At 56.7% G+C, this 210,940-nt stretch overlaps 56 protein-coding genes across 56 annotated transcripts; 28 read left to right on the top strand and 28 right to left on the bottom strand.

The window, feature by feature from the left end:
• Positions 1-593: 593 nt before the first annotated feature.
• Positions 594-1,990, top strand: BJ171DRAFT_506173 (putative glucosidase II beta subunit). Its single transcript, XM_053111109.1, has 4 exons — positions 594-973; positions 1,226-1,366; positions 1,539-1,634; positions 1,818-1,990. Exons 1-4 carry the CDS (start codon positions 751-753, stop codon positions 1,901-1,903), a joined length of 546 nt encoding a protein of 181 aa, XP_052966210.1. The 5' UTR covers positions 594-750; the 3' UTR covers positions 1,904-1,990.
• Positions 1,991-2,875: 885 nt separating this feature from the next.
• BJ171DRAFT_506177 (uncharacterized protein) lies at positions 2,876-5,988 on the top strand. The gene is made up of 9 exons (XM_053111110.1): positions 2,876-3,174; positions 3,596-3,733; positions 4,010-4,320; positions 4,432-4,581; positions 4,688-4,720; positions 4,835-4,948; positions 5,061-5,150; positions 5,250-5,349; positions 5,479-5,988. The coding sequence occupies exons 1-9, from the start codon at positions 3,112-3,114 to the stop codon at positions 5,530-5,532; spliced, it is 1,053 nt and encodes a 350-aa protein (XP_052966211.1). The 5' UTR covers positions 2,876-3,111; the 3' UTR covers positions 5,533-5,988.
• Positions 5,989-7,328: 1,340 nt separating this feature from the next.
• Positions 7,329-9,247, bottom strand: BJ171DRAFT_506184 (uncharacterized protein). Its single transcript, XM_053111111.1, has one exon. It carries the CDS (start codon positions 9,006-9,008, stop codon positions 7,578-7,580), a length of 1,431 nt encoding a protein of 476 aa, XP_052966212.1. The 5' UTR covers positions 9,009-9,247; the 3' UTR covers positions 7,329-7,577.
• A 921-nt stretch (positions 9,248-10,168) lies between these two features.
• On the top strand, positions 10,169-10,470 carry BJ171DRAFT_506199 (uncharacterized protein). Its single transcript, XM_053111112.1, has one exon. It carries the CDS (start codon positions 10,202-10,204, stop codon positions 10,418-10,420), a length of 219 nt encoding a protein of 72 aa, XP_052966213.1. The 5' UTR covers positions 10,169-10,201; the 3' UTR covers positions 10,421-10,470.
• Positions 10,471-11,444: 974 nt separating this feature from the next.
• BJ171DRAFT_506204 (uncharacterized protein) lies at positions 11,445-13,127 on the bottom strand. Its single transcript, XM_053111113.1, has one exon. The coding sequence runs from the start codon at positions 12,852-12,854 to the stop codon at positions 11,634-11,636; it is 1,221 nt and encodes a 406-aa protein (XP_052966214.1). The 5' UTR covers positions 12,855-13,127; the 3' UTR covers positions 11,445-11,633.
• A 7,180-nt stretch (positions 13,128-20,307) lies between these two features.
• BJ171DRAFT_506234 (uncharacterized protein) lies at positions 20,308-21,042 on the bottom strand (the record flags this gene model as incomplete). The annotated part of the gene is made up of 2 exons (XM_053111114.1): positions 20,712-21,042; positions 20,308-20,513 (listed from the first exon to the last, which is right to left on the bottom strand). Coding segments are annotated over exons 1-2 (332 nt in total), but the record flags the coding sequence as incomplete, so codon positions are not given.
• A 388-nt stretch (positions 21,043-21,430) lies between these two features.
• BJ171DRAFT_506236 (uncharacterized protein) lies at positions 21,431-24,172 on the bottom strand. Its single transcript, XM_053111115.1, has 8 exons — positions 23,827-24,172; positions 23,637-23,664; positions 23,325-23,448; positions 23,032-23,113; positions 22,863-22,947; positions 22,579-22,718; positions 22,203-22,325; positions 21,431-22,066 (listed from the first exon to the last, which is right to left on the bottom strand). The coding sequence occupies exons 1-8, from the start codon at positions 24,037-24,039 to the stop codon at positions 21,797-21,799; spliced, it is 1,065 nt and encodes a 354-aa protein (XP_052966216.1). The 5' UTR covers positions 24,040-24,172; the 3' UTR covers positions 21,431-21,796.
• Positions 24,173-24,715: 543 nt separating this feature from the next.
• On the top strand, positions 24,716-27,452 carry BJ171DRAFT_582113 (uncharacterized protein; the record flags this gene model as incomplete). Its single annotated transcript, XM_053114148.1, has 11 exons — positions 24,716-24,872; positions 25,025-25,114; positions 25,298-25,334; positions 25,561-25,717; positions 25,807-25,961; positions 26,143-26,217; positions 26,356-26,419; positions 26,568-26,784; positions 26,946-27,033; positions 27,179-27,319; positions 27,431-27,452. The coding sequence occupies 11 exons, from the start codon at positions 24,716-24,718 to the stop codon at positions 27,450-27,452; spliced, it is 1,203 nt and encodes a 400-aa protein (XP_052966217.1).
• Positions 27,453-27,619: 167 nt separating this feature from the next.
• On the bottom strand, positions 27,620-29,011 carry BJ171DRAFT_582114 (uncharacterized protein; the record flags this gene model as incomplete). Its single annotated transcript, XM_053114149.1, has 4 exons — positions 27,620-27,904; positions 28,017-28,139; positions 28,270-28,409; positions 28,561-29,011. The coding sequence occupies 4 exons, from the start codon at positions 29,009-29,011 to the stop codon at positions 27,620-27,622; spliced, it is 999 nt and encodes a 332-aa protein (XP_052966218.1).
• An 812-nt stretch (positions 29,012-29,823) lies between these two features.
• On the top strand, positions 29,824-30,309 carry BJ171DRAFT_424506 (uncharacterized protein; the record flags this gene model as incomplete). Its single annotated transcript, XM_053107674.1, has 1 exon — positions 29,824-30,309. The coding sequence occupies one exon, from the start codon at positions 29,824-29,826 to the stop codon at positions 30,307-30,309; it is 486 nt and encodes a 161-aa protein (XP_052966219.1).
• A 1,093-nt stretch (positions 30,310-31,402) lies between these two features.
• On the bottom strand, positions 31,403-33,631 carry BJ171DRAFT_424467 (mitochondrial carrier domain-containing protein; the record flags this gene model as incomplete). Its single annotated transcript, XM_053107670.1, has 3 exons — positions 31,403-31,819; positions 31,975-32,198; positions 32,353-33,631. 3 exons carry the CDS (start codon positions 33,629-33,631, stop codon positions 31,403-31,405), a joined length of 1,920 nt encoding a protein of 639 aa, XP_052966220.1.
• A 5,015-nt stretch (positions 33,632-38,646) lies between these two features.
• On the top strand, positions 38,647-38,796 carry BJ171DRAFT_408273 (uncharacterized protein; the record flags this gene model as incomplete). The annotated part of the gene is made up of 1 exon (XM_053107262.1): positions 38,647-38,796. A coding segment is annotated over one exon (150 nt), but the record flags the coding sequence as incomplete, so codon positions are not given.
• Positions 38,797-40,079: 1,283 nt separating this feature from the next.
• On the top strand, positions 40,080-42,282 carry BJ171DRAFT_568285 (Alpha/Beta hydrolase protein). Its single transcript, XM_053113512.1, has 5 exons — positions 40,080-40,327; positions 40,560-40,738; positions 41,143-41,335; positions 41,451-41,662; positions 41,859-42,282. Exons 1-5 carry the CDS (start codon positions 40,183-40,185, stop codon positions 42,066-42,068), a joined length of 939 nt encoding a protein of 312 aa, XP_052966222.1. The 5' UTR covers positions 40,080-40,182; the 3' UTR covers positions 42,069-42,282.
• A 384-nt stretch (positions 42,283-42,666) lies between these two features.
• Positions 42,667-43,438, bottom strand: BJ171DRAFT_506246 (uncharacterized protein). Its single transcript, XM_053111116.1, has one exon. It carries the CDS (start codon positions 43,243-43,245, stop codon positions 42,715-42,717), a length of 531 nt encoding a protein of 176 aa, XP_052966223.1. The 5' UTR covers positions 43,246-43,438; the 3' UTR covers positions 42,667-42,714.
• A 2,351-nt stretch (positions 43,439-45,789) lies between these two features.
• Positions 45,790-46,951, top strand: BJ171DRAFT_506247 (uncharacterized protein). The gene is made up of 4 exons (XM_053111117.1): positions 45,790-46,228; positions 46,385-46,440; positions 46,578-46,629; positions 46,821-46,951. The coding sequence occupies exons 1-4, from the start codon at positions 45,911-45,913 to the stop codon at positions 46,917-46,919; spliced, it is 525 nt and encodes a 174-aa protein (XP_052966224.1). The 5' UTR covers positions 45,790-45,910; the 3' UTR covers positions 46,920-46,951.
• A 67-nt stretch (positions 46,952-47,018) lies between these two features.
• BJ171DRAFT_459512 (ETC complex I subunit conserved region-domain-containing protein) lies at positions 47,019-48,538 on the bottom strand. The gene is made up of 2 exons (XM_053108417.1): positions 48,282-48,538; positions 47,019-47,454 (listed from the first exon to the last, which is right to left on the bottom strand). The coding sequence occupies exons 1-2, from the start codon at positions 48,330-48,332 to the stop codon at positions 47,125-47,127; spliced, it is 381 nt and encodes a 126-aa protein (XP_052966225.1). The 5' UTR covers positions 48,333-48,538; the 3' UTR covers positions 47,019-47,124.
• A 713-nt stretch (positions 48,539-49,251) lies between these two features.
• On the bottom strand, positions 49,252-51,862 carry BJ171DRAFT_119366 (uncharacterized protein). Its single transcript, XM_053105535.1, has 6 exons — positions 51,557-51,862; positions 51,413-51,463; positions 50,893-51,295; positions 50,615-50,786; positions 50,372-50,510; positions 49,252-50,235 (listed from the first exon to the last, which is right to left on the bottom strand). The coding sequence occupies exons 1-6, from the start codon at positions 51,816-51,818 to the stop codon at positions 49,313-49,315; spliced, it is 1,950 nt and encodes a 649-aa protein (XP_052966226.1). The 5' UTR covers positions 51,819-51,862; the 3' UTR covers positions 49,252-49,312.
• A 1,606-nt stretch (positions 51,863-53,468) lies between these two features.
• On the bottom strand, positions 53,469-55,175 carry BJ171DRAFT_119348 (uncharacterized protein). The gene is made up of 4 exons (XM_053105534.1): positions 55,158-55,175; positions 54,324-54,817; positions 53,701-53,855; positions 53,469-53,626 (listed from the first exon to the last, which is right to left on the bottom strand). The coding sequence occupies exons 2-4, from the start codon at positions 54,712-54,714 to the stop codon at positions 53,549-53,551; spliced, it is 624 nt and encodes a 207-aa protein (XP_052966227.1). The 5' UTR covers positions 54,715-54,817; positions 55,158-55,175; the 3' UTR covers positions 53,469-53,548.
• A 429-nt stretch (positions 55,176-55,604) lies between these two features.
• On the bottom strand, positions 55,605-58,300 carry BJ171DRAFT_621072 (uncharacterized protein; the record flags this gene model as incomplete). Its single annotated transcript, XM_053115430.1, has 7 exons — positions 55,605-55,745; positions 55,908-56,142; positions 56,259-56,487; positions 56,692-56,916; positions 57,037-57,667; positions 57,774-58,071; positions 58,215-58,300. The coding sequence occupies 7 exons, from the start codon at positions 58,298-58,300 to the stop codon at positions 55,605-55,607; spliced, it is 1,845 nt and encodes a 614-aa protein (XP_052966228.1).
• Positions 58,301-59,321: 1,021 nt separating this feature from the next.
• On the bottom strand, positions 59,322-61,351 carry BJ171DRAFT_119373 (phosphatase 2C-like domain-containing protein). The gene is made up of 5 exons (XM_053105536.1): positions 61,078-61,351; positions 60,476-60,773; positions 60,137-60,228; positions 59,833-59,872; positions 59,322-59,627 (listed from the first exon to the last, which is right to left on the bottom strand). Exons 1-5 carry the CDS (start codon positions 61,208-61,210, stop codon positions 59,336-59,338), a joined length of 855 nt encoding a protein of 284 aa, XP_052966229.1. The 5' UTR covers positions 61,211-61,351; the 3' UTR covers positions 59,322-59,335.
• Positions 61,352-62,676: 1,325 nt separating this feature from the next.
• Positions 62,677-64,302, top strand: BJ171DRAFT_394502 (uncharacterized protein; the record flags this gene model as incomplete). Its single annotated transcript, XM_053107170.1, has 2 exons — positions 62,677-64,104; positions 64,210-64,302. Coding segments are annotated over 2 exons (1,521 nt in total), but the record flags the coding sequence as incomplete, so codon positions are not given.
• Positions 64,303-66,239: 1,937 nt separating this feature from the next.
• BJ171DRAFT_506256 (uncharacterized protein) lies at positions 66,240-67,247 on the top strand. The gene is made up of 3 exons (XM_053111118.1): positions 66,240-66,608; positions 66,695-66,777; positions 67,040-67,247. The coding sequence occupies exons 1-3, from the start codon at positions 66,500-66,502 to the stop codon at positions 67,205-67,207; spliced, it is 360 nt and encodes a 119-aa protein (XP_052966231.1). The 5' UTR covers positions 66,240-66,499; the 3' UTR covers positions 67,208-67,247.
• Positions 67,248-68,174: 927 nt separating this feature from the next.
• On the top strand, positions 68,175-74,114 carry BJ171DRAFT_599338 (adenylate and guanylate cyclase catalytic domain-containing protein; the record flags this gene model as incomplete). The annotated part of the gene is made up of 16 exons (XM_053114921.1): positions 68,175-69,004; positions 69,269-69,533; positions 69,671-69,699; positions 69,824-70,160; positions 70,341-70,589; positions 70,730-70,760; positions 70,884-71,027; positions 71,102-71,138; positions 71,229-71,266; positions 71,431-71,825; positions 71,912-72,531; positions 72,708-72,852; positions 73,057-73,315; positions 73,464-73,513; positions 73,628-73,663; positions 73,788-74,114. 16 exons carry the CDS (start codon positions 68,175-68,177, stop codon positions 73,944-73,946), a joined length of 3,624 nt encoding a protein of 1,207 aa, XP_052966232.1. The 3' UTR covers positions 73,947-74,114.
• A 1,965-nt stretch (positions 74,115-76,079) lies between these two features.
• BJ171DRAFT_119421 (uncharacterized protein) lies at positions 76,080-80,979 on the bottom strand. Its single transcript, XM_053105537.1, has 6 exons — positions 80,905-80,979; positions 79,522-80,139; positions 79,105-79,369; positions 78,455-78,908; positions 76,308-78,225; positions 76,080-76,113 (listed from the first exon to the last, which is right to left on the bottom strand). Exons 1-6 carry the CDS (start codon positions 80,912-80,914, stop codon positions 76,097-76,099), a joined length of 3,282 nt encoding a protein of 1,093 aa, XP_052966233.1. The 5' UTR covers positions 80,915-80,979; the 3' UTR covers positions 76,080-76,096.
• A 263-nt stretch (positions 80,980-81,242) lies between these two features.
• Positions 81,243-82,347, top strand: BJ171DRAFT_506261 (Mss4-like protein). The gene has a single exon (XM_053111119.1). The coding sequence runs from the start codon at positions 81,397-81,399 to the stop codon at positions 81,895-81,897; it is 501 nt and encodes a 166-aa protein (XP_052966234.1). The 5' UTR covers positions 81,243-81,396; the 3' UTR covers positions 81,898-82,347.
• On the top strand, positions 82,346-84,256 carry BJ171DRAFT_506263 (DNA-directed RNA polymerase). The gene is made up of 5 exons (XM_053111120.1): positions 82,346-82,730; positions 82,993-83,005; positions 83,261-83,350; positions 83,526-83,700; positions 83,945-84,256. The coding sequence occupies exons 1-5, from the start codon at positions 82,688-82,690 to the stop codon at positions 84,026-84,028; spliced, it is 405 nt and encodes a 134-aa protein (XP_052966235.1). The 5' UTR covers positions 82,346-82,687; the 3' UTR covers positions 84,029-84,256.
• Positions 84,257-85,498: 1,242 nt separating this feature from the next.
• BJ171DRAFT_398797 (uncharacterized protein) lies at positions 85,499-85,837 on the top strand (the record flags this gene model as incomplete). Its single annotated transcript, XM_053107196.1, has 1 exon — positions 85,499-85,837. A coding segment is annotated over one exon (339 nt), but the record flags the coding sequence as incomplete, so codon positions are not given.
• A 3,221-nt stretch (positions 85,838-89,058) lies between these two features.
• Positions 89,059-92,847, top strand: BJ171DRAFT_119457 (uncharacterized protein). The gene is made up of 11 exons (XM_053105538.1): positions 89,059-89,376; positions 89,579-89,801; positions 89,960-90,079; positions 90,187-90,253; positions 90,375-90,455; positions 90,595-90,690; positions 90,771-90,842; positions 90,959-91,059; positions 91,286-91,609; positions 91,762-91,835; positions 91,976-92,847. The coding sequence occupies exons 1-11, from the start codon at positions 89,168-89,170 to the stop codon at positions 92,766-92,768; spliced, it is 2,160 nt and encodes a 719-aa protein (XP_052966237.1). The 5' UTR covers positions 89,059-89,167; the 3' UTR covers positions 92,769-92,847.
• A 492-nt stretch (positions 92,848-93,339) lies between these two features.
• Positions 93,340-96,505, bottom strand: BJ171DRAFT_424424 (Sec1-like protein; the record flags this gene model as incomplete). Its single annotated transcript, XM_053107668.1, has 9 exons — positions 93,340-93,892; positions 94,144-94,322; positions 94,438-94,627; positions 94,732-94,819; positions 95,065-95,158; positions 95,254-95,703; positions 95,876-95,998; positions 96,087-96,177; positions 96,342-96,505. The coding sequence occupies 9 exons, from the start codon at positions 96,503-96,505 to the stop codon at positions 93,340-93,342; spliced, it is 1,932 nt and encodes a 643-aa protein (XP_052966238.1).
• A 714-nt stretch (positions 96,506-97,219) lies between these two features.
• On the top strand, positions 97,220-100,641 carry BJ171DRAFT_582136 (uncharacterized protein; the record flags this gene model as incomplete). The annotated part of the gene is made up of 9 exons (XM_053114150.1): positions 97,220-97,347; positions 97,436-97,544; positions 97,616-97,723; positions 98,438-98,469; positions 98,554-98,772; positions 98,883-98,952; positions 99,068-99,951; positions 100,036-100,172; positions 100,292-100,641. 9 exons carry the CDS (start codon positions 97,220-97,222, stop codon positions 100,639-100,641), a joined length of 2,037 nt encoding a protein of 678 aa, XP_052966239.1.
• Positions 100,642-100,850: 209 nt separating this feature from the next.
• On the top strand, positions 100,851-101,402 carry BJ171DRAFT_582137 (uncharacterized protein; the record flags this gene model as incomplete). Its single annotated transcript, XM_053114151.1, has 1 exon — positions 100,851-101,402. One exon carries the CDS (start codon positions 100,851-100,853, stop codon positions 101,400-101,402), a length of 552 nt encoding a protein of 183 aa, XP_052966240.1.
• An 884-nt stretch (positions 101,403-102,286) lies between these two features.
• Positions 102,287-104,545, top strand: BJ171DRAFT_599345 (uncharacterized protein; the record flags this gene model as incomplete). The annotated part of the gene is made up of 6 exons (XM_053114922.1): positions 102,287-102,796; positions 102,984-103,154; positions 103,277-103,506; positions 103,650-103,820; positions 103,925-104,048; positions 104,170-104,545. 6 exons carry the CDS (start codon positions 102,287-102,289, stop codon positions 104,275-104,277), a joined length of 1,314 nt encoding a protein of 437 aa, XP_052966241.1. The 3' UTR covers positions 104,278-104,545.
• Positions 104,546-104,585: 40 nt separating this feature from the next.
• BJ171DRAFT_506283 (tRNAHis guanylyltransferase-domain-containing protein) lies at positions 104,586-106,028 on the bottom strand. Its single transcript, XM_053111121.1, has 3 exons — positions 105,848-106,028; positions 105,250-105,687; positions 104,586-105,043 (listed from the first exon to the last, which is right to left on the bottom strand). Exons 1-3 carry the CDS (start codon positions 105,875-105,877, stop codon positions 104,723-104,725), a joined length of 789 nt encoding a protein of 262 aa, XP_052966242.1. The 5' UTR covers positions 105,878-106,028; the 3' UTR covers positions 104,586-104,722.
• A 91-nt stretch (positions 106,029-106,119) lies between these two features.
• Positions 106,120-106,773, top strand: BJ171DRAFT_599347 (uncharacterized protein). Its single transcript, XM_053114923.1, has 3 exons — positions 106,120-106,189; positions 106,290-106,392; positions 106,484-106,773. The coding sequence occupies exons 1-3, from the start codon at positions 106,172-106,174 to the stop codon at positions 106,657-106,659; spliced, it is 297 nt and encodes a 98-aa protein (XP_052966243.1). The 5' UTR covers positions 106,120-106,171; the 3' UTR covers positions 106,660-106,773.
• A 476-nt stretch (positions 106,774-107,249) lies between these two features.
• BJ171DRAFT_119722 (uncharacterized protein) lies at positions 107,250-112,260 on the top strand. Its single transcript, XM_053105541.1, has 7 exons — positions 107,250-107,835; positions 108,442-108,814; positions 109,010-109,041; positions 109,237-109,422; positions 109,564-109,681; positions 109,858-111,782; positions 112,090-112,260. Exons 1-7 carry the CDS (start codon positions 107,641-107,643, stop codon positions 112,132-112,134), a joined length of 2,874 nt encoding a protein of 957 aa, XP_052966244.1. The 5' UTR covers positions 107,250-107,640; the 3' UTR covers positions 112,135-112,260.
• Positions 112,261-112,819: 559 nt separating this feature from the next.
• On the bottom strand, positions 112,820-114,604 carry BJ171DRAFT_475152 (uncharacterized protein; the record flags this gene model as incomplete). Its single annotated transcript, XM_053108770.1, has 2 exons — positions 112,820-113,938; positions 114,098-114,604. 2 exons carry the CDS (start codon positions 114,602-114,604, stop codon positions 112,820-112,822), a joined length of 1,626 nt encoding a protein of 541 aa, XP_052966245.1.
• A 571-nt stretch (positions 114,605-115,175) lies between these two features.
• BJ171DRAFT_459532 (uncharacterized protein) lies at positions 115,176-120,350 on the bottom strand. Its single transcript, XM_053108418.1, has 15 exons — positions 120,287-120,350; positions 119,897-119,990; positions 119,642-119,713; positions 119,085-119,505; positions 118,849-118,885; positions 118,578-118,702; positions 117,957-118,430; positions 117,592-117,872; positions 117,389-117,443; positions 117,225-117,317; positions 116,900-117,107; positions 116,623-116,720; positions 116,241-116,476; positions 115,888-116,096; positions 115,176-115,785 (listed from the first exon to the last, which is right to left on the bottom strand). Exons 1-15 carry the CDS (start codon positions 120,316-120,318, stop codon positions 115,251-115,253), a joined length of 2,970 nt encoding a protein of 989 aa, XP_052966246.1. The 5' UTR covers positions 120,319-120,350; the 3' UTR covers positions 115,176-115,250.
• Positions 120,351-124,353: 4,003 nt separating this feature from the next.
• BJ171DRAFT_599350 (uncharacterized protein) lies at positions 124,354-126,251 on the bottom strand (the record flags this gene model as incomplete). The annotated part of the gene is made up of 2 exons (XM_053114924.1): positions 124,354-124,386; positions 124,606-126,251. 2 exons carry the CDS (start codon positions 126,249-126,251, stop codon positions 124,362-124,364), a joined length of 1,671 nt encoding a protein of 556 aa, XP_052966247.1. The 3' UTR covers positions 124,354-124,361.
• A 759-nt stretch (positions 126,252-127,010) lies between these two features.
• On the top strand, positions 127,011-132,908 carry BJ171DRAFT_599351 (uncharacterized protein; the record flags this gene model as incomplete). The annotated part of the gene is made up of 8 exons (XM_053114925.1): positions 127,011-127,627; positions 127,844-128,093; positions 128,267-128,964; positions 129,061-129,430; positions 129,535-129,684; positions 129,910-130,663; positions 130,882-131,523; positions 131,627-132,908. 8 exons carry the CDS (start codon positions 127,011-127,013, stop codon positions 132,751-132,753), a joined length of 4,608 nt encoding a protein of 1,535 aa, XP_052966248.1. The 3' UTR covers positions 132,754-132,908.
• A 161-nt stretch (positions 132,909-133,069) lies between these two features.
• BJ171DRAFT_506335 (uncharacterized protein) lies at positions 133,070-135,512 on the bottom strand. The gene is made up of 2 exons (XM_053111122.1): positions 135,398-135,512; positions 133,070-135,168 (listed from the first exon to the last, which is right to left on the bottom strand). The coding sequence occupies exons 1-2, from the start codon at positions 135,482-135,484 to the stop codon at positions 133,459-133,461; spliced, it is 1,797 nt and encodes a 598-aa protein (XP_052966249.1). The 5' UTR covers positions 135,485-135,512; the 3' UTR covers positions 133,070-133,458.
• A 5,176-nt stretch (positions 135,513-140,688) lies between these two features.
• Positions 140,689-142,937, top strand: BJ171DRAFT_506336 (uncharacterized protein). Its single transcript, XM_053111123.1, has 8 exons — positions 140,689-140,904; positions 140,994-141,206; positions 141,307-141,405; positions 141,519-141,569; positions 141,688-141,963; positions 142,161-142,242; positions 142,406-142,514; positions 142,644-142,937. Exons 1-8 carry the CDS (start codon positions 140,846-140,848, stop codon positions 142,688-142,690), a joined length of 936 nt encoding a protein of 311 aa, XP_052966250.1. The 5' UTR covers positions 140,689-140,845; the 3' UTR covers positions 142,691-142,937.
• Positions 142,938-143,113: 176 nt separating this feature from the next.
• BJ171DRAFT_506342 (uncharacterized protein) lies at positions 143,114-144,834 on the top strand. The gene is made up of 6 exons (XM_053111124.1): positions 143,114-143,294; positions 143,417-143,543; positions 143,670-143,758; positions 143,905-144,052; positions 144,157-144,239; positions 144,383-144,834. Exons 1-6 carry the CDS (start codon positions 143,232-143,234, stop codon positions 144,500-144,502), a joined length of 630 nt encoding a protein of 209 aa, XP_052966251.1. The 5' UTR covers positions 143,114-143,231; the 3' UTR covers positions 144,503-144,834.
• Positions 144,835-147,527: 2,693 nt separating this feature from the next.
• On the bottom strand, positions 147,528-149,525 carry BJ171DRAFT_119885 (Ima1 N-terminal domain-containing protein). The gene is made up of 5 exons (XM_053105542.1): positions 149,345-149,525; positions 148,700-149,031; positions 148,385-148,476; positions 147,845-148,308; positions 147,528-147,734 (listed from the first exon to the last, which is right to left on the bottom strand). The coding sequence occupies exons 1-5, from the start codon at positions 149,458-149,460 to the stop codon at positions 147,653-147,655; spliced, it is 1,086 nt and encodes a 361-aa protein (XP_052966252.1). The 5' UTR covers positions 149,461-149,525; the 3' UTR covers positions 147,528-147,652.
• Positions 149,526-149,873: 348 nt separating this feature from the next.
• Positions 149,874-153,215, top strand: BJ171DRAFT_119893 (glutathione synthase). The gene is made up of 11 exons (XM_053105543.1): positions 149,874-150,280; positions 150,365-150,440; positions 150,653-150,804; positions 151,058-151,201; positions 151,320-151,400; positions 151,534-151,617; positions 151,752-151,830; positions 151,956-152,077; positions 152,158-152,309; positions 152,457-152,640; positions 152,800-153,215. Exons 1-11 carry the CDS (start codon positions 149,988-149,990, stop codon positions 152,921-152,923), a joined length of 1,491 nt encoding a protein of 496 aa, XP_052966253.1. The 5' UTR covers positions 149,874-149,987; the 3' UTR covers positions 152,924-153,215.
• BJ171DRAFT_119904 (uncharacterized protein) lies at positions 153,191-155,021 on the bottom strand. The gene is made up of 5 exons (XM_053105544.1): positions 154,911-155,021; positions 154,377-154,790; positions 154,183-154,271; positions 153,876-154,041; positions 153,191-153,664 (listed from the first exon to the last, which is right to left on the bottom strand). Exons 1-5 carry the CDS (start codon positions 154,917-154,919, stop codon positions 153,314-153,316), a joined length of 1,029 nt encoding a protein of 342 aa, XP_052966254.1. The 5' UTR covers positions 154,920-155,021; the 3' UTR covers positions 153,191-153,313.
• Positions 155,022-155,500: 479 nt separating this feature from the next.
• On the bottom strand, positions 155,501-157,045 carry BJ171DRAFT_506351 (P-loop containing nucleoside triphosphate hydrolase protein). The gene is made up of 3 exons (XM_053111125.1): positions 156,933-157,045; positions 156,462-156,803; positions 155,501-156,204 (listed from the first exon to the last, which is right to left on the bottom strand). Exons 1-3 carry the CDS (start codon positions 157,006-157,008, stop codon positions 155,519-155,521), a joined length of 1,104 nt encoding a protein of 367 aa, XP_052966255.1. The 5' UTR covers positions 157,009-157,045; the 3' UTR covers positions 155,501-155,518.
• Positions 157,046-157,279: 234 nt separating this feature from the next.
• BJ171DRAFT_119943 (Tubulin/FtsZ family, GTPase domain-containing protein) lies at positions 157,280-160,546 on the top strand. Its single transcript, XM_053105545.1, has 12 exons — positions 157,280-157,408; positions 157,576-157,595; positions 157,739-157,845; positions 157,927-157,975; positions 158,143-158,258; positions 158,332-158,580; positions 158,778-159,014; positions 159,186-159,326; positions 159,418-159,489; positions 159,581-159,649; positions 159,787-159,868; positions 160,084-160,546. Exons 1-12 carry the CDS (start codon positions 157,384-157,386, stop codon positions 160,222-160,224), a joined length of 1,308 nt encoding a protein of 435 aa, XP_052966256.1. The 5' UTR covers positions 157,280-157,383; the 3' UTR covers positions 160,225-160,546.
• On the bottom strand, positions 160,547-163,828 carry BJ171DRAFT_119944 (uncharacterized protein). Its single transcript, XM_053105546.1, has one exon. It carries the CDS (start codon positions 163,727-163,729, stop codon positions 160,868-160,870), a length of 2,862 nt encoding a protein of 953 aa, XP_052966257.1. The 5' UTR covers positions 163,730-163,828; the 3' UTR covers positions 160,547-160,867.
• Positions 163,545-165,183, top strand: BJ171DRAFT_506359 (uncharacterized protein). The gene is made up of 5 exons (XM_053111126.1): positions 163,545-163,609; positions 163,742-164,238; positions 164,401-164,533; positions 164,605-164,737; positions 164,823-165,183. The coding sequence occupies exons 2-5, from the start codon at positions 163,742-163,744 to the stop codon at positions 165,044-165,046; spliced, it is 987 nt and encodes a 328-aa protein (XP_052966258.1). The 5' UTR covers positions 163,545-163,609; the 3' UTR covers positions 165,047-165,183.
• Positions 165,184-166,123: 940 nt separating this feature from the next.
• BJ171DRAFT_408010 (uncharacterized protein) lies at positions 166,124-166,408 on the bottom strand (the record flags this gene model as incomplete). The annotated part of the gene is made up of 1 exon (XM_053107258.1): positions 166,124-166,408. A coding segment is annotated over one exon (285 nt), but the record flags the coding sequence as incomplete, so codon positions are not given.
• Positions 166,409-167,777: 1,369 nt separating this feature from the next.
• On the top strand, positions 167,778-170,146 carry BJ171DRAFT_506361 (intraflagellar transport complex B protein 46 C terminal-domain-containing protein). Its single transcript, XM_053111127.1, has 6 exons — positions 167,778-167,910; positions 168,073-168,374; positions 168,584-168,917; positions 169,068-169,182; positions 169,364-169,617; positions 169,705-170,146. Exons 2-6 carry the CDS (start codon positions 168,079-168,081, stop codon positions 169,957-169,959), a joined length of 1,254 nt encoding a protein of 417 aa, XP_052966260.1. The 5' UTR covers positions 167,778-167,910; positions 168,073-168,078; the 3' UTR covers positions 169,960-170,146.
• BJ171DRAFT_582157 (uncharacterized protein) lies at positions 170,139-170,565 on the bottom strand (the record flags this gene model as incomplete). The annotated part of the gene is made up of 2 exons (XM_053114152.1): positions 170,139-170,239; positions 170,427-170,565. The coding sequence occupies 2 exons, from the start codon at positions 170,563-170,565 to the stop codon at positions 170,139-170,141; spliced, it is 240 nt and encodes a 79-aa protein (XP_052966261.1).
• Positions 170,566-170,718: 153 nt separating this feature from the next.
• BJ171DRAFT_599361 (cytosolic carboxypeptidase 6) lies at positions 170,719-173,143 on the bottom strand (the record flags this gene model as incomplete). Its single annotated transcript, XM_053114926.1, has 10 exons — positions 172,800-173,143; positions 172,577-172,720; positions 172,321-172,433; positions 172,230-172,248; positions 172,022-172,117; positions 171,794-171,839; positions 171,555-171,662; positions 171,250-171,365; positions 171,122-171,176; positions 170,719-170,985 (listed from the first exon to the last, which is right to left on the bottom strand). Exons 1-10 carry the CDS (start codon positions 172,970-172,972, stop codon positions 170,719-170,721), a joined length of 1,137 nt encoding a protein of 378 aa, XP_052966262.1. The 5' UTR covers positions 172,973-173,143.
• Positions 173,144-173,758: 615 nt separating this feature from the next.
• Positions 173,759-176,737, bottom strand: BJ171DRAFT_599362 (uncharacterized protein). Its single transcript, XM_053114927.1, has 2 exons — positions 176,384-176,737; positions 173,759-176,281 (listed from the first exon to the last, which is right to left on the bottom strand). The coding sequence occupies exons 1-2, from the start codon at positions 176,653-176,655 to the stop codon at positions 174,109-174,111; spliced, it is 2,445 nt and encodes an 814-aa protein (XP_052966263.1). The 5' UTR covers positions 176,656-176,737; the 3' UTR covers positions 173,759-174,108.
• A 552-nt stretch (positions 176,738-177,289) lies between these two features.
• BJ171DRAFT_442631 (uncharacterized protein) lies at positions 177,290-185,875 on the bottom strand. Its single transcript, XM_053108099.1, has 14 exons — positions 185,558-185,875; positions 185,311-185,436; positions 185,002-185,097; positions 184,731-184,882; positions 184,526-184,641; positions 184,242-184,435; positions 183,944-184,054; positions 183,669-183,803; positions 183,408-183,524; positions 183,268-183,329; positions 182,953-183,133; positions 182,645-182,830; positions 182,473-182,559; positions 177,290-182,344 (listed from the first exon to the last, which is right to left on the bottom strand). Exons 1-14 carry the CDS (start codon positions 185,822-185,824, stop codon positions 177,437-177,439), a joined length of 6,738 nt encoding a protein of 2,245 aa, XP_052966264.1. The 5' UTR covers positions 185,825-185,875; the 3' UTR covers positions 177,290-177,436.
• A 139-nt stretch (positions 185,876-186,014) lies between these two features.
• Positions 186,015-192,532, top strand: BJ171DRAFT_506367 (uncharacterized protein). Its single transcript, XM_053111128.1, has 17 exons — positions 186,015-186,290; positions 186,483-187,595; positions 187,831-188,248; positions 188,352-188,534; positions 188,725-188,834; positions 188,923-188,985; positions 189,117-189,289; positions 189,406-189,584; positions 189,722-189,934; positions 190,282-190,360; positions 190,436-190,663; positions 190,740-191,058; positions 191,141-191,334; positions 191,418-191,591; positions 191,686-191,897; positions 191,971-192,035; positions 192,116-192,532. The coding sequence occupies exons 1-17, from the start codon at positions 186,113-186,115 to the stop codon at positions 192,178-192,180; spliced, it is 3,966 nt and encodes a 1,321-aa protein (XP_052966265.1). The 5' UTR covers positions 186,015-186,112; the 3' UTR covers positions 192,181-192,532.
• The last annotated feature ends 18,408 nt before the right edge of the window (positions 192,533-210,940 follow it).

Below are 210,940 nucleotides of genomic sequence, written 5' to 3' on the forward strand. Positions count from 1 at the left end.
ATGCAGCCGAGACAGACTTGTGCTTCATGTGATTGCGCTGGCGAAGCGGAGCACCCTTCGGTGAGTATCCGTAAAGAGGGAAAATGGATTTCCTGATCCCCGTCTCGTCGACAAAAACGAATCGCCGCGGGTCGATGGAGCGGACCTGGTCCCTGAACTGTGCCACTCGCTCATCCAGTCGCTTGGACTTGTAGAGGTGTGTTGCCCTCTTGTGTGAGAGACCTGCTCGGTGGATGGCAGTGTGGCAGAGTGAGAGTGATACTTTCCTCTGGAGGATGGACTCGAGCTTGCATCGCAACACAGGACCAGTCTGGAACGGGTCCTGTTCAATCAGGGTGCGAATGACTGGACATGCCTGCTCAAAGAAAGTGGATCTGCGAGCTGGGACCCGGGATGGGTCATCCAGCTTGCATCCTCGGTGCCATCGATGGATGGTGCTCTTGGATACACTGAATATGGAGGCGACCTTACGCAGGCTATGGATGAGGGTGTAGTATCGCAATGCGGCGGTGCGAAAGTCGGATGTGTGGCGAATGGTCATGGCCAGCGCGCGATAACATTGGGTAACAAAATATTCGATGAATGGTCAAAAACCCGGGTGTCCCGTTTTTTATTGGATTGCCTGTAAACGATGGGCGCAGCCGATCATCAGGCACCCACCAGGCCGACCAAGATTGAAGGGCGACAGGGGTGCGGCTTCGTTCTTGTCCCTGATCTTGCCACACGGAAGCACCACCCCGTCGATCGGCAATGCTGGCGACGATCTACCGATACCGACGGCAGCTGACGCTCTACGTGTGCGTGGGGCTATGCATCACCATGGTCGTCTCGGTCCTGCTGCATGTGCTAATGCGGTCGGATGAACGGACGGACCGTCGGCCATTCGAGCCCTGGAGTCAAGGCATCGCACCGGACCCGACAACAACGGCAACGACGACAGCACAGCTCAAGCTGCGTGGGATCCATCCAAACCGTACGAGGCCATTCCGTCTTTCGGAGAGGATTCTGATGCCACTCGGGGGTGACGATCGACGAGGGGGATGATCGACGAGGGGGATGATCGACGAGTGGGATGAAGAGCGAATACGCCAGTCGACGAGCAGGACAGCATCGCTGATCTCGTTGGTCGGGGCAGCCAAGCGAGAGACTATGCAGGGCTGAGGTGGGCTTTTTCTTTCCCCACCTGCTGTTGCCTGGATGCATCTTAATCCCTCTGCGCTGCCAGAGGCGCATCTATACCTCTCACAGCAAGCGAGCGAGGACCCAGAGGTCTTGGTCTTCCGATGCCTGGACGGCAAGCAGACGATTCCTTACGCGGCGCTGAACGACGACTACTGCGATTGCAACGACGGATCGGACGAGCCAGGTAGACGAGCCCGGCGATGCTGTTGCAGACGAGAAGAGAGGGGGGATGGGGACATGGAGGGACTCAAAGGACCGCTCTGGGAACATGGGGCGGCATTCAAAGAATAGGTTTGGGCACATGGCAGCTGCCTCAGTCACCGATCGCCCATTTGCTTCTCACTCTGGGGTCACAGGGACATCCGCATGCCTGGATGGAAAGTTTCACTGCCGCGGCTCCGCATCGCAAGTCAACTGGATTCCGTCCTCGAGGGTCAATGACGGCATCTGCGGTGCGTGACGATGGTGTTGTTATTGACGGCGACGACGCTGATGTCGTTGTTGCTGCGAAAGAATCGACGCTGGCACCATCACTAACGCTTGGCTGGTGATCATGCTCGGTTAATGGCACACATTGCCTGCCGCACCGTCGGCTGGCCGGCACATGCATCGACAATCAACCGCTGGCTCGGCAGACCCAGAGTGCTGCGACGGATCGGACGAATACAGCTCGGGAGCTCGGTGCCGAAACCGCTGCCGGCGTTTTGTCGACCGCCTGTAGTGAATGCCGAGGAAGGACAGGAGTCTGAGATCCGAATACATCTGCGCTGCTGTCTATCAGAGGGTTGCGTTGTTGGATGGCGCGGGCTGAGCGGCGATGTCAAAGCGAATGTCAAAGCGAATGTCAAAGCGAATATCAAAGCGATATCACATTTGATATCTATTGTCATCACAATCATCATCAACATCATAATCATCAACACCATAATCATCAACACCATCTTCACCATCAACACCATCATCACCAACACCGGCACCGCCCGCCCCGGCCCCGCGCGCACATGACCGCCCGAGCCCCCGCCCGCCGTCCGCATGGCTCCTGTCCGGCTGGTCCCATGCCGTCTCATGCCCGGCGTCCGCCCGCGCGCTCTCCGTCGTCCCCGCCTGCTCGACTCTGTTCGACTCTGCTCGACTCTGCGCTGCTGCCCCGGTGCATCTCATTGTCTCCGTCTGGGTCCGTCTGGGTCCGTCTGGCTGTCCTCGTCTCTGTTTTCACCTGTCTGTCCCTCTCCTCCATCCACCCGCGGTCTCTTCTATCGACGCCATCACCCGACCCCTCCCGAGTCGCCCAGGCACATCCTTCTCACCTCACCACCACCACGCTTCCTGCGGACCTCGCTGCTTGGTCCTTCCTCAAGCATCGCTCTCTGTTCTCCCAGCATCCCTCGCGAATGTTCTTAAAGCCCCGAGTCCCCGACTGCCTCGACCTGTTCTTCTGCTCGACGCCCCTTCGATATCTCCATCTGTACTTTTGTTTTCCAGACCTGCTCTCCGTCCGGGCCCTGGCCATCCACCAGATTCCTCTTGGTCTCCTACTGCTCGTCTACCTCATCCCGCTCTGTCTGATCTTTCCGGCCGTGCGCATCCCGCTCCTGCTCTTCAACGTCATTGCCTACGCCCTCCAGTCCTCCAACTCGACCCAGCCTCCGTTCCGCTTCCCCTGGGAGGCCTCTGATTCCCATCGTCTGTATCTGTGGCTGCCTCGTTGCTCTGCTGCGCTCCTCAAACCGCATGCACAGGCGCAACTCATAATTCGTCATCGGCCCCGCGCCGCCTCGTGTCCTCATGTCGACTGAGTCCGAGAGGACGCTTTAAAATTGGCTCGTGGGGCATGAACCTGCCCTTGGTTTGTCTCGGCCTCTCGTTCCTGCTCCTGTCCCGCAGACGCCGAACTGACCGCTCTCTTGCCGTGCCGTTGCAGACTCGGACATGGACTACATTCTCCGCCGCTGCAGTATCTGCTTCGATGCCAACCTCGACTTTTTCTTGCAAGTAAGTGAGCGTCCCCACCCCCAACAACAAACCTCCATACATCATATATGCACCCGGTCTTTGTGGCTCGAGGCAGTATGAATCCACCTCCGATTGTACCCCTCGATTCTCCGGAGACAGCTGGCCCGAGCTGGCATCCCTCCCACGTACACACATGCCTCTGTATCCTTCAAGGGCTGCGTTCCATGGTCAAGCTCTCCCTCGTCATCTGTGCTTGCATGACTTTCCATTCGGTCGTTGTGCTTGCGCTGGCTCGGCTGCATTATGGACCGAGGCGATATTTGATAGCGACACGGCTCGTGAAGGCTCATTGCCCCGATAATCAGCCCAACTGCATTACTGACCTGTGGCTCGGTCTGCTTTCCTTCTGCCTTTCTGCTCCGTGGAATCATATATTGCCACTCGCCATCTGTCGGCGCAGAACTGCAAGGACCAGTTTTGCAAAAGCTGCTTTCAGCGCTACGTTCACGAAAATGTCAAAAACAGCTGGGGCCTCGTCGTCCAGCCCATCAAGTGCCCTGTCTGCAGTGATGTGATTCCCAAGAACGAGTGGGAGCGTGTAAGTACCGACGAAACTCTGGCCCCGGCAGCACGAGCAGACTCTTGGCTTTCGGGATGGCTGCTCAGGAAACCCCACAAATCCATCGCCGTGAATAAGAGGATGCATGAGTCCATTTGGTTTGTGTTGGTTTCTCCCTCATGTTGTTCTGACAGGAAGTCCATATTCTTGTTCCAATGCACACCCACCATTTTCGTCTGCCGCCACCGGCATCGCCGCCATCGGCTTGGACGACGACCCTGGGGCACTGGCTTGTCGGTATGCCGCCAACGTCAGTACGTCGATGCCAAACTCGTCCGCCAGTTCGAGCGCAACAACAAGCCCTTCCGTCCGTTCATTCGCCACTGCGACTCGTGCCGCACCGACATTTGCTGTGCCGAGAGCCCCGTCTTTTCCCGCCGGGAGCGCAAGCAAGTCTTTGGCGACATGTATGCTCTGCTACAGCGGATCGTGAGCCGCTCGAGCGATCGCCAAATCCTCGACAAGTTCCAAACCGACTACAAGCAATCCCTGAGCGCCGGCAATGTCGACCATGTGCTGGTGTACAAGAGCATGATCAAGTCGCTCAAAGACATTGTCTGTGCCAGGTGAGAACAGCCGCGCGGCCTGTTCAGATATCGCGAGCAATATTGTGTCATCTCTTTCGGCAATAGCGATCCTGACGTCCAAACTGCCTCTGCCCGCCACTTTCACAACAGATATCGTGGCAACATGGATGCTGTCGAGGCCAGTCCCGAATGGTCCGTGATGGCCCTGTTCTCCCGACGGTTCACGGCCATCGAAATGCAGGCGAGCCAATGGAACACTCTCCAGTTCCTCCACGTTTCCAACTTTCCCCGGGCCTCATGGTGGGTGACTTATCTGCCCTCTGACGATTCGCGAGTAAGAGCTACAACGATGGGCTGCGGCGAACTAAACCGATGCGTGACTCGCCTTTGTGTTGCGGTTCTGCAGTGCATCATGCTCCACAGAGCTGTGCTTCCTTTGGTATGTATTATCGTGTTGCTGGATTTTGAGACCACACTAGACCAGTGTTTTGCACCGACACATTCTTGCGCGCATGGACCACTTGTCTGGTTGTTAACCCATCGCGGCTGCCAGTGGGGAACAATACCATCCGCAAAAGTCTTGCCACGAACACATGCAAGATCTCCTGGCTCACCACGAGGGCTCCGAAGAAGTACAGGCTAATTTGTCCTGGAAGCTGGAGAACAGGCAAGTAACATGGCTCTTACCGGCAGCTGGCTCTACAGAAGCCATGTGTGTATGTCTGCTATGACGACGACAACGAGCTGACGAGCATACTCATTCCTCGTCCACTTATCAGCAAGCGATGTCCATCTTGCTGCATCCTGATTACGCGGGACGAAGGATGCAACAAAGTATCGTGCCTCTATTGCGGATACCAGTTCTGCTGGTATGTATCTGTCGCTGCTACGTCCTCTCGTGCTGCGGTGTCGAAACTGCTCGGTGCTCGTGAGCCGAGTCCACTAATCCATCACAAATGCGCCCGCAGGGTGTGCTGTGGCAAGTTCAACGACGGCGACTGCGGGTTCTACAAATGTAGCCTGTCCTTGGACGAACCTGATATTCCGCCAGACCTGAGCGACTTTCAGGTGCGCTTGTGTGCCAGTTATGCTGGGTTACTGCTCGACGACGAGGCGCGAATGGAGCCGCACACATGGTGCGCGATGCATGATTCCGATCTCTGACTGGTGCTGCTGTTTTCTCGGCCTAACGAACAGACCGAGCTCGGTGTCCCTGATATGACCGTCATTGGCGCCAAGCTCAAGCTTTGAGCAGTCCTGTGGTATTTCCAGCATATCCACTCCGTGGTGCCTCAGCCATTCTGTGTGCTGCTGCTGAATCGATATGCACCTCCTCTACCTCAGCCGAGGGGCGAAAGACAACGACATCCATTCCAGTTAGCCGGCTCCGACCTTGCCAATAAGGAGTCCGCTCCACTCTCGCCAAGCTAATCGCCCCTTTGGAACGAACCGTCGCCACATCTCGATCAATCCCCCGTCGTCTCCCTCAGCCCGATCGACCGTTCCCGCCGCCTTCCCAACCACGTTTCTTTTCTGTATGTACTTTGCCCACCAAATCCTTCCCTCCCACGCACCTATCCGCCTGTTCTCAACCACCTCACCGATATTTGATGTTTGCCGTGCGTGTATACATCTTGTATTTTCGCTTCTTCTATCTTCAAAATATGCGGATATACCCCACCAAAACAAAGCCCATCCGAATGCAGCAGGAATCATGATCGCGAAAGGAAGGGGGAGAGGTACAGTGGCGTGAGTCCCTGCCAGAAACCACACCAGCCGACAGAGGACGACTCCGTTCAAGATGGATCGCATTCGACCCACCTCCTGAGAGACAGTGCCATCGAGCAGGTTGTCGCAACTGATCGGTCTCTTGAGCCACTTGCGGACAGAATTGCGCTAATCGAGGGGTTATCGATTTCAGACAAGAGCTTTCAAGGGCTGGTCGGCTCTAGCAGTATATGATGTTGGAAAGGGAGGCAGTGATCAACCAAACGGGCAGCTTGAGGGAGATGAGAGCCGTCGGCCCTCGCTCTCGCTCTGCTTCATCCGGGTGTCCAGGGAAAGCACCGAGGGTCCAACTTACCATCATGTTGTGATAGTATCGATCTCTCTTTGGCCTTCTGAGTTTGTAGTGGCCTTCCTGGAACAGTCACTTCATCGGGTAGGCTGGTTGGCGCTGTTCTTTCAGCATGATCAGCTGTCGCCAGTACTCGTCGAGATAGAACTGGGAGCCGAGGCTTGCGTCCATCAGGCTGGGCTGGGTGCGGGAATATCTCAGCACCAGCGAGACCATCTTGTCGTTGTGGTCCAGACGATCTTCCCAGACGGCTCGGTTCTGGAGGGCCAGCTGCTTGAGGCGGTTGGGCAGGGTGATGAGTCCGCATCCAAGATGCATCGCTCCATAGGACGTGTTCCGCACCACTCTGAAGAGTCGGGTCAGAGAGTGCATCTGTGCTCGTCTGAGTATCACGGCTTGCTGCTTCGTGAGCACTTCGAGGGTCAGTCCATACTCGAGCATGGGCCGAACGAAGGTCTTGAACACCCTCGTCACTGTCTTGGCCGAGTATCGGCCCAGACTCATTCCGTGCTTCACCAGCTTGCCGGCGGCACCTCTAGCCTTGTGGGTGAGGTTCTGGATCTGGCGGTCCATCCTGAAGCCGTTGATGTCGACGATGGGACCATTGGACAAGCTGCTGGACCTGCTCAGTTTCGATCGCACTCCCGTTCGCACTCGCACCCCTCCCACACTTGGATCGCTTGCTGCTCATGTACCCGCTCCCCGCACTGCCTTCCGAGCATTCGCACTAGGTGCACACCCCGCACCAGCACCCACTCCCACACACAGTGTAGTCCCGCCCTTGCAGTCTCTCCCTGCACCCTCATCACAGCGTAGTATAGTGCCAGCACTTGCCACTCCACCACCCCGACCTCCCCTCGATCCTGCTGTTCCCTTGTGGGAACTGCTTGAAAATGTGTTCACCCGCTTGGTCTCAGACCTTGTGGGCAGCTGAGGCAGCACTAGGCTGCAACAGGAGTAAATAGGCTTGCCTGTGTACTCAACGTGCCGGGGTACCAACCTGTTGGACCTGATGGCTTGTCTTCCTGAATAAAGTTGACAATAGTAACAAACACCCCACATGAGTTGAACATGTAGCTGCCCAAGGTGGGCTTCATTACAAGTTCATCATGCAGCACATTCGACGACCCTGTCTCGAAGTCGCCTGCGCTGTCCTATCGGTACCTGATCCTGATTCTGCATCTTTATCGAGGGTCCCCGAGTCGGCAACATTGGACATTCACGATTGTTGTGTGAGCTTTTCCTCGGTGCGAGTAACTGCATCGACGGCCGCGCGAACAAGGGGATGTTCAGGATTTGCAAGTCCATCACGAAGAATCTCGAGAGATTCGCGGTAATGCCGAAGTGCTGATTCGAGGTGTCCAGCGGCCTCCTCCGCAGCACCAAGATACCCCAAAGCTAAAGCAACCTGCGGATGCTTTCGGCTGTTAAAGATCTCAATACGCATATGCACCAGCTGTTCATAGTATTGAGACGATTCTTCGTGATTCCCTTGAGCACTCGCGACAAGACCGAGGCAGTTCAGAACGACGATGATTTCTCTGTGGGGTTGACCATTGTGGATTTGGTTGAATGCTTCCAGGGCTTCGCAAAGCAGAGTATGGGCCTGACATAAATCCCTCTGATCATATGCCACTGCACCCATGTTGGACAGGGTTTGTGCAATGTCCGGATGAATGCGCGTTCCATGAATAGCTATTGATACATCCAAGGACTCACGAAAATATCGCAGCGACTGATCAAGGTGGCCAATATCTCTGGCAAGAGCACCTAAATTGTTGAGCGACGCTGCCGTGTCTGCGTGGATTCTGGATCCATGGAGTGCCGTCGTGATTTCCAAATCCTCTTGAAAGTAGCGAAGAGCTTCTTCAAGATTATTGGTTTCGGCCGCCAAAACACCCATGTTATTGAGGGTTGAGGCAACGTCAGCGTGATTGCGCGTTCCATATATCTTGATTTTGATGTCGAGAGCTTCCTGGTAGTATCTTTGGGCCGCGTCGAAGCAGCTTAGCTCGCTGGCAGCAGCACCCATATTGTTCAAGATTTGTGCTATGTCTGGGTGCAGACGTGTTCCATAGAGTTTGGTCGTCATTTCAAGATCCTCAGCATAACACTTGAGGGCTTGTGCTGGATCGCCTTTGGAGAGAAGAACATTTCCCAGATTTGTGAGAGACTTGGTGACAGAGGGATGCTCGTGGGTTCCGTACACCTGGGTCTTGATGTCAAGAGATTCGCTCAGATAGGCAAAGGCAGCATCCAACTGCCCTTGATCGTGAGCCAGCGAACCCATGTTATTTAGGACTCTAGCGACATCAATGTTTAGCCTCGAGCTATGAGCCTCAGTCGAAATATCCAGAGACTCTTGGAAATACGATAAGGCAAGTTGATGTTGGCCTTGCTGCCTTGTTACTTCGCCAAGGCAATTGAGAACAAACGCGACTGATATATGCCGTCGGGTGCTATAAAGCTTGATGTAGATCTCGAGAGAGTCGTTCAAATAGGTCAATGCATCATCAAGTCTTCCCAGGTTTTGAGCGACAGCCCCGATACGGCTAAGGATTGTAGCAATGTCTTTGTGATCCCGGGTTCCATGGAGGGCGATGGATTTGGATAAAGAGGCTTGATAGGACTCCATTGACTTTGCAAACATACCCTTACGTTCCTCTCCGGTTGCCCTCCTGAAATCAATTTTGGATTGCAGTTTTTTGGTATAAACTTCTGGGACTGTCCGCTCAGCGTACTGCTCGAGGTGCGCGGAAAGAGCGAATGCACTCTGGTTTTCTGACTGTGTCAGGTCCAGTAACGCTTCGCCAGTGGCATCTTCGATCCGGTCGTTGATGAGCTCGTCCTTGCCAACGACCCACTCGTGGGCGACTCGCTGCGTCAGCGAGTGCGTATAGAACTGCTCGTTGGGACCTGGTCGAAGCAATCCACTCTCGCACATCATCGTGACGAGGCGAGCAACTGGATTGATGTGAGGGATCGTTAGCCACCATTCGCCCATTCACGCCCAATACTCGCTATCACATCACCCACGCCACATTTAGTGCAAGTTTATCTGCCCACCCTCGCAGTCCCATCGCACAACTCTGTCGCTACTCACCATCGGCCGAGAGTTCCATCTTCTGTGTCATAGCTGTGATCAGGTCGAGAGGAATGTCGTCTGGCGCCACCAGACTGAGGGCACCGAACAGCCTGGCTGCCTCGATGCCCTCATCCCCTCGCTTCATCAGCGAGTCCAGCGACAGATCCACAATCACCTTGAGCGACGACCGCGTGTCGTCATCGCCATCCTGCAGCTCCAATGCTCCTGCAAACGTGGCCTCGAGCACCGACAGGGGAGTGTCGTAGTTCTCGGCAAACGTCATGAACGTCTGGATGACGAGTGGATATCCGCTGATCTTGGCCACGATGCTGTCCAGTGACTTCTTGGCTTCGTCCGACACAAGTCGCTGGACAATCATTGGCGACGACGACATGATGTAGTCGAGCGTGGTTTTGTCGTCCCAGTTGACGAGACGGAGTGGGTCATGTTTGTATCCAGGGATCTTGGTCTCAAGAGCACTGGCGAATGCACCAGGAGGCAACGAGGCCAGCCGGGTCGTCACCACCACATCGCCGCTGAACCCGGCCGACTTGGAGTGCTCAAACACAGAGTCGACCACGCTGATGTCGTCGACATTGTCGAGCACCAGGAGATAGCCGTGGGTGTTGGCGAGGAACCTCGAGGCATGCTCCTTGATCTCGTCGGGCTTGATGCCGGGGAACATCTCGATGAGGCCATCGATAGCAGTCGACTCGGTCGAGCAGTTGATCCAGAAGACCTGGCGGTACTGCGGCTTGATGCCGATGGTCTCGGCTTTGATGGCGAGGAGGTCTTCCTTGTTGCTCGCATTCATAATGCCCATCATGAAGAACAGGATCTGGACAGCCAGGACGGACTTGCCCATGCCACCCATGCCGGAGATGACGGCGCGACCAGTCAGGGTGAGCTGCTTGAGCAGGGTGTCGAGGTGGGCGGGATCGAATCGGAACTTGGAGTCGCAAAAGTATTTGCGATAGATGGTCGTAATGAGATCCATGTTGGGTGGGATGGGATGGATGAGGTTGAGGAGGCGGTAGACTCGCTTGTGCATCTGGTCGGGACGGAAGCCAAGTGATTGGATGCGTTTGATTCTGTCGAGGGTCTGCTTGAGCGAGGCAAAGGCAGGGTCGTTGGAGAAGTCTACCATTTTTGGTTCAAAGGGAGTGAAGCCATCGACACCATCCTTGGTTTCCTTGGTGGCGATTCCGAGGGGAAGGACAGGGAGAGAGCGTTTGGCATCCTTGAGATCGAGGGCGGTGTTGATCTCAAGCAGAACATTGTCATCCTGGCCGGCGAGGGTGTTCTCAATTATGGGTGTAAACGATTCCAGACTGAGGAGCAGGAAGACGGCTTTACACTTAGGAAGGGCACTGATAGAGCTGGCTGGAGGATCGCTGGGATTGTTGAGACAGTCGACATCGTGGAAGACGGAAAGGGGTTTGCCATATCGACGGAGGGCGACCGAGGTGAGCACCTCCTTCAGAGCCTGGACGGTGTCGGCATCAGTCTGGGCACGGTATGAGAGGAACAGATCGTGGTCGGTGCCGTGAGCAGGGCAGGAATAGAGCTGGTTGCTTGCGACCGTCGGCATCCTCGGAGATTTCCGAGCAGGAAAACGAGGAGAGAGGAGTTCGCCAGGCAAACTGGGGGGAACTACCTGCTAAAATGGAGATGGATTGCAATGCCCGTCCACCCACCAGGCACAAAATATCCACAGAGCCACGATAGCTTCCATATTGAGCGTGCCATTCCACTCAGTCATCTTGTATTGTTTGCAATGACGGGCGACATTGCACATTCTCGATTGTTAACCATATGTGCAATCTAAGACGTCGCCACACACGACGACAAGATGATCACCCTCATCACTCGCTTTATCCGATCCACGGCGATGAAGGACCAGCCATACCTTCGCAAGTCCTTCTACGAAAGCATCCAATGGAACCTGACCTGCTCCCGCAAACAGAAGAACCTACGTTCTCGATTGAGTCCATGGCCAAGTGCGGTGTGTGGACTGTCATAGATTATGAGGGATTTGGATTCACTTCAGGTTCGACAACCGCACAAGGAGAAGCAAAACAATGAGAGGCAGAAAAGAGTGACTCAGGGACCGACAAGTTCGAGTCGCTGAGCCGTACAACATCAAAGCCATCCTTCCGAACGACGAGAACAGTTGATGGACCATCGCCCTCAAAACAGCTTGGTCAGTCCAAAAGTGATTGCAAGGACAATCGTCCATACCATAGTAAGTAGTACAAAAAATAAGCCAGCGATAGAGAGAGGTACTAACGATAGAGCCAAATACAAGAAACACAGGATATTGAGCAACTCCATGCCGAGCCAGCTTGAGAATCGGCCAAAGGTGTACTCAAACGTATTGTTGAATACAACGCGGCAGCCCTTCGGTAATCCAGAGATCCTCCAGCTTGTGATTCTCCATCCGAGGTTGAAATAGTCAGCATATCGACCAAAACAATCAGTCAACCAGGATCGATCGAACATCCTGATGCTGGAATCCAAATGCAGCGTCTTGAGCGAGGGAAGCTTGTGAACCAGTCCGCGGACTCTCTTTATTTGTGACGAGGCATGAAGAATCTCGAGCCTGGGATACGGGGGAATGCCATCCAGCGACTTTAATTCGTAGCACGCGTGCAGATTGAGGACCTTGAGGGAGCTTTGATTCACATGCAGATCGGCCAGGCTCACAAATCGGTTTGGGAGTATGAGGTGATTGAGCCTTGGCATGCTTGGGAGTTGGCTCAAGATGTTGTGGGGCATGTGGGAGGAGATCACCAACTTGGTGAGAGACGGGAGCTCCTCAGGGATACCCACGATAGTCTCCATGCCGACTGGGATATTGAGCTCGAGCAGCATCGGCATCTCAGGCATTCCCTTGAGTGACGTCAGTTGGCTGCATCCACTCAGGTCGAGCGCTATCAGCTTGGGCAACTCGCTCGGCATGCCTTCCAAGCTGATCAGCGGATCAGCCACTCGTCCAAATAATTTATGCTTGATAGTCAGCCCTTGGATATTTGAGAGCGTCTTGGGCCATCCGGACACTTCCAGAAAAGACACGCCCTCGATTGTCAGCCTCTTTTCCCTCGCGCGGTCGATCCCTGCAATGTCGAACGGCAACAGCTTGGAGACATATGCCGTTCTGTCCGTGATATCGTTGGGTCGAATCGTAAGGCGATTCCGAGAATTGACCCGTATCGACCAGCATATGCCGAAGCTTTGTCTTTCCGCGATCGCGACCATCTCCTCGACAGATGGCTGCTCTGATCCGTTTGGTCTTGCTTCCTCGGGGAAGCGGAACTTGGGGTCAGTCACTTGGCAGAATCGTTGCACTCGGTCGAACAATTGTCTGTCTCGATAGACTTCGGACCAGAGCTCGTTCTCCTTCTTCAGCATCGATGGGCTGGTTGGCTTGTGCTCATTCTGGCGAAGTGCATAGTAGAAGAGTCCCTGCAGCACTTTGAGCCGATCGATGGAGGGATCGACACCGTTGAACAGGAATTCAGGTGTGATTTGTAAATAGGCAAGCCACAGTCGTTCCTGTACCTTGTCGGTGTTGAGGATGGCCCGAGTCTGTTTCGAGACTCGCAGGAGTTTTGCGAGCAAGGATGAGCTCGCAGCGCGAATGAATGCCTCATTTGTGATCAGGATGGTGAGCAAGTCGAAGCGAGCGAGGTCCTCCTCGACCAGGGATGGCTCTGCTGCTGCTTTGGCTGAAACCGGCATGGCGGAAGGGGTGATGGAGTCAGGCCGCGAGTGAGTGGTGGCTGAGGCAGAGCGAAGAGCAGAAACGACGAGAAAGGGGGCGATGTCCGGGGGGTGCTGTTTCCCAACGATGCGATCCGCAGGACGCGGGTTGGCGAAAACCGCACCACACAGATCCGATGTTTTGGAGCAGATGACACTCAGCCAGAACAAATGGAATCCCGAACGAGAGACAGATCATGGAGAGTTGGCTCGGCGCCATCTTCTTGCCAGCATCAAAGCCCACGCGAACATGCCAGAGTCAAGCGGACCTCGATTGGCCAGAGCATGCTCCAATGAGATTTCGCTTGGATGCGTTTCACGGAGTCAGTGTGAGCCTGGATTCGACAATGGTGAGTCGAACTTTGGCCGTTGGCGCAACAGCAACGCGCATCGTGTTGCACCAAACTACCGCGTCAACGCGCGTCGCCTCGGTGTTGTCCTCGTCATATATCAGGGTTGCTCCTTCCCGATCCCTCGTCACCAAGCGCATATTCAGCATGGGACGAACATCCAAGAACAAGAAGAGGTCTCAAAAGGCCCGAGAGACAGTGCTCCGAAATGCGGCCATCCGGGCCGAGCTGAGGAGAGCCGTTCTCGCGGGCGCCTGTGGTCTCGACCCGGCTGGCGGTCCTGTCCATGAGCCTCCTTCCTTCCAGGACGAGACCACACCCGATGCTTCCCTGGCCGCACCAAGCCCTGCTGCGACCAATCTCCAAGATGTCACTTGCGCTCCAGATGAAGATGAAACCTCGAACATTCCGGCCACGAGCTTGGTCCGCGAGGACGCGGACGGGTGCATATCTTCCTTTCCTGAAACAGTCATTCTCATCGACGATCAGGATCCCCAGCCGAACCAAGCTCCTCGTCAGGCGAAGCAGTCCTCGCTTGCATGGCCGACCCAGCCCCCGCTCTCCTTAGCCGACGCTCATATTGATCATCGCCGACGACCCTACATCGGCAATTCGGCCAGGAGCCGACGACGTGCCATGGCCGAGTCTCGCATTCGAGCTCTTCAACACGGCTCCTCCAAAACGATCGACGAATACTTCGGATCACAGTCAAAGAAAGCCGTCCAACCGCCGCGGGCAACCCCAGCCAGAGTCAGTGCGGTCCAGATTTTGGATATCGACGCTGACCAACAACGCCGCAGAGTCCCCAGCGGCTACGTTCTGGACGTGGACGTTGGTTATCCGGCCAGCATTTGGGATGGCCAGCTCATTGACTTGGACGACATCCACCAGTCGGCCAAAGAGTGCAGCGGCACGAGCCACTATGCACGGAACGGGCAGCCAGTCCAAGTCCGCGACAATCAAATGTCAGAACCCGATGGCGACAATGGTGCCAGCGAGGAACCAGCATCCTCTGACGACGAGAGGCCCGAGACCCCTGAACAGCCGACGCACATGGAAATCGACTCAGCCATCGATCGCCTCGGAAGGGAGATACATGCTCAGGAAACAACCTCCGTTGGAAACAAACCCAGCTTTCGAAAAATGGTATTCTACCACGCCATATTGTGCTATCTTCAAGAGAAGCGAAGCAACACTGAGCTGACGGCTGCAAAGATCGGGGTGGAAGTGGCTCGCCGTCTTGCCATGGGAAGGTCGTTGCCATACTACAGTCGGATCATAAGGAAAGCAGCGACCGAATATGTGAAGACGGGGTTGATACCCGAGACATATACGTTGCTCCATCCAAGGGAGATCTCACTGCTGTCAGACAAATCGACAGCACGCAGGTGCTTGAAATATCTGGAGGATGACCAGCAGTGCAGCCCGACGATGTTTGCTCACTTTGTCAACACTGAAGTACTGCCAACGATCAATGCTGAGAGAAACCTTCGAGCAAATCGAGTCAAACACCGAAACATCACGGCCCGAACAGCCTCGTGCTGGATGAGATTCCTTGAATACGTGCGTGTCAGAGACAGGAAAGACGCTCACGTCGACGACCACGAGCACTACGGCGACGTTGGCTATCGCCAGGAATATCTCCAGAAGATGAAGGCTTATCGCCGGCGAATGGCCCGATACGGCGGCGAGGGTTTCCAAGAGGCACTGGCCCCGAAATGCGAATCACTTTCTCGCATCGTCCTTGTCACGCACGGCGAGAGTATGTTTTACAGGCAATCCAATAAAAAACGGGACACCCGGGTTTTTGACCATTCATCGAATATTTTGTTACCCAATGTTATCGCGCGCTGGCCATGACCATTCGCCACACATCCGACTTTCGCACCGCCGCATTGCGATGCTACGCCCTCATCCATAGCCTGCGTAAGGTCGCCTCCATATTCAGTGTATCCAAGAGCACCATCCATCGATGGCACCGAGGACACAAGCCAACCGAGTCACCCAGAGTCCCAGCCCGCAGATCCACTTTCTTCGAGCAGGCATGTCCAGTCATTCGCACCCTGATTGAACAGGACCCGTTCCAGACTGGTCCTGTGTTGCGATGCAAGCTCGAGTCCATCCTCCAGAGGAAAGTATCACTCTCACTCTGCCACACTGCCATCCACCGAGCAGGTCTCTCACACAAGAGGGCAACACACCTCTACAAGTCCAAGCGACTGGATGAGCGAGTGGCACAGTTCAGGGACCAGGTCCGCTCCATCGACCCACGACGATTCGTTTTTGTCGATGAGACGGGGATCAGGAAATCCATTTTTCCTCTTTACGGATACTCACCGAAGGGTGCTTCGCTTCGCCAGCGCAATCACATGAAGCACAAGTCTGTCTCGGCTGCATTTGCCATCAACCACTCTGGTGTGCTGCATCGAGCGCCGAGGATGGTCAGTGATCTTCACCCCACCTGCCTCGCCCGACTTCAATCCCATCGAGAACTTCTTTGGGGTTGAGTCCCCCCCGATTTGGGGTTGAGCTCCTCCAATTTGGGGTTTAGTCCCTCCAATCACGCCGCCATTTTCACGCTCACATCCCTGGCTTGAACCTCTCGGCGATTTTTGAACAGGGTCACTTCCCCAACCAGCCCGCAAAGACGGGCTCCTGCTCTCGGGTATAAATGCCACACCTTCGTCCTGCTGCTTTCTTCCCTCATCTCGCCTTGATCTGATCATCGCGCTATTGTACGATAAAAAAGTCTCTGCTCTGACCAGTACCACTGGCAGGCATCCAGCATCCTCTGCCCCCATGCCTCCGAAGCGCAAGGGTACCGGTGATGGCCAGCCTCGGCCACCCAGGCCCAAGAAAGCCAAGTCACAGTCGGAGCCTGTCTCTGGTTCGTCTTCTGACCCCACGCATGCTTGTTTCTCTGTTGCTCCGTCGCTCACCACCACTGCTTCTGCAGATCCAATGGATGTCGATCCCACCGAGCCTGGTCCATCTACTTCCTCGAGTACCGGCAAGCGATGTCCCAAGTGCGATGGCACCGATCACGAGCGAAGCAACACCAGCAAATGTCCCAAATACCGGCCCCTCAAGAGTTCTGTCGTCCCACTCGTGGATGGAAGGTCATCGGCCCCTCAGTTCAGCTGCTTCAAGCAGACCATGGATGGCTGTTGTCTCAATCCCGCTCTCCGCGACAAGATCCAGGCCACTGTCGAGGCCATGACCCAGATCCAGTTCGAGGCATCCAGGCTGCTCAACCTACATATCCTCCGGTGCATCGAGCAGGATCTTCCCGTCCCCGTCATCTCCAAGCCCACCCCTGCTTTCGTTCGCCAATGCTTCAGGATCGTCCAGGCCGATGCCCTCTCCCCGACAGGGGACAATGAGAAATACAACGAGCATCTGGTCGCTTCCTTTCGCGACTACCAGACCACTCGGCACGCAGACCTGCCTCCGGCCCCTCGTCTGCCTGATGGTGCTCACAGTCAGCTTCTCACCCTGGCTGTCAATGCCTATGCCACCAACTGCACCACCCACCTCGACCTGGCATACTGGCGACTCCTTCGCCGCTTCTGCGCTGCCGTCTTCCCAGCCAACAAGCATAAGCACGAAGCCATCGAGGCCTGTCTCGAGCTCTTCGAGAAACCAGGGCAGACTCCACCCAAGGCCGATCTCGAGTTCCTCTATCCAGACTTTGGCCACGTCCTGGACGAGTTTCGGTACAGCAACGACCAGGACCGCTTCCGGGCCCTCCATCGCCTCTCACACCATGTGAGAATCCTCGCCCGAGACAAGATGATCGACAATGTCCACAAGTGGATCGACTGTGACATGCCCGCCCTCCGAGTCACCGAGCTGCAGCGCCAGGCCAAGCTGGACGAGCTCACTACCCAAGGCATTCCCTCCGACGACAAGAGGTTCACCACGGCCAAGTCTGAGCTCGGCACCACCAAGTCCAAGATCAACAAGCTGGCATCCAGGATCAAGTGGTGCCTCAAGCAGCTCGCTCTTGACACTCCTCCGGCCGTGTGCACGATAGTTCCTCTATGCACCACCAAGGCCAAGTACATCAAGATCGACACGGTCACTCTCTGGGAGCTCCTGGGTCCAAAGAAGCGCCTTGGACTCACCAGGGACAAGCTCAAGGAAGAAGGTGAGGACGGTGCCAACAACCAGGATCGTCTCTGGCGCAGTTGCTTCAAGCTGCGTAGTTCCCTCTTCCAAGAGCGGGATATCAATCACAAGCTGTTCAACTACGAGATCAGCACCGATGGCATTGGATGCACCATCGGTCTCGTCAAGTTTTTGCGTCGAACCGATCGCACCGAGACCATCGAGCCTCCTCCGACTGCCGAGCAGCGTATCCAAGCCCACATCGGCGACCCAGACCCCAACCGCACCACTTGGATTGGCATCGATCCTGGAGTCGGCTCCATCTTCACCGCGGTCATTCCGACCATGTGTGCTGCATCCAAGACAGTCTCATTCTCGAATGGCCACTACCAGCACATGTGTGGCCATTGGAGAATGAGACCACCTCGTCTTGGTGGCTCGGTGCTTGGATGACCGCCATGAAGATGGAGCCGACTCCAGGATCGATGCCAATCCAAGTGGTGCGGTTGGGGTCTGGGTCGCCGATGTGCTCCAAGTGCCTGGAGCCAGTTCGGTTGGAAGGACTCGATGCGCCCAGTGTTGCGAATTCCCACTTTGTCAGGAGCCGCAAGAATCCCAGCTGCCGGACAGTGTGGAATCGCGACGTCAATGCGGCGCGCAACATGATCACAGTGTGCAGGTCGATTGTGGAGATCGGAGAGCGACCGGCGGTCTTCACTCGGAGGCTGCCAAAGTGATCTGTTTTATTTCTTGTGGCTTTGCTTGACGCAAGCACAGCACATACTACATGTTCATGGAAACGGCTATATTGTCCCGTTTTTTTCTGAATAAAGTGTACACGAACAAATCCATCGACGCCTTGTGGCAACGCCAGGGCAAGGGCAAACCGAAGCCAAGGTGCCCGAGACGCCGCCTTATGGTCAGTGCATTTGTTTGTGAATGTCATGGGCTGCTCAAGATCGACAAAGCCCACGACTCCACCAGAATCGTCCAGCCAGGAAACGGAAGCTGGTGGGCTTGCACGTACTTGGTCGCCCAAGTGAAGGCAGCGATCCCGATATCCGAGCAGATGCATCCGGACTGCGTGGCACTGTTCCAGTTCGACGGCTCTCCAAACCACAGAGCTTTCGCCGACGATGCTCTCAGAGTGGAGAACATGTCACTCTGGGCCGGTGGCGGTGAGAAGCTTCGATCGACGACATTCGGACCGGATCGCATCCCGCAGTCGATGTGCTTTCCGGATGATTTTGATAATGAAGGAGTGGAGGTAAGGGAGCTGCTCTCGCGGGGGGGGGTTCGTTGACCCGGCCGACCGCATCTGATCAACCATATGTCCCGCAGGGCTCCTCCGTGAAACTGTGGGCTGGGCAATCCAAAGGTCTGCGCATCGTTCTGGAAGAACGAGGACTGTGGGTCGATGGTCTGAAGCTGACCTGCAAGACCAACTCGAGGGAACCCGATGGTGCCGAAAGCCGAGCCCACACTCCTTGCTGTGCCAGGCATCTGATGGCTACCCAGCCAGATTTCCAGAAGCAAGAGCCGTGGATCGATGAGACCATCCACAGCCACGGCCACAAGGTCATCGTTCTCCCAAAGTCTCACTGCGAGCTGAACTTTATCGAGGGTTTCTGGCGCGATGCCAGGCAATTCACCAAGGACCATGGCCTCAACAGCCTCCTGGATCTCAAAGAGGTGCTCCCACGGGCCCTGAACCAAGCGGGAGATGTCCAACGAGTCCGGCGGCATGCTCAAGCGTCATGGAAGAACATGCGGGCCTACAGACGAGGAATGGCATTCACTGATGTGATGGCCATCGCAATGGAAGAGCATAGCTCCCATCGGAAGTCATGCGGAGCTGTCGATGCCGTGCTGGACGAGGACGACACAGCTGATACCGACTCTGAGTGCGAACCGGGCTGTGATGTCGATAGCGATTCGGGCTGGTGAGGGAAGCGTGGGAGAGTGCAGCACCAAAGTCAAAGTCCCATGCGCACATGGCTCGAGTCGGGTTCAATATACCATTCGGTTTGATTCAACTGGGCGGACTCTGTTTCGCACCGGCTGGCGATTCCAAGAGCCACGATCATGATCTGCATCGGCACTTGCGCCATCCAGAACGGAGTCGTCCTCTGTCGGCTGGTGTGGTCTCTGGCAGGGACCAACACTTCCGGTGCATATGGCGAATCGGCTTTGGAAAGCGAAAAGCAATCGGCCGCAGTGCGCCGCAGGGATTGTGCTGTCTCCCGCGGGCGGAACTCACCAGCAGCCGAGATGAAAGTGTTGGTCTCTGACTCAGGCCCCGAGTAACCGAGTGATTCACCCAACTGAGTCACCCGCATGAATCGTCCCCGATACATATATACGTCTGCCCAGGCTCTGCTCCAGCTCCAGCAGCGATCCAGTGTCGATTCTCTCTCCCCCGCCGGCGAGCTGGTCTGCATCTGCATCTGCATCCGCATCTGCATCCTACCACCAGCCCCTCTGTCCTGCTCTCTTGCTCCCTCTCATGCACTCCGCCGGCGGGGCTCATCGGGCTTGTTCCAGGGTCCGATTTCCGACCGCCCAGCCGCAACTCATGCTCCTCTCCCAGGCATTTATACCTCCCGCCTTGCAGGCTCCCCCCTCTCCAACCTGACTGCTCTCCCGCATCCCATCGTCCTTCGCTCTCTCCATCAGTCAGTCCGGTTTCTTCCTTCCCGATCACTCAACTGACATGTCGGCATTTTGGATCTCACCCACGATCACTTCCGTCGCGGTGACTCCGTCACCTTCAGTCGCCTCCTCGCTCGTCACCATCCAAAATTCATGGACCCAGGGCTTCCTCGGCACTACTTCCAATGCCTCAACCGTACGTTGCTATGCTGCTCTATCCCTGTGTCTAATTCACAGGGTCGGCCAAGTCTACTGTCGTTCTGGGGCTCGGCAGACAGCTCCATCACCATTTCCATCGAGCTCCGGCAGAATCAATGCCGGGCTTTGGTTTCCGCTTCTTGTGGCCCGATCTCGTCTCCTAACGCCGACCCACTGCACTCTCTTCCTCAAACAGATCGGGCTTGTCTTTCCTCCAACCCAGAGCGTATCCTGCGCCGATATCACCTGGAGCTTTGACTCGCATCTCGGCATTCTCCAGCATGCTGGCACTGGCATGTGTCTTTCCACTGCCGTCCTTCCATTCCATATCACCGGCAACATCACCCAAAGCGTCTTCAACCAAATCATTCGGCTATTCTCCATCAACCAGGCTGCCCAGCGACTGGTTCTTGCAAAGTGCCCTGCCACGATCCCGTCCCTCAGGCTGAGTTGGAGGTTGATCGTTCCGCATGGAGCCGCTCCACCGATCAACAAGACCTCGACCAGCGGACCGACCTGCCTCGCCGGATTCGAGGAGGGCGTTTTCAACTATCCCTACTGTAGCGCCCCGCGGTCGCTCTCATACCAGAGCGAGATGGTGTGGAAGATTGGCACGGTCATTCCGCCGTGCGTCCCAGCGCCCCCAAAGCCGCTGTCGCTGTCGTCGGTGAACATGGCTCTGGCCAGCTCGAGCCCGACACGGACACAATCATCAGCCACATCATCAACCACGACAGCATCAATCGCATCATCAGCCACGTCCTCACACATCACATCGCAATCTACCACATCGTCAACCACGACAGCATCAACCACATCGTCAACCACTACATCAGCTACTGCAGCGGTGGTCACGCAGTTTGTGGCAATATCCCCAGTCCAGCTGAACCTCAGACGATCCAAAATGATATCTCTGCCAACACAAGTCCGCGTCTAGCCGCACCCGTGTTGAGTTATCAGCACGACTCCATCCCGAAATACAACTTAATGCTCGGGACGAAATGGCATTGACCAACCTCTTCTGTTCTTGGCAAAACTCGACTGCAATGGCTCCAGAAATACACCCACTTTAGTATTACCACCGAGACGGACAACAACGCGCTCTCGGTGAACTGCAGGGGGGGGGAAGGGATGAGGGGACTTTTGCCGATGGCTTGGAACGGTTTGATGCGGCGGCCAGGGTGAATGGTGTGTGAGTGGATTGAACGAAAGGCAGGGATCGGGCGATGCCAGTACAAACGAGGTAAGTTGGGAAAGAAAAGAAACAACAGATGTGCCCGTCTAGATGCCAACGAGCTTGCGGCTCTCCTGAATAAAGTCAGTCTCGAGTCTAGAGTCGAGGATCTGGCCGTCCTTGGGGGTGATGCGGGCAACCTTGCACTCGGCAAAGTATTCGCCCGTGACCTTGCTCTCGCATTCGTCCGACAGGGCAACATGCAGGGTCGTTTGGGCACCCTCCCAGGGCGACTTGAGGATGCCCACAACGTTGAGCACGACCAAGAAAGCCACGAAACGCAAATCGCCAATGCTGCGGCCGAGCTCGGTGCGCACCTACATCATCCGTGCCGCATAGCAACGAGATCGAGTGTACATGTTAGAAACCGACACCTTCCGTGAGAGAGAAAGACCGAGAGCGAGAGAACCATGGGCGACGTCTTGGAGATCCACACAAGCAAATCACACTTACCATGCCGGGGTGCACTGCGTTGACCGTGATCTTGGAGCCACGCAGCTGCTTGGCCAAATGGATCGAGTAGAGGATGTTGGCGAGCTTGCTCTGGCCATAGACTTCCATGGGGCCATACTCGCGCTACAAAAGTACAGGAAATGCCGTTAGCAAGAACGGATCGTACGGTGAGCGGCGGACGACAGTCTCCGTGCAGGCGCATTGGTTCATAGGCAGCAGCAGAAGGCGTGGGAGTGAGAGCAACGATTCGGATGTTGATCGGAAGCCCGCAAGCCGAGCCTCGATGCCGATAAACTTGAACAGCAGCTCCGTTCCTTCTCTGGCGCCGGCTCATCAGAGGCTGCAGTGCATCTCAACCGAGGAAAACGGCCCCCACCTGGTCATAGTTCAGATCCTTCGGGATGACATAGCCAAAGCGGTGGGCACGGGAGCTGACGTTGATGATTCTCGCCGATCCATGCTGGCTTGCAGCCTTTCGAACATACTCCAGCAGCAGCTCGGTGAGGAGGAAGTGGCCTGATTCGCATTGAGTGACGGATCGGTTGCGGGACGACGAAAGGGAGAACACATGGTTGGCAAACAGAGGGCCCTCGACCATTGTCGAACAAACACATGAATCGCTTATACGGCGGAATCATGCGCCTGCACGAGCAAACTTACCGAGATGGTTGGTGCCGATCTGCATCTCGTTGCCATCAACGGTAAAGGTTTTCTGTGGCAGGGCCATGACGCCGGCATTGTTGATCTGCGAGACACGCAATGAGAACTCTGCGCTGTCCATGGCCGTCAGGCAATCAATCCCATCCCATCAACAGTCAAGCCAACCCACCAAGAGATCAATGGGCTTGCCGTGCTTGGCCCAGCGCTCAGCCAGGGATCGAACAGACTTGAGGTTGGCAAGGTCCAAGGCTCTAGGAAGGGAGACGACGGGTCAGACAACCTATGTACGATGAGTGGCGTTCTCGTCGTGGGCCCGACAGAATACTCTGGTGGCGGCGGCTCACCGCCGATGCTGGCTCTGTGTCATTGCTGGCTCTGCCGGTCTTTGGCCGTGCTTCAGCAGCGCCCGCCTCGGTGTTGCATGAAGCCACTGGCACTTCATCCTCTCCCACTCATACTCACTCGGCAAAGATGTTGGAGTTGCCGGATTTTTTGCGGATCGAGCTCACGGCATCGTCGGTCTTCTTGGAGGGCCGGCAAGCAATGTAGACATGGGCGCCCTGTTTGGCGAGCTGCAGGGCGGTTTCTGATGGAGATTTGTGTGTGGGTTGATATCAGCCAGGCTTGCACGTGAGTTTGGACCAGGAAACAGGCGACATTATGCAACCAGCGAATGATGGCCACCGAAAGCCATCGGCGGCGGGAATGTGCGTGTTGGCCACGCGAGCGTCCGGTTGCGTCCTGCTCAATGAAGAAGTAGGTTGTCCGACGTACCATATCCGATGCCTGTGTTGGCCCCAGTCTGTATGCGAGAGCGAGGAAGCGCCGGGGCTGATCAGCACCGATCGACGATAGCTGCCAAGTACGATCGGCAGCGACGATGGCGGGAGTGGGCCGCGGCCAGATGCGCATCCCACAACTCCAGATGAAGGCAAAGCCAAACGACAACCGCAGGGCTGCTTACGATGAGGACGATGCGTCCGGTGAGCTTCTTCTTCAGATCGGTCTTGGCGACTCGACCACCGGCCGCCCAAGAGCGCAGAGCATAGTATCCGAGGGCAACGGCGGCCCCGGCGGTGTAGTAGCCGCCGTATTTCTCGAGGTGGCTGGGCGAGGGAAGGCCAAAGCGGGCCAGGTATTCGGTATAGAGGCTGCTGTAGGAGTCGAGGAGGCTCATGGCGGGATCGATAGCGCAGACGGCAGGACTTGAGGGGACGGACAGAGGGAGGAAGAGCGAAAGACGATGTGGTCAACGAGGACCAATGCGGCTGAGGCGAGCGCGACGGACAGAAATCTGAGCAGGAAGAACCCAGCGCGGCGGAAGAACGGAGCAAACCTGACAAATGCGGTGCCGTGTCGCTGGAAGAACGGCCTCGGGGCTGGGAGCAACGGGCAGAGCGGGAGCAGCCGGGTGTGCGATTCTGACGGCGATGGGCGGGGAGGATTATGACGACAGCGATGTGCGAAGAGGGTTATGACGACAGCGACGTGCGGGGATTGCTAATGTGTGTTGTTGTAACGACGACAGAGGCGACGACATTGGCGACGACAGAGCCGATCGATCGATCAGTGCTGCGATACCTGATTGCCTTGTTGCACGATGGCTTCACGGCGACGGCAACCATGCACTGCATTCGCCGGGTCTGTCGACTGCACTCGGGCATGGCCGACCATTGCCGATATCGAACATGGAATGCTGCCGGATGGGCCAAGCAACGATTTGCATTCGTGGTGGCGCGCAGGTCTTCCCTGCTTTCAAGCAAATGCCAACCTTGGTTGTTCTTGACTCCAATCGCTCCGTGCAGCCGTCTCCATCCGCCAGTCGATCATCCCGGCCACGGCCACACAGCAACATGAACGGACACGGCGCCGGTGTCGGCGAGAGCTGCGACTCGATCATCGACGGTGCCTCGCCGCGGGAATCTGTTGTGTCGCAAACCCGGCCCAACGGCCGCAAAGACATCTGGATGCTCATGAAAGAGGCCAAGGAGCGAGAGAAGAAGAGCGAAAGTGAGCGTAATACCACCATCATCATCGCGATATCATGACCACCATCATCATCGCGATATCATTACCACCACCATCGTCGCTGCGGGATCGTGCTTGGGGTTGGATCGTCGGATATCCGCTCGATTCGTCTAAACCTCAATTGGAAATACCAGACTCGGATGCCGGACTCGAGAGCACCCTCTTTGTGTGCGGCACCAAGAGGGCCGGCAAGACTTCTGTCATCCTGCGGTTTCTGGATCGCGGTGAGTTTGGAGCGTGGGTCGGCCTCGGCCGTATCGTCAGCACGGAGGGATATCGGTACTTGCTGTCGTTCGCACGGCTCTCGACGCGAGGCTGCTCTTCACTCCATGATCCCTGTCGTCTGGCTACTTTCCGGCCACTCTGCTGCGTCCTCTTGACCCCCGGCTGCTTCTCACTCCTTGCAGAGGAGCCTCCGTTGCCGACCGTTGCGCTCGAATACACGTAAGCGACCGAGACGGGTTGCGTGGACGGATGGTGATCATCCAGGACCGGCGGCTCGGCTCTGCTGCCATCTACTTTCGCAAAGTGCATTCGACAAATGCCGCCAACCGTTGGTATTGACATCGAATATCGATATATGGTCTTGACATCTCGTCTTGGCTGCGTGGCTCTCGTCGTTGGTGGCCTTCTGAATCGGCCGTGGCTCCCACCACCGAACGCAATCCAGCTTCGGCCGACGAACGCGGGGCGTCAATTCGGTCAAGGATATCACGCACATATGGGAGCTCGCCGGGGGCACCTTCCTGAGCGACCTCGTCGAGATCCCGGTGACGGAAAGCAACGTCCACACCATCACATTTGTAGTCGTGCTCGATCTCTCGGAGGTGCGTCTGGCTGGCTCGGGCGTATTGGCTCAACAGGCCGGTCATCGGTGCATCTGCTCATACTATTTTCTCTACCGCACCGAGTCTAGCCCGCGAATCTCTTGGCAACGTTGACGACCCTGTTTACCAAGATTCGAAGTCGAGTCGACTCGATTCTTGGCGGTCTTGAGGAACGCGGATCCAAGCGACCCAAGGCACTCCGCAGCCATGCGTGGAAAAAGTTTGGCGTCGACCATCCGGACAAGTGAGTGGTATCTCTCGATACCGCTTGCATCGGCGGAGCGGGTGATCGGGCTGTAGCGATGAAGCTGGGGGGGGGAGCGGGGAACTGAGCTGTGCTGTCAAGCATATGTGAATGCGCTCCGGTTCCGAGAGAGGTACTGGATTCAAAGAATGCATCTGACCCGTTTGCCCGGCATCGACAGAGACGCTGTCAATCCAAGCCCTGTCCCGATCGTCATCATCGGCAACAAGTACGATCTGTTCCGGGACACCGAGTCGTAAGTTGCTCGAGCGATGGGCCTCCACGCCGCGACAGTGTGCTTCTGCCACATCTGCCGCCTGTGCTTCTTCCAACTGACCCTCGTCCGCTACTTCTTTCAACCATTGCTCACACCATTTGCCGCCCCTGTCTCCAGGGAGATGCGCAAGCTCATGTGCAAGACGCTGCGATACATGGCGCACATGAACGGGGCCTCGCTGGTGTTTTTGTCCCAGAAGGACGAGGGCTCCATATCCAAGGCAAGCACTAACTCACACTAACTCGCCGTAACCAGAGCACACAAAGCAAGTCGGACGACCGAGGCATCGCTGCTCTAACGTCCGCTGCGATTCGATGCTGGCTCTCCAGTGCCGCCAAATCTTGCACCACCACGCCTTCCGCTCGACTCCTCTTCGAGGACTCAACGTCGACCATAACAAGCCCATCGCTGTCGTCGCTGGCGCCGACTCCTTCTCGCAGATCGGTCTTCCGCCGTCGGAAATGTCCAAGGACGTCGTTGGCCGCACCACCGTAGCGGCTCTGGACACATGGAGAAAGGACTATGAGCGCTATTTTGGACCACCAGGTATATCCGCGGCCGGAAGAGATACTTCTGATTGAGATCGGAGGGAGGATTGCCATCCCAGTCCGCGAGAGTAGCCTTTGGAATTCGGAATTCAAGCATGTCACAAGACCATGCAGAGTATCGAGACTCATGCCACGGCTTCGAACCATTGATTCGTCCAGTCGAGGAGAACAACAACAACAGCAAGGACGCAGTCGATTTGTCAAAGTATCCAGAGGAGGCGGTTGACTCCATGCGCCAGCAGAAAGAGTGAGTGCCGCCCGCAGATTCCCGCCACAGCCGGGAATGTAGTTGATGCACGGACTTGATAGCTGACAATCCGTTGGCATCATGCTTCGTCTTGCCTCACACGGAACAAAATCTGGAACCCCCACCCACGAATCGGCGTTGGCAGTGAGGAGCTCGAGAAACTGCGTCTGGCGAATGACCGCAAGGCCAAGGAGCGGGATTTGTTTGCCTTTCTCAGTGGCAACCCGATGGCCAACACTGGCGACAAGAAGAAGCTGGGTTCCAACAAGTCATACTCTCGCGCAAAGTAAGCCAGAGCTGTTGGTGGAGGGCAGCAGTAGGCAGCGGCCTTTCTACGCTCTTATGAAATGACGAGATGCAACTGTGACCATAATGCCTTCGCCGCCTTCGTTTCCAGGGCGGCCCAGATGACGGCATGAGCGGCGCGCAATTTATAGCCATTTTACCAGCCAGTTGGTGACGCATGAGGGTCAAGAAGCACAGAAAATCTGCAGAAGGACTTGGCATAGCTACGGTGGTGGTATCACGGGATGGATGGACGGCGGCCTTCATACTGCTCCGATGGACGGGCATGGCTCTGCACGGATCAGAGTCCGACGAGGCGCTTGCTGTTTTCAACCAGCTTGGTCTCGAGCACGAGCTCGTCGCTGATGGCAGCAAACAAGCGCTGATAGATCAAATAGACACCGGCCTCGCGACAGTCGGCAAAGTACTTTCCGGTTGTGGTCTTGCCTGCGTCCGAGAGCGCCAGGTGCAGGGTCGTTTGACAGCCCTCCCAAGGCGTCTTGAAGAAGATTGCAATGACAGGTTCGAGGACAAAGAACAAGAGGCGCAAGATTGCTCTGTTGTATCGGAACAGAGGAGTGCGCACCTGGATCCGAGTGATGGACGATCCGTCAAAGGCAGTTCATGATGGATAGTGAGCTGCGAGTGTTTCAAGGCAGCAACGCCGTCCCATCCATATCGACGGCATCGACACTCACCACGCCAGGATGAGCAGCGTTGACGGTGATGCCCGAGTTATTGAGTCTCTTGGCGAGGTTGCGAGTATAAAGGATATTGGCCAATTTGGTGTTGCTGTAGACTTCATGTGGCCCGTATGTGTTCTAGAGTTCCAGCGTCGGTGAAGAGAAGGAAGTAGAGGAAGAGGCGGGGGTGTTGGTTCAGCAACATAGAGCCCAGCCAACATAGAGCCCAGCCAATATCCAGAGCTGGCATGGCATCGAGTCGATCTACCCTTTCGCTGTTCAGATCGTCGGCATCAAAGATGGCCGAGTAGTGGGCGATTGACGAGAGGTTGATGATGCGAGCCGAGCCGCGGGCTTGGACCGCTCGCTCGAGATGCCCAAGCAGCAGTTCGGTCAGCAAGAAGTGACCTGTGGACATGGGCCGAGTGCCCAAAGTGCCATTACCATCTGTTAGCATCAATGCGGTGGGGTATCGAGCCAAGTCAGGGGCAAGACAGGGCCGAAATGCACCGCACTGCACTGGTGGACAGCTTGCTTCGGCACACCAATGCTCGCTTACCAAGGTGGTTTGTGGCCATCTGGATCTCGTTGCCATCGACCGTGAGGGTGCGCTTGGGCAGAGCCATAACGCCGGCGTTGTTGATGAGGATGTCGATGGGCTCGTTGCGGTTCTTCCAGCGGCTGGCAAAGTCGCGGACGGCCTGGAGAGAGGCCAGATCCAGATGCTCAAAGTACACCTGGTCGTTCTTGGACTGCTCGCGGATGGTGCTGACGGCGATCTCGCCGGCCTGCTTCTGTCGGGAGGCGATAAAGACGGTGGCGCCTTGCTTGGCGAGCTGCAGGGCCGTCTCGAAGCCGATGCCAGAGTTGCCGCCGGTGACAATGACATTGAGGCCGGCCATGTCTCGACTCAGATCCTCCGGGCGAACTTGGCCGCCCTTGGCCCACTGCCTCAGGAGCCAGACGGCGAGGATGGCGACCGGGACAAGAAGCAGCTGCGTGAGGCTCATATCGGCGACGAATGCGGTGGGCAGAAGCAAGGCCAGACGAGGCCAGACCAGACCAGACCAAACGCAATCCGGAGAGGAAAGCAAGAACCAGCGCCCTGCCGTTTTCTGTCGGCCGTTTGGCGTTCTCGATCCATCGCTTCGCCGATCTGCCTTGCCGATCTGCCTTGCCGATCTGCCTTGCCGATCCCACCACTCTGCCGTCGATAGCCCTTCGATTCCACACTGCCATGAGCACGCAGCCGCCCCCTCGCCCTGGCCGTCCTGACCACCGAGCAAGCCAGCAGTCCCTGGAGACATCGCCGAGCACCATCCTGAGCCAACTCGGCGATCGATCGCGCATGCCTGCCGAGCGAGCGGCTCTGCTTCAGCAGTTGACAAGCGACGACCCCCGGGTGCGGGCGTTGCTGAGGACCAAGATTGTCGGGTGTCTGTGGCAGCTGCAAGAAGAGGAACGGGTGCTGGTGCATATGCACGCCCTGGTCTCTGGCAGCTCGGCAGATGCAGAGCCAAGTGCGCTGCCATCGACACCCTCGAGCGACGGGCCGTAGCAATCGCTTCGCCGGCCACAGACGATCTGCACCGAACTGTCTTTGGCGCTGCTGGCGGCCAGGGGACGGATGGGGATGCTCTGTGATGCCAGGATGTCGCCGGCAAGTCCATGCCGAGGGCAATCTGCCAAGGGTGGATGGCCTGTGCACCGCCCCGGCCTGCCCTTTTCCTTTCGCCTCTGCCGGCACCTCGTCTGCCTGTTGTGTCGTCCCGCTTGTATCAAGATCTCCTCCACCTGCTCCCCGCATCGCCAGAACACAGCCATGGCTCCAAGCATCGTCAAGCTCACCCCCGAGCAGCTCTCGCTCTTCCGACGAGACTTTGACCTGATGGACCTTGACAAGGACGGCAAGATCACCCCGCTCGAGCTCAAGACATTCATGGAAGCCCTCGGCGAGACCAAGGACATCCCCACCGAAGTCGACCGCATCTTCAAGCGCATGGACATCAACGAGGACTCGGTCATCGACTTTGACGAGTTCCTGATCGCCTGCCAGCGCAAACTCCGCAAGGACGCTCTGCGGGCCCGCTTTGCCGTCATCGACACCGATGCCTCGGGCTATATCTCCTTCGAGGAGGCCAAGGCCTTCTTTGGGTTCAAGCAAGACAACGACCTGAGCGAGGAGGACCAGGAGTTCTTGAATGCCGTCTTTGAAGTCGCCGACGTCAACCACGACGGCCAGATCAGCTTCTCCGAGTTCTCGCGGCTGGACGAGCAGCTCGAGCAGCTTCTGGAGATCGAGGCCTGAACTCACGGAGCGGGATCCTGAGATTGCCTTGGTTTGGCCTGGCCTGGCTTGGCTCTGCTTGGCTTGGCTTGGCCTGGCTTTGATTTCGTCATCTTTCCTTTGGATTTCTGTTCCTTTTGTTGGTCTGGCTCGTCTTGTCTTCCAGTTCGTTAAGTTTCAAACAAAGAACCCGCCAGTGTGCCTGTTGCCCATCTGTCTGTCGGTTTGTCTCTCTGCCTGTCTTTCTGTCTGCTTGCCTGTGGAAATGTCGACCAAATATAACATCGATTCGGTATGTGGTGTGCGATTTGTGTATGTGTGCGATTGATACGAGAAGCAAGATAGACAGGCTGACAAGTTATCATCATGGGGAAGCAGTGGTGGAGAGGGTGTACAGCAATGCCGACTGCCAAGCAGCGAGATGGACGGGGGTTCGAATGAATGGGGAATGGAGTGGAATGGAATGGATAGCTTTGATCTGAAAACAGCGCATGAGGTCGGCAATGGGGGTCGGCAGATGAGGAAAGCATGACGGACTCAAATCCAGCCAGCAGCGGCAGAGCGCTCGGCTGGCTGCTATCCGAGTAGAACGGCTTAGATGAAGGCTCATGCCATCGAGCATGTGTTCACTGCGGAAGAAAGGCGAGAGCGAGAAGGATTAGTTCAGCAATCGAGACAAGCTGAGACAAGCCAAGACAAGTTGAGGCAAGTTGAGGAATGCTGTCGCAGAAACAAGGGAGGGATCGGCTGTATCGATCAGACTGTCCGCCAGCGCCGCTTTCATACTGTGGCATTCTTGCTCCTCTTATTTTTCTGCTATTTTACAAGCGCACGTCTCGGCTAAAAAGAGCACGGGTTTGCGATGGGCATCCCCCCGAAATATCGAGCACGATGTCAGAGGGAAGGAGGGAGGGAAGGAGGGAGGGACATGGGAAACAGGCGGAGGGAGAAGGAGAAGGAGAAGGAGGAGAAGACGGGCATTACCTTTTTTTGATCGAGCGTTGCGGCATGGGAACAAGTGTAGAGCACAATAAATAGGAGCTGGCACCAAACATACGCACATGCATTGAAGAAGAAGAAGAAAAGGAAAAGGAAAAGGAAAAGGATCTATGTTCTACTTTTGAAAGTACGCCCGTCCGTTGTAGTAGGTGGGCGGCAGGTTGTGGATCACTCTGAGCATGTTCTTCTTCTCCTCGTGGGCCGCAGCTGTGGTGGCACTGGACGTAACGCCGGCGGCGGGAATGTGGGGCAAGGTCATTTGCTCAAAGTTGATGGGAAGGGCGGACTTGAGGAGTTCATAGCAGGCGAGAGTGACACCGAACTGGGGCGATGATCGCAGGACACGGGCAACGCCGCCCTTGAAGAACGCCTTGGGGCCTTCTTCCCTCATGATCTTGTAGAAGGCATCCATGATGCCAGTGTACGTGGTCTCGCCCTTGCGGGCAGCAACCTGCAGGCGGGTCTTGATGACGTCGGCAGGGGTGACGAGGTAGGCGGCGGGCATACCGGCGATGGCGCCAGCAGTCAGGAGCTGTTGACGAGTGCCACCGAGGAGGGTTGGGGATGTGCCGATGAGAGACAGTGTCGCAAATGCGGTCAGCATCAAGGCATGTCAGGGGAAGATACAATGACGAGGATGCTACACAACGACGCACGGGACAGCAGCGAGAACGCAGCCACACATACCTCGCCCGCACTCAGCTTCTTGCCGTTAACGCCCTCGCCAAAGAGGTCAGTCTTGAGATGGGCATAGGCCGCAAAGTAGATGCCCGAGAACGGGACATCACGCAGCATACAGGCGAGGACACCCTTGTAAAGACCCAGGAGGCCGAGCTGACGCACGATCTGGACGGCGGAGGGCTTGGGGAGAGCAGCGCCGTCAATGGCGTTCTTGGCGATCTCGCCGGCAACTGTAAATGACACGTAAGAGGACGAGGCAAGTGTGAGCGAGGGGCTGCGGGTTGCGCTGACGGTATCGCGCGGCCACGGCTCCGGGCCAGACCAATGCCAATGCCAATGTCAATGCCAACGGTCCACTGTGACGACTGCGACGGCAAAACCCACCTTGGAGCCGGATCTTGACAATCTCCAACGGGTTGGTGAAGATAACTTGACTGCCACCGGCCATACAGCCAGCGAGGATCTCGGCCCACAGAGGCAGGGAACCATCGCTGCCGCGGAGCTTGGAGCGAGCCAGATCGTTGACCGTCAGCTTGATGGCCTTCTCGGGGGCGACGCCGACGAGCTGGGGCGTGAGGCCCGAGTACAGGCCGCGGAAGCCTTCGTTGCGGATGACCTTTTGGAAGCAGTCGATGCCGTTCTTGTAGAGAACCTCGCCGACTTGGTTGCGCTGGTTCTGCATGCGGGTCTTGACGAGATCGATGGGATAGACGACGGTGGCGCCAACAGCACCGGCGATGGAGCCAAGGGTAAAGTTGTAGGCGCTCTTCAGGACCTCCATCAAAGGGCTGAGGTGTTGCTTGTGCGGCTCGGCAGCAGCAGGGGCAGCAGCGGTGACAGCAGGCCCAGTGGCCTCATCCCACTTCTCCTCGAACAGACGCTTGAGAGCCGACAGGGTGAGGCGCTCGGGGCGGGGGCCGGAGCCAGAGGAGGCCAGATGGTACACAATGTCGACCTCCATCGGGGTAAAGCTGGCCTTTGCGCGAACGAGGGTCTCGAGCTCGGGCTTGCTGATACCATCGGGATTGTGGATACGGGCAGACTCGAGGGCGGCAGCGACGTGGTCGATCTTCTGGATGGCATTGTAGGTGGCACGCAGGTTGGCGAGCGAGACTTTGCCCTGGTAGAGGGTGGCGATATCGGCCAGGCGCGAGGCGATATAGGGGTTCATCCGATGATGCAGGCTATTTTGCACGATCGAGAGCAGGGCGTCTTTGGAGATGTAGCCGGTCTGCTTCTTGTCGTGGAACCTGAATTCCTGGGTCAGGCGCTCCTGCTCATACTCGCCCATGAGCTGCGACAGCTCGTCAAAGGTGAGGGTGTCGGCCTTTGCCTTGGCCGAGGCAAACTGGAGCTTCATCCACTCTGAGCTCCAGTCGAGAGGAGCCTGCGACGGCGATGCCTTGGTGTGGGCAGTGATGAGCTGCTTGAACTGCGACAGCGTGACGACGCCATCGCGGTCGGTATCAAGCAGCCGGAAGGCAAGCTCGTACTCGGAGCCGGGCTTGCTGATCAGATGGCTGAAAGCCAGATAGTCGTCGAGGCCGACATGGCCACGGCCGGAACGATCGGCCAGGCGGAACAGGGCGCCGAAGGCGTCGGTGTGGGCCGTGGCAAACTCTGCGCTGGGCGAGAGCGCGGCGGTGAAGTCGGCAAGCGACATGACCTTGTGATCATGGCACTGGGTCGAGGCAAAGCTGTTAAAGACATTGGTGAATCGCTGCGAGTCCTTGTAGGGGATCAAGTCGAGGGAGGCGGCCTGCTGGTGGTCGCAATGGAGTTTCGATAACAGGGTGAGGAAGCTCATGGTGTTGCGATCTGGCAGCGGGAAAGGCAGCGAGCGGGTGAGTGCTGGTTGCGAGAGCGACGCGATCAAGACGGCTCAAACGGGACAGAGGAAGGCGGATGATGATGATGTCGACGGACGAATTGGAGGCAGGGGGATCAAAGCGGGGGTCGATCGGAGCAGAAGCGATCGGGATGAAGCAAATGATGCAAGACAGCGAGGCGGATCGAACGAGACGAAACAGCGGCGGGAAGGAATGCAATAGCCAGCCCAGGACAGTGTGAGAGCGATCCGAGAGCAAAATGCAGGGCGAATCGCAGCAAGTGAATCGGAATGGCTGGGGGATTCGGACAGACCGTCAACGGGGGATGGGCGACAGGCAGTAGATAAGAGCAGACGGCTGTGGCAGCGGAAGCAGCAGCAGGGAATGGCAAGGGCAGGGCCATGGGCGATGCAAATGTATAAATACGGGCGAGGCGGATAATGCGGGTGGAGGACGAGCCAAACGGATCGGGCTGCACGAGGCGAGCGTGGGAGTGCAAGCACGAAGGGCAGACATTGGCGAGAATTTGCACAATGGGGGAAAGCCAGGTGGGCAGCAGAGGCGGCCGGGACTGTACCTCCGGGATGACGAGACAGAAACTGGATTTGGGCGAGCGTTGGCGAAGCGAGTCCAGGACCGAGTTCAAGACCGAGTTCACGACCGAGTTCACGACCGAGTTCAAGACCGAGTTCAAGACCGAGTTCAAGACCAGGCTCGCAATCTAACAACCGACTTGGACGACCAGGCAGAACGCCGTGTGATCCGCGAAAAAAACCGTCGAAAAAACGCAGGTGCGCGGCCAATGGGAGCGCGGCGGAGCAGGCGCGCGGACGGATCGGGCGAGCCGAGGCCAGACACAGCCAGAGTGACGCCGACAAGCTGCGCGGAGGTTCAGCGGCGGCATTGCCACATGTGGCGCGGTGGCCGCCTGCCTGTGCACACTCTGGCCAGCTGCGGACTGCAGCGCCAGGCGCTCCCGATTTGGCAAGGCGGGCCGCAAGCGCCACACGCGTGCTCGGTGCGGCCAAATCGGGGACGTCACGCGTGGTGCTGCGCAGCTGTCACCATGCGCAGGCAGGCCGCTGTGTGGCCGGCCACGGGGCCGGCACGCTGGACGCTGTGGCGCAGGGCAGGTGACACCCACCTGACCACGGGGGCGAGTGCATGTTCAGACACAACGGCCGCCTGATCACGGCGCCTGTCCTCAAGCCCATCACCCCGCCGATCCGATACCATGTCGTCGCCGTCCGTGTACAAAGAGAAATACGAGAAGCTGCGGGAGCGCTACAACATCATGCTGGAGGTTGGACCTGGCTTTCTGGGACGAGCACCCGCTGCGGGCACGGAGAAGAGAGGAGAAGCGGCGCTCGTTCTGCCGACGCTCGTTCTGCCGACGCTCGTTCTGCGAGCGACGGGCAAGTGCCGGATACTCATTGATCGCCCGCATTTGTTTTGCTGCTGCTCCTGCCGCTCCTCCGCCGCCCTCTCGCCAACAGGAGCGCGCGGATCTCAAGAAAGCGATCCAGTATGCTGAGAAGAAGGCCAAGGCACTGAAGGAAGAGAACGGGTAGGCTGGGCGGTCTATATCGGTCTCGAAGGCGGCTCCGCGACGAGAACCGCGCCAACGTTGACGATCGGTGCCGATTCTCCCCATCTGGCGCAGACACATGGTCGATCTGATTATCGAGCTGCAGCCCTCGCTGCTCACATCGTTGTCAGAGTAAGTCTGTTTCAGCATCCGAGCATATGCACCAGCGTGCCACGCCGATACTGCATCATTGCGGCGTCTCCGGATGCGTGGTGGAGGACGCTTTCCCTCCAACGGCCCATCGTACGTGGCGATGCTGATGAGCCCGATACAAACCATTCACCGACAGCGACGAGTCCGATGTTGCGCTGTCGAACGGCCCTTCGAGTGAGGATGAGGAGACCAATCTGAAGCTCGCCCCGGCCTCGACCAAGCGCAAGTATACCAAGAAGACCGTGTCGACTGGCGAGCCGAAAGGTAATGCAACCGCTCTTCGTCTCCCCCAACTCGGTCAAGGGTTGGTGCCCAGTTGAGCACCACCACCGCGCTCGCTTCGAGTTGCCCTGGTCTGGCGCTGCCTCGTGGTTCCATCACATCGCTGTGTGCTTGGGTGCCCCCCCATGCATGCGGAACAGGATGCGCTCGCTGACCCACAATGCCACTGCAGCATCGAAAACGCCAACCAAGTCGAAGCGAAAGGTGGGCATGCAGAGAACCAGATCGTGGGGGTTGATGTTATCGGCCCCAGGCGGCCAGATGGATGGATCGTCTCCGCGGCCTCTGCGACTGTCTGCAGCTGTCTGGGGCTCACTGTGCTGACGCATATGCCCGCTGCTTTGGCATGCACGTTCCCTGTGACTGCTCGTCGGCGATGCAGGTCTCGGAAATGGAAGATGCTCCACCGAGCGTTGATCCGAAAAAGAGCTGCCCGGAGCCATCCCTGATGCCGCCGCTGCCGTCGATCGTGGCGCCAAAGCCGGCCCTGGTCGAGGGGCTCGCGGCCAGCACAAGCTCCTGACGTGCGGGACATGGCAGGGGGGGGAGCAGCAGAACACGACGCGTGCTGCCAGCACGGAAGAATCTGTGGCGCGGCGGAAGCACTGTTCCGTGGCACCACAGACAGACAGACACAGACCGATACAGACAGTTACAAGCACAAACAGACACAGACCGATACAAACACTTGCAGACACAAACAGACACAGCGCGCCGCGGCGTCCAATCAGCAGCATCCACAGCATCACGTGGCAGCGCAGCAGGCGCGCCGGCGGCCACGGCGTCGCACAGCGCACGCGCGCCTGTCGCTCGGTGGCACAGAGCGCGTGCGGCGCCTTGTTTCCGCGACGCGCACCCGCAAGGAGAAGCGCTCCCCGTCTGCTTTCGGCAAGCGAACCCCTCTTGCTTCGTCTCCCGCGACAAGCGCCTGCTGCTCGCTGCGATGACCTGGCGTCCGCAAATAGATCCGTCTGTCCTGCATCGCTGCGTCCTTTCTGCTCTGGATCTGTCGCCTGTCCCAACAGCCACTCTCGATCTGCTGCCGTCACCGCTGCCGGTTGGCTCGCTTTCCTCGTCGCTGGTGCACCCGCTCTGGTCGCTCGGCTATCTCTTCCCCAGCGTCACTTGTTTCTGCCCTTTTCCTCCCAGTGACTCGTGGCTTTGGCACACCGCAACCTCGCCCTGGGCCTGCTGCAATACACACCGCCCACGCAATACATACCACCTACGCAATTCCCAATGAAGATCACTGCGGCCGCTCTGCTGGCTCTCTGGGCCATCGCTGGCCAGGCCGACGCTCTCTCGGCCACCCTTAGTCCCGGTGTATGTGATTGCCGTGGCTCTGGTATTCTGCCGCACTGCCTCTCCCTCTACCTGGCGGCCATGCATCCGGCAACATGCTCACTCCGCCACGTCGTGTGCTTTTGACAGGGAGCTTGGACGGTCGGCGGCTCGGGCACGCTCACCATTCAATGGGTAGACGGCACCGACATTCAGCCCGGCGCTTCCTTCAACATCGATCTTCTCAGCGGCACCTCAACGGTACGTCTCCTGCTCTGTCTTGGTCCTGGGTTATGCTCTGTTCCCTGCGCGATGCCGCCTGTGCACACCGCAACCTCGTATCATTCCGGCACCTGGCCCGCTGCCTTTGCTAATCGCCAACTACAATCCAATGCCTGTCGACACCAGAGCGTCGTGGCCAGCTCCACTGCGCCAGCTGTAGCCGGCTCCCAGACGATTAGTGTCTCAATTCCATCAGGCGTCGGCGCTTCCTCGGCCACCGTCAGCCTTTGCGTTTCCGGCACCTGCTTCGTCTCAACCAGCGTCACGATCATAGGCGGTGCTGCTTCTTCAACCACCTCTGCAGCTCCGGCCACCACGACCGGCGCAGCCTCGACCTCTTCTGTCGCTTCGTCCGCAGCGTCTTCGTCCTCAGTCGCCCCGGCGTCCTCCTCGACCGACAGCGGTGCTGTCCCCAGTACCACCGGCGCAGCCATCACCACCGGTCCCCCGAATGTGGCCACCACATCGTCCTTGGGCACTTCCAGGACCGGCTTGACCTCGGGCACAGCCACTTCGACGGCGGTGTCGGGCAACGACCCGTCTAACGGCACCGGCCCCAACCTCGCCGTCTTGATCGGCGGCATCGGTGGTGGTGTGGTGGCCTTGGCTCTGATTGTGGCGCTCGGCTGCCAGTTCTACCTGCGACAAAAGTACAATGCCAAGAACAAGCGTTCCCACAGCGACGTTCTCCCGCCTCCCTCCAACGCCTGGAAGCCTGTCGAGGAGAGCCAGAGCTCGTATCCGATGGTGCAGATGAACACCGTGCCCAAGAGCAACGATGGCTACTACGGCTCCGGCCCTGCACAGAACGGATTCAATGGCGGAGCCGCTGTCACCCCCAGCTCGCACTCGTACGGCAACAACAACTACTATCAGAGCAACGCCTCGAACGTTCCCGGATACCAGCCGTCGGTCCAGCCGCCTCTTGGACAGACCAACATGTACAATGACAAGGACCTTGCCCGCGACTTTGCCGACCAGCAGCTGGGGCCCAATGTCAAGGACTCGCCCAAGCGCTACTCGTCGCTCGCCCGCGCGAACCCCATGGCAAACAAAGAAGTGATGTTCGTGCGAGTTGCCCGCAACAAGTCCAACGAAGACGAGCTGGACTTGGCTGTCGGCGAAAGGCTCACGGTCCTCGAGCGCTTCCCTGACGGCTGGGGCATGGTGCAGAACGAACGCGGCGAATGCGGCGTCGCCCCCATCAACTTTTTGGAATCCCGAGCCGAAGAGCCCCCTCAGCCTCCCCAGAAGACGACCAGGACGGTGTCGTGCGCTCGCATCGCCACGCAGGCAGACGAGCTGGGGATCAGCGTCGGCGAGGAGATTACCGTGATCGAGGTCTACGACGACGGCTGGGGTCTGGCCATGAACGGCCACGGCGAGCAGGGCATGATCCCGATGAACTTTTTGGCCTAGATGCCGCAAAGACTCGGCGGCGGGTCGGTCGTTCGGTCGTTCGGTCGTTCGGTCGTTCGGTAGTTCGGCGTCTGGATGGCCAGTCCGCCGGGCGTGCTTTGTTTTATTGCTGCTCTCGTGGCTCGGTGCCGATGGGAACTGTGCTTCTGGTCCGTGTGCTTGCTTTTGCATTGCTTTCGCTTTGATATAGCTTTGTGTTGTGTTGTATTGTGTTATCTTGTGTTGTGTTGTCGCAGGACTGGCTGGCTTGCGGTCGTGCTGGATTGTCAATACACTGTACAGTTTGCGAAAAGGAAAGAAAAGGGGATAGGACCAAGGGAATAGGACCAAGGGAATAGGACCAGAGGGAGAAGGCTGGTGGATGCGGGATCTGCATGAGCCCATGTGTCCATGAAGGACACGCAACCACGGAACCGGCATGTCAGGACACGATGCCATGCAATCGGAATGATCTGGATGGGCTTGTGAGCGCAGGAGCGGCAGATGCAGCGACCAGATCTCAACAGAGGCACCGATGCCCAAGCCAAGCCAGGCAACGCAGAGCCAAGCCAGGCAAGCCTCGATCATCCCGCCCATTCTCCAGTCTCTGGCTCCTCTGCTCCTTTCTTTTCATCGTCAGGTGTGTCGGGGAGTGAGTGTGACCGGCGACCCCCCGAGTCCGTCAAGCCAGCCAAAGTAGGGCCGGCGAGTCAAGGCGCAAGGGAAGCCGATCCTCCGTTCAAAAAATGGGGGTCGCTGGAGCCGTGGGCTCCAAAGCGGGCGGGACCCGGCGGCTGGCCGCGCCCGGGAGCCAGCAACAGACCGGACACCCAGACGCAGCGCAACCGGCCGAGCCCCAGAAGGACAGCCGGCGTCACCCGGCTGCGTTATTATCCTTACTCATTGATTGCGGCAGAGAAGAAAGGAGGGGCAGCCGCGCTCGCCGGCAGCATTTATACCCGCCTGCGCGGCGATCTGTGGCTGGCTGCACTGTGGGCATCACGCGTGCGCAGCAGCTGCGCCGCGGCGCCGAAACAACGGCACTGCCGCCGCTGAACGTGGGCGGGCGTTTTTCAATGTCCGCTGTGCGCCGCGCGCCAGCAAGAGCAGCTTCCCGGGCTGACTCCAGAGGCGGCTCCAGAGGCGGCTCCAGAGGCGGCTGTTTGTGGAGGCCACCGCGGGTCGGTGCAGTGCCCCCAAGCGGGTGTGGCGGGCGATGGGCACATCCGCCGTGGTGCGCGACGACCATCTGCAACTCCATCGCTTCCCTCCGTCTCTGCATCGCTTCCCTCCGTCTCTACATCGGGTCTCATTATCCTCCATCCCATCAATCCTCCAACCCGTCAATCCACCAACCCATCAATCAATCAACCAACCCGTCAATCAATCAACCATCTGTCCATGGCCGGTCTGTGCTCCCTTCTGCTCTCGCTTGTATCCCTCATCGCCGTCCGTGGCGCAATCGGGATGCACTTGCACATCCGTGCCGACAACTCTGTGCCCCAGAGCATCGTCAATACCATCAGCTCGTATACACCGTTTGCAGGTAGAGCGACCGGACCGGTCCCCTCTGTGGCCCGGCTGCTCCTCCGTTTCACCGTTGTGCACGTTCTTGATCTTGGACGAAACGCCACCTTGCATCGAATCGCTCGCTCGCTCGTTGTCGGATCAATGTCGCTTCAAACTCACTTGCCTCTCCTTCTCCATCCTTGCAACCAACACACCGGTCGGCTTCCGTGTTCCCTACATGCTCCCTCAATCAACTCGATCTTCGGCAGCAATGACCTACTGCTCCAACACGTCTATCGCCGAATGGAAGTCGGCCTTGCCCAACCCAGTCCGTGTCTCTGACACTCAGCAGTGGTATATCGAGGAAACCGGATCGAGGGGCTACGTCACCTACGACATGGACCACAACCAGGTCGTCGTCGCCTTTCGCGGGACGACAGAGATCAAGGTCCGTTAGTCCGGAGGGTGCTTCAGGCGGAGGAATGGGCTTGTCAGCGACCACTCCGGGGTGTGACCTGGGCACACTCGCTCAGTCGATGGGCATCGGAGCGGTGCGCATGAATCCGCACCGCTCAAGCGCCGCCCCTATGCTCCGCCCTATGCTCCGCCGATGCGGACTGCGTGGGAATCCGTTTCGTTTCAGTCGACTGCTCCCAGTCGCGCTGCCCCGCACCTGCTCCTCACAGTTCTTGATTCTATTCTATCATTTTGCGCTGGACTGGGCTCGGTTGGATCATCCTCGCGATCACCCGCACCGGCATATGATGAATGGATCCTGCAATGTCGGGGACCCGATCGCCAATTTGCTCCACCCCACCCCGCCCCTTGCCGCAACGACTGCATCTGCCGCAGTCGTGGGTGCTGGACTCTGAATTCGTCCCCGAGTCGATCGGTCAAGATACGAGCGGCAATGTCGTCAAGGTCCACGACGGTTTTCTCGTGACCTATCGGTCGTCACAGGCTATAATGATATCCCAGATCACCGATGTTCTCTGCAAGCACCCCGGAGCTTCTCTTGTGATCGTCGGCCATTCGCTGGGAGCAGGTACGTCCACAGCCGGGCCGACTTGCCAGTAGCGCCCGGATCGGACCACCTTGCTCATGACTGCGTCGCCTCCATTCCGCTCCATCGCACTCCGCCCCGTCGCCACGGCAATCAGCCCTTGCCACCTTTGTCATCTTGGATGGCTTCGGTGATCCATCCAAGGTCTCTGCTTCCCAATTCCTCAAGTCGCGCATCGATCCCTCCCACGTCACGGTCTATACTTTCGGATCCCCTCGGGTCGGCAACCTGGCATTCAGAAACCTGGTCGAGTCGTTCGGGGTCCGATTTTACCGCTCGGTCAACTACAACGACGTCGTGCCTCATCTGGTAAGCTCGTGCGGTTCATGGTCAATCCAACTGAGGAGCGTCTTGGAATCATTGGCCCATTGACATACTGCCGAGTATATCAATCGCTCAGACGACCGGGACGAGACCGTGGACATCACAGTGTCTCCTCTGACAGTGGGCAACATGAAACCAGCCCTGCAGTTGCTCATCCGCATGATCTCTCTTGGCCTTCCAGCCCCCAGAATCTCTCCAGTACGTCCATGTGCGAACAGAGTACTGGATCAATGCAAACTTTGAGCTCGTCACCTGCAACGACATCACCAACGGCGAAGACACCGATTGCGCCAACTCGCTTAATATCTCGGCCCTCTTGCTTCAAGGCGACTGGAGCATCCCCCATGACCACTTTTTCAACTTTGACATCACCTCGGGCTTTTGCGTTTGAGCACGTCCGACAGCTGGATCGAGTGCCCCGCCGCTTATTCACCATCGAAGGGAAGTGAGACCCCCTCGACACTCCCCTTCAAAATCAACATCAAACAGTAACGCCTACGCTTCCATCAAGAGCGTGTGTGTCTCAAATACCATTCCGGGCACGTAGTTTCTGAATCATCAATTCCAAACGAGCGCATCCAAACCAATACACATCAGTTCTCCCCATTAGCCCTGCAGATTACTTGCCCAAACAGCATGGCCATTGGCTGGCAAAAGTGTATATCGAATGCACTGCGTCTGCGCCAAGATACTGCGGGGATGCTTCAGGAGCAGTGCTTGCGAAGCTTCTAAGGACGCAGCGGAATGGAGTCCTTGGACAACTTGAGCACTTTTAAGAACTGGTTCGTGGCATCGCAGTGGAAGAATCACAGCGAAGCAGTGGGAATGAGAGAGCTCTGGAAATGTCCCTGAGGAGCGATGGTCAACACTCATGTATCCAGGATCGAGCGACGATGCAACCGCAAGTACGATGAGCTCCTTAATCGCGCTCCTGCATCAAGACATCAATGCCAGTCAACGATCATCGCTGGAAATCGATCCGATGTATTGGCGACAACAACGACCGCGCTGCTGGATGATTTCCCAGGACAGGTGAGCTATTCCACCGCCGAAAGGCTCTCAAGATCCACATATTGGTTCAGACCCCGGGACTCTTCCAAGGTTGTGCCAACCATCTCAAGCTCCGGGTCGTCAGACGGCGCTGGCGATTTGGTATCCGGTGCTGTTCCCTGGGTCACTCTGGGTGGTAACCAGCTCTGGCTCTCCGATTGAAGAAGAGTCTCGCCGTCTTGCGGAACAATCTCAAACCCGCTCTTGGGTAGGGAGAGCTGCAGGCTCGGTGCCATCGGCGGGATCGCAGTCGATGGTATCGGCTGCGTTTTGTTGGCAGAGGCAATTGAATCTCGCGACAGCGCACCACTGGCCGAGGACGACCCGCTTTTGGAGGCCTGCGATCTGTTCCGCGAGAAGATTCCCGACTTTCTGGGTTTTTCCGTTACCGCTTGAGGCTGTGACGAGGCCTGGGTTTGACTTGCTTTTGGGGCCACTGCCGTCGTTGTTGCGTTTGGGCTGGCGACCGGAAGCGGGGAGCCCAAGGGAAGGCCGGCAGTCGCGGATGGCGGAAGCATCGCAGTAATCGGTAGGGATGATGGATCAACGGCTGGAGCAAGAGCGGTTCCTGAGCCTGGTTTGTCATGCGGTTTGGACCGGTCCTTTGTCTTGCTGTTTCTCGGTCTGGCGTCGATACCTCCAGTCACGGAGCTCTCGGCTGGTGCATCGATGTTTGGAGGATCGGAAAACAGCTTTGCGCTGCAGTCGGACTGTGGCGATGGACTGAAAGTGCCTGGGGATACCGGCGACGCTGCTGGACCACACACTCCTGCACCGACGATGCCAGCAGAATTTGACGACAAACTGCCCGCCGCATTCCCAGGGTGGTCCTTGGTGCTCCCGGGGAGTCCGTTATCTTTGCTGCTGTTGTTGCTACTGGGGCCATTGTTTCCGCCGGTGCTGTTGCTGCTATGACTGCCTTTGTTTCGGGAGATGAGCACGCCCAGGGCACCGCCAATGTACTGCTTGGCCCAGCCAACTCGCTGCTTGACAGATCGCTTGGCCATCTGGAGATTGATGCGGTTTGAATTCTTGAGGGCATAGAGCACCAGGCCGTTGCTCACAACCACCAAGAACAGGAAAAAGTCAAAGGAGCACCACCGGAGCACAAAGCAGTATGTCGTAAGGAGGAGGAGCACAAGTCTCCGCTGGCGGACATGGTTGCGTTCTTTGATGACTGGAGCGGCGCAAAGCCAGTGTTGTTGGCGATAGTGGAAGCGGCAAGGTCAGTTGTTGTTGTGCCAGTGTGGGTATTTCGCTCTGCATTATCCGGGCGACCGAACTGTGGTTTGCCTTGCTCCGGGCGTGGCTGCGATATCGATCGCTCCCGGACTCATACGCCCGCTGCACCACCCCAGCCGCTCTGTTGCAATCCATGTCTTCGCTGTGTCTAGGATAATCAGCATCGCTCACTTCCCTTACCGTTCAAACTTGGGCGATCGTCTCCGCTTTCCATCGGAGGAAACGTCAGCAAGCTCATAAAGTCCTTGACTCGCAGCCACAGGTTGCTCTTTTCGGACATTCCGCCAATCTCCAGCTTCACAAACCAGGACAGAACATGTGCAACCAGATCCGAGACATATCCTGTTCCGAGCGTTTCGGAAACCCGCTGAGCTGACATTTCAAAGATGGATCCCGACTGCAGATATCCTGAACTGGCTAGCTCTGGCTCCATGTGCACGCTGCTGTGCGCTTGGAAGTGGTTGAGCGGGCCGATGGCTTGGTCGTCAGTCGAATCGATGCAGTCGGTTGGCGCTTCACTTGGGAAGGGGCCGCGGGATTGGAGTTGGCCGTTGGGGCCGACGCCTGCTTCTGCTGAGGCTGCAGACTTGGCGGTCGTTTGTATCGACACGACAATGTCTTCCTCGGCCGTCTCGTCGTCGGATCCGTCGGGCTCCTCTCCAGAGAACGTCTGTGAGCCCATGACGGCGCGGGGATCCAGGGGTGAAGAGTGAATGCCAGCGGCAGCAAACGGGCTGAAGCGAAAGAGCGAGAGGATGCCACCCTGCTACTCTGCCGTCCTGCCGCCTTACCAAATCCTGCACTTTATCGCTGGCGTTGAGACAGTTGTGTTTAATGTACTTTGCCAGCCGTTTGGACGAAATCTTTCCTTCCAGGCTGCTGATGAGCACGCCATTGAGATAGCTCCATGTCTCCATAATGGCGTCGAGAGAGTCGTGGGCCGCGACTTGGCGAGAAACATGGTGTTGGTTGCAATTATGTGATGGAATACGGCTCGCCATCTCCGGCATTCTTCATCTGCACCCCGGGTGCATGTGCGCCAGCGTTGCAGCCGCCAGAGGGGGTTGGACAGAAGGATATCTCGCCCCCCCCCTACTTTCACTATACTCCAAGACCCTGCGTTCATTCGACTCACGGATGCCCACCTTTGTATTGTGGAAACCCTTTGGTGACGATGCGGTACGTGGGCTGCGGATGCGAACCCTTGGGCTCGTGGGACTGCAGCATGCAGTGCGGCGAATCGTGGACGACGGTCCAGGATATGCGGCGGATGTTGCTGACCACCGAAGGCGAGACGAATGCTGTCACCATTTTGCATCCTTTTTCCAATGGGGCCCCTGCCAATATCAACGGTAGCTTGGGCCGTGCCTGTTTGCGAGATCCCAAGGTCGATCTGCGACTAAAGTAGCGGCGGCCTTGTAAGTTCGGCAAAAGGAGAGAGATTGAGAGAGAGGGAGGGAGAGAGAGAGAGAGAGAGATATGTCGCATTCGCTCAGCAACCGAATCGATGATCGTGCTGCCGCAATCTTGGAATGCGCAATCGGCAAGGAATTCGAGACCAGGGCCTGCCTCCTGATCGAGGGAAACGGCCGTCGAAGACTGGGCGAGGCGGCTCTAAGCACTACTCGCCGAGACCACTGGAGCAATCCGTGCGCCGCTGCCCCAGCTGCCTCGACCGCATATGCCGATTGCGCTGCCCCAGGGTCTCGATGCTTGAGCCTCGGCCGTGGGAAAGCACAAATCGGCCACACACACACGCGCGCTGGCGCCCGACGATTTCTGGTTTGGGTCCGCCCTTCCTCGCAGCCGTGATCTGATTTCGTCCAGCCGAGCCAGAACAAGCACCACCGGCGCCGATCGCTCGACTGTGCTGAATCGCTGCCCGATAGCCCTCTTCTTTCCGCCGCATCCCCGCTACCGCCAGTACCAGCAGCCAAAGCCATGTCCAAGAAGACCCAGAAGAAGAAGCCGGCCGCGGCCAAGTCGCCCTCCTCCGCTGCCGTTGCGACGACCTCGGCCGCTGGCGCATCCGCATCCGCTGCTGCCGTCCAGCAACCTCCTCCTGCTGCCAAGCCTGAATCTGAACCTCCGCAGGCCCAACAGGAGGACGACACTCCCGCTGATGCCGACGCCGAGGATGCCCCTGAGCAGCCCGAGGCTGGCCAGAAGGGCCAAGCGACCCGGGACATGAAAAACATGTCTGGCGGCTACGTCGACGACGGCCTGGTGTATACTAGATCCAACGAGAAGCTGGAGAAGGTCAGGCCCCCTCCGGCGCAGCTCTCGGCCGATGTTTTTGCTTGTGCTCGTGATCCAGAGCGGCTGATCTGGCAGCCGTTCGATGCAGGGTGCTGACGGCTTTCGTTGTGGATCGGGTGCATGATCTCACTCGCTTTGGCGCTGATGTACCAACAGGCCTACAAACGGCTCGAGGAGCTCAACAAGAACGAAAAGGCCGAGAAAGCCGTGAGGTATTGTGCGCCCGCGCTGTGCATATCAAACCTGCGATCTCGCACGTCTCGCACATCAGCTGCAGAACCCATCCGGTGTTGGCAGAGCCACCTTTCTCATTCTCATCCCCTCCCCTACTCACACCTTGCATGCGCAGAGAGAAGGAGCTGGACGCCATCGCTGTCTCGGCCCAGGACATTGAGCTGATCGTGAGTATTGGCGCTTCTTGATGCCATTCGCCTTGTCGATCCTGATACCCGCTTGATCGGCATCCCATCTATTGTTTGCACACGCAAGCTGCCCCAGCACGCTGTCTCGATTGCGACTCGACTCATTTGACCCATTGCACACGGCTCCCAATTGACATGTTGTTTGCCGCACTGCCTTTTCCGCCTCCTAGATCCGCGAATTCGAAGTCACCAAGCTCGTCGCCCAGCGAGCGCTGCAGGCCAACAACGGCGATCTGATGGCCACTCTGCGATCGCTGATCAGCGTGTAGATTCCTTCAAATATACGACTCTTTCCCCAGCATGCACCCGAACACCTCTCCGATCGAGAGGAGCTGCATCCACGCCGATTCCTCTGAAGAAAAGCGGGGTCTGCGGTACCGCATAGTGCTTCATGCGAGATATATTGGGATCGGTCGCGATTCCAGGACACAGCGTCGCCGTCGTTTATTGGCAGTCCAAGTCGGCGCAGCGAGTTCAGTTAAAGTACACCCACTGTCCCTCGGGGGCCTTGGTCTCGAGGGGCTCCCACGGGCGCAGGTTCTCCATGATGTTGACAAGCTTGAGCTCGTCCTCGGCCTGCTGGATGAGCTCCTCGATCTGGCCGGCCTGGATGGTGGTCTCGATCTTGTCAATGTCGTTTTCCTGCTCGACGATGGCCAGACGGTGGCGGGCGAGCGACTCGACACTTTGACGGAAGACGGCGCTCTCGGGCTGGCGCTGCACAGCGTGGATGATGCGCTTGTAGAGAGAAATCAGCTGCGGGCGAGGGTTGGGATGGACAGCCAGGCCGTACAGGCCAGTGGTCTAGACAGCCAAGATTGGGCACATTGACAAGTTGTGGGCAGCAGGCCGATCGTAACGGGAAGAGGCGTTGACACGATGTTGGGCGTTGAGGTGTTGACATGACATGGACGAGCAGGGCAAGGCAAGGGCAAGGCAAGGGCAAAAGAATCCACACGGTCAGTACGCCGATGCCAGGCTCTGTCTCTGTCGCAAGAACAGCCGTGCAACCGAATGCATCGATAGCTCTACAGTGCCCTTGGTGTGTTGGCCACGGTGGGCACTCTAGAGACTCCGGCGTGGATGATGACCCGAGCTTGCATCAGGTTTGGATCGGATGGATGCGCTGCAGATACCCAGAGGTCCCAATGGCATCAATGCCGATGCAGCGCGACGTTGCTCGTTGAGCGTCCTGTGTCTCCAGATCGCTGAGCCTGGACCACAGTCCCGTCCGCTGATGTCTGAGTCCCGTCGATTCCAGCGGCCATCTGCATCACAGGCCCCAATCTTGAAGGATCATACGAACGAGATCCGGGCGAGCATCAAATATAGAACCGCACGCTCCATTCAGCCATTCGTTCCGTTGTGGCGAATCCGATGCCAGGCGGGGGTTGTCGCGGCAGTCCAACAGCCGCATGAGCGTTCTCTCCACCCGCACATTGCCGGATATCGCATGCCGCCGGGCGATTGAGTCGAAATCGCCGTCGATGTCGTCGTTGCTGGTGGGGATGCGCGTTCGCCTCAAGGTTGTATCTGCTCCGTCCATTCGATCTGCTCGATCTACTCGACCTACTCGATCCGCTCTATCTGGTCGCTTCGCGAACCACCCAGCACCCCATCGCGGAACTTACGGTTTTGGTCGAGAAGGCGGGGGCCTGGCGCAAAACTCGCGAGAAGAACATGATGTGCGGCTGTGTGTCTTGGTGCGGTGGGCTGTTGGAGGGCGGTCAGTCGGTCGTTCGTTCAATCGGTCGGTCGCTCAGAGAGACAGTGTCCTGGCTGTTCCCGTTGTCGGATTCTTTGGGGGCGAATGCAGCGAGGGCGACGGCGAAGCGAGGGCGACGGCGAAGCGATGGCGAGCCAAAGGCGGTGCTGGATATCGGCGTCTTGTTGCGACTGTGGCGAAAAGCGAAAAAACCAGAGCCGATCGGCGCAGGACACACTCGAGCCAGATCGAGCCGGAGAGCTGCTGCGCCACATGTGGTTTGCCCGATTGGAGCCACCGAGGAGCCACCGAGGAGGGAGCGAGGGGGGAACGAGGGGGAAGCGAGGGGCTTCTCGCTCGCTTTTGGTTGGACGATCCACGAACCAAGTCCACTCCCAGAGACACAAGAGTACGGCTAGCGCTATGTATTTTCTTCAGGACGCACTGTATTGTCAAAACCGCTGCTCGGGGGCCGGCAGCATATGATAGGGTTGTGTTTGTGGTGGTTGTGCGGGGCAAAGTGACGACGAGGATGAGCAAATCGAAATGGATGTGGGTTGGTCGTGCTTTCTCGGAAATTGCTCATGCGGGTAAGCATGTTTTCTTGGAAGCGCATGCACGGGTCCATGGCGGGAATCGGCGCAAGGATGAGAGCAGGCAAAGGAGAGCGAGTGCAAGGGGAAGAGCGAGAGCCACGGCAAGCGCCGATGCAGTTCATGATATTCTCGACAGAGAGCCAGTCTCGGAGCAGTGCCATAACGCCAGAGTAGAAAGCGCCGCGGGCAGGATTCAGGGAGCGGGCACGGGAATGAGCGCATTCACGATACCGCCGTGATCCCGGGTCTTCATCAAAATTAAACAGGAGGACGGTTTCGGCCAGGGTTTGGGGTTCGCATGGTGGTTGCTGCCGTTCATAGAATGTGACCAATTGCAGCGAGCCCGCACTGCCTCGTACTGTCACCGATATCCTCCGCGCCGCTCGTTGTCTTCGTGGATGTTGTTGCATTTTGCTCCGTACTTGCACTGGTTCTTACTGGGGTTGGGCGACCAGAACTTGCAGATGGATCGCCGGAATCCGGCTTGGTCGGGTCCCCGCTGCCGCTTGGACCTGCCTGCGCCTGGTCCGTAGTCACTGTCATTCAACTGGCCCCCGTCGTTGTTGCGGTGGTTGAAGTAGGGCCCGCCGGCCTCTCGTGCGTATCCCCCACGGTTACTCCGGTTGCCTCGCATTGGGTCATCACCGCCCGCCCGAGGAGGTGACGGTGGCGCGGTGGGGGTTTGCATTGGCGGCCCGGGATAGAGTGGTGGCTGGCGGTGGTGTTGGTACTGCTGTTGCTGTTGTTGCTGCTGCGGCTGCAGCGACTGCGGCGGTAGCAGCTGTTGGTAGGGCTGCTGGGTGGGAAGCGGTAGCCCGCTCGGAGGCGGCTGTGCTGTCCCGAGCGGAAGGGCAGAAAACGGAAGCGATATGCCGTTCTGAGTCTGGAGGAGATTGCCAAGCAGTGCCTGGGCCGCCGGTGTCATCAGGAGCGCCTGGACCTGGGCCTGGGTCGCAGCACTGTTGACAAGAGGTTGCACGGCCGTGAGCCCTTGGATATCTGCGGGCGCCTCATGCATGCCCCCAGCAGCTGGCATCGCCCCAGGTGCCCCAGGTGCCCCAGGTGCCCCAGGCGCTGGTTCAACAAAGCCTGTGGCGTTTGGCATCTTGAAGCTGGTTGACTGGCTTGGCTGCGGCTCGTCGAACCTAGCATCGGGTTCGGCTGGTGAATTGGGGATCTCAGACTCATCAAAGTAACTGGCAGACAAGACGGTCTGCTCGCGCTTGGCCTGCTCAATGGCATCGACGCTCTCAAACGAGCTTGTTGGCGCAACAGTCCGCATGGCTAGGTAGGGGAGAGGAGCGGACGACCAGAAGGATAAGTATGGGAGCACGGCACACAATCTGATCGCTCCCATGAGCACAGCCAGTATCGCACCACCAGCCGACCCGGCTGGGCAGCCAACCAAGCAGGAACTCACCGCGAATCTCGTATTGCTCTTGCACGACAGACATCTCCCTGCTGGCGAGATAGGGTTGGGCCATGCGGCCGCAATAGCGCCGACCCTCCGAACGGTCCAAATCGCGGGCGTCTCCGAACTGGTGATCGGCCTCGGTGCGCTAGTGGCAGAACACAGTCAGTGGGTGGCGTGAATCGTCGAGTAGATCCGGAATTCCGCTGTCATCTGTTGCATGCGTGGAATGGGCGTTTGCGGACGACATACCTGGTGGGCCTCCTCCTCCCGGCCAGCGTCAAAGTACCGGATCTTTTCGAGCTCATGGTCCGGGGCGAACGACACCTTTTTCTTCTTCCGCGGCGCTGGATCGCTCATGTTCACGTCAGCCATATCCGAAGGCTCGGAGCTATCCCTCATGGGCTCGTCCGGTGTATCCGCTCTGGATACAGGGAAGAAGTGTGAGACAAGCGTACATGACTGGGTCACATCCATACGTCTGCGCCAATAGCGAGTCTCGAAGATTCCAGGGTGGGCACTATACATACACTGCCTCAGCTCTTCGATACGAGGGTATGTCGACGTCCGCCCCGAGAAGCGATAGTGGGCGGCTGGTCGGGGACGATTCGGACATGGGTTCGTCAGGTCCATCAGCGGGCACTTCCTTCGGAGGTGCACTCTGTATCATGGGCTTGTCGCTTTTCTTGAATTTCGGCAGCGGCAGCGACGGGAACGGTTCCTTTGGGGGCTCTACCGGCTCGACCTCAGGCCGCCTCTTTGCTGCGGCATCTCCAAGTATCCTGGGCTTCTTGATGGGTGCGGCCTTGGCCGGCAGTTGCGGTGCGCTGGCCGACCTGACCTTTTTGTCGTCGGTCCCTGGCGCGCGCCGCTTGAGATCGGGTTTGTTCTCGACGACGACCGGCTTTTCTTCTTTCTTCTCGGGCTCGACCACTGGTGCAAATATAGGAAAATGCGTTGCATTCGATTGATCAGCAGAATGGACACGACGAACAGCTCGGTAGATAAAGGACATTCACGACGATGTCGTCAGCATGCAAGTTTCTTTACCCAGTAGTTGTCGCCAGTTCTCCATCAGGGCCGATGCGAGTGTCTTGCATTCTGTATCGGGCGAGGAGAATTAGGTCAGTGGGTCGGGGATTCAGAGTGCGCATCCTTCCTGAGCTGTGGAGAGCAGCGACAGATCCGGTTTACCTTCAGAGAGCGTGTCCATCTTCGTCAGTGACTTGACGATGCGGCCAAGGTGACACGACTTGAGGCTTTCGAGAGTGATGGGGAGCTTCACGAGGTACTGCAGTATATCCTGCATAAGCTCGGCACAGTCCTCGTCAGAGTCCTTGATGTCGCGGAGCCAGGTCGAAAACACCTTCAAAGGCGTCAGAGCCTTGACCATGCTGAGCGCCAGAAGAAGAACAAGGGGTGGGAGCGTGAGAGAGTGCAAAGCAGTCGGCCGCATCTGTTCCACAAAGTACAACCGGTTTGGTAATCTACGGTCAGATGGCGGGCATGCTGCCAAGGAAAGACCCGCGACCGCCGATCCTACCTTTCCATTGTCTTTGTCTCGTTAGACATCAGCAGGATCCGCATGACATATGCTCGGTCCACTGGCGCCTTCTGCTCCAGCATCACTCTTGCCAACTTGGAGACATCGATCCCATCCGCAATGGTCTGTGCTTGCGTCACAAATGGACCCATGGCCAACTCTACAGGCTTCTTCTCGGGCTGTTGGAAGGGAGGCACAGGGACGAAGGCAAGAATTGGTGCATTAGATAAAATCGCATCTTTCCAAACAGCAGCTTGACATGATATCTCGGGGTTGCTTGACAGCTCTTTGTCGAGTCGAATCACCGAAAATACCCACCACGTCGCTCGCCGGTGTCGAGACACTTGGATGCGGCTCCTGCGAAGTCGACGAGGCTGACGGGCTTTGCGCCGCAACGGGTGCTTCGCCTGAGAGAGCTGCGCCAGTCGCCGCGACCGTGGTTGCTGATGCCATTGCTTCCATTGACTCCGTCGTTGCCGATGCTGCCGCTGAATCGTTGGGCGAATCCAATGGATCGTCTTGAGGAATCGGTATCGTGACAACTTCCGGTACTGAGACGGTGGCCAGGCTCGATGGGAAAGTTGGCATCGTCACCTCTGCTTGGGCTAGGAATGATTCGACCAGAGGAAGGGACTGTTCAAAGCTCATAGACGTCGCCATGAGCAGGACCGGGTCTGGATCAATCATTGGCGCTGAGGTAACACCATTGAGCTGGGTTAACATCGAAGGATAGAGAGTCTGAGGCAGGGAGTGTTCGAACATGGCCGGTGATTCAAGGACCAAGTCAGGATTGAAGGGGTTGTAGGGCGCAGGAGCCAGAGGAAGGGCAGAGACCCCAGGCTGAGTCAGGTGGGTGGGAAACTGGCCCGCTGCCGGCATTCCATCGACATGGGCGAGGCTCGCGCCGGATGTGTAAGTCGGATGGGCGGAGCCGCCGTTGGAGTTGATGGTCTCGAGTGATCCGAGATTGTTTGCCTGGAAGTTCCACAACCTTTGCGAGGATGGATTGTTCATCAACGCATCTGCAACGAGCATCGCGGAGGCGTTGTCCAAGAGTGATATGATGCCGAGGGCGCATTTCAAAGGCGGGAGCCGCGTGTGTTATCGCAGAGCGACACCGCATCCAAGCGGAGTTGTGGCATGGCCGATTTCCACAGTTCCAAGAGGTTGTTGACACGAATTATTCCGATTTGACCCACGAGGCCAATCAGAGCGGTGATAAGCGCAGTAGTTTGATGGTATCGGCGACAACCATTGACACGATCAAGTCGAATGTGTGGCGCGGGGAACCCACAAGAAAATGAAGAAACGAGAAGCAGATCATCAGTATCAGGCGTCTGTTCGATCTTTCACAATGGTCCAGTGCGGTGGATATGATTGAGATGCCAGATCAGCGCCGTAAAGATTGATCCAGGACACTTACTCAATGCGCCTAGGGCAGCGCTGTTGGCGGTCAGGTTGCCTGGGAAGACGGTGGGGGTCATCGAATAGGATGGCTTGACTTCGCCGTTGGTTGAGCCATCTGGTTGGTCCACAAGGAAGACTAAAATCAGCTGGACTGGCCACTGAATCCACGGCACCGATGGCGAAGGAGCGGCCGTACAAATGAAGGGGATGCATGCATCGGGATGCAGCTTCCTGGCTCAGGGACTCCGATGCTTGATCGGATACTCACCCTTCTTCTTCATCTTGGATCGTTGTCGGCTGAACCAGTTGGAAATCTAGCAACCACGGTAAACACAACATGAGCATCGAGTCCGGGCTGTTCGATCGAGGTGCCGCATTGGCTACGAACCTGACTATCTTGCAGGTTCAGCTCCTTCGCCAGTCGGGACCTTTCCGACTCGGACAGGTACATGGACTTGTTGAAGCTCGCAAGCAGAGCCGAGTTTTGTTCCGAAGTAAACAGCTTGGACTTTGGGCGGGCAGGCTGAGCCGCCGCAGCTGCAGCTGCAGTGCGAACAAAGAGCAAATCGGCAGATATGCATGGGCGGCGAGCCAGGTTGATCCATATCGCGCGTGTGTCGAAGCACAGACCAAACGACGTTCGAATAAATCCATGCCAGGAGGGCGTTGGAGCAGTGGTGCCGTACAGGAGCCCCCCGGTAAGCCCAGTGCATCGTTCCAGTAAATAAGAGAGTTAGAGTCAGCGTGTGCAGCAAAGGCGGGGAACTCGGTCCCAGAGATCTCCGGGGATCGATTGGACAGATCAGCACCCAAGAGCAAGCAACTGGGGACAAACAGACAGACAGACAGACAGACAGACAGACAGACAGACAGACAGCAGCCAGCAGAGCATAGCTGCAACACAGAGCACGGCGTCGGCGGCCCTGTTGACGAGGCGACCGGGCTTCGGCTTCGGCTCTGTGTCGGTCCATCAATCGGCAATTGCGGAGAAGGAGGAAGAACATGCATTACCGGCAGTCTCGGGCAGTAAAGTAAGAGTCGATTCGGGCAGCAAAGACGGTGTTGATGGCGATCCGTGAAACATCAGGAGCGAAGGGTTCTGTTGCAGCGTGCCCATGGAATAGCCCGAGAATTGAGAGGGATGCATCGCAAGGCTGTCGAAACCAGCGACCTCGGACGGCTGCTGGAGCCCCAGATCAGCGCCAGCGGAATGATATCCCGGCTGGGACGACAGTGCGGTGCCCATGACGTGAGCAAAGGAGATCGAGGGTGCGGCGGCTGGATGGTCTACCAGCGACAGCGCCAGCGGCGCTCCGGTCGTTGATTGATTAGCAGCAAGGGAGGCCAGCGTTGCGCTTCGCACGACTTCCTCAGGGATCTCCACGACGGGATGGTACTCCATTGCTTCTCTCTTTCCGCTGGGAACGGGCAACCTCCCGACACACTCGCGTATGAGAACGGATCTTGAGTTGCTTAAGGATACTATGATATCCGAGAACACAAGCCTTGCAGCACCAAGCGCAGGGAGGAGAGAGGGTAGAAGGCGAGGAAAGGTGTTACGCTCTGATATGCGCTTCCCGGGACTGACTTGCACAGCCAGGCTCGCCAACACAAGTGCTCTGAAGCAGAGACCACGGCGACGATAGGACGAGGAGAGCCACGAGAGGGAGATAATACGACAAAGAGAATGGCCAGACAGCCAGCGATCTCCTGAGGCACAGCGACGGCGCTCCTCAAGCGGCAGAAGCAGCAAGGGCAACGAGCGAGACCGGGGTCGGATATAACAACGATCCGGATGAGCAAACACGGAGCACACAGGCAGCCTTGTCCCAGACTTGCCCTCACTTTCTTTTGCACCAAGAGGTGCGTCTGCTTTGCAAATACTGGCTCCAGGCCCTCCGATCCAGATGATGGCGGGCTGTGCGGTGGGGAGGAGGATCGGAAAGTCGATCTGGGGGGCGAGGGGGAGGGAGCAAGCGCAGGATCAAACCCCGCAGTAGAACAACAATGAGGGGGAGTGTGTGGATGTATTACCGCAGAGACGGAGGGAGGGGTGTGTGTCTGGAGCTCGAGGTGGTTGGAGGCGATGGAGCAGGGTCAGCGACGGGCAGCAGCCAGTAGGAAATTGCAGAGCGGATATCGCCGGCGACCCGATGTCCAAGCAAGAGCAAGTCGGGCTCGGCAGCTCCGAAGGCGAGAAGAAAAATGCGCCGTCCAATGGCAGCGACGTGCCGGCTGGATCCGGGCAATCCGGCTCGACCCGGATCGACCCGGATCGGCGCGCAGATGAATTCATTTTCCTTGGCGGGCGCGTTGCGCACGTGGCGCGGACACTGCCTTCCATGTCGCTGCAGGGTCGACCAGCTTCTCGCGCGCGATCTGGTCCAGCAACTGCGTCTGGTACTTGCGGAAGCGCTGCAGCTCGGCCCGGCTCTGGAGACGCAGCGGCCGGCGGGGCGGCGACGGTGCAGAGATTCTTAGCCGGTGCAGCGGGTCTGTGCTCCTGTCACCCCACTGCAGGCTTGCATCGCCATCCAATTGTGTCCAGTCAGAACAGCCGCTTTGGCTGCAGGGGGAGGAGAACATGTTGCGTACCTTGTATATCTTGATCAGCTCGTTGTTTGTCAGTTGGCTAAAGTCCCAGGTCGTGCGCTGGACGTCCATGCGTGTCCAGTCCGCAAACACCCCGACCGACGCAATCTCGGCACCCTCGGGATCAGAGGAGTTCGCCCGCACGGTGATGGGGCATCCAGAGTAGTGCCCTGGATTGAGAATCAGATTTTCGTTGAAATGATCTCCGATCTTGAGATTGCCCAGGAAGATCTCGGCCCTGTCGGGAAGCAAAGGGTGCGGCATGCTTGTCAGCTCGCACGCACAATGCCGCCCATCCCACGCCCAGGCACCAGCACCTCAAGCGCTTCGGCTGGTGCAGTGCTTGGTACATACTCATCATTTTCACCGAGCTTGACCTTCCGCAATACATCACACATCCCCCGCTTGACGATGTAGAGCTGATCCTTGACGTCGCCTTCCCTGACGATCGCAGTTTCAGGTGCGCACTTGCGGATCACCATGCGGCTGGCCACTCGTTTGAGCTGAGTGTCCGTAACGTTGGCAAAAAACGGAACCCGGAGACGCAGGAACTGCAGCTTGTACTTTTGCTCGATCTGATGAGCTGTCCGTGAAAGGGGGGGGGATGATTGTTCCGATGGGGAACGAAGAATCCGTGAGTCAACGACCGAATATCATTCCGAGTATCGACCTGGTACCTGCCGAAACAGCGGCCTGGATCGTCGTCGCTCTGCCCAGTTGCCAGGCCGCGAGCATCCAGGCGCTCTCATGCGGGCGACTGGTCCATGCTGCCGATAGAGTCTCGTACCACATAGAAGGAGTCGCTTATAGTCCGACTTTTCGACCACGGCCAGCGTCGTTGGCTCCTGTGTTTGGATCGTCGCAGCGCGAGGGGCGTCGTTGACCAAGGCACTATCGCCAAAAGAGTCGCCGGGCCATGCAAAATTGACGACGATCATCGATTCGTCCGCGGATGTTGGATCTTGGTCGCGTCGGATCATGACCCGCACACTGCCTGAGAGCACGACATACCCTAGTATCGAGTAGGCAAGGAGCAAAGGCGGGACATCAACTGCTTGCTCATGTCTGATCTCGGCTGCTGGAGTCAGGCACACAGAGCGCCATCACCATCACCACCATCACCATCACCCACATCGGTCTCCAGGCTCGCCTTGGCGAAAGATGATCTGTTCGCCTTCGTGGTCCTCTGCGACCATGACCTTGCATATCTCCATCAGCAGAAATTCCGACAGCTTCTTGAACGGAGGCAGCAGCTGTAGTATCTTGTTCAGGAGCTCGAGATCCTCTGCTTTGCGCTCGAGAATGTCGGTCTTCAAGATCGAAACAATCCGGTCGTAATTCAGCTTGAACTTGAGCGGCAAAGTTCCCACAATGCTGCGCGAGAGTATCGACCGACTCAATGTCCGGTCCATTGTCGTGGCGACCTTATCGGGCGACCCGGGCGGCTTGGTCGGCCTTTTGGAGCCAGAATCGATCGGTCGGGATGGTCTCCGGCTAGTGATTCCTCCTGCGGCAGGGGGCTGCGGGGCGATCGAGTTGCTTCGACTGGCCTTGGTGCGCTTGGGGCTTTTCTTCTTTTTGCGGGCTGGAAAACTCTGGACTATCTTGGCTTCTGGCACCTCACGTCGCAGGAGCTTGCGCCCGAGGTCGATTCCGTTGGGGTTGTAGAGATGCTGGAGGGCTTCGGCACGGGCTTCTGCGGTCGGTTCTTCCTTGAACTGGCCCCGACGATGATGCATGTCGAGGATATCCTTGATAAAGCCCTACAACCACACAGATTCAGCACAAAGACCCCACCTCCCTGGTATCTGTCATATCGTTCGGCAAAGATACGGCAGCGTACAACCCATGTCCACGCAGCTCTCTGACCTTGTGCAGCTTCTCTAGCGGATCAGTGCCCTTCGTGTGGGGCACCCGGCCTGGGTGATGAAACCACTTGTTGGTCAGCTGGGACACTCTTTCGAGTTCGGTGGTCCTCGGATCCTGGAGCGAGATCGAGCTGTAGGTACTCCAGACCATCGATGACGATGCCCGTCGGCGTGAGAACATGCTGCCGTCCAAGTTTGAGGTCCATTCGGTTATGGGTCCGCTTGGGACTCCGTGTCGGTAGAACTGATATGCGACCTTGGGAAGCACGCTCTTGTCCTCGCTCACGACGATGCTTGGCCTTGCAGATTGTCATTGCATCCAAAACAGAGAAGGCGGCGCAGAGTCAGAAGGCCAGGATGCGAAACTCTTGTGGCACGACATGCTGAACGGCACTGGGAGACCCCGATCGCTCATCTGGTGCGAGGAGGTCGAGAGACTGACTTGGACGACGAGACTGGCCGTCGGACCGAGGAGCCCGCCCCGGCGGCCAGAGGCAGTTCGAGATTGGTCTTGACAGCCAGAGCCATTTCGAAGATGGGATCAAGACGAGAGCGCTGTTGACAAGCTCGCGATGCTACAAGTATCCGTCAAGCTCGTCGAGACTCAGCGGTCCCAAGGGAGGTTGCGGCATCTGAGCCGGCTGTTCCCGCCAGCCATCTGTTTCGGCCAGCCTGCAGATGCGGCAACAATGGGTGTGGCTTCGTGATCGAGATCAAGGAACGGACTTCAGGGACTACTCGGGCTATGGTCAATGTCCAAGTCTGGTACCGGCCGCGGAGTGCACTCAACGACTGAAATCGGTGCAAAGTCTATTCTGTCTGTAGTTATGTCGACCTTGCTCGCTTCAGACGGGAACAGCACACTAACGATGGCCGCAGCTTTGCACCTGCTGGGAATCGATTGCGTAACACCACAGGGCAACGATGGCGATAAATCGCATGGCGGCTGGCCGTACACGCACTTGCTTGAGGTTTTGTATCAGCCTGGGGCCCGACCGCACAAGAACCAAGTATCCAGGTTTTGCTCTACACCGAATATATGTATATTTTCTCTCCAGCCAAAATCAAGTTGCAGCGAGCAGTGATTCATCTCGTTCCAGGCAGCTGTTTTGGCGCCGACTGTATCGGCATGGACGTTGGCAAGTAGTGTAATTGGAAGAGGCAGTCAAGTCAGGCTATGTGTGGATTGCGAGAACCAAGTGAAAGCAAGCAAAGCGTGTGAAAGGATGTGACGGAAATGCAGCGATAGAAAAGGGGGAGTGTAAACAGGGGGGGGGGCCCAGCTCTCCAAACAGAAGCGGAGATCGAGGGCGGGGAATGCAATCCGAGCGTAAAGGCAGCGAGAGAATGTATGCCATGCCCGATTGCAATGTTGTGTCTATGCATGAGTGTATGTCTATGAGCCGGGCAGCACTCGAGGTGAGGATGATGTGGGGATACGGCTGGAGACCCGCAGTGGACCCTTTCATCTCGCCAGCGCCTTGGCTCGTTGTGCGCTGCTTGCCCGAGAACAGGATAATCAGCCCAACGACGTAGCATTGCAATCCTCAGGTCAGCCGCTGTTCAGGGACGGTTGAAGGAGATGACGATGTTGGTGGTGTTGTCGTCCATCTGGTTTCGATCCATTCCGATCAGGCTTTCCTTGGTAATGGCTTCGGATGCTTTCTGGGGGTCTTTGTGGTGATTCTTGATGATGGCGACGGCCTCGGCGATTGTCAGGCCGTCAAAGACTCCATCGGTGCCAAGGACGAGAAAGTGGTCATGCTGCGATATCTGCGTGCAGATTACTTCGGGCTCGGAGACCACGCCAAGGCGACTGGCAACGGCATCGCCCAGAGATCGTGTGACGACCAGACTTGAGGACCCAAAGCACATTGCGTTTCCAGCGATGGGATGTTGACAAATGTTGGCATGTTAGAAATGCGTTGTGCTCGCCGACTCGCACACGTCTCATTGCCAGGCACTGTGTCGATCCCCGACGACGCTGCTGCTCACATTGACTCGCCAGCAGCCGCACACATTGTACCGTTCCTGTGCCAGATATCAGTTAAATTGCTTACCCTGGGTACGGCAGTGTTCCTTTGAAAATACGAAGAGGTCCTGTAAAGCAAGGTTGTTCAAGACGCAGCAGCGGCTCCTGGTCAATTGCGTCCACCACTTGCAAGACCCTCCGGTATCGACCGATATCTAGCGCTGGCGCACGTCTGGCATTTCAAATACAAGCTATTCCGCCACACTGTGACAGGTTCAAGTGACCGGTGTTGGTGCTGGTGCTGGTGCTGGTGCTGACAGCCGGGCGCACAGCACTGGCCTGCAGACCCGACGGCGACATGACCGGCAGCAACGCCGTCGATGGGATGCTACCTTCTTTTTGTTCGTTGATGTAGAGCTGTTCCACTCTGGCCCCTGACGTTGTGACTCGATCCAGCTCCGGCTTTGTTTCGCAGGTGTGATCGCTGTTGAAGACGCGATGAGATTCGTGTTCAAGTAGGAATCGTTGATCAGACTGGAGGAGCTGGAAGGCCTTTCGCGAATAGCCGTCGTGACTGGTGATCCCTGCCCATCATGCTCTAATATACCAGCCTGCATCATACCAACACACCCGCCCGTCTCCAGAGCCCAGCATACAAAAGCATCGCACGACAGTCGAGTGCGCAATGACTCCACATCAACGGCTGTCCCTGACGTCCCGTCTCTGCTTACGTCGTCAACTGAATGCCCTTCCAGACGTTGTCGACGTGCTGGACGAGGATGGCTTTCGAGTCACCGACATGAGCGATGTATATCTTGGCCGTGCTGGTGTCGACGAGGGCGACCAATGCCGTTGTTCCGGACATGTATGTGTCGATGGCCTGGTTCCCGGTGAGCCTCTCATGGCATTCGGAAAAGATGGACTTGAGTGCCTGGGCGGGGTCCCGCAGAAAGCTTTCGTACGGGATGGCGCACATGACTTCAGGGAGTACTTTCTTGACAAACGCCGATGACTTGCCTCCTTCGCTTCCTGACGGCGGCCACGGACAACACGAAAGCAGCGAGCACAGGTAAGCACACAATCGCTCCGGAGCGGACACGGGCAATGAAGTATAGTCATGGACACAGCGTGTAAAGCTCGGTGGCATTCCGGCAAGCAAGACCAAACGGGAGCAAGCGGGTGAGTCTGGGCATTTCGCCATCGACGGCCAGTGTGGCCACCGGCGCCGCTGGCGATTATCTCGTATGAGCACTCTGGCCCGGCCTGAAGCAGGAACCGACACACTTGGCAATGAGGCAACAGCCAAAAGTAGCTTCTCTACGACAACCATTACCATGCCCGTCAAAGACGGCAAAGAGCGCCATATGGGGATAGTTTGGGAACGTGTGGCAGATGAGAAAGTCGTCCTGCTGATAGGGGCGCCTGCCGAGATCGGTGCTGGTTCCGCTGGACAGCGCCAAAACCATGGTGATAGTAAGCGCGATGAGATCGAATGTGGATGGGGAGGTGCAGGCACAGTGTCCTTGTGTTGGTGCGGCAGCGTCCAGCGGGAGGGATGCAGCAACGGCGGCGACGGCGACGACGATGGTGACGACAACGGAGGTATTCGATGGATGATGGGAAAGCGGGCGACCAAAACGAACGCTCTCGTTCCAGGCCGAGAGCGAGCCGGAATGCGAGGACCGGCGAGGACCGGCGAGAGCGGGCGAGAGCACTCCCCTGATTGCCGCTGATTGCCCACAACATCCCATCGAATCCATCGGCCACAAGTACGGCCACAAGTACAGCCACAAGTACGGCTGCATTCGCCGGGGGTGGGAGTACGGTTTGCACACACAGGCGGGTTGGCCGAGTGCAGTCCGGGATATCCGAGTGCCGAGGCGGCCATCTCGGGCGGTCGATACTGCTGTGCAGACCGGCACTGACCCGGCGAGAAGAGCGGCATATTCCCAAAGCACCAGCGCTGTGGTGGTGGTGGTGGTGGTGGTGGTGGTGGTTGTGCCGCTGCTGCATTGTCGACGACGCTGCAGCGATTGCTGATCCGAGCCGAGCCGAGCCGAATCGCAGCCCGAGCGTGATCGAAGGCGCTGCGTGCTGTTCGTTTGGTCGATCGGCAGAACAGTCCGGCAGCATCCGGCAATCGCACTCATGCATCTCTCGCCATGCATTCCCACGCGGCATTCAGTCCGCTGGCATCTCACCACCCATCATGCATCTGCATCTGCGTCTGCGTCTGCGTCTGCGTCTGCGTCTGCGTCTGCGTCTGCGTCTGCGCATCGATATCCAAGCGGCCATGTCCACGAGCAGCCGTGTGGCGCGAGTCCCGGTCTCGCCAGCGCCTTCTCGCCGCGCCGAGCGCCAGTCGCGTGCATCCTCGCCGTCCCCCAGCCTCGCCTCGTCTCGCCGTGGTTCCTGTTTTTCTTTTGCCGTCCTTCGTCGCCTCCTCGTTTCGTCCTTTGGCTGCTCCACACTGGCTTCTGCGCTCCATCGGCCACTGCAGTTTGCTGCTCGTCCGGGAGCTGGTGCTGCTTCTCCCCCCCCCTCAATCTTCTGGATTGCATCTGCTGCCTGTCTAGATCTCGCTCGCCGCTCCTCTGCAATCCGCCCCTCCTTGCCTCGCCCCCTGGCCCGATAGATCCGAGACTCGCTGCCCCCCATGTCGTCGGTCGCAAACGAGTCCGCCGCTGCCGTGGCCTCTCACCCCCTCGCCGATGCCCTGCAGAAGCACTGGAAGCCCGTCGTCCTTGTCTCGCTCCTGCTGCTGGGCTCTGGCGCCTCGTACTACTACCTCACCCGAAAGTCGGGCAAGAAAGGTGGTGCCGGTGCTGCCTCGCGGGATGTTGATGCCGCTGGCGATCACTCCACCAGCACCACCACCACTACCACGACCAAGACTACCAAGCGTGTGAAAAAGTCGTCGGCTTCTCCTGCCACCGTCGCCACCGAGACCGCCACGACCTCGACCACCACGACCACTACCGATGCCGTTCCCGAATCCAAGCCTGTCTCTAGCTTTGTCCCCGAAAACGTCGATGCTCTTCCCGTCAGCGAACGCAAGACCCTGGCTGAATCCGCCAAGGGTGCCGGAAACAAGCTCTTTATCGAAAAAAACTACACCGAAGCCATTGATCTGTACTCCCAGGCCATCGCCCTCCACCCCACTGCCATCTACTACTCCAACCGCGCTGCTTGCTACTCCAACCTCGGCAAGTTCGAAAAGGTCGTCGAAGACTCGACCGAGTCGATCAAGCTGGATCCCGTCTACATCAAGGCCATCAACCGCCGTGCCCAAGCCTACGAAAAGCTCGATGATCTCCGCAGTGCTCTCAAGGACTACACGACCCTGTGCGTCCTCGAAGAGTTCAAGTCCGAAGCCTCCCTCAACTCCATGGATCGCGTCATGAAGCGCCTTGGCAAGGACCAGGCCGCCGAGATCATGAAGACCCGCAAGTTCCAGCTGCCCTCCGAGACTTTCATCACCGCCTACATGGACTCCTTCCGCCAGACTAGTGCCCACGCCCAGCGCATCATCGATTTGACTCCGGTCGAAGAGGGCGATCGTCTGGTCCAGTCCTCCTTCCGACTCATCCTGGAGCGAAAGTACACCGAGGCTTCCGAGGCTGCCTTCAAGGCCTGCGACTCGCCCCTTAGTGACGCCTTCAAGTATCATGCCTTCAACATCCGCGGCACCTTCAGCTTCCTCAAGGGCGATGTCAATGCCGCCTTTGCTGATTTCGAAGAGGCCATCAAGCTGAATCCCAACGACATCGACTCCCTGATCAAGCGCGCTTCCATCTTCATGGAGCGTGGCGACATTGCAAGCACCCTTCAAGAACTGGATAGCGCCGAAAAGATCAACTCGCAGGAATCCGATCTCTACTACCACCGCGGCCAAGTGCGCTTCCTGACTGAGCAGTTTGCCCCGGCCGTCGAGGACTACAAGAAGTCGATCGCTCTCGACAGCAACTTTGTTTATGCTCACATCCAGCTCGGCGTCACGCTCTACAAGATGGGCAGCGTCATGGAGGCCATGGCTGTCTTCCGCAAGGCTACCAACAAGTTCGAGAACAGTTTCGAAGTCTACAACTACCACGGCGAGATTCTGCTGGATCAGGGCAACTTCACCGATGCCCTGGCTAACTTCAAGAAGGCTTCGTCGATGCAGCCAAACTCTCCCCTTCCCTACATCAACCAGGCCATTCTCCACCTCTCGAGCACACAGGACATTGCCGAGGCCGAAGCGCTGTGCCGCAAGGCCATCGAGGTCGACCCCCTCTGCGACATTGCCTATGCTCAGCTCGCTCAGTTGCTCCTCCAGCAGAAGAAGACCACCGAGGCTCTCCAGATCTACGACACGGCTGTAAGAACGATCTGCTGCTGCTGGCTTCGCACGTAGCCGCCGACCGCCTGTGCCCAGATACACGGCGCTCTTTCTGACAACCCCCCCCCTTCTGTCGATATCTAGATCTCCATCACGCGATCGGAGCCCGAGTTGATCAACGCCATTGCTTGTCGAGAAGCTGCCGTTGCACATATTTATGTGTCTGAGGTACGACCATGCCTGCCGATGGAGCGCAGCTCGACGCATATGCTTGGATATGGACAACCCCGCCTCATCGTATCCCCTTTCTTACGCGGTCGTTTTCCACCTCTCTTTTCCAGCACTATCCCGAGATGATGGCCAAACTAGGCCGTTAAACCCGCCGCGATGATCTGGCCTGGTTATGGATGGACTTTTGGCGTCGCTTGTGCAATTCATTCTCTGCTCTCTCGTTGCTGACTTTCCCTTGATCCATAGACACCGGTGGCCGCAACAACCGGCCCCTAACCAGCCAATATCTTGTGTTTCCTTTGCCACTTCCCCCCCCCCACCTTTGCATTTTGTTCACGCGAGCGATGGCCCTGCCCTGCATTGCCCTGCATTGCCCTGCATTGCCCTGCATTGCCCTGCGCGACTCGTGAAGCTCCTTTTGGCCAGCAATCTCGCCACAATACATGCTCCCTATATCTTTTCGACACAGCGCGGCACACTGTTGATGGCGACGTGGATGTATTTCGTCGCATGTGCACATGATTCATCGGCTGTCGATGTCTCACATGGGTGATACTGCCGTCATCCCGATCATCGCTTGACGATCAACCTGACTGGCGGCGTGGGCTCAGAGCATCTTCGAGCCTCCGCTGTGCCATAGCACCTTCGAGCCTCCGCTGTGCCAACTCCAATCTCGTTTTTACCCGGCTCGTCGAGGTCGACTTGCTTCCATCGCGAAAGGAGGCTTGGTGTGCCATTCCCTCCTCTGGTAGGTTAGCCCCTCAGTCCACCTGAGCTTCGCCCACATCCAGCCCATCAAAATCAACCTCTCCAGCCCAACGGTGGCTCCAGAATCTGTGACGCCGATCAATGCAAATGGAACTCGACTTGGAGGAGCCTCAGACAAAGCCGGCGACCGGCATCCAGATGTTTGATGTGCCTCCGGAGCCTGCCAAATTCATTGGACCACAGCCTCCGACTCTTGTTACGTATTCCAGCCGCGACTCGGTCAAGTTCCTGGATGGGCTGGGTAAGCGCCCGGCGAAGGAGGGGCAATGTCATCGAACAACGCGTCGTTCTGTCTTGCACATCTATAGTCTCGTCCATGCAAGAGATGGCTGCCAAGCTGCGGATCGGGTTGCTCATAAAGCGCTTGGATCGAGAGTCTATCGACCCCATGCAGTCTGATAAGTCCGAGCGCTCGTCGACGACAGTCGCTTCGACCAGCCAAGCAGCATCGCTCCTGGTCGCTTGACCTCTTCGACCCCTTCGGCTCACCAGGTCTCCGTTTTCCTGTTCCCAGGCTCGTCACTTGACCGCTCGGTGCTCTTCTCCGAGACATTCCCCGTCTATAAGATCAATTCCCAAGAGCGCGCGGACGATTCTGAAGATGAGGAGGATCGCATCGGCTCCCGCACCATCGACATATCCGAGGGCACCTTCCTCGGACATTCATGCTACTTTCTGAGCGTCATCACGGACACGCTTCAGGACCACCCCAAGCATCCAGGCTCCAAGGTGCACACCAAACAGAGCATCACGGCTTACGTCTCCTGCAGCCTCAGCACCCTGGCCCAGTCGACATACACCACCTGCCTGGGCGACCGATATGAGGAGGAAACGATCGTCGAGTGCATAACCGACGAGGAAACAGGCGACATTCACGTCCGCGAGGCCGGCAGCGACGTCAGCGACTATGAAACCATCATTCCCAGCGACGCGACCGAGGGCCTATTGTTCGAAGGCAGGTCGTGGGCACAGCACATTGATGGCGCTTGGTCATTGTCCGCCTATTATTACTCTCCGAACGCAGGCTGAGCAGTATTTCGGTGCGATCACGACAGGCTCGGAGCGGCTACTGTTCCGGATCCTTGCTCAGGCACAGACACCCCAGTCGCTGCAACTCACCCAGTTTCGCAACCGCGGGATCTACAAGGTCCACTTCAAGACCCTCCCCAACCAAAGCCGTGTCGTGTTCGAGGACCAGCCGCCGGTCAAGGGCTGCGTGATCCTCCTGCAGTATCTGCTCAACCAAAGCACCGAGAAGCCGCCGGGCCGCCGCCGCCTCCAGCCTTTAGAGGAAGAGGAGCAGAATGCCGTGCCCACAACGCCAGCCACAGCGCCGCCCGATAGCGAGGGAGAGGACGGCGAGCAGACAAAGGAAGAGCGCCCTGGCGAGACCGACGGTCTCGAGCTCGAGAAGAAGCTCACGGAATCTGATCTGATGAAGGAGATTGCGGAGGGATGCTTCTGTTTGCCTAATGGCGCAACAGTCACTGGAGAGTCTCTGGTACAGGGATTCGGTTACATCGTCGACGAGATCCCGGACGCCGGTGAGTCCGTGTTGTCATCAGAATTGCTTTCGTTGGTATCGACCAGCAATATCCTGAGACCCGTCCACATTGGCTTTCCAAAACAGCGTCAGAGTCGCCCATCGATCCGTTGCGCACCCGCAATTTTGGTGGGAACATTGAGTACCGATCCGAGTATCTGGAACGCAAGGCATGTATTTCATATCATCCCGGCCTGTGTCCGTTGATGCAGGAAGATGCGTGGAGTGGATTGGCCCAATGCACTGCTGCATCGGCCAGGCGGCTGGAAGCATGGATCGATGGATACATTGGTGGATAGATCGATGGATACATCAGTGGATACATCAGTGGATACATCAGTGGATAGACCACAGCCAGGATCAAAGCACAGGCCCGTAACTCGTGAGCGTGAGCCTGGTGATTTGACTCTCGTTCTTCCTGCCAATCGACAGAACGAAATCACTCGCGTCCACGAAATCTATATAGCCGAGCATCCAGAGCTGCAGCAGGTCATGGCCGACTATCTCCAACTGGTCCTCCATCGGAAGCCACAGAATGTATACGAGTTTACAGCTGAATACGTGGAGGCTCTGACCCAAGTGGAGTCGTCGGCTTTCTGACAGGACGCTGTGGTCGGGATATCACGATCTGAATACACGGTTTCATTCCCCCCGAATACACAGCTTCTCTATCGCTCTTGGTTCTGGCAAAATGGCCAAACAGATCACAGACGATGGGTTGCGACGGCGTTTCGTCGAGTTGCTCCGCTCGCATACTCTGAAACAAACGAAGCGTCTCGTTCGTGTCCAAAGAAACGGTAGATCGGGCTCATTTTTCGGGGATGGGCTCTTTCAGCAGTGACGAGAACCTGCCCGTCGATCGATCCAGAGCGAGGGAGTGCTCGCCGAGATACTGAGTACTCTTGGAACTGGCTGGGGGATGGGGAGGGGCTATCCAGGATTTGCCAGGATTTGCCAGGCCTGCAAGTGACGTCTGCTGATCAGGGTCGACGTCAATGGAGCACGAAGCCGATCAGCCATCCAGCGATTTGAGGTCGGCCGTAGGGCCGTCGGTGTCCTCCCTCCGTGGTCGCAGCGGATCTTTGCCTCGCACATCCGCCGCTTCTGCTCCCACAGCGTTCGCACGGGTCACTTCTCGCTCTCACTTGGCCAGAGCGAGTCTGGCCTTTCTCCAGCCTCATCCGTACGAGAGAACTCTCGATCAACCACTCGCCCACGAACGCGCGGCCAAAGGCCCCCCCCCGAGAGGCATCTGCAGATTATCTTGGGGTATGGGCCAGCTCGCGCCGGGGTCGATGATGCAGTTGGAGCAATGGCATCTTGCGCACGAAACCAAATCGCTGTCGCCACATCAATCCAGCGGGCTTCCTCTCAGAATAGGATGCCATTGCATAGCCGATGGCCTGGATACGCAACCGCTGCCGAGCCGCCGCCTTAGCGCCAGCGCCCGAACTGATCGACTGTTCGCCGCGCCTTCTTTTTTTTTTGCAGCGCCGGTTCACTGTCCTCGTGGACACTGTTCTTTTGCATTTGCAGCGCGATCCCCGGCTTCCAGATCGGCTCGGCCATGTCCGATAACATTTCTCCTCCAACGGTCCTGAGCAGCGACTCGCAAAGCACGGACGAGATTCCAAAGACCACACCCAACATTCGCATCACTGGATGCGAGTCCGGGCGACTGTCGGAATCCGTGCGAAAGCCGTTCCCCGTACGGGGATGGGGGCTGAAAAAGTCGGTGAGCCACACCGCACCCAAGCTCATGACTCGATCCCTGGGCAACGTTCTTTCCGAGCAAGGCGACGGTGCGAGCTCGACAGCGGTCGCCACCCCCGCTAAAAAGGCCGTCGTGACCTTGAAAGACCCAGAGCAGGGAGATGCCCCGACGTGGAGTGGCAAGGGGCGCCGGCATTCAAAATCGAGTGCCAAGTCGCTCGATGGCCGAAGCAGTAGCCTCTCCCTGACCCGTAGCGGGCAAGATATCCCGAGTCTATCCATGATCGCTGTCTCGATTCTGCAGCCCTCCAATACCGTCCTCACACCGACAGACGACGATGGCGTCGTGGCCGTTCCCACCAAAGAAGCCAAGCGCTTGGACACGGAATTCAAGCGCACAAGCTTCCGCAAAGAGAGCGGCTCTGTCATTGCGGAATCAGCACAGTCATCCAAGCCCGTCGTTGCCATCGCGGAAGACGACGAAGATTACGAGGTCTTTCCACGGGCACGTACCATGTCGATGGGGGCCCGCGTCAAACAGGATCTGCTCATGAGCAAGTTCGAGGAATGGACGGCCAAGAGGAGCTTTGTCGAGTTTGTGAAGGCACTGATGGCCGGCAAGCTTCACGTCCAGGATGAGTTCGACCAGCAGTTGACGCGGCAGTACTTTTTGTACTATTACAGGTGCGGTTTTGTTGTGTTCGGTATGGATTGGGCTCAGAACCAGTCGGGCAAACTCGGGCCAGCGGTGACGTTCAAGGTCTCGGAACATTACCTTGGCCATGCTGCAGCATCTGCCATCATAGTCCGGATATATAGCGCTCGCTTTTCATGGATATGCCTGCTTCGTGTCTTCTTGCTATGAGCAAGACATGTGTTGCAGATCTGCGGAGCGATGCGTATCCGTGTGGGATACCCGATTAATCAACCAAATTGCTCGGCAAACAGCTCCTACTCAAACAAGTGGCGCGTTCTCGATCTCTTGGCAATCTTCATATTCATCCTCTCCATTGCCTACAACCTTGTCTTGGCGACTCCGAAGGTTGCAATCTACGATCCTGTGAACATTGTGTGCTTCGTGATGATTTTTCTTGCAGCGCTGGAGCTCGGTGTCTCGTATCTTCCTGGACATCGGTCATATGGAGCTACCGTCCATTTGATCATGATTTTGCTGTTTGGAATCTGCCTCGCCAGTCTCGAGGTTATGGTGGAGGTACGTCGAATATGCCTCCTAGCAAGGGTCCAATGTGGCGAGTTGCGGCTGACCCACGAGCGACGGTATCCGTAAGTATCTGTGCCTCTCGGAATCGACGAGCGTTACTAACTGCGGCGCCAAACTACATCCATCAGAACACCAATCCTGGGGGATATCTCTTTGTGTACTTTATGATCTGGTAGGCCCAGCAAAGTGCCTCGGCGGTGCCTTAAAAGGGAGATGGCTGTGCCAGTCTCCGGCTCGACATGCGCGGAGTTGCTTACGGCTATTGTTCGGTCGATCGACAGGTACACCGACATCTGCCAGCCACACTTGACGATATTCCTGATTGGAACATGCGTGACCATCATCGACATTGCGCTCATGTACTATCACGTCTACTGGATGAATCCAATAATCACCGGGACCGATGGGATGCCAACACATCTCCTGGAGGAGTGCCGGTCGGGTATATGCTGTCCCTGCAAGATCTTCTCAAACGGGCTACTCTACATGTGCGGCAATCTCTTTGGATGGGCATATGCATTCAGCTCATGGCACTACACACGCAAAGCCTTCATGAATACGAAGCATATGATTTCATGCCAGCGCAAGTTTCTGGAATGCCAGATCGCGGCAGAGACGGTGAGATATCAAATGACTGGAAGGAAATGCATGGTTGCGAAGCTGTGCCATTTGTGCGAGTATCGTTGCTGCTGCGATTGAGATTGCCAGATACCGGCCGGGCAATCGAGAGCTGGACCACTGGCGAGTCTCGTCATTTGCTAAACAGAATCGGTTTGGATCGACCGTTGTTACGTGCAGATTGCTGTCTCGATCGTCCCAGCAAAGATATGGAAGGACATTTCGGGAGAGAAAACCCACGGCAATTCCGACGTGTTCCACAAGTCCAAGGCCTACAAGTTCACCGACGTTACGATTCTCTTTGCCGACATTGTCGGCTTTACCAATCTATCTTCAAAGATGGAGGCCGTCAATCTCGTGCGCCTGCTCAACACCATCTTTTTGGGATTCGATCAGCTGATTGATGTGTACGGCCTTGAGAAGATCAAAGTGAGTCCACAAGTTACTCACTCAATCCTGATCAATAGCAGTCGTTTCCGCCTCGTGTGCAAGTACCAATGCGTAGCTTCTTCCACCGATTCTCATTTGTACATCATCGCCGCCTCCTTTCACGACACCGATATCGCCAGACCATCGGAGACGCCTATGTCTTTGTTTCGGGTGAGTAACGGCGTTTGCAAACTCGTAACCTCGCCCCGCGTCCCCGCTTTTGATCGTGTCTCTTGGCCTGAATCCAATGGACTAACCTCTGCTGCGATATTCGACGCATCGTTGTCTCTTTAGGGCTGCCGGACGAGATTGCTCTGCACGAGCTCAAGACGATTATCGTTGCACAGCGCATGATGGAGATTTTGAAGAGGCTGAGCGAGGCAGAGAAGCTCTCGCTACAGCTGCGTGTAGGAATACACACCGGCGAGGTTTTGGCAGGTAACGGATCCCACGTTAAATGTGCTCTGTTCGTTGCGACAAACACACTCACCACATTCCCGCTATGACGACAGGGCTGATTGGAGAGGCCAAACTCTGCTTTGAGATATGGTATGCCACACCATCGCATCGAGCACGCTTGCTCTGTCGTTGGTGCCATTCCCTGTGAGGCTGATTATCTGGCACATCCTCGTCCACCAGGTCGCCAGATGTGTCTGTAGCATCAGTTATGGAGCAGAGTGAGTTCGGCGCTGACGGCAATATGCACTTGAGCCGCGTGCTCTTATAGCGGCTAAGCCAATCAAACCGGGTTCGGTATTTGATGTCGCAGCGATCGCCGCAGCATCGTCGACCTGATGGCTCATGATCGAGACTAACCCTCTGTCCCCGCTCTGTCGAGCAGCTTCCGAAGTTGCACGTATCCACATGACCGAAGTCACCTATGAGTCGGTTTCAGACTGCGTACGATGCACCCCCGGGCAGGTCGTCGAGGTGATCGGAAAGAGCTACAAGACCTACTTTGTGGACAGCTTGATCGAGTCCGAAGTTCACGCCCGGTTGAACAGCGACGGGAATCTGGAGCAAAACAAACGTCCGATGGACATGGAGGAGCTGCTCGATATCGACGAAGAAGAAGAGCTGCTGAACATGGACTCGACTGTAAAGTTTGAGAACCAGGTCCACTGGCTCTGGCGGACCTTCATCGATGCAGACATGGAGATGGAGTACCAGCGCACCTATGTTGCCAAGCTCCACGGAAAGTTTGCAAGCACCATCTCTATTTTGATTGCGCTGCAGGTACAATGTCGGTGGCACACCCGCTGCGGCAAATCGATTGTGATGCACGACTTTCGGCTCACATCAAGTAACCTCATTCCCCACAGGTTCTCCTGGCCATCGCGCAGATCCTCATATTTACGGACTGCCTGATCATCCTGCTCTATAGCGCAATCGTGATCATGATTCTGGTCTTTTTCTTTGGCGTCCTGTGCACGAAAATCTTCCGAGAAGATGCAAAGACGGGACTCTACCATAAGGCCCTTCATATCCATAACAAACTCGACTATTCCATCCTCGCGACAGCGCTGATATCATGCATGTTCCTCGGCACCCTCGCCCAACTATCGATTGTGCAGTCGCTCAGTGACCACGAGAAGCAGTCTCGGACGCCGTACATTTACGCCTATGGATACGTGATCATGATGCTCAGCACACTGTTCACGCGCGTGCACTTCACCCTCCTGTCTCTGGCCTCCCTGATCTTCTCGTGCTTTTTGAATCTCGCCGTCGTGGTCATGAACATCTCCGGGATGTCCAACTTTATCATATTCAACGTCGGCCTGCTGATGATGGTGGTCTGGATTCTTCGGTCGATGGAGACTTATGTGCGGATAAACTACCTGAAGAAGCGAGAGCTGCTGCAGAAGCAGTACGAGACCGACGATACCCGAGCAAAGTCTGAGAAACTGCTCTACAAACTGCTACCAAAGACTGTCGTAGATCGGTACGTTCTGGTTCCAGCTCCGATGGCTATGTCGAGATACTGCGAATTGCATCCCGCAGCGAACAGGCATCGGCGAACGACGATGAACAGGCAGACTTTGGCGGCTCCATTGACCCACAGTGTGCCCCCCCCTTACGGATGCGGGATGTGCATGCTATCTCCCCTCGTCTCTTTAGGCTGAAAACAGAGCCCAACAAAGTTATTGCGGATGCCATACCCGAGGCCGGCATCATGTTCTGCTCTTTGCATGGCCTGAACAAAGATACCGAGCCAGACTCCATGGCGATCCTGAACGACGTGATTTGCAGATTCGACCGAATGGTATGATCGAGCGCCCGGAATGGTGTGGCCGCTTCTCGATGCCCAACGTAGTGCAGTCTACAACGGACGCATGTCGTTGTGGCAGTGTGCGCTCTGTTTGAGATTCCTCTCCAGCGATGCGGCTGCTGTTCGTGGCACAGACGCATGTCCTCACTGCAAGGTAGTAGGGGCAGCGAATTAATCTCTAATCGATGACCTGTTCAGCTTGACATGTACGGGATCGAGAAAATCAAGACTATCGGGAGCACCTACATGTGCGTTTCGGGGCTCCCCAGAGAGCAACTCAAGGAAGTCGCCGCAGGACGCCGCCAGTCCCTCTTTGTCAAGCCAAGGGCCTCGACGTCCCAGCAGGCGGCTCACTACACAAACCTGGTCAGCTTTGCCATTGCGATCATGAAGAAGCTCAGCGTGATGAACAGCGACCCTGGGCGAAAACCCATCAAGGCAAGGATCGGTATCGAAGGTGAGACCGATGACGGCGAGGCGGGAGGCGAAGGGCAGTCGGCAGAGGAATGCTGTCAGGCCGACCAGCCAAGTTGGATGGACCGAGATTGACGCACACCCTGGTAATATGCTCTCGCTGTGAACCACAATGTCGCCGCGACTCAAAGTCGGGCCAATCGTCGCTGGGGTCATCGGCAAGCGCAAGTTCGCCTTTGATGTAAGTGTTGCAACGGCGTCAGCCAGTCTCGACAATGAGCGCAGACACCGGGGCTAGTTTCGTCGATATCAGCGCTAACCGGTGGTTCTGGAACTGCATCGGCGGTATCTGCAGGTCTGGGGAGACACCGTCAACACAAGTTCGCGAATGGTACTGACACCGCTCTTGCCCGAGGCATTGGAGGGGAGCTTGGATATGCATATATCATGCAAGAGCACTCACGAGCATTGGAGGACGAGCGACACTAAACCACCGATATCGCATCGCCGCACAGGACTCAACGGGTGTCATCGGCTCGATCCAGGTCACGGAGAAGGTCGCCAGGCTGATCGAGTCTGATTTCCAGCTTCAAGAACGAGGGCTCGTCTATGTCAAGGGCAAGGGCGAGATGAAGACCTTCTTTGTCGAGGGCAGGAAAGGCGCGGCTTCGTGAGAAAGGCTTCGAGTGGCTCTTGTGCGGCTCTGCGGACAGCGGGCATTCGCGGACAGCTCAATCTCACCGATGCTGCGTTGAGCAAAGACCAGTACACCTATACCGACATTTGCACCTCTTATCCGCATCCATGGCCGTGTTGGCCCAGTTGCCAGCGGTGTCCTTCGAGGGTTGGCCGGTGTGCGCCAAACGATCCCGAGTTCAGCTTTGTCGAAACGGCGAGGCACGGCAATGCAAAATATCCATCGCCTGGTACATGCGAACACACGCTCGACGCTCAGAGTGGTCGTTGGTGTATATACATTGTATTGTGCGACGGACCAGATACAACAAAAAAAAGGGAAACAAGTTACGGAGGGGCGGGGTCGACGCCAGGGCAAATGTGTAGGTATGGGAAACGGAGGCGATCCGCTGGATAATGTCATTTGCACAGAACAAGCAATGAAGGGTGTTGTGAGGAGGGGAGGGGATCGTGTGAATGTCTAGGCTCGATGTACAAAGAGAGATGAAAAGTCCGCCAGATATCCCGCTTGAGGTGGCAGGAGCTGGTGTCAAGGCGGTTGCGATAGGGTCCGACTGGGGTCCGGCTGGGGTCCGGCGTCAACACCGAGAGTGCTCGTGTCTGGTGGATGAGAAACGACTACCGCTCGTTGAGGTTTTGTCCACTAGTGCCCTCGGACTGCTGTCCGATCGCTGGCATCGAAGCTGCGATTCCGGCAATTTGCTGCTGCTGTTGCAGTTGCTGCTGAAGTTGCAGTTGTTGCTGTTGTAGCTGCAGCTGCAGTTGTAGTTGTTGTTGCTGCTGTTGTTGCTGCTGCTGCTGTTGCTGTTGCTGTTGCTGCTGCTGTTGCTGTTGCTGCTTTGGTAGCCCGGTGCTTGTATGTTTGGTCACTCGGGCAGATGTCGGCTGCGCCGTAGATCCAGACAGGGCTTGAAGCATTCCAGGCAACGACGCCAAGTTGGACACGCTTGATCCGACAGTAGAATTAGGGAGCGTGCTGATGCCCGACAGGGACACAGCCTGCTTGGTGCCATGTGAGACGGGGATACCGGCGGTCTTGAGGGCCTGAATTTGGGCGGGCGACAGGCTCGTGCTGAAGGGCAGGCCGCTCAGCGCATTGGCGGTACTCGCTTGTCCCGATGGTCCTTTGGCGGCGGTCCGGGCTGCCATGACCGCAGCGAGGCTGTGGGATGCGGTGCCCTTGGCAGCGGTCGTGGTGGCGATAGAAGCTGCCTGCGCCTTTTGCTGCTGTTGCTGTTGCTGCTGTTGCTGTTGTTGCTGTTGCTGCTGTTGCTGCTGCTGCTGTTGCTGTTGCTGTTGTTGTTGTTGTTGTTGTTGTTGTTGTTGTTGTTGCTGCTGTTGCTGTTGCTGTTGTTGTTGTTGTTGTTGTTGTTGTTGTTGTTGTTGCTGCTGCTGCTGCTGATAATGCAACAGATACTGTCGAGTGAGTTGCTGCTGGTATCCTTGGAGCATGGTCGAGTTCAAAAGCGAAGGAGTGAGGGCGGCAGGATTATGTGCAGGAGGATAGAGCCCCCAGGTGGGCATCAGGAAGTTGGTGTTGAGGGGGGACGAAAGTGACGCATTGGCAGTGCTCGAACTGGCTGCTGTTGTGCCGGTGCCGGTACCAGTACCGGGAGCCATGGCATTGAGCATCGAGGCCGCAGCGCTAATGATCGAGTCGGACGCCGCCGGGACAGAGCCAGTCGATGCCGTCTGGGTCAATGAGCGACCCGCTGCGCTGAACAGGGTCGAAACGCCAGGGTGGATCGGGTATCCAGCGAGGGACTGCTGGCTTGGGAGGGTGGCGGACACCGTGCCTGAGGGAGTAGTCGAGGGCAAGCCTGCAGCTGCGATCGAGGGAGCGGCAGCGACGCCAGCTGATGAAGTGGACAGCGCCGTGGGGAGTCCGAGCGAGCCCGGGTGATTTGAGATGCCGCCTGGGGCAAACGAAAATGTAAAGTTTGCCGCATTTGCGGTTGCTGTGGTAGCACTGGTCGGTGATGCGGCACTGACCCCGCCTTGGGAGATGTTGAGCAGAGCAGCAGAGTTTGGAAAGGCGCCGGCAAGCGCGCCTGTTGTGGACAGGCTAGAGAGTAGCGGGTTTGTTGCAAGGTAGGCCAGGGCCTGTGGCTGGAGCGAGAAGGATGCTTCAGCCGCGCTCTTGAGCTTTTGGGCAGCAGCAGTGGAGGCAGCAGAGTTCATGAGTGTCGACGGAAGCGTCCCAGTCGTCAGCGGCGCGGTGGTTCGAAGGGCGGTTGCCAGCGTTGAGTTGGCGAGGATGGATGATGCGCTGGACAAACCGAGAGTTGACAGCGAAGTGGTGGACAGGGGGTAGCCGTACGGGTACGCTTGCGCCTGACCTGACGAGGGAGTGGCTTGCGCCGAGAGCTGGGACTGCAGTTGGCTCTGCAGCGACTGCAAAAGTGGCTGTGTCAGCGACTGTTGCGGCTGTTGCTGCTGCTGCACCTTGAGCTGTTGCTGTTGAGGCTGCGGGTGCGAGTGCTGTGGCTGCATTTGCGGTTGGTGCGAGGGTTGGGTCTGGGCGATGTGGGGTTTAGATGGCGTCTGACCGGCCGCTGACAGGGCGTACACGAGGTTTGCATTGCCGTCGGAGCGCGCTATCGCCGGGCCAGCCTTGGGATACGTAGGTGCGGTCCCTGCGCCCATCGATGCTGCTGCAGTGGTGGAGGCGGAAGTGGATGTAGAGGTGGGTATCGACACCGTTGGCTGAGACAGGTTCTTGAGTTGAAAGGATGAGCCGTACGGGCTCGCGGCGGCTGTCCCGGCCCGTCCGCCAGGCGCCGACACAGGCAAATGGGTTTTGGTGATCAGACTAGAGAGTGGGGTGGACTTGGTGCCTGTGCGTTGGCCACCGGTGGCCAGGCTGACAGGGCTTCCAGGATCCTTGGCCGTAGGCGAGGTCATGCTTGTGCCGATGGCTGGTGCCCCATAGAGCTTGTTGGAAAACTCGGAAGGCGGCAGCTTCTGTGCCAGCAGCAGCAGGCGATGGCGGATGCGCTCCTGGAGGATGCGCTCGTCTTCGGTCTGGATGACGGGGGCAAGTGCGGAGCCAGGGAGCGGAGCGATCTGGGCCAGCGACGAGAGCTTTGGCTGGGCAGATTTGGGACCCGTGCCACCCGAGTTGTTCTGGCGCCCCGACACGGCCTTGAAAATGACCTCAAAGTCCTTCTTGTTGCCAAGCAACAGCGTGGCCAGGTCGTTGCCGGTCAGCTCCCGCGCATAGTTGGTGTCGTTCATGATGTTGGATTTGATCGGGGTGCTCGGCGGGACAATGAGCGGCGTAACGTCGATGCCTTCGCGGCGCCAGTGCTCCAGGTCACATTGGTGTATCAGCCGCTGCTCGCTGACGAGATAATCTGCGAGGGCCCGCTCGAGGTCGATCGGACCAAACTCTGTGTCGATGACAAGCGCCTCCGCTGCCGAGTCGAGAGCCTGGTCCAGTCGCGGTTTCTTGGCTGGCCGCCGATCTGCGTCACTGGCATCCTCGTCTTGCCGCTTGATCTCGACAGACGGCTCCAGTTTGACGACCGGGCATCCCTCGGTGCCATCGGCTTGACTGGCGCCCGATCCACCTTGGCCGGCCTGAGGAGCGTCTCGGGCAAGGGTAGAGGCAGGCCCTTGGTCAATGTCCATGACAGCATCAGAGTTGGGGTTCGATGGCGCGCGAGCCGGGATCATCTTTGGACCGGTGGTCGCAGCTTCAGCGACGTCGGTCTTGGTGTGCACCGTGTGCCCCGCCTTGACCCCAGTCGCATAGGTTGACCCTGCGTCTCGACGGCGCTTCAGCTGGTGGGCGTGATGAGCAAGATCATGAGCTCCTTTGGTGAGGCGATTGACCAGCTTGCGGGCATAGAGCCTGCCCGCCACTGGCAGATCCCGAGTAAAGTCTTCGAGGCTGGAGACATATGCTTGGCCCAGCTGATCGCCATACACCGCCACGACAAAGGGGTCTACTTGTGTCTCCGGGCCAGAGGGCAGCAGCGAGCGCTTGGCCGCCTCTTTCTCGCTGAGTGTAGGCCACGGGCTTTGATGCCGCAAAGGCTGTTCGGGATCGTGCAGATAGACATGGGCGGGCTGCTCGTAGCTCATGAAGCTCTCAAAGTGGGTGGTGGCCTGCAACTTCTGGTACGGCGGCGGGACACCCGCACTCTTTGGAGGCAGTATGGCGCTGCCATCGCATCGCAGTCGTTGGCGCATGCCCTCCAATATTGTCTGGCGGAAGGTGCTCTTCATGGGCTTTTTTTTCTTTCCATCAGCCTGATGGAGGGAGAAGGACCGAGGGCAACCAACCCAACCAGAAAAGGGTGAGTTATCGCCTCAATGGCCTGTTCAGATCAGCACACTCACGGGAGCTTCGGCTGAGCTGCCCGGAATCGTGGTGCCGCACTAATCTAGCCCAAGGGGCGGTACGGCAGGACGCACATGCCACCATGATCACCACGCACTTGAGCAAAGCATAGCCAATGCCAGCTATCACCAAACGTACCTCCTGTCCATCCACGCTTTCATTGGCGCCCGTAGCGCTGCCCAGCTCTGCCATCATCGTGTCCAGGTCTGCATCGGAGGTCCGGCTTGCAAGCAGGGACTTGAGGGCGTCGGGGCCGACCGAATAGGCGCTGCTTGGGAGAAGCCCGCAAGCGACGAGCTCTTCGCGCGTCATTTCGTCGACGATGCTTGGTCGATGGTTCTCGATGAGCTTGGTTCCGAAATACTCAAGGCGATCGGCTGCTTTCCAATAAAGAGTATCTGGTGCGTTGTATGTCTTTGCGTTCTTGACCACAAGCGCAAAGTCGGCCTGGAACTCATCGATCGTCCTGTAGACGTGCTCGGTGACTTTGTTGGTCATGGTTCCCAGATCCATGGGTGTGTCGACGACAGTCAGGTAGTCCTCCACGATCGTGGTGTCGACAGGCTCGAGAAAGAATCCGTATTGATCACGGCTGTGAAGAGAGGCGACGGAGAACGCCGTAAGGAAGGAGAGGCCGACACATACGCAAGTAAGTGAAGCGCGCATGATCGCTCGGCATTGCGGCCGACCAACTGATGGGGCTGCCAAACCAACAGCATGATGAAGCTGATGAAGGCACCAAACCAACATAGTGGCACCGTCGATGAGGTTGCCAGGCCAGCACCCACCTCCTTAGCGAAGCAGCGATCTTCTCGAGGGCAGCGTAGAGTCCCTTTTTCTTGGGCTTGACGGCTCCACCGGTTCCAGTGCTGCCAGGAGCGGCCCTCTTCTTGGGCTTGGATGCAAACTTGCCCCGAACGCGGCGAGGGCGATTCCGTTTCGAGTCTGGATTGGCAAGGTCGTCGGGAAGGTCGCTTATGGACTGGCTGTCGATTCCGGCGTCGCTTGCAAGGTCGCCCTCCGAGTAATGCACGATGGTACGTCCCAAGTCTGCTGGAAGAAAGGCCGAGGCAAAGTGAGCAACGCGGCGGGATGGTGGTAATGGACATGGAGCAATAGCAAGACTTGTGCCGAGAGAGACTTGTGTCGGGAAAGATGGCCACGGAAGTATAGGGCTCTGGGGGGGGGAGGAGTGAAGAGCGTACCCTTTACATCATCGTCGTCCTCGTCGATGTCGAGCTCCGAGTCCGATTCCATATCTTGTTGCGACAGATGATGGCTGTGAGTCAAGGGCGTGTCGGGTGCTGGGCTCTGGGTCTCGACGAGGGAGGCCAGCGACGATTCGCGTGAGGGCTTGGGCCCTCGATCCAGTCCTTTCGAGGAGTACTGCTGCCGCGAGTCGTATCTCGAAATGGGCTGACTGCCGCTTTCCTCGACGTCGCTCACAACTTGGTCCTCCTCCTCCAAGCGGCCGTGGTGCGGGACAGCCCCCGCAGGCCGATCGTCCGTCCGAGATCCTGGCCGCGATCGATCTACAGGAGCCTGTGGCGTTCTCTTGGAGGCATCCGAGACAGCATATGACTTGAGGTTGAGTTTGATCTTTGGGGTCTCGGAGGACGACTTTGAGGGCTTGGATGGTAACGACGCAGACCAATCGGGAGCAAGCTCGGCCGGATCCGTGTCGCCATTGCTGGCGAGGGATTTGAGGCTGGTTGGCTTTTTCGGGAGCTGCAGCGGCGAGGACGACGACGACGATGGCGACGATGTCGATTTGAACTTGATCGAGATCTTTATGGGTGGACGGGCATCACCAGCAGGATCGACTGTGCGGCCGCGGTGAAATGGCAGCCGTGTCGATGGCCGAGGGGAAGCGAAGCCGTATGGAAGGATCGGAGGGATCGATGCAATACAGAGGAATTGGCCCAAATGCAGAGTCGGAGAGAGAGAGAGAGTGGATGAAGCAAGTCAGGGGAGATGGTTGGTTGCTGGGTGCCACGTAGGAAATGCAGCAAATGCAGCAATGCGACCCAGCCAGAGATCTGGCAGAATACGAGATCGCTGCCAAGCGCTCGTTGGGGGGTCGGTCGGCAAAATGCCAGCATTAATGCATCTGCTTTTGGGGGTGGGGAGAAGGATCTGTGGCTGTCATGCGCTGCGAGCCCGAGCCCGAGCCCGAGCCCGAGCCCGAGCCCGAGCCCGAGCCGACCAGGGGCAGAGGACGATCGAGAAAGCAATTGCGCTGCCTCGACGGCATATCCAGCCACGAACGCCAGAGACCGAAGCCGGCTCGAACGGGACGGCGCCAGTCGATGACGGCCACAGACCAGGTCATGAGCCAGGAGATCCAGCCAAGACCCGAGCCCGAGTCCCAGCCTGAGACGCATGACGGCTGCACCACCACCTCCGGCAGCAGGGCAAGGCGGCGACGGCGGCGACGGCGGCGACGGCGGCGACGAACGGCAGCAGCATGCCCGCAGCAGCCGGACGACGAGCCGAGGCAGACGGGAGAGAGGACGCCCCCGCACGGCCGCAAGGGCTGCAAGGGCTGCAAGGGGACCGAGCAAGGGGAGAAGGCCCGCAAAGAATACCTGGTTTCATTCCTGGAGAGAACGGCGGGGAGGGCAAAAAGCCGGTGTGGAATCAGGCGTGTGGGGACGAGAGGCAGCTCGAGAGGCAGCTCTGCGTCAGGACCACAATGCAAACGCCTTTGGGCGAGAGCACGTGCGCAGCCGCTTGTCGCCTCGCCGAGAGCGGCCCTCGCTGCCCTCGCTGCCCTCGCTGCCGTCGCTCTCGGTCACGGGTGCGCGTGGCGCCAACGTGACCTGCCTGCGCCGCCCACGTGTGCAGCCAGCCCGTGCAACCCTGCGCCGGGGCGCCGTGCCCGTCCTCGCAGCGACTGCGTTCCCACGGGCCCAGCGACGGCCCACGCCGCGCCCGCCGAGTGCCCTCGCACATCGGGGTGATATAAGTCGTCCTCTCTTCGCTTTCCGCCATCGATCCCATCCGCCATCGATCCCATCCGCCATCGATCCCATCCGCAATCCCGCCCTCCATCCGGCCCCTTTGTACTCGCCACCGCCATGTCGTCTCCCGCCCGCTCCCATCCCCTCGCTCACGGCAGCTGCTTCTGCAAGGCCGTCACCTTCCACATCAACGACATGGACGCCGCCAACTGCGCCTGGAACATGTACTGTCACTGCACCATCTGCCAGAGGATCTCGGGCGCACCCTTTGTGCACTCGATCGGCTTCCGCAATGGCGCCATCACCTTCAACCCACCCCTGCCGGAGGACTCGGACGAGTCCAACTCGAGCGTCCTTGGCATCTACCACACCAGCACCTTCCTTTCGCGTATCCACTGCAAGAGATGCGGCACCAACCTCGGCGGTCGCGGCCGGCCCTCCGCCAACAACCCGGACTCGTTTCTGCACGGCGTCGTCTCGGTCATGTCGGGAGTGCTCGCGCCCGAGATCCGCCCCAAATTCCAGCCCCAGGGCCATGTGATGTACAAGTTCCGCATCACCGAGTCTGCCGCGAACGACGGCTTGCCCAAGTTTGACGAGTTCCCCGGAGAGAACTGAGGGAGTGGCTCCGCTGAGTCTCTGCAGTTTTGTCCCGGGAACACCACGATCCATGTGGTGCTGCACTTGCTCTCGATTTGCAATCCCAACATGCACTTGATCTTCTCAATATGCACTCTATCTTCTCAATATGTGCCCTCGTTCGCGTCTCTCTCTTGCTTTTCTTGATATATTTCCTTTGATTTTCCAGTCTCCTCTGCGTCCGCACGACTGGCAATATATTCAATCGGTCTGCTAGCCACGGCTCGAACGGGCGAGGAGATCTCGCGTCTGATCGCTTTTCATGCATCCAACTGCTTCTCATGCGTCTGATCGATGGTCGAGGGCCAAGCGGTCACGATACAAACACTCGTCTTGACCCTTCAGATCATTCGCTGGTGCCCGGGTATCGCTCTGGTCGAGACAACAGTGGAGGCGATGGCAGAGGCCCTTCACATCCACGAGAAGCCCTCGCTCGGTGCTCTCGCCATCCGAGAGCGTGTTTTTGCTCTCGCTCGGGTGAGATTTGGTCGCTCGCTTGCATTGCAAACGACGAAGGCTTCTCTCGCATCCAACCCGATTCCCCCCATCTCCAAGCACGACTCTGGCCTTAGTCATCGCTTGACTCCTGGATTTGGACAGCCGTCCTCATACGCCCCACGGTCGCTGCGGAACAGAAAGAAAATCGCCCCCATCGCCACGGCTATTGCCCAACCGTTGCCGCATCCGCACATTCCTGCTCGTTGATCGCCCGGCATTCCATCTCCCCTCTTCCCTCCCATCCGGCTCAACGCCTGAGACTTCCCCGAAAATGTCCAATGCTCCGGATCGGCACGAGCTCTTTTTGATTCCTGGTAACGCAGGCGGACCCATGGCGCTGGCGATGCCGATCTCGTGCAGCGATGCTGTGCCGATGCTGGTGTCGATACACGATCGACAGCCTCATCGAACGGTGGGAGCGAGATGGGTTGCCCAGAGTTCAGCCTAACCTCTATAACCCATCCACGATCCATCCACGATCCATCCACGATTCATCCACGATTCATCACAACGACATCGGATCTGACAATTACTCGGGACGGCGCCATCTGGACTGCTCTACTTCTCATCATTCAGATGGCGAGAAAAAGTATGCATGATTGACGGACTTGGACAGCAACGATGGTGGTTGTCAGATCTGTGGCCGCTGCCCGACGATCTCCGGATGGGACTCAGCCCCAGCGAGTGAGAACAGTGACGCCCGTTCATGGAAGGGGAGGGAGGCCGATCAGATGGGGATTTGACTAGATCACTGACAGCGATCGTTTCTTGCCGCGACCTCGGATACCCCCCAACTTGCTCACTACAACCCCACTTTGGACGGCTGCCTGATCTGCAACCCAAGGGTATCCATGGTCAATGACACCAAGTTCCCCAATGTCGCCACATTCACTTTCTTGCGAGAAGATCACACGATAGGGAATCTCATCCGCATGTAAGCACACGCAAGGGTGACCAAGCCACTGGATTGATGCAGTCGCCTTGCTCATGAAGCAGGAAGGCTGACCACAGAGCAATCGGGACTCTCGCTCATGCGATCGTTGCGACATGTCGACCGTTGCCGGAGCGACGATCCTGACCGCCGCATCTTTTGGCCGATGACATTGCAGGCAGCTACTGAAGAACCCCAAGGTGCTGTTTGCGGGATACAAGATCCCGCATCCCCTCGAACACAACTTTGTGCTGAAAATCCAGACCACACCCGACACGAGCCCGCTGGATGTCCTGCGGCAAGAGTTCCGCAACCTGGAGACCGAGATCAACTCGATCAAGACCAAATTTGAGGTTCGTACAAAATCGCCCATACCCATGCATCCAAACCGTCTGGAGCATCGTCATTTCCTCCCGCACTGCACACACATATACTCCGACCCGATTCGCTGTCGCTCAGAAGCCCTCGGAGACCCTGTTTCGATCGAGATGGCGGTCTTGTTGAGCATCTGCAGCGATCCACTTGGCAACGAACCTGCTTGGGCGATCTGCCTGGCGTCCTTCAAATGACTGACTCCGTCTTGGCTCCGGATCCCAGAACGAGCTTACGCTCCACGGCATGTCCCAGACCAACGATTTTGGAGATCTGCGCTATAGCAGCAACGTCGACCGGAACTTTTGAGCCGGGCTGGGCCAAGCCCGGTAGATACGAGACCGAGTCAAGCTCGCGGCTGGTTGCATCTACGACGCCAATACATATGGCTGCTTGTGCACGGAATGGAATGCTCGTCCGCTTGGTCTGGTGGTGAGTCGGCGGCGGTTCCAAGCGGGCCTGGAACGGAGCAGCCAGCGGAGACGGAGCGAGGCGACGACGACGACGACGACGACGGAGAGCCAAACGAAACCAGCATGTCCCACGATCCGCCTGGTGGATGTGGGGTGGCGGTGATCCTCAATATCAGCATTGCCTCTTTCGGACACAAGCACGCCGATATTGGGCCATATCGCACACCCCGCTGTGGGCGGCATTCATCCAGCAGATTGATCAACAGCACCCAGCCAGGCGATCGATCGACACCGACATTGGTACAGTGTCGCGCTTCAATATGGACTGTCCCATGATATTCGACTCATCCCTTGGCATTGTCTCATCAGCGGTCAATGAGCGGGACTGTCGGGTGCACCACAGACAGCCGTTGGCGGGTGGCCGCACATCCACGAACCATCCCAATCCCAATCCCAATCCCAGCCGGACCCAGCCAAGTCGAGCTATTCCCGGCTTGCGCGCCCTTGTGATCGGCTCTCCAGGGCAGCGACATGAATGCCGCAGGACCACCGCGCCGGCAGGACTGGGCCCAGGGAGGCGAGGCCATGTTGTGGCCGGGCAAGCAGCAGCATCTGGCCGGGCAAGCAAGCAGGCAAGCAGCACCCATGTTGATCCAGCGAGTAAGCTCGCAACGGTGGCGGTGGCAGGGGCGCCACAGGCCGGGGCCGGACAGGGACGGCGGTGTGTGTGTGCGTGGGGCGCCGGGCCGGCGGCTTGCTCGAGACAGCCAAGAGTCCATACAGCGTGGGGTCGGCGGGGTGGGGTTGCTGTGGGGTGCGGAGCGGGGACCGGGGACCGGCGGTGGGGGCGGGGATGCACGCGCCGTGCTGTCTGTATCGACAGAGACTGCGCGGACTGTCGACTCTGACAGTGCGGCCTTGGCATGATCTTGTCTTGTCTTGGCTATTGCGTCCACAGTCTCTGCTCTTGCCACTGTGCCAGTCGCTGTCTCCCGTTGCATCCAACCCGGCCTGCAGCGCCGCCGGCTCGCTTGCCCGCCATGGTCACGCCGCCCGCTGTCACGCCGACGCGTTCCATGCCAGATCAGGGGCGGTGCTTGCTCAGCCACCATATCGCCTGTCGCCGCTCCTATAAAAGCACCCACGCCAGCCCGGAAACGTCGGCCACCATCCGCACTCCACAGCCGAACCCGCTCCAGCACCGCTCCAGCCTTCTTCGGCCACCCATATCCCAACTTTCTCTTTTCCGCACGCCTCCGTCACCATGAAGTCCACCGTGCTCATCTGCGTCTCGGCCGCTGCCTTCCTCGCCGTTGCTCGCGCTGCCCCCTTCTTTGATCTTTCCCAGCTCGACTCGCACAGCTCCAGCTGCTCCTGGCCCGGCCATTGCGAGGGTGCCTCGTGCAGCAACTACAACGACTGCTCCGGCGAGCTGATCTGCACCAAGGGCAAGTGCGCCAAGAAGGACGACTACTGCTCCTGGAAGGGCCACTGCGAGGGTGCTTCTTGCAGCAACGAGCACGACTGCTCCGATGATCTCGTCTGCACCAAGGGCAAGTGCGCCAAGCCTTCCTGGAAGTCCTCTGCTGCCATCGAGGGCTCACACAGCTCCAGCTGCGCCTGGCCCGGCCATTGCGAGGGTGCCTCGTGCAGCAACTACAACGACTGCTCCGGCGAGCTGATCTGCACCAAGGGCAAGTGCGCCAAGAAGGACGACTACTGCTCCTGGAAGGGCCACTGCGAGGGTGCTTCTTGCAGCAACGAGCACGACTGCTCCGATGATCTCGTCTGCACCAAGGGCAAGTGCGCCAAGCCTTCCTGGAAGTCCTCTGCTGCCATCGAGGGCTCACACAGCTCCAGCTGCGCCTGGCCCGGCCACTGCGAGGGTGCCTCGTGCGACAACTACAACGACTGCTCCGGCGAGCTGATCTGCTCCAAGGGCAAGTGCGCCAAGAAGGACGACTACTGCTCCTGGAAGGGCCACTGCGAGGGTGCTTCTTGCAGCAACGAGCACGACTGCTCCGACGATCTTGTTTGCACCAAGGGCAAGTGTGCCAAGCCTTCCTGGAAGTCCTCTGCTGCCGTCGAGGGCTCACACAGCTCCAGCTGCGCCTGGCCCGGCCACTGCGAGGGTGCCTCGTGCGACAACTACAACGACTGCTCCGGCGAGCTGATCTGCTCCAAGGGCAAGTGCGCCAAGAAGGACGACTACTGCTCCTGGAAGGGCCACTGCGAGGGTGCCTCGTGCAGCAACGAGCACGACTGCTCCGACGATCTTGTTTGCACCAAGGGCAAGTGCGCCAAGCCTTCCTGGAAGTCCTCTGCTGCCATCGAGGGCTCGCACAGCTCCAGCTGCGCCTGGCCCGGCCACTGCGAGGGTGCCTCGTGCGACAACTACAACGACTGCTCCGGCGAGCTGATCTGCACCAAGGGCAAGTGCGCCAAGAAGGACGACTACTGCTCCTGGAAGGGCCACTGCGAGGGTGCCTCGTGCAGCAACGAGCACGACTGCTCCGACGATCTTGTTTGCACCAAGGGCAAGTGCGCCAAGCCTTCCTGGAAGTCCTCTGCTGCCATCGAGGGCTCGCACAGCTCCAGCTGCGCCTGGCCCGGCCACTGCGAGGGTGCCTCGTGCGACAACTACAACGACTGCTCCGGCGAGCTGATCTGCTCCAAGGGCAAGTGCGCCAAGAAGGACGACTACTGCTCCTGGAAGGGCCACTGCGAGGGTGCTTCTTGCAGCAACGAGCACGACTGCTCCGACGATCTTGTTTGCACCAAGGGCAAGTGTGCCAAGCCTTCCTGGAAGTCCTCTGCTGCCGTCGAGGGCTCACACAGCTCCAGCTGCGCCTGGCCCGGCCACTGCGAGGGTGCCTCGTGCGACAACTACAACGACTGCTCCGGCGAGCTGATCTGCTCCAAGGGCAAGTGCGCCAAGAAGGACGACTACTGCTCCTGGAAGGGCCACTGCGAGGGTGCCTCGTGCAGCAACGAGCACGACTGCTCCGACGATCTTGTTTGCACCAAGGGCAAGTGCGCCAAGCCTTCCTGGAAGTCCTCTGCTGCCATCGAGGGCTCGCACAGCTCCAGCTGCGCCTGGCCCGGCCACTGCGAGGGTGCCTCGTGCGACAACTACAACGACTGCTCCGGCGAGCTGATCTGCACCAAGGGCAAGTGCGCCAAGAAGGACGACTACTGCTCCTGGAAGGGCCACTGCGAGGGTGCCTCGTGCAGCAACGAGCACGACTGCTCCGACGATCTTGTTTGCACCAAGGGCAAGTGTGCCAAGCCTTCCTGGAAGTCCTCTGCTGCCGTCGAGGGCTCGGACTCCGACGATAGCTGCGAGAGCGGCTTCTGTAAGTATCACCAAAGGCTGGCCGAACCATATCCCTTTCTGGCTTGCATATTCGGCTGCTTCTCTGACCCAGCTTGCTCACCGATATCTTCATCCGACCTGCTTCAGCTGCCTCCACCTATACCAAGTGCGCCCACCTCCGCGCTGAGCTCAAGAAGCTGTTCTGCCAGGGTGGTGGTTCTGATCGCGCCGTCGCCTGCATGAACGCCGTCGACAACGCCGCCGACCAGTGTGTCAAGGCCGTCGACAACCACAAGACCTTCTGCTTTGCCCGGCGTTATTAGGCACTCCAGCACGAGACTGAACTGAACTGAGCTCGCCCGACTCTGTTTGGTTGCGGCCGGCTTCTTCACCCTTCCCCATTTTGTACATTTGTCCCGTTGCACTCAGCCGCAGCGGCCTGTCCACAGCAAGTGGCAAGTTGCTGCTGGTGGCGTCCCCGGCTCGTTGGCCCGACATCGTAATACATTGTGTTTTGAGCATCACTCGTCGTTTCTTGTTACTCGCGGACTTGAACGTTGGTTGGACTGGCCCAATTCACCATCAGCCAAGAGCCGTGAGGACTCTGCAAAACGCAGCGTTGGTGATCGGGGAATGTCGATCCCGTCCTGTGCAAGAGAGGCAGCCGTTTGAGATCAATCTGGCCTGCTGCCCGCGTGGCTCTCTGCCCTGATCTCTGCATCAGCTTGTTTTCCCCGCCATCCTCCCCTCCTCCATATCGGCCACATTCACTCCAGATCTTGACGCTATCCCAGATGGCCGCAGGCTCCAGGACCGTTTTCCTCCTCGATTCACATAAGGATGTGTTCATGGTCGTCAACAAAGGTCTCGATGGCATGGCTTGCTCTGCTGCTCGTTGCAGACACACATCACCTCTGCACTTGCTAACATGGCTCCCTGCACTTCCTCACAACCCACAGCCGAGGCATCGCTACCAAAACACCACGTCTGGTCGTAAGTCGATTCATTCGACATGCCGAAGCGGACAGAATCAGCCGTCTATCCGCCAAACACCTCGCCGCCCTGATCCGCTGACGGTCCTCTGGCTTGATTCTGCATCTTACCCTTGGATTCTCAGCGCCATGGTCGAGAGCTTCTTTGAATATGCCCAGATGCTTGTTTTGAAGCCCGACAATTGGGTATGCATCTCTCCCCCCCCTCTCAGGCCGCTTGTTGTGTCCTGCAAGCGGCGATCCCATCAGCGACCCCGACGACCAGCGAATGAGCCTCGTTGTATATGCGCTGAACATTGTGGGTCGGCATCTCATAGCGAATAATCGATATCCGCTCGGTCCTCTCACCATCGGCACTATTGCAAAATCCGCTGCAAATCACGGCCAGGTATCTTTGATGGTCGCCAAGAGCCCGAGAATCGATCCGCCACCGCTGCCCGGCTGGTGCAAGAACGAGCCGGACGTTACCAAGGTGAAGATCGCTTGCTTCCCTGTGTTCCTTGCTTCCCCCCCCCCTGTTTTCCTGCTTTCTGCCATGCCCATCTGTCTCGTTTCCGGCCACTGCCAATGCACCTATTATCAGGCCTTCGCAACCAGAAAGCGGCTTTGTTCTCGCTCGCTCATCTCCAGCCCATGCGTCGGCAAACGGTTCAACACGACGCTGACGCTGTGTCAATCGATGCTCGCTCTCAACCACCTTTCCTGGGATCCCTGCCATCTGACTTAGATGCGGGCCGGGTTGGCCCAGGCAAAATTCCACCTCAACGATGCCCACGTCCAGCAGCGACTCCTCCAAGCCTTCCGCCATGCCTTCGAGTCTCTCAAAGAGCTGCCTGCGGGCAGTGCGGCGAGCCCAGCAGCGTCCCTTCGAGTTGTCGCCGTTCTGTGTGATAGCCAGGCATCGGCATCCTCGATTCCCGAAGGCACCCAATTCATGTCCGTATCTGGGCGCGGCTCCTTGCCTTTGTGGATCTATGGGGAACCCATCCCATCTTGGCATCTTCGACATGCTGGATCGGGCTCGTTGGAAGCGATCGCATCTGGACAAAACACCGCATTGACAGCACCGCCGTCGTCGGAGTGGTTGCGTCTGTCATGGCACTATTGCCGCTAATGCTGAGGTTGCATGCGCATCCAGGTACTGCCTTGCATCTGGTGCAAGTTACGACCTCCGGCCGATCATTTCAGAAGCCTTGAGACTGGCTGAGCTGCCCGCGTCGCTCGATCCAAGCGACATCCAGTTGGAACTGGTGAGGCTGTTGAATAGCTCGATCTCTGTCGGGCAACGTGAGTTTCATGACAAGATTGAGTTCCAGAAGAGCCGCCCTGACGCAAGCCGCGTGCAGACGACAGACACCAAGGTGAGCGTCGTCCTGTCCAGTGATCATACGGGATGTCTGTTTGTCGATATGCCCTGTGGCTCGGCTCGTCCTGTGGCTCGGCTCGTCTAGTTACCTGGCAGTACCAAGACATTACGGAACCAACCAGCCCTTCTCCCTCCTACCCGCTCAACCTACAGGGCTCGCACTATATAAGCATCTCCAGTACATTCACGAGCGCGGCGGATCTGCCACTCACGATGAAGCAGCTGGCACTGAGACGCTTGGGCTTGGAGCAGTTGGTGATCATCGACAAAACGGTAAGATTCGGCTGTGCTGGCTCCTATTTCTCATCGAAAGCATGTGCAAGCGCACTCACTCCACCCCTTGCCTTTCCACTAAACAACCATATGTGATGCACCAACAGAGAAAGCACCAGCGGAGCGACCCACTCCTGTTCATACCTTCTCAAGCTGGCCACAATGCGCTCTGGGGTAAGGGCCCGCTCGGACCGTGGCATGAGCATATGGCGCTGAGAGTTTCATGCCGTACCGCTCGATCCGCTCGATCCGCTCGATCCGCTCTGACTGATTCCACTGGACACTTGGCGCACAGTCACGGTCGATTTGAACAAGCAGACCGCCAGTTCCCAGACCCGCACCCTTGTCTTTGTTGGCAACAGTGGCCCTGAGAGACGTGAGTGAACCACACGTCGCTCCCAGCAATGTTTGCCCAAGCAATCCGCTGCTGCCTCGGTACTCTATCTGATACTGTGTCCGTGGCCCTGTCCAACTCGCCGTCCACTGTCGCTGATTTTAAAACAACTGCATTGCAGGTTTCCAAGCCACGGGTCGCCCGATGGAAGTAACGGTGGTGGGACGCCAGCTTTCATCGCCAGAGGCAGCATCCTCACACATTCCACTCCGTGACGGTGAGTGCGCGCGCCAGCACCCGGGCTGCAAATTTGGCACCATCTCACGCCGTACTGATCCAGCGCCGGCCCCATATCAGGTGAGACATGCGTCTATGGAATCGATCCGGACTCTGAGTTACACCACCCGTTTATCATAACGAACCATCGAGGTAAGCGCTCTGGTGCTTCAAGCTTGGGTCGCTAAGCCGAAGCACAAACGGGCGGATATGTCCGCCGCTTACATCTATTTGGCCATTACCTTTCCATTCATGCTCGTCGCTTCCAGGAGCCCTGGCCCTCCACCATGTCGATGTGCTCAAGCTCGGAGAGGCTCGGGTGAACCCGCAAACTATTCCGCCCTCGGATTGCCATGTGGCCCACAAGAAGGTTTGTGATTCTGTACGATAACCTCCACCAGCCACCATCTTTGCGATATCGCCTCGACTCCGGACCGACTGCAGCCTGTGGCCATGGATGCAGCAATGTAGCAATGCAGCGCCCGCTGCCCCGCCCCGCCTCGCTCCCGGACTGGCACATGATGTCGCAATTGTGGGAGCCACCAGTCATCCCGTGGCATCTAGATTCACAAACAGCCGTGTTTGTCCCATCACAGGATATCAAGGAGCTGATCCTTGCCAACGGCGCACAGACCCACACCGGTCGCGGCAGCCACCCAAGACACAATCTAACCACCTTCGAGGCTCTCAAGTTCGCCCCCGACATCCTCCGTGCGCGAGTGCCCGTATTTGCACTGAAGCAGCGCGCACCCACCGACAAGATGGTCGAATGGCGTTCCCGGTCGCTTGGCTTGTCCCAGGGCAAGACCAGCTTCTTCCGGTCCGATGAATTTGAGATCTTTCGCGTGTCTGTGGCTCCGATCCTGAGTGTATTCAGAGAGACTGCCGTTTCGGAGGAGACCCTAGCCAAGGCGAAGCAGGTACGCAATCGTCAGAGGAACTGTCCACGAGAGCGCACACGCTCCTGAACGTGTCTGATGCCATTGCACCATGTGGATATGCTGGTGCTGCGAGTCGGCACAAAGCTCACCATCCTGCGGGATCGTTCCTGCCTTCCTGTCGCAACGTGCAGGCCCTCGCTGAGCTTGCCAAGACAAAGCCAACCGATGCAAAGCTCTTCCCAAAGATCTTTGATCCGTACGAGAGGTAGCGATTCGAGGGCGACTCTGGCCTGTGGAGGCGTCATTGTTGGCTATATTGATATATGCTGCGGGTGCCATCTGGATTAACAAGCAACGCAACTTTCCTCGTCCCACGCCCCTTTCGCGGGCGCATGCGAATCCCAGGCGCAGGTATTACACCCAGGCCAAGATTGAGATCCATCAATTCGTCGAGCGCTATTCGGACAGGTCTCTTCCGAGGCACGTCTCGCTCCACAGCGAGCTCTGCCGTGTATTCCCAAAGTACGACCAAACCGACCTTCCCAGCGACCATCCCCAAAAGCCCAGCAACAGCGAGCCCGACAAGGACGCCGCCTGGGAGCAGGTGGATCGATACAATTCGATGAACCTTCGCGAACGCAGCGAGTTGCAGCTCAATGACGAGCACCAAGTGTCAATCCCCATAGCCGTGACAGGCGCCGGTGGTGGTGCCGGTGGTGGTGCCAGCCACTCGAGTCCTGATATTACAGCACCAACAGGCCGGCGGCTTCTTGTCCCCCGAAACAAGAAGCGGTCGCTGGCCGGTGCAGCAGCAACAGAGCCGTCTGTTGACACTGGCACTGGCTCGACACCGCCGTCTCAGAGCAGCGGTCGCAACTCGCCGCAAATGGGGCGGTTGCCCGACCCAGCAGGCAGCCGCCGCCTCACCTCGTACCTGATCGTTGAGCCACCAAGCTACAGCCTTATGCGCCAGACCGACGACGAGATCAAGCACGAATGTGGCCACGAAGGCAGTCTGCTTTGGTGGTACCGGTCGGCTGGCTTCCTGAGGGAACAAAGGCAGCACTCTGGCGACGGAACTCCTGGCGACTTTTCCGGCCGCATCTACGGGATGAATTTTGTCGCCCAACCAGCCTCGACCACCATCAGCCCGCCGTTCCTGCCTCCGAACCCTCGCAAGCGGCGGAACGAAGCGTGAGACTGAGACGGCGGAGTGGATCGCAAGAGCAGGCTGGAAGAATTGTAATAGAGGTGTTGCATAATCGGCACTGCGCCTTTTCACCGCCTCTCCTTTTCTACTCTCAGTTCAGACGGAACTTGCTCTATATTGGTCAAGGACTGCAGGGAGAGGCTGGCTTGTTTCGGGCTGTTGCGCGCTGTAGAACGGGTCCGTGTGCAGAGCGTGTGGGCTTACAGGGGACTGGCAGCGTGACAAGCAGGGATCGAGATTGCATGTGTCCGAGGCTACGATGTGACAACACATCTTGTCAAGTACGGTTGAGCTGCAAGCCCTGTGTCGGTATTTGCAGGGCCCGGCCGGTCTCATCACTTTGAGCCAAGGACCTCGAGCTGCGACACAAAACTCTTGGCCGTCACAATCTCGGTCGCGCCATAGGAGATCTTCTTGCGCTGCGAGTTGCGCTGCTCAGAGAATTCACGCCATCAGGGGTGCGGGGAGACAAAGTACGCCGTCAATATCCGAAAGCGCCTCTCCAGCTCGGATCACGCACGAGAAACAGCGAAACCTCCAGCGATCGCGCCGGTAGTAGTCATGGCGATAGCAAGACCGATAACAAGACCGATTGCCATCGCGAGGCAAAGCGCATCCACTGCAGCCACCCACCCCACCATTCCCTTTGGCAACTGATCCGCACTCGTCGATAAGCACATCCTTCGATGCCCCTGGGGCACTTGTGGGCTGGGCTCACCTGTGAGTATTCCAACAAACTGCCGTACTCGAGATAGTTGCCGCCGCCAATGACAAACACGACAGCCTCCTGGAAGCCGACTGTACTCTTGGGCGGTCGGCCGCCGCCAGCACCTCGTCCGGCCTTGGGGTCGAAATAGAGATACTCGTCGTGTTCAGGCCCGGTTCCCTCCATGAGTCCATCCACGATACGGATCGCGGGGATGTTCTTGCGAGATGGGAGAAGATTGGGAAGACTCTTGACGCCCGAGAGCAGGTTCTCGAGTCCTCCTCCAACGCCGGCGTCCTTGATCACACGCTGACCGATCGAGGTGATTTTGCCAAAGATATCACTCGAAGTCGAGGGGGTCGCAACGCTAGAGGATGCTGCGGTCATTTTGTTGAAAGAGCGGACCCTGCAATAATCAGCCAAGCGACATCAGCGTCCGAGTTGGCGGCAGTAGCACCTCGCACGTGTGCAAAAAGTGCCAGTCAACCACACGCAGAGCGACAGAGAAGCGGCGAGGTAATCGAGGTACTTAAAACGCGGGGATGGGCCAGAGCATCCGCCAGATTGCACGATGCGGAGGCTCACGCATCGCAGCGGCCTGTCCGGACAACCGCACGGCTGATGACCTGCAACATTGGATCCGGATCTCCTGCTTACTTTTTGACGTACTGCACGGCATCCAGCCCACAGCCGGCGCCTTGGAGGGCCTGCTCGAACTCGGCCATGTCTTCCTTGGAGATATCATCGACATAGAGATAGTAGATCAAAAACAGCCGCAGCTTGTCCTCTGCCGATTTGTTCAGGTCCTTGATGGTGTCCAGAATCGTGGTCTTGGTCTGGTGTGCAGATATGGAGACAGCCGATCGTATTGACGCGGTCAGCATCCGTTCCACGCTCAACCGCAATCGCCGACAGTATTCCGCCAGGCGACTATCGCAGTGATTTCACCACGGGACATTCGTAACTTGCCTGCTTGCCGATGTATTCCTCCATCGAGAAGAACACATCCAGCTGCCGCTGCTCAATCAGCTTGAACAACGCAGTGGCCACTTCGGTGTGGAGATCCAGAATACGCTTGCGCTCCGTCAGCTTCGGAAGGGCAGAGATGGCTGCCTTGAGGTCCTGAGTAGCACCAAGGTTGCTGTCGCCCCCCCCGCAAAGTCGCATATTAGCTCTCCTGTGCCGCGGCATTCGACATTCAGCGGCTTGAGGGCATCCGATTTGCAGCCGGACAAGGGTACACACTTTGGATCAATGTCCTCGAGGGTTCCGTTGCCGTGGGTCAGCTCCTCCACGTCCTTTTTGTATTTGTTGATTTCCACATCGACGTCCTCTGCGAGACCAACGAGAGTCTGTAGTCAGCAACGTAGGCGCGTGTGGCCGGGCCAAGATGCATCCCTGCTTGATATCGTGGCGGCAAAGGCACGACATGCTGATGGGATTTGGAGTTGGTTGGAGAGGCTGTGCTGGTAGCACTTTGGCTCGGACATGCACCGGAGACTTTCCGGCTCGGACATGCACCCTACTGTCAGTGGCCATGAAAGCAACGGGCCAGCTTTGAACGGCAACGAGCAGTACCTGCGACGGTTGGGAATGGGTTTGCTGCGTGTTTAGCCCAGAAAAAGTCACCGACATCGATGTCCACCTTCTTTTGCAGCGTCTTTCCGGTTGGCTCGGTCTAGGGAGAGCAGAAGCCTCATCGTCAGCGACCAATGGCCGGGTTTTCTCGGAAACCAACACGCAGGGTCGTTCCTAGCTCGCAAAGACCCCCATACTTGCCGTGGTCAGGACGATGCGATTCAGCTTCATGTCAAGCAGGTCATGGAGCAGCGGCGCATATGTCCAGGTGTGCGTCAGCATGGTCGACATATCCATGTTGCGGTCGAGGAGAATCAGCACAGGCCGTGTGAGGTTGCTGAGCTGGGACGACCCCGAATCGAGAGAGACATGGCTGCGCGAGTTCAGAGCATGGTCGCGCAACCGGCTGTCGAGCTTTGCGGCCACCATCTCGGCCGCCGTGCCCCTTTGACAGCGTATGATGGGGATGACATCCCGGGTGACCAGGACCGAGAACAGCGAGCTGGATATGGTATCGACCATCCGCTCGATCTGCGAATCCGATGTTGTGGGGTCATTTAGAAGGCGATAGGACTCGCCCATGTTGAGGGTGAACAGATTGCTCTCCAGACAAACATAGTTGAGATATTGATCGTAGACCTGGTCGATGGCGATGGAGATTGCATCGGATTGCCGCACGACCGGCAGGACCGTGCGAGTCCAGGGCGATGATGCGGTGGCGTGACGAAGGGAGGCGTCAAGATAGATCCGATAGAGCCAGCAGTCGGGCTGGTCACTGACCAGCTCCAGTCCACAGACGCAGTGCTCGTACCTGTGAGATTTGTGGGGCAACATTGGCGTTCACTGCTGCTTGGGCAAGCTCCTCGAGCAGCGGACGAGGCAGACTTGAGGAAAAGTTGATATAGTAATACTCGTACAGATGCTTGGCAAAGTCCTGCAGTAACACGGCAACCCGATGCGTCAGAGAGGCTGCAGGCCGGCCGCGCATCATATTTGAGTCGGGCAGCGGAAACATGACTCACTTCGCCAAGACGCCGAACGTTTTCCTCGGTCGGTTGGAGAAAGTAGATCGCTGGGACATCCGGAATCGGCTGACGATCGCTAAACAACGGCCTAGAGGCAGGGAAGCGGGGACAGGACGAGAAAGCGAGGGCGAGAAGCGAGGACGGGGACCAGCACGAACACAGTATCGGTCAGCAGCCAGTCCGTTATGCCAAAGTGCACTTGCACTCCTTCGCTTTCCGATCCGCTGATGCATGTGACTCCAGGACACATACATATGGACAGTGACGCCGTTCTCGCGGAGATCGCTGACTTTGATGAGCGGAGAGATGATGTCTTGGCCGAGCTGGTCGTAGATCAGGACCTTCCACACGGGATCAGTAGCAGCGATGCCGGGCGATTCGTTGTCCGCAGGGACGGGAGAGTTCAAGTTGAGCATGCTGACGATAGCATCTGCGGCGAGGACCGCAGGCGGCGAGAGAGTAAGCGACCGCGGACGCTGCGGGGGAAGAGGGTTGATTGCAGCATGTCTCTGCTATTCACATCGACTCGGTGCCTCTTGAGCAGCATGGATGGCGGCGCCTGCAGAGACAGACGCATATGGGAGGTCTGGTGGAGACGTTTCCTCCTCGATCGGCTTTGGCCGCAAGTGTCATAACAAGATGCTGGATTTACCTCGCTGTCTTTTCCGAAGAGAGGCTGTGGCCATGCTGGGCAGACTTGGTGCAAGACAGGAACTCGAGGGCGGCAGCGGCTGTGATTGCGGATGTGTTGGGGGGGGTGCCTGCTTGCGTTGGACCAGCAGTCGATGGTGGCTCAGAAGCAGGCTCCTGGCCAAGTGGAAGCGAGATGGCGGAATCTCGCGCAGCCGCAGCCCTTCGTTGGCGAGGGCAAGGGTTGGGCAGCCCTGGCGAGCCAGTTCCCACGCTCGTCGGCCGTGATGCACATCGGGCCTCCTGTTCCAGGCGCCTGATCGCCAGCCGCACCGGCTGCACGGACGACACCGATACGAGAGCAGTAGCCGCGCATCAGACCACCACCAGCCAACATCCAGACAGCAAAACCGCCCGGGGAACGACGCCGCAGCATCATCGCGCTCCCTCTGGTCTGACCCCGGCAGGCAACACCGATCCCGGCAGTATCCTCTGCGGCGATGGCACACGCCTTGACTACCGCAGACACGGGATACCACATCCTGAAAGACTTTGTCAAATATTGTCGTGTGTTCCATCCCGGCGACGTCGAATCGAACGTGCACCTGAGTTTCCTGCTGGCGCAGCGGTGAGAATACACTGTTTGAGCGGGCAAGCCAGCGCAGCTCGATTCCGCCGTTATCTGACCTCCCAAACCGATTCCGCCGCCACAACAGCTCCAAAAACGATGTGGTTGTGCGATATATCCTCATCCAGAAAGAATTCGATGTTCTGGATTCGTTCTTTCTCCAGATGGAGTATTCAAATACCCTTCCAGACCTCCAGGTGCGTAGTCGGCAGGAGGCCCGTCCAGCACCATCAGATAATGAGCGCCGCTGACTGGATCCACGCTGCAGGCCATCAGCTATATCATGGATTGTCTGCTGTCGTTCGTCTCTGGAGGACTCGACAGTGACGGCGATGCATCACCAACACGAGAAAATGAATGGGCCGCAATCTATCAGGTATTCCGGGCGGTCAGCGACATTGATCGTGCAGACAGACGATTCATGGCGGATAAAAAGTCGTTGAGATGATGGAGCGACGCGCGTGAAGTGTGTGCAGAGATGAAGCTGGATGGTCGGTGCTACTGGATGAGGAAAGTATGACGCCCGCACCATCGTTGTAGCCCTGGCCTTGCGGTAAATTGACTGTATACAACTCGTCTTGTCGCCGCTTCCGCACCAGCGAAATGCCCTGTTGATACTGAGCCATCCCAGGGACGTCTTGTCGTTGCTTTGCGAAATTCTGGATGAGTCTATATGCAGTGCACGGCACCACTTGGTGACCGAGCTAGTCCAGGAAAGGCAATCCGTCTGCACCAAGGCCATGGACCTTGTCATACGCTTGCTATCGAGCGGCAAGCGATGCCACCGCTTGATCCAAAACCATATGCTTGGTGAGACCAGGTGAGCGTCCTGCTATCGGACTATGGCAGTTCGTGTCGACGGACTCAAGGCGCTTGCTTGCTTGCTTGCTTGCGACCCTGCGAGGCAGCGATCATGCACGCCGGGGACCCAGACGTAGATTGCCCACAAGCTAATTGATATCGCAATTTGTGGCCTCTCAATCTGCATATCAGGATGTTCAAGGACTTTCTGGCCGAGTCGATACTCCATTGGTCATGCCTTTTCTCGTCGGTCTGGCGAAGAGGAATGTCTGTTACACTTCTCTCCAAGATGCTCATGGCTTGGCGACAGCTCGAGTCCTGGTATGGACGGCATAGCGCTCGGAGCTGCTGGTGGTGGTCTGTCGGCGATCCGGTGTGATTCTGATGCTTTGTTTTGACTCTCAGCCCGAACGACGTGAAGCTGTACTGTACGGCCGTGCTGGTTGTTCTTCAAGGCGGAGCAGTGCCGCAAGCCCTTGGTGCATCTGATTCCACCAAGTCAGTCGATGAGCTGTTCGGACTGATAACAAATGACAAGCGCTCATTTGATCGGGATCGACAACTGGCTGAGCTCGATGGCATGGGCAGCAGTGTGCTGCTGGTGCTGTCAACAATCAATGAAAGGTGGGTCGCTGTTTACAGTGCCCGCACTCTCTGGTCGCAGGACCAAGCTTGGGCGCCGAACAAAGGGTGACCCGTTGAGTTGATACGCTAGTCGCCATGTCCTGTGGCAGACCATCTCAAAGCATTCTCAAGCACGTCTATCTGGAGCTGCTGCAGGTTGTGTATCAATCTAGGGCCAAGGTATGGACAGCCGCCGACACTCGACTCTGCCTGTTGCTCACCGCCGCATCGGTCATTGGCGACATGCGGCCAGCGGAGCCATAACACCCATGTGCACATATCACGACACGACCAGTGCTTGCAAATATCACCAGTGCCGCCCTTCGTCATATCTGCGAGGGCACTGCTCTCGCCCGATCTGATCGGGTTCTGTGAGGCAACGTTGACGTCGCATTTCATGAGCCGCGAGGGCCTGCATCTCCTTCTCTCGCATTACGCTGCTGCTTTCTATGAATATGCCGGCTCCGTGTTTGAGCGCTGTTTCACCGGCTCAAAGACACATCTCGACTTTGCCGATTCCCTGCAAAACGCACTCTCAAGAGATCAAAAGCACACGCATCCAACATCAACGGCATCGCCAATTTCAATTCCGTTTACCCTGCATCCTAGGAACAATGCAGAGTTCTATTCCCTGACTGTGTTTGTGCTGCACACGGCACAAAAGTACATGATTGTTCATTCCAATTCGTCGTACACCGACGCAGAGGCCATCGGACTGCTCTCCGGTGCACTCGTTGCGATGACAAGTCAAGCGATCGAAGGCGATACGGCTGGCTCCGCGGCTGCTTTGTACTCAGACTTGCGGATGCGCTCTATGGAGACTCTTTCTATGCACTACAGTCACCCGTCCATGTGGACCAAAATCCGCCTGCCGTTTGAACTGCTCGCTCCAAACCTTCTTCGGGGCCAAGATGCCAGCACTGCTGATACATCCTCGCACCAGCTACCAAGGCGACCAGAGTCTGCCTCGCGATCCACAATCTCCCAACTGGCCTTTGGCGCCCCTCTGCCCCCTATAGCAGCCTCTACAACATCCTCATTGTCGATTGCTGGCGCATCGGTGGCCCCTGCTGCTGAAGTTTTGGAGAGCGAGTTCGCGGCAACGTCGTCACCCCTGGAGACGGCATTGTTCACCTGTCTATGCCAGATCAACGAGGCAATCATCCAGGATCTTGTTGGGTATGAGCAGGGCCATCTGCAACATGTGCCTCGTCAAGTGCAGCGCCCAAGATCGTCGTTGGGATTTACACCCTGTGACTTCAGCACTGTCGATGAAGAGAGGATAGCCAGCCGGAGTGCAGGATGTCTCGGTATCAAGCCCAAGTTGCTGCCGAGGGACGCACATGGCGAGAGCCCGGGTGCCGGAAGGATCCAGCTGGTCCACGAATTTGTTCGAAGTGGTATGTCCTCCTTGATGCTGTCCGTTGGATTTGGGCTGGCGCTGCACATCAGGTGGCAGAACGAGGCCTCGTTGTTGGATGGCCATGTCCCTCACTGGCTGATCTCTGTCATGCCGCAGACCTTGTCGGCTACATCAACTTTATGCAGCTTCAAGCAGGAAGTGTCGGTGTGCGGGATACGCGGCTCGTCGACAGCCTGCGGACCCTGACCAGGATCATGAATCGATCCCTGACATATCCCGGACAAGGAACAAGGGACAGTGACAGGGGTATCGCCTTCAAGCGCCACCACAGCCTCAAGCCCCTGACTCCCCCTGGAGATCATCTCAGTCAGCCGTGCGCCCCCGATCCAGCGGCTCCGACGCACTCCCCAGCACCCAAGCTGCTATCTCGGGCGCCGATAGCGCCCCTGCTACCGGCCTCGGCGTCACGAGCAACCTCTCCTCGCAAAGTCGCCTTTCAACGGTGATCGAGTGGGAATGCCACTCTGCCCCGCGCTGTCGCAAACAAACAGCCGCTCGCTCGACCAGGGCAATGTTGTCGTGGATGCTGCAGTTTCTGGAATACAGCTGGTGCACGGAGCTGGCGAGGACAGGAGCCGTCGACGCTGCCGTAGATTGTCGATCGCTCTTTTGCCCCAGGACACTCTCATCACCAAGTCACCAAGCCACCGTCGCCATGCCCGCTTCAGAGGAAGTCCACTTGCTCATCAACTCGCTGACTCCCAAGGGACGGTGCTGGTGCTGCTGGGAGTCCCATGAGACTGCGAACGATCCGCTCATCCGAGCTTGTCTCGGTTGCAGAGATATCGATCTGCAGTATGTCCATCAGAGCTGCGTGAATCGCTATATCAATGCGCTGCCGTCGGCAACACTGACGACGAACCGGGCGTACCGTCACTGCACCCGCTGCGGCGACCAATACACCATCACCGAGCGACAAGTACCCTGGCTTGAGACGCTGTGGTCAACGCCGAGCCTGGTGTATCGGGTGGTGGGCCTGTTTCTCTACACCGTTGTGCTGACAGCGGCATGCTCGATGCTGCTGTACCGCTACCGAAACAACGACATTCTGCTATTGGAGTGGGGCCCCTACCTCAAGATTTACGTCCGTGAGCTGATTGCTTTTCTGTTGCTGCTGGGGCATTTCCTTCACCTGGTGGAGTGGCAGTTTGTCTATCGACAGTGCCGTGGGAATGTCGAGCTCAAAGTCATTGCCAAAAAAATATAGTACCTGCACACATCGATCATGTTGCGGGCCGCGTTGACGTCGTGATTCCCCACTCAACGGCAGTTGGCAATGCAGCGATGGGCGGGTGACTTCAGGACCGGAAATGAAACCCCTGACTCAAAGCAGGGCGTCCCATTTTCTGTCTGGAGCGCCCGTAAAACTCGACTGACACATCCGTTCGCCGTTCGCCGTTCGCCCTGATTGCGCTTTGCATCGCTCAGCCGCTACTCGCGACGCAGTTTCCAACTGGCAAAAACAGCGACATCATCCGGAAGTGTCCCGCCTGAAGACGCAATGGTTGGCTGAAGACGGCGACGATCTTCGTGGCTGCCGTGGTCCGCTCAGTGGAAAGACCTCGTCTGCCGGCATTGTGAATCTGACGGAGGATTGCTTCTCATTATGCCAATCATTGACGACATCTGCCACGTCTTCTCCAATCTTACCTGCTCCGCACGGATTCTGCTGGGTGGAGGTTGCTGCAGAGGCTCTGGGCTCCTCGTATCCCGGCCCGGCAGATGGCAGCGAGCGGTCGGTCACAGCGACTATCCTGCGTCGGACCCTCTGCTCACCCCCAACGATTCGATCTAGTCCTTCGAGCAGCTCCTCAAGATCAGTTTCACCCTTGACTGATATCCCACACTCACAGACCTCCATCGCAGACTTGAGTCCGTCTTGAGTCCGTCTTGAGTCCACAACAGCCCTTTGGTCCCACCCTCCAACTCATCTCTCGCAAGGACTATCAAGGTACTTCCCATCCCATCTCATCCCATAGCTCTTGATTTGGATCTGCTTGTCCCTGGCTTCAGCGACTTTTATCTCATCTGGCCGCTCCTCAGCGACACTGATATCTTTCCTCGGCCGATAGTCATACCAGTCCCAGAACAATGTCACAGATTGTCAACGATCGTCACTCTCGGCGGGTGGCGGATGCTCACACCTGCGGGGCCAGCCCCGTTGTCAAGTGCTCCGGCGGCCCAGAGCGAGACCTCAACTCGTTCTACTGCACCCGGTATTCTACGACCCACAATGGGCAGCCTTGGCACCCAGACGATCCGCTTCCCAACATGCCGCCGAGAGACGCACAGTCCAAGAAGATGGCGGCAGGCGGCATCGGAGGATACTATCCGCCCGGCGGGGTGCCATCACAGATGCAGAAGCAGCGGACAGGATATACCAAGAACCTTGTGCCCTTTGTGCGCTACAACAAGTCTGTCGACGAAGGCCCGCATCTGCAGTTCCAGGTCGGCAATCCGTTCGTCAGCACCCACACGACCTTCTTCGCATCGCCTTCCTCGCCACGAGATTACATCGCAGAGGGCGACAACAATATCAACATGGTGATCGAGTCGGGATTCACACGGCTGCCCAAGTGGAAGGTCACGGACGACGGAACGGTAGGTTGTCCTTGGCGATGCTCTTGCACAATTACTGGAGGGAACGGACTGTCGTTCTCATAATTCGACGGACATCAAGAGTCGATGCTACCTCCGATATGTGCAGACGATGCCTTTGATTCATCTCCGCAATGGACTGAGAGAGCCACACAAGTATGAACTAACTGCTTGACACCGACTGCATCAGAAACCTGTCGAGAAGCGATCGACCACCAAAAGCCACCACGAGCATTCATACTTGCACTTCAAGGAGGCGAGCCACAACAAATCGAAGATCATACCGTCTGCAACGGCCTATATCAGCGACGAAGCCAACATCAAGGATCTCGGTAACGGAGAGGTCTTTGATCGATTCTATGTAAGCCTGGCTCTGCAGCGATCCCTTGCAACCGCACAAGAGGAGACACAACCTCCAACCATACGAGTGTGTGCTTTTCTCACTCCTGCAATGTCGACTCTTCCCATCCGGGATATTCCCAGAGACCGCCACGACCTACCGAGCCGTCATGGAGAGACTTTAACACAACCCACATGAAGGAAAGCGGATACTCCCGCTCGACATTCAAAGATGCCGTGAAACTCAGACCCGGGGTCGAGATGGATCTGAATCCGGCGCAGTTTCCGGCACACATTACTGAGCGAATCAAGAAAAACGACCCGACTCGATGGGTCCACTTGGTTGACAAACAGGCCCGCACCAATGTCTCGAGGTAAGCAATTCGGACCATCGGCTACGAGAGAGAGAGTGTGTGTGTGTATGGGGGGTGAGAGCGGGCGAGAGCAACTGCAGTGCATCCCTGTCATTGTTGGCAGTAGCTGACTATCTCCACCGCTTCGATACACACTTGAGCAGGATTCTGCACGATGCCCCGGACCCGAGCATGGCTTTGGCGAGAGAGCTCCGACAAGGGCCTATCGAGATTGGGTCGAAAGAGCCAACCGGCGGAGTGCGCAACAATCCCAAGTTTATTTACGAGCCCGAACCGGCGCCGGTGGAGCGGTTTTCGACCGAGTCTGGGAGGAGGTATGATCCGAAGGCTCTGTGGTTGCTCCGATCTTGATCATGTCTGCAGAAGCATTTGATTCCCGCCGTAAAGCCAATCGTAATCTGACACCGCATGCTTACAGATTCGCCGCCCCAAGAGAGTCGTTCGATCCAAACAATTTCAAGTGCGACAAGATTGTCAAATCGGGCTTTTCGGACGGGAATCGCTACAAGTACATCAACCCACACACGAGGGATGCTCAAGCGGTAGGCCAGACAGATTTGAAGGGGGTCTTTGTGATGACCGACCGCGCCCAGAGAGACTCTGGTCCTCCATCAAAACGGCGATTGCTGATTAACTCGATCCAACTTCACGTCTCGCTCGCAGTTTGCAAAGCTCCATCCGACCGAGGCGCAGAGAAAGTGGATCGCCGAAAACGGGCTCCATACGAGGGTTCCAACACGCCCAGGCTACCAACTCAAGGTTGAATCGTAAATCTCCTGCGCCGCGCAGTCTAGGCAATCCGGATACTGAGTGTCCTGGATATGAGGATAATGAACCAGGCTCGAGCAGAAATGGCGGGCTCTCTGTGGCTTATCGCCCTATTGGTTCATGGGCAATGGTTTCGCTGGGAAAGGCTTGTGGCCGATAGCTTGCACCGAGCAGGTTTCAGTCGAGCCATTGCAGGTGTATCGCCCATATCGCTTCTTTCCTTAAAATAAAAGCACACAGAGAGTATCATCGGTATTCGAGTGTGCCCATCCTGAGGAAGGATCTGTTGACACCTCGCTATCACCGGCGTTTCCGGTGATTCCAAGAGTCGCAAGCTGGTATGTTCATGGTGCGGCTGACCGCGGACATTCGGATCCGGAGACATTCAACTTGATTGCAGAGGACATGTATTTTAAGGAAACTATGCAAAGTTTGGGGCGGCCCGGCGTCACGCAGAGCCGCCGAGGATTTGGTTCTCTGTCCAGAATGCGTCGCCAATGATGTCGCAGTGCTCGATGACGACAACCTTGCGACGGCGGACAACAGGAGAGCCATCCGTGGCAGACGCTTCGATGGACTGGATCTGCTTTCGATGCAGCACGCTGCCCTTCCGGTAGAGCTCCGGGAGATTGTTGTAGTTGATGCCATACTGTTGGAAGAGGATCTCGTTCTTGGCACCAGAGTCGGTATCTTTTAAAATGGCTTGCGTCTCTCGCTCGGTCTTGGGGCTGTTGGGGTCCAGCACCATGCACCAAAAGACGGTGTTGTACTGGTTGGCGGATGAGCGAGTGGGCAGTCGAGCAGCGGATCGGAGAACGGAGAACGGCTGTTAGTCGAGGGACGGGCGAGACGGAAGTCAAGCGAGGCGGGGTAGCTGCAAGCAGACCGAGATAACGGCTGGCAGATCGGAAGACCCGGCGGCACAGCAGCCCGGCGACCGAGGCCCAGCGAGCGACCTTAGCTCAGCAATCGTACCAGGTTGTTGATGTGGCAGTCGGCTTGTCTCCAGCTGAAGTAGTCACGGATGTTCTGATCGGTAGGATACAAGACGGCCCGGCCATCGAACGAAGGGGCGTACTGCAGCTCGAGATCAGGGAAGAACTCTTTCCAGGCCATCACATAGTTGCTCGTGAATAGACTGACGACATTTGTGACAATCTTTGACTCTCGGCGCTTGTAGAGTTGGCAGTACCGCGAGAAACAGAAGCTGAACTCGTCGCTCTGGCCATACGCCAGCACGATATCGTGGAACTCCTCCATGACCTTCTTTGCACAGTGGTTGGCGAGCTTTAGGGCCCGGTCATCGTTTGGCTTGGCAAACTTGTGGAATTGCGTGAAGCGATGGAAGCTGTGGCCGTCTATCCGCACGACGAGCCAAGTATTGGGCAGCAGCGCATCGTTTCGCTCGTATGCCTGGCAATAGCTTGGTTAGAGCATATCGTCGCCGCCAGCCGCCAGTCCGAGAATGGGCCATGCCATAGGTGCGCATGTTGTGCCGACGGCATGCCTCAGGCCATGACCGGCGAGCACGCCGCAAGCGCTGATCGATCGGTAAAGCAGGATCGATTGTTACCTTGACGTACTCGAACTTGCTGCATGCCATTCTGGAGCGGAGATCGGAGACAGGAGCGGCAAGATATAGCGGCTGGCAGGGGATGATCTGTGGGCAAGAGATCCGGATGGGATGATGAGGCTGGGGCGGAGGCCGATCGGGGGGGGGGCAGATGGATTGCAGACCGGGTGCAGATCAAGACCGAGCAGACATGGGCGGATCAAAGTCGAAACGGAGTCGCCTGTTTCCACAGGGCGCGGTTTCGCCAACCTGGCTGTTTGGTTCGCTCGGCGGCCGTCTCTTTCGCCCATCGCACTAAACACCAACTCTGTCGCCTGCGGCCCGATGGAGTCGCTCAAGCCGGTGAGAGCTCGCTCTTTGGGTGCGACGGGCGACAGACTGCCCACGCTGGGTGAGCGGTGGCCTCATGTCATTGCTGATAATCATGATGTGCGTGCCGCAGGAGACCGTCAAGGCAATCTTCCAAGAGAGCACCGGCACTGAGTTCAAGATCAGTAAGGATGCTCTGCTCGTCAGCACCAAGCTGCTGGCGCTGTTTGCTGAAGGTGGGTGCCCATCTATCGCAGACTCGAGTCGGTCAGTTACCACGACCCGGGCCTGACTTGCTCGTCTGTTTTGTTCTGCCCCGAACCACAGAGGCCATTCTGCAGTCCATCGAGTGCGCCAAAGAGACCCCTGCGATTCCAGCACGCCGGTCGCTGGACGGTCGATTGTCGGGATCTGCCGACCACGGCGAGCCCAGCCGACGGGTGACTGTCACTGCCGAGCATCTCTCCAAGGTGGTGCCCCAGCTCCTGCTGGATTTCAGCTGAGGAAGTCTTTGGGAGGGACAGCCTGGAAGCACAGCGATGTGGAATGCGGTGTCGACAAGCAGATTCGCCAAAGCCAGATCATAGCACACAATACACACGCCCTGCTCGCCTCCACCCCTCAACTCCATCCCATCGATTCCTCAACTCCATCCCTCGATTCCTCGACTCTGTCCCATCGATTCCTCGACTTCACCCCTCGATTCCATCCCTGTCCCTGGCCAATGTCGTCCGCCGCAGCCCCCTCCCATTGGCCCGGCCAAATGTCCAGCCGGCTGCGCGGGCGTCCTTGTGTCGGACTGGGCCGAGGCACGGGACCGGCCTGGATGGCTGCGCAGCCGCGAGTCAGCGTGACTGCCGCACAAACAACGCCACAGCGAACACTGCAAACGCGGCGGCAATCCGCGCCCTGGCAGCGCGCACCCAGCAGCAGTCGCAGTCGACACAACAATGCGCCGGCGTGCTTGCGGTGTGACGCACGCCCGCCTCCCGCGCCGGGTGCGCGCTGCCACAGAACCGCTGCACGGAACGGCGCCCTTGACCCGCCTTTGGGACTTGTCTTCAGTCCAGCCCAGGACGCCCAAGTCTTCCCAGGTCTTCCCAGGTCTGTCCGGGTCTGCTCGTCATCTGCCCGTCATCTGCCCTCTGGCATCGGTCTGGCCACCACCGGCGTCGGTGTGTCTGTCGTATCCGTCTACTGCTCGGCGGCTCTGCTTCTGGCGTTTCTTGTCCATCGTCTGTGTCTCGTCGCTTTTCACCACCGGCTCCTGCCTCGGCTGTCGGTGCCTCGACCACGCTCGTCGTCGTTTGCCCATCTCTCCGGACCTTTGGTCGGCGCAAGTCTCCTTACTTGCACCCGAATCGCTCCTGTCTCGGCGACACTACCATCCGTTCTTATCAGAGCTGTTTGCTGTCGTTTTTCAGGGCCCTCTCTATCTCTCTGCCGCTCTCCCGTCTCCTGTCTCCTCCAACCCTTCCTGAGGAATGATCGACCACGCAGAGCAGCCCGTCCCGCTCCCGTCGCAGCCCCAGAATGATCCAGCGGCGCAATCTTCCTCGGCGCATCGCAGCGAGCACCGGCCTCGCAAGGTCATCGGGGCCTATCGCCTCACAAAAACCCTTGGCCAAGGCAGCATGGGCAAGGTCAAGCTCGCTGTACACTCCGAAACCGGCGCAAAGGTACCAAAATCCGTTGTCTCGCTGACTCTGCAGCCCCCCCCCCGCCACGCTCTGCTTCCAGCAGCCTCGTCATCTGCCAATGTCCGCAGATTCCATGACTTTGCTCTTCATCGTCATGCGTCCGGATCGTTTGCTGACGGAGAGCTCGCCGCGGGTAGTGCTTACAGCGCTTCCCGAGTGCGTTCCGCCACGCCAAAGCTCTGCATCCAGGGAGACTGCTGCTGTGCGTGCCACCAGCCATGCTTCTCCATCCACTGCTTGGCTCTCCGGACAGGTTGCTGACAGTCTGCCGTTGCTTTTGTTGCTCACATCGGTTGGATCGGCCCCTGGACGTGCGATTTCCCGCCCTGGACCCGCATCGCGCTACCGGATGGCTCGGGCGCTGCGACGCTTCGCACTCCGTTCGGACCCGATCCTCCAACCGGACTCGATCGATCGGGCGACCGGACTGATTCGACAACATCGGCCATCACTCGAACCGACGCAACTCACTCGGCTTGACCCCTAACACAATCCCAACACAATTCGTCAACTGCCTAATTGGACCCAACCACCGGCCACAATCTGTCCGCATCGCTGCTCTCACAATCGATAATCTCACCCCAGTATGCGTGCAAGATCGTGCCCCGTCCTCCTGGCGCCGTGCCCATCCCCGATACCACCTTTGTTGGGCCGACCCACTCCATCCGCGATCTCCTGGCGTTGTGTGGCAAGGAGTACGAGTCCAAATCGGCGTCCAAGAGCTCATCCAAAACCGAGGGCTACAAGGAGATCCGCATCATCCGTGAGGCTGCCATCATGCTCCTCCTCGACCACCCTCACATCTGTGCTCTCTACGACTTTATCGTCTACGATGGCTTCTACTACCTCTTCTTTGAGAACGTCAACGGCGGCCAGATGCTGGACTACATCATTTCACATGGAAAGCTGAAGGAAAAGCTCGCTCGGAAGTTCATGACCCAGATTGTGTCCGCCGTCGGTATGTTCCAAGATGCGTTTGCTGTTTGTCTCCCTTTGCCATCATTGGCGCGGGTGCTTGTGGTCGAATCAGAAAACCTGGCGAGCGTCCCTGGTCCAGACTGCGGCCCACTTTGGCCACTCATCTGATACTGATATGCATCCTCCCTGCTTTGGCCGCTGTCTCCATTCGGTTGAATGTCCGGTCGCTACAAAGACTATTGCCATCAAAACTCGATCGTCCATCGAGTGAGTGTCACTGAGTCCCTCCCCATCGACCTGGATTCGCTGTTTCATGGTTCAGCTGGATCGCTTTCTTACCTCCTGATCAAGCCCCCAGTCTCGGCGCACATCGATTTTCCTGTCTTATCCACTTCAACCCCTTCGTTTACTAATGCTCGCTATTCACGCCATTGGCTGACCAAATGGCCTTCCATCTTCCAGGATCTCAAAATCGAAAATATTCTGATCGATCGCTCAGGCATGATCAAGCTGATTGACTTTGGCCTCTCGAACCTGTGGTCTCCGCATGCGCACCTCTCGACCTTCTGCGGAAGTCTGTATTTTGCGGCGCCCGAGCTGCTCAGTGCCAAGATCTACGTTGGCCCCGAAGTCGACATCTGGAGCATGGTAAGGCGTTGTCCGGGTGGTTGGTATAGGGCACTCAGGGCCGGCCAGCTGCACCCGCCTGTCGTTTGATCGTGTATCGATCGGGCCTGCTTTTCAACGGCGACGTGTCCTAATGCCTGTAACCCATTACTGTTCGCTCAGGGCGTCATCCTCTATGTCTTGGTCTGTGGAAAGGTGCCCTTTGACGACACCAGCATGCCCGTGCTCCATGCAAAGATCAAGGCTGGCAACGTCGAGTATCCCTCCCACCTTTCGAACGGTAGGTGATCACCCCTTTGAGTATATGCAGAGGCGAGGTGTTGGCGACTAAGCTCCGGCCGTCAGATGCTCGACGAATCTCGGGCGGCTCTTTCTTCGAGTTGAGCTCATACTGATTCAGCCGTCTCTTTGACACGCCATCCCTTCCCACCCAACGCATCGCTTGGTGGTCAACAGACTGCAAGCGCATCATCAGCCGAATGCTTACGGTCAATCCTGTGCAGCGAGCGACCATGCAGGAAATCAAGAACCACCCCTGGATGACCAAGGGCATGGACGAGATCGTCAGCAACCTTATCCCCGATCGTCTGCCGCTCACCCCCCCATTTGACATGGAGGTGATCAAGCGCATGAAGGGATTTGAATTTGGAAGCGACCAAGATGTCCACGACCAGCTCATGCGGCTCCATCAAGGCGAAGGCCTTCCGCTGACCCGAAATCTGATGGGGGGACGGTTCGCTGGTCCGGACTCGCCTCTCATCAGCATTTACCACCTCGTCGAGGAGCGCATGGCCCGTGAGCGGGCCGGAATTCCCCGTGGGCAGCTCCAGAGCGCCTACCCACAGCTTCGGATCGATACGCGTGTGCAGGACTCTGAGAGTCGGACCTTTGCCATCCCGGGTGTTGTCAAACGCCAAGCCAGCACCGGCAACGTCCTGCGCGCTAGCACCACCTCCAAGAACCACCCGAACGTCGTTGTCATGGAGGGTCGCACCAAGTCCAATGCCACCCCGATCCCCGGTCGGGGCGACAAGTCTGAGATCCCCGAGCCCCCCTCTCCCCTGACCTCCCAAGGCATGTCGATCACCCACTCCAGCTCCTTTGGCAATGCTGTCCGGCGCCTCAGTATCGCCATCAGAAGCAAGCCGCACATTGCCACCGAGGATGGCACAGAGCCGGCTGCCGCCCAGCTGGCAAAGTCGTGGCACCCTAAGCTCCAAACTCGATCGACTTCGGAGCGGGTACTCAAGGAGGATGGTGCCGAGAGCATCGGCCAGGGCAACGCCTTCTCGGACTTTTGGCGGGCTGCCGTCAGCGGCGGGAAAAAATCGATTCAGGGTGGCCAGTCTGCTCATCCTGCACCAATTCAGACACAGCAACTCCAGACCGGCGATCCCGGTCATGGCGAGAGAGGCATCTTTGACATGGAGATGCCCCCCGCCTCGGCCGCGCCGTTTGACCACCGTGCCCAGCGCCCAACAGCCATCACCTTCACCGACAAAACCAACACCATGACCTCGACCCGCACACAAGATGAGGACGATGGCTCCAAGGTCTATCCCGACGTCCCGCCGGAACTCTCGGGCGCTGCAGACGAGGAGTACTCGTATGGCAAGTTTGGCACTCTGCAGGGCCGCAAGGGCCGCGCCGACGACCACGTCACCACCATCTCGCTCAAGGGGCTGTTCTCCGTCATGAATACCTCGACCAAGAGCCCCAAGGTCATCCGCGAGTGCTTGCTCCAAGCCCTCAACCGCATGGGCATTATTGTGCAAGAGTACTCTGGTGGCTTCGAGTGCGAGTATCTGCCCTCGGTGACAGGGCTCTTTGATGCCGCAGATGGCCAGCCTGGCGGCGTGGCGGGCGCCGTCGAGGGCAGCGCCAGCAACACATCCAATGGCAACAGCAATGCCGTTGGCATCAGCACCACCACCGCCAGCGGCGCTGGTCCTCTCCAAGGCAAGTTTGCGCCCCTGACGTTCCTCAAGAACAAAATCAAGGGAAGCGCCGGCAACAGCATCTCGTTTGACGCCACGACCGGCCGCGACGCAGATGAAACCCCTCCCGCCAGCGCAGGGCTGGTTGGAGATATCCTCCCGCCGATCAATCGCGAGCCAACCGAGCCGCGCCGGGGCCACGGCCGATCTCTTTCGTCCTCCAACGAGAACAGCACATTCCGCTCTGCTCGCAGTCCGCTCAACCAACTCGACTTCTCCGGTAGCGGCGGCAGCGTCGGTCTTGCGCAGGGCTCGTCCAGCACTAGCGCGGCAGCGGCCACGTCGAATGTCCGACCGATTCACTTTGAGGTCATCATCGTGAAGATGATGTGGGTCAATCTGCACGGCGTGCAGTTCCGCAGAATATCGGGTGATGCATGGCTGGTACGTATCTGTCGCTGCAAGTATATCTCGGTCGCCAGCCCTATCCTGTTGTGGCCAGAACGTGAGCGTGTGGATGGGGCTATGCAAAGCGGAAGCGCAGGCATAGCATCCGTGCGGTCATGGAAGCGCGAGGTTGACTTACGAGATACTGACATTGGCGACCAACGCTCTTTCTGCTGGCCCACACACACAATCGGTCTTGGTACTTGATCCACTTGCCCTTGATCCATACGCCACGCTTGACCCTTCTTTGCCCCCAATGCCAACACAATCCAACCCAACCTCATGCACGCATTTGCGGAATCAGTACAAGCGCGTCTGCACCAAGATTCTGGACAATGCCCACCTATAGCCGACCAAGTGCCATGCAGGCCATGTACTAACGCTCGACCGCGCACCCCGTGGACTGTCTCGTAGCCGACATCCTGTCTATCCTTCAGACTCTTCTCTTTTGTTTCTCCTCGCTCGGCCAAATGCACTTGCTTCCAACCGAGTCGTCTGGCCCTCTCGTGTCTTGCGTGTCGCTAAACTTGACAACACCCTCCCCGCCCGTGGTCTTTTGTGATTCTATATCTGTAGTCAACTCTCCTTGCTTCTTCTTCTTTTACTCGCGTTCTTTTGCCGCTCGTTGATTTTTTCTTTCTTTCTTCCTTCCTTCCTTTTCCGTTCGTTGCTCCCCGCTCAAGTTTAGACGTGTATGTATCTCAATCGTGCCGATGGCCTCCCTCTGTCCGTACGTTTCCTGTGTTCGCGACCTCACTGCTCGGTTGTGTGGGCTCCTTTTTCGCTCTCTCGTTCTCTTTCCATGCTGTGCTCGCCCACAGCGCTTGCAGCAACCAACTGAGGCGCCCGTCCTTGGAATCGATGGCCGCGCCCGAATACATATGACCATCTGTCATCCTCAGCCACCACTATCATCTGCCATACTCGCGATATCCGTGTCTCTGTGCCGCGGTGCTTGCAGCTTTGTCGATAGAATATATTATTCCGGGCGACTCCGGCCTGACGCAGACATTATCGAACTCGGTGCACGATGGCTAGTGCATGTTTGTGTTGGCTCCGTATGGAGGGTTTCTTTCCGCAGCCCCTGGTTTCGGTGCCGCCCCGACAGCGCTGGGCTTGGCAAAGTACTTTTTCCAAAAGGTCTTGATTTTACACTTGAGCCGCTGGAGGGCCGGAGGTTTCTCGGGGGGAGGCGCATCTGTCTCTTGCACATGCAGTTCCTTCTGTAGCTCCTTGTACTGCATCTGTAGATCCAGATATTGCTTCTGCAGTTCCTGGTACTGCTGCAAAACCTCGCCGTTTGGATCCTCGATTTCGAGATGGATTGCCGAGCTTGACCCCGAGTCGGACTTGACTTCCGTCCGGAGCTTGGAGCCGCGGCGAACGTCCGAGTCCTCATACTTGCTGTAGTACCGTTTGGTGCCAGACAAGCTCACGGAGCTCTGCCTCGACATGACCGAGTCGCTGGAGTGCCGTACGTGCGGGGTGTAGCTGCCTCGCTTTTGGGTTCCCGACGGCGACGACTTTGACGTTGACTGGCGCGGGTGGTTAAAGTGCTGCTGGTTGGAGCATTGCTGTCCTGAGAGATGATCAGCCGAGCCAGGCCGCATCGATCCGTTGCTGTCGAATATCGAGCTTTGCAGCGAGCTTTGCAGCGAGCTTCCGAGGCTCTCCTCGCTGCTGTTGGTCGAGGGGCTCCGTGTGTATCGATAGCCCTTGCTCACGCCGGCCAGCGACGACGATCGTGTGGCCACATCCCTGGACTTTGGTGCTCGCGAGACCGAGATGTTGTCCTGCGACGAGGCCTGGGATCTTCTGCGGGGGCGCTGTCCTTCGACTGGCTGGTCCACCGAATGCGATCGCTCTCGACCGACCGACGACGTCCGTGTCAGGCTGGTCTCCTCGAGGGCATCGCCAAGAAGCCGCCCGGACATGGGTTCGTTCATGATCGAGGTCGTGGGACTCCGGCTCCAGGACCTCGAGTTGCCCTGGACGCTGTCGGCGGCAAGCGAGTGGCTCGAGGTCATGGTCTTGGCTGCTGCGACGCTCCAGACGCTCTGCTGTGCCGAGGTTGTTGTCGAGTGCTGCGACCTCCGCTGGAACGATGCCAGGCTGCTTTGGCTGAATCCAAAGACATCTGGGGTTTGGGTAATCTGCGGATTGCAAGGTCGTCAAGGGCGAGCATCGATTGCAGTTTACAGACCTTTGCTCGGCTGTCCTCATGCAAATCCTCATGACGGCTGTTGGTCTTGGCCGTTGTTGTGCAGGACTGGCTCGGACTGATCGCCCTCAACTCTGCCGCAGCGACTCACCTGAAGTGAAAATGCCGAAGACTTGGCTGTTTCCTGTCCTATAGGCACCGAGAAGAACCCGCGAATGCTCTCAGCGATGGAGATGACGCTCTTCCTGACGTTTGTGCTGACCCCTTCGATCGTAATGCTCTGAGACAGAGTGGATTTGGCGAAGCTGTGCTGCGAAGACCCTCTGGAGGATCGGTTGTCTCTCGACTTGGCGCCTGCATTTGGCCGGCTGCTCTGAATCACCTGCTGGACCATCTCGTCCATCGCCGCCAGTACCAGCGAGCTCCGTCGGCTGCCTGCCGACGATGAGGCAGCCAGGATTTCTCGGCTCTGCGTCCGAGATATGGCCCCGAGCTTCTCCTGGACCGCAGCCGACGTTGCGGGCGGGGGTGTGTGCACACTCGCCGATGCTTTCTTTTGAATCATTTGCTGCCACTCGCTCTCTGCCCCGGCTCTATCGGCGCTACTTCTCGAAATTTGCTTTCGGAGCTGCGGCCGCTGGTCGGCTGCGGATGCCATCGCGCATCGGATATTTGCTCTGGGGCTGACGTCGAGTTTGGGTGGCGACCGAAGGCAGTTGCGATGCCACACAGTCGATGATGCGAAGCGGGGATATCTGTGACCTGCTCGCTAATGGCCGTTGTTGCTGTTGGCGCTGGAATCCACAGGATGGCCTGACGAAAGAAATGCCAGAGAAGGAGCAGATGCGGCGACGGGCCTGGCCTGCTGTTACTAGGACGGTTGGTTGGTGGGAATCGAGACGGGATGCTGGCGGTTGTGCGGTCGATAACTGCTCAAGCCAGGGTCTCTAGCTTCAAGTCCGATACGTCGATGGCAGGCAGGCAGACAGACAGACGGATGGACAGACAGACAGGCCGCTGATCGATAGCTGGGGTTGTGACGGGTGTGATTGGGGCCCGCCCAGAGAACCTTCCTCGGCTCGGTTTGCAGCGACCGCAAAGCGAAACGGGAAGCCTGATTTGACCGATGGCCAACGGCTCTGGCCCAAGTACACCCACCATCGCCGGTGTTTCGATGCAGTCCAGAACATGCCTGCAGTACCCACATCGATCGCCACCACAGATTTCGGCGACACATCCTCTCCTGAGACCCTAGCCATCCACATCTATTGCTACATCATGCAGGCGACGTTGCAGTTGCGTCTCTACAATTGAAGGTTTTTGCACTGGCATTTGCAGTCCGAGATGGGACACTCTGTGTGCTTGGAGAACCAGTCGGACATGTGCCCAAGATGCCCTCCATGCCGGCAGCTCTGGCACCATGTAAACCAAGTCGACAATCGAGACGGGTCCGAGTATTTGCTGTCAACGATTCCGGCGCTGCCGCCCAGGGCAATCGGACCGCTGCCAGCGTGGCTGTCACCGGCGGTACCGAGGTGCATGTGGCAGAGCGCACACCGAGGAAGGAAGTTTCGGCAGCTTGCGCAGATGGTAACCTTGGGCTTCTGATGGCCCATGATAATGCTGGGGACAAAGCCCATCTCGCCTCGTCTCTGGGGTGGATGATTGTTTCTCGCAATCGACACTCCGCAGTATCCACAGCGAATGAAGACTTGGGGAAGGCCCGAGTCCGAGTTTTCACTGAGGCTGGCGTCGGCCGCTCGGCGCCATGCATTTCGATCGATATCAAAATGGGCTCGTGGCGTGTAGAGCTCCCATCGATCCAGCAACAATCGGTATCTGTGTGCGGGTTCCAGATGTCAGCGATGCCGGCGCCGAGGCCTTGTAGATGGTTTTCACCCACGAATGCAGTGCACCGACTCGGAGGGAACGAGTGCTTACGTCTCGATCCATACTGCAACGCGCTCGTCAGCGGGCTGTTGCTGAGGAAGATGCGCCAGTACCAGCGCCGCCGTTTGGATATCGCCGGTCTTGTTGATGTAGCTCTCGAACAAATCAATGCTTTTGTTGGTCAGGCCTGTCAGCATGAGCCCTTCGAGCGCCCCGTTGACGATCGCTGCCTGGGTCTCCCGTTCGATGTACGTAAACAACTGAGCAAAACGAGAGTCAGTCAGTCGCACGACCCAGGGCGAGTGGTTGCCATGTTTGAGCGCCCGTCAAGCCTCAACGACAGCTCGTGACAATTCGTCTGAATGACTGGATCGGATCAAGTCATGCGATGCCCGAACACATACCTCGGCATCGGTCAAGTATCGGAGGGCAATGCCCAGTCGATCGCGCAAGGACAGCTTGCAGTCTGGCCCAATCACATACTCCCATTTGCCATATGTGATGAAGGCAAAGATGGCCTTCAGATATGGGTTCTGCAGATCCTTGCTTAGCGTTGTGCAGATGGTCTGCCACATCAGACCTTGGTGAGGCATGCTACTGTAGCTTGACAGCGTTGCAGCAGCAAACTTGAGTCGTTCCTCTGCGCACAAGTCAGTGAATGGTTAGAGCTACCGCGAGCGTTGCCAAGGATGCAGCCCACATCGTCTCGCAGCGTAAATCCGTCCTATTCCTGCGTCCATTTGAATTAGCGATTCACCCATGGTGATTCCTTGTCCATGCCGATACCTGAGCTTTTGTCGAGAGCCTGTACAGCTCGGTGGACGCCCGATCCGTAGAAGAACGCCAAGCCAGCCGCCTTTTCATACTCCTTATTCGCCTCGAGACTGCGGCAGAGACACGGAGGCGAGGCGGGGTCGCCCAGGGAGGAAGTTTGCCAAAAGAAAGCGCCATTGGTTAGCCCGGCCAGATCGCCATGGATGAAAACGAGCCTGCAGCTCCAGAGGGATCAAAGGGCAACACACGAGCAGCGACAGGGAGGTTGCGGGGGGGGGTGAGAAGGTACCTTTCCAAGCGACTCTGGAGCTCTTGTGTATCGAACGGCGGAATCTGATGCGACGGTGTCGACTCGAGGCTTGAGATGGACAATGCAAGAAGCCGCAGCTCCGAGAGACGGATTGACTGCCCGGGCAGCGGCGCTTGGGTCTCTGAGCCCGATCGCGTCGGCGACGAAGTGCGCGATCTGGAAAGCAGGGCAGCGTCCGGGCTCTCAGCTTGATGGCACAATAAGAATTGATCAGTTGTGGAGCGAGCATTCACGATGGCACTGTTGCCAAAGATGCTGTACCGATCATCATACGTGAGCACGCTGTTCGCCAGCGCACTTCTACCTTTGATGTCTTCGACGACAGACTGGACACCAAGAAACGAGTAGCTGCGTTGTTTGGCTCGGACGACATTCGAGGCAGCGGCACGCTTCATTCCTAGAGCAGAAGGGGTATACGTATCAGCGATGATATGCCTCCTCGTCTGTGGTGAGGAAGTGCAAACTTACCTGAAACCCAGCTCCACATGTCCTTCAGCTCATTGTCGACGATGCTTTCGTTTTTCTGGAGCCAAGCAGCAAGCCATTGAGCGCTTCAGTCTATCATTGCCAGCGAGACACTGACGTCGGTTTCCTACCACACCATCAGTGGCCATGGTGCGATATCTGCCCGGCCTCGAGTCAGGGTCGATAAACGCAGCGGCACCGCGTACCTCCATTGAATAGCCCTTGAGAGCCCGCTTCCGCATCGTGACCGAAATATCCTCAGTCGGGCGGATTCTTTCGCTGTCCGCGTAGTTATGGATCGTCACCATGGTGCCCCTCGACAGCGCCAGGTTGTTGTCGGGCGACCATGCGATCTTGAACAGATCGGGAACTGCAAGGGCCTCGGGCTGGCTGGTTTCTGTCGTCATCACGATCAAGTTGTTTTTGCCCTCGCTGCTTCGGCCGGCATCCACCCATGTCAATCCAAGAATCGGCCCTTTTGCTTTAACTGAGGAAGCGAGGTCCGTCAATCATTCCATCATTGGCCACATCGCCGTCGACGCTCGGTACGTTTATCGCGGGCAAAGCAAACCTTGTCTTGTTCTCCAGATCACAGGAATGTAGTCATAGTCTGCTATGTCGTCGGACTTGAGCTCCTCGATGCCTTGCCGAGATCCGCCGTAATCCAACTGATAAAGGCTCTGGCTTGCATCGTCGTCCCTTGGGCCGTTTCCGGCCTGAATGGCCCTCATGCTTGGCGTGGTGTTGGCGTCCTTTTCGATACCTTCCTGGATATCCCAGACTTTTATGCTCCCCGAGTCCTTTCCAGCGACCGCAAGGAGGCCCGAGCGCGAATGAAGCCACGACACATGCAAGGCCCCGCCTTTGAGATCCGTTTTGATTGACAGTAGCGGATCACTGGACTTGCGCATGTCCCAGATCTGAACGATGCCGTCTTCGCCATATGAGGAAAAGCGCTCGACTCGAAACGGATCTGCGGCGAGGCCATAAACAGCCTTGGTGGAGATCGTCATGATCTGGGTTGCCTGCGAGTTCGCTCCAGGCTCTGGAAGAAGGATGGATCAGGATTATACGCACATGGATACGCAGTGGCATCTGCTGCTTGAGTCGTGACGATGGTGATGGCGATGGTGATGGCGATGGTGATGGCGATAGCGGCGGCGGCGGCGGTGCTAAGCGATTAATCACTCACGGTTGGTATCAAACGCCCGGATCCATCGCAGATAACCCGCGATGATTTTGGACTTGCTGCCGTAGAGCCAAGCGGCTGATGTCGGAGACTCCATGGCAACGGCCTTGCTCGCATAGTCGGCTCGGCTTGCCGCGTGAAAAAAGTCAATGCATATGAGCTGCGAGGCCGCTTCTTGGACACAATCAGCGCACCCATGATCCTGAACCACATGAATCTATGCAGTCAGTTCGGTCAGCTCAGCGAATGCTGTCCGGTCAGTCCAGCAGCTTACATTCTCGGAAAGCCATCCAAGCGGGAAGTCGTGTACTCTGAAGACAGAGACAAAGCGTGAGGACAATACAACAGCCGCCACAGACTTGACCACCAGCACTCCGAGGACATGGCTGTGATATCGGATCTTGCGGCCAGTGCTTTCCATCAGTAGATCGCCGATGCATCTCCAGCAATTGCATCCATCCATGCGGCACCACCGCTACATCGCCGCCAAGAGTGGGTAGTCGGACCGACCTGAGGATCTCTCGGTATCGGCGATATTGCTTGTTGTTGATGCCAGGTCGCTTTGGGCCATCTCGTACTCTGCCCTACCCTTGTCTCGTCCGTGCTCAAGATCGTAGATGACCAACGATGGCTCGCCTCGAGTTTTCTCGAAGCCAGCAAGCAGAGTGGCTTTATCGTTGGGGTTGAAGGCAACCAGACGACAGGGGCCCTTCTGGGATGCGAAATCCCGCACATTCACAAAGCCAGCCGAGCCGGACGGAGAAACGGGTCGGCTCCGGCCACCTTCCGGAGTCTTGTAGGAGGGGCCGCTGCCATGGCCGACGATTTGTCTCTCCAGATGCCCAGCAATCTTGGCGAGAACGACCGAGCCTGTAGATGTGCCGACCGCGATGATGTTCTCGTACTCCTGATGCGGCGACCAGTCGAAGCACTTTCGAGGGCAGCAACATTGGTGTCAGCCTCGCAGCACTGTTTCCCAGACCAGACCAGACCAGACCAGACCAACTCGATCACAGAGCAGCGGCATTCGCGGCCTCGGCCGCTCCTCAGAATGCCGGCTCACATACCCGTACGGATTTATCCGACGCCGACTTGTCCGGCACATACTTGGCCAGATACTTTGGAGGGGCACCGGAAACCTATCGGAAAGACAATCCGCGTCAACAGCAAGCCAGCAACAGCGAGCCAGCAACAGCGAGCCAGCAACAGCGAGCCGGCAACGACCCAGTAGCGAGAGGATCGAAGGGCGATAGAACCAGCAAGAGACCGGATTCCGTCCTTCTCTCGTCTCGAATTACAGCGTGCTGGCGGGGACGACTTACGTCCTCTGGATTCCATTGGTAGAGACAGAGATCCTGGCCCCCGACGAGGAACTTGTTTGCATATGGACCGGATTTGTGTGGTGTCCAAAGCACCCTGCGGACGCCGCACCGACACAGACACCGTTAGACGCTGCATCGTGGCTGCGGTCGAGTCAATTGCAGAGATTCTGATATATGCTGCACTCTTGCATTGCGACCAGCCATCGCGCCATATCGCCAGGGAGACCGACGTCCCCATCCGGCGGCAAGGTGTCGGCGCATCCATCATGTCGCTGTGCCGGTTTGGCAGCATCCTGCAGCGAGCTTCCGAGTGACAGAGTGCAGGCAGGGCGTAATGTGCATCGATGCCGGTGTCGGTGGTGCTGCTCACGGAGGTGGCCAAACATCTACCTCTTTGGCTTTGCACCGTGATTCGCATTCATGGCTGCGTCTCCGGCAGAAGGCGAGGCTGGGGAAGGACCAGGATATCGAAATCGGTGCGGGTGTGCTTGGGTTTGGGCGGGGGCTGCGGCTGGACACCTTGGTCACGTGAGCATCGCCCCTCGTCTCGCACCCGCTCGCTCTCGCTGGAGGGAGGACGGGACACATTGGATGCCGGTGCAAGCCCCTGCCATCCGGGCGTCCCGATCCAGCTATTCAGTAAGTCGGCTCTGGTCACGGCTCTGGTCAAGGCGCTGGCCTTGGCAAGCAATGTGGCGGCTCCCAGCTCTCGGTGCTCGGTCGTGGGAATTGCAACGACCCCTCCTCACCCACAAACTCCGAGATGGTTGTCATGATTACAGCTGCGCCATATGGTCTTTACAGGCAATCCAATAAAAAACGGGACACCCGGGTTTTTGACCATTGATCGAATATTTTGTTACCCAAAACCATCGCGCGCTGACCATGACCATTCGCCACACATCCGACTTTCGCACCGCCGCATTGCGATGCTACGCCCTCATCCATAGCCTGCGTAAGGTCGCCTCCATATTCAATGTGTCCAAAAGCACCATCCATCGATGGCACCGAGGATGCAAGCTGGATGACCCATCCCGGGTCCCAGCTCGCAGATCCACTTTCTTCGAGCAGGCATGTCCAGTCATTCGCACCCTGATTGAACAGGACCCGTTCCAGACTGGTCCTGTGTTGCGATGCAAGCTCGAGTCCATCCTCCAGAGGAAAGTATCACTCTCACTCTGCCACACTGCCATCCACCGAGCAGGTCTCTCACACAAGAGGGCAACACACCTCTACAAGTCCAAGCGACTGGATGAGCGAGCGGCACAGTTCAGGGACCAGGTCCGCTCCATCGACCCACGACGATTCGTTTTTGTCGATGAGACAGGGATCAGGAGATCCATTTTCCCTCTCTACGGATACTCGCCGAAGGGCGTCCCACTCCGTCAGCGCAATCACATGAAGCACAAGTCTGTCTCGGCTGCATTTGCCATCAACCACTCTGGTGTGCTGCATCGCATGTACATCCCCACATCATTCAAGACACACTCGATGGTCGAGTTCTTTGAGCGAGCGACCTTCCCAGACGACTCTGTGATTGTGATGGACAATGTCAGCATGCACAAGACAAGGGCTGTCCTGGACTGCATCGATCGCCGAGGATGGTCAGTGATCTTCACCCCACCTGCTTCACCCGACTTCAATCCCATCGAGAACTTCTTTGGGGTTGAGTCCCCACCGATTTGGGGTTGAGTTCCTCCAATTTGGGGTTGAGTTCCTCCAATCACCCCGCCATTTTCGCGTTCACATCCCTGGCTTGAGCCTCTCGGCGATTTTTGAACAGGGTCACTTCCCAACCAGCCCGCAAAGACGGGCTCCTGCTCTTGGGTATAAATGCCACACCTTCGTCCTGCTGCTTTCTTCCCTCATCTCGCCTTGATCTGATCATCGCGCCATTGTACGATAAAGAGAAGTCTCTCCTCTGACCAGTACCACTGGCAGGCATCCAGCATCCTCTGCCCCCATGCCTCCGAAGCGCAAGGGTACCGGTGATGGCCAGCCTCGGCCACCCAGGCCCAAGAAAGCCAAGTCACAGTCGGAGCCTGTCTCTGGTTCGTATTCTGATCCCACGCATGCTTGTTCGTCTGTTGCTCCGTCGCTCACCACCACTGCTTCTGCAGATCCAATGGATGTCGATCCCACCGAGCCTGGTCCATCTACTTCCTCGAGTACCGGCAAGCGATGTCCCAAGTGCGATGGCACCGATCACGAACGTTGCAACACCAGCAAATGTCCCAAATATCACCCCCTCAAGAGTTCTGTCGTCCCACTCGTGGATGGAAGGTCATCCGCCCCTCAGTTCAGCTGCTTCAAGCAGACGATGGATGGCTGTTGTCTCAATCCCGCTCTCCGCGACAAGATCCAGGCCACCGTCGAGGCCATGACCCAGATCCAGTTCGAGGCATCCAGGCTGCTCAACCTGCACATCCTCCGGTGCATCGAGCAGGATCTTCCCGTCCCCGTCATCTCCAAGTCCACCCCTGCATTCATCCGCCAGTGCTTCACGATTGTCGAGGCCGATGCCCTCTCCCCGACCGGGGACAATGAGAAATACAACGAGCATCTGGTCGCTTCCTTTCGCGACTACCAGACCACTCGGCACGCAGACCTGCCTCCGGCCCCTCGTCTGCCTGATGGTGCTCACAGTCAGCTTCTCACACTGGCTGTCAATGCCTATGCCACCAACTGCACCACCCACCTCGACCTGGCCTACTGGCGACTCCTTCGCCGCTTCTGCGCTGCCGTCTTCCCAGCCAACAAGCATAAGCACGAAGCCATCGAGGCCTGTCTCGAGCTCTTCGAGAAACCAGGGCAGACTCCACCCAAGGCCGATCTCGAGTTCCTCTATCCCGAGTTTGGCCACATCCTGGACGAGTTTCGGTACAGCAACGACCAGGACCGCTTCCGGGCCCTCCATCTCCTCTCACACCATGTGGGAATCCTCGCCCGGGACAAGATGGTCGACAATGTCCACAAGTGGATCGACTGTGACATGCCCGCCCTCCGAGTCACCGAGCTGCAGCGCCAGGCCAAGCTGGACGAGCTCACTACCCAAGGCATTCCCTCCGACGACAAGAGGTTCACCAAGGCCAAGTCTGAGCTCGGCACCACCAAGTCCAAGATCAACAAGCTGGCCGCCAGGATCAGCTGGGCTCTCAAGCAGCTCGCTCTTGACACTCCTCCGGCCGTGTGCACGATAGTTCCTCTATGCACAGCCAAGGCCAAGTATGTCAAGATTGACACGGTCACTCTTTGGAATCTCCTTGGTCCAAAGAAGCGCCTTGGACTCACCAGGGACAAGCTCAAGGAAGAAGGCGAGGACGGCATCAACAACCAGGATCGTCTCTGGCGCAGTTGCTTCAAGCTGCGTAGCTCCCTCTTCCGTGACCGGGATATCAATCACAAGCTGTTCAACTACGAGATCAGCACCGATGGCATTGGATGCACCATCGGTCTCGTCAAGTTTCTGCCTCGAACCGATCGCACCGAGACCATCGAGCCTCCTCCGACTGCCGAGCAGCGTATCCAGGCCCACATCGGCGACCCAGACCCCGATCGCACCACTTGGATTGGCATCGATCCTGGAGTCGGCTCCATCTTCACGGCGGTCATCCAAGCACCGGGCCACCAAGACGAGGTAGTCTCATTCTCCAATGGCCACTACCAGCAAATGTGTGGCCATACGTCCAACACCAAGTGGCACAATATCATGAAGTATCGACTCAGCATCGAGACCTGGATGTCGTCCACCCCCTCGCCCAAGGTGTCGTCCTCGGAGGCTTTCAAGGTCCATCTCACCCATGTCCTGCGACCGGAGCTGCGGGTGCAGCTCGACTTCCACCTTGGCAAGAAGGCCCGTCACCATCGCTTCACGGGCCACAAGAGGCGCCAAGTGGCCGTCGACAGGATGTGCAAGGCCGTCCTGAAGCACGCCCCGATACGGACCGATGTGGTGATCGCCTTTGGCAATGCGTCATGGCGACAAGGCAAGGGCTATGCATCCAGCCCTCGGAGGCAGCGGTTTGCTCGGTACTTTGAGCAGTTCGAGCACCACCGACGCCGTCCCAATCGCCCTCATGGAAGCATCAAGGTGGCCTCGACGAACGAGTTCAACACCTCGCAGGTGTGCTCCAAGTGCCTGGAGCCAGTTCGGTTGGAAGGACTCGATGCGCCCAGTGTTGCGAATTCCCACTTTGTCAGGAGCTGCAAGAATCCCAGCTGCCAGACAGTGTGGAATCGCGACGTCAATGCGGCGCGCAACATGATCACAGTATGCAGGTCGATTGTGGAGATCGGAGAGCGACCGGCGGTCTTCACTCGGAGGCTGCCAAAGTGATCTGATCTATTTCTTGTGGCTTTGCTTGACGCAAGCACAGCACATACTACATGTTCATGGAAACGGCTATATTGTCCCGTTTTTTTCTGAATAAAGTGTATTGCGATTGCTTGACCCCCAGGTGTGACTTCACGAATGGCCTGTCGGATTATTCCTGTATAGCATCGACAACCAGTCAATATCGCCTCGGCAGCCAAACCAGCCGGCTGCTCTCCAAGGGCAGAGCAACTCTCCACGGCATATAACCTGAACAGATTTGGCTTATCGGCGCCCCATCCAGCACCCCGCAGTCAACATGCATGCATGCATGCAGCACTTGTGTGGCCGTCACCGCCCTCGGACAAGCGATAATCCATCGGCGGCCAACACTTACCCCGAGGACGCCGAGGCGGACGAGTTCAGCGTGAAGAAGATGAAAATGAACATGCCTCCCATCAGAATGAGAGCGACGAGGTAGCATTTCCACTGATGGAATGCAACGACGCATGGGTTGGCTCCATCGAGGGACTGCGGGCTGGGATAGCACCACTCGCAGAGCGGGTCATCTACCAGCACCGTCACCGGGGTATCCTCGGCACCCGTGTACTCAGGCATCTCGAAGAGAACGGCGTCTTTCGGATCAATTGCGTTTGCCTTGAATATCGCCCGGATCTTTCTGTTCTCCAAAAAGTCGTTGTCGGTCGCAAACAGAAAGGCATCAAACACATGTACGAGTTCAGGCCTCTTGGTTTCTTCATCGCGCACCGTCTTGGTGGCTTCAGTGCCTTCGTCAAAGGGGTTCTCGGTGATAGGTGGGGCCTTGGCAGGTGACTTTTTATCCTTTTGAACCATCTCCAGCCACTGGGAAAACGTCGCCTTTTGTCCTGTGGGTGTAATTGCATTCACGTACGAGAGCGATCGGCGGCGGGATGCCGGTGTTGGCGGAGCCATTTTCCCAGCCTCCGTCGCGGGGATCGGCACCGCAAATCGGGTGACAAAGCCGACCGGGATAGGGGCCTTGGTCTTCTCGTAGTTGCCGAGCGACAGCGGCTGGTCTGGGAGCTTGGCATATGTGGATATGGCTGTGGGCGACAGAGAGTGGCGTCGCCCAATCACACTGGGATCGATCGACATCGGACTGGCCCCTGCATACGAGATGGAATGCAGCCGGTTTCGTGGGTTGGGTGCATCTGCAGAGTGCGGGTGTTGGACAGCACCTTCCTCGGCCTCCTTCAGGGTGGCCTTGCGAGTGGGTGACGGAAGAGCCACAATCGAAGCTTTCCTGGTTGCGGGTGCCATCGACTGTCGGCGTGCAGGAACGATTGCCGTCGATACCGGCTTGAGACTCAAGCGGCGCCTCCTTGGGCTCTTTGGGTCCTCGGCATCCAGGTCTTCGATAACCGCCGGGCTGGCCATCGTCCAGGTCGACGGCGCCCCCGACTCGATGGCCTTGACTGTGGGACTCGGATCCAGCCCCATGAGCTGGGCGCCGCGCAGACCTTCGGCCGGCGGATGCGTTGGCAGTCGCTGCAGCGGAATCTGGATCGACAGCTTCCTTTTCACGAGAGGCACCGGCTCGTTTTCTGCTTTCGGGGGACCGCCGGGCTGACTGGCGACCACATCTGCATCCTTCACGGTCTTGGTACTCTCCTCTGAGGGACTGGATGAGTCCGCACTGGAATTGGCTATGCGGACCATAAAGTATTGCACATTGCCAATGATGTCGGTGTTGGTCAGCGGGTTGAGCACATGCAAGCGATGGATCAAGTTCTTGCCCAAGTACACCTGCGTCTGAAAGAGGATCTTGTTGAGCTCGAATGCGTTGTAGTATGAGTAGAAGGCTCGATCGGGCTGCTTGTGGTCCCAGGTTTGCACCCTGGCGATGATGAAGCACTTGGTGCCCTTGGGCTCGGACTCGTAGTGGGCTCTGGCCAGGTCGCCGAAAGCCTCGAGGCAGAACGAGTCCTCATAGTCGGCATGGATAGAGTCCAGGAGGGTCGTGCCGTTGCTGTCGAACAAGCGAATGACTTCGTCCTCCATCTTGGACGGCTGGGGATAGCGAAGGTTAAGCACCGGCTGGGAAGCCCAAGCAGCAAGAGAGCAGCCCTTGGCTTCCAGTCTCTATACCAGCCGATGCATCCTCGGTCCAGCCGCGCATTAGTGCAAGTCGACGTCACCCGAGCTGCTGTGGCGATCAATGCCGACCCAATCAACTGCATGCGACATATGTCGACCCTGGCGTGAACACCGCCTGCCCACCGTATGAGCTCCGGTGAGCATGACCCATGGGCGGGGCCTTCGACCGCTCTTGGCATAGACAGAGCGCCGATTGGACCGATACTGTCGCCAGGCTGACCACAACAGAATTAGTGCGGCCCGGCTGGTTTGGTTGATGCTCTCACGCTTTGAATGCATTTTGTAGCAGGCCCGGACGAACTCGATGCGTCGCTTTGCGGCGCCTTGCCCCAGTCAATCAAGCAGATTGCTCCGGCTGCAGGACATTCGAACGGACCACCAGGCATCGACTCTCTTCGAGTCTTGCCAAGACACTGCAATCCGTCAGCCAGCTCAACTTCGGCATCGACCACCTGTCGTTGGAATCGCTCAAGTTTCGACTCCCCCAACAACACCCGTCCACGTTTGGTTGCTTCCCTTCCGCCCTGATCAGCGCCGTTGCTCGTCCCTCGTCCCGACTTCCACGGCTCGAGCTGAGCTGCAAGTCCACGTCGCCGTGAATCCGAATTTGCGTGTTGCAGACCCTCGGGCTTCTCGTTTCTGTCTGCTCTATCGCCGTAACCGATGCCCCTGAACCAGCCCGGGGTCCTCGATCCGGCCGAGTCCCCAGACGCGTCGGCTGTGGCCGAAGCCGACGGAACTCTCGAGGTCTGGATCCAGACCGTCAAGAAGGGGCTCTTTGGGGTGCTCTTCATCGTCAACAAGAACGACCACAAGGAGAGTCCGATATGGATAATATCCGAAACCATTCTGGACCACTTTCAAGACCTGGGGTTCCCGCTCCTATGCGTGCTGTTTCCGTGGCAGCCCGAGATCCAGTGGCTCCAGACCTTCCTGGGATGGTTCTCGCCCGAGTCTCTCATCGCGCAGTCGGATATTATCCTCTACATCCTCATGATCGTGCTGCTTCTGATCATCATCAACACCATATTCGTGGCCTACTCGTTCTCGCGCAACCAATTCCGGTACTTTTGGACCCTCAAGATCCTGCGTGTGACCCTCGGGCTGCTCGCCAACGTTCTCCACATTCCCACGCTCTCCAAGTTCATCCTGGCGATGGTGTACTGCCCAGAAACGCTGAGCATCAGCGACGGCACCCCAAGAAACATGATCAACTGCTGGTCGCCGACGCATCTGCCTCTCAGCATCGTCGCCGCCGTGCTGCTGACATTCTTCATGCTGTACGTGATTGCACGGATGATGCCGCCCCGCTCACCACTCGCTCTGTCGCTTTCTGGCACAATACTCATAATCAGCGAGCTGGACACGCCTCGTTGTTGATGCAGCTTGTCCGCCAGTGTAGTGATGCATCTTATCCGCGGCCCGTCATGCATCATATTATCGTATCCGCTTCCCTATCAGCCAACAGGCTAACCTGCTGCCCAACTGTTCTTCAGACTGATCACAGCCGTAAAGGCCACCTTCTTTGACCCAGATCCAAACGAAAAGAACATGCTGTGCCGGCCGCACTCGCGAGTCGAGCTGCTCTATTTGGGCTGCCGCACTGTCTTGACGGTTCTCAATATTATCTTGGCCGAGGGCTATGGCGAGACCTCCTACCCCTACAGCAGCCCAACCGTCCTGACATGGGTGTTTGCCGCAGCATGTGCATGCTGCTCTTGTCTGCTGGCGTTTTGCTACATCTGGGTAAGTATGGCACTCCTTGAATCGCGCGTGCTGCCGGCCTCCCTTCGAGGATAACGCTGTTGCTCGCCGCTGTATATGCCACGCGGCAGACTAATTCGAATCCCATACTCCTTTGCCGTGGACCGGGTACAATGGATTTGGATTCGATGCCTCGGATAACCAATGCGCCAAAGTATATTCCGTTCTACAACTTTGGCTACGCCTGCTTCAGAGCATGCACCATGCTGAACTTTGCCTGGGCGTCGCTTTGCGCCATCTACACTATCGTCCGGCCTGACTCCGATGTCGGGATATTTTACGTCGCTACGATCCCGCTGGTGTCTGTGTTTGCCATTCTCGCGGTTCGCTCGCGCAGGCGCTACATCGAAGGCAAATACTACAGTGACATCAATTCGCCATGGGTTATGGAGCTGCACATACGTTTCAAGCTCGAGCGCGCCGGCTTGCTCTACAAAGGAATGGGCAAGGCCGGAGCCCTCCGTAATGACGAAAGTCCTGGAGACTTGTCCTATCAACCGACTGTTTCCGATGACACTCAAGCACCGCCAACAGCATCCAAGGCCAACGTGAGCTCAGAGGAAGGCAATCCGCAAAAGGTCGTCATCATGGAAATCACCGAGATCATTTCCTTTGCCCTGAAGCAGTTTCAAGAGTCCTGCTTTCTCCAGCTGCTCGCCGGCCAGTTTTATCTCCTCCAGCTTGGCAACCGAAGCCAGTGCCTGGCTTCCCTGGGCCGAGCGGAGCATCTGGATCGAGACATTGATGAAGAGTTTTTGATCTACCGTCGGCAAAGACTGCTGAACGAGAAGTTTTCTGGTGGCGATGTGATTGACTTTATTGCGTGCGAGCAGAACCTGCGCTTTGCAAAGAGGTTGGTCGTTTGTCTCGATGACGCGGGTGGATCGAGATGCGATGGATGGCCGTGATCGATAGCCCGCTGGTCTGAACCGAGCTCCTTTGTTCCCAGATTCGAAAGACGAGCGACCATCGCCATAGCACAGTTCTGGAGAGAGCTGCTCAAGAAGCATCCCGGCATCCAGAAGCTCCAGAACAAGGGCTCGGACATCAACTCGGCAATCACGAGCGCACAGCAATATTACCTCTCCGTCCTGAAGCTGTCCCCCAAATCCTCAAACGTGTATCGCTTATACGGAAAGTTCCTCACCGAGATCATGAACGATCACAGGGAGGGCCAGCGGTACCTCGACAAAGCCGAGGAGATGGATACGGCAAATCCAGAGTCCCGGGACGGCGGCGAGAGGTTTGACGCTTTGGATCTCTTTGACGAGAAAGTTGCGCATGTCACCATAAGCGGCGATCGCGAGGATCTCGGCATTGTAGGTGTACCTGCATTTCGCAGCGCAGTTGGCTGATGTATGACGCAGAGGCAAGCACCGTCACTAAAAATCCAGGGCGCCTCCATAACCCTGCTTCCAAACAGATCCAAAACGTCAACTCGACCGTCTCAAAGCTCCTGGGATTCCATAAGAGCGAGGTTCTCAACCACAACGTCAAAATCATCATTCCATCGCCATTCGCAGAAATGCACGACATGCTCCTGCAGCGCTATCTTGATACAGGGTTTGCAAAGGTAATGCCGCAGCCCCGACCACAGAGCGATGTGGATGGCGCCTGTAACCGAGGCTGTTCTCAGTGCATCAGAGCCAGGAATGCGTTTCAGCCATCAGCGCATTCCTGATCTGCATTTCTTGGTGGTCAACTCGTGCCGAGTGGATTCGAGATACAGGCCTACCGCGTCACCATCGCTCGATGCTGACAGCTCCTTAACCCGGCATCATGCTTTCTTCCCAACCAGGTCATCGATAGAAAGCGGCACGTGCTCGCCATCCGAAAAGATGGCTATTTGCTTCCGATTGATCTGTGCGTCAAGCAGCTGACGACGTCTGGCGGTGGAATCTCCTTCATCGGCCTCATGCGCGCTGCCGAGCGTCCCGACGAGGAAGAGTTCATTATTCTCTCGGACTCGTTGCAGTTGATCCATTTCACCCAGGGGATGTCGCAGTATTTCAGCGTATCGCCGAGCGAGCTGAGCCGCAATGCAAGTGCCGGTTTCACCATTATAGACTACTTTCCCGGAATCAAGAAGGAGCAGGTCATCGACGGCGGCCGAGAGGTGCTCGTCACACTGCCGGACGACTCTAGCGAGGGCCATTATGATCTGTGCTTCCAGTTCACGCACTTTGTCATGGGCTCTGCTGGTTGCTACATTGTCAGGTTTGCCAAAGTTATCGCGGACCGCACGTCAAGAAGCAAGCGCGGAAGTATTGTCGAGTGCCCGTTTTCTGCGCGAAGACGATCGGAAGCACCCGAGTCGTTCCCGATGTCGTTCTCGCCGGAGGGCTCCTCCAACCAGCTGTCAGCCCAGAAGTCGGCCGAGCTCGGCCCAGGATCGGACCGATTGCGGAGCAGCAGCGTCAGCAGTAGCCGCACGGGAATTGGGGGCTCGTCGTACGCAATTCGCCTGATCTCCAAGAAAAACAAAGCCTCAGAGGCCAAATTGCGCCACCTGGCGTTCTGGTTTATCGTGTGTCTGATGATGGTATTTACAGGTACGGCCAGGGATTCCGTCTCGCTGATGGCAGCTGCGCTTTTCACAGTTGGAGGGCTCTATGGCTGCACTGCTGCAGCTGCTCATATATCCGAAAGTCGCCTTGTGTGCTGCCCTCGACCGAGACATATGCTTTGTAATGCGCACGGCATGTCACTTGATGTGCGTGTGTCTCTGTTTGTTCTCTGGCAACTGACAGCCAACGTTTGAATTTGACAGTCACTGTGACCGACATCATGCTCTACCGATTAGAGATAACCCAGCGCCTCAACAACCTGAACTACGTGTCGGCCACAGGAAGTGCGATGGTGTCGTCGGCCTCCATCGCGGACACTGTCCGCACCATTGAGCTCATCGAAAAGGGGATCGTTACCTTCGAAAGCATCTCCGACAAGGCCGTGTTCAGATCGCGGCTTTTGAACCTCATTTCTGTCATCAATACTGATGCGTTGTTGATTCCTACGGGCAGCGCAATCACCTTGATCAGCACTCCGGGCAGCAGCATATCCACGGGCCAGCTCACCTTCGTGGACGGCATCAACCGGTTCCTGACGGTATGTCGAATCCTTCAAAGCAGCAACCCGCTTTACACAGATCAAGCGGATATCCAGGCCGTCCTGCAGAATGCGATCGGCCCGATCATCACTGCCTTGGACTCGTCCACAGACCTCTATCTCGATTCAAGCGAAAACTCGTCGGGCGTCTTGAGGGCCTTAGTCGCACCGCTTCTCTGTGTCGTTGTCTACTGTTTTTTCATGGGCCCCATATTCGCCAGAATCAACGACAGCAAGGAGGACTTTTTGAAGATGTTTCTCGACATCCCAAAGGAAACCGTCAAGGCAATATACGAATCGCACAAACGTAAGTGTTGCAGTGGACTGTATCCGGCTCGGCGATACAACTGCTGAGAGCTGCCGGGTCAAAACGGTCATGCTCGCTAACGAATGCACTTTTATCTGCCCAGAACGGCTGGCCGAGGATTCCGATAACGAGGGAGAGGAGGATATCTTCGAGTTTGAAAACGACATTGAGCAACTGGAGAGCGAGCTCCGGTCGTCAGTGGCATCGTCGGTGATGAGAAGAAAGAACGCCAGCCTCGTGGACTCTTGGAAATCGTGGATCATATCGTTCTTTCGCGGACAACGGACGCCGCTGATCCGGATGGGGGTCATGACAACCATATGCCTCGTCTACTTTTTCATCGTCAGCGGAGTCTTCTATGCCTACATGAGCAGCAACTCAGGCGTCACCGTTACTATCCACCAAAAATACGTGCGCTTCATGTTGATGCGGCGCGTCACCTTTGCGCTGCGGGAAGCCTTCCTCTCGGCCACTGGGCAGAACGTCACCGTCGTGGCGCAGCAAGTCGCCAGCATCATCCAGAGCCTCGATCTCTACGAGACCCAGGTCATGGCCACGGCGTCGAACCTCTTGCCGTCTTCGTATGAGTACGACCTCACCTATCTCGATGCCTGCGTGCCAGGGTCACTGGCCGGATGCGACCAGTATGCCTTTAGCCTGTTGTCGAACGGACTCGCGACAAGCGTCTATTGGTATATTGATTCAGCGTACCAGGCTTTGCAGAGCATCCAGACAATTGGACTGAGCGGCACATACACCCAATTGGTCCAGTTGATGATGCTTTTGAGAAGCTTGGACTACAGCTACCTGCAGTACACCATCAACCAGGCAGTCATCAGCCACTACCAGCCGTTCATCGACTGGACGCAATGGTTCGAGACGTTCCACATCACCGTCGCATCGATCTTTGTGGCGGTGATGCTTCTCTACTACTGGCGCATCATCAATCCAATGTTTTCCTTCATGAGCGAAGAAACCAAGCGGGCGCACATCATGCTGCTAATGATTCCTCCCGATATCTTGGCGAAGATCGACTCGATCCAGGCGTGGGCAAATGAAAACAATGCCTCCAAAGGAATCCTCCGAAAGCTGAGCTCCATCATCAGCGTTGAAAAGATGGTTCCACCGCCTGCTCCGTCAAGTGCACCTCCTGCACTTGACGCGGGGATGCTGAAGAAGAACGTGTCGTTCTTCCATCCGGACGAAGAAGATGGCATCGACCTCGCCTGAAACGAAGGGATATTAGAAATGTTTCAACGCAATGGCATCGGGGTGTGGAGATTCCGCAAGAAAGCGTTGACGCACAGTGATAGAAGCAACGAGAGAAACCAAAGGCGAGAGACTCTACGACAGCATTTGTATTATTGGTGGCGGCTGGCGATGCGGTTGCTTGCTGCTCTAGATCTTGAATACACACGTGTCGATTCATCTCCTGCGCCGAAAGGGGGGGGAGTGCTGGGCAGATATGGATAAGGAGGCGACATAACAACGCTGTGGCACTCAAATCAAGAATGGGCAGATCGCCATTGTGACTGATGGTGAAGGGTGGATGGTGGATGAGAATATGTATTCAGGGTCCAGACAGGGATGTGGCCCCATTCTGGCCTCAAGAACAAGATGTTCGTCCCCCCGCCCCTCTCTCGTTCGTTTGTAAACGTTTATAGACAAATATTACTAAAAAATGGGCAAAATCACAGCGGAGGAGGAAGAAGTCCGAGTAAGGAGAGAACTGGAGCAAGAAGATGGAGGCGGAGGTGCGAGAATGGTGCAAGACTGTAAAGCGCAGAGGTGGGCTCGGGAACCAGGACCACAGAGGTTGACAAAGACATGCGCATATGGAAGTTGCATGACATGCGCGAGAGAAAGCGAGAGAAAGAGGGAGAGTGTAAAACTCTTTAATAAACTGCGAGCCTGTACTGGAGTACCTGACTCGGTTTACTGGCTCGAGTTGTCCAGATAGTAACCAGAGTTGTCGGGAGTGTAGCCACTGTTGTCGTCGCCAAAGTTGTTGTTGTCAAAGTTGTCGCCGTTGTTGCTGTAGCTGTTGAAGGTGTCGCCATTGTTGTTGTTGTTGTTGTTGTTGTTGTTGAAGTTGTCGCCGTTGTTGTCGTAGGTATCGTAACCGTTGGCATCAAAGTTGTCGTAGCTGCCAGTGTCGCTGTTGACGTTGTCGTAGCTCTCGTGGCCGCTGGCAAAGTCGTTCTGGTAAGCCTGGTAGTTGCCATAATATCCGGTCGCGGTCGAAGTGGACGTCGAGGTGACGCTACCCGCCAGGTAGTTGGTGTACACGGTGGGGTAGTAGGTCGCAGTAGGGGTCGCGGTGGGGGCTTGGCTATTGGCCCAAGTGGTGCTTGGGGTTGGAGTGGCTGCGGGACCGTATCCCCAGGTCGAGGTTGGCGAGGGAGTGACGGTAGGAGCTTGTCCCCAGGTCGAGGTGGGTGCAGCTGCAGGGCAACGGGCGCGAGGCACACCGGTAGCATCGACATTGGCACGAGACGAAGGGCAGACGGTCACCGTGGCGGTTTCTGTCCAGGTGTTTGTGATGGTGGCCGGGACAGCCTGGACGGTCGAGACCATGGTGCGGGTGATGGTTCGGAGCTGGGTCTGAGTCTTGGTCTCGGTCTCAGTCTCGGTGCAGGTGCGCACATCGACTTTGGTGACGGTGCTGGTTTGAGTCTCGGTGCGGGTTCGGAACTGGGTGACGGGAAGGGTCGAGGTGCTGACGACGGTTTGGGTGGCAGTGGAGGTAAAGGTCCGGAACCAGGTCTTGACCGAGGTCAGGGTAGAGGTGAGCACCTGGGTCTTGGTCGCCGTCGCGGTGGTGGTGACCTGGCGAGTCTCGGTGGCCGTTTCGGTGCGAATCCAGACCTTGGTGGTGGTCATAAGCGAGGTCTTGGTCTCGGTCTGAGTCTTGGTCTCGGTCTGGGTCAGGGTGCGAGTATCGGTGATGGTTTGGTACTTTGTGGTCGTTGTGGGAACCTGCACGGTGACCGTCAGAGTGGTGATGGCAGCCGGCTGGACGGCCGAGGTGGCACCCCAGGTTGTGGTGGTCGTGGGAGTCTGGGTGGCAATGGGGGCAACCGAGGACTCGGGGCATCCGTACGGACCGCAGCCCCAGGTCGTGGTGGGGGTCTGGGTGGCGACGGGAGCAGCTGAAGACTCGGGGCATCCATATGGGCCACAACCCCAGGTTGTGGTAGGAGTCTGAGTGGGGACTGGCGCTGCCGAGGACTGGGGCCAAGGCTGGTAGCTCTCGGTTACAGAAGGAGACGGCCAAGGCTGGTAGCTTTCAGTCGCAGACGGAGATGGCCAAGGCTGATAGCTCTCAGTCGCAGACGGAGATGGCCAGGGGGCATTCGATGGGGTGGGAGTTGGACCCCAGGACTGCGCTGAGTACTGAGGGGTTGCGGAGGGCTGCGGTGTGCTGTAAGCCGGAGGGGACCATGTCGTGGGAGCGGCCGAAGGAGCCCACGAAGACGAGGGCGATGTGGCAACGGGGACGACGGACGAAGCAGAAGCGGGGTACGAGTATGCCGGGGTGGCCGAGGCGCTGGGCTGCCACCAGCTGGACGACGAGGACGACCAGACAGCCGAGGCGGTTGGGGTCGAATAAACCATTTGGGGATAGCCACTGGGTGGGTCATTCTGGAGGAGCAAGCAAGAGGTAAGCAAAGGCAAGATGGATAGCAAAGGCAAGATGAATAGCAAAGGCAAGATGAATAGCAAAGGCAAGATGGATAGCAAGCGCCGGGATCGCATCCACGGATCCGGATCCGGGCAAGTATATCGCACCGGCCGATGGTATTCGCGGAGCCAGGCACCGCCCCCTCCCTCAGATCCCGAAATGAGTTCTCGCTCCAGACAAACGACTTACCGGTCCACCGTCCCGCTTGAGGATGGCCCGGCCATCGACACAGGCGTAGAGAGAGACGAGGACGAGCGAGGCGGCGCGGATCTTCATGGCAAGCTCGAGGAACGCCGGTTCAGCAGTGTCATTCTGCGTCGGCGGGCAGGCCAGCCAGCTATATATACGACCAAGGATGGCAAGGCTGGGCAATGTGCGGGGGCAATGGGCCCTGCTCCTGAAGGAGAATCGATGGCGATTGCATCCAGCGGCCGGATGGCGCTCTTGCGGATGGTCAACAAAGCGGGGAGGATGCCGTTGAAACAGTGTGTCGTTGGAGTATTACGCCGATGAGCAGCACCACACCACAGTCGACACCACAGTCGATACCACAGTCGATACCACGCTCGAGCAGCGCGCGGCTTCATGGCGCAGACGCCGAGCCCTCAGGGGCGCGCCGGGCTTGGGCTGCGTTCCTGGGCCCGCCGCGCCAGAGACCCAAGGCGTCGATGCGCCTGGCCTGCTGTCGCCCACCGCCTGCTCCGCCGACGGCCGGTGGGGGTGAGGCCGCCCACCAGAGCAAGCGCTCGGGACAAGGCCGTCGCTGGACCATGCAGGCGAGGCGATCGAGACATACCACTCGAACGTGAGGTGGAACATTGCCTGTTCCGCAGACGCCCATCCCACCGGCCAATTCCAGCCCACCCGGCGACGACGACATGCCCGACATGAGCCCACGGGCGACGGCAACACCGCCGGCGCAGGTTCATGGGGAAAGACAACAAGGTTCTCGTCATCGCAGGCGGCTGCATTGTCGCTGGCTTGCTGCAAAGGCCGGGCGTCGGGCTGGCACCGGACGATCCTGCTCCAGCAGCGGCCAGGCGCCGTGGGGACCGCTGGCGCAGAGGCTTCCCACCGGGTCCGTGGTCGATCGCCCGATGCACCGAGTGCCCAGGCGGGGAGAGGGGGCAGAGTCTCAGGCAAAGTTCGCAAGCCGCGGTGGGGCTGCGAAGGAAGGAATGGAAGGGTGGGATCGGAGCTCACATGTCGATCAACTTTGCGGTGTAGGACTTGTGCGGTGGAGATCGGGAGTGTCGACGACTGTTTCGATCCAGAGTGGACTTGGGAATCGAGAGCGTTGGTCGACACCATATTCTCGGGCACCCGATTGTTAGCATAGTATGAGATGCCTTGCGTCCAACAATGCCACATGCAATCCAACAGATCACTTCCGAGTGAAGACCTCGGTCGCTCCGGTCTCCTCAATCGACCGGCGCTGCTCGAATGGGAATGCTGTATCACTGCAGAGTGTTTGATTGCGCTATCACACAGACGCTGGTCATTGCAGATGGAGGCAACCCTTCAGATGGCCATGGACAGCGTGCTGCAGCCAATCCAATAAAAAGCAGGTTTTGGTCGTTGGTGTATGTTATCACTCAAAGCATTGCGTGCTGGCCATGACCATTCAGTGATGTGTTTCTGGATCTGCATCAAGGATGCTTTCTCCATCAGATGGCTCCCCGCAAGCGAAGGCCGAGTATCTTGATATCGATACACCATGGAGTTGTCCAGAGAGTCGAGTGAATGCACTGCACTCCCACATCGAATGCATGCACCACACTTCCACATCGATTGGGGCTCGCTGTTGGTTGACTTCCTGCCAATCATGGGCTGCAAAATATCACCAGCACCGATCGAGCAAGTCACCCCCGGAGTGTGCGTGCGAAAATCTCCAGCCGTTGCTCGAGCCCCCCCTCTGACCCGCTGCCGCCGAGCAATGGCCATAGGATGCTTTCGCTCCACCTCGCACCTATGAATGCGGCCTCCTTCGACCCCTCGCTTCCCTCTGATAGCGGCCTGAGGAGCTCCCTCGCAACCCTCGTCTCCGGCCCCGCCAACACAAAGACCCGCTATGCCTCCTCGCCAGGAATGTGGACCCATGAACCATCCGCCCAGATGACCAATGCCTATCTCCATAACTCAAGCTTCTTTCATGCCGACCACCATCACCACCATCACAAGAGCTTTTCCAGCCACGGAGAGTCCAAGGAGCACTTCCAGGGGATGCAGCTCCACCCAAAGATCATGGCCGAACTCTCCGGCACTCCGTCTTCCTACGCGACCTTCTCCGGAGGCATCAGCGTGTCGTCCTCAACTGCGAGCTGCAGCGGCCGCCAGCCCAGCATCGTCGACTATGCCCCGAGCAGCATCGTCAGCACCGTGAGCTCGACGTGGGACGGATCCGACCATGTAGGAACCCAGAGAGGCGGTCCGCTGCGGCCATTTGTCTCTGGAGCGTAGTGTCCGCTGGGCGATGCGGTGTGGTATCTGCTGGGCGATGTGATATCGTAGCTATTGATTGATGCCGAGTCGTTCGCCTGAACACACTCACGCTTGTTTGAACACACTCCCGTTTGCCTGAACACACTTTCCTCCCCTACGCGGCCCATCATCCTTCCAGAACTTTGATAGTCATGCCACATCGCAAGTCCACGACATGCTCGTAAAGCTGGAGGCACACCTCTATAATGGTAAGATGAGGCTTTGTTCCGGTCTGCTGGGCTCGCTGGGCCCGAGACACGCCGAACGAGCCGTGGGAACAGCCTCGCAAACCTCGGCCAAGCGAATGAACGAAAGCCGAGGCTGCGATGAGCACGACTACACATGCCATGGCGATTCTCGGGGCGATTCTCGGGGCGACTGCAGTGCTTGTACGGCAGTAAAACCAGGGTGCAGCCATACACCAAACTCCTGACTCGATGTCACTACTAAATCTCCCCCCTCCTGCCATATACAAACCCACCATCCTGCTGCTGTCACTTCTCCAGAAATCCAATGCCCAACAAATTCGCCAATAGCAGAGGAATGCAAGGAATGGTCGTCGCTCTTTCCGCACATACGGTACTTCCCAGCTGCCGCCGCTGTATATATTCCGGGGATATCCCCGCGTCGTGTGTGCGCCTCCGCTGCCTGACCAGCTATCAGTTGGATACGGCTTCGTTTCGCATATATTTCGTCTGCGGCATCAGTTTCACCGAATCGGGGTCTGGCACACAGTATACCCTGACTCGTCAACCCTTTCCATGGCGGGCCATATTTCTCTCTCGCTTCTCTCTTCTCTTCAGGGCAAGAGGACTCCAGATGATTCCTTCCAACGACTGTGGTTTCGAATACATCACCAGAGACCAGGTCCGGGTGCATTCTCCGTACTTTTACGTGCCCGAGTATCATGTGCCCGAGGACTCTGCTGCGGAGCTACCGATCGGAATCTTTGGTATCGGCCTCGCCAGCAGCGTCATGACCCCGCCACGCACACACGGCGAAACGCTCCCGAGCGATGCGCTGTCGTCAAGCACGCCGAGTCTCTTTGAGCAGTACCTCGTCAACAGCTCGTTTGACTGGTTTGGCGACCCGAAATGCGTCGAAGTTATCAAGTCCATCAAAGAGATGAAAGACCGGAACATCAAAAGTCGTTGGTACGAGCCCTGTCCCCTTGATGCCAACAGTTAATACTGTTTGTGGCTGGTGCGAGGACGGCGGACGATGGTGGATGTGTGCGTGTGAAGAGGCCGCTTCCCCTGCCTCCATTGCCCGCGTTGCCTCCATTGCCTCCATCGCCTCTATTGCCACTCTGCCCTGGATCCAACGCCTGTTTCACACCTGTTTCGTGAGATCCCAGTACCCTTGATTCGGTCCAAGGCTACTCCTGCAGACCTTGCTGACAAACTCGACTTGCTCCACCACAGGGCTATCTTCAAATACAAGACCACCCCAAACAGCTGGACCGAGCTCGGACGAGAGGACATGCCGTGGTCGAAAGAGATCGCGCTGAGCAAAGGACTCGGCCACACGGATGACACCGCAGCCGACCTTGCCCATAGCGCCTTCCAGTCCGAAGGAGCAGAGAGAGCCAATATGGGCGACAGCTTTGGCGACTATGCCGATTCTGACGATGGCGACAATAATGAAGGCGACGACGACGACGACAACGATGATGATGATGATGATGATGATGAGCGGTCCATCACTCCGACACCAGGCAATCGGCGACACCGACGCCGACGTCGGCACCGACAGCGAACATGTACTCCCACGCCCCATCGATGTGCTTCCAAAAAAGCTCTGGCAGGGTGCATCCGGAAGTACCCCGTCGAGGTTGTCTCGCACGGAGGCGGCGGCATGGATTCGCTGCGATCACAGCTCAGCAAGTGTCAGCAGGAGTTGCTCCAGGAAGACTCTATGAGCTTTGCGTTGCTGTGCATGGACAGCGCCAACATCGGCACGGTTGCCAAGAGTTTCGGAGTTCCCCAGAGGGACCCGGCAGCAGGTGTGTCCAAGGACATGGCCACGGCAGCAACGGTGTTTTCGGTCGGACCAAAGTCGCAGAGCCGGTCTCTGGAAGGCTACTCCATGCTCTTGTTCTGTTGGCCACAGCACAGCGATAACGATCTCCAGAAACCGGGGCACACCATCGATGTGCATGACGTATCAGTGCTGTTTCAGGTACAGTGAAACCACATCGGCGCAGCCGCTTCGGAAGGCGGCGGCAGTATTGGCGGCGTCTATTTACCAACAACCCCACGAATCATTCCCTGTCCCTGCCTCCATTCCTGTTCTTGCTCATGCCTTCCGTATCCAGAACGAGAATCTCAACATCTATGAGGCCATCGTGGCGTCGCTTGAGGAGCTCGTGAGGCACACCGTTGAGCGGCCGACATGTACCTTTTCGCCAATCGAGTGCTTCGAAAAGATCGACACCGACTCCAACAACGAGGAAACATTTGCAACGGATGGAGAGATCGACGAATGGTTTGCTCATGACGAGACGTAAGTAGATAGGGGGGTGGAGGGGAGGGACATGTATGGGAGTATATTCACTCAGCGGATCAGAGTGTCCTGACCGCTGTGCTTTCACAGCGGGACAATCGAGACGATCGAGTCCAGTACATACTCAAAGCACAAAGCCGGATACCCCCCAGTCACTCCAACTGCAAGCATACATCAAGATATTCTCGGGCACTGCTTTGATGACATCTGGTCCGAGGTAAGGCAGCATGGGAACAGTGCTGCGGCTGAGTCCTCCAAGGGCCCCAGAGCACGAGACCCCCTTGCTTTCATGCTTTCGTCCCTTCCCCATGAACGAGCTCCAGATAACCGAGACTGTGATTCCATTCAGATCATTCCATCACTTCAACCTCTGATGGAGATTGTATCGGAAGGTGAGCCCACCCATGCCATATTGCGAGATACGGGACATTGGCGTGTCGTTCAGCGACAGCCCTGAGGCTGCAGTGCAAGCCGTTTGTTTGCACCGACCATATCGACGGTCTGTTGTTCAATGTCCAACCGCGGGGTGTGGGGAAACCACCAACAGAGTTCAAGCGGCCAAAGTCCATCAACAAGCTGGATGAATCAGACTTTGAGGACGAGGAGACCGATGAGCTCCTCGATCTGGCGAGCGAAACCCTTCTGAGCGCCATGACCATCCGGCCCGTTCCCCTGCAAAAGCGCGAGCACTCTGCCCGGGCGAGATCCAAGTGAGTCTTTTCCCACCCACGGCCGCCTTTGTGGACCTTGGGTTAGCCCGACCGACGATAAGCTCGCTGACTGCCGCTGTTGCATGCAGCTACGACTCCTTTGGTCCGTACCACCTCGATAATTTCCAGGTCTCCCGTCCGACTTCGGCTCGGCCGACGTCAGGACGACAGCCTTCGACCCGGGCTACGTCTGCCCGACCGACTTCGGCAAAGAATGCAGAGCTCCTGCACAACACCCAAGCCAACATGCGAATCCCCAGCGCACTCATCAACAAAACCGGCAACTCGTACTCGTGGAAGAGGTAGGGCTCTGGCGTCCACAGACAACCTGTCTGTTGCTGTTGCTGGCCGTTTCTGCGCAGAATGATATTCATGCCAGGGTCGCCTCATCGCATATACCAGGAACAACCCAGGAATGCGCTTGCTTCCGCTCAACTCCTCAGTGGCGTCAGCGCAAGCTCCAGCGTCGTTACCGCTGAATGATGTGATATTCGGAACCAGGTAGGCTCAGTGCATTCTTCCTCAGCAGACGCAAGGGAGGGGAGATCAGCGCTGTTCTCGAAACAGACCCATCAGCTTCAAACGCCGCTTGTCTGAATCCACATTCATTACAGCATCGGGCAACTCAAGGCTGCCGGCGGCCCGCCCCAGCCTCCGGTTGGATGGTAGGGAGAAATGCCCCGTGCTTTCGATCTCAATGTAGCCTGGGTTGATGCAGCGGCAGGTCCGAGATGAATCTCATCGTGTCTCTGACCGGGAACATCTCGATGAACGGAATTGCAGGGACACTTCGTCGCGACCATCAACATCGTACTCGACCGCCGCGGCACCTTCCGGCAAGCGTCTCCCGCCGATCCGAGGTGGAATCGCTACGCCGAGCGTGGCTTCTCACGATGCCATCACGGAGGCCCTTGGAGGAAGCAGCCCGGCGCTCATGTACGGCGGTGGGGTGCCGATGGGCCAGGCCAAGTCTACGAGACATGTGCTTTTCGACGCTCCAGAGACCATCGAGATAGTGAACCGAACTCGGGCAGGCTCGCCCAGGCCATTTTCGGCGAGGTAGGGATGTGCTCGCAGCGAGTCGAGAGTGCGCTTGCTCATTGCCAGTGCGGCAGGTGTGGGGATGTCGAGGTATCGCATCAATACTCCGGACGGATGAACCAGGACGCACAGCCCAGGCAAGGCAACGAGTCCATGTCTGGCTTATGCTGATGATTGCATGGACTTGCTTGCCGCCTCCGCCTCCCAAACTCCAGACGACAGCCTTCCGCCAACTTCCGGAACCGGCTGACATCAACGTCCAGGCCACACACTGCCTTTGAGCGAGAGGATTCCAAGGTGGGTTGCGGGTCGCCTGTGTGCACCGACGATGCAAACCGACCTGGTCAGCCGGGCAGAGAATCCCTCAGCGCAGGGAGAACTAGTTCGGCGCAGCTCGTCCAGCGAACTAATACTCGTGGGATTACGTTTGCTGTCCCTCACGGCCACGTCCGCAACCCAGACGGCCGCCATTGCCTCCAAGTCAAAATCTCGAATCACCAGCGGCACGCATACCGCCAGCGAGGACCGGGCCATCAGCCCCATCACCGGCACAAGAATGGCGCATTCAGGTGAGCCATCTGCACCAAATGCCTGCTCGGTGGCCTGGGACCGGCCCAGCGGCAGCCGCCCTGACCGTCCTCGCTTCCATTGCTCTGGTCCTGGCTTTGGTCAACGTCGTTCCTGGTGCCGTCATGGAGGATCGCGGCCGCCGATCATCTCCAGACGAAAGGCCCGAGACGGCTGAATGTCCAATGCTCGCCCAAGCAAAACAGATCCGCATCGGCGGTGGCGGTGCCGTCCTGCTGTCGAGGACTCAGGCAAAGCCGCAACCTGGATGATTCCCGGCTGTGCCTCCCGCACAATCCACCCCAGCGAGACCGGCCGAGAGGAAGGCGACATGCGGCGAGAAGCAGGCGCCTGCCCTCCCAGATGGCCTGCAGCACCATGCCCGGAGCTGCCCAGCGGCAGCAATAGATGTATCTTGATCCAGAGCCAATGCAGCGCGCACCATGATCGGTGTCGAGGACTGCAGTGCTGGACCGGCTGTGTGGGCGGCGGGCTTGCTCGACAATTGTTCTCGTTCGGCCAGCGCTCTCGCCATTCGCGTTGCTCTCGTCATGGAGAGAGCAACCCAGCAGCGCCGCTGATACCCACCCCTTGATTGCCCCGCCTCGATTGCTTCGTCTCGATTGCTTCGTCTCGATTGCTTCGTCTCGATTGCTTCGTCTCGATCGTCCCCGGTCTGTCTCCATTCAGCCTTTACCCTAGCACATCTCCAGCTCGCAATGTCCGAAGTCGCTCTGCCCAAGCTCGACATCAAGTTCAACGTCAACAACCGCTACTTCCTCGTAAGGCTTGTCCCAGCAGCCGGTTTCATCCCGCCCCTGGGCGGGACATGATCGGTCGTCCTGCTCCCCCGCATATTACTCCAAGCCTGATTTGTTCGGTGCCGTCCTCTCCCCGTTGGCAGACGGGAATCTCGGGCGAAACGCGGGTCATCACCAGTGAGCACGTCAAACCCAACCAGAAGCTGCATGTCAGCGAGTCCAGCGGCTGTGAATTTGTCGTGGATGCCACCACAAGCAAAATATGCATCGGTAATGCACCAACAGACGGCCCCGAGCTGCCACTCCATTCACCTTTGCCCACTACAGCCAGCCTGTTATCGCACCGGTCGAGCGAAACCCTGGGTGCTGACCAATAGCTGGCTTTGTTGCCGACAGAGCGGTGCAACGACATGGTCGTCAAGATCAACGGAAGGATGATTGCCAGCACCGTGGAGGTTTGGCTCTCCAACAACGTCACGTTTGAGGTGCGTTGGTCCAGCAAAGCATATAATGCAAAGATTCGGCCACTCCGTTGCCAGGACATGGGCTGCACATATCTGTGCTATCATGGTCGTGTATATCGCCTCTCCTCTTTCAGCAATACTGAGCCTCTCCCAACAACGCTATGCAGATCAATGTCCCGGCGCTCACTCTGCAGGCCGAGCAGTGCCGAACCGTGACGTTCCACTTCAACACCCGCCAGAACTTCCAGTCCCTCTACTGGAACCGCTGCTTGGATATTGCCTTTGAGTTCCGGGACGAGCCCGAGCTGCCCAAAGGTATCTGGCACAGGCCCCCCCCCTTGCTGATGTGCTCCACCTTGCCGGAGCTTGCAAGTCCTTGGGCCGGCGGCAGGCTCCTAATTCCTTATTTTGCTTTTCAGAAAAACTGACGAGCGGCATTCGAGTCGCATGCACCATGTTCAAGAGTCTGTATAGCACGGATCAGTTCCTCGTGGAGTTGCAGGTAGGCAAGCATGCACTCTCATTACCCCGCCTTGTCGCGGGTGTGATCTACAATGCTCGGCGTCGTCGGAGAGGAGGACTGGGTTGTAAAGATCAAGTTTGGGCTGTGAGCGCCAATGGTGACATGTGAACCCTTGATTGCAGGAGGGAAACCAGGGTCTGTCGCTCCACAAAACGGCTCGAAACAGGCTGGGCTACATCTGCCGGATCGTTAATGCTCCTGTTGATTCGGAAAAGGAGGGTAGCGAGTATCAGGCGCACTAGTGGAAGGAAATGGGGGGGGGATTCGATTGGAGCCATTTGGTCAATTCTATTGTTGCGGGAGAGCAGCTCGTATCTGTATGTGGGCTGCGGCCATGGCTTTGGTGACTCGGTCTCCTCGACTCGGTCTGCGTATACGCCATGAACAAGATGTGAAAGGAGTCCCATTCACGGTCTATGAAAAACAGTCTATCCAGAAAAAAAAACGGGACAGTCACTTCCTGGCTTCAGATGTCTGAAACCCGCTGACTGACTGTAGGCCCAGCGGGCAAGCCATGCGATTGTTTCCCGTCCTGGTTGGCAATCTCTTTGTTTTGGTTGGTTTGGGAAGCATGGTCTTGAATACACTCGGTCGATCTCCTGTGGCGATGATCGACTGGCATTGATGTGTCGATATTGGAGTGCGGTGCATGCATTCGATGTGGGAGTGCAGTGCATTCACTCGACTCTCTGGACAACTCCATGGTGTATCGATATCAAGATACTCGGCCTTCGCTTGCGGGGAGCCATCTGATGGAGAAAGCGTCCTTGATGCAGATCCAGAAACACATCACTGAATGGTCATGGCCAGCACGCAATGCTTTGAGTGAGAACATACACCAATGACCAAAACCTGCTTTTTATTGGATTGGCTATAATCAGGGAGGATCATCGCAAAGTATCCCGGCAGAGAAGGACAATGGAGAAATGTTGGTAGGCGCTAGGATGTATCAGCCGGGGGAAGGCGTCCACTCACACAGGTGTCTAGTTTCTGCTTGTCCGTTCGTCAATCTTGACCTTGGCGCTCAGCCCGGCAGCGCTCAGATCAACCACAAACTTGAGCAGGCGGCAAGCCCACAAGATGTCGATCAGAAGCTTGTTCCATGCAAACGAGCCACTGACAAGCTGCTCGATCTGGACATAGTTGGTAAGGATATACTCGATCATGGACAGTAACAGATGGATGACGGTGACGGTATAGATGTGGAGCTTCATGTCGACAAGGGAAAGGGTGATAGAGAGCAGATTGCAGGACAGCGTGAGAGGCGTGTCGACTTGCTTGCTCGCGAATACCTCGGTCACGCTAGGGAGAGAAGTCGACAGAGCCACAACTTCCTAATTCTTGCGACCAGAGCCGCACAAGTCCAGCCGGTTTCCAGTCGAGACAATCACTTACCGCGTCGACATTGGGACGAGTGGGCGGTAGCGCTTGCGGGGCGGCAGCTGCCATCCCAAAGGCTCCGTATACACCTGCATCTGTCCTTGGAGCCAAGGGGACACTGTTGTGTTGGTGGCTGGTTTGCACTGCCGTCCAAGAGGCCGCGGCCGCTTCCAGCACCAGGACCAGATTCAGCGATATGCTTGAAATCTATCCGCGACACAGCCGAAACGGGTCAGCAATAAGCATCAAGCACCAACGACGACGCGACATGGTTTGGTTGGTACGGAAATGAGGCTGCCGCTCCCAGCAAGGGCTCGCCGATCAAATCAAGGAGATACGACCGAGGGAGCAGGACGGCTGCGTGTGGGGCGCACTCTCACCTGGGAATAGAATGCAAAATCCAGAATGGTCGTGATCGCGAGTACGCCGTCCAGCACCCAGCGCCAGCTTTCGACAAACAGAGACAGAGCATGTCGAAGTTGATCGCTTTCTTCCTTTCGAACGTTCAGCGAGTCTCCAAAAATGCCCTCGATTCCTGTCTCCTTGGGAGGCGGGAAGAACCGCTGGGGTGCGAGCTCGATCTTGCGTCGGTTCGCGGGCGCATCAATGTCCATTCCAGTCGACGGCGCAACGTGGCGTTGGCGGAAAGAACCGACGCTGGGGGCCGACGATCGTGATGACGAGGAAAGGTCTAGAGACTGGAAGGAAGTTGCGAAGGGGAGTGCCTGAGCAGAGACAGGGACGTTGTTTCCAGGCAGTGCTCCTTGGGCGCGCAACGGAACCGGAGGCCGCAGGCCGGAAACGCTGGTCGGAGGAGTGCTGGCTGAAGGTTGAGACCGGACCGGGAGCTGTCCGAAAGAACTGGGCCGAGTGTTTTGGTTCACCAAGTCAAGCCGGCTGTCCATTTTGCCTGAAAATCGGTTGTGGTGCCCAAAGTATCCCGGTTTCAGTGTGTTGGAGGTGAGTTCCCACCACGGGGCGGCCTTGGGCTGTGCCGAAGGCGCAAACATCGGATGGACATTGCTGGTAGCCCTGGCCGGCTTCGACGACTGCCCCAAGCTCAAGGACCCGAGGAGGTCATTGTCATCCATAATCTCATCGTCGGACACAGGCAAATGCTGGAGAGACTTGATAGGGGTTGGGTTCTTGGGTTTCGTCGGTGAGGACACTGCGGATGGCCGGACCGCCGCGCGAGGTATAGCAGCAGAGTGACCAGGCTCGGTATGGCCAAGGTATGACCGACCGATCGAAGGCATCGCGTACGCTCGGAGAAGGAGCGCAATCCGATAAGCCAGCTGGAACAGGCATTAATGCAGTTGATCAGCCAACTACTTCGGTCTGTAGAGCTGCAGGCACCGATCGAGTCAAGGCGCCAGGACCTACGCAAACGTATCGGCGTACGTGGGTCCAAGGGGCGCCAATCCCAAAGGTGTGAAGCCACAAACCCAATCAACTTACATAGATGCACCCGGCAAAATATGCTCCGTTCAGCCAGGGAAACACGCTATCAGGAGCAAAACTCCACAGCGCTTTGCTCGCAAAGCCAACGGTCAGAGTTGCGGCGGGCCAGACCTGCGGGCGACAATTGCGTCAGTGTCACTTGCCCTTGACATGTTATGCTTGACGTAAAGAGACCACACTGGCTGTGAGTGTGGTCATGCGTTCTAACTGAGCAGTTTGCGCGGCTCTACTCCATGCCCAAGTCACAACTTACCATGACCGTCCGCTTATACTGCTTTGGGATTGCTCGGAGCATCGGCATCGAGCACGCCACGACGCGAAGGAAGATGGTTGAGAGATAGATCGATGCGGGGATGCAGTACAGAACCAGAATATCGTAGTGCTCGAGCAGTAGGCATGTGCAGCCGAGGTTAATGTTGATCTTGCGACCGACATAGCCCGCATTGTCGTCTGCCTCGGTGATCCACGGGTTTCTCAGACATGCAAACAGTTTGGACGGCAGTCCCCAGCTGTGCAGACTGACAGCTGGTAGCTCGTGACTGGGCAAAGGACTACTCCAGAGGCGAGAGAGCAGCGAAAACGTGGTTGCTGTGCAATTGCCTCGATCTGCAAACAACACCCAGTCGCTGAATCCTAGAGGAATCGATTGGAAACGGCCAGTTGATTCAGATCATTGTGGCCGCTATCGTCGCGACTGCAGCCGAGACAAGCAGGCCCCAAACCCTAAAACGAACGTCGCCCACCATAGATTGCGTGTCCGCTCCGTACCTCGGAAAAAGGCCATGGTCAGTAGTGTCAGACTTGCTGCTCCATATCCGATTGAGACGAGAGCAAAAGCCGTTTCCAAAATCAAGGCCGAGAGACTGTATAGGCCATTCAGCATGTGTGACTTGATGCCGAGTCGCCGCTGCAGCTTGTCAAGCCATGTGCCTGGACGGCCAAGATTTGCATGGAAGCCACTGTCGTCGCCATCGCCGTCGTCCAATTCACGCAAGTCCGAGTCTTGACCCTGCTGTGTGATGTTGTGTCGCTCCGTGCGAAGTTTAGTGCGTTTGTACTTGTTGACGAGAGGCTTCAGATAGCTCTGTTGCTGTTGAAGGAACGAGTCGACCCGTCCACGACAGAGCTTACAGACTGGCGGATAGCGTGCCTCGATCTCTTCCCGCTTTGTTTCAAAGCTAGCACAGGCAATCTCGTAGTTTGGGTCCTGCGTACGCATCCAGCAGTGTGGTTAGCAGTGCACTGAGGTCTGGAGTTGTGAGCTGAGCCAAGGGATGCCGCACCTCTTCATCGGGAATGCATTGACTCAAGAGCTGGTAGATAAGACTCTGATTGTTGATGCATTTTTCGCAGAAGGGCGAGTCTCGGCTAGACTCTGTATGTTGTTGTGTGTTCAAAGTTGGAGGAGGGGGGAGTTGGAGAGGCATCGGGCTCAGTTACGGGTTGGTTGGGTTCGATCAAGTATGCCTTGATCAAGCTCCATAATACGGATGAACATTGACAGCAAAACGATGGGCGATTTCTGTCCGCAGGTGATAGCTGCTCGCAAAAACTCAATCGCACAACCTTGATATTCTGCTGGCGACAGATCGACTCACTCTGCGACGATGCCTCGGTGGCAGATAGGGCATATCGGGGTGTGGGTGTGTGTGTTCCTTCCCAGTTGTGAACGTCCGGCTCGAGAATATCGCCATTGGGATCGAGCTCGTTCCAATTCATGCATGGGCAGTACCACCGCTTGATGACATTGGGGCTGTCTGTTGGCCAATAGTCGATCTGTTTGAGGCCGCTTCCTCGAGACCGAGCTGGCTCGGTGCCGGGGATGGCTTTGGTTCCGATGGCCAGAGGCGGTGGCGGAAGCTGGCTGATGCTTTGACAATAAAAGCATTGAACGGCGATGGGTTGGCGCTTGCGAATCAGTGCAGCGTTGCTGTTGTGGGGGGGGGAGTTGGTCAGTTGGACGGCGCCCAAGGAAGTCGTCAATCGCCCGAGCGCATTGAGCAGCCAAGCGGGGTCGAAGGGGAGCCAGAGAGTAGCAGATGGCAGTGTCAGCGAACAGACAATCGCATTAACACGCCTCGGGAATGGAGAGATGGGCGGATTGCGCATCTGCAAGGTGACGGACACATGGCATGCGGCGATATGTGCTTTGACACATCACATGCAATGCCATGGGCTCGGCCGCACCGTATACAGTCGCATGAGATTGGACATGATCTACACATTTCAAGCTGGAGACGCACCGGTATGTGACGTAGAACAGAAGCACCGAGACCGCAACAAAGGAAAGGAGCACGATGACAGAGGAGACGCTCTCGCCCAGAGCCATAGGCAGCGAGAGTAGCATGGGAGGGAGCATGGCCTGTGCGGAATGCCACCGGGGCCAGATCAAAACCGATCCATCTCGGCGGCACGGTTTGGCGGGCAAGTCACAAAAAAAGCGCTCGCCCAGAATGGCAAGATGATGGTTGGCCGGGTGGTGGCCGGGTGGTGGCCGGCCGCGCCGTGGCAATGTGGCTGCCCTCAATGTGGCCAGGTCGTGTGGCAGTGCCGACTGAGCCAGAGCCAGCAACACAATCCGAGATATTCGCACCAGGACATTCGCACCAAGATACTCATATCAGGACATTCGCACCAAGATACTCATATCAGGACATTCGCACCGGGGCCGTCGGGGATTCCAGTCGCCGCTTGGCCACGCCGTGCCCTGACAAATCTTTCGCCATTTCAAATGCCGGATTGCGAATTCGCGCCCCTGGTGTCGTTGGGCCGAGCCCACGATCGTGGCTGCCGCGCCCAGCCTGGCTCCATTTCTTCTCGACCTGATCCGCGCTGCGATCCGCTCTGCGATCCGCCTGCCCAGCCCGCCATCAAAACACCGTCGCCATGGCTCTGTCGTCGTCCTCATCGTCCTCGTATCTGCCCGACCGGCCTCCTCCTCTCACCGAGACACAGCTGCAGGAGCTACGTGACCACGCCGTCGACTGGTCGCTGGTCAACGGCCTGGTGCTGCGTCCTGCCTTGGCTTCGGTCAATGTGACGCATGCTCCATTTGCTCTGTTTCCGTCGCCCTTTCCCAGGGCTGCCTACGAGCAAGTCGTGAAGCTGCAGCCGCTCTTCAATTCCCTTGTGCATGCCATCGCCCAGGACGACAAGTTCATCCGCGAGATCATGGAGGAGTACGTCCAGTCTCATGCTCGCCTGTGTCGCTCGCACTCCGGTCGGGCTGCCTGTCTGACCTTCCTTCCCACACTGCCGCTCAGTCTCTCCAAGGTCGATGATTTCGTTGAGCAGGTCTATGAAATCTACAAGGCTGTCTCGGCCGAAGGCTCCACCCAGGTGAGCGACGAGATCACCATCCGAGCGTCAAATCGTCGTGTGTTGGGGGGGGGGTGCTCAGCAGATTCAGCCGGGCTCCCGACTGTAACGCTCCTTGGCCCCATCGAATGGCATAAACTATGTGCGTCTCGAGCGAACTGCATTATCTCTCGAACTCAGCCTCACGCCGCTCTCCCATGCTTGTTGTTTGCGTCGATGCGCCTCCCTCATAGCCCGTCACTCTGGGATTGCATCGGTCCGACTATTTGCTCCATGTCCCGAGCGGTGCCCCCAGCGACTTTGTTCCTGTCCCACAGCAAGTCGAGCTCAACACCATCGCGTCGTCGTTTTCGTCGCTGTCGAGCGTTGTCTCGGAGCTTCACAGGTAGAGCAACACACGCAGCCATTAAGTTCTGTTGGGTGAGAGCAGGCGCCAGGAAATGTACTAGGCGAAACCATCTGCACCCGGGCGTGCGAGGTCCTTTGGATTGAAGTCACCACCGACGAGCCTGAAGCCGAGAAGCCCTCCAAACAACTCGGAGGCATGATGGAAAGCGGCCTTACCGACATGGTGGCCGACTGGCTCGGCTTTTGTTTTCGGAATCTATGTTGACCCTTTTGTCGCCATCCTGCTTTAGATTCCTGGCCGAGAGAACCAACTACTTCAACAGCCCCAGCCTTCCCACTCCCGATATTACCGTCGCCGGAATGCCCGAGAATGCGTCGAGACTGGGCCTTCCGAAGGCGTTGGCCAAGGCCTGGCAGCTCTACGACAACAAAGAGTACGTATGCTGTTCTTCAAATCGGGTTGTGCGAACCAAGTGCGATACGTCTTGTCGGCCCCTTGCCCAAGTCCAAGCGGGCCGCGCATAGCTAATCTTGCTCTTGCCGTCGCTCCAGTGCGGTCGTAGTCATGGTCGTCCAGCCAGGCGAAAGAAACGCGTTCGATCAACGATGGATCGAATACACCTTGTTCAAAGTGTTGGTATCAGTGCCACTCGAGACTGAGAGCCTGTATTCACGAATTCGTAAATGAATCGCTTGCTGGTTGATCGCCGCGAGTGCTCACCTGCATCGTGCTGACGACCTCTCTCCAACACGCGCTCGTCTACAGCCACCATATCAAGCTTGTCCGCAAGACCCTGGCCGAGATCGATAGCGAGGGTACCCTGGTCGGCGACGAGCGAACGCTCGTGATGTACGTACATAGCCGAAGCCTCTTTGCTCTCTCAGAATCGCTCCGTGCACATACAATATGGCGCAGTTTGTGAATGACCAGATGCTGTTGCTGTTGCTGTTGCCATGACCAACATCGCTCCGTACCAATCGCAGCGGAAAGCATGAGGTCGCCGTCACGTACTTCCGATCTGGTTATGCCCCTACTGACTATCCTTCCGGAAAGGGCGGAGCGGTAAGTGATTGGTCTGATGATATCGCAGCGGATCGACTGCAGCCCAAAGCGCCTTCACCCGACAATCATTGGTCTCTGTGGTCTGGGATCGCCTGGCTGATTATCCACCCGAACACCGACTCCAGGAGTGGAGAGCACGCCTCTTGATTGAGCGTTCCAAGACAATCAAGTGCCCCAACGCAGCGTACCATCTTGTTGGCACAAAGAAAGTTCAGCAAATCCTCGCCCGCCCTGGCGTAGTCGAACGGTCAGCTCGTGCTCAATGTCCTCTCACGCATTCCGAATTACGACGAATGCGATTGTTGACAGCATCTTTGCATCCATTAGGTTTCTCAAGAACCCTGTCGAGGCAGCTCAGATTCGCGCTAGCTTCACCGGACTCTACCCGCTCGACAGCTCGGCCGAAGGTTTGGAGGCAGTTAAGCTGGCTCTCTCGGATCCCGGTCGGTTCGTGATGAAGCCTCAGCGAGAAGGCGGCGGTAGGTTCGCCTGTAGATCTGAATATCAGCGTATCTATGTTGCTGCGTGCCGATAGTTCAGTGTGCCGGCATATTGTTGGCTCAAGACCATCGTTCTCATCACCGCCATTCGTTTTCGAATGATATGGTCGACACGCCGGGCCTTAGGCAACAACATTTACGGTCAAGATATCGCCGTGGCCCTGAACAAGCTGACGCCTAAAGAGCGTGAGGCTTTCATTTTGATGGATCTCATCCAACCACCTCGCATGCAAAATGTGATGGTCCGCAATGCCGAGATTATTCCGTCCGAAGTCATTAGCGAATTGGGCATCTATGGCATCTGGGTTAGGTGAGTGGTGCGGGTTGAATTGGTCGTGATCGAGGCTAACTATCACCAGCCACCCAGTGTCTGAGGGCTGCTACTATGGTTGGCGATATGGCGAGTAATCGAATGCTAATCCGCAGCAATGCTACTCTCGATCGGTCTCTGTGCAAACTCGGAGCGCAGCGAAGGCAGCGTTTGCCATCTCAACGAAGCCGCTGGACATCTCTTGCGAACGAAGAAATCGGACTCCAACGAGGGTGGCGTGGCTGCTGGATTCGCTGTCATTGATAGTCCTCTGTTGCTGTGATCGCTCGCCTTCGAGTCGTCCGCTTTCCCAGCTGGTCCGGTGTCGCCCGATGGATCGGCCTTTGGGCGGCTCAGTGCTCGCTGACGAGACGTTTGCACGTCTTCATCAAGGAGCTGCGGTTAGGCTGTCGTTAGGCTGTCGTTAGACTGCAGATGCGTGGCCCTCACATCATTCATGCATAGGGTCGGCTGGGTGGGGCCCGGACAAGGGCATAATGGTATTGCAAATGTAATCGTGCATACAGTGAGCTCGTCAGAACGTATGGCTGCAAAAGCAACCAGCTGAGGGGGGACTATTGTGCAAGGCTGCTGTCTGTAGCCACACACACGGATCAGGATTCCGCTTGTTTCCATCAAGAACATCTGCAATGCAGCACCCGAGCGCAAGAAACTACTGCTTCGCGGCCTTCTGCTCTTCATTAAATTGTTTCCAGAACTCGCCCGTGATCTCGAGCGCCTCCTCCATGGGAACAAGGGGCTTATAGCCGAGCCGCTCCTTTGCCTTTTCGCAACTGTAGTAGCGGTTGATGGCAAAGGCTTTGATTCGGAAGACGGTGAAGGATGGGTGCAGCTCAACGAAGGGCTTAAGCGCCCAGGTAGCAGCATCGGCAAGGTAGGCAATCGGGAAGGCGACCGAAAGTGGGATACGGATGGTGCCTGAGGGCAGAGCACCCCAGATCTGGAAGAAGCGCTTGGGGATATCCCAGAAGAACATGGGCTGGTCGTTGGTGATAATGAAGGCCTGTGTGCGTCGATTGGAGCGAGGTAGCACCGCAGAGTCGATTAGTTGAGCGGCAATGATCGTCATTCTTCATCGCAAGGCCAGCAAGATACGCCGAGCCGCGACGAGAACCACGCCGAATGGAAAGCACTGAAGTCCCGAGCCGCAACGAAACCTGCGGACAAAGCCGGGGCTCGCTCCTCGGCCAAGGCTCGCCGACAGGGATACCAACCTCTCCAGCAACACCTTCCGACTCCAGCTTGTCAGCAGCCTGGAGATGGGCGTACGCAGCGTTGACAACGAACGTCATGTCAAACAGAGTACGGTTGTTGCCGATCATGTAAATGTGCGACTTTTCGTTGGCGACCTTGAGCATGGCAGGTCCGCCTTGAGCGTCCCTGCATCACAGAAAATGGCGTGGTTTGGGTGAGAGGATGAGCGCTGGATCCAGGTCGCTGCGATCCAATCGGCCAACATCAAGTGGGGGAGCCTGCCTGGGCGAGCAATCGATAAACAGAGAGAGGTCCCTCTGGACTCACCGAGGGCCAAAGATGCCCGAGGGCCGAAGCGCACAGGTTGCCATGCCGTTCTTGCCGTTATAGCTTAAGACCAGGCTTTCTCCTTGCGCCTGATGAAAGGATGGATCCCCTTGATGAACAACACATTCAAGAACAACCCTGGATCGAAGTCAGCGCCGGCCACAAGACCGGCACTCTGAGCCTTGCCGTCTTACCTTGGACTGGTTGTAGGCATCCATCGTTTCGGGAAAGGGCCAGGTCTCGTCAGCGGCCACCATGGGCTGCCCGTTGTAAATGACACTGGCGCTGCTAGTGTAGACAAACTTTCGAACCCCGCTCGCAACAGCGGCATCGAGGATGGTCTGGGTGCCTTCGACGTTGACCTTGAAAAAGACTTTGTCTGGCAGACCGTGCGGTGGGGAGGCTGAGTGGATCACAACGGTGCGAGACTTGAGGGCAGGGGCCAGGTCAGCCGGGCTGCAGAGATCGCCGGTAAAGTATTCGACCTTGGGGTTGGGCTCGCGGGGGACACGCATGTCGAAGACGGCAACTTGGTCACCACGCTCGACAAGCTGGTCGACGATGTGCCCGCCGAGGAAGCCTCCTCCTCCAATGACAAGATACGATTCCTGCTTTGATGGGTGCACAGAGGGCAAATATTAGATCCAGTACGGCCGCGGCACGACCAGGGCAAGCTTGCACAGGTAGACGGGAGCTCTGGGTGGCTCGTCCCAAGAGAGCTACCTTACCTTGGTCATGTTTTTCGGAAGCGGTAGTTCTCGGCAGCAAGAGCAGGAGCAGCAGGAGCAGGAGCAGCAGGATATGGAGATGCCACTCGCGGCAAAGTCTGGCAGATCGCAAACCAAGGCAGCGGCCGTTCTGTTCGCCTTCCTGCTCGACATGTGTGTGTGTGGCATCATGTGCGCAGCCACTGGCCAATAGGAAATCCGTGCACAGCAAGCACGTGTCGATACTTGGGGTTTGGCTCGTGACACATGGAGCGAACAGGGAGCCGAGCAGGCAATGGGCACATCGTCTCATCCAGACAAACACGGCGTTGTCGGATCATATCACACACCCGGTCAAGTGGGTCAAACCATCTCCCTGTGTGAGGGAGATGCACGGGTGAGTGGGCACGACGGAACCAGCGAGCCGCTGCCAATGCGGTCACTGCGGGTCATGGCACGAAGACGTGTGGGATGAGGGAGGAAGGCGCAGGGCAAAGAGCAATATCGCCGCAGGACCTCGAACGAGTTCCATAGAGTTCGAATGCCGATCGAGGCCGTTCTGCCAGATCGATCAACATCAACGAATACACAAGCCCTTCGTGTGTGAAGGTCTTCCGTTTCAAAAAGGCTCATGCACTGTATTTGGCGACACCCTGCACACCTTCGCCCGAGATAGAGAACTCGCAGTAATCGGACATTGCCATGTTCGGCCCAAAGACCACCCGTAGCAAACGAATGTCGTTGGAGGGGTTGTCGCCCTGCACCATCGGGCGGTCCCGGGTGAGCCAAAGCCGGGCATTGACCATATGCGACCAGGCAAAGCCCAGCGCCGGGATATGGTCTGCCTGCCGCTGTCCAGCAAGGGCTAGCATGCCATGGATGTTGCGGTCTGCAAAGTCGGCTGGATGAGACGCTTGATGGGATGTGTTGACCGCATCCGAGACCTGGTTGATGCAGACAACAACCGCACCGTAGTGGTCGCTGATGCGCTTCAACATCGAGATTGCCGAGTCCAGCATCCGTGTCTTTTCAACCGCCGGCAGGCTTTCGCCACCACCAAGCATCGTCTCCTCGGCGCGAAGTGTGGCTGCTATCGAGTCGATGACGATGAGTCTGATCGGCCGCTGCGACATGAGCACGGGCACCTGGTACATCAGAACATGATGCAAGGTGTCAAAGTCCCGGATGTGCATCACATGAACGTGGTCACCGACTCTGTCCAGGGCCGCGGCTGGGAAGCGCTTTCGCATGTGGTCGCTGATCTGATATAGCCGTTGAAACTGGAACTTTTGCTCCGTGTCGATGTAGATGGCGCCTGCAGAGTCAGCGCGGGACACAACGGCGGTTGCCTACGATTAGCACAGCTGGACAAGATCGAGCCAGCAGCGGCTGGGAGCTTGGCCAGCACGATCAGCCCAGCACGATCAGCCCAGCACGATCAGCCCAGCACGATCAGCCCAGCAACGCAGATCCAATGCGGACCGGGCTGACGCTGATCTTCGTTCCGAATCCATCGATCGCCAGCGAGCCTTCATCCGCATCGATTCGATTCGGCCACCATCATCGTCCTACCTCCTTCAAGCCCGCCGCAGTGATGTGGCAGTTGTGCCGACAGACACAACTGCAATGCAACCTGTGTCTTGCCGGTACCGTTGCGACCAAAGATCTCGATAATCCCGACCGGCAGCCCACCGCGCAGGACCCTATCCAGAACGTCTGGATCGCCAGTGCTCAGTCGGGGCCTCTTGTTGACGACCCCTTGCTCTATCAGTGGCAGCCGAGCGGACTCGATCGGATGGACGATCGAAACAATGGCCTCAATGAGCTCAGCAATATCTCTGGCATCAAGCTGAGTCCTCCTCTGCAGCTCGCTTTCTGATGCTTCGAGAACCTCGGACCCCAGCGATAGATTTGCTGCGGATGCCGAGAGTGTCAGCCAGATCCGCTCTCGTGCAGCAGCATCAGTGAGCCGGCTTGTTTTTCTGCAACAGAATTGCAAGGGAGCGCTGTTTGCCGTGTGAACGGTACGGAGCGGTCCTGTACCTCGTTTGAGCGCCTCGCAGATTCGTGGGCGAAGGGGAATTGACGCAAGATCAGGATCCTCGGTCAGAAGCGGCATTGCGAGGACTGCAAAGTTCAGATCGAGCGAGAAATTTGGCGAACCAAGAACACCCCCCGGTTTCAACCACCGACGGCGATACCCCTGCAGATCGAGACAAGGCGATCCACAGCTTGTGCAGGATCATCTTCTATCCGCCGCTATCCAGCGGCTTCCGTGCCTGTAGCTGCATTGCCCGTTGCGAGGAAGAGTTGCTTTGGAAAATGCAGTTTCTCGGAGCTGGGTCCTGGGAGGCCGCAGAGCAAGAGGTCCACAAGCACCCGGCCGACCGGCAGACCGGCGCTGCAACTCTTGCTGTGATCTGGTCGACACAAGACCCCAGATCCAAGACCCAAGACCCAACCAGACGTTCCGGCGCACAACTCGGCCAGAAGCATGCCCGAGTGCGTCGTGGTGCAAGGTGAGCCGGCGCTTTCGATGAATGCAGGCTGCCCAGGCTGCTCCCGCAAGCGTCGGAACTGTCGCAGCATAACTTTGCAGCAGCGATCCCACCAGCAGCGAGCCTTGGCTGACGACCATGACTGGATGGAGGCCGACAGGCCACTAATATTCTGCGGACTGTTGCAGTTGGACAGTGTGGAAATCAGGTAAAGGGTTCAAAGTAGTAGACGGATTTGAAGCTCTCGGTATTTTGCTGGAGAGTCCGGCAAGGAGCAACAACGACAACCAGCGACAAGGCGAGTTGATAGAGCAGGTTGTTGCCGCCACACTAATCCGCCCTCGTTTGAAGATCGGATCGAGATTCTGGGATTTGATCCTGCATGAGCACGCCAAGCACAACAGATCGGCCACCTACGACGAGTCGTTCGCAGCCTTCTTCAAGAACAAAGACTCATCGTAAGCACCCGCTCTCGATCTGCAGATGCGTGGCTACATCGGTTGGTCTGCGCAAGTCTAACAGTCGTCTCTTCGTTCCAGCGGCACAGCCATCGGATATGGGCAGAAGGTTTCATATCTCGAAGCCCGAGTAAGCATCACCAGCGGACGCTGTTGCGCAAGCAATGTCCAATGCCAGCACTGGGCCTTCGAAACGACGATCCCGCGACAGGCACAACAACATGCCCGACGGAACGCAGGTTGCCAGGTGCCACTCCCAGCAACTCACCGTCTCCTTGGTTGGCATCGCCACTTCAGGGACTTTTGGTCGATATGGAAGAAGGAGTCGTCGGCCAGGTCTTGAAGAGCCGCATCGGGGAACTTTTTTCGCACAACCAAATCGTCACCAGCAACTCGGGCAGCGGAAACAACTGGTACGGACTTGAGTCTGCCTCGCGATTTGTTGATGGATACACTCAACAGGTTTCTTTCGATATGGTCCTGCAGGGCGGTCGGATATGCCGTCTATGGCCCCGAATACCGGGAGAGGCTGCTCGATGCCCTCCGTATCGAAGCCGAGCAGTGCGACTCACTGCAGTCCTATTTTCTGATCAACTCGATCGGTGGAGGCACCGGCTCTGGGCTCGGATCGTACATGGTCGAGATGCTCGAAGACAACTTCCCGAGAGTCCAGCGATTTGCGTCTGTTCTCTGCCCAAGCGCAAACGACGATGTCGTTACTTCTCCGTACAACAGGTGAGTGCGCCAGCGACGCTCATTTCTTGTGTCAGCGCATTCGCTGCCAGCATATTTCACATTTTCAGCGAGAATACATGGACAGATCCAATGGCCACGGCCAACAGGTTCTGGAGATGGCCGAGTCGTAAGCTGTTGCGTGATAGTAACGACAGAGGGACTTGAAACCACCACAACGTGTGTTGACATTCGAACAGCATCTTGTCCTACTCCAAGTTGATTGACCACGCAGAATGTATCTTGCCGATCGAGAACCAAGCGCTGGCTGACATCTGTGATCGCGTTGGAAGCTTCGCCGGTAGCCACGGAAGGCCAAAGAGGGAGGCTATCAAGCCTGGAAGTGCCATCACAGACAGCCTTGGAACAGGTTCCAGGCCTTCCAACTTTGACGCCATGAACAACATCGCCGCCAATCTCCTCATAAACTTGACCAGGTGCGCTGTCAACTGATCAGAAAAGTGTCTTTGGATGCGCTTCCTCTGCTCCGAAGCATAATGCCCTTCGAGATATAGCGGTGGGATGATGCGGTGCTATGCGACGTGACCTCCGCACTTGAACACATGCGCCTCTCGTATCTCAACGCAAGCTTCGATTCTCATAACTAGCTCGATGAGATTTGAGGGCTCCCTCAATGTTGACCTCAACGACATTACAACAAATCTCGTCCCGTTCCCGCGACTCAAATGTCTGATCTCGAGTATGGCACCACTCTATGTGGCCGCCGACCATGCCGTCTACTCGCGCAAGTAAGCCATTCTGACAACGCTAACGATCGAGGGCCAATCATGCCCTCGGCCAGAAGCACCGCTGACGGATCGATTGCACTGATATCAATAGCATGGACCAGATGTTCACCGACTGCTTTCAGCGAGACTCGCATCTCCTCAAGGTGGATCCCAAGTCCGGAGTGTAAGCCTTCTCGCAACTGAGACTTGATATCGATGCACTTCACGTTCTTATGTTCCGCCTATCTCTGGCCCGCCTTTTGTCGCCGGTGCAGATATCTTGGCTGTGGACTCATCACGCGGGGCGACATCGAACTATCGGATTTACGTCGGAACATTGAAAGGTGAGTCGAAACACACCTCGATCTCACTGCCCATGTTTGTATGACCCATCAGTACTGCTTATCGGAATTCGACTGTGTTTTCAATATCGATGTTCGGATTTGACTTTAACTTTGGGCTCAATTTTGGATTTCTTCAGGATCCGGCCAACACTCAAGTTCCCGGTTTGGAACACAGAGAATTGGAAGACCGGCGTGTGTGCCATCCCGCCAGCCGGACAGGTACAGTTTGGTTGGTGGCGTGATTACAATCGGTGCAGCGAGACATTGGTCGGTGCTTGACTGTTCCGGGTACGGCAGACGGCCCAGGCCTACAAGTTTTTCAACCAGTGTTCGATTGAATCGCTGGTGCTGCTCACGCCTGCCATTTTGCGCATCTCTGACCGGGCGTCCCAGCGGTCGCGACACACTAAGCTCTGACGCCCCCTGTATATCAGCCTCGTTGTGTGTTGCAAGTTTCAAATAACACTTGCGTACAAACATCGCTCAAATCCATGGTTGAGCGATTTACCAAGCTCTACAGGCGTCGGGTCAGGCTGAACCGCAACTCCGAGATCGTTAGACACTGGTGCATATAGCTGCCTCTCCATGATAAACTAACAGCCATGTGCTTGCAGGCCAACCTCCATCACTACACGAGACACATCGAGCTGGATTTGATGAAAGCAAGTCTCGAAAATGTCCGCACGCTGGCAGCTGAATACCAGCTGCAGCACGAATCATGCATGTCATAAGTGCAGCAGAGCCGCTTTTGTCCATTGACCACACGGAGCGAACAGCCTATTCTGACGACAGCCACCGTTCCTGGAATATGGGCGCTCAACTATTCAGTGCGCTTGGGATGGCCATCCTCCATAACGCCATGGATGCACACGGCTTAATCCCACACTTACACGCTGATTTAATCGAGGAGCAGAGCCACTGTGTACAAATCGATCGCCACTCGCAAAACCGACCTCCTGAACTGAGGGTCGCTACTCGACGTCAGGATACTCGAGTCGAGCGAGTCGCTTGGAAGCATAATCCTTGCCCAGCCTCCACGGACGGGTCATCAGTGTGAATGATGGATGTGCATGTATTCCCACCAACGAGCGTGATCTCTGCGTGGCCGCCGCCCAAGATTCGAATTTCATGTACCAGCACTGTTTGTTTGCCGACGCATCCGGAGCCTTTACTCCCACATTTTGCAGTTTGCATGTATTCAATCCGAACTCTCGCTCCCTAAGCGTCGTCACGGTTGATGGGTGTATCGAATTGACCCTGGTCGCTGTTTCCCCCGCTGTCTCGTCTTGGTTGGGTGGTGATGCGGGTCTGGTCACGACTCTGCTTGTGGTGCTCAGTAGAAGAGCTTCCCTCGATATCATCCTCCTCCCTTTGCGTGCGAACTTTGCCGGTGCTATCGAGCGCCACTGTACCCATAAGAAAGTTCCTCTCTCGATTAGACCACCAGCCCGAATTCACACGTGCTATTGCTAAAAAGTACCCCCAATATTCACCTGAAGTATCCAGTTTATCCTCCTGCTGGGCCTTTTGGTTGTTATCGATGATTTTCGATATCTTATCAATCATACTGCTCGGCATTGTGCCTTTGAGATCGGACAGGAGCTGCTGCTTATCGGCTGGGGTCATCGGCGGCACCTTCTTGTCGACCGCATCGCCCTGGGTTTTCATTTTCCTGTCGGCCCTGTTGATTTCTTTCATCTTTGACTCCGTTTCGGCGAAGGGAGGGATGTCGATCTTGTCATCTCGTTGACCGATGCTGTTCGAATATTTGGAGGTCATTTTGTCCAGGAAATCGGTATCGGTATCCTCGCGAGATTCTTTGCTGCGCTTAGGGTCTTTGTTTGATATAGGGTCATCTCTGTCGTCAGGCGCTGATGTCTCAAGCTCGTCGTCGACAGTTTCCTCGCCCTCTGTTTCCGACTGTTGTTGTGTGGCCGCGAGGAAGTCCGAGCCATCCTCATCTGCGACCGAGACGGCTGTATCCTCAACACCAAATACGACAATCGATTCTGCGTTCTTGGGTTGATAGCGCCCATGTGCATCAGGGGTCGTGCCAATGGCCTTTGGAGGATCCGTATCAGCTCCATCTTGGAAAAACGGCTCAGATATGCCAGCCATATCTTGCTGAATATGGGAGAGTGCCGTGTCGCCGCCTTTGTCAGAGATGGTATTTTCACTTTTGGCCCTGGAGCTTTCCGAGTCCTCTTGGACTGCGGAAAGATCCATACCGTGCAGCCACCCTTGCTTGAGCAAACTTGAATCGGTATCGGGAGTCGAGCCGGAGGGCCCTTCCCGCTGTTCGGCTTGAACATCTTCTTGCTTGCTCCCAGCCGCAGTTATGGCTTTATCTGCATATTTTTTGCTGTTGGCGTCGACCTTTGACCAAGCCGTGTTTGTGGATTTGTCCGAGGTATGCTTGTGGGACTTTTCCTCTTGCTCGCTCTGTACTTTGTCTCCTTTTCCTACTTCCAAGCCGGGTCTCTTAGCCGTCGCATGACCTTCACTCGCGATGGCATTTGCTGGTTGGCTGCCTTCTGTTCGCTTTCCGCTATCCTTGATAACTTTCTTAATGCTCGAATGCTGCAGAGTATCGTCGGTGGCGATGAGTGGGCCCTTTGAATTTCGAGCGCCATTCTCGACTAGCGCCTCTATGGGTTGTTGCTGATTTTGCTTCTGCTTCTGTTTCTGGTTGATGATTTGCCTTTTTTCGTCGATTTCGCTCCGGTCGATGCTACTCAACTTTTGTGTGTGGATATTACCTTTCGGGCCTGAGATTCTATCGGCCTCCTCTGAGGCTGAGCTTGGCCCCCAAGCTTCCGCCAGAGAAGATTTGGAGTTAACAGAGGCTCTTTGGTGTTCATGTTCATCCAACATCGGGTCTCCTTTGGCCTTCATGGCCTCTATGAGTTGTCTTGTGCCCAGCTGTTCATCAACTAGAGGTTGCTCTTGAGTCGACTCCAACGCTTCCTCGACACCAAGCGGAACCTTCTTTCCAGAGTCACTTGATACAAGCGACAGGTTGTCCTGGAGGTGTACGTTGCCGGGCTCCTGGCCGATTTGGTCCCGGGCTCTGTCCGGCTCTTGATTTTGCGGCTTGTCTTCGTGAACACTGTCGATATTTGCACCCTTGCTTTCTGGGATGCTGCCAGGCTCGTCAGATACGGCAGATTTCCCAGCAACACCCTCGCCGACTTGTCCATTGGTCCACTGACTGTAGATGCTGGCCTTGGGGCTCGTTCCTGGGCCGGAAATGGCCACTTGCTCGCCGACTTTGGTATCGTCTCTGTTGTCGGAGATCGTGTCCTTATCCAGATGATGTGTGAACTCGGTGGCCGGTGCTTTGACGACTTCTGCGTGGTCGTCAACAGGCTGAATGACGGTAGCCTGGATGCCACTGAAGCGATACCTTGGCCTGCTGCTTTCGACTGGGTCCGAGTCAGGGCCGGTGAGAGCTGGACCGAGCACCGAATCATCACCCTCATAGTCTTGGTGACCAATCGATGGTTCATCACGGTCGTCATGAGCAGTCACATCCCTCTCTGCATCCGAGCGGGTCTCGGAGGCTCTCTGGGTGTCCAGGCCGCCATCTCCAGGCCAACGATCCCGCGAGTCGTGCCCGGATCCGTCGGCGCTATCGGCAGAGGGTGAACGTTCCTGAGCACCCGGATACTGCTCCACGGAAGCCGCGGCCCCGAAGTCGGCCATGTCGGCTGCACCCGCGTCGGGTGCGGCCAGATCCATGAGATTGAGAGGTTTGCTCACGTCGATGGGCGGGGGAAAGATTGCATCGCGAAACTTTGGCTTTGTTTCCCTCTCCTGAACTGTCGCTTCCTGGGGCGGGGCTGCAGTCTCGCCGCTGGTCGCCGATCCGTCCTCGTGGGAAACTCGCGTTGTTCCGTACAGGAGAAAGAAGAGGATAACCAGCGTTGCGCAGAGCCATCGTCTCGTGGGCTTGGTCCTCTGTCGAGCGATCAACATCAATCGGTCAGTCAGCATGCAACGTGCGATGTGCAACACACGACATGCAACATGCAACATGCAACATGCAACATGCAACATGCAACATGCAACATGCAACATGCAACATGCAACATGTGGTTTCTGGCCTGTGCATGGAGGCACCCGCAGCTACGAGAGGCGGCATCCATCGCGTCCTACCATGGTGCCGGCGTTAAAGTGTGTATTAGGCTTTGGGATGGAGGCTGGGTCAAGCGGGCGGAGGGCCGAGATCAGACGGATCAACCACATCGATCTCGGCGAGCGGCGTCCGGAAGCCGGTCGCTCTCCATTCCCTCCCAGTGGCCCAGAGGCCGTTCGCCAACTGCCCTGTTTCGCGCCCAGCATCCAGCTTCAAAAAACGGCCCGGCTCGTGCTGGCATGTTGGCCAACTGGCTCCGCCATCACCAGCGACTTGCACAGACACCCAGGCCCCACCACCTGCTCCAGCCAATGCAGTCGGTCTCGTCTGTCCAGCGGTCAGTGCGGCATTGGATCGCTGAGCTAAAGCAGTGCCGGACATACTGGACGGATCTAAACGACGATGGAAGCCGGTGGGCGAACCAACTGGCGAATCTTGCTCTGGAAAAAACGTAGGTGGCCCCAGACAGAGACCCGTCCTGCCCGAGACAGACTCGGCCAAGACGACGAGGATCGCAACGATCGCACCTCTGACAGACGGGCGGGATCAATTTGAGGCAATCGAAATATGATCGCAGTCTATGGTTGACACTCAGGCATCGCTGGTCTCCTAGCTTTGTTGCCCATGGTGCCCTTTGGTCGCCTGGGCTGGTTGACCACCCGGATCTGAAAGAGCTATATAGAGATAAAACGACGACGGCATGCCGACCCATCCAAGCGGCCTTGCTCTCGATCGTCGGCAAGATGGTGGGTAGGATCGACGACGATCTCGGATCATATGCAATTATGCAAGCTCTGGGCTGACACTCCATCAACAGGAGGGACAGCTGCGGAAGATGCAGACAATCTCGTTCGATATTGCCACACTCCTGACAGAGACGTGCTCGACGATGGGAGCCAAGCACGGCACCCAGGTGCCGGTATTCAAGACCATGTCGCTCGAGAATCTGTGTAAGCTCGTATTCCGGTGCTTCTCTGGCTGCTTCCAAAACCCACCGTTCTGATCAAACCGGTTATGGGCTCGTGCTATCGACAGGCGACGCAGTGCGTCGAGTCGTTTCAATGTATGCACTGGAGCTCGCTACAAAGCAGGCAATTGTCCGCGAGCTCGATAATCCCAAAGATCGGCGACATGCGATGCTATCTATCTCGGCGTGGGTCCATCAGGCGCATCTTTTGGATGAAGATTTAGTAGAGTTTGACGACATGGTGCAGACAGAGACATTGGATGACCAGGACAGCCAGAATGCTGGGCGTTGATACACCGACAAATGTTTCCGATCCGCAAAACCGCTCGTTCCATTTGCAACGTAAGGGTTTTGAAACGGGACACCCTGCTGTGAGTCAGGGTTGTCGTTGTTTTCTGGTCCTGAATACACACCATTCATCACCCACCATGACCAAAGAGCATGTTCGCGGTGCCTGGAAGCCGAGCGACTCCAGAAGGTCGACTATCTTGATACCGAGTAACCATGGGGCTGTCCAGATGGTTGGGTGCATCCAGATGGTTGGGTGCATCCAGATGGTTGGGTGCATCCAGATGGTTGGGTGCATCGAGTGCATCTAGTGCAGCTGGTGCATCTGGTGCATCGAGTGCATCGAGTGCATACAATCACATTCCACATCCAGTGCATACAATCACACTCCAGCATCACAACATCAATGACAATCGATTGCTGCCACGGGAGATCGACTGGGTGTATTCAAGATGATGCTCCCGAAGCCAATGAAAGCCAAGTGATTGCCAGCGAAGACCCGAAACAATCTCATGGCTCGTCCACTGGGGCCAACAAAAGTTCAGCAGTCCTCGGGCCTCCGATGCCAGCGAAAGAGGGGTACCGTCCCACTTTTCTCTGGGGTGACTGTAATGAATATCGACCACAATGCTTGGACAGGGACATATTCGTCGTTGGCTATCCCCCAAGGCAGCGATGGGTGATACGCTTCGGTACGTTGTTTGCCATGGGGGACGATGGACGAATGGGTATTCTCATCCAGGGAATGATGACACCCAGACTCAAACACTGCTCTATTTCGATTTGGGTGGCTGGAAGCAAGCCCTGTGGTTTCCTTTGCGGCGTGGGCAACTCCCGACCGCAGCTATTCTTCGGTGCTTCCGCTGCTGGCCTCGCTCTTGATCGACAGGAAAACAGGCAAGGGGCATTCGACGTGGAGATCAGTCTTCCACATCTCCCGCGGCTTGCCCAGTGGCCACCATGATGATCATCTGTCTAGCACAGCCGGCATAATACGGGCCGGCCCTGGACGGCGCAAGCCACGGCAATCGAATAGCTCTCTCGGATGTCGATGGCCAAAGTTGCGTTGTCGAACCCTCACCTGCAGAAATGCATCCAGGCGGTTGTTCTCGAGTCGCAGATCCTCCAGCCGCTGCTCGACCTTGATCTTTTCGGCCATCAGAAGCTCGATTCGCCTCATCAGGACGTTGACCTCGTCCTTGGCCTTCTTTTGTTGCGCCTCCAGGCTCTCAAATTCGGCTTCCTGCGCCTGGCATTGGGCCTTGAGATCCTTGGTGACCACGACCATCTTCTCGAGCTCCTCACGACCCATGCGCGTCTTTTCGGTCAGGGCCGCCATCGACTGGATGAATCGAGTGAACTTTGGCGGTGCGCCCAACTTGAGCGAGGCTGCCGTCGCCTCTTCCACTGTCTCGGTCTTTTCGCCTGGTGGCCCTGGCGACACGGATGGCAGCGCTGGATCGGCGGTTCCTTCTCCAGCAGCGTCGCCCTCGTGGCCATCGACGACAGAGGCATGAACAGTGCTTGACTGCGACGGCTGTCGGCGATGGCTGTCCTCGAGATGCGGCGAGGAGCTTTTTTCTTTGATAACCCGATTCACGGCATTCGCGAGCTGCATCGACTTGGCCTCGTGTATCTTGGTTGATGCGGCCTTGAGCTTTCCAGTGGCGCTGGGGTCGGGCATGGCGGGCTGAATACGCCGGTGCAATCAGTCACGAAGGTGCTATGAGCCGATGGATGTTTGGGAGGCGACCGTGCGGGCGAGTGCGCTTGGAGGGCAACCAGCGCATCATGGAGTCTCGATCGGCTCTGGCGACGGAAAGCATCCTCGACGGGCAGCGGGCTTCTCGGCTGCTGGAATTGGTGATTGGCGCTCTCGGCGAGATGAACTTGGGTGTGCTTCCTGCGAGTCGATTGCAACCCCGACACCACACCGCCGGTGCTGTGGTTGAGCCTCGGCCCTGATTGCAGCACAACTCCTCCCTCGGCGAGGGAGGTGTCTCGATTTCTCTGAAGAAACTGTGCTGTGCTGCTGTGTGTGAGCACGTCGGCTTGCCAGTCGAGGTCAATCAGAGCGTGATCGGACGGGCGCCCATTCCTCCAGCACAGTCCACCCCAACCACACCTGTGCAAACAGGGTAGTGTATGATGCTCTTGCCGGATTCAAGCCCCAACCTGGAATTGCACCTTTGCTGGGAGCCGTGCCCTGACAGGGTCGCTGAGATTCTTGCGGGTGTGTGTTTTGCTTACGCACCCATCGCACCCATCGCACTTGCCATTTCGCGACGCTGCCGTCGCCAGCAGCGCTTCTGCTCAACAACGATCCCGCCTCACTCATGTCTGAGACCTCGAGAGACAACCCTGGTCCCCAGCGGACCTCTGCTGGAGAGAGCCTCGAGGCCAGGGCACGCGCCATTGCCACCCAAGAGCAGAACCAACGAGACCAGATGAGGTTGGTGTTTCCACGACGCTCTGTCACAGAGGCCGCTCGAGCACCGGGCTGCAGCCTCGGCTCAAGTTACTTGCTACAGATGAGCTCACCCAGATACCAACCCTCGGGCTTTGGCACAAAGGTTTCAGATGGATCTCGCGGAGCAGCCTCGCAGTTCCCGTCCGAGCACGGCCTTGAAGGCCTTTAAATCCGAGTCGACCTTGCACGAATTTGCCATCAACGACAGCCACACTTCGATGGAGCAGCTCGGGACTGCGGCATTGAATCAGAGCGTCAGCCACAACAGCATCAATGAAGGGGAATTCTCGACCTCGAAATCCTTCAGCCGCAGCGAGGGACTCAACGAGCTCAATATCGATCTCGCTGGGTTGCCTGTCGATGATCCTCGGGTGATCGCAGCCAAGCACCAGGAAGAAGTAAGCCTGTCGCAGCATTCCGGCTTTCGACCATTCGGGTTTCCTGCATTGGCATTTCATGGCACGTTCGCTGGGCATGGCGTGGGTCTCACGATCCCTCAAGCTATAGGGGCTCTGGCTGGGCACCAACTTTGGCGCTAACTGCATTGTATTTGGTCAAAGCAAAACATGAGAATGGTGTCGCTCAAAGGCTCGATATCGGGAAATAGCCATAATTTGTCGGGCTCGCGCTTTGACGAGGTCGACCGTGGCAAGGAGGTTACCCGGCCCAGCCAGGCACGATCACCGAGCTACTCTAATGCCAGCGACATCAAGGAGCCCATGCCTGAGCGCCACAATAGCGGCGGACGAAGCGACAGCGAGATCGAAGATGATGAAGCGCTGAGCTTAGACGGGACAGACGAGTCGCATTCGCAGACCCACAGCACCAGCCCCTCGGACGATCCGACGGCCAAGTTTGCAAAGTGAGGCTCGTCCCGGTAGCCGTGGGAGACTGCGATTCCCGCGGGGCTTTTGCTCGGCTTGGAGGAATATGGTCTTTGGTGATAGACCAGATAGACCACGCTATGTTAACATATCGCCGCCCAGTAAGCATGCGGACGCCCGGGATGAGCAGAGCAGAGCTTGTGCCTGCCATGTCGAGCTGACGGCTTCTTATCCCTGACTCTGGCAGTGAATCCGAGCGCCCAACAGCACCGCAAAAGTCTGGCGCTACAGCTGGAGCAGTGTCCAGGCCACAGCAGCAGAGTGCCGGAACCGATTCAGAGAGAGCCTCAAAAACCAACGGTAAAGGTAACCCAGCCGTCTCCAAGTCACAGAATCCCCAGTCCACGATGCAGTCCAATAGGCAAGGGGATCTTCCGCCGGAAGACGTCCCGCGAGACGTACAGGAGCTCTTTGCCTACATTGAAGGCTATCAGCCCGAAGTCGTTGACCTCGTGACGGAGCTTAAATGCTTCCTTCCTGATTATATACCGTCGATCGGCGATATCGACCCGATGATAAAGGTTTGACTGCCACATGCACTAGGGTCGTGAGTCGCTCTGGATCATCCTCGCCGCTCACAAAAGAATATCGCCTCGATGGCGATTTCTCACGTCCGCGGCTTCGATACTGAATCCTTGCTTTGCTTTGCTTCCACCAACGGCTTCTACAAGATTCCTCCCCCTCGGCCCATCGACACATCAAAATCCAAGGACAGCTTTTCAGAGCTCTCACTGCTTGGCATCACCGTAATCGACGAGCCTGCAGCCAATCAAACTGATTCGGCGAGTACGCATTAAGCAACTCGGTTGTTAGTTATTATGGACTATGAGAGGGAGGGGGCGTCCCAGGCAGATGCGGTAGCGATTGTGCAGCATCGTCTGTTTCCTGCACTTGACCTCGGTGTCCAGTCTTTCCTGACGGATTGGTTTGCTGTACATCCAAATCTCCCGGCCGCTGCGGGTTGCAGTCCTCGACCTCCAACTCCGTTCGGCACACAAATCGGCGGCCTCAGCGGCACCCCAGCACGTGCGCTCGATCCAGTTCACATCAACGGCTGAAAGCAAGGGCTACAAGAGCCTTTCACAGTGGATCCAAAATATATACAATCTACATCTTCAGAAGCCTCCGGACACAGTCACGTACTCGAAGCGTATGCCTGAGATCGAGACATTGATGGCTGAGTGGCCAGCCGAAATTGAGTCACTGTTGTCTTCGGGCGAGGTGAGCACCAAGCTCGGGCTGTCTCGGGCCCTTTGAAGGGAGTGTCAAGGACCTAGTGTGATCTAACAAGTCGAACCCAAAATTTAGATGCAGGTACCACCGCCAGAGATCAATCTGCCGCTGGGTGAATACGCAACGCTTTTGTGCGAGCTCCTGGATGTTCCCGTGCATCGGTCTGCAAAGTCGGAGGCGAGCTCGGGCAAGAAACCTGCCGGGGGGGCCAAAAACTCAAAGACCGCCTACATTGAGTCACTCCACCTTCTGTTCACACTTTACTGCGAATTCAAGGCATCGCAACACTTTGGCAGAACCATACATGGCGGAGCTGAGCGGTCGGTGTAATAGGGGTGTATCCTGCGGACCTTGTCCAGGTGCGTCTCTGGGTTGTTCATCAGCACATCGCCACTAGCGTCAGGCACCCCTGTTATTGTGCTCAATTGGACGCAACTATGTCTCCCTGGTGCTCAAATGATGAACATTAGTGTACCATGTATCTGTCGCCAAATATCTATTTCAATATATTACTGCGCTATAGTTCTTGCTGATGTTTCCCGCTTGCTGTAGCTTTGGAGCTTGTAGTAGTCTGTCAAGGCCGAGATGAGGTTCTTGCCAAGCTCTTTGTCTACGAATCATGACCATCGCCGAGTTGCTAATGAGTCATGTATCCATGTACCAGCCGCCACAACCTTCGTACACACCAAACACACGAGTAAGGTCCTTGAGACTCGCCGTGCGCCTGCGCTCTCTGGTGATGCAGTAGAAGACTTTCAAGGAACGAATTCGGACGATGGATTCTTGGGCAAACTCACATTTGTCAATTGTATATATGATATTTTCGGTGGTTTCTGGGTCCTGGTAGCAGAAGAAGGATACTTCGAGTGTATAGCACTTGGACTCTTTGTCCAGAAATTCACCCAGGGTTCTGAGAACCAGCTCCGATGCACGCATTCGTTGTGGCAATAGAATGCAAAGCAGCAACAATATCACAAACGGCGGCGGACGGATATGGGAGATAAATGCGGCAGTCGGCGGAGAGTGAGGATAGTATAAGACTCATAAAATGTCGGGTAACGTCCCACTCTATTAACGATTTGCATCGGGCTAATGCGCCGTGGGCATTCTCATGTAGTCGACTGATGTTTGCACTTGCCTTCTGCCTGTTCCGGCCTTGAGTGCATCCTTGTTGAACGACGAGTTTTTGAGGGAAAAATCCTGCAGCTTCGAGTCAAGAAGTCTTGGGAACTCATTTTGGATCTGACATCGCTCGTCGTCTTCGTACACATTTCCATACATGAATCCATTCATCAAGGTGCTGTGTGCGTGGATGTCAATGTAAAACTCAAGCTCGTAGGCTGGATCATCCTTGTACTGCATAGCGTGGATGAAACAGTTAATAGCGATGGCCTCTTGATTTTTCAGGTGCTTTTCGATTATACTACTCGGCGACTGTCGGCTGCATAGTGACACGCAATGCCGTACGATGACGCATGTATATATGTCGCACCTCTATCAAAAGGTTTTTGGTTGCCACAATCGTGGGTTGCTGTTCAATCTTTGGACTGGCACGAAGAGTCACCCAGCGTCAGCGCAACGAGTTTCTTTACGCAATACAGCTCAGAGAATCATGCTCACTTTTGCCAGTATCGATTCAGGTCGTAGCCCAGTCCGCAGCATCGGTAGTTTCCGTGGAAGACCCCGTCCGGATTGAGCATCGGCACGATCTTGAAGACTAGGTTCCGGCGCAGGGTCTTGTACATAGTATCCGACAGAACATCGGAGTCAGAGCGTGTTCTGCCGCATATGCCTCGCCACCGAGTCATGATGCGGCTACTTGGGTAGGAAGCACCGAACCGCCCCCGCATCCCTCCATCCTGTCAGCCCTTGAAAAGCTATCGACAGGCATCATAATATGAGATGCTCGCAAAGTTAGCGTGTACCTCAGCTTTTGGATCTGCGCTTGTCAAGAAGTCGATGATTCCGGCACAAACCCACGACGCCGGAGATTCTCCGGGATGAACGCGGCTCGTGATAAATATAATCTTTCGCTGTATGATGAGCCAATGTGGACATATCAAGTGTCCCGCCATGAGTAGCTTCATATAAGTCGAGATCCAACTTCATGGCCAAGCGCATTGCTCGCTGAGCGCTGCGACACCCAGCTCCAGTGATCACTGACCTTTTCTTCAGCCGGAGACGTTGAGGTGATTGTGATGATGTCCAGCCTGGATTGCTCGAAAGCCGATCGGTACATGATGAGATCGGCATTCACGGTTGAATCGAGCCAGTGATTGACTTAAGCACCGAGAAGGCCGGCGTTCCGTCGTCTGTCTAAAAGATGAGCTGCGAGTGGCATCGGAGATTCAACGTGCTGCGGAGAGCTGCTATATGTGCTCTGGGAGCTCACCTGCGCCCTTGCTCGCTATATCCCAGAAGGCCGCGATCGAAATAGGGCAGCTGCCGGTTCTCCAATTCTTGCAGGTACATTTGCAGGTCCGTGTAACTGGAGTCGGTGATCACATCATTATACGTTAGTTCCCAACGTCCACAACCGACCATCGCTTGCAAAGATTCAGGGCTCTGTTCTTGTGAGAGTCGACGTGCATCGGTCCTACGTGTATGGAAAGCTATATGCTGTTTCGAAGAAAGCGTTAGCATCAGCGCCTCATCCACGAGGCTACACGACATCCGGGATGGAGAACGCACCAAAGTAGTATACATCATCGGCGCGGTCGAAGGTAAATGCAAATGACATGATGTAGCTCTTCTTGTGGCGCGGTGATCGGTAGTAGAAGACGCTCTTCGAGGGAATGCGGTGCCTGGGGTTGAATAGGAATTGAATGCGAGACTCAGGTACGCTGTTTGGGAAGGCTGGCGCTCTGTTCCCATGGATACCTCCGCTCATGCTACGGCCTAGTTAAACCACGTCAAGCCAAGGCTTTGTCCGAGCCGGCAGACGCACCATTGAGGCCGCTGTTCCGATTTGATCACTGGGCTGGCGCCATTACGATACAAGCTCTTTGTTTTACTAAAGTTGATGATATTGATAATAATTCTCTGGTTGGGTTTGGCGTTCTCGACACTAAAGTAGAACCAAACTCGATGCCTGCAAGAGAAATGGCCGCGTCAGCGCATTCGCCAGTCTATGGAAAAGTCCAAGCTTGAGGGTCGACAACGGCCTGTACCTGTCGTTGGAGGTGTCCGGTCTGATCGAAATGTCGAATTCCCACTCGGATATGACCTCCACGGTTCCGAGATTTCCGGATTCAAAGTTGTCTCGGAATATCAAATCCGACTGCAGGGGTGGAGGCTTTGGCGGCTCACTCCGCCCGGTTGCGAGCGCGGTTCCCTTGAGCATCTTGCTGCCTATTTGCTGTTGCTGCTTTTTCCTCCAGAGTGCAACTGCTGGTGCGCTTCAGCTCCCAGCGGTAGTTTTCGATTGTAGTTCTCCTGTCGATGCTGTTCCCAATCAAATGCTTCAGCAAAGCAACGGAACGTCATGGCTGTCGAATCAGACCCGCAATCGCATCGTCTCCACCAACAGCCAAGACGAAATGGGACACGGTTGATTGTGGAGACGGAGAGCATCCCGAAGTCTTCACTCGGAGGTGATCCGTGTTATTGCACATGGTTCTGTTGGACGCAAGCCATCAGATACCACACCAACATATGGGTCATGGGCTAGTGTCCCATTTCCCCTGAAGAAAGTGTACGGCTTGTTCCGAACGAAATGGGACGGTGCCCCTCTTTCGCTGGCATCGGAGGCCCGAGGACTGCTGAACTTTTGTTGGCCCCAGTGGACGAGCCATGAGATTGTTTCGGGTCTTCGCTGGCAATCACTTGGTTTTCATTGGCTTCGGGAGCATCATCTTGAATACACCCAGTCGATCTCCCGTGGCAGCAATCGATTGTCATTGATGTTGTGATGCTGGAGTGTGATTGTATGCACTGGATGTGGAATGTGATTGTATGCACTCGATGCACTCGATGCACCCAACCATCTGGATGCACCCAACCATCTGGATGCACCCAACCATCTGGATGCACCCAACCATCTGGACAGCCCCATGGTTACTCGGTATCAAGATAGTCGACCTTCTGGAGTCGCTCGGCTTCCAGGCACCGCGAACATGCTCTTTGGTCATGGTGGGTGATGAATGGTGTGTATTCAGGACCAGAAAACAACGACAACCCTGACTCACGGCAGGGTGTTCCGTTTCATTTTGGAAGCTGTACATTCCGCCCATTTGAGTGGTTCATCGACTGGGGTTTCGCCGAGCCATCCCGCCGTTGTTGTCACTAGCCTTCGTTGGTAAGCTTGTCTCGCAGCATGTACATCTTGGCCACAAGAACAGGCGCTTCTGCATCGACGGGGGGGGGCTACAGCAGTGATGTTTGGGTGGTCAGGCATTTGAAAGTCACTTGAACGAAATCATTGCTTGGCCGATATTAAAAGTTGATGACAGGCACCAAAACCAGCGTAGACATTAGTCTTCATCGACTTTTGAGGATTGCTAGCGATGCCTTCTTGCTAATACTTTTGATCCAGCCGCCCCACGTCAGCTGTGTCGGAGAGGCAGAGTCGTCGCTGATCGATTTCGAGACGCCCCTTTGATCCATTTCCTCGAGCCACCTTGTGAATGGACCGCCATAGTCCAGAGCCTGAACTTGGGCCTTGATTTGTGTCTCTGGATATGGCGACGGGCGATCGCCCTTGGAGTATTCTGGCTTGGAGGCATGGGGCTCGAGCAGATCTGTTAGTTCCTGGACACATCCAAAGAACCGCCGGACCTCCAGCCATCCGCGCTCATTAAGATCGCCCAGGCCGACCCGCTCCGATATCGAATCGATCCAGACTTCAGGCGCCCCAAGCCCTGTCTGTTTGAAGATGTTGGCAGCCACGCCACCAACCCCTTCGACTACCTCCACCGCCGTCGTGGATACCTGGACAAGCCCATCGACGACTGCTTGCTGGGCGCTTGCCATGGGATCGGGCACGCTTTGTGATGCCAGGAGGAAGCCACCGCTCAGGGATTGTGCCTGCATTGACTTGACAGGCTGTAGGAGCTGCTCGACAGGAAAGACACGACTACGCCAGCTTCGATCTGCCAGTACAAACTTGTTGAACGCTCCGATCCACCGGGTTTTGGACCATTTAACTTTCTCGGTGTCGAGATGAACGTGAGGCGGGAGGTATCCCTTTCCATGTGAATAGACCGTCACGGCGAGCAGGCCCTTTTCGGCTCGGGCGAGAACATCCAGATGTCGGGGGAGAACCTTCTTTGTGCCGAACACGACAGTGGATATGGGCGCAAATATCGACGGATCGAGAATCATGCCTGCTTGTAGGAGCACCTCGAGGGATTCCCTGGCACCGGCATCGCGATCAGCCTCCGGGTCCTCGTGCTTATCATCGGCAACGGTTGGGCTCGAGGGATCAGGGACGTCTGCCCAAATAAAGGCTTGGTGAACAGGGGAGGTGACATCGAGCATGTCTTCGTCATCTGGATCGTACTCCTTCTCGGGCAGATAGGGAGCGCGCCCACCAATGATCAAGTCATTGAGACAGGCATTGATCAAGATGTGATTGACCCCATAACGACCCAGAATCAGTTGCCATAGTCCATCGATCATGCCGCCGGACTTTGCTGCATATGTGGTGAAGACCGGAGGTTGGAAGGCTTGCGGAGAGTCATAGTACCGACCCAGGCGGCAGCGGACGCACCGCAGCTTGTACGGCGAGACAAGCAGGGCGCTGAGGACGTCCTCCTGAGAGAGTCGAAAATACTCAATCAAATGATCGGCAGCGCGTAGAGCCGGCTGAGTGCCATCCTCAAACAATCGCTGTAGTGCGCGAACAGAGTGTTCCTTGAGCTCGGGTGGCGAGAAAAAAAGGCATAGCAACTCATGGGCATGTTTCCCGCTGCCCTGACGGATCGGATGCTTCGTTGATGACAGGATTGCAGCAGAGACGCTGGCATCGAGACGGAAGCCGGATTCAAGCAGGCGATCGATATCTTGCCGCTTCGTCTTGAAGCTCTGGAGCAAGAGGCACATGATGTGGTCGTGGGCCTCGTCCCAGGAAACGCCGGCGTGTGAGGCAAAGAAGATGGCAAGCTTGGGATCGTATTTCGTGAGCCGTACCAGACGCGACCACAAATCCTCCATCTTCTCTGTAGGCTGTATGCCCAACAGCGCCGGGGTGAAGTGATGGGAATACGCAATTTTCCGGAGGCTCTCGACGCTGGCGGGCCCAAGATTAATGAAGGACATGTCGAAAATGTTTGCGTCGTCCGATGGACCTTCCTGTGCAATTTGGATGATCGACAGCCGAGAGCCACCGCCGTATTTTGCATGGAGACGGACAGGAGTCGCCTCAGGGTCAATGTCGTCGTCCGGGTCGAGATGATCCAGATCATGATCCATGGAGGAAAACGGAAGGATGGTCTGGAATCGCTCGCCGTAGAGCTTGTACCCTTGTGCCACAAGGTACTCAACGGTGCCCTCGGGCAGTTGTTCAGGATGATGGCGGGAATACTTGTAAATCCTCTCGACAAAGTACTTTGGGAGCAGGGCCCCGGCCATCATCAGGGCATCGCACACCTCAAAGGTGAGCAGACTAGGGCGCCGTTCAAAGGTCTCGTGAAAGACTAGGTGGCGTTGGTATCTGAACATGGCGACACAGACGATGGGAGGGGTGAGAATGGCTTTGGCAGGCCTTCCGACCGATAATACCGTCCCACACACGAGGGCCGTTCACTCAACCCACCGATTCAGGAGAATATGCGCTCGACAGGCCGGCATCTCGAGGAGATGGGCAAACGAGCGGGAGACCAGAGCCAGTCGCTGGATGGTCTTGGGCGAGTGCCCGAGATACGAGCAGACCTTTATCCACAGGTCCCAGCCCAGCCGTGGCGGCGGACGGGGTGGGAGCAGGTATTGGCGGTCATTGTTGATGCGATTCCACTGGGCTGTGGCGGGGCCCTCCTCTTTCTTGATGTTGGCAAGAGAGACTTTGGGCTTCAGAGCAACCTGCATCATTCCGGGCTGGTGGACGGGCGTTATGCAGCAGGGGGCAGGCCTGTGCGCTGGGATACTGAGTAAGTTGGCTTCGGAGTGGGAGGAAGGGGAGAGGGTCGAGCGATGGCCCGACGACGACGACCAGAAGCCCGACGTGGACCAACACACAAGCCTCGGCTGGACGCGCTTTCCGAAAGCGGAAGGCAGGCGGACACAAGCGCGCCAAAAATACAACGAGCGACCTCAACACACGAAGGGCTTGTGTATTCGTTGATGTTGATCGATCTGGCAGAACGGCCTCGATCGGCATTCGAACTCTATGGAACTCGTTCGAGGTCCTGCGGCGATATTGCTCTTTGCCCTGCGCCTTCCTCCCTCATCCCACACGTCTTCGTGCCATGACCCGCAGTGACCGCATTGGCAGCGGCTCGCTGGTTCCGTCGTGCCCACTCACCCGTGCATCTCCCTCACACAGGGAGATGGTTTGACCCACTTGACCGGGTGTGTGATATGATCCGACAACGCCGTGTTTGTCTGGATGAGACGATGTGCCCATTGTTTCTTCAGCGCACTCCATCGCGCTCGGGAGCGACTTCTTTCCGGATGTGAATACACACCCATCCACCATCCACTCGATATCGCTGTCTCCGCGGCGGGCGGGTCCGTTTGCTGGGCATCAATGTATTGGGGACAGAAAGGACCGTCATCGACAGCGAAACAGGGTCATTGGTCCATTTCGAGCATACTGCTCAGCGATATGACGAAGCAAGATTTGTCCCAATAATGAACGCCCATGCATCCGTTAAGCCATCGCTAAAACCCATTCCGCAACCTCGCAGAGCATATTCATCTTGTAGAATTGCCCAATGTTCAGCACCACCTTGAGTGTCCTCAAGCGCTCATCGCGCTGGAGAACAGTCCCAAACAAGCCGCCGCAGTCGCAACTCTCCCTCATATTCTCTGCTTTGACCTGGCGGCACTTGACGCAGCTGGTGTCTTGGAGCTGCCATTCCGTAAGTTTCCAATGAACGATTTCGATCAAGCGCTGCTCAATCATGCTTCGATCGTACTCCGTTCCACAGTCGTGGCATATCCACCAGCGGCCATCGGAAGCTTGGTTGACGGGGGAAGTCTTACTCTGAGCTTCAAGCTCGGTCCCTTCCCGCGTCAGATCAACATCGCGGACGTTGTTGCACCACTCGCAGAAGACCTGAGAAAGGACAAAGTTGGCGCAGGGGTTCTGGAACGCGGCTTCGTCTGAAAACTCCTTGACTCCGGCAATCATCATCGTGTCTCGTTTGAGCAGCCGCGCCTCGAACTCGATGGCAGGGTCGATCGCGACGACCGCGCAGACAAACTTTGCATATTCAAGCTCTGGCCGTTTCATGGAGAGATGCGAGCCGGCAAGGACCGGAAAGGCGTATGCATCGCTCTGTCGGCCGTGCTTTACCAAGTGGCTTTCGATTTCATTCATATCTTTGAACATCAATCTCTTCATCGTTTGGGAGACGTAGGACTTGACGCAGGACGTAAGATCTGCATCCGTCTCGGGCTTGTTGCCTAGAGTCGATGTCGACTGTCGGGGTGCGCTATCGACCCGGCGTTTGAACTGCAGGATCTCGTTAAGGAGACCGCCGATCTGGAGGCGAAACATTTGCTGAAGTGGGGGAGGAAGATAGGACTGTATGTTCCACTCAAGGAATAGCTTCAAGGTTCCAGCGACGGAACAATTCGAGACCACACCATCGAGAACATCTTCAAAGTTACTGCAGATCAGTCCGCCCAGGTTGTGCTTGTCCATCCAGAGTAGATATCCCCAGAATGCCGTCGGCTCGAGCTTCAGATATGCGAACAGAGGTTTCTCTGACAGCGCTTTGACAAGGTAGACACCATAGGCTATTCCCGTAGCAAGCAGATTCTTGGAGGTCATGAGCACAATCTTCTCATAGGAAGCATATACGATCGTCGATCCGAGCTTTCTGAGGCTTGCGATGAGCTGCATGTACACCTTCTTCATCATTCCGTGGATCAACTCAAAGAGGGCGCGGTCGTAGAACTTGGCTGTTGGGGTACTGAGCCAACGATACAAATGCCCGAGGAGCATGAGCGAAAGGGTGTCTCCACTCTGGTTGTAGTGGATATACCAGCCATGCACCATGCCCCGGAGAACGCCGAATGTGTGCGAGGACACTTGATTATGGTCCGAGGAAATGAAATTGGCATTCTTCAAGATTTCTTGGATCGAGGCCTTGCTACTCTCAGCGTAGGGCGTGTTTGCATCGGAGCTGCCTTCGAGCTCACTCAGGGTGGCTGAGGCCAGGACTGTGTTGATGGCAATGTTTTGAACGCTGATTTCCATCGAGACGTTGCTGTATGCGCCAGCAACATTGACCTCGGGACTGAGCAAGTCGTCGAGTTCTCGCCGATAGTCATCCTGTTCCAATCCTCCCAAGTCAGGTTTCTCGGACGAAGAGTACCACAGGAGCATATCGCCCTTGACCAACTTGCGAGCAAACCATATATCTGATATGCAGATGGCGTAATCGTGATCGAGATTGCAGAGTGGAACGTGAGAGCTTTGTGATATCGCTACTCGCTCAGAGAGCCACGAGTCCACATTGAAAAAGTGCTGGAGCATCTGTCGAGTGACGATTTGTTGCCAGCCGAGCGCCGGGAAGATGCTGTCCTCCTTCCGGAGCGGCATTTCCGCCACAGGAAAGTCGTTGATGAGTGGAATCCACTCCACCATTTGCCGAGGAGCATGGCCGGATTGAAGAATCAGCACCGTTGGCCCTCGGCGTTCCTCTTGGTATTGCTGCAGCATACGGTTGGCGCCCAGATAGCCTTCGCGGCTGCTTCCGAAGATTTCCCATTGAATCTCGATGTCATCAAAGTATTGAAACATAGCTTTGGAGGCCACATCAACTTTGTCGTTTTCGAGGTCCATCGTTTGGGATGCTTGTCTGGTCTCCTCTCGCAGCTCGCGATAGAGGGCTCGGAGGTTTGGAATCGCACCTCGATTCAGGCCGGGGTCGACATAGGCAATGTAGCCCCGGTCGCGCGCTGTACCGAACAGCGCAAAGACGTGTCGGTTGCCAGAGCTTGAATGGAAGAGATAAAGATGGTGGAGGCTGCTGTTTTCGAGGTAGCTTGCCCTTCCATCGGCAGTCAGGTCGTCGAGATCGAGCTCATCAATGGATTTCTTGCTTGTAGTTGAATTACGCTCAACACGGGCCGTGCAGCCGAGCTTCACCAGCGCGCGGAACAAGAGGGGAACTTGCGTTTCATAGGTGCCCTCGATCTTTTCGTGGTTGAACATCGCCGTGAACAATCCCGAGTGCTGCTGCCACACCTTTTCGTCCATCTTCATTTCGTACAGATGCAGGCATGGGTGGGATCGCGGGAGAATCTTGGTTTTCTTTTCGATCTGCAGGCCTTCGATTGCGGCAATATCGTCATTGGCCTCGCGGCTGTTGAGATAAATGATTCGTGGGATCGTGATCTTGATGTTGTGCAGTTGCTGGCCGTGGAGAAGAACCCATAGACGAAACACGCCCGGGGAGTCTGTTTCGACGACTTGCAGAATCTCCCAGGGAGTGTTGAATATGGACGCGGTCTGACGCCGGAAAAACTGACGAGCATTATCGCCGTGATTTACCCCAGAAGTCTGAGCGTCGTCCTCGAAGCGGTGCCCCTGCCGCTCAAGGCGGGAGCGTTTCCATTTGCGTTTTTGAAACTTGAGCCATCCGCGGTAGTCGCTATACATGTCGGGCATGTTTTCGGGCAGATCGGCCACGGTCATGGTAAGATTGTCGAGGCCATCGGTCGTCTTTCGCTTTTTGTAGGCCTTACGCTGAATCTTGGACGTTGGCTGTTGGTTCACCGAATGCTTGCCAATGTCCTCCATATCCCTGATTTCTGGCACCAGGAAGCGCTCGGTCGTTGTCTGAAACATATCCGAGATTTTGAACTGCTTGAGTTTGTCGCTCCTGGCGGCGACACGTTTCGAGAGCCATTCAGGGTGCTTGATGCGTGGAATTGGATTGGCCACTCCCTGCATAGCAGCTGGAATGGTGATCAGCTTTTGGATCACACTTCCAAAGCGCTCGAGGTAGTAGCTCCAGTCGATGATGGTGCGAATGTCAAAATTGGTGAGGGCCGGATCCTTGAGCCACTTTCTCAAAAAATGTCGCTTGACGCCTTCTTCGGCCTGGAAGATGGTCACGGGAATGGCACGTTCGCTGACAGGGAGGCCGCTTGGTCCACTCGAGATGATGAATCTACAATTGAGGCCCTTGTCCTTGACCATCTCATCGCCAAGGAACTCGGCCAGTCGCTTGGCAGTGCTGATTGACGTGGACTTTTGGCTGCCGTATTCGTCCAGGGCCTTGGACATGCTGCGGTTCTCAGAGATGAGATCAAAGAGCTCTTGGTCATTCAGATCAGCACCTCTTGAAAACAAGATATCGAGCCACTGGTTGGCAACGGAGGCGACGGCACTGTAGCATTCTTCAAGTGTGCTTCCCTCAAGAAAAACCTTGAAGATTTGTGACTGGAATATCTTGATTAGCTTCAGTTCACCTCGGCGCTTGACTTCGAATCCTTTTAGCTCGGCAAGGCTACCGTCATCGTTGAAGACGGCGTAGCGCTTCTTCAAGAGTTTGTCCTCTTCGGTCGATGACGGAAGAATCATGGCACGGTAGGGCCCATCGACTTCGAAAAAAATTGAGTTTTCGCTTCGGACATCGTATTGGTGCGAGCCGGGATTATAGTCCTGGTACTGATGATTGGTGAACTGTGCATGTACCAGGTGGTTGAGCATCACGCACGGATACGAGATGCCATAGTTCTTCCCGTTTTTGAGCTTGAATTTGAAATTTTCTGGGAAGCAGCTTGGAAGAATGCACCAGATGCCGTCTGTGTCGAGCTCCAAAGGGCGTCCCACTTTCTCGACTCTGGAGCGAGCTAGCTGGATGATCGTTGCGCCGGTCAAGCAAACGATGCCGGCCATCGACATGGAGTACCATCGAGCTCCCTTTCGCATCACATAGCCATAGAAGGAATTGAGGATACACTTGTGTGCGAGCTGAAGCGAGTCGTAGACGACAATGAGCTTCTTTGCTTCGTCGATGGCAGTAAGATCTCCTGAACCCATTGCTTCGTCGAGATTTCTCTTCCAGGTTTTGAGAAGGCCCTTGTATTCGTATCGCCGATCACGGAAGTTGCGGACAGTATTGATATAGAACGGATTCTCACGCTGGCAGACGATAGATTGCTTTTCCATAATACGAGTTTCGTGTATCTTGTGATAGACTTTTCGCGAATACTCCGATATTCGCTTTTTGAGCAGCGCGTTTTGCTCGGCGTCCTTCAGCTCGTGAAAGGCTTTATAGGAATCGGTTGGGTGCTTGCTGGGGAAACGCTCGGTCGACAGCTGATTCTTAATCATCATAACCTCGCCACTCTTGGCCGGAAAGTACTCGCCTCGCCACGACCATGTCATTTTGCGCTGACAGGTGTTGTTGCCTCCGTTATGGAAGTCACACGAAGCGCACGCGCCTTCGTCTACCATGGCATCTGGTTGCAAGCGGTTGGTCAAGATAATGTTGGGATACATGGCAGCAACATCCAAGTGGTAGATCAAAGGCGTATCCATGCGTGATGGATTGTCTCGGAGGTAGCGGAGCTTGTCAATGATGCTGGATTTAACCTATCGAGTTGGCGGGAGGACGAATCGGTTGATTGAGAGAGGCGGATGTGCCATCAGCAACCCGTGACGACGTTGCCAACGGTCAAGGGCTGCTCTGAATGAGTGGCCTTGCAATAAATGTGGCTTACTTCATCGTAATTAGCGACATCATCCATCTTTAGGTGGCCTTCAGTCTGAATACTGAACTGCAAAGCGTGATCGACCTCCGAAATGAGCTGGATCGGGATTCAGAAAAGGGGTATGAGCTACGAACTTGCCGCACGAGCGCAGCCAAAATCGCGATACGAATCGACCAATTACCTGATCCAAAGCCTCGGGTACGACATCGAACTTGACAGATATATCGCTGCGAAAGACGCCTGCCTCAAGGGCTTCAACATGACCACCGACATACGTCTCACTCTCAAGCAGATGGCCGTTGAAGGTCTTGCCAACATGATCGAGGTGCTTATTGGGCATGACCACGTTCGCTTTGAAGGCTTCGACCTATCGATCGGGAAATGACGGGGGATATGTCACTACGTTAAGGCGCCCACTTTGGAGCAGAGAGGCAAATGAGAGACGCGAAGGCTGCAGCCTCGGTAGCTCTGGATATCGTGTGAGCATACCATCAGCAGCGTTTCGCATAGTGTGCCCGATCCTTTCCTTAGAACCTCATCGGGGTTCATTGGAATGATGTTGCACAGCGAGAAAATGAACGGATTCACGTATTTCATGTAGAGATAGTAGGTTGCCACAGCATCGGAGACGGAGTATTGAGCAAGGGTCTGTGGCTGTTCAGCAGCGAATCTACAATTGAGCCAAGCGGTGGTTTCAGTGTTGGTGCTTGTACAGCATTGGATGGATACCTTGCAGTCGTGACCTGTGATGGTGGGTACTGCCACAATTTGGAGTAAGGCTCCACAGTAACCTATGGACTCTACCTCGTCATATCCTCGGGATCGAGTTCGAGAGGATCATAGCCAAGCTTGCTTTTGGTGACGGCCTGGAGTGGCGAGCCAAGAAGGTTAGTGGCACGAGCCCTGTGATTGAGCATTCAGATTGTTTGGGCTGCAGACAATACCTTCAAGCCTTGGCTGCCCTGCGGAAGATAGCTGTCACGTTTGACCCAATAGAAGCAATCCAAGTGACTGGCAAATGACGATCGATATTCGTCGTTGGAGCATTCAAAGCCTATTTCCTGTCAAACAATAGGGAGCGATTTGATGAGGGTGATGCTCAAGTGAAAATGCAGCCGCACACGTCTAGGCAGCCATAAAGATGGGTGTGAACAAACACGGGAGGCGCCACTATCCGTCGATTTCTGTCGCTATCGAATATCAACCTTTTTCATGTCCAGACCATGGTGTTGAGCGCGCTTCTCCACAAATGGCCAATCGAAAAAATCACCGTTATACGATGCGATGACAGTGGGCTTGACCTGTTCGATATGCTCAAAGAACCGAACAAGCACCGATTTCTAATAGCAAAAAGACAGAATAAAACAATGATTAGTGATCGAGATATGGTTTGCCAGGAGAGCTGCATAAACAGCGCGTTTAATGAGTTGATTCAAAATGCAGCCGATCGAAAGAAATCAACAGATCCGAGAAGCTTCACCTCATTTGGTTCATTGAAAACAGTAAACGGGCCTTCATACTCTGGCTTTGGGGTGTAGTCAAAGTTTTCTATATCCTCCGAGACAATCTCTCTGTTGGTGATCAAGTATCCCTAGATGGTGAAATCAAGTCGAGTCAAGCCAAACATCCAGAGCCAGCAGCAGCAGTAACAGTAGCAATAACAGTAACAAAAACAAAGGTCGCCAGCGCCGTCGTTCGAGTCCAGCTGCAAGCCAGGCTTGTTTCATGATCGGTGGAGGGCGATGCATTTTATCGGACATAGGGCCAAAAGAGCCTACCTGGCCGTCGATCATGTACGATATCATCATGATACTGTCGTACTCTGCGTCAGGAAACTTGAGCGGCAGCTTTGTTGTTTCAATATCAAAGGCCAAAACAACAGGCTCGGCTCTTTTGACTTTGGTTGTGTCTCGTGTGATCGACACCTTGCCTCTGGACGAAGAAATATGATACCACACACCAACTCGAAAATCTGGGAGAAGGCCAATTGGTTATTTTAAGAAAGAGTTGAACTCGATAGAGCGGTCCGAAGTGTTAGCAGAGTAAATACATCATAGCTCACCGTTATCGATGGCTGCGCGGATGTAGTATGGCACATCGTATTCACGAATGTCGATGATGTGGTCGAGTGAGTTGACGTTGGTTTTTTTTGTGTTTTTAGTGCCCGGTCCTAACATCCTGACATTTGTTTCAAGAGTGTCAACGTTTCTGGGGAAGCGGCATAGATGTATGCAATGCTTGGCGAGCTTTTCGTCAAAGAGTCGTACCGAAACGCATCCTGAAAGGCATCGGCTTGTGCCAGTCTTTTTTGGTTCCATTCGACAGCTGTCAGCATCACTTTTCGGACAGCAAGTAGATCCGAGACATTGTGAAACGAAAACTTCAAGAGGGCACTCTTGTTTCCAGAGAGATGGTTCGTCTGCAGAAGAAAGTCTTGCGGTCAGCTGCCAAGAGAATTGCACCGGGAGCAGGTGCAATATCGATCCTGTGAAAGGAATAGCAAGCTGCTCCAGATCGAATTCATATGTTTTTGCATACCAGGCTCAAATTTTCTTTCTGGATGCGCTCGACAGAGGCAATCGTAGACTCAAAGCGCTTTTTAAAATACTCTTCGATTTCCTCCTCGGTATTTTCCTAGACCGAGGATCACGATCCACGTTTGGTGGAAGAAGAAGCTGTGAGCGACAGGCGCTGAAGCGGAGAGTACGAAGGGTAAAAGCGCAAGCTCCATCGCGAGCGGAGGGCATGGGCGGAAGGAATTCTGCAGAGCTTGGCAAGCGTATGGCCCAGCAGACTCGATGCCACAACATGACACTTCCATGGATCGTTTCTGGGTCGAAGACTAACCTGGCACATCACTAAAAAGTATGGCTGATATATCACAGTTGCCTTGAACGATCCACCATCTTCTTCGAGAAAGTAAAAATCCACTGCGGCCTTGCCCGAGGGCCACTCTGGATCTTTGATCAGGGTCTAGAGGGACAAAAATAGGGGTGAGATACAAGGAAGCTGCGGATCGCTTCAATCTTCAAGTGGATGTGGATGTGGATGTGGATGTGGATCAAGGACAGGATCCTGATCGTTAAGAACGTACCGCATGCATGTTGACCATCCAACCGAGACGAGTTTCGCCATCTGAAACTCTCGAAAAGCCCATCCTGGCATCAGTTTCATCGCGAGCAGCAACTTCCTGGAAGCGGCTGCTCTCCGAGACCACAGTGCCATCGCCATCGATGCCATCTGGCTGGCCGGAGAAGGCTTCGCTACCGGGATATTTCTGGGGAAGATCACTATGGAATCGTAGGGGTGGCCCGCCAGGAGGGGCTGCCCCAAACTCTCGTTTTGCTCGCTTTGCGGCCATCGATTCCGATCGATTTGCTCTCGACGGCGATTTCTCTGGATCTGCCAGACGGCGGGCGCTGTCTGCTTGGGTGAAGAGCAAGCCGTCCGCCCGTTTTTTGGCGAACGGAGGCAATTTGACCATATTTGGGAACATGGCGGGACAACTCCGCGCCTGGTGGGCTTGCTGGGTCTCGGCTCTGAACGAGAATCCACCGTCGAATCCTTCTCGGACCAAAGTCGAGCTGACACAGGAGAGCGAGCGAGCACGGAAGATCTGAGGCAGCTGGCTGATCAATCGCTTGCTCGAATGCACTCGGCGCCTGATCCAAACACAGATCCACCCCACAAGGCCTCGATGCCGCGGGAGAGCCATGACGATGCTCTACTGGGCCTGAAGCGTACATTGAAAGAGTGGGAGCGCACCTTTCAGGAGGCCCAGGGCCGAGCCCCATCCAAAAACGACATCAAGGGTGCACCCAACATAGGTAGCTAACACATGAACGAAATTCTGCTGAGGCGATGTGACGGAACAGGCGTGGCCCGTAGCGGCTCCTAGATCAGCAATATGTCTGCATCCAAAAGCGCACACGAGGCGGAGATTGCCGATCTTGTCATCAGATACACCGCTGAGTGAGCCGCCGGTACTGATCGACGTGCTTTCAACGGTTGATTTTCAGCGGCGCTTTACAAAGAATACCATCGTCTGAAGGCTCGAGACGCAGTGACTCGCAAACACGGGGATGGCGCACCGAAGATATCAACTGGCGCATTCATGGACCACCAGCAAAGCGATCCACCGACCGATGCGTCTAAGCTTCATGCGGGCCAATGCAAATATCTATCGCCGTCTTCGATCCGTCAGCAACTTATTTTGAACTCCCCAAAGCGGCAGAAACACAACCACAACCCCGAACCACTGCCGATTTCTCAGATCGAACTCGGTAACATCAAGAGCGGACAAGCCGCTCGAGCCCGAAGCGATGCAGCTGTGGCAGCGAATACGAATCTATCGTCTCCACAACCGCCTAAATCCACCCAAGATCCTGTGACACCAAAGAGTGTCCGTATTCGAGAACCAGAAGTGCGGATCGATGCCACACCGACAAAGCATCGCACCGAGGCGGGGAGATCTCTCTTTGCCAATCTTAGCGGCGTCGACGATCACAATACCGGTTTGGAATCCCAAGATGCCGTATCATTCAAAAGCAGAATTTCCACGCCAATGAGGAATCGAAGTACTCCTGGCCAAGCGGCCAAGGGGTCATTCGTCACCGATGATTCCATCGTGCAAGATGTATTTGGGGCCTATTTGAATAAGGCAAACTACGAGGACTCGAGTTCGGAGGAGGAGGGCACGGGATCGTTTGCCAGTGCCCACTCAGCGCCAATCGAAGACACTGCGCCATCCAGTCTCAAAAGCCTGTCTTCGTTGCAGTTTAGAATCGCTCGGCGACCTCGAATGCATCGAACCTCTGAGACCTCGTTGGTCCCGCTTCATCCCCCCTCAGCGACCCCGGACACGATGGACTCAGTCACAGCAACATCCATCTTGGGCAATGAGTTGATGAATGTGCCCGACAGCTCCGCCTCGCCATTGCGGGAAATTGTGCCTCCTGGGAGCCGGGCGCGCCCAACACGGCAATTTAGCTTGCTGTCAAGGGTTGCGCAGCTGAAACATAGCTCTCTATTGAGTCCGTTGGATCTTCAGACCTTGGAAGCCCTTGATCAGGATCTCAGCCCAACCAATGGAGCCACTCGGTCTACCGACGTACAGGATCCTATCCATCATAGTAAGCTAAAGGATGGATATCGATGTGTGCTCTTGGCGATCTTCCCATTGCCCAAGTGTCCCAGTGACCGAAACCTGGGGCGATGACCGATGACCGATGATTCAATAAGGCACCGAATGCAATAATCGTGTGTGTGCATCTGTACTTGGATTCAAAGGGTCGCCGCCAGAAGCACAAGGAAACGCCTAACTGACACCGGGATTTCTTGATCCACGAACCTACCGATCACTTCAAGTCACAGACCAAAATTGTACTCAAACCGACAGACTTCAATTTGTCCAGGGAGCCAACAGCCCTGGTAGTCAAGTGCCGGGTAGCAAGCCTCTGACCGATTTCATCAGCGAGGAGCAACAAAGAAAGCGAAAATTCAGCGACGGCTCAGCCACTGCAATCGACCCTGTCGAGAACACCGAACATGGGAAAAATGAAGCCAAGTCAAAGTCCGAGAATCGGTATGAGCCCGAGGGCGGCGCTGACCATCGAGACAAAGATATCGGCGATATGTCCAAAACTACAGCCAGACGAAGAGTGGGCTCCAATTCCAAACGAACTTCCGGAATGAGTGGCTTGAGGTCAATCAAATCAGCGCGGAAAATCATCCAAACTGGGAAGAGCATAAAATGGCCGGGGATGAGGTCGACGACGATCCGAAGGTAGACCCATTGCCTCACAATGGCATTTTCGAAGTGCAACTAGCATTTGCTGTCATGTTTTGAGGAACCTCCAGATAACCCTGTATTGCATTGCCTACCACAGTCTCACGACGTACAGCTACTCCGAAAGCAATTCAAATTCCCAAGATCCTTACGAAGACGGGCTCAAAGACGCACCCTCCGATGTCCTGTGCAATCATGATCTCGACAACATCGAATTCGCGCTGAATCGTCAAAGTGAAAGTGGAGAGATGTTTCCGAATGAGCTGAAAGCAGATCAAAATTGGTATAGATGAGTTTGCTGAATGCAGCAGTGTGGGGGAAGTTTGATGATCATCAAAGCGATAGTCACTAAACTTCATCACCCACTTCGAAAGCTTATATGAAAATGACGCTGAATCAACTCGGTCTTGTGACGCTCAAAGGCTGTTCAGTACTGATTCCGTGTTCATTTGGCGACCAACTTTCAATTTTAGGATATGTGCCATTGATCCAAGTTATGTCCAAGGGCTTGATCGTAAACGTAGATACGTTGATTTGAACGTGGCCCTGACCAGAATGACGGGGTTGAAGTCCTTCCGACCTAGTAAGCGGAATATGAGTTTCAGTTTACGCAGTCACTGCGCAAGTGAATCACGTCGATGCAATTGCACTGACATATATAACACGAATAGAGCAAGTGAATGCCATAAAGAGGGTGATTGGATGTCAATCAACGTTGATCAACTTGCCTACAGGTATCATAGAGCCCCAAGTATCTGAGGGCCAGTTGGAATGTTGACCTATTTCCATGGATGCTTCACGCCGACATTGGAGTCCCTCTCGTCATTATTTTCAGCTGATATCGACTGATATGCGATCACCCCAGGATTTGGAAAATCCCTCTGCTATCAGCTCCCAACGTATATCATCCGAAACATACCCAACTCCATTGGCGGCGTCACTATTGTGGTCTCACCGATGCTTTCGTTGATTGAAGACCAGATACGTTGTCTCCCTGCCACTCTGAAAGGTGTATCTCTCAGCACTGCAACGCAAACGGTGAGTAGTCCGCTCCACAGGGCACAACCGCATGTCCTTGCATTTTACTGAAGAGCAAGGTGGATCAAGTTAATAGCGCCAAGGTATTAAATCATGTTCCTACCTCCATCATCAAGTTCCAGGCGCAACAAAAGATCGAGGCCCTTTTGGAGATGAATGCTATCGACATTGTGTTTGTAACACCAGAAAAGCTGTGCTCGCAATCATTTTCAAGTATTATGGACAAGATAAACCGCGTCAACTTTGTTTGCATCGATGAAGCACACTGTATATCCGAGTGGTCTCATAATTTCAGGTAGGCGATGGAAGCGATTGAGCGATTGATTTAGAATACTACGGGGTAGATGTTCGAGTATATGTTGACATGATCACTTGCACTCGGTGAGAGCGATGAGTTTGTAACCTCTGAGCTGTTCCTTTCTGAACGACTAGATCGTCGTACCTTCGCCTCGGAGCAGCAATCAAAGAAACGATTCGGGCCAGTTGCGTCATTGCCTTAACAGGGACGTCCACCGTCCAAGCGAACAAATCGATTTGTTCCATGCTGTCGATTTCATATCCTGAAGGAGTCATTACTGGAAGCGTGATACGTGATAATCTTATCATTGGCGTTACCAAAATTGACGACGGAGACAATTCGGCAAGGTAATATTTCTCCCGATTGATGATCAGGACGATCAAGGTCATTGAAAGGGGGCGAGGGGTGAAGTGGGGGAGGGTTGTATGCTGCTGTTACGGACTTGTGGAACAATCTGGACGAGTGAGAGACTTGGTATTCAGAGTTGCTGATCACACTGCCAAATGTGATGTGCTGTGAGTCGGGCCGACCTTCGAAAGCAAATGGATATCGAATCGGCTGCGAGAGAAAGGCACCGAGATTGTGGGAAGTTCCCTTCGGAACTTGGAGCGAGACCTGCCACCATAAGGGCCCGGAGGTGCTGTGACTGAAGTGCCTTTCAAATATGCTGGATACTAATACTCGAAATTTGTAGGGACAAACAGCTGCTGCACCTCCTCAAAACACCAGTTTTCCAGACACTCTCGCCCATCATCATCTACACGATGTACCAAGTAAGCGAGACAACGATGCTGCCTAGCGATCAGAAGTCAACAACAATCCATATTAACTTGAGGGAATTCCAATAGGTTGACGCGGACAGAGTGGCAATGTATTTGCGCGTAAACGGCATGGCGGCCGAGGCCTATCATGCTGGCAAGCCCGCCGATGTTCGGAACAGCATTCAAGCGCGGTTTATGAAGGGAGACATTGGCTTTCTGGTGGCCACGGTGGCCTTTGGGATGGGCATGAATAAGGTGGACGTACGCAGCGTTATTCACTACAGCCTCCCAAAGAGTCTTGAAAACTACATACAGGTAAGCTCTGAAGGGGGCAGCTGCAGGCAGAAGGGAGATTTGATGGTACCTGCGAGACTGATATACATTTCCACAGGAAATCGGCCGCGCTGGCCGTGACGGAATCCCGGCATATTGCCACCTTCTCCTTTCTTCGGATGATTATGCGCGCCAGCGAAGTTTTGCGTATTCCGATGGGGTCGATGATGCTGCTGTGCAGCGATTTATCCTCAAGTATCTGAACAACGGCGGCACAGCCAGCACACAGAGACATGTCGATTCAGAATCAGATGTGACAAATTTACTGATTCCAATAGAAGGTGCCGAGAAGGACGTTGACTGCAAGCACCCGATACTCGAGACATTCTGGAACATTATTGAAGCGGACGAGGATAAGCCAATAGCGGTCTTTCCTGGTAATTTGTCTGGCTGGACAAGCGTTGGTGTTTCCAGAAAATTGGCATGATGATCGTCCAATAACTGACTTGATGGCTCCAGATACGTATCTGTACTATTATGTACGATTCTTCCGAGGCGCAGAAACCGCGCTATGCCACTCAGACGATGTTGTCAAGTATATTGTGCAATGCGCACCAAAACTCACCCGGGGATATAAGGTTACGGCGGCAGAGTGTTGCCAGGCACTCAAAATCTCACCGACAGAACTCTATCAAAGACTTGCATCATACAAGGTAGGAGAGCGCACGCGATATGGAGCAAGATCGAAAGGAGCAAGTTGCTGATATTATCGATTAATTGATTCGTTAATATCCAGAAGCAAAAGCGACTCTCACTCCAGATGGAAGAGAAATGCTTCCATATTCAGGTGCGAAATACCTGGTATCAAAAGTGCGACGAAGAGAGGGACTTGTCCGTGAAGAGAATACGACAGGCGATAGTGGCCAAAATGGCTTCACTAGAAGCTAGTCGTGTGTCCAAAGTAAATCAGGTAACGAAGCAATACCCGAGAAGCTTGCCAGTGTCCTCCAAGACATATATTGGAGATGCTCTTGAGAGACTAACTGACAAATTTCAAACTCCAGATATACGGTATCATCGAAAAAATCTCACTGAGCCCATTGGAGTCCGTCGAGCAATATTCCACCAAGCATGATCGCTCAAATATGACATCAGAGGCCCTCGAGCGGCAGATCAAGCTGTACTCTGATATTGAGCACTATTTCAAGAACGAACTAGATGATGGAATGACCGATATTGGTGGCGACTTCTTCCTGAGCGACAAACAAAAACAAAGGTGAGTTATGGGTGACGGCTTATGCGAAGATAGGATCTGGAGGAATTCACTGAAGTCATTGTTCCCTTGCCAGCAAATTCGAAGTGGAAATGGATGTGAAAGAGTTTATTGCTTTACATCGAAGTGAAATCACCTCAGGTAACTTGTTCATCAGAGTCATGTACCAAAATTGGGGAGGAGAATCGCTGACAGACATGACGTCCCAATCGGTGGTGCAGGACGGAATGTGGCCAAAATTCTCTTGGGAATCAGCTCTCCAAGATATCCAGCAAGCGAATGGTGAGAAAATAGAGACACAGTTGGTGATGGCAACGAAGGGAATGTGGATAGTCAATGGATGAATATGACAACGAATGGATTGGGAAGGGAGGAAGGGATCTCAAATAATTCCAAAACTTTAATCAGGTATAGGAATCCGTTTTGGAAGAAGCACTATTCCTTTGATTTCCAAGAGATTGTCCGTTTAGCGAGTAAGGTTTTGAAATAAAGGAGCAGAAATTTCACACCATCATACATCGGAGGCCGCTAATTGCGAGTAGGGAGCTGTGATAGCCATTCATAGATATCAAGCAGGACAAACTGCCGATATTGAGACTGATGGAGTGGGGAGGAAGCGATGAGGAGCAACAGGAGTGATGTTTTCACAGTATAATAAACAAATCAAGAGCTAGGAATCCTCGTCAGGAAAAATGATTTTGAAGGAGGGGGAGAATAGCAATGTTATGAACAGGACACGGAAATAAGGCGGGGCAAGGACAGGAGGCGTGGGAACTGGGAGTGGTCAGAGTTCAGAAGAGTGATGATCTTATATTGAAGTAGTGAGAAGATCATTCACTTGGTGAGCTTTCTCCTCTCGTCCCCGAGAGCGTCTAATTATACCTCAGCTGTCTATCTATCGCACCATAGAGCTCAGTCGGGGATAAGCCACGCCGTGATCAATGAAAGGATGAATGAACTAACTAATCTAACAAATGACGCAATTGGGTTCCGGTGGTCGCCAATCTCAGCTGCCCCCGAGTGCCATGACCACGACCCTCAATCAAGGTGCGTGTCCATAACACCAATGCTTACGTGTACGGACGTTTTCGGCGAGTGGCGGCCTTCGTGCCGTCACAAGAACCGTGTCGAGGTGCCCACGCTGCGCCACTCTGTCCTCTTGCACACCCTATGTGACGAACACGCCAGTTCGTCACATCTCACCCCCCCTCAACCATTGCGCTTGCTTGTTGATGAGAACTGGCTTCTCGGGGAAGCATCGGTGGAACTCCTTGACAATCAGTGGTGCGTGAGCAAGATTTGAAGAAGGTTCCCAAGTGGCTTCGGTGATGTGATAGCCTTTCCAGGCCACCAAGTATTGGATTCCCCTCCCTTGCCTTCTCGAGTCCAGAACCTCTTCAACTTGGTATACGAGCTGGTCTGCCACCTCGATTGGAGGAGAGGAGAGACATTCCGGTTGGGGATTGGGATTGTTGACTCGTGGTACGGCTCCAGGAGTGCGGTATAGAACGCTGAGTGCACTCAGAGGTGTGCTGGGAGGTCCAGCTCGAACGCTACCTCGTTCACCTTCCTCTTGATCTTGTAAGGGCCGATTCACCTGTAATCAAGCTTCTCCGACGGGCGTGTGGTCTTGATGTTGACCCGCCGAAGCCACACCTTGTCGCCCGGTGCGTACGGCGGTGGTTCTGCCCGGTGATGGTCGGCAAATCGCTTGTGTCGTTCTTGCGCCTCTGTCAAGCTCTTTGCCATATGTTGGCGAACAGCTTCAAGGAGCTTTCTGTGCTCCTCCGCGGCGGGTTTGATCATTGCTTGTCGCTAAACAGCAGAGAAACGAAGGTGCATCTGACGACTTGACCAAGTCGCAACATGTCGCGAGGGCTGGGTCGTGCACACGAGCGAGGAGACTCCCCACCACGACCCCCACCGTGTCTTGCTGGGTTCCCACGATATATAAAGGGCGATGCCCCAGCACCGGAAGGATCCAGCAAGACGAGTCTTCTGTTTATCTCACCCTCCTGTTCGCCCGTTGGCCCAATTCCCTGAATATACGCCGCTTGCTCGTACTCGCCGTTGCCCATTACTCGTCCGTCCCGTTTTCCGATAGTCCCCTGTTCCGTCCCCAGTCCGTCCCCCGTTCGTTACATTAGACTCGTCTTCTTTCCGTTTACCTCGCCCGTTATGACCGACCCCATTATCCGTCTCCCCGACCCCTTTGATGGAGATCGCCATCAACTTCGATCGTTCTTGACCAAGGTCAATATTGTCCTCACCCTCCATGAGCCCCGCTACCCCACCGATGCCCACAGAGTGGGCCTGGTTGGCACACTCCTCTCCGGACCCCCTTCCGACTGGTTTGCAAGCCTTGTCAAGTTAGAATGCCCTCTACTCCGCAACTTTACCCAGTTTCGCACTCACCTCGAAGCTCGTTATGGGGACCCCCATGACGAAATGAGAGCTGAAGCCTCGATGATGAAATTGATGCAAGGACGCAGGCCCGCATCAGTCTACGCATCGGACTTCCAGCTCCTGCAGGCTGACATCCACTGGAACGAGGCCGCCCTCATTGCCAAGTTTTACGGTGGCTTGAACGACGACGTCAAGGACATGCTCGCCATCCGGGGCGAGCTGCCCGACACTTTGTCCGAGCTCATCGAGGTCGCCACCCGACTCGATGCCCGCATTCACCAGCGTCGAATGGAAGCCGCCAACACCGTTCGTTACAGGACCACTCCCAGCATTGCCCGCCCACCGACTGCCGAAGCCTACCCTCCCGTGCTCGGAAAGACTCAACTTGCCGACGCCCCTGTTCCCACGGACCGCGAAGCTGAACGCCGCCTTCGCCGTACCAACAACCTCGGTCTTTACTGCGGTGACAGTGGACACTACATCAATGTGAGGAGTGAACAAGCGCAAGGACGAAGACCAAGTGCTTGGTATGAGCTTTATTAGCTTTTAGCCCCGAACACCAAAGAACAAGTTTTGTTCGAACTGGTGTTCAACATAGCCTCAGACATGCAGAGCTATTTATAGACCGGGAGAAGGTCGAGGGGCAAATGTGGGCGAGAAGGGTGGAGCATCACAGAGAAGCGAGAAGGGGGTGCGAGAGTGGCTGGTGTGCAAGCGAGAGAGGCTTGGCACAGCCCGGGGACATGTGCCGAGCGGTGGGGGAGGCAGGAAACCAGTAGACGCGGGTGGCAACGGCGCGTGCTCATGCATGGGGGCAAACAAACACGTGGGGACTCATGATTGGTGCGGAGGGCGAGAGCATGCGGGACAATCTCATTGGTCCGTTGTGATGCTGGTCATCACAATCAAGTCCTGCCCCAACCGCAAGCCCTTCAACAACCAGGGAAACGACTCGCGCCAGGGTCTCTAAGGGCCACTGCCCTGGCGCACACCAATGACAACAATAAACTCGTTGTTAATGTGACGACCCGGCGTGGTCGCCACATCGGGCGTGCGTAGGCTGGTTCCAAGCCACGCGCGATCGTCTCTTGCTGGGCCTCAGTATATAAGGGCTGCCTCTCCGGCCCCACGAGAGCCCAGCAAGAGAAGTCATCTGTACTCTCCCGTCCTGCAATATATTCCTGTCCAGCTCCCAGTTTCGCCTTTAGGCCCCGTCCCCGTTTGCCCTGCTTGTTCGCCCTGCCTGCTTGCCCTCGCCTCGGTCCACCCTCGCCCCGTCCGTTACAGTTAAGGAATCATCCTCAAAGTTCCCAAAGGCCCCTATTCCTGTTCCTGTTCTCATGGAGCATAATGCTACTGCAGCAGCTTCCACGACCACCCCAAATTTCCGCTCTCAACTTCCTCCAGTCCGCCCGCCTCCCAGTCGACTCCCCTCGTCTCCCATCTCCCGTAAACCAACTCCCACCGAGGACTCGCCTGGTCGACCGCTGTTCCCCCCTGCCACGCCCCGGCCATCCGGACCAAGCACGCACCCGACCCTGGGCGGTAGCGTGGGAAGCGCCAACAAGGGTGACGCGTGCCTGTCCCCAACGGACGACCAGCACGACGGACCGTGGGAAAGCACGCGTCCCCACCACAAGTCTGTCCCCTGGCCCACCACCAAGCACACCAATCAGTCTCCCATCAAGCCCGACCCCAACCTTGCCTCCCTGTCACAGATCCCTCTGCCCGTCAGACTGCACCGTCGCACTTGTGTCACTGTTTGCGTCGCACACTTTCTTTTTCCTTGTCCTGCGACGCCTTTCCTTTTTCCTTGCTCTCATGTTGCACACGCCGCTCTGTGTTCCCTGCATTTGTCATTGACCATGCATTAGTCAGACGCTGTGTTTCCCGCATTTGCCAGCCACCAAGCATTTGTCAGACTTTCACATGTTTCCCCGGTTAGCCGCTGCTGCCTGGCTGCTGTCCCGCCGCCTCCGCTGCTTCGCCCCCGCTGCGGCAGGCTTCGCCTCCGGGACCGCCAGACAGATAAATAGCCCGCCTTCGCCCGCTCATGTTTCTGGTCATCACCTTCGACCCCAGACACACTTGACTCTAGATCCTAGCCTCGCTAAGATCGATAAAACCCTTCTCTATCTTCTTCTTTTGACTTCCTCTTGATCCCGCGATCTGGCACTTCCTCTTGATCCCGTGATCCGACAATATGTCTGAAGACATCGTTCAGGAAGTGTTGGAACACCGCGGGGGCGTTCGTGAGTCCGAATGGCATTACGAGGTACTCGAACAACCCGAATGGAGTACGAAAGGCTGTTTTCCATTCATCTCCCTGGCGGATGCGTACGAGGTTGTACGCTCCACGCAAGTCGATCTTGGTAAACACCTTTGCCCCACTGAGCCGTTCGAGTAGTGTCGGGATGAGGGGGAGCGGGTAGCGATTTCGGATAGTTATCTTATTGAGGCTTCGATAGTCGACACACAAGCGGAGGGTTCCATCCTTTTTCTTGACAAAGAGGACTGGCGATGCCGCGGGAGACTTGGACGGACGGATGAACCCCTTCGCGAGGTTCTCGTCCAAGTACTCCCGCAGGGCCTTGGATTCTTCAGCGGACAGGCTGTATATATGTCAGATCACGGGATCAAGAGGAAGTCAAAAGAAGAAGATAGAGAAAGGTTTTATTGATCTTAGCGAGGCTATGATCTAGAGTCAAGTGTGTCTGGGGTCGAAGGTGATGACCAGAAACATGAGCGGGCGAAGGCGGGCTATTTATCTGTCTGGCGGTCCCGGAGGCGAAGCCTGCCGCAGCGGGGGCGAAGCAGCGGAGGCGGCGGGACAGCAGCCAGGCAGCAGCGGCTAACCGGGGAAACATGTGAAAGTCTGACAAATGCTTGGTGGCTGGCAAATGCGGGTAACACAGCGTCTGACTAATGCATAGCGATGACAAATGCAGGGAACACAGAGCGGCGTGTGCAACATGAGAGGAAGGAGAAAGGAAAGGCGTCGCAGGACAAAGGAAAAAGAAAGTGTGCAACGCAAACAGTGACACAAGTGCGACGGTGCAGCTAGGCGGGCAGAGCGATCTGTGACATCCCCCCCAGAAAAATTGTGCTCAAGTCAAACCATCAATTTTTCGATCCCGAGTTGCGTTGCACTTGTGCTTGGCAAAGGTCGATCAGTGTGTCCATTTCCGGAAGGTTGCGGTTGCGGCTGAGGAAGTCGTGGATGTCTGCGAGTCCTCCATCCAAGAGTTCGGCCAGTGGTGCCCACGAGTCGTACGATGGGTCGTATCCCTGCCAGCGGAGCAGGAACTCGTGTCGATATCCAGGTTGTCAGATCACGGGATCAAGAGGAGATCAAAAGAAAAAGATAGAGAAGGGTTTTATTGATCTTAGCGAGGCTAGGATCTAGAGTCAAGTGTGTCTGGGGTCGAAGGTGATGACCAGAAACATGAGCGGGTGAAGGCGGGCTATTTATCTGTCTGGCGGTCCCGGAGGCGAAGCCTGCCGCAGCGGGGGCGAAGCAGCGGAGGCGGCGGGACAGCAGCCAGGCAGCAACGGCTAACCGGAGAAACATGTGAAAGTCTGACAAATGCTCGGTGGCTGACAAATGCGGGTGACACAGCGTCTGACTAATGCATGGTCGATGACAAATGCAGGGAAAACAGAGCGGCGTGTGCAACATGAGAGCAAGGAAAAAGGAAAGGCGTCACAGGACAAAGGAAAAGGAAAGTGTGCGACGCAAACAGTGACACAAGTGCGACGGTGCAGCTAGGCGGGCAGAGCGATCTGTGACATCCCCCCCAGAAAAATTGTGCTCAAGTCAAACCATCAATTTTTCGATCCCGAGTTGCGTTGCACTTGTGCTTGGCAAAGGTCGATCAGTGTGTCCATTTCCGGAAGGTTGCGGTTGCGGCTGAGGAAGTCGTGGATATCTGCGAGTCCTCCATCCAAGAGTTCGGCCAGTGGTGCCCACGAGTCGTAAGATGGGTCGTATCCCTGCCAGCGGAGCAAGAACTCGTGTCGATATCCAGGAAGTCGACGTCGTCGGTTGATCCTGTGTCCAATGATCGCTTCGAACACTGATTCGTCGTTGTGGTTGGGTCCGGGTTCATCAAACACAAGTTGGTCGGTCGATGGTGTGTTGTAGGGGACGAGGGCGGAAGCGGGGAGTTCGGTTGTAAATCGGAGGGTCCTCGGGAGTCGAAGTCGATATCCAGTCGTTCCGATCTTCTCGATGATCTTGAAGGGTCCCAAGTACGGCATCCGCATCTTGGAGGGTGTGACGTCGTCCGTGCTGAAGTGATACGCGGTCGTGTCGATCAGGACTTGGTCGCCAATGTCGTAGCCGATATCGCGTCGATGTCGGTTGGCGTAGTACAGGGCCCGGTCCTGGGCCTTGCCGATGTTGTCCGAGACCAAGTCCAGAGTCGCTTGCATCTCCTCGATCGACTGTGCTGCAGGGTTGGACTCGGCGATGATGTCGGTGTTGGCAGGAGTGCGAGGATGCTGACCGTGCATCAGGAAGAAGGGCGAATGTCCAGTCGAAGCTGAGCTGTGTGAGTTGAGCGCGAACTGGATGTATGGCACTTGATCGATCCAGCGGGAGCCGAGGGCCAGAGTCGAACAGCGGATGGCCTCGGCGACGGTTGCCACAAAGCGTTCGACTTGTCCGGCGGCCTCGTGGTGGTGGGCAAAGGCGATCCGGAGTTCGGTCTTGAGCAGAGTGTTAAGTCCTGTCCAGAAGGCCGACCGGAAGCGTGTGTCGTGATCCGAGATGAAAGTGCCGGCGAGTCCAAAGTGCACAAAGACATCGCGGAAGTACTGGCGGGCGACGTCTTCGGCCGAGTCGGTCTTGTTGCCAGGAACCAGGACGACGTACTTGGTGAGGGAGTCGACAAAGATCGTGATCGAGTTGAAGGTGCGTCCCGAGAGTGAGTCCGTGACAGGCGGGAGTCCGAGGATGAAGTCGAGGGCGACAGTGTCCATCTTGCGGGTGGCCACAGGGATCCGGGAGAAGTGACCGTATGCTTGTTGTCGTCGGATCTTGGCTCGCTGGCAGATGTCGCAGTGCGAGACCCACTCGGCAATGTCCTTGGACATGGCGGGCCAGTAGTAGTGTGTCGAGATGGCTTTGTAGAGCGTGTTGGTGCCGGGGTGAGCTGCACAGACAGAGTCGTGGTGGTCCTTGATGATCGAGATGCGGAGGTCCTTGCCGGGGATGCAGATGCGGGTCGAGTCGAAGTAGAGAATCCCGTGTCGAAGTGAGAAGCGGTGCAGCTGTGCCTTCATCCACGGCTTGAGTCCGTCGGTCGAGTTGTCGCGGAGGACCGAGATCAGTGCTGACAGGATCGGGTCGGAGCTGTACTGAGTGCGGATGGTGTCCAAGAGATCGTCGGGCGAGGGTCCGAGGTTGACAATCGCGTTGATGATCGAGACTTGGACGGCCTTGGAGATGGCTGTCGGTGTGCGCGAGAGCACGTCGGCGACCTTGTTCCACGAGCCGGGGATCCACTGGATCTCGAGGTCAAAGTCCAGCATCGTGTCGATGGCTCGCTGTTGGCGCTTGTTGAGGGTCTTGGAGTCGAGGATGTGCTTGAGCGCCTTCTGGTCGGTGTGGAGGAAGACTTTGCGGCCGACGAGGTAGTTCTTGAACTTGTCGAGGTGGCGGGTGATCGACAGCAGCTCGCCGTTGTAGGGCGAGTAGTTGAGTTCGGATCCGTGCAGTTTCTGCGAGTTGAAAGCGATGGGGCGCACCGTGCCGGATCCGTCCATGTCCTGCCCGATCCATCCACCAATCGATGCGCTTGACTCGGACCAGTCGGTGAAGAGGTGAATGTCCTTGTCCGGGTTGACCATGTGCAGCGACTGAGGCGAGAGCAACTTGAGCTGCTCGAAGGCGGCGATGGCGTTGTCGTCCCAGACGACGGACTTGGTCGAGTTGGCGGAGCGGGTGGTGATCAGAGTCGAGAGTGGACCGGCGAGGGCAGCGTAGCCAGGGACAAAGCTCATGATGGTGTTGGTCAAGCCGAGGAAGCTGCGGAGTTCGTGTTCGGTCGTTGGTCGCGGGTAGTTCTTGATGGCGTCGATGCGCGAGGGATGCACTTGGATGCGTCCTTCGCCGATGATGAAGCCGAGATAGGTGACGGTCGAGTTGAAGAACGAACACTTCTCGGGTCGGATCTTGAAGCCGTGTCGGTGGATCTTGTCGAGGACCAGTTCGATGTGGCGGATGTGCTGGTCCTCGTCCTCGGATGCGATCAGGATGTCGTCGATGTAGACGAACACAAAGTCGTCGATGAACTCGCGGAAGATGTCGTTCATCGCGGCTTGGAACACGGAGGGACTGTTGGCGAGGCCGAAGGGCATCACAAGCCACTCAAAGTGGCCGTACTTGGTCCTGAAGGCCGTCTTGGGGGTGTCGGCGTCGGCAATGCGGATCTGGTGGAATCCGCGTTGCAAGTCGAGCTTGGAGAAGACACGGCACTTGGACAGGCGGTCGATGATCTCGCGCATGTTGGGCAGCGCGGTGCGGTCCTTGACGGTGATCTTGTTGAGGGCGCGGAAGTCAAAGACGAGTCGGAACTTGTCGCCCTGCTTGACCCAGAAGATCGGTGCGCCGAAGGGCGAGACGGACTTGCGGATGTGGCCGATCCGGAGCAATCGGTCGAGTTCGTCTTTGAGACGAGCGAGTTCTTCGGCTGTGAGGACCACGACAAGCAACGACACTGGACGACCAGGTGCTTGGCGAACAACGATAAGCTATATTACGACTTATCAGATAACAACAAGTGTTGTTCGAACTGCAGATACAAAATGGGTGCAAGAAAGGAGGGGCTTTATAGCCAAGAGGGAAACCGAAGGGCGAAAGTGGGCGAGAGGGGTGGAGCGACAAACGAGGGACGAGATGGGGGTGCGAGGGAGGCGGAGCTGCTAGAGAGAGGGGCGAAGCACAGCGCAGTCGGAGGCGAAGTAAGAGTCATCGGCGCCAGCCAATCAGGGAATACACGCCAAGACAAACAAACATGACTCACGGTGCATCACGCGCAGCAGTCCACACGTGTTCCCAACGTGCATGATCATCACATCATCCCCTCCCCAAACTACGGCCACTCCTGCGAACAATAAGTCCAGGCTTGTCGGGGTACCGGCGGTGGAAGTCGGCTATCTTGTCGGGAGCGTTAACGTAGTTGGCGGGCTCCCAGCTGCGATGATCAGTCGAGTAGCCCTTCCAATCAACGAAATAGCTCAACTTACCGCGGACCAGCTTGGAGTCGAGGATCTCCTGGACTTCATACTCCAAGTGGTCGTCGACGCGGACTGGCGGAGGAGGGTCTTGGATGCGGCCGGGGAGGGTGTTCGACTTGTGGGGCTCAAGGAGGGAGACATGGAACACCGGATGGATCTTGAGATCCTTGGGAAGGTCGAGGCGGAAGGCGAGGGAACCGATGGCTTCGACGATCTTGTAGGGTCCGATGCGCTGGTAGTCCAACTTCTTGCTTGGACGGGTGGTCTTGATGTTGCGTGTTAGGACCCAGACTTGATCGCCAGGAGCGAACTTGGGAGCGTCGGACTTGTGGGCATCCGCAAAGCGCTTGTAGTCCGCCTTGGCCTTCTCGAGGTTCTCCTTCAGCAACGCCAAGTTGTGCTGAAGGTGTTCGACTCGGTCGGTCGCGGAGGGGACATCGAGGCTGGAAGGAAGGACCGGAGACTCGAATCGAGGGTTGAAGCCGTAAGTCGCCAGGAACGGGGAGGCCTTGGTCGAGGTGTGCTCGAGGTTGTTGTATGAGAACTCGGCGAGCGGGAGCAGCATCGCCCAGTCATCCTGCTGGTACGAGGTGTAGCAGCGGAGATGCTGGTTGATGACTTGGTTGACCCGCTCAGTCTGTCCATCGGTTTGGGGGTGGAACGCCGTGGACAGACTGGTCTTGATGCCGAGTTCTGAGCACAGGGCCTGCCAGAACCGCGAGGTGAACTGGCTTCCTCGGTCCGAGACGATGTTGTCCGGGAGACCGTGGAGACGGAAGATGTTGTCGAGGAACAGCGACGCTGTTTCCTCGGCACTTGGGAGGGACCGACAGGGAAGGAAGTGGGCCATCTTGGTCAGGCTATCGACGACGACAAAGATGCAAGTCTTGCCGTTGGACTCGGGGAGGTCGGTGATAAAGTCCATCGTCACCAGAGACCAGGGTCGCGATGCCGTCGGGAGGGGCTGCAAGTATCCAAACGGCTTATGTCGAGGGACTTTCGAGCGTGCACAAGTGTCGCACGTCGAGACATAAGCCTGGACATCCTTGCGGATTGAGGGCCACCAGAACTGCCTCGAGATCAGTGCCCGAGTCCGCCGAATGCCAGGATGTCCAACAGCGACAGGATCGTGGCATGACTTGAGGACGGGGACTCGACACGACTCGGGCACAACGATCTTGTCCATGAAGGTGAGGAGACCATCCTTCAGGACATACTTGGGATCGTTGCGGAGCTGGTCCAGGGACGGGTCCTTGGGTTGCTCCTCGGCAATGAGCTTGAGCAAGTCCACAGGGCGAGTGGAACTTGCATCCGAGGAGCGACGGACGGCACAGGCGAACGACGAAGGTGGCAGCAACGGGGGAGGCTCCTTGGACACAGGTGCGGACGGAGGGACGTAGTCCGGGCGGCGGGAGAGAGCGTCGGCCTTGCCGTTCTTTGGACCGGGGAGGTACTGGATCCGGAGGTCGAACCGAGACAGGAACTGCGACCACCGGGCGTGTCGCTGGTTGAGGATGCGGGCCGACGCCAGGTATTCCAAGTTCTTGTGGTCGGTAAGGACTTGGACTGGGTGTTGGGCACCTTCGAGGTAGTGTCGCCAGACCTCGAAAGCCTCCTTGATGGCCAAGAGCTCCTTCTCATAGATGCTGTAGTTGCGTTCAGCATCCATGAGCGTGCGGGAGTGGAAGGAGCACGGGTGCAGGTGGCCATCGGAGCCGCGCTGGGACAGGACGCATCCGATCGCAAAGTCTGAGGCATCAGACTCCACGACAAAGGGCTTGGATGGGTCGGGGTGCGCAAGGACGGGCTCGGAGACGAAGGCTTCCTTGAGGGACTGGAAAGCCTTGTGGGCGTCGGGGGACCAGCGGAAGACCTGGGACTTCTTGAACAGGAGCGTGAGCGGACCGGCGATCTTGGCATATCCGTCAATGAAGCGACGGTAAAAGTTCGAGAACCCAATGAAGGAGCGAAGGTCGGAGACATTGCGGGGGACGGGCCAGTCGACAATGGCGGAGAGCTTTGCTCGTTCCATCTCGATACCCTTGGGCGAGATGACGTAGCCGAGGAATGAGACCTTGTCCTTGGAGAACTCGCACTTCTCCAGCTTGCAGTACAACTTTGCAGCCTGGAGCTTGGCCAGGACCTGCTTGACGTGATTTGCATGCTGAGTGGGGTCAGCGCTGTAAATCAAAATGTCGTCAAGGTAGGCAATCGCAAAGTTGTCCAGTTCATCACGAAGGACATCGTTGATGAAGTGCTGGAAGGTGGCCGGAGCATTGGTGAGTCCAAAGGGCATCACCAAGTACTCGAACTGGCCGTAACGAGTGCGAAAGGCCGTCTTCCACTCGTCGCCTGCGCGGATACGCAGCAGGTTGTAGGCCCCGCGGAGGTCCAGCTTCGTGAACACCTTCGCGTCCCGGACTCGGTCCAGCATCTCATTGATCAACGGTAAGGGGTAACGATTCTTGACCGTGATCGTGTTCAATGCGCGATAGTCCACGCAGAGACGCAGAGAGCCGTCCTTCTTCTTGACGAAAAGGATCGGAGAACCGGCGGGAGAGGACGAAGGACGGATGAACCCTTTGACGAGGTTGTCGTCGAGGTATTCACGAAGGGCCTTGAGTTCGGGCTCTGACAGGGAGTAGAGCGGTCCGAACTTGGGGGTCTTGCCGGGCTCCAGGTCGATCGGGCAGTCGTACGTCCGGTGCGGGGGCAACGAATCGGCTTCCTGCTTCGAGAAGACTGAGCCAAACGACTTGTACTCCTCGGGGATCGACGTCGAGAGGGGCGTCGGATCCGGATCGGTGGCAGGAAGGACGAGGACTTGGAACACAGTCAGGGGGTCGGGGCTAGACTGTGTGTCGAGGACGGACTGCTCCAACGACTTGTACCTGATCGCTTGGACACGGACAGGAGCGGGGCTGGGAGCAACGGGACCGGGGAGACCAGGACGGACGGAGACGAGACCGGAGGGACCAGGACGAGCAGCACAGGAACAGGGCACCTCACTCGGAACACAATCAGAATAACGTTGAGCGATCACTTTATTCTGATCATCTTCGCGAGTACAAACGGTGCGAGGCGAAGAAGCGAGCACCACAGTGGTGTCGGTAGAGGCACGAGGGAAAACATTGGGTGTGTCGCCAACAAGAGGAAGGGGAGAAGGAGAAACGGAAGAAACGGAAGGGAGGGAAGAGGCATCCACAACCTTGAGGATGTGGTTTGCAGGACGGGGAAGGCAAAGGAGTCCACGAGCCCAGTGGAACCTAGGTTCGATGGACTGCAGCCAGGGATAGCCAAGGATAACAGGTTGGTGGGGAGACTTAATGACATCAAAGGAAAGGTGTTGAGTGTAGTCCCCAAGAACAATCTTGAGGGGTTCCGTCTCAAAAGTGATGGGGCCGGAAGAAAGTGGCTGGCCATCGACACCTTGGACAGGGAGGGGAGTGGATTTGGAAACGAGGGGGACCGAGAAGCGGTCAACAAAGCTCTCGTCGATGAAGTTGCCGGAGGCACCAGAATCGACGAGAAGTTGGCAAGAGAGGGAGCGACCAGAAGGGAGAACAAGAGAAGCGGAGAAAACGGGAGAAGACGAAGAATTCGACGAGACGCACGAAGAAGGCTCGGAGCAGAGATCAGTGTCGGCAGCATGGTTCGAGCAGATGACCAAGTTCGCAGGTGGTGTGGAGATCGGGAGCTCTGTCAAAGACATCTGGGAGCCAGATGTGCCCTTAGAAGAGGCGGGTTTGACAGAGTGCGATCCACCACCGACTACATTGATCATTCCACACATAGCCATGCGTTCGACACTTACCTCATGCTCCTTACCATCGACGCTTGCTTCTGGAGGAAGGGGAGACGGCTCCAGATCTAAGCCTCCACTTAGATCTGGGCCTGGTCGTTTCCCGACTCGAAGTGTTCCTCCTCACCATCATCGTAGACGATGGTTCGGACAACCTTCGAACGGGGACGGGAGCCGGGAGCCTGAGGACGGGAGCCGGGGAAGCGGGAACCAGAGGCGGGAGCACGGGAGCCGGACTTGAGGGGGCAGGACTTGGCGACGTGGCCGGGCTTGCCACAGCGGAAGCAGAGGCGCTCCTGGAAGCGGCGGTTCTTCTCCTCGGGGGTCAGGCGGCTGACGACGGCGGCGTCGATCTGCATCGGCTCGGAGTAGAGAACCGGAGGCTCCTGGGCGGGCGGCTGGAAGGACGGGGTGCGGGAGTTGAAGGCCTGGGTGCCGAAGGAAACAGGGCCAGTGTTTCGGAGCTCGTTGTTGAGCTCGATGATGCGTGCATCGATCTTGAGGCAACGCTCGACGAACGGGACCAAGCGGAGAGGGAGAGGGTCGATGAAGGAGAGGCGCTGCTTGATCTCCCTCGACAGGCCACGGCGGAAGGCGGAGATCTTGGCTTCGTCGTTCCAGGGAAGGTCGGCGGCAACGCGGAGGAACTCTGAGGCATAATCCATGCACGAGCGGTTGCCCTGTGCCATGGAGGAAAGGAGCAGCTCGGCAGTGTGGGTGCGGTCGGGATCGTCAAACGCTTGGCGAAAGCGTTCCATGAACGAGTCGAACGAGTGCAGGATTTGATCGTTCGACTCGATCAAGGGAGTCGCCCACTGGAGGGCCGGACCAGTGAGCAAACTCAAGACGTAACCCACCTTGACTTGCTCGGACGGGAACCTGGATGCCTGGAGCATCATGAGCAGGCGGCACTGGTTGACGAAGGGGCGGAACTTTGACCTGGTGCCGTCGAACTTGTCCGGGGTCGGCATGTGCGGGAGCTGTGGGGCGGCGGAAGAATGTGTGGTCCGGAGGAGAACCAGTTCCTCCTGGAGGGCAACGATTTGGGCCTGGAGTTGGTCCATGTGGGCTTTGAAAGTGGGGAGCGAGGATGCAGGGAAGACAACAGAGAATAGAAGGATGAGGGCAGCAACGAAGCCTCAGCCAAGCAGGTGGTCAGACAGAGAGAGGGAGTTCGAACAATATGTGAGGACCACGACAAGCAACGACACTGGACGACCAGGTGCTTGGCGAACAACGATAAGCTATATTACGACTTATCAGATAACAACAAGTGTTGTTCGAACTGCAGATACAAAATGGGTGCAAGAAAGGAGGGGCTTTATAGCCAAGAGGGAAACCGAAGGGCGAAAGTGGGCGAGAGGGGTGGAGCGACAAACGAGGGACGAGATGGGGGTGCGAGGGAGGCGGAGCTGCTAGAGAGAGGGGCGAAGCACAGCGCAGTCGGAGGCGAAGTAAGAGTCATCGGCGCCAGCCAATCAGGGAATACACGCCAAGACAAACAAACATGACTCACGGTGCATCACGCGCAGCAGTCCACACGTGTTCCCAACGTGCATGATCATCACATCGGCCGACATTTGGTAGAGCGACGACCAGGTTGGCTTGGCAGAGTCGTCGAGTTGGATGTTCATGTCGATGCCGGGTCGGTGAGGCGGGAGTTCCTTGAGTTCGTTGAAGGCATCGCGGTACTTTGCGATGATGGATCGGTGTTCGGGGGTCAGTGGTTCGAGGACACGGGCAAGTTGGGCAACGGGGTCGTAGGGTTCAACAGCAACTGTATTCAAGTCACTGCTCAGAGTACAAACATACACGGCGCCGGGAGTCGAAGCCAGTGCGTTGATCTGCTGGGTCGACATGTGGTACTGGGATCGGAGTTCGAGGGTCGTGAGTGGCATTCCGGTGTCGGGTCGCGATGCCGTCCAAGTGTGGTGCTTCCCGTCGATCGAGAACTTGATTCGGTTGGAGGGCCAGTCGATCTCGGGGTTGGTCTGGTCGAGCCAGTTCTTGCCGAGGATAACGTCCCAGGTGAGTGGCGCGGTGAAGAGGTTGATGCGGGCGTGGTAGTCGTGGATGGTGAGGTCGACGGGATCGGTGACGGAGGACGGGAAGGACTTGCCGTTGGGCATCGTGACGGCGTTGGCGGTGGTCTTGGTTCGAAGGTCGAGGGTCGAGGCGAGGGTCTCGGAGATGTGCGAGTTGGTCGCACCAGGGTCGATGAGGACGGTGATCGGGGAGCCGTTGAGGGTGGCGTCGATCACAAGCAGTCCCTTGCCGTGGTTGGCGGCAATGCGGTGGGGTTCGTCGATGAGAGAGTTGATCAGGTGAGGTCCGGTGGCGAGAGTCAATAGTTCAGCGTCGGGGGTCGGAGTCGGATGGCGGCAACTCGCCGGGTCCTTCAGAGGTCGTAGTATCCAGGGGTTGCCGCCTCGTCGTTTCCCTGATCTTCGTAGAAGGTGGCCTGGTCGGCGGTCTCGACGATGGCGTTGATGCGGGGCTGGTTCAAGGGACACTGCGAGGCGATGTGGCCGAACTTGCGGCAGCGGAAGCAGCCTCCGTTACGGCGGAGGTACTCCTTCTCGCGGTCGGTGAGCTTCTTGATCGGGCGCATGTCGACGTTGTCGAGGTCCATGGCGTTGGGGTCACGTGCGGGAGGCTGGGTCGGCTGGAAGGCGGGACGAGGAGGACGGACCATTGGGCGGAACTGCGGCTGACCAGGTGGAGCGCGGAAGAGAGGAGGTCGCTGGAACTGGAGCTCGCGGAAGGGTTGATCGCGGAACTGAGTGCGAGCGGGCTGCTGCATCAGGGGTTGCGATTGACCCATAATGGACTCGTATCGCTCGGCGAGGGCCATGGCATCTTCGAGGGTGGCTGTGTTGGAGTCAAGCTTCCATTCGACTTCGATGCGCACCCTGTGCTTGAGCTTGGTGAGGTAGCGCTGCAGGTTCTGGCGGTTGTTGCTGAAGTGGGGCAGCTCGAGGAGGAGATCGCGGAAGCGAGAGTTGAACTGCTCGACGGAGCCGGTGTGGCGCAGTGCTTCGAACTCATCCTCGGTGGTGCGCAGCGAGGTGGACGGAAGGAAGGTGTCGCGGACGAGGGACAGGACGGCGGCCGGGGTCAGGTTGTCGAGTTGCTTGCCCTGGGACCAGAGGCGCCACCAGGTCTTGGCCTTGCCCTTGAGGTTCATGGCGACGGTGGCGACAGCGGTGGCGTCATCGAGACTGTGGAAAGCAATGTACTCGGTCATTGAGAAGACAAACTCGTCAACGACAGCAGCCTTACGCTCGCCAGTGAAGGCGTCGGGGAGCGGGATCTTGGGACGCTTGAAACCGGGAGGGACCGTGGGGAGATTCGGCTGGGCAGTCAGGGCGGAGAGGACCAGGGCGCGGTCCTCGAGCGATAGTTGTTCAAGGGCCTGGAGACAGGCATTGACGGCGGGATCGACCGATGCTACCATGTCAGATCACGGGATCAAGAGGAGATCAAAAGAAAAAGATAGAGAAGGGTTTTATTGATCTTAGCGAGGCTAGGATCTAGAGTCAAGTGTGTCTGGGGTCGAAGGTGATGACCAGAAACATGAGCGGGTGAAGGCGGGCTATTTATCTGTCTGGCGGTCCCGGAGGCGAAGCCTGCCGCAGCGGGGGCGAAGCAGCGGAGGCGGCGGGACAGCAGCCAGGCAGCAACGGCTAACCGGAGAAACATGTGAAAGTCTGACAAATGCTCGGTGGCTGACAAATGCGGGTGACACAGCGTCTGACTAATGCATGGTCGATGACAAATGCAGGGAAAACAGAGCGGCGTGTGCAACATGAGAGCAAGGAAAAAGGAAAGGCGTCACAGGACAAAGGAAAAGGAAAGTGTGCGACGCAAACAGTGACACAAGTGCGACGGTGCAGCTAGGCGGGCAGAGCGATCTGTGACACAGGTAGTCGACGTCGTCGGTTGATCCTGTGTCCAATGATCGCTTCGAAGACTGATTCGTCGTTGTGGTTGGGTCCGGGTTCATCAAACACAAGTTGGTCGGTCGATGGTGTGTTGTACGGGACGAGGGCGGAAGCTGGGAGTTCGGTTGTAAATCGGAGGGTCCTCGGGAGTCGAAGTCGATATCCAGTCGTCCCGATCTTCTCGATGATCTTGAAGGGTCCCAAGTACGGCATCCGCATCTTGGAGGGTGTGACGTCGTCCGTGCTGAAGTGATACGCGGTCGTGTCGATCAGGACTTGGTCGCCAATGTCGTAGCTGATGTCGCGTCGATGTCGGTTGGCGTAGTACAGGGCCCGGTCCTGGGCCTTGCCGATGTTGTCCGAGACCAAGTCCAGAGTCGCTTGCATCTCCTCGATCGACTGTGCTGCGGGGTTGGACTCGGCGATGATGTCGGTGTTGGCAGGAGTGCGAGGATGCTGACCGTGCATCAGGAAGAAGGGCGAATGTCCAGTCGATGCTGAGTTGTGTGAGTTGAGTGCGAACTGGATGTATGGCACTTGATCGATCCAGCGGGAGCCGAGGGCCAGAGTCGAACAGCGGATGGCCTCGGCGACGGTTGCCACAAAGCATTCGACTTGTCCGGCGGCCTCGTGGTGGTGGGCAAAGGCGATCCGGAGTTCGGTCTTGAGCAGAGCGTTAAGTCCTGTCCAGAAGGCCGACCGGAAGCGTGTGTCGTGATCGGAGATGAAAGTGCCGGCGAGTCCAAAGTGCACAAAGACATCGCGGAAGTACTGGCGGGCGACGTCTTCGGCCGAGTCGGTCTTGTTGCCAGGAACCAGGACGACGTACTTGGTGAGGGAGTCGACAAAGATCGTGATCGAGTTGAAGGTGCGTCCCGAGAGTGAGTCCGTGACAGGCGGGAGTCCGAGGATGAAGTCGAGGGCGACAGTGTCCATCTTGCGGGTGGCCACAGGGATCCGGGAGAAGTGGCCGTATGCTTGTTGTCGTCGGATCTTGGCTTGCTGGCAGATGTCGCAGTGCGGACCCACTCGGCAATGTCCTTGGACATGGCGGGCCAGTAGTAGTGTGTCGAGATGGCCTTGTAGAGCGTGTTGGTGCCGGGGTGAGCTGCACAGACAGAGTCGTGGTGGTCCTTGATGATCGAGATGCGGAGGTCCTTGCCGGGGATGCAGATGCGGGTCGAGCCAAAGTAGAGAATCCCGTGTCGAAGTGAGAAGCGGTGTAGCTGTGCCTTCATCCACGGCTTGAGTCCGTCGGTCGAGTTGTCGCGAAGGGCCGAGATCAGTGCTGACAGGATCGGGTCGGAGCTGTACTGAGTGCGGATGGTGTCAAGGAGATCGTCGGGCGAGGGTCCGAGGTTGACAATGGCGTTGATGATCGAGACTTGGACGGCCTTGGAGATGGCTGTCGGGGTGCGCGAGAGCACGTCGGCGACCTTGTTCCACGAGCCGGGGATCCACTGGATCTCGAGGTCAAAGTCCAGCATCGTGTCGATGGCTCGCTGTTGGCGCTTGTTGAGGGTCTTGGAGTCGAGGATGTGCTTGAGCGCCTTCTGGTCGGTGTGGAGGAAGACTTTGCGGCCGACGAGGTAGTTCTTGAACTTGTCGAGGTGGCGGGTGATCGACAGCAACTCGCCGTTGTAGGGCGAGTA

This window comes from Polychytrium aggregatum (assembly GCF_025602895.1).
Source record: "Polychytrium aggregatum strain JEL109 chromosome Unknown BJ171scaffold_20, whole genome shotgun sequence".
In the NCBI taxonomy this organism is placed as follows: domain Eukaryota; kingdom Fungi; phylum Chytridiomycota; class Chytridiomycetes; order Polychytriales; genus Polychytrium; species Polychytrium aggregatum.

Excerpts from the sequence above, each read along its gene's own strand:
- BJ171DRAFT_506283 (XM_053111121.1), bottom strand. The coding sequence starts at position 105,877 with ATGGCATGCAGCAAGTTCGAGTACGTCAAG. Across the intron at positions 105,688-105,847 it reads GCAAGTTCGAGTACGTCAAG|GCATACGAGCGAAACGATGC; the intron begins GTAACAATCGAT and ends AGCTATTGCCAG. Across the intron at positions 105,044-105,249 it reads ACTGCCACATCAACAACCTG|TACAACACCGTCTTTTGGTG; the intron begins GTACGATTGCTG and ends TCCGCCAACCAG.
- BJ171DRAFT_506263 (XM_053111120.1), top strand. The coding sequence starts at position 82,688 with ATGTCCAATGCTCCGGATCGGCACGAGCTCTTTTTGATTCCTG. Across the intron at positions 83,351-83,525 it reads ATAGGGAATCTCATCCGCAT|GCAGCTACTGAAGAACCCCA; the intron begins GTAAGCACACGC and ends ATGACATTGCAG. Across the intron at positions 83,701-83,944 it reads CGATCAAGACCAAATTTGAG|AACGAGCTTACGCTCCACGG; the intron begins GTTCGTACAAAA and ends TCCGGATCCCAG.
- BJ171DRAFT_506236 (XM_053111115.1), bottom strand. The coding sequence starts at position 24,039 with ATGAGCCTCCTCGACTCCTACAGCAGCCTCTATACCGAATACCTGGCC. Across the intron at positions 23,114-23,324 it reads AACTCCAACATCTTTGCCGA|AGCCTTGGACCTTGCCAACC; the intron begins GTGAGTATGAGT and ends CTCCCTTCCTAG. Across the intron at positions 22,948-23,031 it reads GCAAGCCCATTGATCTCTTG|ATCAACAATGCCGGCGTCAT; the intron begins GTGGGTTGGCTT and ends CGTGTCTCGCAG.
- BJ171DRAFT_506199 (XM_053111112.1), top strand. The coding sequence starts at position 10,202 with ATGCCGATGGTCTCGGCTTTGATGGCGAGGAGGTCTTCCTTGTTGCTC.
- BJ171DRAFT_506367 (XM_053111128.1), top strand. The coding sequence starts at position 186,113 with ATGCACTCGGCGCCTGATCCAAACACAGATCCACCCCACAAGGCCTCG. Across the intron at positions 188,535-188,724 it reads CTGAAAGCAGATCAAAATTG|GATATGTGCCATTGATCCAA; the intron begins GTATAGATGAGT and ends TTTCAATTTTAG. Across the intron at positions 188,835-188,922 it reads GTTGAAGTCCTTCCGACCTA|AGCAAGTGAATGCCATAAAG; the intron begins GTAAGCGGAATA and ends TAACACGAATAG.
- BJ171DRAFT_506336 (XM_053111123.1), top strand. The coding sequence starts at position 140,846 with ATGACCATCCGGCCCGTTCCCCTGCAAAAGCGCGAGCACTCTGCCCGG. Across the intron at positions 141,406-141,518 it reads GATGTGATATTCGGAACCAG|CATCGGGCAACTCAAGGCTG; the intron begins GTAGGCTCAGTG and ends CATTCATTACAG. Across the intron at positions 142,515-142,643 it reads CACAAGAATGGCGCATTCAG|GATCGCGGCCGCCGATCATC; the intron begins GTGAGCCATCTG and ends GCCGTCATGGAG.
- BJ171DRAFT_459532 (XM_053108418.1), bottom strand. The coding sequence starts at position 120,318 with ATGAATGCGAATCACGGTGCAAAGCCAAAGAG. Across the intron at positions 119,506-119,641 it reads CGTCGGATAAATCCGTACGG|TGCTTCGACTGGTCGCCGCA; the intron begins GTATGTGAGCCG and ends TGCCCTCGAAAG. Across the intron at positions 118,886-119,084 it reads CGATACCGAGAGATCCTCAG|AGTACACGACTTCCCGCTTG; the intron begins GTCGGTCCGACT and ends CTCTGTCTTCAG.
- BJ171DRAFT_119348 (XM_053105534.1), bottom strand. The coding sequence starts at position 54,714 with ATGGAGTACCATCCCGTCGTGGAGATCCCTGAGGAAGTCGTGCGAAGC. Across the intron at positions 53,856-54,323 it reads TTTACTGCCCGAGACTGCCG|CTGCAGCTGCGGCGGCTCAG; the intron begins GTAATGCATGTT and ends TTCGCACTGCAG. Across the intron at positions 53,627-53,700 it reads TGAACCTGCAAGATAGTCAG|ATTTCCAACTGGTTCAGCCG; the intron begins GTTCGTAGCCAA and ends CGTGGTTGCTAG.
- BJ171DRAFT_568285 (XM_053113512.1), top strand. The coding sequence starts at position 40,183 with ATGGCCGGTCTGTGCTCCCTTCTGCTCTCGCTTGTATCCCTCATCGCC. Across the intron at positions 40,739-41,142 it reads GCGGGACGACAGAGATCAAG|TCGTGGGTGCTGGACTCTGA; the intron begins GTCCGTTAGTCC and ends CATCTGCCGCAG. Across the intron at positions 41,663-41,858 it reads ACGACGTCGTGCCTCATCTG|CCCCCAGAATCTCTCCAGTA; the intron begins GTAAGCTCGTGC and ends TTGGCCTTCCAG.
- BJ171DRAFT_119904 (XM_053105544.1), bottom strand. Across the intron at positions 154,042-154,182 it reads TCGGGCATCTTTGGCCCTCG|GGACGCTCAAGGCGGACCTG; the intron begins GTGAGTCCAGAG and ends TCTGTGATGCAG. Across the intron at positions 153,665-153,875 it reads CGGAAGGTGTTGCTGGAGAG|GCCTTCATTATCACCAACGA; the intron begins GTTGGTATCCCT and ends CGACGCACACAG.
- BJ171DRAFT_506204 (XM_053111113.1), bottom strand. The coding sequence starts at position 12,854 with ATGCTGAAGAAGGAGAACGAGCTCTGGTCCGAAGTCTATCGAGACAGA.
- BJ171DRAFT_119885 (XM_053105542.1), bottom strand. The coding sequence starts at position 149,460 with ATGCTCCCTCCCATGCTACTCTCGCTGCCTATGGCTCTGGGCGAGAGC. Across the intron at positions 148,309-148,384 it reads AATGCATTCCCGATGAAGAG|GACCCAAACTACGAGATTGC; the intron begins GTGCGGCATCCC and ends ATGCGTACGCAG. Across the intron at positions 147,735-147,844 it reads GAGCGGACACGCAATCTATG|GATTCAGCGACTGGGTGTTG; the intron begins GTGGGCGACGTT and ends CGATTCCTCTAG.
- BJ171DRAFT_506247 (XM_053111117.1), top strand. The coding sequence starts at position 45,911 with ATGTCCAAGAAGACCCAGAAGAAGAAGCCGGCCGCGGCCAAGTCGCCC. Across the intron at positions 46,229-46,384 it reads CCAACGAGAAGCTGGAGAAG|GCCTACAAACGGCTCGAGGA; the intron begins GTCAGGCCCCCT and ends ATGTACCAACAG. Across the intron at positions 46,630-46,820 it reads CCCAGGACATTGAGCTGATC|ATCCGCGAATTCGAAGTCAC; the intron begins GTGAGTATTGGC and ends TCCGCCTCCTAG.
- BJ171DRAFT_506351 (XM_053111125.1), bottom strand. The coding sequence starts at position 157,008 with ATGCCGCTTCTGACCGAGGATCCTGATCTTGCGTCAATTCCCCTTCGC. Across the intron at positions 156,804-156,932 it reads CTGCGAGGCGCTCAAACGAG|CAAATCTATCGCTGGGGTCC; the intron begins GTACAGGACCGC and ends CGGCATCCGCAG. Across the intron at positions 156,205-156,461 it reads CTGCGGCGGGCTTGAAGGAG|GCGCCATCTACATCGACACG; the intron begins GTAGGACGATGA and ends CTGACTCTGCAG.
- BJ171DRAFT_506335 (XM_053111122.1), bottom strand. The coding sequence starts at position 135,484 with ATGAAGATCCGCGCCGCCTCGCTCGTCCTCGTCTCTCTCTACGCCTGT. Across the intron at positions 135,169-135,397 it reads TCAAGCGGGACGGTGGACCG|AATGACCCACCCAGTGGCTA; the intron begins GTAAGTCGTTTG and ends TTGCTCCTCCAG.
- BJ171DRAFT_506246 (XM_053111116.1), bottom strand. The coding sequence starts at position 43,245 with ATGCTTCCGCCATCCGCGACTGCCGGCCTTCCCTTGGGCTCCCCGCTT.
- BJ171DRAFT_506261 (XM_053111119.1), top strand. The coding sequence starts at position 81,397 with ATGTCGTCTCCCGCCCGCTCCCATCCCCTCGCTCACGGCAGCTGCTTC.
- BJ171DRAFT_119457 (XM_053105538.1), top strand. The coding sequence starts at position 89,168 with ATGCGGGCCGGGTTGGCCCAGGCAAAATTCCACCTCAACGATGCCCAC. Across the intron at positions 90,456-90,594 it reads CAACAGTGGCCCTGAGAGAC|GTTTCCAAGCCACGGGTCGC; the intron begins GTGAGTGAACCA and ends ACTGCATTGCAG. Across the intron at positions 90,691-90,770 it reads ACACATTCCACTCCGTGACG|GTGAGACATGCGTCTATGGA; the intron begins GTGAGTGCGCGC and ends GCCCCATATCAG.
- BJ171DRAFT_506342 (XM_053111124.1), top strand. The coding sequence starts at position 143,232 with ATGTCCGAAGTCGCTCTGCCCAAGCTCGACATCAAGTTCAACGTCAAC. Across the intron at positions 144,053-144,156 it reads CGAGCCCGAGCTGCCCAAAG|AAAAACTGACGAGCGGCATT; the intron begins GTATCTGGCACA and ends TTTGCTTTTCAG. Across the intron at positions 144,240-144,382 it reads AGTTCCTCGTGGAGTTGCAG|GAGGGAAACCAGGGTCTGTC; the intron begins GTAGGCAAGCAT and ends CCTTGATTGCAG.
- BJ171DRAFT_459512 (XM_053108417.1), bottom strand. The coding sequence starts at position 48,332 with ATGTTCTTCTCGCGAGTTTTGCGCCAGGCCCCCGCCTTCTCGACCAAA. Across the intron at positions 47,455-48,281 it reads CCGCCTTCTCGACCAAAACC|ACCACTGGCCTGTACGGCCT; the intron begins GTAAGTTCCGCG and ends TTGGCTGTCTAG.
- BJ171DRAFT_506184 (XM_053111111.1), bottom strand. The coding sequence starts at position 9,008 with ATGTTTGCAAAGTCAATGGAGTCCTATCAAGCCTCTTTATCCAAATCC.
- BJ171DRAFT_506359 (XM_053111126.1), top strand. The coding sequence starts at position 163,742 with ATGTGGTTTCTGGCCTGTGCATGGAGGCACCCGCAGCTACGAGAGGCG. Across the intron at positions 164,239-164,400 it reads AATCTTGCTCTGGAAAAAAC|CTTTGTTGCCCATGGTGCCC; the intron begins GTAGGTGGCCCC and ends CTGGTCTCCTAG. Across the intron at positions 164,534-164,604 it reads TCTCGATCGTCGGCAAGATG|GAGGGACAGCTGCGGAAGAT; the intron begins GTGGGTAGGATC and ends CTCCATCAACAG.
- BJ171DRAFT_506256 (XM_053111118.1), top strand. The coding sequence starts at position 66,500 with ATGAAGGAGATTGCGGAGGGATGCTTCTGTTTGCCTAATGGCGCAACA. Across the intron at positions 66,609-66,694 it reads CGACGAGATCCCGGACGCCG|CGTCAGAGTCGCCCATCGAT; the intron begins GTGAGTCCGTGT and ends TTTCCAAAACAG. Across the intron at positions 66,778-67,039 it reads CCGAGTATCTGGAACGCAAG|AACGAAATCACTCGCGTCCA; the intron begins GCATGTATTTCA and ends GCCAATCGACAG.
- BJ171DRAFT_599347 (XM_053114923.1), top strand. Across the intron at positions 106,393-106,483 it reads GCTGGCGCTGTTTGCTGAAG|AGGCCATTCTGCAGTCCATC; the intron begins GTGGGTGCCCAT and ends CCCGAACCACAG.
- BJ171DRAFT_119421 (XM_053105537.1), bottom strand. Across the intron at positions 78,909-79,104 it reads ATCGCTGCTTCGCTAAGGAG|CCGTGATCAATACGGATTCT; the intron begins GTGGGTGCTGGC and ends CTCTCTTCACAG. Across the intron at positions 78,226-78,454 it reads AAAGCGTGGATGGACAGGAG|GCTGATGGAAAGAAAAAAAA; the intron begins GTACGTTTGGTG and ends TCCCTCCATCAG.
- BJ171DRAFT_119366 (XM_053105535.1), bottom strand. The coding sequence starts at position 51,818 with ATGCGGCCGACTGCTTTGCACTCTCTCACGCTCCCACCCCTTGTTCTT. Across the intron at positions 50,787-50,892 it reads TATCGAAGAGCTGAGGCAGT|AGCGGATACACCGGACGAGC; the intron begins GTATGTATAGTG and ends CCCTGTATCCAG. Across the intron at positions 50,511-50,614 it reads GGGAGGAGGAGGCCCACCAG|CGCACCGAGGCCGATCACCA; the intron begins GTATGTCGTCCG and ends TTCTGCCACTAG.
- BJ171DRAFT_119893 (XM_053105543.1), top strand. The coding sequence starts at position 149,988 with ATGGCTCTGTCGTCGTCCTCATCGTCCTCGTATCTGCCCGACCGGCCT. Across the intron at positions 151,202-151,319 it reads CAGCTCTACGACAACAAAGA|TGCGGTCGTAGTCATGGTCG; the intron begins GTACGTATGCTG and ends CCGTCGCTCCAG. Across the intron at positions 152,310-152,456 it reads GCCTCAGCGAGAAGGCGGCG|GCAACAACATTTACGGTCAA; the intron begins GTAGGTTCGCCT and ends GCCGGGCCTTAG.
- BJ171DRAFT_442631 (XM_053108099.1), bottom strand. The coding sequence starts at position 185,824 with ATGGCCGCAAAGCGAGCAAAACGAGAGTTTGGGGCAGCCCCTCCTGGC. Across the intron at positions 185,437-185,557 it reads GGATGGTCAACATGCATGCG|ACCCTGATCAAAGATCCAGA; the intron begins GTACGTTCTTAA and ends TTGTCCCTCTAG. Across the intron at positions 182,345-182,472 it reads ATGTCGCTAATTACGATGAA|GTTAAATCCAGCATCATTGA; the intron begins GTAAGCCACATT and ends CCAACTCGATAG.
- BJ171DRAFT_506177 (XM_053111110.1), top strand. The coding sequence starts at position 3,112 with ATGGACTACATTCTCCGCCGCTGCAGTATCTGCTTCGATGCCAACCTC. Across the intron at positions 4,582-4,687 it reads AACTTTCCCCGGGCCTCATG|TGCATCATGCTCCACAGAGC; the intron begins GTGGGTGACTTA and ends GCGGTTCTGCAG. Across the intron at positions 4,721-4,834 it reads ACAGAGCTGTGCTTCCTTTG|TGGGGAACAATACCATCCGC; the intron begins GTATGTATTATC and ends CGCGGCTGCCAG.
- BJ171DRAFT_599362 (XM_053114927.1), bottom strand. The coding sequence starts at position 176,655 with ATGATGCAGGTTGCTCTGAAGCCCAAAGTCTCTCTTGCCAACATCAAG. Across the intron at positions 176,282-176,383 it reads GCGCATATTCTCCTGAATCG|ATACCAACGCCACCTAGTCT; the intron begins GTGGGTTGAGTG and ends CGCCATGTTCAG.
- BJ171DRAFT_119944 (XM_053105546.1), bottom strand. The coding sequence starts at position 163,729 with ATGTTGCATGTTGCATGTTGCATGTTGCATGTTGCATGTTGCATGTTG.
- BJ171DRAFT_506361 (XM_053111127.1), top strand. The coding sequence starts at position 168,079 with ATGAGAATGGTGTCGCTCAAAGGCTCGATATCGGGAAATAGCCATAAT. Across the intron at positions 168,375-168,583 it reads CCGACGGCCAAGTTTGCAAA|TGAATCCGAGCGCCCAACAG; the intron begins GTGAGGCTCGTC and ends TGACTCTGGCAG. Across the intron at positions 169,618-169,704 it reads CACTGTTGTCTTCGGGCGAG|ATGCAGGTACCACCGCCAGA; the intron begins GTGAGCACCAAG and ends CCCAAAATTTAG.
- BJ171DRAFT_506173 (XM_053111109.1), top strand. The coding sequence starts at position 751 with ATGCTGGCGACGATCTACCGATACCGACGGCAGCTGACGCTCTACGTG. Across the intron at positions 974-1,225 it reads GCGTGGGATCCATCCAAACC|AGGCGCATCTATACCTCTCA; the intron begins GTACGAGGCCAT and ends CTGCGCTGCCAG. Across the intron at positions 1,367-1,538 it reads CGACGGATCGGACGAGCCAG|GGACATCCGCATGCCTGGAT; the intron begins GTAGACGAGCCC and ends CTGGGGTCACAG.
- BJ171DRAFT_119943 (XM_053105545.1), top strand. The coding sequence starts at position 157,384 with ATGCCCGAGTGCGTCGTGGTGCAAG. Across the intron at positions 157,846-157,926 it reads TTCAAGAACAAAGACTCATC|CGGCACAGCCATCGGATATG; the intron begins GTAAGCACCCGC and ends TCTTCGTTCCAG. Across the intron at positions 159,490-159,580 it reads GTGGATCCCAAGTCCGGAGT|ATATCTTGGCTGTGGACTCA; the intron begins GTAAGCCTTCTC and ends TCGCCGGTGCAG.
- BJ171DRAFT_119373 (XM_053105536.1), bottom strand. The coding sequence starts at position 61,210 with ATGGTTTTGGCGCTGTCCAGCGGAACCAGCACCGATCTCGGCAGGCGC. Across the intron at positions 60,774-61,077 it reads TGCCGTCTTTGACGGGCATG|GAAGCGAAGGAGGCAAGTCA; the intron begins GTAATGGTTGTC and ends GGCCGCCGTCAG. Across the intron at positions 59,873-60,136 it reads CATCAACGAACAAAAAGAAG|GACCTCTTCGTATTTTCAAA; the intron begins GTAGCATCCCAT and ends CTTGCTTTACAG.
- BJ171DRAFT_119722 (XM_053105541.1), top strand. The coding sequence starts at position 107,641 with ATGATCGACCACGCAGAGCAGCCCGTCCCGCTCCCGTCGCAGCCCCAG. Across the intron at positions 108,815-109,009 it reads CCAGATTGTGTCCGCCGTCG|ACTATTGCCATCAAAACTCG; the intron begins GTATGTTCCAAG and ends GTCGCTACAAAG. Across the intron at positions 109,682-109,857 it reads TCCCTCCCACCTTTCGAACG|ACTGCAAGCGCATCATCAGC; the intron begins GTAGGTGATCAC and ends GGTGGTCAACAG.